This window comes from Gopherus evgoodei, chromosome 9 (assembly GCF_007399415.2).
Source record: "Gopherus evgoodei ecotype Sinaloan lineage chromosome 9, rGopEvg1_v1.p, whole genome shotgun sequence".
NCBI classification, from domain to species: Eukaryota; Metazoa; Chordata; order Testudines; family Testudinidae; genus Gopherus; species Gopherus evgoodei.
In genome coordinates, this window is record NC_044330.1 from 105,840,022 (window position 1) to 106,123,429 (window position 283,408).

At 42.0% G+C, this 283,408-nt stretch overlaps 1 protein-coding gene across 7 annotated transcripts; it reads left to right on the forward strand.

Moving 5' to 3' along the window:
- Nucleotides 1–35,541: 35,541 nt before the first annotated feature.
- KLHL13 (kelch like family member 13) lies at nt 35,542–163,000 on the forward strand. Of its 7 annotated transcripts, none has more exons than XM_030575249.1 (10): nt 35,542–35,675; nt 50,553–50,661; nt 52,206–52,264; nt 73,376–73,447; nt 125,430–125,571; nt 132,624–132,756; nt 133,039–133,235; nt 143,633–144,428; nt 158,685–158,798; nt 161,407–163,000. In XM_030575249.1, exons 3-10 carry the CDS (start codon nt 52,245–52,247, stop codon nt 161,892–161,894), a joined length of 1,962 nt encoding a protein of 653 aa, XP_030431109.1. In that variant the 5' UTR covers nt 35,542–35,675; nt 50,553–50,661; nt 52,206–52,244; the 3' UTR covers nt 161,895–163,000. The 7 variants fall into 7 exon arrangements, with proteins under 7 accessions (XP_030431109.1, XP_030431112.1, XP_030431111.1 ...); XM_030575250.1 differs by lacking the exon at nt 35,542–35,675 and adding an exon at nt 36,053–36,331; XM_030575252.1 differs by lacking the exon at nt 73,376–73,447.
- Nucleotides 163,001–283,408: the final 120,408 nt, after the last annotated feature.

A 283,408-nucleotide genomic window follows, 5' to 3' on the forward strand; every position in this document is an offset into this window, starting at 1 on the left:
CCTGGTTCAAAGCTGCTCCGCTGGGGTGCCTCCTTGCAGCTCATTTGGGGATTAGCTCTCAGTGGGTCTGACACCCCCCTCCTTCGGTTGCTCACTCTGTGGTGTCTCTCTCTCTCTGGACTCAGGGTGCTCTTTCTTTGTGATTTAGGGGGCTCTCTCTTTGTGGCTTGGCCCTCCAGCCAAGTCACTATAGTCTTCTCCTTTTGGGGTGTCGGGTCTCTCAGGACTAACTATCCCAGGCAGTCTTCAGCTCCACAGCCCAGACCATGGCACTTCCCCAGTGGCTGGTAGGGGAACCCAGGCCCACCCTGTACACTGGGTTCCAGCCTTGGGACCCCCTGCCCAACAGCCAGGGTCTGTCTAATCTCAGACCCTGTGGCTGTTTCCGTGGGCTCTTTCCTACCTTCCCTTCTCTGCCTTCTGGCCCCCTCTGGGTTACCACTGGGACATCCTCTGATCCCTGTGGCCACTTCGCCCTCTCTCACGTTCTTGTCTGAGTCTGTGTTCCCAGGCAGGATCCCAGGGCTTCTGCCCCACTGCTCTCTAGGGAGTGACTGCAGAGTTCCTCCCTACAGTCTCCTCTTACCACCATCTTCTTCTTTATGCCTGTCTCAGCTCCTCCCCCAGCTGGGCTTCATCCACCATTTGGGCCTCGTCGGCTCTGACTCTCCTCCAGAGGCAGCTTCACATGGGGTTAATTGGCCCTTTCCCCCCCCATCAGGCCTTGGTGGGGTAGACACCCCAGCACACTGAGACACTCTATATCACTCCCTGGATAAAAGCATGGAGGAATGATCAGTGCTAAGAAAAGCCCAGCTAAATGGAGCAGAGTGAATGGGTAGGTGATCGGCCAGCGTGGCGTGTAGTCCTTCGCATGTCTGTTTGTATAAGAGAGGTTGCTTCTTCCTGAGCAATATACATGGAAATGTGGTCACGTTGTATTTCAACAGTAAATCGAGGACAAAAGTATAATCCAAACTCCTGGGTGTTGCCAGGGGTGCTCCCCTCTGGAATTCACTTCCACAGAAATCTATCTGAACCCAATGACAGGCAGAACACGTTGTTAGTGTTTCACATCCTGGGGGCTGGGTAGCAAGAGGAGGACTCTTTTTACAGAAATGCTGCCGCTAGCATTCAAGCCACGTGCAAACAGAATGTCTTAAGGAGTTAAGGGTTAAGGAGTTTGGAGCGCAGGTGGTATTCTCTTCGATTCTTCCTGTTGAAGGTAGGGGTCCGGGCAGAAACAGATGCATCGTGGAGGTGAATCCCTGGCTGCGAAGATGGTGTCGCCAGGAGGGCTTTGGCTTCCTTGACCATGGGATGCTATTTGAGGAAGGACTGCTAGGAACAGATGGCGTTCACCTTTCGAAGCGGGGAAAGGCCTTATTTGCGCACAGACTGGCTAACCTAGTAAGGAGGGCTTTAAACTAGGTTCGACGGGGACAGGTGAGCAAAGCCCACAGGTAAGTGGGGAACAAGACCTGGGAGATGGGTTGGAAACAGGAGGGAGCACGGGCTATAATAGCAGAGAGGAAGGAGGGTCAGGGCAAAGCTGGGAGGCAAGATCAAACCAGTATCTTAGATGCCTTTATACAAATGCAAGAAGTATGGGTAATAAGCAGGAAGAACTGGAAGTGCTAATAAATAAATACAACTATGACATTGTTGGCATCACTGAAACTTGGTGGGATAATACACACGACTGGAATGTTGGTGTGGATGGGTATAGTTTGCTCAGGAAGGATAGACAGGGGAAAAAGGGAGGAGGTGTTGCCTTATATATTAAAAATGTACACACTTGGACTGAGGTGGAGATGGACATAGGAGACGGAAGGGTGGAGAGTCTCTGGGTTAGGCTAAAAGGGGTAAAAAACACAGGTGATGTCGTGCTTGGAGTCTACTACAAGCCACCTAATCAGGCGGAAGAGGTGGATGAGGCTTTTTTCAAACAACTAACAAAATCATCCAAAGCCCAAGATTTGGTGGTGATGGGGGACTTCAACTATCCAGATATATGTTGGGAAAATAACACCGCGGGGCACAGACTATCCAATAAGTTCCTGGACTGCATTGCAGACAACTTTTTATTTCAGAAAGTTGAAAAAGCTACTAGGGGGGAAGCTGTTCTAGACTTGATTTTAACAAATAGGGAGGAACTTGTTGAGAATTTAAAAGTAGAAGGAAGCTTGGGTGAAAGTGATCATGAAATCATAGAATTTGCAATTCTAAGGAAGGGTAGAAAGGAGTACAGCAGAATAGAGACAATGGATTTCAGGAAGGCGGATTTTGGTAAGCTCAGAGAGCTGATAGGCAAGGTCCCATGGGAATCAGGTCTGAGGGGAAAAACAACTGAGGAAAGTTGGCAGTTTTTCAAAGGGACGCTATTAAGGGCCCAAAAGCAAGCTTTTCCGATGGTTAGGAAAGATAGAAAATGTGGCAAAAGACCACCTTGGCTTACCCTTGAGATCTTGCGTGACCTACAAAATAAAAAGGCGGCATATAAAAAATGGAAACTAGGTCAGATCACGAAGGATGAATATAGGCAAATAACACAGGAATGCAGAGGCAAGATTAGAAAAGCAAAGGCACAAAATGAACTCAAACTAGCTATGGGAATAAAGGGAAACAAGAAGACTTTTTATCAATACATTAGAAGCAAGAGGAAGACTAAGGACAGGGTAGGCCCACTGCTCAATGAGGAGGGGGTAACAGTAACGGGAGACTTGGAAATGGCAGAGATGCTTAATGACTTCTTTGTTTCGGTCTTCACTGAGAAGTCTGAAGGAATGTCTAGTATAGTGAATGCTTACGGGAAGAGGGTAGGTTTAGAAGAGAAAATAAGGAAAGAGCAAGTAAAAAATCACTTAGAAAAGTTAGATGCCTGCAAGTCACCAGGGCCTGATGAAATGCATCCTAGAATACTCAAGGAGTTAATAGAGGAGGTATCTGAGCCTCTAGCTATTATCTTTGGGAAATCATGGGAGACGGGGGAGATTCCAGAAGACTGGAAGGGGGCAAATATAGTGCCCATCTATAAAAAGGGAAATAAAAACAACCCAGGAAACTACAGACCAGTTAGTTTAACTTCTGTGCCAGGGAAGATAATGGAGCAGGTAATCAAAGAAATCATCTGCAAACACTTGGAAGGTGGTAAGGTGATAGGGAATAGCCAACATGGATTTGTAAAGAACAAATCATGTCAAACTAATCTGATAGCGTTCTTTGATAGGATAACAAGCCTTGTGGATAAGGGAGAAGCGGTGGATGTGATATACCTAGACTTTAGTAAGGCATTTGATACAGTTTTGCATGATATTCTTATAGATAAGCTAGGAAAGTACAATTTAGATGGGGCTACTATAAGGTGGATGCATAACTGGCTGGATAACCGTACTCAGAGAGTAGTTGTTAATGGCTCCCAATCCTGCTGGAAAGGTATAACAAGTGGGGTTCCGCAGGGGTCTGTTTTGGGACCGGTTCTGTTCAATATCTTCATCAACGATTTAGATGTTGGCATAGAAAGTACGCTTATTAAGTTTGCGGACGATACCAAACTGGGAGGGATTGCAACTGCTCTGGAGGACAGGGTCAAAATTCAAAATGATCTGGACAAATTGGAGAAATGGTCTGAGGTAAACAGGATGAAGTTCAATAAAGATAAATGCAAAGTGCTCCACTTAGGAAGGAACAATCAGTTTCACACATACAGAATGGGAAGAGACTGTCTAGGAAGGAGTATGGCAGAAAGAGATCTAGGGGTCATAGTGGACCACAAGCTTAATATGAGTGAACAGTGCGATACTGTTGCAAAAAAAGCAAACATGATTCTGGGATGCATTAACAGGTGTGTTGTAAACAAGACACGAGAAGTCATTCTTCCGCTTTACTCTGCGCTGGTTAGGCCTCAACTGGAGTATTGTGTCCAGTTCTGGGCACCGCATTTCAAGAAAGATGTGGAGAAATTGGAGAGGGTCCAGAGAAGAGCAACAAGAATGATTAAAGGTCTTGAGAACATGACCTATGAAGGAAGGCTGAAGGAATTGGGTTTGTTTAGTTTGGAAAAGAGAAGACTGAGAGGGGACCTGATAGCAGTTTTCAGGTATCTAAAAGGAGCTAAAAGGGTGTCATCAGGAGGAGGGAGAAAACTTGTTCACCTTGGCCTCCAATGGTAGAACAAGAAGCAATGGACTTAAACTGCAGCAAGGGAGATTTAGGTTGGACATTAGGAAAAAGTTCCTAACTGTCAGGGTAGTTAAACACTGGAATAGATTGCCTAGGGAAGTTGTGGAATCTCCATTGCTGGAGATATTTAAGAGTAGGTTAGATAAATGTCTATCAGGGATGGTCTAGACAGTATTTGGTCCTGCCATGAGGGCAGGGGACTGGACTCGATGACCTCTCGAGGTCCCTTCCAGTCCTAGAGTCTATGAGTCTATGAATCTATGAGTCTTCTTCATTCCCTCCTGCCACCTGTGCTTCTCCCTCCACATTCCAGGCAGGGTGCTCCGGTCCAAACCAAACTCTGTCTGTGGACTCAGGATTCCTGAGGAGCGGAGGTGGGGGATGCCAAGGAGACATGGTCACCTGGGTGTGCAGCATTGAACCACCTTAGAAGGGGCTGAGCAATCCAGAACTCTGACAGAGACGCTTTGATATTTGGGTGTTGGGGAAGGAGAAAGCACAGGAAAATATCTGGAGAGCAGGCACTCTGTGTGGATGTCCCAAGTTCTGTAGGGCTGGCGCCAAGATTTGCCCCAGATGCTCAGGCATCACATGGTCCCCAGGCCACAGCCCCGCCCTGTCTGCACAAACCCTCACCCCTTTTCTGGAAAGGGAGAATGAGTCATGACATTGCTTAGAGAGCTTCCTGTGCTTGGCCACTTATTATCTCGATCAGGAAAATACCTAGAAGTTGCGTTGTGCTAAATGCTTTACAGACTTCAAATAAAAAACGAACAGCACTTGTCTCAGAGAACTTAGTCTGATGTCAAAAAGGCGACACCGGCACAAGACAAGCCAGACTTTGGCTGATTGTGTCTAAGTGATTTATGCAGCTTTCCTGGCAAGCTCAGTTTTGAATTTCTTTATTGTTCTTTCTTGAGCAAATCTGGTTACAAATAAAGGCCCTGATCCTGCAATGTAGCACACGGCCAATGCCCCTGTAGAGTTCGGTACAGGATCAGTGCCTCAGATTGGTTTATCTAATCTGGCTCCTTCCCAGCCATGTCCTCATGCAATATAATTTCCTCCTTCCCTGGCATATAATTAGAGTGATTCACTTGAGAATATGCAAATTTTGGTATTTTATAACCTTTTTTTAAGGTCAGATAAACTGAATTCATTTCAGAACTTTGGGTTTTGTTTCCTAAGCAGAGTATGATTTCATTGACCTTCTAACAACTGGCTGCAGAGGCTAACTTCATATCCAGAATCATAAGAAATAGGAACCCCAGAAAGTTAGCCAGTCAAAGGAGTGAGGGACAAACTCTGGAACACATTTCTTTTTCCTGCCCTGTGGAAATCACCTGCTGATTTGAATAGGGCCAATCACAAGCATTTGAGGATTTAGTTATTCAGTGTATTAACACTGCATGAGAAAATACTGCTTTCAGCTATTGAGCCAAGCCTCAGTTTCTACCTTCCTCCCCAGGGGAAATTAACCTCCATATAGAGGAGCTGAGTTTTCTTCTGCTCTCAAACCAGAATGGAAGAGTCCAAAGGTCTTGTACTGGGGTGATTTTGACTCCAAGGGGACCGGTACCACATCAAAACCATCACCATCAACAATGGTCTTTTCAGGCTGGAGAGCGGTAGTTTCTATTTGCCTTCTGGGTTTTATTGGACCTTTAGCATACATATTTTCAACTAGTAGGGCTAGCAGGGCCAATATCCTCAAGTAATCAGTTGACTCCAGGAGCTGGGGCTTTGAGAAAAAACACCAAAGATTGCAAGACTCATGATAAAACAGTGCGAGCTGGCAACACTTGAGTAGAATGACTTGAATCACTTTCTAGCATACTGTATCAGGGGAACAAGGCTGTGGTTTTTATTTAAAGATGTCAGGCTTCAATTTCTTAATAACCAGTCACACATCATACTAACCCTGCCACTTCCTTACCTCATGTGTGCAGGAAAAATGGAAAGTCACAACAGCATAACCTACATGACATCCCAGACACAATGTTCTCAGCTTTCTTACAAAGCTGCTACTTTTCTCAAGTCAATTTCCCCAACCAAGCCCGGACAGTGGTACTAAACAAGAGCAGTAATTAGACTGGCCTTTCTTCCACTTTTAAGCTGGATAGTCCAGTTTTTAAATGGTTTGTCCCCATTCTGGTACTGAGACAAAACTGGTCATGGTTTGTCTCATAGCATTTTGAAGCACACTGCTATGGCCTCGCTGGTGTGTCCTTGCACGCGATGCTTCAGAATGGCATTTTCCACGTGGCATGACCAGGGCAGGGTGCCCTTCAAAACGGTGTCCTCTGTGCAGCATGACCTCATGCACACTGTGCATGGTCATGCTGGTAGGGTCATGCCGTTCCTACAAGTCCCAGAATGTCCAGTGTTCTGGGGATGCCTGAGCAGCCACCCTAAGAGTAATACATCACATTTTTCAACCAAGAATCACTTTTCAAAGGTGTCTAAGCAGCTGTTTCATTATTCCTGAACTTATTTGTTGTGCATTTTTCAAGTAGCTTCTTTGCTGGGTGCAGTTTTGACTTGCCCTATTCTATTAGAACCTAGCACTATTATTTTATAAATTTGTCCAGAGGAGACTTACCTAGTGGCAAACACATCAGTGAAACTAGGTATAACCCACCTGCAAAATGGGCAGAAGAAAGAGGTTGTAGCAGGATAAGTAGCCAACAGGAGGATGTATATGAAGGTGTAAAATCAAGCACGTCTACTTAGCTTATATCTTATATTGCCTGGTAGTTGCTGCTATGAGCCCACCCTGCCCCAGCCCTGGCGTGTAATCTACAGCTACTTGCCCTCATTTGTGCTGACCTTTTTATGTGATACTTTCACTACATCTAGTCTGAATTTGGACCCAATGGTTTACACATCCAGAGACTTGCAAAACTATTTTAAATGACTGTAACCAAAGTCTTTAGAAAAAAGCGTCAAAAGGTATTAAGGTTGCATGCAAATAGAAAGATGCCACAAGTTTTCAAAGATAATGGCCAATGGCTCTGCAGTCACATCAGCCAACTCCCTCAGCACCCTCGGATGCATTGCATTTGTCTTATGTATGTCCAACTTTTCTAAATAGTCCTTGACCTGTTCTTTCACCAGTGAGGGTTGTTCACCTCCTCCCCATACTGTGCTGCCCAGTGCAGCAGTCTGGGAGCTGATCTTGTCTGTGAAAACTGAGGCAAAAAAAGCCTAGAAAATTATTAAGCTATTCACAGTCATGTTCTTCGAGGCTTCCCATCAGCTCTTCTAACCTCCCCATCCCCCCATGCCTCCCACAAGGTCCCTGCCAATGTGATCTGGGAGAAGATTCATTCCTGACCCCAAATCTAGAGAGCAGTTGGTCCCTGAGCATGTAAACAAAACTCACCTGGCAGATATCTAAGAAAGAGAATTTTCCGTACCACATCAGAGCTCTAGCCCACCAAATCTGAGGTCCCATCTCCAGTTGCAGCCAATCACAGAAGCTTCAGAGGAAGGCAAAAAACTACCCACCAAATATATCTGGCCAATTGTGCATTAGAGGGAAAATATCCTCATGCTTTAGGGGACAGCAAGACTTGATTATGGTCATTGTTTTAAGGCAGAGCATCCTATTCTCGTCATGTCCCAAGAAGGGAGGGAAATGAGCTGGGGCAGTGATATAGTCCCAGGCCAGAAAGGACCACCATGCCAACCGGCCAACCTATCCTCCCCTCTGCCACACACACACATCTAATCTCTTCTTAAAGAGTGAGCCAGGGTGAGTCCACCACTCCCCTGAAGCTGTTCCATTATTTAATTACCCTCACAGCTAAGAAATTGTGTCATGTTTTAAAGCTGAATTTATCCAATTTCAGCCACTGGATCTTGTGATGTCTTTGTCAGCAAGGCTGAAAAGCCACCTACTATCAGATCTCTTTTCCATGTGTAAATATCTAGACTCGGTGATCAAGTCACCTCCCAACCTCTTCTTTGATCAATTGAAAAGACTGAGCTCCTTAAGGCTTGTTTTCTGGCCCTAGGATCACTTTTGTGGCCCTCTTTTGAATTCTCTCCAGCATATCCACATCCTTCACGAAGCACAGACACCAGAAGTGGACACAATATTCTAGTAGCAGTTTTACCAATCCCATGCACTGAGGCAAGATCACTTCCTACTTCTGCTTCTCAATATTCCCCTTTTTATACATCCTAGGATTGTCTTAGCCCTTTTTGCCATACTCCCTGCAAGGAGAGCTAATGTTTAGGCAGTGGTCCTCCTAAATCTTCCTCCAAGTCTCTGCTTTCCATGACAGTGTCCCCTCCTCTAGGTGTAGCCTGCATTCTAGATTCCCAGATGTGCTACCTTGCAATTGGTATTAAGGTGAATTTTATTGGATCGTGACCATTTTACTCTGTAACAGTAATCTAACCTCCTTACTATTTACTACTCCAGCAATCCTTATCAGTTGCAAACTTTACCTCCACACACTTCATATCATTGTCTAGATCAGAGGTTCTCAAAAAGGGGAGCTGCACAGATCATATTCTGAGAGAGTGGGTGTGAGAAACTTTAGGGAAAAAAACCTAACTGCACACATTCTACCCACAGCAATGAATAACTAGCCAAGCTGATTCCTCCAGACTGATCAAGTCCTCAGAAAAACTGTGTATTTGACTCTAGATGGCGCTGTGCATTTTGATGGATTTCTGTTAAACTGCCATAATATTGTACAAAGTTGTTGCCACCTGCACATTAATCTGTTTGCTATGATGTGGTGGGCACATTTAATTATAAGCATTGACCACAACTGCAGTTTTGCATTTGCTCTTATTACAACAGACCCTTGGCTCTGTTTGAATCAATGCCTTACTGTTTTCAATATTTAGTGAGAGTTGCATGTTGATTTTTTTTTATTAGTTTATGTACTTGTGTGGTGGTGGGGGTAAACTACTACAGACACAAAGAAGGGGGGGGTGCAATCAAATACGTCTGAAAACCACTGGTCTGGCTTATTGATAAAAGTATTACATAGCATTGGACCAAGAACCAATCCCTGGGGCCCTTGCTCAAAACAGTTCTGGTCATTGATAATTCTCCACTAACAACTACATTTTGAGATCTGTCAGTGACCTAGTTTGTAATCCGTCTAATCTGTGCTGGGCTGGTTCCATATAATACAAGGTTTCTAATCAAACAGTGGTACTAAGTCAGATCCTCTGGAGAGATCCGACAATATCAACAGACACAGTTGCCTTTACCAACAAAACCTGTCAAAAAAGACTAACAGGTTTGACAAGAAAGACTTTCGGTGAAACCATTCTAACTGGCATTAGTTATAATTAACCTCTAATTCTTTGTTGGCAAACTCCTGGATTAACCATTCTATTATTTTTCCTCAGGTTGACTGCAGGCTAATGAGTCTATAGTTCCCTGGCTCATCCCTTTTACCATTTAAAATATCTGTGAAGTGCTTTTAATGGTCCTTAAAGGGCAAGCTGCCCTGTTACAGTGTGAATTAAAACGGATTTAATTAATCTGATGTGTGTGGACACTCTCATTTCAGATTACCAGTCCAACAAGAAGATTAAGATTTACTGGGGCCCTGGGCACAAAGAACATTTGGCCCCCCACACCTCCATTGCCACAGGGCCGCGACCCCCAGCCAGGCCAGAAGCTGGAGCTGGGCTGTGGTAAATGCTGCCCAGGTAGCCTGGGCCACTATGGAAAGCCCTGGACCCTCCACCTGCCCTGGGTGGTGCACCTCGGGGGACAGGGACAGGGGCTGGGGGCTGCTCTCAGGCCCTCCAGCCCTCTGCCCAGGGAAGATGGAGGGTCCGAGGCTCCCCACAGCAGCATGCGCTCCCTGGAAGGCTTTTACCATGGCCTGACTCAGCCAGGGGGCGGGGCCTCAGGGGAAAGGAGGAGCATAGGGCGGGGCCTCAGGGAAAGAGGAGGAGCAGGGGATGGGGCCTCAGAGGAAGAGGAGGAGCAGGAGTGGGGCCTCAATCCCAGTGCGTGTGGCCCTACCACTTCTACCCAGGTTCCAGAGCTCCTTCTGAGCCCCCAGATTGGCCAGGGCCCCTGGGCACAGGCCCATGCCACTGCTAGAGAGGAGAGCATCCACACACGGATTTGCACCCTAGCAACCAAGGGTGTGAATGAAAAGCAATTCAGCTATTTTACTGGAGCGCTGGAGACCAGCCCCAAGGCCCAAATTGAAGGCGGTCTCTCCCCCAATGTCACATTGTTTGAGAGACACATTTTCTTCTATTGGTGGAGGAAACACTGCTTAGAGCCACAGGGTATAAATAACTGTGGCTGAGAGCGTAACAATAGCTTTGCCTCTTCTATAGTGGAGTCAATAATTTCGCACTGAGTGAGCACAAACCAGTGAAATAATAGGCAAAGCTGATAAGAGGTCCCTTCAAGCCTATAAATACAATTATACTCTGCAGCTACATGTGGATGTTCAAAGGAATTCCATCTAAAGCCAACGGCAAAACAGAAACGGGCAGTCTTTATGTGCTGTTTCCTTGGGGTACATACAAACAATTGGAACCTGCCACAGAAGGAGTCTAAACTTTTTCCCCAGCGTAGTTTTGTTGCTCTAAAGATTCTGTTTGCTCTTTCTGCTACAGCCCTGGTCCCACTGTGGTGCTGATAAAGACGAGCCCTCTCAGTGCACACGAAGGCACTAATGTTCAGTTGTCGCTCTCTCCATGCAGTACAAATGAGCAGCCAGGTGTTTGTGCAGTTGGAGAAGTGAGGTGTCATTCCAATTGCATTTTCATTTTTTGGAAGCAGCTTTTTTTTTTTTTTAAAGAGGAATGGAGTGAACAGAAAGCAGCCCTGCAACCAATCACAGCATGTTCGTAGCTGTGCCGCAGAACCATAGTCAGCAGTCTGTACTTTAACTAGATTCCAAACAGATGGCTGGTTAATGGCACAGCGAACAACCAATTTTTGGTTCTCTAGCAGTTCCGAAAAAAACAAAAATTAATTTAGGATCAAATGAAACATTTAGTTCTCCCTGAAACAACAAAACAGTTTGAGCTTTTTTAAAAGTTACATTTTTTAAAAATAAAATTGAAGGAAATGTCCAAATGACAAGCCATGTCAAACTGAAAAATCAAAAAGTTTAGCTGCGAAAATGTTGAAGTGAAATGTTCAGATTCTTCAGGGTTTTTTGTGACTCAGACAAGTTAGTAACTTTGATGCAAATTCACACAATGTTTCATTTGACCTCAGTTTGCGTTTTTGATGTACACACAAAAAGTTTTAACCAAAATATTTCACCAGCTCTATTTCCGACCTCCACTCCTCGAGCTCTGCCATATCTGGCTGGTTGTGCCCATTCAGATCTGCTTTTTATGAGGCTCAGGACCAGAGTCTACTAACCCCAGGACCAGAGACATGTACAGCCTACACATTGGCTGATGGTGCATGAGTCTCAGGGTATGTCTACACTACGGGATTATTCCGATTTTAGATAAACCGGTTTTGTAAAACAGATTGTATAAAGTTGAGTGCACGCGGCCACACTAAGCACATTAATTTGGCGGTGTGCATCTATGTATCGAGGCTAGCGTCGATTTCAGGAGCATTGCACTGTGGGTAGCTATCCCGTAGCTATCCCATAGTTCCTGCAGTCTGCCCTGCCCATTGGAATTCTGGGTTGAGATCCCAATGCATGATGGTGCAAAAACAGTGTCGCGTGTGATTCTGGGTAAATATTGTCACTCAATCCTTCCTCCGTGAAAGCAACGGCAGACAATCATTTCGCGCTCTTTTTCCCTGGATTGCCCTGGCAGACGCCATAGCATGGCAACCATGGAGCCTGTTTTGCCTTTTGTCACTGTCACCGTATGTGTACTGGATGCCGCTGACAGAGCCAGTACTGCAGTGCTACACAGCAGCATTCATTTGCCATTTCAAGCTAACAGAGGTGGTTACGAGTCGTTCTGTACCATCTGCTGTGCCATTGTAAATTGGCGATGAGATGACAGTTATCAGTCGTTCTGTACCGTCTGCTGCTATCGTGGGTGCTCCTGGCTGGCCTTAGCTGAGGTCGGCGGGGGGCGCAAAGACAAAAATGGGAATAACTGCTCGAAGTCAATCCCTCCTTTATGGTTTATCTAAAAACAGAGTCAGTCCTGCCTAGAATATGGGGCAAGTGTACTAGAGAACCAGTGTATCAGAGAACCAGAGAGCACAGCCGCTTCGTGTCAGATCCTGCAGAAATGATGAGTTGCATGCCATTCATGGGGGGTGCCCCTGCAACAACCCCACCCATTGATTCCCTTCTCCCCCCACCTTTCTGGGCTACCGTGGCAGTGTCCCTCATTTGTGTGATGAAGTAATAAAGAATGCAGGAATAAGAAACACTGACTTTTTAGTGAGATAAAATGAGGGGGAGGCAGCCTCCAGCTGCTATGATAGCCCAGGCAGGACATTAAATGGTGGGGGGGAGAGGAGCCCAGCATCCCGCTGCTATGATAGTCCAGGCAGTACAGAATCTTTTCTTTAGACATGAAAAGAGTGGGGCTGATGGAACTCAGCCCCCAGTTGCTCTGATGAGGACGGATACCAGCCGTTCTGTACCATCTACCAGGAATGACGAGGAGTCAATCCTTTTTTTACCCAGGTGCCCCAGGCTGACCTCACCTGAGGCCAGCCAGGAGCACTCACGGGCTGCTGATGATGATGGATAGCAGTCATATTGTACCATCTCCCACCGGGGAGGGGAGGGGAGAGGATGCTGCTATTCATTGCCGCAGCACCGCGTCTACCAGCAGCATGCAGTAGACATAGGGTGACATATAAAAAAGTCAAGAAATGATTTTTTCCCCTTTTCTTTCATGGGCGAGGAGGGGGTGTAAATTGTCGAGCTATACCCTGAAACACCCCGGACAATGTGTTTGACCCTACAGGCATTGGGAGCTCAGCCAAGAATGCAAATGCTTTTCGGAGACTGCAGGGACTGTGGGATAGCTGGAGTCCTCAGTCCCCCCTCCCTCCCTCCATGAGCATCCATTTGATCCTTTGGCTTTCCGTTATGCTTGTCACACAGCACTGTGCTGTGGCCTCTGTCTATCATAGCCTGGAGATTTTTCCAAATGCTTTCTCATTTCGTCTTCTGTAACGGAGCTGTGATAGAACAGATTTGTCTCCCCATGCAGCGATCAGATTCGGTATCTCCTGTACGGCCCATGCTGGAGCTCTTTTTGGATTTGGGACTGCATCGCCACCCGTGCTGATAGGAGCTCCACGCTGGGCAAACAGGAAATGAAATTCAAACGTTTGCGAGGCTTTTCCTGTTTACCTGGCCAGTGCATCCGAGTTCGGATTGCTGTCTAGAGCAGTCACAATGGTGCTCTGTGGGTTACTGCCTGAAGGCCAATACTGTCGATTTGCGGCCACACTAACCCTAATCCGACATGGTAATACCGATTTCAGCGCTACTCCTCTCGTTGGGGAGGAGTACAGAAACCGGTTTAAAGAGCCCTTTATATCGCTATAAAGGGCCTCATTGTGCGGAGGGGTGCAGTGTTAAATTGGTTTAACGCTGCTAAAATCGGTTTAAACGCGTAGTGTAGACCAGGCCACAGGCATGCAGCATGCCATAGTGGTACAGAATGACAACATTAGCGCAGGAGAAGTGGGGATCTTCTCTGCTTGCTCCTGTTCATTGACAGGACTTATGTCCACATCGAGTCTCATTGACTTCACTGGGGCTCTGCATAGGTGTGAAAGGCTGCCTGCAGGATTGGGGCCTTCGTTTGCGCTAGGTTGGCTTAGCTGCTTGCCTCTGAGTAAAGCCGGGCTGGAAGGAGCAGCAAGAGCCCTTCTCCAGCAGAAATTTCAGCTGGGACACTGTAAATCATTCAGAGTGGAAATATCACACTGGTATATTGTTGTCACTTTAGCACTAGTTTTCCTCTCCGAGCTTATTTCCCCAATGGCTGTTTCTTCTACCTTCTTGGCTCCTTTTGGACATATTTTGGGCTATGTGTTTTATCTCTGTTTTATTAAAAATAATACTAGAGGGTCTTAGAGCACTTCCCCCAAACACAGCAACACATAGCTCTAGATTCAAATGCTGCAGGGTTGGTAGTAGAAGCCATTAGTGTTTTTGCAATGTTCTGGTAAAAGAGTGTAATACTTGTTTTTTCTATAGAAGCAGCAGCAGCAGCAGCAGCAAAAGTGGTAATGGATGCCTTGGCTGTCAAAGGCAAAAACCTCTCAACTGACAAGTGACCACCCACACTACAGCAAAACTTACAAGTTCACAGAACCATTCCTGTGAAGTTTATCTCAGCTGAGTCATTCTGTGAGTATTTCGCATTATCTGAGGTCAGTGTGATAGGAAGTGGTCCCCGTACAGCACTGGGCAAGGTGTGTAATGTATGACTTTATGTTAGGCTTTGAATGCAGCTGCATTTCCTATGCGTGTTCCTCTCTCGGCATGTTTTATTGCCTTACATTTCAAAGCACAGTTTTGACTTTTTGTGCCAGTTTTAGTTTATCAGGTTGCTGGATAGCCTCCAGAAATTGTTACAAAGTACCAGGCTGCCTGCATCCCCTGAAATTCGTGCATCTCCTCCTGGGGATTTGCTTGATTTACCGTTTACATTTTCTCTCCTATAATTGGACCTGGTCTCCTCCTCATTTTTCACTCTGTTTCTTGTTTTCATTATTTCCCATAAAGGAATTCATGGAATTGCAAGAAAACAGCTCTTTTTAGGTCTTCCTTACCTCTACCCAGGTAGTACCACCTTTTGATGTGAGTGTTTTCCTTGGCTAAACAAAAGTGGATAATGCCAGTACAAACTCCACTAACAAACGCCAGAAGACTGGAAAAACACAGAGACTTGCAGGAATCTTTGAATCTTCCACATTTCTTTGTTTGAGGTATCATTGCTGCCTAGCAACAGTGATTATGACAGGATTCTTGTCAGCAGGACCGAGACCTCACATAGCAAGGATAATGGCTGGCTTCCGAGCATTTAAGGTTGCTTGCAGAGTGGTTATCGCTGTGTTGGTCCCAGGATATGAGAGAGATAAGGTAATATCTTTTATTGGACCAACTTCTGTTGGAGGATGGTACAAGCTTTCAAACTACACAGAGTTCTTCAAGCCTGGGGAAAGAAATCAGGAAAGGATTTTAAAGGCAGCTGCTATCTTTGTTCTTTGCACATGGTCCAAGAGGGGACCAGCAGATTTCCCTAAAACAACACACCTAAGGGACAATTACAGACATATATGTAATACTGTGTGTAGAATCTTAAGGACATAAAGACCATGCTGTCCATACAGAAAAGGTATGAATACAAGAAAAGCTCTGGAATGCTTAGTCTCTTCAGACATTAAGAGTGTAGGTGTTTTCCTAGGTGCTCTAGTTGAAAGGAGAATGACTTTACCAAGGTAAGGCTCAAAGACTAATGAAAGGTCAACTTGCAGACAAACAAACAAATATCCCACCCCATAGACTAAAGTGGCCACTGCCACCTGGAATTCATGTAAGTTATCACTTCTATTGATCATAGTTTCTCCTAAACCAAGGTCAGTGTCTGTCTAACACTAGCAATGCATTATTCTTCAGCCACCATGCTAATGCTGCATTATGGGTCTGCGGCTGAGTACAACAAATTACATGCATAATATCCGAATACTATGGTACAGCTTCAACCATTTGAACCAAACCAATTTCCATCAAGCCATTCCAACCTACCCAGAGCGAAGGGCTTTGCTCCTATGTCCTTGGCAATGCTCTCCCCCAGTTCAGCAGTGGACTGGATGCCAGTTGTCTGCCCGGATACACTACTGCTACTCCCTCTTTCTTTCACGATTTCCCAGAGGCTGATACATTATTGTTTGTATTACAGTTGCACCTAGAAAGCCAATCAAACCCAGGAGCTTTCGGGCTAGGTGATGTATAAACTGATACTGAGATTCAAGCCTTGCCATAGAGAGCTTACAGTCTAAAAAAACACGAGAGACAGCAGATGGGAGGGGAAAGAGTCACAGAGAAATGGAGTGATTTGCCCAAGGTCAAGTAGCAGGTCAGTAGCAGAGCCAGGAATAGAACTGGTCCCTTTTACTGCTTTTATTCAGTAGGGACAGCAGTGAAACGGACAAAAATCATGTCAGTTTGAGCTGTCAGGAGCATAGATCATTTTGGAAACACCTGTTTTAGTGTTTCCTAACCAAAATAGTTTGGGATTTTGATTCTGCAAAAAGTTGAGGTTTTATCTTCATCTCTATTGAGAACAATCCTCCCCCACCTCTGCCCAAAACTCGAAGTAGTCTCAGAATGGAAATTCAGTTTCCCAGAATCCTAAATAGAACCCAGGTCTCCTGACCACCACTCCAGTGACCAGTCTGCTAGACCATGCTGCTTGCATAAAGTGTGTGGGAGGGGAGGGGGGATTCCTTTGTGCATATGGAGCCTGATCTCTTGAGATTCTGAGCACCCTGAACTCCTGCTGATGTCAATAAAAGTTGAGAATGCTCCGCACCTTGTTGGATCGAGCCTGTTATGTACAAAGCCTTTTGAGATGAAAAGTGCTATATAATCAGTTAATAAAAATGCCATTACTTTGACATGCGGTTTGACCGATGTCCAGCCTTGTGCATTTGTTAACCATTTATATTTAATGTAAGTTACTGTAGCATTTTAAAAATGATTATAAAGTTCAGTATGTCTCACCTCTTTCATTTAGGCTCTTTTATGCACAGAAAACAGTCTCTAACTAATTTAAAATCAACTGCATATCACTGACTGAGGAACTGGAAACCAGCAAGAGGAGGGAATCTGTCAGTCCACATCAGAATCCCAGTGTATACCAACGGGCATAGCCATTGATCTCCACTCAAGAGAAAGGTTCTAGGGAGATATTAGCTCTTCATCTCCCAGATGAAAAGAAACTCGGGTTTGATTTCCTGCCTTTTATTCTCTTTAGAAATTTTTCTATCTCACTTTTGGAGACCTACTGTTCCCAGCCTCCCCACGCAATGAAGGGCAGCTGTGTCGTCAAGAACACTTCTGAATTCTAATCCTGTATTGGGTCATTCACAGCACACCTCATGAATACAGCCAGCACTGGAGAATGGGAGGAAGAGGGTCATTTGTAATAGGGAAATGCCATAGCAAGATGTGGAGTAATTTTTTCCTATACAACTGGCCTTAAGTGGAAGCATGGTTTAAATTGCTTCTCACCACTACAGGGACCAGATTTCCTGGTCACAATGGACTCGCTTGTTAGCTAGCTGGTATAACTGCTGCCAAGTGGTCATTAACTTTTAAAACATTTTTGATTTAAATATGTATATTTATATTCTAAAGCAAGGGCACTTCAAGAAACTGGCCTATGAAGTTTTACCAGTTCATATATTCCATGAAGATTAAATTAGTCATGAAATATTATTTTATTATTGATCAAACCCAAGATATTGGTGGGAAAGAATCAGACATTCATATTTATCCAGTCATGTGTATTTCTATGTGACTAAGATTGTTATATACTTTCCTTGAGTTCAAATTAAGAGTCTTTTCTGCCTCTCTCCCCATCCACCCCTACTCTCATTCTGACTTTATATATACTGTATATTAACTGAGAACAATAGAGCTTGAAGTGAACATGAAATCATGCATAAACTACTGCTCCATCTCCCAAGTTTTATTCGAGGGTGATTACAGGTGCTGTTGCAATAGCATTTTGAGTCAGGGTTATGGTTAAATTGTAGCTCTGAAGGAGGCAGAAGTCTCCACAAACTACTGCCTTCATAGTTAGCCAGCTGAATGTAGTGCAATGCAGAAAATTTCTGTATACTTTCCTCCTGTTGTGTACTGACAGGTGTCTAGAGAAGCACAGCGAATGATGCGTCCTGGCCTCACTTAATCTCTGGGGCGTCTAGGTAATGATAAATGTTGGGAATGGGGAATATGGCCAATCATTTCTAGAATGTTTTTCTCTCTCTTACATTTAACTTTGATCTTTATAGTTCATAGAAGGAAATATATTAGAAACTGGAAGCATGATGAACTGAGCAGACAAATGCATGTACAGATCAAATATATTTGCAGCTGCCACTGGTTTGTCGTTAAGCACTAATTGATTCCCAGTGGCATTAAGAAGGCCGAGGCTCACATGTTGTTATGGGATAGCCAGCATTATTTAGCTTTCACACCACTGGACTTGCTTCTAGAAATTGGTTTGAGCCGTCTTTGCTAATGGGACTGCTACAGTTTGGAAGGAACTGCCAACAAAGTGCAGACACTATTTGCCTGTCATTTTATGGTAGGGGAAGAGTCTGGATTTACTCTGGGTGGAAGAGAGATGAAGGCATGCAAATATACAGGATGAGATCCAATATCTTGGGGAAAATTCTGTTTGTCCTTTGGTTACCTTGTCCTCCCAAACAACCCCCCACCCCCTATTCTAGCCACCTCTTGTATCTTGTCTGACTGACACTTAGGCCTGGTCTACAGTGGGGGGTGGGGAAATCGATCTAAGTTACGCAACTTCAGCTATGTGATTAAGCAACATACTTAGACCTACTCACCGAAGTGTCTTCACTCTCTCTGCGCCTCTCGTGGTGGTGGAGTACAGGAGTCGATGGGAGAGTGCTCGGAGCTTGATTTATCGCGTCTAGACTAGACGCGATAAATCAACCCCTGCTGGATCGATCGCTGCCCGCCGATCCAGCAGGTAGTGTAGACATACCCCTAGACTGTGAGCTCTCTGGGGGGAAACTCCTTTCTTTATTACGTGTCTATCCAGCATCTAGCACAATGGGGCCCTGATCATTGGCTGGGGTTCTTAGATGTTACTATCATAAATGATAATGACAGCAGCAGCCTCTCAGCTGGATGAGGTGGACAGGGGTCTTTCTTTCTGAGGAGCAATGAAATGTGGGAAGACTACTCCATGCCTGGTCCCCTCATCCTTCCTTTACTCTGCAGACACACCCACTGGAATTCCAGGAGGAGGCTCCAAGGGAAGAAATCTCAATGAGGATGGTCTTACAGAGAGATTCCCTGATTGAACATGGGGCAAATCCTCAGAGATCTGTGCCCAGCCCAAGGGGATCTGCAGAAGGCCAGAGCAGTGCTGCCAACTCTCATAATATCTAGTGTTTTTCCTTAAGGCTCCAGCTCCTGGAGTCATGTGAACTCAACTTTCATTTTTTAAAAGGTAAATTTCTGGCTCTCCTGGTTGCAGAGAAGAGCTTGAATAGTGACTCTTAGAGGTTCAGAAACCAGGCAGCATATATAAGAACCTCAATTTTGTTATTTTTAAAAAAAACTCATTATTTTAAAGCCAATTTTATAAATTTCGGGGGCCTGACTCATGATTTTTGAACACTTGGGGTTGGCTGTACTACTGGAGCCAACCAGATGGGGCCCTCCACCTTTGAACTGGTTCTAGCCTGACTCCCCCAGCTCCACTGGAGAGAGCCCCTCACCACAGCCGCAGCTAGAAGCGCCAAGATGGGTATGAGTGGGAATGAAGTAGCGTCGAAGGCTCCATGGGAGTCCTGGGATGGAAATATCTTTTCTGACCAAGTGCCCCAGGACATCAAACAGCCATGTGGCCTGGTGAGGCTTCTCCCTCCCCTCTCCAAGCACGTTCCCCCTTGGGACTGGAGGATCTTGGGGGACAGTATCATAGATCTCAGTGAGGAAAGGGGGAGACAGGGCCCTGTTGTTAAATAGATATTTCATCTCCGTAGGGCAGCTTTATCTGTGAGTCTCTCGCGATTAACCTGGTGCTTTAGGACTGGCTGTGGATTGCATCTGCTGGAGTGTTCTAACAGGGAAGTTGCTAAGGACTCTTTTCTAGAGTTCTACTTGTCGTATAGCCCTCTGAGAGGGCTATGTTCCTTCACTATTGGCCCCAAGAGTAAATCATATTAAAATATCAGTTGATATAGTTGACTTCAACTATCCAGATATATGTTGGGAAAATAACACCGCGGGGCACGGACTATCCAATAAGTTCCTGGACTGCATTGCAGACAACTTTTTATTTCAGAAAGTTGAAAAAGCTACTAGGGGGGAAGCTGTTCTAGACTTGATTTTAACCAATAGGGAGGAACTTGTTGAGAATTTAAAAGTAGAAGGAAGCTTGGGTGAAAGTGATCATGAAATCATAGAATTTGCAATTCTAAGGAAGGGTAGAAAGGAGTACAGCAGAATAGAGACAATGGATTTCAGGAAGGCGGATTTTGGTAAGCTCAGAGAGCTGATAGGCAAGGTCCCATGGGAATTAAGACTGAGGGGAAAAACAACTGAGGAAAGTTGGCAGTTTTTCAAAGGGACGCTATTAAGGGCCCAAAAGCAAGTTATTCTGATGGTTAGGAAAGATAGAAAATGTGGCAAAAGACCACCTTGGCTTACCCTTGAGATCTTGCGTGACCTACAAAATAAAAAGGCGGCATATAAAAAATGGAAACTAGGTCAGATCACGAAGGATGAATATAGGCAAATAACACAGGAATGCAGAGGCAAGCTTAGAAAAGCAAAGGCACAAAATGAACTCAAATTAGCTATGGGAATAAAGGGAAACAAGAAGACTTTTTATCAATACATTAGAAGCAAGAGGAAGACTAAGGACAGGGTAGGCCCACTGCTCAATGAGGAGGGGGTAACAGTAACGGGAGACTTGGAAATGGCAGAGATGCTTAATGACTTCTTTGTTTCGGTCTTCACTGAGAAGTCTGAAGGAATGTCTAGTATAGTGAATGCTTACGGGAAGAGGGTAGGTTTAGAAGAGAAAATAAAGAAAGAGCAAGTAAAAAATCACTTAGAAAAGTTAGATGCCTGCAAGTCACCAGGGCCTGATGAAATGCATCCTAGAATACTCAAGGAGTTAATAGACGAGGTATCTGAGCCTCTAGCTATTATCTTTGGGAAATCATGGGAGATGGGGGAGATTCCAGAAGACTGGAAGGGGGCAAATATAGTGCCAATCTATAAAAAGGGAAATAAAAACAACCCAGGAAACTACAGACCAGTTAGTTTAACTTCTGTGCCAGGGAAGATAATGGAGCAGGTAATCAAAGAAATCATCTGCAAACACTTGGAAGGTGGTAAGGTGATAGGGAATAGCCAGCATGGATTTGTAAAGAATAAATCATGTCAAACTAATCTGATAGCGTTCTTTGATAGGATAACGAGCCTTGTGGATAAGGGAGAAGCGGTGGATGTGATATACCTAGACTTTAGTAAGGCATTTGATACAGTTTCGCACGATATTCTTATAGATAAGCTAGGAAAGTACAATTTAGATGGGGCTACTATAAGGTGGGTGCATAACTGGCTGGATAACCATACTCAGAGAGTAGTTGTTAATGGCTCCCAATCCTGCTGGAAAGGTATAACAAGTGGGGTTCCGCATGGGGTCTGTTTTGGGACCGGTTCTGTTCAATATCTTCATCAACGATTTAGATGTTGGCATAGAAAGTACGCTTATTAAGTTTGCGGACGATACCAAACTGGGAGGGATTGCAACTGCTCTGGAGGACAGGGTCAAAATTCAAAATGATCTGGACAAATTGGAGAAATGGTCTGAGGTAAACAGGATGAAGTTCAATAAAGATAAATGCAAAGTGCTCCACTTAGGAAGGAACAATCAGTTTCACACATACAGAATGGGAAGAGACTGTCTAGGAAGGAGTATGGCAGAAAGAGATCTAGGGGTCATAGTGGACCACAAGCTTAATATGAGTGAACAGTGTGATACTGTTGCAAAAAAAGCAAACATGATTCTGGGATGCATTAACAGGTGTGTTGTAAACAAGACACGAGAAGTCATTCTTCCGCTTTACTCTGCGCTGGTTAGGCCTCAACTGGAGTATTGTGTCCAGTTCTGGGCACCGCATTTCAAGAAAGGTGTGGAGAAATTGGAGAGGGTCCAGAGAAGAGCAACAAGAATGATTAAAGGTCTTGAGAACATGACCTATGAAGGAAGGCTGAAGGAATTGGGTTTGTTTAGTTTGGAAAAGAGAAGACTGAGAGGGGACCTGATAGCAGTTTTCAGGTATCTAAAAGGGTGTCATCAGGAGGAGGGAGAAAACTTGTTCACCTTAGCCTCCAATGATAGAACAAGAAGCAATGGGCTTAAACTGCAGCAAGGGAGATTTAGGTTGGACATTAGGAAAAAGTTCCTAACTGTCAGGGTAGTTAAACACTGGAATAGATTGCCTAGGGAAGTTGTGGAATCTCCATCGCTGGAGATATTTAAGAGTAGGTTAGATAAATGTCTATCAGGGATGGTCTAGACAGTATTTGGTCCTGCCATGAGGGCAGGGGACTGGACTCGATGACCTCTCGAGGTCCCTTCCAGTCCTAGAGTCTATGAGTCTATGAGTCTATGAATAGAAAATGAAAGCACTCTGGTAGTATCAGTATTGGGAGATAGATTGAAGTAAGAAGCATTGCAACCTTGTCTCAGTGTGTGTGACTGGCCCATTGAAATGTATCAGAACGCAGCAATGGGCCCTACTGCTTGCAGGTAGAGAAAGTCATATTATTTGGAGTCAAAATGCCACCAAAACCTTTCATGTTCCCATTGTCCTCATGAGAGTATTTGCTGCTGATCTGAAAGGAAAACAAAACTGTAACCATATTTAGAGCTGTGTAAACCCAACAGATAAATATATATATACCTGCCAGTTTGTAAAGAGACAAACTACAGAGAAAGAGCAGTTCATTTGGTATAAATATATTCAGTTATTTCAGCTAAAATTAGTTAGGGACAGCAGCACATGAAATAAACAAGATACCATCATTTGATTTTAATGTCTTTCCATCTTGCTGCAGGCCAAAATTCAATTAACATTCAGATTTGCTAGGTTAAAGTGCAATTCCCCCTCCTCCCCATCCCCCAGGAGCTGTACAATAAAGAGAAAATGGCATCCACAACACCTGCCTTGAATTCTGAATGTCGACAACCACCCCAGAAAGTGTGGGAGCTGCAGTGCTGCAGCAGGAGTAATTTATCTTTTCAGGCCTCCTTGCCAATAATATGGGGCATCAACAAAACATTTTTGAAGAGTCAGACATTTGTGGTTTTAAACCCTAGGCTTCTTGATTGAAAAAACATTGGAAATTTCCCAATTATTTTCTCCCTCCTAAAAGGACAATTGATTATTTTAAACGTGAGTTGTGAACCAGTAAGTGCAGCGGGTCGAAACAGGCTCAGCAATCCTTTGCATTCATAGAACACAGAGGGGTGAGAAAACTACAACAAAAACTGATAATGATAGATAAATGTTTGACAAGCTGCAGCCAAGTCTAACAGTTCTGTTGCCAGCAGGATCGTCATGTGGTGTAAAAATCAACACCCAAAACCACAGCTTGCTCATGTCTATAGATTTTATTAGTTTAATTTATGCAACCACTAGTTATAGCAATTGCATTTGAATTTAGTAATATACAGTATTACCAACCCCAAAAATCCAAAAATTATGAGTCAGACCTGCCACCCCCAAATCATGAGATTGGCTTGAATATCATGAGATTGACAAAATGTGGGACTTTTTATTTGCCTTCTGGTTTTTGCATCTTTAGGTTTAACATTTTCAAACTTTTCTCTGCAACACTGAGGGCTAGTAACTGATCTTTTTCTTTTTTCTTTTTTTTTTAATGAAAGCAGAGATTCTATGAGTTGGGGCTTTAAGAAAAATACCAAATATTATGACACTTGTGATAAAATGCCACAATAACAGCTTGAAACACCTCATAGCAAACATGGCAAAGAAAAATAAGGTACAATATGCAAGTGATTCCTTACAATGGTAGCTTTGGTACTACAACTAAGGTGTTTGCCACAGAAATTCAGTGTGTTTGAATGTATTCTGTGTATGTTTAATTCAAATTTTAATACAAACTGCTATAGAAAAGACTTGAAAAAAATAAGTTTAGTCACCTAACATCAGATCAATATATCAAGGCAAAAATGTAGAGTGCAGTTTGTGCTGGACAACTCACAGTTATTAGCATGGTGAATTTTTCTTTTCTTATAAACAGGTTTACACTGAGAAGAATAAATGCCAGGGTTCAGATGTCATCATGCATAAGTCTGTGCTGAAAACCCTTCCCCTAGGATTTCCTCCCACCAGTCACAGTTTCTAGCGCATGTGTTACAATGAAAGGGTACCTTCCATCCAGCCTTGTGTGAGCCTGTCGGGGAAATGGAGGTAAGACTTAGGTCAAAGAGGATCCTTCACACTGCTGAGCCCCTGTCCTGGGACTAGCTTTCCTGAAGTGGGCAGGAAGGGGATGGGTTCAGGTCCTCTATGCAGGATAAAGCAGGTCTAAGGATCACTCTGACTTGTAACCAGTTGCAATAGCTACAGCGGGGGTAGGCAATCTATGGCACGCGTGCCGAAGGCGGCATGCGAGCTGATTTTCAGTGGCACTCACACTGCGTGGGTCTTGGCCATCAGTCCGGGAGGGCTCTCTGCATTTTAATTTAATTGTAAATGAAGCTTCTTAAACATTTTAAAAACTTTATTTACTTTACATACAACAATAGTTTAGTTATATATTATAGACTTATAGAAAGAGATCTTCTAAAAACATTAAAATGTTTAAATGGCACACGAAACCTTATATTAGAGTGAATAAATGAAGACTCGGCACACCACTTCTGAACGATTGCCAACCCCTGAGCCACAGAATGGCTGGGGCCTAAGACTGTCCTGGCCACATCTTCCTCCTCTCCCTTCCCTGCCCTATCACATTTCCTCTGCCACAGGGCTCCTGTGGACGGGCAGAGAGAACAACACAGCTGCAGGAGAGCTACATGTGGAGTCTGTACAGCAGTGCTGCACTGGGCCCAATGTTTTAGCTCCTGCTAGGACAGTACCTATGAATGGTTAATGTAAGTCCATGGTAAGACACTGGGCAAGGGGCTGGAGAAGAATCTAAGCAGAAAATGAGCCATGAAGGCCCAGCTTTATGGATAGAACTGAGCCTCTTTCATTAATAAAGTTGACCATTTGGTGTTAGCAGAAAGCTGCTCTGTCATGTGACAATCATACAGGGTACGTCCAGACTACTCGCTGTATCGGCGGGTAGAGATCGATTTTTCAGGGATCGATATATCACGTCTCATCTAGACGCGATATATTGATCTCCGAACGCACTCCCATCAACTCCGGAACTCCACTGGTTCGAGCGGCGGCAGCGGAGTCGACATGGGGAGCCACGGCCGTTGATCTCGCGTGGTGAGGACGGGAGGTAAGTCGGAATAAGATACTTCAACTTAAGCTACGGTATTCCCGTAGCTGAAGTTGTGTATCTTACATCGACACCCCCCCCCCGCCCCAGCCCCAGTGTAGACCAGGCCACAGAAACACAGCCCGGTAACATGAGTCTGTAGCTGTAGCTGCCTTCAAGGCAGTAGGGCTGAGCAAAAAACAGGAGGGAATTTTCATCCAAATGAATTGCTACTTTTTCTATTGAAATTCAAAAACAATACCTACAGCTTCTCTTTTTCTTTCTCTGTCCTACTACTGAGATTAGCTTTGTTTCTAAGGTTATGTCTACACTATGAGCTAGGGGAGTGATTCCCCGGCTTGTGTACCTGTACTTGTGCTATTTCTCATTGAGCTAGTGCTAGTATAAATAGCAGTATCGCCATGGTAGCATGGCTAATGGCTGCACAGCTGAGCCGCACCAAGTACATTCCCACTACACAACATTGCCTTTGCTAATTCTTGTAATTGGGAAGTCTGCTCCGTCTTTTTGAAAAACTAATACAGCTGCAGCACAGCTAGTTGGGATATCTCGGCCCGTTTCCATTAGTTCTCAAAGGGATTTTAGAAATATTTGCTCTGTATTTGAAAACTGCAGTTGTCCAGACAAACTGAAGAGCAATCTAATAGGCTCTGGCATACTACCCATTTTACCTCTAATTTCAAATTTAAGGTATTTCTGCATTTCATGCACAGTATCAACAGGATTTCACTGTGCCACACATCTCATTATTTAAAAAGCAATATTTTAAAAAGACATCAGGGCACTGCAGCTGCAATCAGTACTAAAGTAATGAGCTTCTAAAGTGACTGACCTCTTCCACCTCAGTGTTTAATGTGTTGCATATCACTTATAATTACTGTGCCAATAGCGGTGGCCAATGCTTTACAACCCACACCCTGTACTAATTCATTCTGTCTCTTTGATAGGAGCGTCACAGCTAAAACTCATAGCATTGCGAATCTTAAAATTCAAGTGTAAATTCATATCTAGAAATGAGACAAGCAAGGAGTTTTAGAGGCAGGCTTAGACACAGCCTTCCTTCAGACGCTAGCCAACAAAGTGGTATTCCCAGGAATAACATCTTAACAGTTTTACACACACTAATGTGCACTGGGCACTGCTGTAGTGAAATCCTCAGGGATGCCATGCCACCAGCCTTGTCCCCTAAAACTAACATATAGACACACTGTAATGCTCACCAGTTGGGGTGCTCCCTGCAAGGTAGGGTATTCAGCAATGGCGTGATAGACTTGTCACTTAAGAGTATCTCCCATTTGAAAATAAATCTCCATGTACAGGGCCAGATTGTGATGCCTTTACTCACGTTGAGCAGCACCTTTCCTGACTTCAGTGGAAACGCTTGTGGGGAAAGGTGCTATTCAACATGAGTACAGATTGCACAGCCTAGCCCACAGAAATTTTATATTCAAATATGTTGTAATGCGAATTGACGTCTTATTGGTTTGTGTTACTGTTTTGTTACAGTATATGAACATCTGATGGATTGCTTGAATGACCCGCCATCCCTGACTAAAATATTCCTGGGCTGGGGTGTGTGTGTGTGTGCAGCATTTTCCTTGCATTGGCTGGTACAACAAGGATGATTTTTTTTTAATCATTTTACAGATTTAAAAATTAGGTGACAGAAGAAAACAAGCACGTAGGGTGTTGTGAGAGAGACCATTCAACAAGACACTTGTTTAGAGGGGTGAATCTTTTATGGTTGCTTCAGTTCACACCATGCTGAGTCCAAGGATTTTAATTATCTTACAGGAAAATTTTGACTGGCTTTCTTTTAAAAGTTTAGGGGTTTTTTTTGGCATATCTAATCCTGTCCCTAAGGATATTCAATTCAATTGTTTGTAGGTTTTAGGATAACTTGTTTATTTATCTCTCAACAAGAAATAACTTACCAAGAGCATGGCTACACTTGCAAGTTAAAGTGCATTAAAGCAGCCCCAGGTGCCCTAACTCCTGACCCATCCACACTGGCAAGGCACTTAGAGCGCCTGGACTCTGCAGCTGGAGTGCTCCTGGTAATTCATCTCTATGAGAAGCATAACGCTTGTTGCGCCTCGGCTGAAACACCCCAGCGTCATTGTGAATGAGGTGTTGCATTACTGCACTTTGATCGGCCTCCACAAACGTCCCATAATCCCCTTAAGTCAAGTGGAATCGGCTGTAGGAATGCAGATATCCCCTTTCAAAGCTCCATTTCTGACATCCGGCATGCTTGTCTGCTCTGGGACAAAGCAACCATTAATGTAGAATATTGCTTGCTGTGAGTGTGTGAGAGAGGCGGGGGCAGAAGGGTCTGAACTTACATGACAGCATGCTGACACACTCTCAGCACCCCCAGAAACCCACTCTCTCTCCCCCTACATAAATACAACACACTCTCTGTCACAATCCACCCCATCCCCCACATTTGAAAAAAATGTAGCAGCCACTTGAACGCTGGGATAGCTACCCCAATGCACTGTTCTTTGTGGCATTACAAGAGCGGCTAATGTGGCCACGCCAGCGCGCTTTCAGCTGAGAGTATAAACACTCGGCAGCGTTTTCCCTGCTGCGCTCTCCGAAGTCTGGTTTAACTCCCAGTGCTCTACATCTGCAAGTGTAGCTATGCCTCAAGTAAACACTGTATTGATGCTACTGCAATCTAGCCTGACTGTATTCACTCTCCCATTCTCTGTAACTGGTTCCTGCCTCTGACTGTGAGAGAGCCTGTGAGCTTAATATATCCTATATTGCTCTTAGGATGATCTTGATGAAGCACTGCTTAGTATCCTGCAGGACGTGTGGAACTTCATACCTCCTGCTAAAGCATTGCCCAGAGCATACATAATGAATATTCTCTTATTGTCCCCATGATCAGGTTTTGAGTGGTATGGGGCATATTAAGCTCCTTCCCTAGTGGATCAGCCAGAACTGATTGATGGAAAACTCCCAAAGCATTGACATTTACTATATTTGGTTCACTTGGAGCCATCGATCTGTTCTTGTTTGGAGTTGGAGTTGGTAATGATATATCCTGGCAGTAATCAATAATTATTTTATATTCAGTATGATACTTAATTGTGAGTAAACCAAAAGACAGATTGCTTGGATATAAGAACTATTGATTGCCAGCAGAAGGCACACTTATCAGCTAACTTTCTGAAGAGCAGGAATATTAAACTACTCTTCTGTATTGCACTGATGACACTGGGAAAGTGACAAATAGCTCTTCTACTCAAGCATGAACGGATGGTATTGAATCAAACTTGCCACATTCTTGGGTCAAATTCTACTTGCCTTATTCACACGAGCAGGGACATAGAAAATCAATGGGAATGCTTAAATAAGGCAAGCAGGGTCTGGTTCTTAATAGGTGCTTTATGATTTTTAAAGTCATAGGTAGCAATATTTTTATCCTGCTCAGATACTATGGTGATAGATGATTTACTAATACCGATAAATATTCTCCGTTTCCAGTTTGCTACTCTTAGTGTACAAGGAAGAACAAGAAGCCACGCATCACCTCCTTCTGTATGGAAAGAAATGTCCATAAAGAGCTATCAGTGGTGCCCAAACTATTCCTGTTAACGCCTCCCCCCCTTACCAGTAATGGAATCTGTCTGTGCCCCCCTCCCCATTACAGTACAGTTGGCTCAGCAGAAGAATTTGGGCTGAAGGCTGAGCTGGGGTTGGAACTGGGATAGAGGAGGAGCTGGGGCTAGAGGTGGATCTGGTCTGGGGGTGGAGAGGGAAGGAGGACAGAGCTGGGCTGGGGCTGGAGGGAGCTTTGGATGGGGTGGGAGCTGGGTAAGGGGTTGAATGGTGCTGCGACTGGGACCGGGGGTGGAGTGGAGTGTGACTGGGAACAGGGCTGGGAGGTGCTCCCAACGTGGGGACTGGCCCGGGCCCTGCCACGCACCCCCTGAACATTTCTCCATGACACTCTAGGGGGCACTCCCCATAATTTGGGGACAACTGAGCTAGACTGTGACTTTGCTAAAAGCCCTGAGTAAAGGGCAGTGCAGAACCAGATTTTGCCTCACTGAGCATCCCTGGTGTCCCCTTACACCAAGGGGAAATTATCTGCACCAGCCCTACACCTGGCACAGATTCCTTCCCTCTCCACTCAGCTGTACTGGTGGGTGCACTGGGGGAGAGGCTCTGCCCTCTTCTTGCCCATCTCTACCCACCTGCCCAGAAAGAGCAACAGCGGCCCTATGGAAGGTTCTCCACCCTCCCCCTGCACTGCTACTGGCATTATGGATATGCCAAGGAGTAAGGATGCACCTTTTACCCCCTGCTCCCCTGAGCAAGCGTCTAGCCAGTAGCATGCCTGTGCCTATAATAGCAGTTTTGTGCTTCAATAGGAAAAAGCCTTTTCAGATATTTGAGCAGTAGGATTAAAAAATATATATATATATCTATATTCCACATTCTCAAAGCTCACCAAGAGTGATATGTGAAGAAGGAATATCATTTGTCACAGGGGAGCAAAGGCATATAAGTGTGCAATGCAACACTATCTAGCCAGTTGAATACAGAGTTTAATGAGATGAAAATAGTTTTCTACCACTGAAAGTAATTTTTTACAGAAGGCGTTATAGCAATTGGTCAACAAGAACAATAAGGTCTTCCTCTGAAGACAGCAATTAACTTATTATTTTAGCTGACCATTTGAACTTGTGCTCTGTAAATGCGAATGTGATTAGTTAACGAGTCACAGAACAGCCAAAACTTTCATTACCATCAAACCAAAGCTCTGTTCATTCTGAATCTTGCTGTATGGACATTTTAGTAAAAGAGCCATTGATGGAAGTGATGTTAAAAGAGCTATTGTAGTAGGATGCATATTTGAAACCGAGTACAGTACAGTTACCCTTTTGCATTGACATCTGTTGGAAGCATTGCCATGCTGTTTGCCATTTGAATAACAAACAATTTTTTGTTGGATAATTTTTTGCTACAGTGGAAAAAGACAGAGAGGGAGAAAAACAGAGGGAAAGGGAGGATGAAGCAGCAAACTTGACTTAAAGTATCACATAAAAATATAAGATTTCCCATCTTGATAAAATCTTCTTTTGGGAAAGTCTAAGTCTGGATACAAATTGATGCTCTATTAGTCAGCAACATTGCTAATACAGTGTAAGGAGTGTGTATGGATGGATGCAATCAAGTGAGCTATAATTGAGATTTGTTATAGGTGGTGGGGGGTGGGGAAAGTATTTCTAGGATCAGAAATACTTAAAATTAGTCACCTTTTATCAGAAAATATATATTTTTTGTTTTTACCTGTTGACATATAAGCAGCTGATTTCTTCCTTTAGAGTTGTCTTTCTTTAGTTCAGTGGTTACTATGCCATGAATGTATCCATCTATTCGGCACAGAACAGAAAGCATTACGGCCCTGATCTTGTAGGCACTTATGCGTATGCTTAACTTTAAACATGTGAGTACTCCCACTGACTGTAGCATGAGTAAGTGCTTGTAAGATCAGCAATTTAAATTGTAGTGTTCTTAATGAACCCTAAACATAATTATAGGTATCTGAGCTTTAATAAAGCTTAGTTTCTCATTTCACAAAGCTTCTTGTTGAGCTTTGTAACAAGTAATATTGTAGTTTATGAATTAAATCTGTTAAATTTAACCAAGTTCAGTTTACACCATGTCTGGGGCGGTAGCTATGCTTTAATTTTGTTTTCTTGACTAAGTAGTAGCCCACGAAAGCTCATGCTCAAATAAATGTGTTAGCCTCTAAGGTGCCACAAATACTCCTGTTCTTTTTATAGTAAATACTGTTATATTGGGAACATCATTGATTGGACCTGGTTCTCTCTCCAGCCCTTTGCATAGTCAATAATACCAGTGCATAGCGTGTAATCCATTACTGTTCTGATTAGATAGTGTTTTGTGCTCACTCTGTATTCACTTAGCACTGCTGTAAAGCACTACAAAAGTTACAGGGCCACAGAGAATCATGTACATATGGTAAACAGAGTCTCCTTTGCTGAAAATACGCAGATGAGTCTAAAGGTGGAAAAGCAGGTAAAGTGAATGAGCAGCCTTTTGCATTCCTGAGATTGGAGTTAAGACATCTAACAAAATGTTTAATATAGTAGCCATTATGACAGCTAAATTTGTGGGGAAAATGTTAGCATTAAACTAGATAAGGGACATGCAGCCTACCTCAGCTGTTATCTTTTCAGCTTAATGATCAGGCATATTGGCAATTAAAAGGGGTACCTCAGAAAGCAGGAGTGGTATAATAAATGAAATATTGTTTTTGACAACAGAGTTAGTATATTAGGGTGTGAATATAGTATTAGCATGGATTCCAGCACATGCTGTGATACCTGATAGTAAAGTGGTGAATAAAAAAACAAAAAATGCTTTAAAAATGGAGAAATTGATATAAAGGTTCCTTTGAGTAAGCAGGAATTTTAAAGTTTAGTTAAAAAGCCTTTAAATACAGGAATTGTGGACTAAGGAGAAAAGAGGAAGAAGATTCTATGAAGTATGCCTCAAAACAGAGGATAATGCGTGCCTCCAAAGTTATGAAAGGATCAGTGAGATGCCCATAATTAGACTGTTAACTGGTCACTGTGGTTTGAATAATAATTTGTATTTACTGAATAGACACAAAGATGGGTTATTAACACATGTAAGATTAAAGAACCAGTTGATCCCTTGATATGGGAATGCAAGAGAGTTCCCAGGAAAGAAAGGATCTTTATGAAGAATGTAGAGCAATTCTCAAACTTCATTGCACCATGACCCGCTTCTGACAACAAAATTACTACAGGGGAAAGGGGGCTGAAGCTTGAGCCCCACTGGCCTGGGGGTTGGGGTGGGTTTAGGCTTCTGCACTGGTCCCAGCAAGTCTAATGCTGGCCCTGGCAACCTCATTAAAATGGGGTCGTGACCCACTTTGGGATCCTAACCCACACTTTGAGAACCACTTAACATGACAGAACGTATTATGAGGGGTTCAGTGAGAGTACTGGGAAAGTGGGGTGATGTTAAAAAGCTCTACTTTGTTTTTGGAGGATACATAGCAGGGTAAGAGAATGTAGTGCCATTAATGTACAAGGAATATTGTATGTGGTGATTACAGACTCAGCCATAAAGAATAAAAAGAATCACGTCCTATATTTATGAAAGAAACATAGTGGGTGAGGTAATATCTTTTATTGGACCAACTTCTATTGGCAGAAGGGACAACCTCTTCAGCTTCACAGAGCTCTTCTTTAGGTCTGGAAAAGGAAACGAGGCTGTCCAAGCTAATTATAAGAAGGCAGAATGTTTAGCCTAATGGTGTCTGATATGTTGTTGGGCACCCCTTAAAATAAAGTGGGCAGTTAACACCTTTGCAGTCATTGGACAATGGAGGGTTAGTAGGTAGCAGGGTGTGTTACAAGTTGTAATGGGCCATAAAACCAGTGCCTATTAAATCCAATTTTTTAGTGTTCAGCAGAGTTATGAATTTAAAGTTCCCAGGCCCATCTTTTGAAAGTGTGATGCAGGTACAGAAGCTGCTCCAATAAAAGATATTATCTCACCCACCTTATTTCTCTAATGTTGGGACTAAGCCCCAGTCTACACTACACACTGAGGTCGACATAAGGCAGCCTACTTCATATCTTGTCCTCAGTGGAAAAGTTATATGGTAACTCTGAACATAACAATAACACTTCTGATCAATTTAAAATGCAAAGGGAAACACTTTATTTTCGTTTGGCTACTAGATTTCTTATTTTAGGCTTGGACTATAAAACCATTCAAATCTGTACAGAATAGAACAAGCTCAGACAAAATGAAATGTAATATCTACCAAATATCTCATCTGATGTGACTATTACTCATTTGCTCTCTCTGTGTTTCTGTCTTGTGCACAAGTTAGTATGTAACACATAAGGAGAATGTGGCATGCAGGGAAACAGTGGACTGTATGCACAATGAAGGTGATGTTAGATCACATGGTACTTCAGGGGGGACTGAAGAATGAAGAGTCTCCAGTAAGCAGCATTAACTCTCCTGAACAAGGAGCACATTGCCTCTTTTTCACTGCTGCTTGCATGACCCCTCCAGCACTCCTCCTTTACAGCAGGCACTCCCATAGCAAATATCCTCCTCTTTGTCCATCTCTCCTTTCTTGCACTATTGTTTTGTTATATTCCTTTCCCCCATGTTGCGTATTTGGGGGGGGGGGAGACATTCATCATTTTACAGGAATAGGTGAAGAGCACCTAAAAGTCTCTAGGAAAAGCTGAAAATATCACATCTTATAATTCCCTGGTTTGTATATTGCAGAAGAGCCCTAGTGAGGATCCTGGCCTCCTCATACTAGGTGTTGTATGAACACATACTTTCTTGTAAAGCATCACACATATGCATGGCACTTTACAGGACAGTAAAATATGGGGGGAGGGATAGTGCAGTGGTTTGAGTATTGGCCTGCTAAACCCAGGGTTGTGAATTCAGTCCTTGAGGGAGCCATTTGGGGATTGGTCCTGCTTTGAGCAGGGGGTTGTAGATGATCTCTTGAGGTCCCTTCCAAACCTAATAATCTATTTAAAAAAAAAAAAGATGTTTGCACTGACTAGCATGCACTATAAAGCCTGTCTCATGGCCACAAAGAACTTGCTTCAGGATCAAGACTTACAGTTAGAAGTCACATGCATGATAGAAGATGAGACAGTGAGAGGCCAGAGGAGGGTTGCCATAGGTTAAGGTTGTGGTCCTCCTTGTAGCACATGTATCATATCAGGCCCTTTTGTGTCACAATGCAATTTCATTTCCTGATTCTTGGTACCTCACATGGCTCAGCTCTGCTACCTCTGGATGTTACTTGGATACTAAGTGCTGCAACAAGCAGATCTGTTGATGCAGACAGTGGGTCAGATGAAAACCCAGTGCAGTTAGGCCACATGCATGACCCTAGGTCTCTCTTCCTCCTTATACAGCCATCATGTGAGGAAGCAAGTGACTCCTAGGCAGGATGAGTCAGTATCACTGTCCTGTTACAAGGTGAACTCTGAGGCACAGATTGATCAAGGGTGATTACCAGTCAGAAAACACTTCAACCTCCCCGGACACTCAGTAACAGACCCAAAAGTGGCAATTCTTCAACAAAAAAACTTCAAAAACAGACTCCAATGAGAAACTGCACAACTGGAATTAATTTGCAAACTGGACATCAACAAATTCAGCCTGAACAAAGACTGGGAGTGGATGGGTCATTACAAGAACTAAAACTAATTTATCAGTGCTAATTTCCCCTACTGTTACTCACACCTTCTTGTCAACTGTTTAAAATTGGCCATCCTGATTACAACTACAGAAGTGATTCTTCCTCTTGCTGATAATATCCCTCTTTAATTGAATTGTCTCATTAGGATTGGTAAGGCAACCCCCATCTTTTCATCTATTATGTGTGTAGCTATCTATCTAGCTATAGATCTTCCTACTGTATTTTTCACTCTATGCATCTGATGAAGTGGGTCCTATCCCACAAAAGCTTATGCCCAAATAAATTTGTTAGTCTCTAAGGTGCCACAAGGACTCCTCGTTGTTCTTACCGCCGTATAGTGACACCAGCACAGGTCTCCCTCGTCTACCAAGGCCTACGTAAGTGAGCAGAGTCTGCGGCTGAGCCGGGGACCAGCAGTAACCCATTCTCAGGGGGACAGGTGCACCCCAATAACCCCCAGTCTTGGAGCCCCACCCTGAGGAGACGGAGCTGTTACCAGCATGGCTGGGAGGAGGGCAGCCCAGCTGTGACCCCACAGCCCCAGCTCCTGAGTTCTTACCAGCCAGCCAGAGTGGCACATGGCTTGGCGATATTTAGGGCTGAGACCAGGTAGAGCATTGCCCCCCTGCCCTTTCCAGAGCCCCAGCCCCGCCCCACCCCCTACCTCAGGCTCGCCCCGGCCCGCCCCGGCCCCACCCCGCCTTTTTCCAGCCTCCTCCCCTCGCAACAGCCTTGCAAGGAACTCAGTCCCGACCCGCCGCGCAGGCGCAATGGCGCGCGGCCGCCATCTTGGCGGCGTGCCGTCGGCGGGGGGCGGGGCGAGCGGGTCCGGGCGGGAGGGGGAGTCTCCCAGTCCGGACTCGGGACTTTTGAAAAGCTCCGGAGTGGGGGGGGGCGCGGGCTCCGGGGCTGAATCGCCGCCTGAGGCCGGGACCGAGCCGACCGGCGCCTGCTTCTCTCCGGCGGGGCAGCTCCGGGGCTTCCGCGTCCAGCGGGTGAGGCGGGTTGGAGCCGGGGGAGCGGGCGCCTCTCGCCAGGGCTGGGGTGAGGGGCGCTGCGGACGCCGCCCCCGGTGAGCGGGTGCCGCTGAGCAGGGGGTCACGGCGCGGGGGAGGGGGGCGGAGGGGGTCAGTTTGAGCGCGCGCGGGGGAGGGGGTGACGGGGGGGGGGCTGTCTCTCTCTCCGCCCCCTGCTCAGGAAGCCGGGTCCCTCGCCCCTTCCCCCGCTGGAAGAAGGGCCATGCTGCTGCCTTCCCCCCCGGACAGACACTTGGCGGGCTCAGTAACCCCGGGTGCAGGGAGCGTGTCCGGGGTCCATTGCCGAGGTGCCCAGTACGTGGAGGGAAATAGAGATGTCTGTGGCAGTACTGGACTTGGCTGGGCTCCCTCCCTGCTCTGCAGTTAGGCCCCGCTCTGTTCCTCCCTGGGCACTATTCACGGTTCTTGATGTCTTTAGGAGACTGTGTAATGCGAACTTGTGAAACCCTCTCAGCTCTTCGCACAGTTCCTTTGCACGGCTTCAGAGATGCGCACATGCACGTACTGGACCTTGTTTGATTGCTAGAGGAGAGGGATTCTTTTGAGAGTAAGCATTCTGAGTGCTAACAAGATATTGATACCAGCTTTCTGAGCTGCTGCAGTCAGCAACAGAGGTATTGTGCTTCAAATAATCTAGAGGTGTGAGCTATGTCTAAATATTGTACAGAATATTACTGAGGAGCCTCAGTAATTCTCATTTTGCTAGTCTATACATTTGGTAATCCTCATCAGAAACCTTGAGGAACTCTCCTCATTTCTCAACAGAGATTTCATAGCAAAGCCAATTCTGTAATCCTGTTTAATATTACTAAAATTTACTACAGATTGTTTTAACACATTGAATTTGGGTGATGATTAAGACTAATCCACATATTTCAAAATAAGTGTGTCTTTAAAAAAAAAGTGTGTTTGTTTTATGCCCTAATATACAAAGTTCAGCAAACTGCAGTGGATCTCTAGCGCATTAGCATGCTGCGGTGCATTTAAAGCACGAATACTTTACAGGGACACTGTCAGGTTGAAACAGCTTTCCAATAATAAGCTCACTGTAGTTTTTCCCTGAGTTCCAGCCAGTTTTGCTTTTACATTTCCTTTTAAAAATACTTTCCCCTACGGTTCTGTAATCAGAAGGGAACATAGTAGTGGCTAAGGCCCCATTCATGCAGAAAGAACTATGAAGTTGAAACCCTGTACCCTCAGAAAGTGAATGCAAAGAGCAGTCACTGGAGATCTCCTCTGTAGGAATGGGTAACTGAGTACATTGTGGCAACAGTGACATTGGCTATACAGGGAGTGCTGTTACATGTACAAAGTAAAGTCATTTTTCCATAATTTCTTTAAATAGCAGTAACCTGAAATGTTGCTTGGTACAACAGCGGGTTAAAAAAAAAAGGCACAAAAGTAATTTGTTAATGGTATCCCATTTGCAAAATCTAAGATTCTCTGCTTTATCTTTCTGAGCACTTGTACACCCTTCTATTTATGTCAGTATAATTTATGTCACTCAAGGGTGTGAATAAGCCACCGAACTAAGTGCTGATATGGACAGCGCTATGTCAGCTGAAGAGTCTTCCCCAGATGCGCAGTGCCACCACTGTAGTGCTTTTAGTGTAGACTTAGCCCTAAATGTAACACAACACCCCTAGGAGATATTAGGCAGTGGAGGTCAAACCCAGGACCTCTGGTTCTGAAAGCAAGAGCCTCTACTAGCTGCGCTAAAAGTCCCTGTTATGTTACATCAAAGGTTATATGGATTCAAATCTCTGTATGGGACAGCCATATTGATCATGGGTTATATAAGCAAATTGAGAAATTAGAAGTTCTTGTTTTAAGAACTAGCTATATAAAAGAGGTGATGGTATTATGTTTTAAGTATCAATGTGTGTCAGTAGCAATATTACATAATTTTTTCCATGGCTCTTCAATAGCTTATGGGAATTGACTCAGTTGGGCTCCCTCAGACTAGGTTCCACTGACTAGGTTATCCACTTAACAATCTATCATCACCATGTCTGACATCCTCATGCGTCTCAGAAGAGATACCAAGGGTTGAACAGATGTGGTGGATGAGCCCTCTTCTACCTCAAGACGGCGTCTATTCTTGAGAATCTTTAAAAATTCTCAGTATGCTGCACTGGTGGAAGACTGGTTGCAGATGTTTTTATCACTGAATTTTTTTATTCTAGTTTTTGTGACAAAGGATTACTGCATCTGAAAGATGGAGTATGGGTAAATCTCAGAAGATTTGAGTGTCTCTAAGTATGCTTCTTCTATATCCTTTTGTGGTCTGTCTTCACTGAAAAAAGGTGTTTACACTAGGGCTGCCAAGCGATTAAATAAATCACGATTAATCATGCAGTTAAAAGAAGTAATCGTGATTAATTGTGTGATTATTCACACTGTTAATGATAGAAAACCATTTAAATATTTTTGGATGTTTTCTACATCTTCAAAATATATTGATTTCAATTATAACAATACAAAGTGTACAGTGTTCACTTTATATTTTTTATTACAAATATTTGCACTGTAAAAACAAAACAAATAGTATATTTCAATTCAACTCATACAGGTACTGTAGTGCAATCTCTTTATAATGAAAGTTGAATTTACAAATGTAGGATTATGTACAAAAAAAACTGCATTCAAAAATAAAACAATGTAAAACTTTAGAACCAACAAGACCACTCAGTCCTACTTCAGCCAATCGCTCAGACAAACAAGTTTGGTTACAGTTCGCAGGAGATAATGCTGCCCATGTCTTGTTTACAATGTCACCTGAAAGTGAGAACAGGCATTCACATGGCACTGTTGTAGCTGGCATTGCAAGATGTTTGTGCTGGATGTGCTAAAGATTCATACGTCTCTCCATGCTTCAGCCACCATTCCAGAAGACATGCGTCCATGCTGGTGACAGGTTCTGCTCGATAATGATCCAAAGCAGAGTGGACCGACGCATGTACATTTTTCATCCTCTGGGTTAGATACCACCAGCAGAAAGTTTTCTTTTTTGGTGGTACAGGTTCTGTAGTTTCTGCATTGCAGTGTTCCTCTTTTAAGACATCTGAGAGCATGCTCCACACCCCATCCCTCTCAGATTTTGGAAGGCACTTCACATTCTTAAACGTGTCAGATCTGCTGTGAAAGTGTTCTTAAAATGAACATGTGCTGGTTCATCATCTGAGACTGCTATAACATGAAATATATGGCAGAATGTGAGTAAAACAGAACAGGAGACATACAATTCTCCCCCAAGGAGTTCAGTCACAAATTTCATTAATGCATTCTTTTTAACGAGCATCATCAGCATGGAAGCATGTCCTCTGGAATGGTGGCCAAAGCATGAAGGGGCATATGAATGTTTAGCATATCTGGCACGTAAATACCTTGCAACGCCAGCTACAAAAGTGCAATGTGAACTCCTGTTCTCACTTTCGGGTGACATTGTAAATAAGAAGCTGTGATGGAGTAAGGGCTGTCTGTGTGGGGAATGGGAGAGCAGGGGAGGACTTTAGGGGATGGACGATACCGGAGCCTGTAACCTGAGCTAGGTAAGTGAGGGGAAAGGTCAACACCTTTGCCCGGGAAGGGGGACAAAGGAAGGGAGTGGCAGGAGGGAAGCAGTTTGAGTTTGGGCTTGGGGCTGTGTGGGTGGAATTCAGGGTATCCTAGCTAGGATCCAAGCACCCTGAAAGCCCAGAAGGACTCAATGGAGGGGTCCTGACTGTACCTGCAAGCTCTGCTGTAACCTGTGTTCCTGTTGTCCAATAAACCTTCTATTTTACTGGCTGGCCAAGAGTCACTGTGGGTCCCAGGAAGAGGGGTGCAGAACTGAACTCCCCACACTCCGTGACAGAAGCAGTCAGCAGTATCTCCCATAAATGTAAACAGACTTGTTTGTTTTAACAATTGGCTGAACAAGAAGCAGGACTGAGTGGACTTGTAGGCTCTAAAGTTTTGCATTGTTTTGTTTTTTTAGTGCAGTTATGTAGCAAAAAAAAAATTACATTTGTAAGTTACACTTTCACAATAAAGAGACTGCACTACAGTACTTGTATGAGGCAAATTGAAAAATACTGTTTTGTTTATAATTTTTACAGTGCAAATATTTGTAATAAAATATAAAGTGAGCACTGTACACTTTGTATTATATGTTGTAATAGAAATCAATATATTTGAAAATGTAAAAAAAAAATTAATAAATTTCACTTGGTATTCTATTGTTAACAGTGCGATTAATTGTAATTAATTTTTTTAATTGCAGTTAATTTTTTTGAGTTAATTGTGTGAGTTAACTGTGATTAATTGACAGCCCTAGTTTACACATCAAGATAGCTGTTTCAGTATAACATCTTAGTGGAGAGAAAGCACAATAGCTTTTACCAATATGTAGTTATTTGAGGTGCATGTCAAGTAGAGTGTGTAGACTTGACCATGACTAGCTACAGCTAGGTAAAAACTAGCTTTTCCTTATCTCATCTAGGACATTACATTGAGGTACATTGATGTAAAACCACACCTATTTCTTGCAGTGAAGGCATAACCTAAAATACCTTCCTGAGGTTGGACTTGTAGCTGAGTTCAGATTTCATGCATCCTGAGGCTGTTTACTTAGTGTGTGAGACTTGATATTGGCAGTGACAAAAGGGCTCCACTGACCTTCAAAGAGCTTTTCATAGATGGTCTTATTGGGGAACCATAGCAAGGAAATAACGGCCCTGTTACTAAGTCGGAGTGTGTTTGGCGGGGGAGAGAGGGAAGGTCGTATTTGAATTTCAGTGGAAAAAGTTTGCAAGATGGACCAAAATTTAGATCTGTGCTATGGTGCAAATTGATTTGCCTATATCTGCTGAAAACAAGGTGGAATGGCATCTCAAATAAGGCTCCATGGCTATTTCAAGGTGTTGAAATAGCCTACCCTATGGCTACTTATTATTTATATTCTTAGTTCCTGGGAGCCCTAGTCATGGACCAAAGCCCCATTGTGTTAGACACTCTGAACAGAACAAAGGCAGTTCTACCCCAAAGAATTTACAATCAACGTATAAGACCCGAGACAACAGATGCATACAGATTGGGGAAGTACAAGGAAACCATGCAATAATATTAGTCAGCATGATAGGTTATGATCTCAGCACATCTGCAGCCTCTCTGCCTATTTAGAGAAAGTTATTCCTTTTGAAAAAACCAAATCATGTGCATGAGGTTTCTAGAGGGAGTGTAGCAATTGAGTTATGTTCTTAGAGCTCAGGCTTTTTTGCTGTAAGCTCAGCTGTAGTTTAGTTTAAACTCAGCTGCAGGAAACAGAACGTTTTATTTCCTTTCACGGAAACAGCCGTGCTTTGTTGTAGATACTAATGACACAGTACAGTCATATGATTTCTTGTGGCTTTTGTTTTAAGTTCTTCTTTGTGAATTATGTAGCAATTATTGGTGTATGCTATAGTTGTAAAATCTTTGATGAAAAGCAGAGACTTGTAGGGGGGACTGGATTGGAATTGCACAAGCTGAAATTGTTCAGTTTTGGGCTTTATGAGGAAAGTTGGAACTTTACAGATACTTAATCTTTTGGGAAAAAGGCGTAAAGAGTCAAAATTAAGAGTGTTTTGTTCTTTCAGTATTCTAGGTGTGAAAAATGAACTGACATTAAAACCAATTTTACCAGTGTATACAATTTAAAGATTGCATCCCAAGGCTAGGAATTGATAAGCTGATAGAAAAATGAAAAGTTAAAATTTGGTGAATACTTCTCCATTTGACCAGCTGCAGATTGGCTTTACAAGAACTGGGGGAAAGTGAGTGAGGTTTTCTGAATGATGAGAGGTGGAGGGGAAAGAGTAATATGTAACTTTCACAGACCAGCAAGCCAAGCTGCAATGACTTAAGTCAGGGGTTCTCAAACTTCATTGCACCACAACTCCTTTCTGACAACAAAAATTACTACACAACTCCAGGAGTGGGTACTAAAGTTTGAGTCCGCCTGAGCCCCGTTGCCCTGGGTGGAGGGGCCAAAGTCTGAGCCCTACCACTGGGGTGGGGCGGGGGGCAAAGCCCAAGGGCGTCAGCCCCACTGCCCGGGGCCTGTAACCTGAGCCCCACTGCCCAGGGCTCAGGCGTCTCAACCAGTTCCTCACTATTTGTCAAAATCAAATCTAGAACAGCCTCTCCCCTAGTAGCTTTATCCACCTTCTGAAATAAAAAAAATCTCCAATAAATTCTTAGAATGTATTGGATAATCTGTGCCCTGTTGTGTTATTTTCCCAACAGATGTCTGGTAGTTGAAGTCCCTCATCGCTACCAAGTCCTGTGCTTTGGATGATTTTGTTGTTTAAAAAAAGCCTCATCCACCTCTTCTTCCTGCTTGGGTGGTCTCATCACCCTTGTTTTTTTTACCCTTTTTATCCTTACCTAGAGACTTTCAACAAGTCTGTCTCCTATTTCCATTTAAACCTTAGTCCAAGTGTATATATTTAATATACAAAGCAACACCTCCTCCCTTTTTTTGTGCCTGTCCTTTCTGAGCAAGCTCTACCCTTCTATACCAAATATTTCAGTCATGCATATTATCGTATCAGGTCTCTGTGGTGCCAACTATGTCATAGTTGTGTTTATTTACTAGCATTTTGAGTTCTTCCTGCTTATTTTCCTTGCATTAGTATATAGACATCTAAGATACTGATTTGATTCCCCCCCCCCCCCCAAGTTCTGGCTTGTCTCTCCTTTATCCCTGCTATAACAGCCCATGCTCCCTCCAAATTCCAACCCTTCTCCCAGGTCTCCATGTTTTTGAGTTATCCTTGGGCTTTGGTCACCTGCACCCTTTGAACTTAGTTTAAAGCCCTCCTTACTAGGTTAGCCAGTCCATATCCAGATATTCTCTTCGCCTTCCTCGATAGGGGCCTCACAGCCAGGCATTCACCTCCAGGATGCATCTGTTTTTGTCTGGGCCCCTACTCTTGACCATGTCTTCTACCCATTCAGAAAGATGGGAGAGGAGAAGAATGTTTTAAGTAGCAGCAACTGAAGCAAGAACTAGAGAAAATCAGAGCTCACCATGTATGAATTCAGTGATTTAATTCTGTATCCATTTCAGTTCAGTGGGACCTTGTATCTGCAGCCTAGATACCAGGGAAAGGTGTGCATTAGAAATGCCTGAAATGCGTGGAATGGCGGGACAAGACCGTCTTGCTCTTGCAGTGAGTAAACTGACTTTCCCTCAGGGCTAAGAAGGAGGTTCCACTTTTCCACTCAGAGTGGAGATCAGGCTTAAATAACTGCAGGAGTCAGTAGTTAACTCTGTTGGAAATGCCGTATCCTGGAGGTCTTTAAATAACATCTACAATGAATAATAGATTACAAGCTTATGTGGTGGTATTTTCTTTTTCTTCCCTGAATTTTGTTCTGTGTCAAAATTAACTTGGACTTCTGGGACTGATGAAGCAGAGCTCTGTATCACAAAGGTAGTCCTGGATTCTGGCATAAGTGCGTCAAGACAAGTGTGAAGTTGTGGTCACATTCTTTCTAAAATAATTCTAAGTAATGAAGGCACGACGAAATAGTTGATGCTGCATTCTTAACTACTCAGTAGTGTTGACCAGTCACATTAATACAGGTGTAGTGTTATCTTTTTAAATAGCACTGAGGGATGATGTTGAAAGTTAATAATTCCAAACATGCTTGTTAAGGTAATGTATGTTAGTAATACTCTTAAAACATCTAATGCATTGTGTAAGGGTTACTTTGTTGGCTGCTAAAGCAATTTTTGGAATCCTCCACAATTCTCATAAGAAATTTACATGAAGGAGCTAATGGACATCTTTAGATGAGGAATTGAAAAATATGCTTATACAGGTGTTTAATTCAGCTAGCATGAGCATGGTGTTCTTATCTCTTCTGGAATTTATTGATGTTTTATAGATGGCAATTTCTTCCTGGTTTATCGAGTCCAGTAGAACTAGTACTTTTGAAGGCATACTGTGCTCTTGACAGACTTATGGAACTAAATGGTAAACTTTTATGAAGGGGCTTTGAATATTCTGTTTATGTTGCTGTTAGTGCGGCGATATTCTCAACTTTTGGGCTTTACAGTATGTGTAAAGTATGTAAGAAAATATCTCACAATGACATAGCTGTTTCTACAATAGGTATGAAAGCTGCGTGCTTTGTACATACTTTACCTATATATACAGACATGGGAGTAGGATCTTCTACTATAGTCATGGACCTCCAATCTTTTAATTTATATTTAAATTAACACTTCCATTTTAGGTTCACTGCACTGGAAGCAGATATCTCACGAGGAATGATTTATCTTATTATGCTGTATAAGATACTGCATGTGGACCTAGTGATGTACTGAATGTGGGGAGAAATAAGAATGGAATTTCAGATTGTTGACACTAAATGTCAACTTTCATGGGGATAGATGCTAGAATAGCTGTTTTTTGTATTCTAGGTAATACAAAGGTTTTGGAAAAAGCTAGGTTTTGGAAATTTGCATTAGTACACAGATGTTGAAATGATTTGATAAACGCTTTGTGCAATGTTACAGAACTGATAAGTGGTGTTTAAATCATTTCTCCTTCAGGGGTTAAATGCTATTCCTAAAAGGCTTGCTTATCTGCAGCAATTGAGAGAGTTGAGTTTGTGTGCAACTTTCAAAAGGACGGTAGTGATTTAGGAGCACAAATCCCATTGAAAGTCAATGGGACTTCATATTCCTAAATCACATAAGTGCTTTTGAAAATTGCACCTTTTCATCTTTAGTTGCAAAATCTACTTGCTATTGTGAAGTCATACTGTTAATTGGGAAACATTAATTATAAGTTGGTTTCTTATGGATTTTTGAATACCTTGAGATGAGTTAAAACTTGACACTGTTAAAGGGGCCTGATTTTTTTCAGAATGTGCTGAGCACCTGCTTTCTGAAAATCAGATCCTTTTAAAGTCTCTTAAATTGGCTAGCCAAAAGTGGAAGCACCTCAATTGCTAATCATGGTCAGAGTGTGCAACTTGTAATGAAAGCTAGTTACTTTAGAGGCTATATAGTAACAGTGTGGAAAATGCTAATTCATGGATCAAATGGCTGTCTGATTAGTGGTGGTGGTCCATTGTTGGAGTAATAGGGCAGAAAAATAGTTCTTGTCCTCTTTCTGTAAGTTATGCCAACATATATATGTGGTGGGGATATTAAAAATGCCTAACGTTCTCATATATGTATATACAAGCACACACACAAACACAAATTTAGTGTGATTCAATGAAAAGCATCTCTTAGAAATGAAGTAGTTTAGAAAATTTAGATTTACTTTCATAAGGGACAGTAAAAGTAGGCAACCTTTAATCCATTTAACAAAGAGCCTTCAGTTTCTACTTCAAGGCATGTGGAATGATACTTTGTAAAGTAACTTAATCTCTAGCCAACTATTTTAAGAAGTTTGCTCTTGCAAGGAGTAGGCCAGGTGAAATGTTTACTTAAGCAGCCTTGTTTCTATATTCAAGAAAGGTAACTCTGACTCATATTTCCAGAAGCACAATCTAGTGTTACGTAACCACTTCAGTTATCCATTTCGGTGCTGGCTAATGTACATGAGATGTTGGACAAACCAACTTTTACCTCTGCTTTATGCTTACACAAGAACGGCCGTACCGGGTCAGCTCAAAGGTCCATCCAGCCCAGTATCCTGTCTACCAACAGTGGCCAATGCCAGGTGCCCCAGAGGGAGTGAACCTAACAGGTAATGATGAAGTGATCTCTCTCCTGCCATCCATCTCCACCCTCTGACAAACAGAGGCTAGGAACACCATTCCTTACCCATCCTGGCTAATAGCCATTTATGGACTTAACCACCATGAATTTATCCAGTTCACTTTTAAATGCTATTATAGTCCTAGCCTTCACAACCTCCTCAGGTAAGGAGTTCCACAAGTTGACTGTGCGCTGTGTGAAGAACAACTTCCTTTTATTTGTTTTAAACCTGCCTATTAATTTCATTTGGTGACCCCTAGTTCTTGTATTATGGGAATAAGTAAATAACTTTTCCTTATCCACTTTCTCCACATCACTCATGATTTTATATACCTGTATCATATCCCCCCTTAGTCTCCTCTTTTCCAAGCCGAAAAGTCCTAGCCTCTTTAATCTTTCCTCATATGGGACCCTCTCCAAACCTTAATCATTTTAGTTGCCCTTTTCTGAACCTTTTCTAGTGCCAGTATATTTTTTGAGATGAAGAGACCACATCTGTATGCAGCATTCGAGATGTGGGTGTACCATGGATTTATATAAGGGCAGTAAGATATTCTCTGTCTTATTCTCTATCCCCTTTTATATGATTCCTAACATCCTGTTTGCTTTTTTGACCACCTTTGCGCACTGCGTGGACATCTTCAGAGAACTATCCATGATGACGCCAAGATCTTTTTCCTGACTTGTAGCTAAATTAGCCCCCCTCTATTGTATGTATAGTTGGGGTTATTTTTTCCAATGTGCTTTACTTTACATTTATCTGCATTAAATTTCATTTGCCATTTTGTTGCCCAGTCACTTAGTTTTGTGAGATCTTTCTGAAGTTCTTCACAATCTGCTTTGGTCTCATCTATCTTGAGTAGTTTAGATCATCTGCAAACTTTGCCACCTCACTGTTTACCCCTTTCTCAGGATCATTTATGAATAAGTTGAATAGGATTGGTCCGAGAACTGACCCTTGGGGAACACCACTAGTTACCCGTCTCCATTCTGAGAATTTACTATTAATTCCTCCCCTTTGTTCCCTGTCTTTTAACCAGTTCTCAGTCCATGAAAGGACCTTCCCTTTTATTCCATGACAGCTTAATTTACGTAAGAGCCTTTGGTGAGGGACCTTGTCAAAGGCTTTCTGGAAATCTAAGTACACTATGTCCACGATATTCCCCTTGTCCACATGTTTGTTGACCCCTTCAAAGAACTCTAACAGATTAGTAAGACACGATTTCCCTTTACAGAAACCATGTTGACTATTGCTTAACATTTTTTTTCTATGTGTCTGACAATTTTATTCATAACGATTGTTTCGACTAATTTGCCCGATACTGATGTTAGACTTACTGGTCTGTAATTGCCAGGATCGCCTCTAGAGCCCTTTTTAAATATTAGTGTTACATTAGCTGACTTCCTTGTGGAGTATAGGATTGCAACAGCATGTTGCTGAACATTCTAGGAACATCTTCAGTCTTTTCAATGAGTTTTAATTGTGGTAAGTGTGGCACTGAAAAAGCTCTGAATAGGTTGATTTTGATAGGGTATTAATCCAAAAATCTTGTTGTAATCTTAAGTAACTTTCATGTCAGATAAACATGGCTGTGCTATTTCTGTGTTTAGGCAAAAAGTCTCTAGGTCAGGGGTGGGCAAACTACAGCCTGCGGCCACATCTGGCCTAGCCCCCGAGATCCTGGCCCAGGAGGCTTGCCCCTGGCCCCTCCCCTGTTGTCCACCCTCTCCTGCAGCCTCAGCTTGCTTACTCCTCCGCTGGCGTGATGCTCTGGGCGGTGGGGCTGTGAGCTCCTGGGGCAGCGCAGCTGCAGAGCCCGGCCTGACCCGGTGCTCTGTGCTGCGTGATGGCGGTGGCGGCAGTGTGGCCTGGCTCCAGCCAGGTGATGCAGCCGTAGCACCACCAGCCACTGGTGCTCCAGGCAGCGCAGTAAGAGGGCAGGGAGCGGGGGGGTTTGGGATGGTGATCAGGGGGTGGGGGAATGGGGGCAGGGGTCCCGGGAGGGGCAGTCAGGAAGGAGGAGAGATTAGATGGGGCTGCAGGGGGATGTCAGGGGCAGGGGTTCTGGGGGCGGCAGGGGGACGTCAGAGGCAGGGGTAGTTGGATGGGACAGGGGTCCCAGAGGGGCCGTCAGGAATGAGAGGAGGGGTTGGATGGGGTGGTGGGGGTCCAGGGCAGTGAGGGGCAGGCAGCGGGGCTGTGTGGATGGGGCAGGGTTTCCAGGGGGGCTGCCAGGGAACAGGGAGGGGGTTGGATGGGGCAGGAGTCCCGGGGGGGGGAGTAAATAGGAGATGGGGGCTGGGCCACAACCCCCTTCCCTAACCGACCCTCCATACAATTCACAAAACCCGATGCGGCCCTCAGGCCAAAAAGTTTGCCCACCCCTGATCTACGTTATCTTGTGGTGTCACATGGGTCCAGTTCTTACACTGAAATATATTTTTGAATAGTATTGATATAAATCCAATTTTCACCTGTTTACAAATATATGGTGAATGTAACTGTAGATTCAGGGCAAGATATAAATTGGTACACTATAAATGGAAGATAGCATTCAAATGGCTGATTGTGGTTTCTCTGTGCTTTGGAAAACTGGATCAGTGGTCCTTGCATCTGTTTAATCAAAGCTAGGGACTTGTTCGGTTGTATTGCCTTGGGGCAGTTTAAATGAGCAGCTGAACTCTGGAATCTGGAGTACATACACCTTACTTTTCTCTGTAGTCCTCCACTTAAGTGAGCATATCCTACATGATCAGTTTTTCTTCTAGTGGACTTGCACTGATAGACTCTAGTCATTGCCATTATTTAAGATTGCATATATAGTGAAACTTGTGTTTGATTACTAATGGGTTCCCTTTCTTGACAGTTACAATAACTGTGGGACTATTGTTAACCAAATCACCTTTCAGAGAAAAGTCATTGATTTGAAGACCTGTTGTTTTTTCTTATGTAGTAGTTAACAAAAACACATTTTTAGGGCATAATACTGAGCTGTTCCATGCCCTGAGACTTGGGGTATATCAGCACTTAAAACAGTACAGCAGTGCAGCTGTAATGCTCAGTGTAGACACTGTGTCGACAGGTGGTGTTCTCCTGTTGGTGTAGGTAATCTACTGCTCTGAGAGGTGGTAGCTAGGTTGATAGAAGAATTCTTCTGTTGGCCTAGTGTTGTCTGCAATGCGGTTTAGTTGGTATAGCTACTTCTCAAGAGGTGTAGATTTTTCACAAAATCTAACCTGCCTCTTCAGCATTATTGATAATTCTACGATTTCCATCTAGTAAAGGACCATCGTAGGGTTCTTTTTGTTCCTTAGATATTTAAAAAATTTCCCTTCTTATCCTTAACTCTGCTGACTATAGATTTCTCCTTGTGTCCCTTTGCTTCCCTTGCTAATGTTGTGCAGTTCCTAGCTTCTGATTTATGTTCAATACTATCAACTCCCCCTTTCTTCCATTTGTTTTATTTTTTATAGCTGTCTTCCCTTCCCTTCTAAACCAGCTTGTTTTTTTAATCAATACAGCATTTGTCATATATTGTGGGATTTTTCAGTTTTGGGCATCTAGTAAAGTGTTCTTAAATAATTTCCAATTATCATTTGCATTTTTCTGATTACATTCTTCCAGCTGATTTGGCTCATAATTGTTTTCAGCTTTTTGAAATTGGATCTTTTTCAGGTATGCATGTATATATCACTGGTCTGGACTATATTGTGTTTATACATTATAAATATGGTCAAGGCATGATCACTTGTATGTAAGCAACCATTAATTTTTACTTCTGTGATCAGTTCCTTTCTATCTGTGGAAACAAGGTCCAATATAGAATTCCCCCATGTTGCATGCAGTACTTTTAAAGTTACGAAATGTCATCTGTAATATTTAGAAATTCTAAGGCTGTTTTAGTATTACCAGCTTGAGACCACCTGCGTATGTCACTCAGTTTTAATTTCTGTATAATCACGCTGCTGTTTTTGCCTACACATCATAGGCCTAGTCTACACTGGGGGGTGGGGGATCAATCTAAGTTATGCAACTTCAGCTACGTAAATAACATAGCTGAAGTTGACATACTTAGACCTACTCACTTCGATGTTTTCACTGCGGTGAGTCAACTGCTGCCGCTCCCCCGTCAACTCTGCTTGCACCTCTCACGGCGATGGAGTACAGTAGTCGATGGGAGAGCGCCCGGGGGTTGATTGCTGGATCAATTGCTGCCCGCCGTTTCGGCGGGTAGTATAGACCTACCCATAGATGCGTAAGGAGCCAGTCATACAGTTTCCTAGTGTGATTTATTTGGTGTCTGCTACAGATGATCAACACCTCATCTTTTAGTTTATCTGTTAAGAGATTGATCCATAAACATTCAAGATGTTTTTCTTCCGAGTTTTCAGTTACTTGGAAACTGGTAATGCCTGAGGGCCACTCCCTTACCTGTTTGTGCCCATTCAGTCCTTCCCAAATAGGTTATAACCATTGGCTTTTAGTAGAGCCCTGCTTCGATACAAAATTTGTCTCTGAATCGGATCCGCAGACATGGTCTGCAGATACCCGCAGATTTGCAGGGCTCTGATTTTTAGCATTCCAGTCATAGGAATCTCCATTTGTGCCTTGATCCAAAACTAAGCCAACCTCTGTTTCTCTCCATAATGCCTTGTCAGGCAGCAACTCTTGGGAAGCCTTAGATGTTCAAGTTTCGGAGGGTTCACTTCTTCGTTCAACCACAGATTACAAAGTTGAGTCTAGGGTTTTTGCCCTGCCAGATATATTTGGAAACAGTTCTGTGTAGGTCCATAAATGCTACTGGAACAGCTAGGGGAACGTATTAGAATGAATAAAGCTGTCAAGCAACAAACTCCATTCTCATTAGATTAGCTTTTCTTATCCATTATACAGACAGGACTTCACATCCAGGTGTGTTTTATGATTGTAATTTGGAGAATGGCATTCAGTTGAGTGTCTTGCTTTTAGAGAGTGAATTAATGACTTTGTTTTAGTGGTGAAGATTGCTAGAATGCGATCTTTGGCAGAAACATTTTGTGTTGGTTTTTAAAAAATTTATTTAGTGGACTTCTTCTCTTTGACACAGGAAAACCTCAAGGTCAGTTGAACCAGTAACATGTCCTGAGGTGCAGCAGCAGCAGCAGAAGCAGAGAACAACTTTGTTCTTCTAGCAGCGGCAACAGAAGTGACAGCAGGCAAGTTAGAGTTTGTTAAATGATTTATTTTATATGGTGCCATTTTTGGTAATGCCATATTCTAGGTGTTGCTTAGAGCACAATAAATTAATAAGTAATGCTTTCACTTTATTCATGTGAATCACTTTTAATGAATTGTCTGATTTGACAGTTCCCATTTAGGTTAAGATTCTAGATTAGCATTTATCATGACTCCTACCCCTGAACAGAAGGGCGCTCCTTAAAGTTTTTTTTTAAATTGGTATTTTTTTATTTTTATTTTTTGCATGGAGGTATTGGTATAGAGAGCTTTATTTGTTAACTGAGGCTGAGTGCCTGAGGGATTTGCAGAAATTCCTAAATTTATTTTCTTTTTTGTAGGACTGATCCATGAGCTTTGTGGTGTATTTAAACAAATGTGCCATTTTATAAACCTTTTATGTGAAATTATTTTCCACTTCATGCACATGAATAATATAACTCATTTAACACCTATAAATGCAAATGAGAGAACAACCTGTTCAAAAAGTGTTTTAGGACTATAAAGCTCAGTGTACCATCTTTCATCGAAGTAACCAATATAAAGTCCATATAGTAACTAATTTTTGTTGCAATTTCTTTCTTTATAATACAAAATAGGAAAGTAAATGAGTTCAGAACTAAAAATAAGAGTAGTTCAGTGGTATTATATAATTTGCAGTGCATGAGTTACAATTCTGTGTTAGTTGCAAATGAAAATAGTGTGCTTTACTAAGTAATATTGCAGCAGTGTGCCCTTTAGCAAAATCTGTAAATTTAAATTGAGTTATGATTGAACACTAGAATCAATCTCTAATTATTGTAAAGGTACTTTAAGCCATTGAGAATGAAGAATGAGGGATTGATACTGTAAATATTTGGTAAGTGATTGTGGTACATTTAAAAAAGATGACTCATAAAAATTGAGGCCTTTTTTCTTTTAGTGTGTGTATTTTATCACACACTGGTAATTTAGGCTGGTTCTCTTCTTCACTCCTAAAATAGCCACCGCTTCTGTTTTAGTAAACTGTTCATGGGATAGATAGGCAGGGTCAGGTACAGCTAGATTAAACCATGAGATTAATTTAAAAAATCTAGGGCCTGTAGTTTCTCTGCTCACTTTATTAGTTTTCATAATTCATCCTCATTCCCACAGCAGGAGTAGTCTTAGGTGTTGGAACGAGGAGTGCTGGGGGTGCGGCAGCACTCTCTGCTTGAAGTGGTTTCTGTCATGTATCAGGGTTTACAGTTTGGTTCATTGGCTCTCAGCACCCTCCTATACAAATTGTTCCAGCACCCGAGCAATAGTAATGTAATATTTGCCTCCAGAAAAGCATTTTTTGGTTTCTTTCATTCTTTTATCCTTAAGTGTCAATGGGAGCGGTTGGTGGAACAGGGAATGAGAGAATCAGTTGAGTATGAATGATTTGGACAGAGCTTGCCCTGCTTTGCTAAAATCCTTGGGATCTGGGAATCTACGCTCTCTTTCTTGCTGTCAGTCTGTGACTTTCTGCTCCACTTTTTTTTTTTTGTGTGTTCAACTGCAGGTGCATGAACAGCACAGAAGATAATTTTGCTTTTCAGGGATGATGTGGAGGGACACTTTGTGAGTAACTGTGTGTGTTTAAAAACAAAACTTTACTGTGTAGGAACAGAAATGAAATTGAAGTTGAATTTATTTTCCTTATTCCATGTTGCATTAAATCAACTTTCCTTTCATGACAGTTGATCATGCCTTATTAAGCTCAGAAAAAATGAGTTTGAGGTGCATCCCTTGAAAAACAGTTAATTTAAGGTGACATTTGGATGGTGTCTTTAAGTTGTAAAACTATGAAGCAGTACAGATAAACTATTTTTTAAACAGCCATTGATGGCAGTAACCTTTCTGTGGTGACTGATCCACTGATGAACTTTAGTGTTACCATGCCACATAATTTGCTCTTTAGATATGAATAAAATATAACCTGTGAAGCTTGTTCTGTGGATGATCTTTGGCAGGATTAATGAGATACTTTGAGTCCCTTCATATAATCTTCAGTTGCAGTGCTCCATGGTAGAACGGTTGAATTAGCCACCTAAGGATGAGCATTCTTCACTACTGCTAATAGGTCCATGTCAATCTATCAATTAAATCTCTCTAATTCTGATTGAGGACTCTGACTTGTACCACACAAAGCTGGTGTAGTAAAATTCTATAGCACCATTAATTCTGAAAACCAGGTTTTCACCCATCCCCTGAAATGCAGCAGCAGTATGACAGGACACAGACTCATAGACTCATAGACTCATAGGTCAGAAGGGACCAATCTGATCATCTAGTCTGACCTCCTGCACAAGGCAGGCCACAGAACCCCACCCATCCAGTTTTATAACAACCCCTATCCCAGGATCGAGTTATTGAAATCTTCAAAACCGGTTTACACCACAATTCAGCACAGGAAGTGAAGAAAAACTACCATAGTCTTTTCACCTCTAAGGTAAAAGGAACGATCCATATATTTAGCTCCAGTGCTTTGGTCACTTTTCTGAAACATTTATTCTTGTGAAAATGTGTGTCATCTTTAATGACCTCATGTGTTCAAAGCCTCGGTCTGGTGCCTTATTTGACACAGTAACTCTGTCAGTACGCTACTTCCTAGTGCCACGGTGGAATACTGAGTCATCAAGCAGCTTGTTCCTTCGAACCAGCAATTTCTTAGCAGTAATATTACTGTAGCCTAGAGTAACAACTTAACTATATTGTCACATTACTCTAGGACTTTGTAGTAGAAGAGTCCCTCAGCAGCAATACTATCATTTTGCTTAATTTTACTTTCATATAGTATAAACATGCTGTGTTCCTTAGGGTGGCTTCTGAATATTCCCACTTGGGACATGAGTTAATCTTTCTTTCTTTCTCTCTCACCCCAACCCCCACCATGGGGTGGGAAAATGCTGTTGAGTTCCAGGAACATTCTAGAAAAGCAGTGCCTGTTGAGACAGCTTGAGCGCCTCTTCATGGCCTTAAGCATCTGCAGCTGAAGTATTGTGAGGCCTTGTTAACCCCTATCACCTCAGTTCCTTCCTTTTTCACTGACTAAGTGCAATCACAGGAACTTGAACTTCACACTCAGAATTTTACTTTTATTAAAAATTCTCTTGTTAACTTGTTATAATTATTCTAAACTTATATAGCGATTACTTAACCAGTTTTTAATTCGTCTGGATCCCATTACAAGTGATTTTGAATTCCCATACTGGTTCTGCCTTTTCTTCTAGAATCCAGACTTACGATAAAAACACACTTAAGCAGTATATTTTGTCCCTCTCCATCTTGGAGCTACATGCACAATTTCATGGATAACATTGTTCTGGTTATTGTTCTGTAACTAATAGAAAAAACAGATTTCATTCCTAGTGGTGTTAAATTAGATTAACGCTTGACTTCCTAATTCAGGGCTTGATTTCAGCCAATTTAAAACAACGGGTTTTATTCCCTTTCTTGTGTCCTTCTTGACCTAAAAGCAAAGTGTTGGCTTCCAGTCATCTTCCTGTTGCTCCTTTTAGGTTCTGCTTGCCAGTTCAGGAAGGCTGACTGACAGTTTTTCTATGTTCCAGTGCCCTAGTTGGCACCTGGATTCCTTATGAATCAGGAGAAGAAAGTGCTGCTTTTGTTGATCCAGGAGACTTCAGCATCAGTGAGTTGGGTTGATTTGATTTACATGGTGTTCTTGGGTCCATTCTTCCTGGCCAGGGCCCATGTGGACTTGCTGTAGTTGGCAGACTGTAGAATTTAGCAGCGGCCGGAAACTAGGTGTCTGCACATCACTTCTCTGCCCAGCATCAGTTCAGAAAGACCAGGAGCTGCATCCTGATCAGCAGAGCCATCAGTGTGGATAGCAAGGAGGAGATTCCACTGATGGCTTTCAAATTGGAATAGAGATCAGAAGCTGTGATCCCATTCTCCTTTTCAGTGAGGGAGCTCTTATACCCTGGAGTCCAGCCTACCAGAACAAGGCTGCTGCAGCTTCATAACCTCTTCGTAGCAGAGAGCCTTTTTGACATCCTTCCTGTTCTCCCCCCAGCAGAGGAACAACCTAAAGAGACCTCCCTTTCTGCTACTCTGTAGCATCCTTCTGTCTCTTCCAGGCCTGCCTTTGGTTCCCCTGCTGTCAAGATGGTGCTTTTCAACACAGGAGGGTACCCACTGGTGGCTTATCTGGTTTCTCACATCTGAGGTTCATAAACATAGATAGCCCACCACCTTGAACCAGAGACCTGAACTCTACTGGAGTAATGTTTTGAAGTGAAGTCTTTAGAACTTGTCCTCCCCATCTTTCCTCCAAAATTGTGAATTTGAGATACTCCCATCTTTTAGATGACTCAACTTAGCCAGGAAGTTAGGAGCAGTAAGACTCAGATTTTGTCTAGAGTAATTACTCAGTGGATGATGACTGTTCACAAAGAATCATCTGTGCTAAGCTTCCACAATTGGTCTGCAGGAATCTATCAAAGTTAACTGCTGATTGCCAGAGGACATGGCCAGCACACATTCTGGTTTGTTCTGTCCTGACCCACCAGGTTCTGTGCTTAACTGTGGAGTGGAACATGTTTTCAAAATTCAAGCTCCTGCTTCTGCTCTTCAAAGATTTGAGGCTATTTAGATGTGTCCCAGACTCTGCTCTCAGGATCTTTTTAAAGAGGTGGTGTAGCCATGTTGATCCCAGGATATAGACACAGTTGGTGAAATATTTTTTATTGGACCAGAGAATCCTGTGGCACCTTATAGACTAACAGACATTTTGGAGCATACGACGAAGTGGGTATTCACCCACGAAAGCTCATGCTCTAAAATGTCTGTTAGTCTATAAGGTGCCACAGGATTCTTAGCCTGGATTTGTAAAAGCAGCAAACACGGCTCCCCCCTGATACTTATATTGGACCAGCTTCTATTGGTGAGAGAGAGACACTTTCACAGAGCTCTTCTTACATATCTAGGAAATACTCAAATGTCACCAGCTAATACAAGGTGGAACAGATTGTTTATCATAAGTAGTTAACACACATTGTAAGAGACTTCAATTCAAAGTGAAGTGGCCAGTTACATCAAGATAACTCTCACTACCTAGTAGCCCATGTATGCAGAACAAATCTACTTCCTCCTCCTTCCCAGAGAACAAGCATAACTTCTGATGAAGTGGGTTCTAGCCCATGAAGCGTATGCCCAAATAAATTTGTTAGTCTCTAAGGGGCCACAAGGGACTCCTCATTTTCTCTCGAACAGTCTCAGTCAGTCCAGACTGTGAGTTTCTGGGCTCAGTGAAGGCTGTACACCCAGCACTACTTCGTTCACTGGCAAAGGAAGTGTCAGTTTATATGACAGAGAAAAATAAGTGGCTAAGAGAACATAGTTCTAGTCCAGTATTTTCTAATTTGAATTTCTGAAAACAGTTAAGTGTAGTAAAATTTGACTTGATTTAAATTGCTTCATCAAAAGTAGAGTAAGTTAACAAGTGTCACATCAGCCTGGAAACTTTGGAATTGCTATGTTTTGAGATTGGCTTAAAGTATTCTCTAACCATCAGGGGATTCTAGTTTTATTTAGCTACAGTTGTCCTTTAATTAAAAGACCACAAATAAATGTATTGATAAAAAAGAACAGCTCTGAATCAGTATAACTTATAAATATTGGCCTCATTTAACTATAGTAATTTTCAAAGCAGGGCTAACTGTGAAAAATAATCTTGGCATAGGAACATTTGGGGTTAGTTATTTGTGATGCTAAAATGTGATGTACACTGATGATAAATGGTCACTATTAAAGTCCTCTAAATACAGAAAGTAGATAGATTTGCTTTCAGTAACATATGGTTAAGTCAGGTATGCTCTGATTCTTAAAATGAGAGATATAGCAGATAAGGATTACAGACATTGACACCCACCATGAAGAATCTGTCTGGATTTGCATACAGTAAAACTATTCTGTTTGACAGCATGAACAGGTACAATAATCGATAATATCGTTGTGGCATTTCTTGCAAATTGTTATGGATCAAGATGCATGAGGATAAAATAAATGTGGGGCAATTGTGGGTCAGGCTAATTAGACTTGGGAGGTGGGAGCCAACATATCTGAATTGTTTTTCCCTATTCTGCTACTGATTTACCCGGTAACCTTGAGTTTAACCTCTGCTGTAGTATCTTCGTAAAATAGTGGTGCTGCTTATGCAGTTTTATAAAGTACTTGATCTATGAAAGTGAATGTTATCCAAGTGTGAGTATTACCACTATTTTTATTTTCTCAAAATAAGTTTTGGTAATATCTAAATTGCAGAAAGCTGGAGATCTCAAAATATTTAGCAAGCAAGCTTCAAAGACTTACTGAATGTCTGAAGAAATAAAAATGGGTTTATAAATAAATATGTTCACACTGCAATGTGTACTTGCTGCAATTGGAATCAATTTAAAAAATATTAGTTTAAAACATAGAAATCTGGTGGTGGTAGTAAATGTGTCCTCATTCAGCAGTCTTGTTCAGTTCTTAAATTTACAGCCTTTTTTAGTGCTAGATCACGAGTGAACTAGATAGATGGTGTTGAACCTCACGTTGCTCAAAGAAGACATCTGACTTTAAAATGCATGAAACTGCATTCTGTTCTTATGGCTCTGGTTCACTCATTGAGCTTGACATCTGAATTAGGGTTCTTCATTCTTCCTAATATCTGCCCATGTCTAATTAGGAGTCATTTGTGCAATACTACTTGAAACTTTACTTCAGCTGTGACTAACAATCCGTAGATTAAGGGAGTTTGACAAGTTGGACAGTAAAACTTAAAAGCTTGTTTCTCACAACAGACATTGGTCCAATAAGATATTACCTTATACTCCTTGTTTCTCTAATATTTCTCCAGTTATGCCATGCATAACATAAACTGTTGAATTTGATGACTGGAATAATCAGCTCTTCTGGTTGTTCCTAATATAGTAACTACCTAAAGATGTATTCTCTTACAGCACCTGGCTCATGAATATGGTTTGTCTGACACTGCTGAATAAGATAACCCAAATCTGTTCCCTTGAATTAGCAGAGACGATTTCTTTTCTTTTCTTCTTTTCTCTTCTTTTCTTTCTCTTCTCTTTTTTCTCTTTCTTTTACTATTTCTGTGGTTTTGCTGCTGTGTATTTTTCTAAAAGGGACTATTCGGTGAATCTTGCCTTTCAGTGGGATCCATTTTAGTGTGGTCTTTGCTAATAGACCTGTCATCATTTCATTAGATGAAACTACATTCATAAGCATATAGCTGTTGACTTGCTATAGCTCTTTGACTGGTCTAAGCCTGTAGTGGGTGAAAAGCAGAGACTCTCTGCAGAGCATTTAAGGTGTGTGTATGTATGTATGTAAGTACCTCCTATTCTGTAGCGTATTTCCCATTAAACTTTTTTAAAAAAATATTTTGTTTAAAATTTATTAGCAGCAGAGCCAACAAAAAATCTGCAGAAAATATTGAGTTTAAGATTTTCATACATCTTGCCAAATAAACTTGCTCTACTTTGCAAATCAAAAATGTATAATATTGCTGATCAAAGTAAGTCATGAGGACCATACTTAAATTTATAAATACACACACCTGCTCTCAGGGAGATTACATCAAATGAAGACAGACAACTAAATATTGACACATGTAAGTACTTGCATACAGATATAAAAAGTTTACATACTAAGATGAGTGAACCTGAGTGCCTGGTATTAAATGAGAATATTGATTTAATAGGCACCACAGAAACGTGGTGGAATTATGATAATCAGTGGGACATGATAATACCAAGGTACAAAATATATAGGAGTGACATTGTAGGTTACAATGATTGGGAAGTGCCACTACATGTGACAGAGCATAGAGTCAAATACAGTAAAAATCTTAACTGAATAAAGCAGTACCGTAGAGACTCTCTGGATGGAAATGCCATGCTTGAATAATCAGAGTATAGGAGTAGGACTGTACCACTGACCATCTGACCAAGATGGCAGTAGTGATTGTGAAAGGCTCAAGGAGAATAGAGAGAATACAAACCAGACAACAAAATAACAGGGTATTTCAGTTACCTCCATTTTGACCGGGTGCATGTCATATCAAGATGGGATGCAGAAGTAAATTTTCTAGGCACCATTAATGACCGCTTCTTAGAAAAGCTAGTCCTGGAACCCACAAGGTGAGAGGCCCTTCTTAATTTAGGGGGGGAAATGCTGACCCCCAAAGTAGCATTTACATTAAAAAGGAACTATAAAATGGGGAAGCTAGTTCAACAAAAATTAAAATGAGCAGTCGCAGGAGTGAAATCCCTGCAACCTGCATGGAAACTTTTTTTTAAAACATCTTTAGAGGCTCAAACAATATGTATTCCCTCCCCCCGACCAAAAATATCCCACCATGGCTAAACTGAGCAAAAGAAGCTATTAGAGTCAAAAAGGCATCCTTTTAAAAATTGGAAGACAAAACTTTGTGAGGAAAATAGAAAGGACATAAACTCTCTGGCAAGTCAGGTATAATTAGGAAGGCCAAAAAGAATTGAAGAGCAACTAGCAGAAGACACAAAACTAACAGCAAATTTCAAGTACAGCAGAAGCAGAAAGTCTGTCAAAGAATCAGTGGGGCCACTGGAAGATCAAAGTGCTAAAGGGCACTCAGAGAAGACAGGGCTGTTACGGAGAAGCTAAATGTATTTTTTTTGTATCTGCCTGCATTGCAGAGGGTGGAAGGGAGATTCTGAGCCATTCTTTTAGGTGACAAATTTGAGGAACTCTCTGAGATTGAGATGTCAGTAGAGGAGTCTTTGTAACAGATTGATAAGTATACAGTAATAAGTCCCCAGGACCAGATGGTATTTACTCAAGAGTTCTGAAGGAATTCATGTGAAATTGCAGAATACTAACTGTTGTATGAAACCTATCCTTTAAATCAGCCTCTGCACTAGATAAGTGGCGGATAGCCCCTGTAATGCAGAGTTAAAAAAAAAAAAAAAAAAAAAAAAAGAAAAAAAAAAATAAAAAAAAACAAAAAAAAAGAAAAAAAAAAAAGCACAGCTGCAGAGACCTTCCTGGCAATTACATGACCATTAGTCTAACTTCAATACTAGGTAAATTAGTTCAACTATAGTTAAAAAACCCAGAGAATATCAGACACAGAGTTAAGTGATATGTTGAGGAAGAGTCGACAAGGCTTTTGTAAAGGAAAGCATGCTTCACCAATATCAGAATTCTTTGAGGGGGTCAACAAACATGAGCCAAGGTGATCCAGTGGATATTAGTGTACTTGGACTTTCAGAAAGCCTTTGACAGGCTTTTATCCCCAAAAGCTTTTAGCAGTCACAGGATGAGGGGCAGATCCTTTCATGGATCAATAACTGGTTAAAAGACAGGAAACAAAGGGTAGGAATAAATGGTCTGTTTTCAGAATGGAGAGAGGTATAGTGGGACTAGTGCTGTTCAAGGTATTCTTAAATGATCTGGAAAAGGGGTAAACAGTGAAGTGGCAAAGTTTGCAGATATATAGAATTACTCAAGAGAGTTAAGTCCCAAAGCTGACTGCGAAGCACTACAAAAGGATCTCTCAAAACTGGGTAACTGGGTACCAAAATGGCAGATGAAATTCAGTATGGATAAATGCAAAGTAATGACATTGGAAAACATCATCCCAACTATACATATAAAATGATAGGGTCTAAATTAGCTGTTACCACTCAAGAAAGAGCTCTTGGAGTCATTGTGGATAGTTTTCTAAAACCACCCACTCAGTGGGCAGGGGCAGTCAATAAAGCTAAGAATGGTTAAGAACCATTAGGAAAGGGACTGGTAATAAGACAAACTGTCATGCCCCTCTATAAATCCATGTATGCTTCCACCTTGAAAGTGGGTGCATTCTGGTCACCCCATCTCAAAAAAGATATATTGGAAATGGGAAAAGTACAGAGAAGGGCAACAATTACTCAGGGTATGGAACAGCTTTCATGTGAGGAGTGTTTAAAAAGACTGGGACTGTTCAGCTTAGAAGAGAAATGATTAAGAGGGCTATGATAGAGATCTATAAAATCATGAATGATGGGGAGAAAGTGAATGGGGAAGTGTATGTATCCCTTTACATAACACAAGAACCAGGGGTCACTCAATGAAATTAATAGGCAGCAGATTTAAAACAAACTAAAGGAAGTACTACGTCACACAACGCACAGTCAGCCTGTTGAACTTGTTGCCAGGGGATGCTGTGAAGGCCAAACATCTCTAATTCTTTTTTTTAACTGTTATAAGTTCATGGAAAGTAGGTCGATCAATGGCCTTTAGCCAAGATGATCAGGGACGTAACACCGTTCTTGGAGTCCCAAAACCTCCAATTGCAAAAGCTGGGACTGGATGCATCACTTAGTGATTGACCTATTATGTCATTCGCTCCGAAGCATCTGGCTCTGGCCACTGTCACAAAACAGGCTATGGGGCTAGATGGACCATTGGTCTGACTCAGAATGGCTGTTCTCATAGTCTTATACCCCCACACCCAATTGAAAAGTTCATCATATAGTGAAGGATCTCTGCCTTTTATTACTGCATGGTCCAAGAAATAGGAGTCCCGGGTTGTCCCTGCCAGGCAACATATGCTGTAGCTTACAGCAGAGAGATTTCAGTACGTTTTCCCCTATTATTATAGAAGGGTAGGTGCCAGATTCAAATTTTGAAAATAGCCAAGGATGAAAAGGAGAGGTAAAATCCTATAGAAAAACACCTTTCAGAGATGGTTTAGATCAATGGTTGTGAAACTTTCTTTCTGCCGAGGACCGCTTTGGCACCTGATTAAATTTCTCAAACCCCTTTCATTTAATATTCATAAATTTAATGTTTTTCTTCTATTAGTTAGGTTACTTTACTATTTAAAAAAATATAGTTAAATAAGACTCACAGAGGAACTAAAAGAAAAATGTAGCAAAATCTTGTCCTGCAAATGGTAGAAGTTACAGATTACCATTCTGGTGTGCCCTACTGCAGTACTCCATAACCCTGTGAAAACATCTGCTCAGTGTGGAGCGGTAGTCAAAAAAGCTTACAGTGTTCGGAATCGTTAGTGTTCGGAATCATAATGCCACTGTATAGAGTGCAGCCACACTGTGAATACTGTGTGCAGTTCTGGTCAGCCCATCCCCTCCAAAACATGTAAGAAATGGAAAAGGTACAGAGAAGGGCAACAAAATTGATTAAGCAGCAAAGAATCCTGTGGCACCTTATAGACTAACAGACGTTTTGGAGCATGAGCTTTCATGGGTGATACCCACTTCCTCAGATGCATGTAATGGCATTACATGCATCTGAGGAAGTGGGTATTCACCACGAAAGCTCATGCTCCAAAACGTCTGTTAGTCTATAAGATGCCACAGGATTCTTTGCTGCTTTACAGATCCAGACTAACACGGCTACCCTCTGAAAATTGATTAAGGGTTGAAACAGCTTCTGTATGAGGAGAGATTAAAGGGCTGGGAGCGTTCATCTTAGAAAATAGATGACTAGAGCGGGATGTGATAGAGGTCTTATAAACCATGAATAGGGAAGTGTTATTTATCTCTTCACATGACACAACAACCAGGGGTCTCAAAGAAATTAATAGGCAGCAGGTATTAAATACACACGAGGAAGTGCTTCTTCACACAATGCGCAGCCACCCTGTGGAACCTATTGCCAGGGAATGTTTTCAAGGCCAAAAATATAATGGGATTCAAAAAAGAACTAGATAAGTTCATCAAGGATAGGTCAATCAATGGATATTAGCTAAGATGGTCAGGGATGCAACCTTGTTCTCTGGGTGTACCTAGCCCCTGACTTCCAGAAGCTGGGGCTGGATGACAAGGGATGGAATTGTCCTGTTCTGTGTCCCTCTGCAACATCTTGCATTGTCCACGGTTGGAAGGCAGGATACCGGGCTAGACGGACCATTGATCTGACCCAGTATGTCCATTTTTATGTTCATGGTGGACCCTGGGGCTCTGGGTACCTCACTTTGGAAACCACTAGTTAGGTATACTTAATCTTGCTCCAGCAGAGGGTGGAAGCCTAGATAACCTCTAAGGTCTCTTCCAGCTCCACATTTATATGATTTTATGACCATTCAAAATTTTGTGGCCCAAACAAGGATGACAGAAAAATTGGGAGGCAAAGAGGCTAGGAAAGGGTAAGTTTGTTGGGGATTAATACAGGGTTATGGGTAAATTATAAATTTGACTCTAAACCTTAGAGGCGAGGCCCATATAGTCTTCAAGCATGTTTCTAGAGGGCCTACTGCGGCAGTCCCTACTTTTGATTTGGGCCTTTTGGCAATACTGTTTATAAGGCAAAGCATTACTTAATAAAACCCTTCCCTTCCGCTCATCCCTTGCATCTGCATAAAGTGAATCTTTCTGTGTTTTTTGTTTGCCTTGGTTTGGAAGGTTAGTAGAATAATGGGCCCAAAAATACTATCAAGAAAATCTGTCAGTTTAAATGGCGATGTTTCGTGATTGCTAGTTTTGTGCATTGCCAGTTGAAAACACTAGTATATTCAGAAAGCAATCTATGTAGTAAAATTGAGTTTAAATTTCATTTTGTACATAACGAGAGCCACCCCTGGACACTACAGAGCCAATAAACGATGGTCACCTAAACATTACCCTATACCGGAAACCTACTGATCGCTATACTTACATACATGCCTATACTTACCTACATGCCTCCAGCTTTCATCCATTACATCATGTTACATGATCCGTTGTCTACAGCCAAGCTCTAAGATACAACTGCATTTACTCCAATCCCTCAAACAGAGACAAACACCTACAGGATCACTATCAAGCATTCTTAAAACTACTGTACCCATCAGAAGAATACCCAGAAGTCACCTACTCCAGGACAGGCCCAACAAAGAAAGTAACAGAACACCACTAGCCCTCACCTTCAGCCTCCAGCTGAAACCTCTCCAGCGCATCATCAAGGATCTACAACCTATCCTGAAGGATGATCCCTCACTCTCACAGATCTTAGGGGACAGGCCAGTCCTTGCTTACAGACAGCCCCCCACCCTGAAACAAATACTCACCAGCAACTACATACCACATAGCAAAAACACTAACCCAGGAACCTATCCTTGCAACAAAGCCCATTGCCAACTCTGTCTACATATCTATTCAAGGGGCACCATCATAGGACCTAATCACATCAGCCACACCATCAGAGGCTCCTTCACTTGCACATCTACCAATGTGAGATATGCCATCATGTGCCAGCAGTGCCCCTCTGCCATGTACATTGGCCAGCCCGGACAGTCCCTATGCAAAAGAATAAATGGATGCAAATCAGACGTCAAGAATTATAACATTCAAAAACCAGTCGGAGAACACTTCAACCTCCCTGGTCACTCATTTACAGACCTAAAAGTCGCAATTCTTCAGCAAAAAACTTAAAAAACAGACTCCAATGAGAAACTGCAGAACTAGAATTAATTTGCAAACTGGACATTATCAATTTAGGCTTGAATAAAGACTGGGAGTGGATGGGTCATTACACACAGTAAATACTATTTCCCCATGCTATTTTCCCCCTACTGTTATTCACACGTTCTTGTCAACTATTTGAAATGGGCCATCCTGATTATCACTGCAAAAGGTTTTTTTTCCTTCTGCTGATAATAGCCCACCTTAATTGAATAGTCTCCTTATAATTGGTATGGCAACAACCATTTTTCATGTTCTCTGTGTATATATATCTTCCTACTGTATTTTCCACTGCATGCATCCGATGAAGTAGATTTTAGCCCATGAAAGCTTATGCCCAAATACATTTGTTAGGCCTGGTCTACACTATGCGTTTACACCGATTTTAGCAGCGCTAAACCGATTTAACGCTGTACAGTGCTGCATGACAAGTGTAACGGAAAGCCAAAGAATTAAATGGACGCTCATGGAGGGAGGGAGGGGGTACTGAGGACTCCAGCTATTCCACAGTCCAAAGCAGTCTCCGAAAAATATTTACATTCTTGGCTGAGCTCCCAATGCCTTTAGGTTCAAACACATTGTCCTGCGTGGTTCAGGGTATAGCTCGACAATATACTCTTTCCCCCCCACGTGAAAGAAAAGGGAAGGAAATCGTTTCTTGACTTCTTTCAATGTCACCCTATGTCTACTGAATGCTGCTGGTAGACGCAATGCTGTGGCAGTGAAGAGCAGTATCCGCTCCTCTCCCCTCCCTGGTGGCAGATGGTGCAGTAGGACCGTTAGCTGTCCTTGTCATCAGCCCATGAGTGCTCCTGGCTGGCCTCAGGTGAGGCTGGCTGGGGGCGCCTGGGTAAAAATAGGAATGATTCCTGGTCATTCCCAGTAGATGGTACAGAACGGCTGGTAACTGTCCTCATCATAGCAACTGGGGGATGAGCTCCATCAGCCCCCTCCCTTTCCTGTGTAAAGAAAAGATTCTGTACTGCCTGGACTATCATAGCAGCGGGATGCTGGGCTTCTCTCCCCCGCACCGCTTAATGTTCTGCCTGGACTGTCATAGCACCAGGAGGCTGCCTCCCCCTCATTTTATCTCACTAACAAGTCACTGTTTCTTTTTCCTGCATTCTTTATAACTTCATGACACAAATGGGGGGGGACACTGCCGCGGTAGCCCAGGAAGGTTGGGGAGGAGGGAAGCAACAGGTGGGGTTGAATGGCATGTAGCTCATCATTTCTGCGGGATCTGACACGGAGCAGCTGTGCTCTCTGATACTCTGGTTCTCTAGTACACTTGCCCCATATTCTAGGCAGGACAGACTCTATTTTTAGATACCATAAAGGAGGGATTGATTCGGGGAGTCATTCCCAGTTTTGCCTTTGCGCCCCTGGCCGACCTCAGTCAGGGGCACCCATGATAGCAGCAGACACTACAGAACAACAGATAACCATCATCTTACTGCCAATTTACAGTGGCACAGCAGACGGTACAGAACGACTGATAACCGTCTCTGCTATCATGCAAAAGCAAACGAATGCTGCTGTGTAGTGCTGCAGTAATGCCTCTGTTTTCAGCATCCAGTACACATACGGTGACAATAAAAAAAAAAAAAAGCTGAACGGGCTCCAAGGTTGCCGTGCTATGGCGTCTGCCAGGGCAATCCAGGGAAAAAGGGCGCGAAATGATTATCTGCCGTTGTTTTCCCGGGGGAAGGAATGAGTGACGACATTTACCCAGAACCACCCGGGACAATGATTTTTGCCCCATCAGGCACTGGGATCTCAACCCAGAATTCCAAGGGGCGGGGGAGACTGCGGGAACTATGGGATAGCTACAGAATAGCTACTCACAGTGCAACGCTCTGGAAATCGACGCTAGGCTCGGACCATGGACACACACCGCCGAATTAGTGTGCTTAGTGTGGCCGCGTGCACTCGACTTTATACAATCTGTTTTACAAAACTGGTTTATGTAAAATCGGAATAATCCCGTAGTGTAGACGTACCCTTAGTCTCTAAGGTGCCACAAGTACTCCTTGTTCTTTTTGCAAGCAGAGGTATTTTAAAAAAGTAGATAAAATCAGGATCAGAGTATTTCTAACTGACCCTGGTTATATGCCTGAAGCTTACGGATTTATTTGAGTGAAATAGCACAATCTGAAACAAAAGTTCCGTTGTACTTTTTGTATGGAGTCTGTCTACAGCTCTGTACTTAGTTGCTGTGTGAATAAGCAGGCAGTTTTTATTTTGAACTTCTATTTTGCATAAATCTTCCTTTAAAATTTGTCCAGAGGAGCAGAATTATTTGGTTTGTCTGATGTTTCTTGTTGCCAGACTGTGGCTGTTGAAGAGTTCAAGTTATGCAGTCTGATTCTCAGACATGGATTGACTTGAAAGCCAAGATCCTTTAGGGTACAGACGCCTACGTACTTAGACAATGAAATAATCCAATTTTTAGCTCGGCAACCCAGGAGCGTGGTGTTAGACCAAATGCAAATACTGCATAGCAGCTGGATTTGTCAAGAGCAATTTCAAGCTTTTAGTATTCCATGGCAGCAAAAAGTGTATATTGTTTTTTATTTATTAAACAGCTTTTGAGGCATATTTTGTTATATGTAAGATGTCTTATTTTGTCAAATATAAGACTGCTACCTCTACCATGAAATAAAGATTTTTGGATTATGGAATGTTCATGATACTGTACTGGATGATTTCAACGTATACAATGAGAGGAGGGGCATGCAGAAGAGTTACAAAGGTCTGTTGTTCACATTGCTATCTCTTGTTTTCAGTGCCAACTCTTGTCCTTGGTATTAATAATTCAACTTTGAACTACTTAATGAATCAGATGCTTAAATTTGCTTTAACAAAAATGTCTCGCTGTGAAAGCTAGCTTTTAGGGTAATAGTTTATGATAACTTTATTTAAAATTATATGTACCATCTAGGAAAAAAAAAAGGTTTTGTATAACATAGTTCAGTTCAATGGACTATTCCAGTAGAGTAAAACAAAATTTTAAGTGTTTATTTCCTGAAATATCACTTGTTAGCAATAGAATATCTGTTTGGATTTCCTCAACATATAATGCTTAATTGACTGTACATATGTTAAATGCTGAACCTGAATGCACGTTAGTGTGGACTGTGAAGTCTGTTGATGATGTGAACACGAGACACTTCCTTAAATTATAGACCTTGGCTTATCACAGCACAGATGGAAGCACTCTTCAGTGTTTTGAATCTTGTAGTGAAATCCTGAGAAAATGGTTTCTAAAAATCATATATTTTAATTTCACACACTCCTCTTACTGAAGGAGAAAGTGGTAGTGAAAAACCCCAAAGATTATAGCTGCTGGTAAAATTGTTCTGAAATGTTTTTCTCGTGTCTCCATAGTAGTCATTGATAAGTGACCTGGCACAGTACATATGTAATACAAAGTAGGATTTACATTTGACTTCAGAACATAATACCCTCTGTAAGAGAGAGAGAGGTCCAAATCTTTATATACTACTATCATGCTGTCCGAGTGCTCAGCCATCAACTTACATCTCTTGTCATGTTTTCAATTATTTGTACAGGGTTTTGGAAATAAAAAGTGTTGCATTAATAGTTACCACTTGCGTTTGTGATGCTTGCCTGTGGTATGTTAACGTGGCTCTCCTGGTTCTGATATAAGAATGAGAGGTTAAAAACAATCTTGTTTGTAAAAGTACTTTGGCTTTACTCAATTTCTAATTTTTAAATCACTGTTACTAATTAAATGACTATTGTAATTAAAGAAGAAAGACTTTGAGTTCATCTACTTTTTTAAAGGGAGGCGGTAGCAGCTTGAAAAATCTACTAGCTCTGAGCAAGTAGGAATCTTGAATCTTCAAGCTCTGCAGAATCTAAACTTTCATTTTTTAAAAAATCTAGCCCTTAAATATGAAAAGTGTACACCAATGCAGTTCAATATTCTTCAACTTGCAGAGAGCCCCATTGTTCAGGTATTACAGTCGTGTTAGGAGATTTCATGAACCTACTCTCACGGGCACTGTGCAAACAAAATGAAAACACTGTTTCTGTCTCAAGGAGTTTACAAAGGAAGTATGAGAGAACAAGTGGAGATGGGGGAGGAGGCCATTATAACCCTAATAAGCAGCGATAACAGTACACCAGCTGCCAGTCTGTTGTTAAGTGTCTTGTAAGCAGGCACCATAGCCTAGATGAGTTAAGGTGAGATGTGAAGAAGAATAATGTAGTGCGTTTATGGATTTTTAAAGGGAGCTCCTCCCATATATAAGGGGTTATATGGGCAAAAGCATAGCAATGCTTGTTGGGCAGTTTGACTAATGGAAAATAAAGGCTGACGTCCCTGGTGTGGCAGAAGAGGGCATAGATGACTCCATACCATGTAAGAAATGGGGCAGAGCTAATCCCTAAGGGCCTAAATACAGAATACAAATAGTTCATCCTTCATGTGGTGGAAGAGAAGGTGCCCATGGAGGGCTACGCAGAATGAGAGTTATCATGCATGAGATGACAATCCAGGAAGATGTTTGCCCCACTGTTTAAATGAAGTTAAGGGCAGAGTGGCAATATGGCATTTTCCAGACCAGAAAGGAGTTTTCAGTAGTCAACTGAAATAGATAAAATTTAGCTGTGTAGAAGCCAAAGAAAGATGGCGTTTGAAGATGTTGTTAGGGTTGCCGACTTTCTAATTTCTGAAAACCAGAACCTCCCAGCCACCTCTTCCATCCCCCCTGCCCACACCACCCTCCTTTGCCTCTCCCACCCCAAGGCCCTGCCCCTGCTCGCTCCTTCCTGGTCACTGCTGTCCCCTCTCCCCCTTTGTCATCGCTCAAGAGAGGATGTGACTAAAAAAGTTATTTCTGATCCCAACAATTCTTTTTCAGTGACACATGAAGAATTTGACATTTGCCAAAACTCAAGAATATCTTAGAGTTGAGAATTAGATACAGGGTTGACATAAGTTACCTCTTGATTTATCCCATGGTAGCCAAGATGCTGATCTTTGAGACTAACTGCTAACATGTAAGGATGATGGAGGAAATATTCACGGTTCATTTTGAATACTTTATGGTGACAGAAGGACTTAGGTATATTGCTACTTCCATTTAAATGGAAGTCAACAATCTCTTGAGTGCTAGTTGAAATTTTCCTTACAGCCCTAAGGGTATACCGGCATAGCAGTCCTGGTGGGTAGACCTATCCAAATTAGCTGTATCTAGCTCGCTGGGTACCACAACATGGGCTTCAAATCAGGATGTATAAACCCGCCTGGAACCTTGGATAGTTACATAAGGTATGTCTACAGTGGATGTGATTGGCAGTGTATAGGGTACATGTAGCTATGTGTTACAGTGAAAAGCAAGCTGTGTCCACACCACAGGGTATAATTACACACGCGTGAAAGGCTCCAGCAGTGAGTAGCTGCTCTAGCGAGCCTTTCCCTGTGATGGGGAAGGACTCTGGCAGCAGGATACTACACTGCTAAAAATAGCTGTGTGGACAGGGGAGGCATTGCTTGTGCTTGTGGAGAGGTGTGTAGGGTACATAACCACAGAGTTCAGGCATGTCTTTACTTGCCTAAACAGTGCCTCACCAGCTACACTGCTATTTGTACCAGGGCTAGAGGGACATGCTTTGTATGTACTCTGCGTGCTGTAAAGCCTGTAGTGTAGACGTTTCTGTAGACAGCTAGGTTGTGCTGAAGCCCTGGATTACAGCTAACTGGGATATGTGTACACAAGCTACAGTCGCATCACATGAGATGCAGACCTACCCTAAGAGTCAGAGGAGGGGGAGAAATTAATGCTCTGGGAGTAGTAATCACAGAATTGTCACATCAAGAAATCAGAATAAGAACTAAACCCTTCCTCCCCTGCCACCTAAGATTCTCTCACGTCTGCAGCATTTCAGTGTTACCACATGTTATTTCACTTTAATAAATTGAGCTAACTGGTATCTAAACCTTTCCAAAAATGGAGTTTTTTTGCCTCTTGCCAGTAGAGAATCTCACCACAGTTAGCCTTGCACATTGGTAAACATTGATTACTGGTTTAAAGACACAGATTTTTGCCCTATTTGTTAAGTATTTATTAGGTCTCTTACATTTGAGGCATCATTTATTCAATCTAGAGAGTATAAACCATGTTTAATGTCACACAACATTTTCAACAGAATGCAAGATGTTTCACAAGCATACATTGAAATATCAGCTTCTCTGTGAAGTATATAAGCATCTGGATTAAAATTTACAATTTGAGAGTTGGTAAAAGTCAACCATTTATTTAGTTACCTAATTGTCAGAGGTTCTGAGTGTCCAAAATTGCCACTGAAGTTGCAGGGAGGTGACTTTAGGTGCTGACAACCTCTGACCATTTTTGGTGTTTTACATAATTGCCTGATGTTGGGCACTCAGGTTTAAAACACATTTGGCCTATAAACATTTAACACAAAAACTGAGAGTAAGTTGCTGAAGGCCACACAGTAACTCAGTGATAGAGGCAGTTGCAGACCAAGTGAGTTGACTTCTAGTCTCCTGCTGTAATCAGTACTATTATTCCTCTGTGGTAAATTGTATAAGGCAGGGGTCGGCAACCTTTCCGAAGTGCTGTGCCGAGTCTTCATTTATTCACTCTAATTTAAGGTTTCACATGCCGGTAATACATTTTAACGTTCTTAGAAGGTCTCTTTCTATAAGTCTGTAATATATAACTAAACTATTGTTGTATGGAAAGTAAATAAGGTTTTTAAAATGTTTAAGACGCTTCATTTAAAATTATATTAAAATGCAGAGCCCCCCAGACCGGTGGCCGAGACCCAGGCAGTGTGAGTGCCATTGAAAATCAGCTCGTGTGCCGCCTTTGGCATGCGTGCCATAGGTTGCCTACCCCTGGTATAAGGGCTTACTTAAGAAGTTGGTTGCAGGAAGAGTGGCAAAACTAGGTATCTCCATCAATTCTGTGAGGCTTTTTAGCCAGCTAAATTAGTTACCTAATGGCATCAGATGCAAGATTAAATGTAAATTCTGCTAGTTGTTGCTAGAGAGCTGGATACATTAGGGAGGAGAGTGAAGAAAGGCCTTCTTTCTGCTGTTTCCTCATAGCTTGTAGGTTTGAATACTAAAAATTTTATTTCCTCTACCCTTAAACTATACAATATCCTGGATCATGTGAATTGGTCTAAAAAATCCAGTCAACTTTTAATTACCTGCCAGTTTTACTGGCAATTTTTTTTCTAATTTCTGGTCTTCTGCCGTACAGTTGTGCGTACAGTATTTCAAGTTAGTATGAAGTGGTGGTAGATGCTGATTGAGTTATGCTTTTTATTGCAACCTAGGGTATTTTTTTAAAAGGTGCAGAAACTGAATGTTTTATTTGGCTAAAATCCATACTCTGAGACTTTGTTTGGAAATAGACCTCTGCTAACAACCAAATTAAAAATCAGTATTCCTTTTGATATTAAATCTTTTGAAAATTATCCCAACTTTGAGAAATTTAGTCTTCTACAGTTTATTTGCTTATCTTGCAAAAAGCAAATAATTATACAGTTGTCTCATTTATTTGTTAACTTTACATGCTACTAATTGATTCAGCAAACACATGTTAGTATCCTGGTGAGTTCAGTGATACTCCTCACATAGTTACTCATGCATAAGAATCTGTAAGGTCATGGGGTAAGATAAATTTAGCTCTTCCATTATAAACTTGCATTTACAAAATTTAGTTAGTTTTTTTGTTTTTAAATATGCAGTGCAAGATACTAGCTGAAGAGTGATATTTCTTGGTTTGGATAAAAATGTTTGTCCTTTATTGATAGTTACCAATTTGTATTCTAAAAAAGGTATTTAAAATCTAAAAGGGGTCGGGCCTTCATTTGTATTCTTGCATTGAAACTATTATCTGTATCCCACCCGTGATACTGTACATAATGTGCACGAGAAAGGCACTAATTGTGTTCTAAATAAAAATAAAGTTAGCACTTGATCTGATAAACTTTCCCAGTTAAATATTAATGTGTTTCTAGAAAAGTAAGTATTGTGTTCTTGAGATCAGTAAAATTTTAAATACTCAACATACACTTTTTATACATAAAATTCCATACTTTTTTTTGTATCGCACAGATCAAGGAAGCTCTAATAATTGAGAAAGTTAGATAAATATTTTAATGGTACAAAAATAACTGTGAACCTGATTACCGAAACCCTGAATTCAAAGTTACTGCTGACTCACAGGTTAAACTGAAAACACTTTTGAAGTTCCGTGACAGTAATAAAGGAGTTACAAGGCTCTTTTTCTTTTTTTCCCTGTTTTTTCACTATTTTAACTAATGCCCTTTCTGCATCTCAAAGATTCTTTTAGGAGTGAATTCTTAAATGGCTATTTAAAAAGAATTTCCTATAATTTGACTTTGTACAAATTGCAAATGAGGCACAATGTGGTTTCAATTTTTTTTTATTAATATGAGGCAGTATATTCTTAATGACTTCCAAAAACATCTTTGCTACTTCATTGTTGACAGGGTGGAATGTGACCAAACAGGTTAACCAGTTTCTTAGCAGTCCTTTCTAGTTGCACAGACAGGATCTAAATGCAGTACCTTGTAAAATGTTGATTTACTTCATGTTTGCCAGAGTGACAGTTATGCAGGCACGGTTAGTGAGGATCTGAAAGTAAAATTGTGCTAAACTGGCTTATATATCTTCTATACATTCAAATTTTGTGAAGGAGATGGGGAGAACATAGTTCTAAGAAATGTTTCATTGGGGGATGGCTCTCTCTGCTGAGGATTGGCAGTTTATTTCTGTAGTGTTTAGATATTTATACTTGTTTACTTGAGAGATTTTAGTTCATGAATAGTAATTTCTAGTTGTTTTGAAATGTAGAAAAATGGCTTTTCAACAAGATCCTGAAAATAGTTTCTAAAATACAGACAAAATGTTAAAAATATGTTCAAAACTAAAAAGGGAGAGGAGGTATGATGGCAATAAGCAGTGCTTCAATTTACTGTGCCACAATCAATTAATTATACAATGGACCTATTGTTCATTCTGTCACTCTGTTGTGCTTTTTCTTTCCATTTAAAACAAAAGCCACCTTTTCATAACAAAACAATAGATAGGCTTCATGAATCTTCAACAGTGACTGCATTTTTAAGTCCCTGATGTTAAAAACACTTTAGGGTGGCTGCTTCTTTTTAAAATTACAAGTTATATTTTATCTCATTTGGTCAACAGGGGAGTTACTAACCTTGACGGCATGGATCATTCTGTGCTCAGAGGGGAGATGTCAGCAGTGCTTCATGACAGGTATGTTTTATATAAGTAGCTAAAATCAGGCAGCGTCTTCTGTGCTTATTATCAGGGTGGCTGCGATTTTTCTTAACCTCGAAAACCTATTCCTTTTTTCTTTCTGGAAAAGCTTGAAGAAATCTGAAAAACAAACAAAACAAAACAGAACAAAAAAGCACCCCCAAAACCAAAAGCAAATGTTTTGAGAAATAAAACATACAACACATAATATGCTACTCACTTCATAAGTTTATTTGTTCCTCTGACATAGAGTACATGATTTTTCCAAAATGAAAAGCTTGCAGTTCTATAAGTAAAATGCAAGGAATCAGTTAGAGATCCCTCCCCAGTCTATCTAGTGAAGCGTACCAGTCTTTTGGATCTGCTCTTGCTCTTTGTCAGGAACACAATCAGAATATGCTAAAGACACTTGATTGCTAGGCTGGTTGAGGAGGAATTCTGGTGTCTTTAAAACAAAATTCTGAATTCAACTGCCCTGTTTTCCTTTGAAAAAAAATTTTTTTTTAACTTCAGCTTTCTATTATTGATGCAGTTAACTGTTACCCAACCTTTCTAGGATTCAGGGTAGGAATCTAGACACTCTCTTTATATACTAGAAGATGATAAACTCCAGATTATTTTAGCAGCTGCATTTCAGCCTTTTCTTTCTGTTTTGAACTCTGTCAAACTCTGTTTGTTTGGGATCAATCATGTTTTATATAATTGGAATGGTCTAGAGTCCCTTATTAAAATCATAGAAATGCTAGGACTGGAAGGGATTTCGAGTGGTCATCAAGACTATCCCTCTGCACTGAAGCTGAACCAAATAAACCTAGACCATTCCTGAAAAGTGTTTGTCCAACCTGTTCTTATACCTCCAATGATGGGGAATTCTACAGCCTCCTTTGGAAGCCTGTTGCAGAACAACTGTCCTTGTGATAAGAAAGTTTTCCCTAATACTTAACCTAAATCTCCCTTGGTGCGGATTAAGCACATTACTCCTTCTCCTATCTTCAGTAGACACAGAGAACAATTTTATCATTCTCTTTATAACAGCTCTTAACATATTAGAAGACTTACAGATTCTACTGCAGTCTTCTTTTCTCAAGACTAAACATACCCAGGTTTTCTTAAATCTTTCCTTATAGATGAAGTTTTCTGACCTTTCATCATTTTGTTGCTCTCCTCTGGACTCTCTCCTGTTTGTCCACATCTTTCCTAAAGCGTGGCACCTGGAATTGGACATAGTGCTCCTGCTTGAGGCCTCACTAGGGCTGAGTAGAGTAGGGCAGCTACCTCCTATATCTTACATTTGACATTCCTGTTAATACATCACAGAATATTAGCCTTTTTCACAGCTGCTTCAAATTGTTGACTTGTGATCCACTATAACCCTCAGATCCTTTGAGAAGTGCTACCGCCTACCCAGTTATTCCCATTTTGTAGTTATGAATTTTCCTTCCTAAGTGAAATACTTTGCACTTGTCTTGATAGGAATTTCATCTGGTTGATTTTAGACCAATTCTCCAATTTGCCAAGGTAATTTTGAATACTAATCCTGTCCTCCAAAATGCTTGCAACACCTCCCAGCGTGGTGTCATTCACAGATTTTTATAAGCATACTCTCCACGCCATTATCCAAATCATTAGAGAAAATATTGAATAGTAATGAACCAAGGACAGACATACACCTTCCCAGTTTGACAGCCAACCATTGATAACTACTCTTTGAGTATGGTCTTTTAACCAGTTGTGTGCCCACCTTACAGTAATTTAATCTCGATCACATTTGCCTAATTTGCAGGACTGTGTCAAAAACCTTACTAAAACCTTACTAAGATATCTCGCGTCTACTCTTTCCCCCCCAGCCATTAGCCAGTAACCCTGTTGGCTATTCCTTATAACTCTCTTATTCTTTCATTTGATTGTTTAATATTTGCTCTAGTATCTTTCCACATATCTTTCCACTTTTGGCTGACTGGTCTGTAATTTTCTAGGTTCTCTTGTTCCCATTTTTAAAGATGGTTACAATGTTTGCTGTTTCCAGTCCTCTGAAACCTCATTCAACCTCCATGAGTTTCAAGAAAATTGCTAACGGTTTTGATATTGCTTCAGGTAGTTTCTTAAAATGTATGCTATTTGATCAGCTCTCCACATTGATTACAAATGTCAATATACTTATTGTAGTTGGATGCAGTGTAGAGAGAATCTTCCGCTGGGTGTTGTTAAGAAGCTAGGACGTGAGTATACCTTTAATTAATTTTACCAGGAAGTTCCTGGTAGCTGAAGACAAAATTTCAAATTTAATTGTTACTAATTCATCAGCACATTATAAATAGGGTGCAAAATACTCTTTTATGTCAGTGTTCAATTAGCAGGGTATGAAACATGCATGTAAGAAAGGACATGAATAGATTGTTCAGATTGTAATAGTGGCTTCATCTCATTCCAGTATTATCTGGAAATAAACAATAGATATGGTAAGCGACACTTTGTCTTGCTCTATTCTGTGCTTAATCCTGATATTTGTACTCTGGAGAAACCACAGACTAAGCCAGGAAGTGCAGGTCTGTGCGCTAGAGGGATATTTTAACTGAAGAATGGATGTACCAACCGTACAACTACAACTTCAGACTTTTTATTAAGTTTGTCTCTAACTCATTTTACTTTTCTAAAACAAAACTCATTATGGTGTTTTCAGATTCTGACTATATTTAGAATTGCATTATCCTTCTATATTAATGCTTCATTTACCTCGCATACTGAACTGTAAGTAATCTGTTCTCAATTTCCTACAGAGATACTTGTCAGTTTTTTTTAGTTGTTTCTAAATGTTCCAGTCTTCTTTGTGCATCAGCATAAGAGTATTTCCTTTCAGTTTTCCTAGACTTGAAGTAGTTGAGACAACTCGCCAGGCAGAGAGATTTTAGTATGCTTACAGGAATTATAAGTGCACTCTGTTTATATACAAACAAAATTCTCTGTCTTAGAAATATCAGCATGAAGGGATTATTCTAATAAACTGCAACTGTCACCCTTTAAAAAGTGGGATAAGTAGTATTTAAATTAGCTGTGGTTCTGGGAGCCACTACAGGGATCCTCATAGCATCTATCGTCCATTGGAGGGGAGAAGGATGAAATCTGTTAGATATACTTGGAAAACCTTACTTTGAAACATCACTAAAAGGCAATGTATCATATGCACGTGTGTGGTCTTCTAAGTGGATCCAAGATTTATAGCTTATAAGAGGTACAATCCATTATCAGAAATGCTTAAAATTATTTGTATGAGGTACACTGCTAGAACAAGGGCATTTATTACATAAAAGCCAGGTGAACTGTAGCTGTCTTTGTGTAGCTGTTTTCCCCCCTGATGTTGGTGTTTCATGACCTGTCTGAAAAGAAAACTTCTATCACAATAACTATTGTGCCTTTTTCCTCAGACTTCTTAATAGGAATTGTGACAAAGTTCCTCCTCTACCTTGGTGGGTCCTGCGCTTATTGGCAGATTTGCTCACCTCAGTGATCTTCCCCTCTTGTGGAACCCACAGTCTGGGTCAGCTCCTCCTGTGTCTGATCAGGAGTTGCGAGGTTTGGGGGAACCCAGGCCCGCCTGCTACTCTGGGTTCCAGCCCAGGGCCCTGTGGATCGCAGCTGTCTATAGTGCCTCCTGTAACAGCTGCATGACAGCTACACCTCCCTGGGCTACTTCCCCATGGCCTCCTCCATACACCTTCTTTATCCTCACCACAGGACCTTCCTCCTGGTGTCTGATAATGCTTGTCCTCCTCACTCGTCCAGCAGTACACTCTCTCACTCGCTCCTGCTCCTCTCTGCCTGACTGGAGTGAGCTCCTTTTTAAACCCAGGTGCCCTGATTAGCCTGCCTTGATTGGCTGCAGGTGTTCTAATTAAAGTAGCTATCTCCACTGCCTTCTAGAAAGATCTTAATTGGCCCCAGGTGCCTTGATTAACCTGGAGCAACTGCCATTTGATTACCAGGGTCCTAGGGATTTGTTTAGCCTGGGGCTAACATACCTGTTTCTCAGTACTTTACTGTAGCCATCTGGCCTTGCCCCATCACAGAATATATACAGCTTATTTGTTCAAACTGAAGTCTACTCAAAAAGTAAAGCAAAAAAAAGTCAATATAGTGATCCAAGTTCCGATTTATGTATCTTCTTCTTTTTATATCCCAAATTAGAGGGCAAAACTTCTTTAACTAAATTGAAAGAATCAACTCCTTCAGCCAAAAACCTCTAAAGAGGTGATGTCTTTGTTACAGGTTCCCCCCAGGGTGATGCCTGGAATTGGGGTACCACGGAGCCCTCTGACGCAGCAGCCTGGGCTTCCTTTCACACTGTGCTGCTGCTGTGACAAGATCTTACACTTCCACCAGCATACATCCAGTTGCAATTACATGCGGGCTCTCTGACTAGCTACTTCATGAACCAACAGGGTAAAGCCTCGGTCAGAGAGTCTCAACCTTTTTCTTTCTGAGGCCCCGCCTCAACATGCTATAAGAACTCCACGGCCCACCTGTGTCACAATAAGTGGCTTTCTGCATATAAACTGGCTTTCTGCTGGCATTAGGGGTAACAAGCAGGGCAATTGCCTGGGGCCCCATGCCACGGGCTACCACAAAACTACATTGGTCAGGCTTCAGCTTCAGCCCTGAGTGGCAGGACACAGGTACCTGGGCTTCAGCTTTCTTTCTTGGTCCCCAGCGAGTCTAAGGTTGGCCCTGTTTGAAGTCTCCTAGGGGTCACCCTGGTTGAGAATAAGTGGCCTAGGTAACTCTCCGCTCCCCAGGCATGCACCCCCTCTGGAGTTTAAACCCAAAATTATTACAGTCTTGTACTGCACAGGGAACTGTACAGCATAAGCTCGTAGATTTCCTACCCCCCCAACGTGGAGAGGAACATGCAACAGCCTCTCTGAGCTAAGATTCTGAAGCACTTCACTCCAACTCACTGGTTTAGATAAAACAAAAACAAGTTTATTAGCTGCAGAAGATTTTAAGTGATTATAAGTGATGGCAAACAGGTCAAAGCAGGTTACCTAGTAAATAAACAAAAATGCAAACTAAATCTAAGATACTAGAAGGATAGGATATGATTTAGCAAATTCTCACCCTGGCTAATGGTACATGCAGGCTGCAGATTCTTAAGCGGCAAGTTGCACTTGCTTTACAGCTTGGAATCCCCAGATCTTTCATACACAGGCTAGAAATCCCTTTAGCCTGAGTCCAGCACTTCCCCCAGTTCAGTCTTTGCTCCTCAGGTATTTCCAGGAGTTCTCATGTGTAGGAAATGAAGAACAACAGATGAGGTCACTCATTGCCTTCTGTAGCCTTAGCATATGTTGGGAACCCTTTGTTTCAAAACTTTGGTTCCCAGACCAGTTTGTGGAAAAACACTGACATCCCAAGATGGAATCCAGAATCATGTGACCTGGTCACATGTCCTTGTAGAGTCATAGCAGCCATTACTTACAGGCTGTTTGGAGTGTTCTCAGGAAGGCTTCACAGGTGAGAGATAAGCTTCTCCTGAGGCCTGTTGTTCTCCCTAATGGCTCATTGCCCTGAATCGGTGCTTCCCAACCAGCTATCTAGACTGAAAGTATCTTGGTGTTACCCAGTGGGTGTTACCCAGGTGTAACTACGTTTGAATGATAAATGATACAGGCATACAAATAGAATAATCATATTCAGCAAATCATAACTTTTCCACCTTACATCACCGTTCGTTCTTGTCAAAAATACATAATTATGCAATAATCATGTCATAATATCACTATGAAGAATATGGGGTCCAGTGTCAGTCTTCTCAGACAAACAGTTGGGACTTCCCAGATTGAACTTCTGTTTTGCATGGAGCTCCAGATGGTTTTATTGTCAATAAAATCAGTCCTGACAAATTCTGTGTTGGATCCTGAACTAGTTTGAAAATTTCAGGAGGTTCTGTTTCAAGGCTGGCCAGCCAAACTAATACTGTTTCTCTCTTAATGGCATTTTGTATTTATATGTCGTTATTGGCTGTGTCAATATCAAAATTCTCATGCATATTTTAAGAATGTAAAGTAAATTTAAAAATAAATTGTATGTTTGTCTACATCATTGATCTTCTAGATCAGCTTCTTTCCCCTCCGCTTGTAATCCTTGCTTTGATTAATAGGGGCATCAGTCTCCTGGATGATTAGCTAGGGTGAGCAGGAGGGCTTTAAATGAGTCACTAAGTGGGAGGCATTCATGGTATGCCAGCCTCATGGTATCTTGCATATGGCAAATCCAAGCACTGTGGGCATGTAAGGAAGAAATTTTGAAATTGTTTGAATACTAGTGCTAGGAAGGTAGGTAATAAACAAAATGACTTGGAGTTTTTTTATATGAGAAGAAATATGATGTGGTTGATATGATATACTCCTGAGTGAAATCCAGACCTCTGAGGGGCTGTCACCCCTGCTCTGCAACCTGGGGTGCCTCACAGTGCTTTGCTGTAGTAACTCCCAATGTAAACTCCTCACAGACAACCAAAGAGCATGCAGGTCACATCTTTTTTATAGAATAATAGGGTTGGAAGAGACCTCAGGAAGTCATCTAGTCTAACCCACTGCTCAAAGCAGGCCCAATCCCCAGACAGATTTTTTGTCCCTGATCCCTAAATGCCCCCCTCAAGGATTGAACTCATAACCCTGGATTTAGCAGGCCAACGCTCAAACCACTGAGCTATCCCACCCCTGCTGAATGTCTGTGTACAGCTACAGCTCTGTTCCGACAACTCTGACCCCAGCAGCCTGTTGGCAAATACCAGCCACACTCTGGCTTCCAGCAGCCTCTGGTTACTGCCCCTCTACCCCAATATAACGCTGTCCTCGAGAGCCAAAATATCTTACTGTTATAGGTGAAACCACGTGCAGCCTTGCCCCCTTAGAGCGCTGCTTTACCGCGTTATATCCGAATTCCTGTTATATTGGGTCACGTTATATCGGGGTAGAGGTGTACTTGCAGAGTGACCTCAACGCATTCCAAGTCCCAAATTTTCCCCTCAAACGTCTCAACTGTCTCTTAGACACTCCAGATATAGTAGGCAGAGATGGATTAAGGTATCCTGGGGCCCTGGGCCAGAGCAAGTGGGGCCCCTCACCAACCCTTTCTGCCCATACTCCACCCAGGGTCCCCCCCCCCTTCTGCCCTCTCACTGCAGCCCCTCAACCCATTTGCTATTTTCTGCTCCTCTCCCTCCCCCTGTGGCCCCTAGACCAGAGCAGCTTTGTCCCTCCGCCATGGCCCCAGGCCGCAGCTGGGAGCCTGAGCTTCCCCAGCCCTGAGGCCATGGCAGGTAGCGAGAGCTCCTCCAGTCCTGGGCCACAGCAGGAGTCCTAGTGCTTGGGCTTCCCCTGCTACCACTGCACTGCTGCTGAGGACCGGGGTCAGGGCACTGGGGCTTTCTCTGATGCCCCACAGCTGCTGCTAGGGAGCAGGATTGGGGGACATGGGGGCTTTCCCCGCCCCGCCCAACAGCTGGGGCTCCAGGGCCCCCAGTTGGCCAGGGCCCGTGGACCCTGGCCTAGTGGCTAATCCGCCATTGTTATTAGGTCTGCTGCCCCACTAAGGGGATCAGTATACAGCTGTCTGCCATCTTAAATGGAGTTACCCAAACAATTTACAGTACTGGATTGATTTTAATTAAAGACTAAAACAAGTTTATTTGACTACAGGGTTTTAGGTGATTATAAGGCTTTAATGTCAGAAATGGTTACAAGAGAGAGATGAAAATACTTTCTGAACTTGACAAACTAGACTTGGTTCACGGTGAAGTTCTTACCGCAGGTTCCCAGTAACGTTGCTGACCAAATTCTCAGGCCAGGATCTGCTTTCAAAGGTTGTTTCTTTTTTCTTAGGTGAAAAAGAGAGCGATGGATAGGGAGAGACTTGGGGTGTCTTTGCCCCTCACTTTTATAGTTCAATCACCTTTTGAAATTGCATTTTCCTCAGGGTTACTCCTAGATAAATTTTATTCCCTCTGTGAGGATGAAGTCTTGTGAAAGAGGTTTCATGATGTTTGCTAAAATGTAGATTTTGCCTTGCCTCCCTCTTGCTGTTTCAAGGACCTTGTGTACTACTTATATGTAAATTGAATAAACACATTTCTTAGCTGAAGACCTGCTTGACCAGTCCTGCCTAATCTGGGCTATGTGGGTTTGGACATTGCTACCAACATTGTTCAGGGGGAATTTATAACTTTACATATAATGTTGCTAAATACATTCCACCATGATGATATTGACTAAGTTGTTGTTAATTTTCAAATGATAGCTTACAAGGCATATGTTGTACAAAGACTATTACAGGGCTGTGAATACAGGGCTGCATTTTGTCAGTTGTTATCGCTGATTTAGTGGGATGGGTCTTAAAACTGGAACGCTAAAATCAATAGTTACAACTTGTTACCTAAGAATAGAAAAGGAAAAAGTGGAGTGTGGTGGACTCTACATCAGACACTGTTATCTGTTAAAGTAATAGTTCAGAATCACAGAACTTCAAATGTTTTTGGAGTAAAGTTCTAACTGGTAAAATTAAAGACAGGTGACTGATGAACATGGATTATAGACCACCAAATCCCACTAGCAAATAGGACGAACTGTTCCTTAAACTGTTCCATTATGTGCAGGAAGAAAAGTTGTTATGGGTGAATTCAACCTGCAGGGTGGTTGCCAGACATTTTACATATCCGGTAATAAAAAATAAAAATAAGTTTCTAAAAATAATAGAAGATATTTTAACACAGAAAGTCTTGCACCAACATATAATAACTCTGTATTGAACCTCATTCTGATGGACAAAGAAGAGATTGCTCCCCTAAAAATTAACAATTTTCTAGGGACTAGTGATCATGATCTGGTTACATTTAATGTGTGAAAAAAAGAATATGCCAACTATCAATGATGTATATATTTGGAACTTCAAAGGCTTAAAGCAATGATTGGCACAACTTATTGGGAACATAAATTTAAAGTGAGATGTGTTAACAAAACTGGAAACTGTTCAAGGATATCCTATTAGATACCCCCAAAAGCCACAATTCCACACACATGGGGGAAAAAATTATGCTGGGCAAGAAGCCATCTGTCTTCTTTAAACAGAGAGATAAAACATTAAAAGAAGATTGGAACAAAGAGGAAGTAAATGACAATGAATACAAGTTACTAACTAATAAAAAGTAGGTGACTGAGGAAGGAAGCCAAAGTAATCAATGAAATATCAAAGGCCAATAGAGTTAAAGATGAGATATTTTTAAATAGGAACAAGAAGAATACCAGATCAGGTATAGGTTAATTGGAAAGAGTGATGTAGAAAAAACAAATGTTCAGTAAGTGTGTGTTCTGTTGAAACAAAGGTGATTATAACCATCCCATATGAAGTGGATATAATAAAAAGGTTACCATCTGTAACAAGGGAGGAAGCGAGGCAGCATCTGCTAAAATTAAACCTTTTTAAATGAACAGACCTGGATAATGAACACCCAAGAGTACTAAAGAAACTAGGTAAGGAGCTCTCTGAATCACTAGTGTTGGTTTGTAACAAATCTTGAGGAAATTCAAAGGGATTGGCAGTCTGCCAGCATAGTTCCAATAGTTAAAAAGGTAAAAGGTGATGCAGGGAGCCGTAGACCTGTTAGCTTAATATTGATCGCAGGCAAAGCAATAGAGTGGTTATTCCAGGACTCAACAGAGAATTAGAGGCTAAAAATATATGTAATATGAATCAGTGCAAGTTCGTGGAGGGTAGATTTTTGTAAAACAAACCTGTTAGTCTTTTCTGACAGAATTACAGATCTGGTTGATACAGACAACTATGTTGATTTTAATATACTTAAGTTTCTCCAAGGTATTTGACTTGGTGCTATGTGGCATTTTGGTTAGCTAACTTGCATTGTAAGGAATTAATAGGGCACAGATCAGATGGATTAAAAACTGTCTCACTGATCTCAAGGTATAGTTGTTAATGGGGAAATAGCAAGGACAAGAGCTGTTTTGAGCAGTGTCCTCAGTTCTTGATCCAACACTATTTTAAAATTTTTATCCACAATCTAGGTGGTGAAATTGCTCAAACAATAATTTTGGCCACTTGAAACGATCCTATTTGAGGGACCATATTGTTTTGGTCAGTGATGCTTGTATTTACATATTAGACTCACAGTTTCTGCTTTAAAATATGACTGCATGTAATTGAACTTTGGAAATCATTCTAACTGGTTTGGTCCAGCAATGGTATTGTAATCTAATCACATTCAGTTTGTTCCCAGATTTTCCTTTTGTTCTCCTATCCTGACTGTTTTGTCAAACACATGAATTTGCATTACCTGTAGTTTGTATGTGAACGCGTATCCATGTATTTACCAGCTAAAATCACTTAATGTTGCAGATAAAAGTGTACATTTGAGTTATGTAGGACATATCTCTTCTGCTTGTTTTGGTATCTGCTGAACACACTGCAGCTTTAATTGAAGTATTCCATAATTCAGTGTAATCAATATAGTAGTGATCATCTTTAATTTATATTTTAGTCTTTTGTTCAATAACCAATTCCTCTTTAACCTTATTTTTTAATACAGGCTGGATTAGTTCTTGTCAGAAAAATACAGCACTCTTACAATCTTTGTGCCTGCCTTTAAGATGCTTCCTATTTTGCCAAAAAGGAATAGTTCTAACGTGCAGCTTAGTCTGCAGTACATTTAGGCGTTATCCACATTTTATGAGTTGCAGTTAGAACGCTGCTTTAGCCAGCAGTTGATTATCTAAAAGAGCGCTCCTGAAATACATGCTGTATCTCTTTGACACAGTGTGAAAAGGAACATGCTATCCTTAAATCTTCCTGTAATCTGTTTGAGAATACCATCTGTTGATAAATAAGCATTTGTTCTCAGGTTTATTATGCCCCCAAAATAGTCTTTTGGTGCTAGCTTGTAACCATGACTTATAATTTGACATGAAGTTGAGATGGAACAGTTAAATTGATGCTGATCCATTTGGAATTCCCTCTTCTGTAAATGGATCTGTTGCATTTTTTTGCCATTCCTGGCTAGAATCCAATGAACTACTTTTCAAAAGCAAGATGACTTTCTGTGTGGTGTTATTTAAACTACAGAATTTCTCTAAAAGCTAACGAGGGATTTCCATTTAAGTTGCTCCTTTAAAAAAAAAAAAGTACTTGCACCATATGGAATACATTGAGGAATATTTTTCTTCCCATATGCCTGTATTCTAAGAATATTTAACCCATTGTTTTTAGACACTTAGGAGATGTCTGTGATTCAGTTTGTAGCTCACTTGAATGCATAGTGCGGCACACTTCAGGATTTGAAGACAACTGTACAGAGTGGCAGAGACTACAAAATCTAAAATATATGAATCTGTGCTGAAAACATAGGACTGTGTGTTTCTAAAATGTAAGAAATGTTCCTTCATTGTGCAAATGCACTATTAGGCTTTGCCAATATGGTGTCTATCAGATTAACTCTGACTTGTCGTGAGCTGCAGTGCAAACTATAGAGGAAAGGTTTTACATATTTTTGTATTTGTAATTAGTGTAGGTATCTTTGCAGGAATGTATTATCCTGGACAGCCTGCATTGTGGCTGTTACAAATAATAATGCTTCCCATTTAGAAACCTGATTTCTTCTTGAACATAATGTTGCCACCAAAGCATATCTTCAGATGTTATTTATACTATTTTAATTGTTTTAGTTCCAATCTTTTATATATTTTTATCCCTGGCCTGGTGAGACCGCTGCTCAAACTCCTCCATGGGTATACTGTCAATTTCACTCCATCTTCATATCTCATTTTAAAAGAAAAAATGTTAGCTTCCATCTCCATCCCTTTGGACCACTGTTTCCACATTCCCAAGGCCTATTATTTCATTGCCCTGCTTCAGGGTGCCTATTGCAGCCCAAAGTCTATTAGCAGGAGGTCTGGAAAGGAAGTGCATATGAAACGAGTGTATTACATCTCATATGTTCTCCTTGCTGCCCCTGTATTAATTTTCATCTTAAAGATAGCTTTCTAGAGGTAATATAGAAACAGGCTGACAGGTCCCTCAGCCCTCTTTTGGACAAAGATGGCAGAATAGCAACCCTGTTTAAAGCTTATCAGTGTCCTCTTTAAATTTGCCAATAAGGACAGGGATGTGGATGGACTGAAGTATACAACATGGGAAGTGAAGTGGAGAGGAGTTGGGCTGGATTTATAAAGCACCACTTCTCTGGCTATCCTGTCATATTATGGCTCCTGGCTGGGTTCCTCTTCACCCTCATCGCTCCAGTACATTCATGCCTGGGTTTTCCTCATCTGATAGGATCAGTATAACTGGCCAGCAATAAGTCCCAGTCCTGTTGCAGGCCATTGATAGGAGCTTGGCCTAGCTAGTGGATGTGGGTAACTGGCTCTGACTTTGCCTGCTGGCTTTGCCTTGGCACGGTAGCACAGCTGTTACAGTGTGTTACCGTCTACTGAAAATTCTCTTCAGTGCGGCTGTGTTAGGGGTGAGTTCCCAAGTGTAGACTAGTGAGGTTCTGTGAACATGTTTGGTTCTGTGAACATGCCATCACCTGTACTGGTTTAACTTGAAGCTAGACTAGACCTCCATCTACTGTGGATGGCTTAGAGGTAATGATATTCATGTTCGATGGGAAATGCAAAAACCTCATCCTTTCTATCAGTCTAGGAGAACTATCAGGTTAGAATATGATGGGATGGAGAACTTTGTGAAGGGGAATTTTTTGAGCCACTTTATGTTTTATTTCTGTTTAAAAGAGCCAAACATGTAGGTGTGAACATAAAAAAACAAAACAAAACAAAAAACAAATCACCAACAAGAAAACACCCACAACCCTCCCCCAAAAAACTGGAGAGTCAAATTCAGATTTAAAATTACAAATGCACTTTGAAACCTACTCCTGTCTGTAGAACTTCAAGCTTTGGGTTCTGTGTTCCTCTTACATTAGATTATATATCACGGTGGCCAAACCATGCAGCTCTTTTACCATTAAAGTTACCGTTAAAGCTCTTTCACTGCTCACAGAGTCGTTGTCCCCGCCCCCACGGTTCTCCACCTACCAGACTGGGGGTGAGGAGAGGTCGGGACCTCTGCCTCGCAGCGCAGGGTGGTGGGGTAGGGGCTTCTGCCCAGTGGGGCGGGAGGTCTCAGGTCTGAAGCCCAGAGACGCCCCTTCCCACAGGGCTGAAGCCCTAAGTCCTGACAGGTGTGCTCCGGCTCTCTATTGTCTGATGATTGTCATATGCAACATGGAGGGTCAGTATGTTTGGCCATCCCTGTTATATATCACTGTAATTTAAAAAGACTATTTGATGAGTTTCTGTGCAGCTTGGTGGTGGTATAGTCCCATGTAGAAGAAACAAACTAGAGTAGCTAAATTCCAGTTTTTGCAGATCCTAGTTACTTTTCGTTAAAGTATCTGATCTGGTGGTTGTGGCCCTTGAACAATGAATTAATTACTTTTGATAGCTAAACAATTATTTTAGCAGTTTGTTTCAGCTCACCTTTAAGTGAGGCTTTGAAGAATTCTTTTTCCTCAGTGAATTAGATTTTTCTGCTGGAATCAGTTACTGCCACTGTTCATAAATGCAAAAAAGCTCATGTTAGGATCCAGCTTTTTGCCAGCAGTTGTTTTCTATGCAGAATGGTCTTGATAATCTAACTGAATTAGAAATATAAACATCTTTCTCTCTGAGCTTTGCTTCAACTCATTATATTCTTTGTATTCCCTCTTATGTCATGATTCGCTAAACAAACCCACATATATTGATTGTAGAAACGCTGATGTAATGTTAGCCGTTTTTCTAATAATGCTTATGTTTAAACCAGTATAGGTCAGTAACCTATTTTATTTATTTAGTTTAGGAATTGATGTTCTTTTTACTCATTTTGCAGTCAGATTCCTGAGACCATACCTACCAGTCTGATGAAATAAGGATTATAATCTTGGCTAGAAAATGGCTTTAATTTTTACTTTCTTTTTGTGCTCCTCTCTCCACTTTCAGTTCCCCAGTGCTCTGTATATGATTATATATATCCTTCTTAGTAACTAGTATAAGACATAAATTTATTTCACACTGGTGACTGAATGTTGATGACTAAGTTGTTTCAGAGCCCCATGCCCTGGGTTGCAAAGTTGGCTATTGCTTTAATCTGAAGTGTGGTTCTTCACTGAAGAGTGACTGTAAAGCTGCCATTGTTACATTACATATTTCTCAGTTTTTGTATCCGTGATCAGTTTATAAGTAAGATTTTTTTAAAATAAACTGCTAACCTTTCAAGTTCAGCCTGAAATCTGACAGTCCAGCTGGACTCTTTTTGCCTTGTATCAGTAATAAAAGTTTTGCAGGTCTAATTCTATCCTCAGCTACACCAGTCCAACTGCGCAGGTTCCAGTGCTAGTAGAACAGGTACATCTGAACAACAAATCTAGCACACAAGGAATAGAATTCTACTCCTAGTATTACGTTGACTTTGGAATGTTAACAAAGATAAAAGCAGTAGAAGCTTATCTTAGTTAGCACATAAGACAGAACACTTACTATGAGCATATCTGTTAAATACTAGTGAAAATGGGCTGTGGTTGGAGGATGAATGGATAGAAGCCTGTGTGCTGCCTACGCTATTGTGCTGTGTTCTAGTGTCAACTGACCTCTCAGACAAGGTTATTTGTGTTATAATTTGAAGTCCATCCGAGGGTTACCCTGTCCCAAAACCACCGACCAAGACTTACTAATAATGGTCTGTCACGGTGGTATAATTCACTCAGCAAGGAGAGGTGGAGGGTTGGGGGCGGTGTTACACCAGGATAAAAGGTTATTTAATGGTAGACAAGATAAAACTGGTCGTCAAAAAATAATGTAACCAGAGATTTTATTTAAATTGGAACAAATGGAACTGGATTCTGCTTACCTACAATAACATTAAATAAATGAAGAATATGTATAATAAAAAACACCGAACAATTCAAACACACACACACACCAGCTTACTACTAAGTGTACTTAACTAAATATAACCCTTGAAATTAAGAATATCTGTATCTCTGTATGTACAGGCTATTCTCTGTTGTAGGTTGTTGTTGGTTTAGTTCAAGGTTCCTCTTTCCTCAAATATCTTACTGGATGCTGTCTAATGCTCAAGTCAGTCTTTGAGCCTCAAGTATCTCTTGTGACTTCCTGAAGAGATGGATTTGTCTCCGGTGATGGATGCTTGTGGGCCAGACCAGACCAGACCCGACCCATGGTTGCTGAAGGACCTTAGGTAGTCTTGTTTCAGATCTCTGGGACCACATGAATCGATAGTGGCCAATGCCATGCACCCCAGAGGGAATGTACAGAACACGTAATCATAAAGTGATCCATCTCCTGTCACCCATTCTCAGCTTCTGGCAAACAGAGGCTAGAGACACCATTCCTGCCCATCCTGGCTAATAGCCATTGATGAACCTATCCTTCATAGAATCATAGGACTGGAAGGGACCTCAAGAGGTCATCTAGTCCACTCCCCTGCGCTCATGGCAGGACTAAGTATTAGTTAGACCACCTCTGATAGGTGTTTGTCTAACTTACTCTTAAAAAATCTCCAATGATGGAAATTCCACAATCTCCCTAGGCAATTTTATTCCAAGGCTTAACCACCCTGACAGTTAGGAAGTTTTTTCTAATGTCCAACCTAAACCTCCCTTGCTGCAATTTAAGGCCATTGTTTGTTTTTCTTAACCTCTGAGGATAGGACAAGAATTTTTCTCCCGTCAATCCCTTTCCTCAGTACTCCTTCCTAGGCAGTCATTTCCCATATTGTATGTGTGCAGCTGATTGCTCCTTCCTAAATGAAGTACTTTGCTTTTGTCCTTACTGAATTTCATCCTATTTACTTCTGACCATTTCTCCAGTTTGTCCAGATCGTTTTGAATTTTAATCCTATCCTCCAAAGCACTTGCAACCCCTCCCAGCTTGGTATCGTCCGCAGACTTGATAAGTGTGCTCTCTATGCTATTATCTAAATAATTGAGGAAGATATTGAACAGAACTGGACCCAGAACTGATCCCTGCAGGACCCCACTCATGTCCTTCCAGCGTGGCTGTGACTCACTGATAACTACTCTGTGAAAGGTTTTCCAACCAGATTTGCACCCACTATATAGTAGCTTCAACTAGGTTGCATTTCCCTAGTTTGTTTATGAGAAGGTCATGCGAGACAGTATGAAAAGCCTTACTAAACTGAAGATATACCACAGCTACTGCTTCCCCCCCTACCCACAAGGCTTGTTACCCTGTCAAAGAAAGCTGTCAGGTTGGTTTGATAAGATTTGTTTTTGAGAAATCCGTGTTGACTGTCACTTGTTACCTTATTATCTTCTAGATGTTTGCAAATTGATTGCTTAATTATGAATGTATCTAGTTATTTTTTGAATGCTGTTATAGTCTTGGCCTTCTCAACATGCTCTGGCAAGGAGTTCCGCAGGTTGACTGAGTGTTGTGTGAAGAAGTACTTCCTTTTGTTTGTTTTAAATCTGCTGCCTATTAATTTCATTTTGTGACCCCTAGTTCTTGTGTTATGAGGAGGAGTAAAAAACACTTCCTTATTTACTTTCTTCACACCAGTCATGATTTTATAGACCTCTATCGTATCTCCCTTTAGTTGTCTCTTTTCCAAGCTGAAAAGTCCCAGTCTTATTAATCTCTCCTCATATGGGACCCTCTCCAAACCTTAATCATTTTAGTTGCCCTTTTCTGAACCTTTTCCAATTCCAATCTATTTTTTTTTAGATGGAGTGACCGTATTGCATGCAGTATTCAAGATGTGGGTGTACAATGGATTTATGTAGAGACAATATATTTTCTGTTTTGTTATCTGTCAGTTTCTTAATGATTCCCAAAATTCTGTTCATTTTTTTGACTGCTGCTTCACATTGAGTGGATGTTTTCAGAGAACTATCCACAATGACTCCAAGATCTTTTTTGAGTTGTAACAGCTGATTTAAACCCCATCATTCTAGATGTATAGTTGGGATTATGTTTTCCAGTGTGCATTACTTTGCATTTATCCACATTGAATTTCATCTGCCGTTTTGTTGCCCAGTCACCCAGTTTTGAGAGATCCTTTTGTAACTCTTTGCTGTCTACCTGGGACTTAACTGTCTTGAACAATTTTGGATCATCTGCAAATTTTGACACTGCACTGTTTACCCTTTTTTCCAGATCATTTATGAATGTATTGAATAGGACCGGGCCCAGTACAGGTCCCTGGGGGACACCCCTATTTACCTCTCTCCATCCTGAAAACTGACCATTTATTTGTACTCTGTTTCCTATTTTTTAACGAGTTACCAATCCATGAGAGAACCTTCCCTCTTATCTCATGACTGTTTACTTTGCTTAAGAGCCTTTGGTGAGGGACCTTGTCAAAGGCTTTTTGAAAATCTAAGTACACTGTATCCACTGGATCCCCCTTGTCCACATGCTTGTTGATCCCCTCAGAGAATTCTAGTAGACTGGTGAGGCACGATTTCCCTTTACAAAAAACATGTTGACTCTTCCCCAACAAATTATGTTAATCTGTCTGACCATTTTGTTCTTTACTATAGTTTCACTAGTTTGCCCGGTACTGAAGTCAGGTTTACTGGCTTGTAATTGCTGGGATCACCTCTGGATCTCTTTTTGAAAATTGACATCGTTTGGTACCGAAGTTGATTTAAATGCTAGGTTACAGACTACAGTTAGTAGTTCTGCAATTTCACATTTAAGTTCCTTGAGAACTCTTGGGTGAAAAGCACCTGGTCCTGGTGATTTACAAAGTTTTATTAATTTGTTCCAGAACTTCCTCTGACATCTAATCTGAGACACTTCATCAGATTTGTCACCTAAAAAGAATGGCTCACATTTGGGAGTCTTCTTCATGTCCTCAGCGGTGAAGCCCTGTGCAAAGATTTCATTTAGTTTCTCTGCAATGGCCTTATCGTCCTTGGGTGCTCCTTTAGCATGTTGATAGTTCAGTGGCCCCACTGGTTGGTTAGCAGGGTTCTGGGGCCCAGCTTCCCTGGCTTCGTCAGCCCTGTTTAGCCGGTCCGCCCTTGCTGGGGGGCCCTCCAAAATTTTTTCACTGGGGCCTGAATCTGCTCTCGGTGGCCCTGCTTCTGCATGTTTGTTCTGTTCAATCTGTCTTTACTCCCTGTCCTAGTTTCCCTCTGTTCCTCTGTCTGCCTTCTCTCCCTGTTTCAGTTTACATAGACTCTCTGTTTCTCTGTCTTTCTCTCTCAGGCTCCCCTCTGCCTGCCAGTGTTCTCCCCCCCCCCACCCCCAGTCTCCTCCATCTGTCAGTCCCCCTGCCTCTGAGGGCCATCTCCTCTCACTTTCTCGTAGAAGAGTGACAGCACATTTACCCTGAACACACCCTAAATCATTTATCCCATACATGGTAGAGTCCCTTTACCATATTTATATTAGGCAGAAAAGAGTAAATACAAAGTGTTTCTAAATGCACCCTAGAAGAGCTTCTGAGGTTAGTTTCTTTGCCTACCATTGGTGTATTCACAGTCATTTTTGTATTAAATCTGTATGTAAATTTTTAGAGGACATGGGGGTGGAAGGTTATATTACCAGTGCTTACAATGTCTCAGGGCAAACATTTTTTTATTCTGTATCGTTAAGGGGTAGGGACTGTCTATTTGTTTTCAGTATACAGTACCAAACGTATTGCTGCTTAACAAATGTTGTGTGTGTAATTGGCAATGGCCCTCACAGAGAAGTGACTGCTATATCCTGTAGCTTGGAATAGCGTATGTCTGGCTCAGCTATAAGATTTCATGGATGTCTTCACCAGCAGCCAGACCCTGGACAGAACACCGAATAGCACTTCTGCCATCCTTTCATACTTCCCGTGAATGCCATGTGAAGATGGACTGTAAGACTTCAAAGGCTTCAGCCTTCAAGCGATCCCAGAATCTAGACTCATGGAAGTGCTGAATATATCTGAATTTAAGCTTGTGTCTACAGAGTCATTCATTGCCTAAGCTTTGAAGCCTGAAATTTAGCATGGGAGTCCCTAATGAATTAAACTGCAGAAAAAGCAATTATCAAATCGTAGTGAATGTCTGAAAACACATAGCTGTACATGCACAATGCAGTGACTTTACAATGGCAATAGATTTGTGTCACAAGGCTTGATTATTGTAACACTTTCTAAACAGGATTTACAGCAGAGCATTTTTGCTGACTACAGCTTGTTCTGTATGCCGCGATGTTTGCTCCCTTATCATGAGTTACAGTGGTCATATGATGCCTACCTGTACTTCTCATGGAAAATATATAAACTTCACTGAAATATAGTTGGTGAACTTGTTCAGATCTACCAAAGAAAAAACTAATTTGGTTACATAAACCTCTTATTTTAAAATCTGATCTGACTTTGTATTGTGGTTTCCTCATATAAAAATATATATGTAAATTTTTTCCCCATTTGGCTCTGTCGTTATATACAAAACAAAGACCAATAAATAGAAATTCTGTAATTACATTGTTCATAAAAATAAAATTTTGTTTGGCTAGGACACGTGACATTTAATGGTTTCTCTTTTTCCACTGCTTATGAAACAAACCTGGGGACTTGTGAAAATAAGTGTTAGGTATGCTGAGACAAGGTGAGTGAGTAATTTTTATGGGACTAACTTCTGTTAGATATGCTCATTAGTTCACATTGTCACCAGAGGGTGGCATAACAGATTTTTGTAAAGACTTTTAAAGAGTGAACAACAGTTACAGGACAGAAAATACAGTGGATACTAGCATTCAAGTGTTTGGCATAGCTAACCATATTCAAATATTTAAAGTTTAGATCTGAAGGAAGTCATACCAGTTTAGCCTTTATAGTTAAGGGACAGATTATAAAGATACATACATTCTGCTTGCTTCTGAAATATGATTCCTCTCTAATAGGACACAGCTTTATTTTTATAACTTATTTGCATTTCTGTTTGAATCATAAGATGGAAGGAAGGGCATTCTTTTCACAAGCATAGGGAATTGGGAGACCTAGATTCTCTCCTGGATTCTTCTACATACTTCCCCTCTTACCTTGAGCAAGTCATTTAAACACGTCTCATTTTCCAATCTATAAAATGAGACCAAAATACTTGCCTGCATTACAGGTGAGTTCAGGTGCTTCAGGCTCTTCACATAGAAGGTGGTATGCAAGTACAAATTACTATTAATATGGAAGTACATTTTACAACAATAGTAAATTTTTGAAGATATATGAATGAAATTTAAATTTAGAATGTTCAAGCTATCTGGATTTTTAGACATAGCTGTGCCCTAAATTTTAGAAAGACGATTATGATGTAGACAGTGTATACTGAGAAGATTAGTATTCATAAAAATAAAAATAGTTTTCCTTGTGAGAGGTAGCATATCTTTCATAAAGCCAAAATAAATTAATATTTTCTGCAAAATAGCAGAGCTAACGTATCCAGCATCAAATATTTCATCAACATTTCTAAATTTTATGTAGAACAGTCAGTATTTTAAATAACTTAAGAATACTCTGTAAATTTAATAACTAGTATAGAATAATAGCATATGGAAAGTAAATGTGTATGGAAGTTTCTATTAATTAAATGAGATAAATAATCCCTAACGGGCAGTAAAGGTTCCTAGGGGTGCACTCGCCATCTGCTGTTTGTACTGTTTATTGTACAAACTTGTGTTTGTAACTTTATACTTTGTCTTTGTGTTTTCTTGGCAAAATAAGCATAAATTTGTCCTCAAGACTTCGAAAGATAGAAAAATGACCCAGTGAATTTCATGGATTCAGGGGTTCGCTCTCACTACATAGGTGTTTTCAGAGACTATCTAAATTTGACTTGCATGTCTAGGATAAGTGCTAACTGGCTGGTGCTTACATCGGAGTCTTTTTCATCTACTACAGAGCAAACTTTCCACTGAAGATAAGCCATCCTTAGATAACTAGTGTGAACTACAAAACGCTCTTTGCAAAGTTTCTTGGGCTTTACACATCTAGTTTTGCAGCAACATGTACTTGTTTGTTATAATACTGATTTACTTTTAACTCTTCTGAAAAATTAGGTTTTTAGATTAGATTCAGTGCTTTGTTTTTCATGTTGATTGGTGCACAATTTCCTCATATACAAAGGTGTTTAAACCCCACTCTAATCTCAATTCATTCAGCTATGGAATCACTATTGAAATCCATAACACTGAGTGGAATCCAGAGATATTAAGTATCCAACTTCTATTTAGGTATATCACTTTATTTTTCACTGTATCCTCACTAATGCTACCAGAATTTTTGTTCGTTAGCAGCAGTTCTTTCCTTTGATGTCTGACTTCTGTAGCTAAGTTGCCATCTAGTTATTAATGTAATTTTTGCTAAATAAATAAGGCAAGAGTACTAAGTGCATACAACAAAATTGCCATTTTAAATTTACGTTTGGAAATGAGTTAATGAATACATTTTTACCATAACAAATTTGTGTGCAGTACCAAAATAGCTAGCATCTTTGAATATACATCTTCCTTGTTGACTCTAGTTTGATTTTGAAGTTTTTCAGAAAATATCACAACTCTTAATTTTTTTTTTCATAGTTACTGAATTAAATTTCATTTTGTGTTCAGGACTGTTTTTGACATTTGATAATAAATAGCTCCAATGTGGAACATAAGTACAGGTAATTACATGTTTCAGGATAAACAGCCATCAGTTCTGAAGACAATTTTTTCACAGGTACAACGAATATACTGTGAAATTTGCTAGATTTTCTTTTTAGTGAGAGTAAACTGGTTAGTCAGTTTTGTATGCATGAAACATTACTCTAGCAGAGCCATCAGTTGCACTATTAAAGCATTTTATTTATTTTCTTAATTAGACATTTAAAATGAATGAAATAATATCCTTTATTCAGACAGATCTCTTAATGACAAATATCTGCAAGAATATCCTAACTCTGTTTAGCATGCATCTGTTCACTGGTTTTCTGTAATCTTTGATAAAGTGTCTATAATGGGTACTTATAGTAAGAGCTACAACAGGGTTTGTGAAACTAACTTTCCTGTAGTGAATAGGCACCTTTGGATGAGTGCCATCAACTTCTGCAGAATCTAAGCTTTTGTTTAAAATAAATAAATAAATAAATAGTTACACAGGTTGCAAAGCTGCTCTTCCAGACATGAAGAGAGTATACATCTTCAATCTACAGACTTGTCTACTGCCTCTGCTGCTGCCTATGGCTTTCCCAGGAACTTGTGAAAACTAACCATGTTGTCAGTTTTCAGTGTTGGTCCTGGGAATAAGGGAGTGGTGAAATTGATGAAAATTAGGTTAGCTCCACTTTGCTGCAGTTTGGGAATGTTATTAGCAATGTAGAAGCTATCACTGGAGCTGTTCACTGATGAGGGGAAAGCAGAGTAGAAGGATAAATTAGTGGATACCCTCCCATTATTGTCTTCATAGCAAGGAAGAGGCTTTGGCTGGGAGAACAAAATGCTCCTACTTTCTAGCAGGGAACTGAGGGGGTGAGGGTGTGTGTACGTGTGCAGGGATGCCCTCAGGTTTTTCAGATATCAACACACAGATGAGTTGGAGTGAAGGAGCAATCTGAGATTCTGTTTGGATTTTCATTCATTTACATCTCACTTTAACACACATATAATGTTCTTCCTTCTCCCTGTCTCCAGACAACTCAGACTACTACTTCAGTTTTGGTAGTAACTTCACCTGCTCTCCATCACTATCAGGTGGAGGGGGGCTGTGCCTTTGAACTGGGGCTCCCTGGAAGGTATTGTTGGAAGACTGGGTTTGCCTTATTAAACATACGTTGTTACCAGGCTTTCCTGGGGACTCAGCAGGGTTCCTCTCAGCCCATCTTTGTCAGACATTGAGCTGCTTATCCATTCATAAATTGATGACCAAGACACTGGATCTGGTCTGGATTCCTAATAATTTATGCTTAAAATTGGCCCTCTAATAGTTTAATGAACATCCTTATAGACCTCTTAATCCTTCTTAACTGCAAAAGAAGGGCACGTAGATGAAACTATGGCTTGGTTACAGCCCTGTTTTGAAGCAGTCTGCTGGTTAGATATCTGCAGTGTAACTGTAGCTGTGTCGGTCCCAGAATATTAGAACCACAAGGTGAGTGAGGTAATATCTTTTATTGGACCAACTTCTGTTGATGAGCGAGACAGGCTCAAAAGCTTGTAAAAGATATTACCTCATCCACATTCTCTCTCAGTTAAATATTTGTAAATGAGGGAATGGATTTCCACAATCCACACAGACGCGGCTTCTTCAATCATCTTTAGAAAGTCGCAGAAAGTGCTGTGTGTTATGTTACTATCGATACCCTAAATGATATAGCCCAGGATGTTATCACATTGGCTGCAGCCACTCTGGCTTTGATTAGAAGAGATTGAGATTAGGTTGTGGTGAGTTAATGCATATGACCTTGACTAGCTAAATTGAGGTGTTAGGTCTGGTCTGCATTCAAAACATAGGTTGATATAGCTACAGCACTCGGGTGAAAAATCCACACCCTTGAGCAATGTAGCTGTTCCAAGTTAAGCTCTGGTGTAGATTCTTCTGTTGACCTGGCTGCTCTAATTCATATCTAATTTCTTTTTAAAATTAGCCAAAAGCAAGTAAGATGAAAGAGGAAAATGTATCATCAATTATAATTTGACTTCCAGGTAAACATAGAAAAGATCCAGAAAAAGGGAATGAAAACTAACAGCTGCAGTACACTATCCCATTTCTAACTGACCAGCACTCGCTGCCATCTCCCTCTTAATTACTGAACTGTTGAATATTTTGGAATCATTCTAGTATACTGAGTGAATGTGTTTAGGCAAGCTTTAGTAAATAGAATTGTTTGGCCAATAGACTGTACAGCTACAGAGAAGTTGTAACTTTCATATAAATCCTTTGTAGTTCACAGATTGATCTAATAAAACGAACTGTTGCTTTGGACCAATTATTTGCAGCACTGTCAATCTGGCTGCCATGTATGTGTGTTGAGCTCTGAGTGCTTTGGAAACTGTTAAATATATGCATGCTGCTTTGGAAAATGAGCATAGTACTCTGAATACTTTTAATGCTAATTGAAAGCAAGAGCATTTCTTATTGAGCTGCAGTTCACCAGCATAGTCGCTGGACTGAGATTAAAAGAGGGTGAAGGGGAATGTGCTTACTTTTATTACTAAAAAGTAAAAGAGAGTGACTTATGAAGAATTTATTTTACCTACTGCTCTTCTGTAAGAAGTAATGTGACAAAGTAAAACTGAATTTTGTTTGTACCTGTGATATAAATTCATAAAAATAGCCATACTGGGTCAAACCAATAGTCTGTCTAACCCAGTATCCTGTCTTTTGACAGTGGCTAATGCCAGGTGCTTCTGAGGGAATGAGTAGAACAGGCAGTCGTCGAGTGATCCACCCCGTTGCCCATTCCCAGCTTCTGACCGTCAGAGGCTTGGCGATACCCAAAGTATGGGGTTGCATCCTTAACTGTTGTGGTTAATAGCCACTGATGGATCTATCTTCCATGAACTTCTCATTCCTTTTTGAACTGCATTATAGTTTTGCCCTTTATAACATCCCGTGGCAGTGAGTTCAGGTTGGCTGTGCAATGTGTGAAGAAGTACTTCCTTTTGTTTGTTTAAACCTGCTGCCTATTAATTTCATTGGGTGACCCCTGGCTTTTGTGTTATGTGAAGGAGTAAATAATGCTTCCTTAATCGTTTTGTCCACACCATACGTGATTTTGTAGACTTCTATCATGTCCCCTTTTAGTCATCTTTTTTCCAAGCTGAAAAGTTCCAGTCTTTTTAATGTTTTCCATATATGTTCCATTTCCTTAATCATTTTTGTTAGCCTTGTCTGTACCTTTTCTGTTGCCAGGATTGCCTCTGGAGCCTTTTTTTTAAAAGCTGGTGTTACATTAGCTATTCTCCAGTCATCTGGTACAGAGACTGATTTAAATCTTAGGTTACATACCAGTTAGTAGTTCTGCAATTTCATATACAAGTTCCTTCAGAACTCTTCGGTGAATATCATCTGGTCCTGGGGACTTACTACTTTATAACTTATCAATTTGTTCCAAAGCTACCTCTATTGACACCTCAGTCTGGGACAATTTCTCAGATTTTTATCTAAAAAGAATGGCTCAGATGTGAGAATCTCCCTCACATCCTCTGCATTGGTCTTCACAGCAGAGAATTCATTCAGCTTTTCCACAATGGCCTTGTCTTCCTTGAGTGCTTTTTTAACACCTTGGTCACCCAGTGGCTGCACTGGTGGTTTGTCAGGCTTCTTGCTTCTGATGTACTTAAAAATATTTTTGCTGTTAGTTTTTGTCTCTTTCTAGCTGTTCTTAAAGTTTTTTTGGCCTTCATAACACTTGACTTGCCAGAGATTATGCTCCTTACAGTTTTCCACAGTAGGATTTAACTTCCAATTTTTAAAGAATGCCTTTTTGCATCTAAGCACTTTTTTTACTTTGTTGTTTAGCTATAGCAGCACTTTTTTAGTCCTCTTATGTTTTTAATTTGGGGGTATACATTTAATTTAAGCCTCTATTATCATGTTTTTAAAAAGTTTCCATGCAGCTTGCAGGCATTTCACTTTTGAGACTGCACCTTTTAATATCCATTTAACTAGCTTTCTCATTTTTGAGTAGTTCCCATTTCTGAAGTTAAATGCTTCTGGTGGGCTCTTTGGTATTCCACCCCCCCCCCCCCCCCAAAAAAGATGTTACAGTTGATTATATTATGCTCCCTATTACAGAGCTGTTCAGCTAGATTCACCTCTTGGACCAGATCCTATGCTTCACTTAGGACTAAATCAAAAATTGCTTCTCCCCTTGTGAGTTCCCGGACTGGCTGCTCCAAAAAAGAGTCATTAATGGTGTCTAGAAACTTTATCTTTGCATCCCATCCTGAGGTGACACATAACTGATCAATGCAGAGATAGTTGAAATCCCCCATTATTACTGAATTTTCTATTTTTATAGCCTCTCTAATCTTTCGGTGCATTTCACAATCACCATCCTGGTCAGATGGTCGGTAGTATATCCCTACTACTATATTCTTTTTATTCAAGCATGGAATTACTATCCATAGAGATTTTATGGTACAGTTTAATTAATTAAAGATTTTTACTGTATTTGACTTTATGCTTTCTTTCAGCTGTAGGGCCGCTTCCCCACCAGCATGAGCTACTCTATCATTCCTATATATCAGGGGTCGGCAACCTCTGAGAAGTGCTGTGCTGAGTCTTCATTTATTCACTCTAATTTAAGGTTTCATGTGCCAGTAATACATTTAATGTTTTTAGAAGGCCTCTTTCTATTGGTCTATAATATATAACTAAACTATTGTTTTATGGAAAGTAATAAGGTTTTTAAAATGTTTAAGAAGCTTCATTTAAAATTTAAATTAAAATGCAGAGCCCCCTGGACCAGTGGCCAGGACCCAGGCAGTGTGAGTGCCACTGAAAACCAGCTCGCGTGCTGCCTTTGGCACGTGTGCCATAGGTTGCCTACCTCTGCTATATATTTTGTACCCTGTTATTACTGTGGCCCGTTGATTATCATCATTCCACCAAGTTTCTGACATGCAGGGTACGCTAAACCAATATATTTAAAATACTGATGGTACAGACTTCAAAATAGTAGTATCCTCTTTTAATACCAGGCACTCAAGTGCAGCCATCTTAGTAATTAGCATTTGCATACAAGCACTTACAGTATTTGTTGCTTTTTAGCTGTCTGCCATTATGGGATGTAATTGAATGAGACTCTGTTTCATTTGACTATTTCTGTTCAGTTCCTACCTTTACTTCTATCCTCTCCTCCTAACTAGGATATAGAAAATCCTTGTTCATAGAATATCAGGGTTAGAAGGGACCACAGGAGGTCATCTAGTGCAGCCCTTTGCTCAAAGCAGGACCGATCCCGGACAGATTTTTGCCCCAAATCCCTGAATGGCCCCCTCAAGGATTGAGCACACAACTCTGGGTTTAGTAGGGCCAGTGCTCAACCACTGAGCTATCCCTCCCCCCTTCACTAAGGGATGTCTCTGTCTGAACTGTGTGCTCTCTGTTGGATTTCCCTCAGCCCTTAGTTTAAAAACTCCTCTACAGCCTTTTTAATTTTACAAGCCAGCAATCTGGTTCTGTTTTGGTTTCGGTTTAGATGGAGCCCATCCTTCCTCTATAAGCTCCTTCTTTCCCAAAAGGTTCCCCAGTTCAAACCTGAAACTATCTTCCCTGTACCATTGTCTCATGCATTCATTGAGACTCTGCAGTTCTGTTGGTCTAACTGGCCCTGAGTGTGGAACTGGAAGCATTTTAGAGAGTGATGACATGGAGGTCCTGGACTTCAATCTCTTACCTAGCAGTCTAAACTGGGCCTCCAGAACCTTTCTCCTCCATGTACCACGACCACCACGGCTCCTCATTTTAGGAGAAGTGTATTGTTAGTTTGAAGTTTAAGTTAAAGCTTGCTATAAACTTTCCTTAAAATCTCGGTCATAATTGTGGGAAGATTTTTCTTTTAACCTGATTAAAATTAGATGTGAAAATGGCGAGTCCAAAATCAGATCGTATTGCTTTTGAATGTTACGTCAAAACAATATTCAAGTAATAGCAAGAGATGTAAGAAAATAAGACAGACTTTGATGGTTCAGTAAAATGCTCCCTCAACCGAAAATACTTGTTGGGGGAACATTTACGGAAATAACTTCTCTAATAATTATGCATAGTTTACAATATCACATAGATAATACAGTCAGATGCTTGTTCAAATAATTCTTCCAAATTCTGACTATCTTCTAGAATAACAAACATGCAGTGCCTTTTTTTGTCACCATTTCTGGTGGTCTGGTTACATGACTTGGAAAAATTATTTTGCTTGTTTTAAAAGGTTAGTTTCTGTCTCTCTTGTATTAAATAGATTTTTACAAAGTGTTGCTGCCAGCAGTGTATTCAGAAATTCTTTGAGCTGTCGAAGTGTAAAAGGTTTGCCTTATTAACATGCCATTACAATTGAAAAATGTTTTTATTTTGTTTTGTTTTTTTGAAAAACACATGTAATCCACATAATACTTACACTAGTAATGCTGCAGCTTATTAGTTAACTTAGTTAGTTTCCAGAGAACCAACTGTTATCTCAGTTCAGTTAATGGAATGTCATATTTTGCTAATCTGAAAACCAGATGAGAAAAATCTCCAACAGATATTCTTTCCAATGGGGTTATGTGTTTGTGTTGGAGGAGAATGACTTTTGATTCTTTGAAATAAAATTTCCTTGTCAGATAAAGGGGATCTGCTGTATGTAAGTGACTGCCAAGTTGCTTTCTCTAACATGGTGCATCCTAGACAGACAAGGTGAGTGAGCTAATACCTTGTATTGGACCAACTTCTGTTGGTGAGGGAGACACGGTCCAATGAAAAATATTACCTTACCCACATTGTCTTTCTAATCCTGGGACCGCCACAGCTACAGCAACGGTACATAGTGCATCCTAAACTGTTGCTGAAGAATTTGCTGCAGTAAGTGTCTAGTTTATGTGGGAAAACTGTTGAAAGCTGCAGTATTTGGTGTTTAAACATGTGATACATACCCTGAATGGAAGTCTGACTGATGCGTCACTTTTGATATTTAAGGATTTTTTTCCCTTTTTTTAGCAATAGCTCTGCTTACATTGCTATAGAGACTGAAGCTTGTCCCATAATAGTGTTTTGACAGCACTAAGAGTAGGCTACAAATCACTTTTGTATTAATTTCCCCACTCTCAGCCTGCTCTTCTCCACTCTCGATTGTTCCTCATGTTTTTGTTTTTATGTAGGGCAGCCAAGCATATCTGAAAGTATTAATCATTTTTCAAAGTAACTTTTGTAGACTTACACTCTTCAGGAAGTGAACAGAAATATGTCAGAGTGATCTAGAAGCACTACTGCTTCAATAATATATTGGCACCTACATTCAGTGTAATATAATAATAAAATATTGTCAAGGTAATGGGCCAGCTCTTCAAAAAACCAAAGGTAGGTACAGTTAGATGGAGTGTAGGAAGGAAGAGGGAGAGGCCTGGACGAAAAGCTGAGAGTGGGGCATAGGCTGACCAGGTGTCCTGATTTTATAGGGACAGTCCCGATTTTTGGGTCTTTTTCTTATATAGGTTCTTATTACTCCCCACCCCCGTCTCGATTTTTCACACTTGCTGTCTGGTCACCCTAGTGGGGCGGGGAGATGATGGGTAAGGAAAATGGTTTGCTAACATTTTGTAAAGCTTTTAGGGATCCTGACTAAAAGTGTTATGTAACATTGGTTGGTCTCTTTCAGTGTCTAGGCTTGTGTCTTGAGACCACCATTTAAAATGCTGGTTGTGAAGTGAAGATCACATCTGAGTTCCATGTCTTTGATGGAAATGCCTTTTGAGCTTTAGTTCTATTTCATTTTTTGTTGATGTAAAATAGCTTTTTGTGATAGTTCATGTCAGTTCAGCATTTTAATAGCTCTAAAACACAATCCCAATTTTTTTTAGATTTGAAGTTGGGTTTCTTAATTTAGTTTAAAGCAAAGTATTTTTTTTAGTCTTTTTGACTCTGATGTTAAAATGGAAAATGGGGTTTGAAGTGCACAAATTTTTTTAGAACAGAGAAATTGGGTGGAAAAAACAGAAAAACAAGTACAATAAAAGCTGTTTTATCCAGCACTTCACCAACCAGAAAGCTCTCTACACCAGCATTTCTAATCTTCATTGAAATTCCGGTTTATAGTCTGGTTGGCTTGGGGCCGGCAGGTGCCCAGTTGGAGCATGGGCTCTGGGAGAGTGCTCGGGGCAGGGTTTTGGGGTGCTGGATCTGGGGGCCACTCACCTCGGGTGGCTCCCTGCAACTGGCGACCTGTCCCATCTGCTCCTAGGTGGACACATGGCAGGCAGCTCCTGCTGCTCCCATTGGCAAAGCTGTGTAGAAGCAGCTGGGAAAGGTTGCCATTTATGGGAAGCCACCCCAGGTGAGGACCCCCTGGATATGTCACCTTCTCCTTTGCCCCACCCACCATACCCTGTGACCTGCATGCCCTCCCAACCCCCATCCTGCATTCTCATTCCCCTCCCCTGCACCTGAACTCCCTCCCTCTTAGTTAACAATCATTTTTCACTTATTGGCACCCCCCATTCCCTCACCATGCTGGATAAAACAGCATTTACTGTAATTCTAAAGTTAGGTTACCTATCTCATAGAACTGGAAGGGACCTTGAAAGGTCATTGAGTTGAGTTAAGTCCAGTCCTCTGCCTTCACTAGCAGGACCAATTTTTGCCCCCGATCCCTAAATGGCCCCCCTCAAGGATTGAACTCCCAACCCTGGGTTTAGCAGAGCAATGCTCAAATCACTGAGCTATCCCTCCCCTCACAAGTAATTCTAGCAATGACTGATATTACCCTGTTCTCATTTGATTTTTGCTGCAGTACCTGACACTTTTTATTATAGATGCATTCTCCTCTCCCTCTCCCGTTTAAGGAATAGCTCAATACTATAGATCTTTAAATATTTTAAATCATGAAAATAATCTTTGATTGTTATGCAAGTCTCTAGATTATTATAATAGTAGGCATATGTCACACAACCAACATAAAATTAGACACTGATAGTAAGTACCCTATAGTCAGAAGGCCCAGGACTAGAATTGCAGGGCTTTTGCAGGTCATGTTGAAAGTGGTTGGGAGAGTTGTTGGGAAGTTTTCAGATTGCATACCTGCACTGTGCCGTTTCTAGCTAATGCATTGGTAGACTCTTACTGTCTCATACACTAGATAAGGCGCACGTGAGTAGGGTGTTAACACACTTGTTTGAATAGAACAGCAACACAAATAGTGTGGTGAACATTAAGAGAAGTTGAGTTCAAACAGAGGATGAAATTGGTATGTTTTTAAAAATGCTAATGGGAGTGTATTATGACACTATTACTGATCAGCACTATTATAATCCTATTACCTTTTAATGTACAATAATGGATTAGTCTAAGATACTTCCAAATTAAAGAAACAAAAACCCCGAATATAGTTAATCAAGTTCTCAGGTGGTTCTGGTCATTGGCTTAACTTAGAACGGTCAGAGCTGATCAGTGACTAATGGATTCTTGCTCTTTGGCAAGAGGTTGGTTTCATCAAAGCCACTGTAATAGCAAATATTAGTTCAGGTAGAAGGGACTGGCTGAATTGCTTATGTGTACATTTATACTGGCTGAGCCAGAGTGTGACACAAATGACATCTTGAGGCCGTTGTTGATTTTTAAATTAGTCTGTTTATTGGCTTTTAGTGTTTTCTGTTAATACATAAACAAACTCTTTAGTCCTCTTGTATTTAGATATTGCAGGAACAGCTAAATCTTTCTACATTCAGAGATAAAATCCATAGTATGCTGTGGTGGGGTGATGACTCACTGGCACAGCACCTCCTACTGGTCATCTCGGGAATTAGCTCTTCCACCCCAGAGTGTCCCCTGCAGGCCAGTGTCTTTCCTGCTGCTGGCCCCCATGCCCTTTGCCCAGGGGTTCTGCCCACCACAGTACCCACTCACTCTGGGTGTCCCCTCCCAGGGGAACCCCCAACCCCTACCTTGCCTCAGTGGCTACTTCTGATCATCATCTAGCCCCCGCTCCCTGGGGCAGACTCCAATTTGTAAACCACTTATCATTGGCAAGGGATGTTCAACCAGCTGCCTCTACCTGTATCTGGGCTGCCCCTGTGCAGCCTTAGTACCCTTTTGTGGGCCCTTAGCTTGGCCTGCAGCCTGGGGCTTTGCTAGGCTGGAGCTCCCCAGCTCCCTCTGCCCTTCCCCAGCGCTGCTCTACCTCAGATACCCTTCTCAGCTTCCCAGGCAGTCATGTCCTCCTTTCTCTCCACAAGCTAGAGAGAGTGTGTCTCTTCTACAGCCTCTGGCCCTCAGCCTTCTTATACGGTCAGCCCTGGCCTGACTGGGGTGTGGCCCGACCTGTGGCTGCTTTCCCCCAATCAGCCTAGCCTTTTTCCAGGCACAGCCCTCTCCCAGGGCTGTTTTAAGCCCTTCAGGCCAGGAGCCGGGTGACCACCCCACTCCATATACATTAAGCATAAGGTGGGGCTTAAGAGCATTGTATTGTTGTGCTTTAAGGCTGTATACATTAATTTACATTATTCTTGCTATACAGTTTTTTTTCTTTAAGTCTAGTTTCTTCCATGTGGTTGTGTATTAGCAAATATTGAGTGACTTCTTTTTTCTAATTTTTAAAAGAATGCTAAAACATGGATTCAGATAGGGCAAGATCTAATCTGTCTAGTTGTTGTATGCCAATCAGTCTTTTCTGTGCATTGCTGGTAAGTGTGTCTGTATGCATACAAGTACATAACTGTAGTCTTTAAAAAAAATAGGGCCTGTTGTTATGCATGTGTCTTATTTTGACAGACTGCCATCAGCTAAAAATGGATTCTTAAAGCTTGCAAGACTTCAGTTTTTTCTATAGGATTACAGAACATAAATCTAATTCTTCCATATTCAGCAAGTACGTCTGGATAACTTTTTTGCCAGTTTCAAACTGTCGCCAGTGTACATTTTTTTTTAAATACTCAGATTAGCCTCTTAATTGCTTGCCGAGTAAGTGCAAATTGTTTTTGAGTTAGAATAATGAACTCCCAAAATTGCTTTAGTTTATGTCCTGTGTTTATGCTAATATAACTTCAAACTGCCCAGTGCCATTTTTGGGAAAACTTGTAAAGACCTGCCATGCTAAGTTTTAGTTTAGAACCGATTCCTAGAGTAGTTATAAATTAGAAAATAAAGATTTGTAATGGATGTGTTAACAGCCCCTTTACGGTAGTGCTTCCAAGCACTGCTAGAATGTTTTAGAAATGCACAGAAAAGCCTGGCAGGAATACTAGTGATAAATGTAAACACTAGCACTGTTTCTGTCTTTTCCCAGTATATCTGAAGAGGCTGTTACTGTGTTAGGAAAGACTAAAGCCATGCTGATAACCAGAACAATTAGCTTGGCATAATAGCATGATGCCACATGTAAAAGAGACTACTTTGAAGTCTGTACCATCAGTATTCTAAATATACTGGTTTAGCCTACCCTGCCAATACACTAACATTGGTTTAAATAAGGTGTTATGTGGTAGTATCTTTAAAACAAATATTAAACAATGATTTCAGTGAAATAAGATTTGTTGTGTTTGTGCCTTTTCTAGGTACATAAACCCCTTATGCAAAATAATTTTCATACAGTGCCTAAATGTCTGTTTTTAGCAGCTCACCTTTTAAGTGTCTCTGTCAGTCATCAGCCCCTGGAGGGCACCAAACAGACCACAGAGCTGCAGAGTTGTCCCTGATGGACACCTGCATGACCGGCCTGCTTCGTCAGTATTTCAGGCAATTTGTGAGCTGTTGGGGGGAGGTGTGGGAAGGGGGGCAATGAATTAGACTGTTGATAGCGTCCCTACAAAGACTGCTATTAACAGCATGCTATTCTGTGCTTCTCTACTGCAGAGACAGAGTGATATTCGTGTTCCCACAGCATATTGTAAAATGCATGAGATTTGCTCATCCTTCAGGAAATAAGAATAGAAAAATGAGAGCAACCTGAACCAGAAGCTATTAGAAGAGCATGCATAATCTGCAGCAATTTATACTTATTCTCACATTTTGCCTCCGTAACTATGGATTAGAAGGACTGGTGTTTTTGCAATGGGCTTTTCTGTAATGGCATTTTTGTATTGTCTGGCCAGAGCTTGCACAAGAGGAAAACAGGCTGCTGAATTTAGTCACTGATCTCTATAGCCGTGGCCTAAGGCTATGCTGAGATTCATATCCCATTTATATTGTTGCAGCTCAAAAGAAGAATGTTCAGAGGATGACAAGTGTATCTGAGTAGGTATGTTGTTTCATTTTTCATATGAAACCCATTTTTTTTTTCCTGCTACCATTGGTCAGAATCAGGTTAATAGGAACAGAATGAGGAGCACAGTGCTGCAAGCACAGTACTGCAGTGTCCCTGTTAAGGTAGAACAATAGCTTACAATAGCTTTAAAAAAAATCTTAGCTGGTTTAATTAAATAAAGCTGCATTGTGCTGGTTTGCACAGTGCAGTCTTTTTTTTTTTTTTTTTTTAAACATATACTGCAGTCAACGCTTCCCTAACGAGGTGGCACTATTGTTGAGTTAGAATGACAGAATCATCATATTGCTTTAGGGTGACAGCAAGATTTAAAAGGAGATGCCTCACAGCCCTATTTTACAGATTGGAAGCATCGGTTTAAGGGCATTGTCAGAATCGCTTGCTTGTTCTTAGCAGCAGCCACTGCTGTGTCAGTAGTGTGTGGAATGGAAGTCCTAGTTGGTAGTCTGTTATGGAAACACTGTTTACTGTTATTGTAGTACCGTGGTGACAACATGCCATTGAAATGGAAAACGAGCTCTCCTGCTATCTGGAAATTCCCAGTTCCTGTGCTTAAAACATCCAGGTCATCGCCACTTTCTCCAGCATACATGTAAGTGAGAGAAATGAGGATAAATAAGGTGGGATTTCTTTCATGAGACTTCCATGTGGCAAAATACCCTGTTATATATTTAATGACATTGGCACTCAGAATTTTACCTTATTTTTTCTTTCTATATATACAACCTCAAATTGTTACCTTCTTATTGTTTTCATGGTAGTTGTTGTCAAGTCTTTCCTTTGTTGAAATGCGAAGGAAATTGTGCAGATTTCATCATATTTACAAATATTTTTAACTTTCATTTGAAAAGTTCGAGTTATCATTGATTCGTAAAACAGATCTCATATCAATAAGTCTAAGCATCTAGGCAGGCCTTTATTGTGGCGTATATTCTAACATAAATAGCTCTCTGTTACTTCAACATTGAATATAGAATGACCTGCTAATAGTTTGTGAACTTTTGTGTGTATTTTAGTTTGATGGTGCATCTTGACTTGGTCTTGCTTTTATCCTTTATAGTCACACTCTTTAAGAATTTAACAGATCCTATTTTAAAAAAGAATACTGGAACTAAAAGCTGAGGGTTAAAACTTCTTTATTTTGCAAAATTACTAACATGTGAAATGTGTACGCATTTGTTATGCAGTTTGTGCAACACTCATAGTAGGTTGTAGATAACTGTGCATGTATTTTAATAGATATATAAAATCTATATGCCTGAATTTATCTTGATAAATCTTAGTAAAGCTTATACTTCAGCTTCTGATTATTGGTGTAAGTTTTGTATTAGTGTATACAAGTGGCTTGTTTTGCTTTAGCAATGTGCAATAAGCTAAATCTTGAGTACACAGTTTTTCCTCTTTTTAAAATGCTATTATGGCATTTTTCTTTAAAACAGGAAGATTATTAAAAACAAACAGCTTAAGTACATTTGATACTGCACACAACATATGCTATGAAGAAAATTAATGGAATAAAAAGTTACTTTTAGTAGTATTCCTTAGTATAATAGCTACATTATTAATGCTTTGTGACTTATACTTGTGTAAAATAGGAGATGTCATTACTCAACCTTATTATACCTAGGGTTTTGCTTTCTCTCTTATGACACAGTGTGACACATAGATGCTTACGGGGTCCATAAATATTTTTCTGTTGAGGGGTCAGTAATAATTTGTCAGTAAGATTAAAGCAAGATAAGGCACCTCAATGCATAGTCCCTATTTTTGTGGTGAAAAAGCTAATGTTTAAAAAGCTAATATTCTCAGATCCGATCTACAATATATATACCCTTTATTTAAATTTAGTTTTCATAAATGCAATTCAGATAATTTTCTTAGCTATGCAAGTTGTTAGCTACCAGAAAGTATCAAGGTATTTCTACTAAATGGAGTATATGAAATTATGTAGTAAAATATAAGACAAGGTCAAATATAAAAACAGTAGTATGTCAGAGAAAAGTTTGAGGCCTTTGTATCTATTTGGGGAAAAGAATGACTAGATATTGTCTGATAGACATTTTTGTGGATTTTTAAAATCACAGGATTTAATAAAGTTAAGATTTTAAAAAGCCCCATTTCATTCTTGTCTGTCTACAGACATCCTGAGAGATGTAATTTATTTTATGCATCGTCTCTAAATTGTTACCTTTATTTCCTATGTGCTCCAGCACTTTGATTTGGATGTGTTATTGACTTATATTGATGTATTCAATGTATGTGGAGCAGCTCAGTGATCACATATTAACTATCTTATGTTAGGTAAGTCTGCAGCATGTGAAATATATGAACAGCTGCTTTAATTAAAAAAAAATTAGTGCTACAGTAGGCACTGATTTGTGTCTAAGCAGACATTTCTTCAGTGATACACACAATCCTGGCATTAGCTGGAATATTACATCTTAAATATCATACTGAAATTATGTATACATATTAAATGAGAAGAATTACAAAATGGATCCAGTTTGATTAGGCAATATATATAAAATGCTAAAAATAGCCGCCTGAGCTAGTTTTAAGAGCAAAATAGATAATAGACACTCACTGCTTCCAGTGCAAAGATTACCATAGATTTAAGTGTGTAATATAGTATATATTGGTTTTCATCTCCATACATGCGTTTTTTTCTTCTACAGGAAGTACTTGTGTGTGTATATGTTTAATAAAACAAACCAGAAAAGACCTCAGGAAGGACTATTTTTATTGTGTTGCTACAATTTCTTAATACTTTGGAGAATCCGAAGTATTTGCACCAGTATCTAGTATTAGAAAACCAATGATGAGAATTAAGGTTAATTCTGACATCTAAATAGTGAAATAATACTAGTTTAAACGAACTTCATTCATATGCTGGCTATGCTAGTAAAGGGTTTTTTTTTTTGTTTTTTTTTAAATTTCTCTACTTGGTGCGGTGCAATTCCTCATATTTCAGTTGTTCTAGAACAGTTAACTTTGGCTTTAAATATTGAATCCTATTTGCTATTCTAACCACTAGATAGTGATTCAGAAACAAGAGTAGGAGTCAGGATACCTAGGTTTTATTCTTGGCCCATCTATTTTTTTGTGGTGTTACACACTGCCTCAGTTTCCCCATATGTAAAATGGGTTTACTACACTTTATCCATCTTGTAGCTGAATAGTGAGTCTAATGTGTGGGCATTCTGAGCTTCTTTGATGAAAGTTGCCATGTTAGGTGTAAAGTATCATTGTTAAATATTTATTGCTTCTCAGAATGGCCCTGTAAGCTCTTCCAGTTTACAGAAGATTTTCTTATTTAAAGTTTGCTATTACTTGAAAGGCTACAGAAGCATTGTGTAGAGATCAATTTAAAAGAAAGCCCTCTGCTGGAAGAAATCTGTATACATTGGTGTGTGAAACAAACTATTTGTTTCACCTGAGCTGATATCATTGTGGACTGTAAAACTCTGGTGTTCTAACTGGCCCTCAGACTATTTTCAGAGGTGAGATTACACTTCCTTGGTACTAGGAAGGAGAGAAAGCACCACTTTTTCGAACCCCCTCCCTGCTGATTAGTGGTAACTGTGACCTTAAAGGAAGTTTCTTGTCCTACTAGTTAAAGCACAATGAGTACGGTGATTTACATAAACACTTCTAGATCATACTGGAACAGCAAGAGATAACTGTTTAAAACTGTAAAGAATGGGGCAAAATTTCTTTGGGTGAAGAGATGAGTGAAACCTATGAGCTTTGTTTCAATTGGTCAAAATACTTTCAGCTGTTTTACCTGGTCTGGTTGATTGAAATCATTTGGCATATCCTAGTTATGGTTGAGTAAGATGAGAGCTGGGTGTTGGCCTAATGAGAAATATTTTTTCAGTATCATGCAGCTTTTCTACATAAATACACAATATAAATGTACAGGGAATCTGTGTGTGCATTTTCAAAAACTACCTTTCACTGCCATTCCTTTTAATAAAGCTGATATTATAGATTCCTGTTCTAAAATCGGAGGGTTAGAGCTATTGAAACAACTAAGCAATCATTGGCAAGAATGTATATTAGTATTCAATTATTAATTGCTGGCTGCTGTTGGCAGTACTCATCAGTTAATGTTAGTGTGGAATGTGTGCAGTTTACCAGTAGGAGTATCTTAGAAAAAGGACAGGCAAAGTTAGACCATTATATGCCTTGCAAAAAGTGCATTTGTTGTAGGTATGCATTGAGAAGAACAATAAATATATTTAAATGAAAGTGGATAAAGGACATCCAAGAATTAATAAGTATGGAAGCATCGTCCTGAAGGAAGGGTAGGAACAATTTCATTGCTAGTTTGGTCATACAGGGACACTACTTTTGGGGTGGTAAGAGGAGATGTACTGTATCAGTGTTTGCTAACTAAGTGGGTTGGTTTGCTGAATGTTTCTTGGGTTCTGCGTCACTTACATGAAATGGAGAAAAATTCTTCTCAGATCTGTACAGTAGAACTTGGACTTTTATATTCTGTTCTCCCACATGTGCAGGTCTCCTATTGACATTTATGGATATCTACACATGTACAATATAGGAGCAAAGTCCTACAGTGCCTATCTGAAAGAATGTATTTTTGCATTAAATAAATGCTTTCCGCAGATTTTTTAAATGAGACACATATGTCTTGATTTCTTACTGGAAGAGTTTCTATGCAAATGAACACACTGCTAACTGAATAAATAAGTCTTCAATATGTCTTTTTGAAAAAATTAAGTAAAATTTAAAATGAAAAATGAAAAATATCTTATTTATGTTTTACAATTATTTGGTTTTATAATAGAAGAATAAATTTTCAATATGACATTGATAGCTGAGTGGCTAATGTTAGAAGTAAGCTACTTTAAGTGATTCTACAAATACTTTGCCATCAATGGTGTACAAATAGTAGTTATTGTGAGTCACCCTTTTGTTTGATAGAGTCAAAAAACTGCTGTGTAGTACTGGAAAATCCTTTACCATGTAGAAAAGTAGAACCCGTGCTAATCCCCAAGAGCAATTCAGTGTTAGTTTTCAGCTGGTGATGTGGCATATATTTTTCTGTTTTCTCCTATTAAGTCTCCTATTGCCCTATAGTGGACACTGGGGTTAACTGATGCTACAAAATATGTGTATATCTTTAAATGTTAGGAGTGGAAATAGCACTTGCCATTTTGCATGGGTCTGGCATTTCCTTGAAATCAGTAAAAATGGTAATATTCTGTTATGTGGAGTGACTTGTAAAGCACTCAAAATATTTCTATAAAAGAATCAGAATTTGCTAGTCCTTACTACAGAGTTGTATCCGAGATACTACCGCTGCCCTCTAAACATCGGATGGTGTTATCAGGGAGAGAGGTGTTCTGGGAGTTGTAGTTCCCTTCAATGGGCAGTCCTCTACCTGGACATAACAGACAGGAGAACTGCCAGTCCCAGAGTCCCTTTTTCCCCCTCCCTCCAGTGGCTTCCTAGGAAGTGTAGTCTCTGATCCCCCTTCCCTGCTCAGGATTGGAGCAGCGAGAGACCCTTCCTCAGAGCCTGATTCTTGAACCTGTTGTTTTTAACCGGTTTTTGGGTTTAGTTCTAGTTTTCAATGCGACTGACTGTTTGTCTACACTTAAGACTTCACAGCCCTGAGCACCGTAGTTATGTTGACCTAATTTTCTATTGTAGATCAGGCTGAGAGGTTTTCAGTTTGGGTTCAGTTCCAGTTCACTCAAATCCCCCCTCTGAACCAGTTTTCAGGTTCAGTTCGACTCCCTGGATTGAGTATTTGTAAGGAGGTGCAAGGGTTGTGGGCTACAAGTCATGCCTGAGGCAGGCCTTGCATTGTCTGTCTCCTCAGGCTCCTAGCTAGGTTTGATGCCCTTGTAAAATAAAGTGAAACCCGAGGAGCAAATTGGGGAAAGAAGAAAATCCTTGCTTTACCTCAGCCTCGGAGATCCCACCCAAACAGATTGGCAGCATTGTCTGTGAAGGAGCATGGCACACGCTGTGTTGGGCATTCCCTCTTTTGCTGCTACTGCTGGGTCCATGGAATCTGTTTTTATGCTGGTTTGGTCACAGTGTAGAGTGGTCAGATGCTAAAGAACACATGATGGAATGCATGCAGTGTCATGCAGGGACCATCTTGCTCCTCAATGGCCTCTGTCCTCACAAACATCTCTGTCTGACACTATAGAAAATCAGATCCCCTTAGTATCCCCCTCCTTTCTCATTTTCAACATTTCAGCCTAATTCACATATTGTGCATGACTTCTTGACTACAGATTTTTATGCTAGGGCTTTGTTATTGGGGATCTAAGCAGACTCAACTTTACCCTAGAAACAGAGGAGCAAGTTTCAGGGACTAACCCATTAAAAATAAAGAGTCTAGCCATTCAGAATTGCGGGAGGGGTTGTTTGTCACTTTAACATACTGGGTGGAATCTGTCCTGAACCTGACGCTGCTAGCAACAAGGCATTCAGATTACTGTCTGAGGATATCATTATTCCTAAACTATCTTGAATTGGTGGATAGCCCTGAGTATCTCATTGGTAGCCCAGTGATGATTCCGCAACTTCCCAAGGCAGTTTGCTTCATTGCTCAACAGTTTCTATTTTGAATCTACTTAAAATATGGCCAAAATTTTAATAAAATTCGGATAGCAATTTTTAAAAACTACATACGTGTCTTCTCCCAGTAATTCCTCTCTGTCTTCTAGGGCCAGGTAAATCAGTCTTCTCCAAAGGGCTGGCTGTTTCCATTCCTATGTGCTAGCTGTCTTCTCTCTGTGTGGACATTATCTCTAGCTCCCTCGTCACCTTCCACCCTCCCACCTGACTTGCCACTGGCAGTTGCTCTCCTACCACCATTTGTGGTAGCAGAGGGAGTGTCTGTGTTCAGCTCTGTATAGAGATGGTTGCTGCAAGATGGCTGGGGAAGAGAGGAGGAATGATCTCAAGTTTAATCAATGTTGTTTTCTGTACCTGAAACCAGGTTAAGGGAACAGAGCACTGACCAGTCAGCACTATCAGCATTTGATGCTATCATTATTTCTAGGATCTAGCACAGGCAGCATTTCCTTGCTGGGACAATGGGTTTCATTTTTCAGTGAGGAAGGGCAGGAAATGCGCAATTAAGTAGATTTTTTAATCTCTTCAGTATAACGTCATTTTAAATAGATCCATATAAAGTTAGTTTCATAACATTTAATGTAAAATGCCGCCTCTGTACCTTAGGCCTATTTCTGCTTGTTTTGTTGTCTTTGAGTGAAATAATTGATACAGTTCTTCTTTATAGAGACAGCTTTGTCATAAATTTTAAAAGGGATAATTTTCACTGTACTGAATAGAGCTATTTTTCTTGAGATTTTCTTGTATGTTATAGGCAGCAATTTTTTTTTTTTTTACCTTTATTGCTTTCCTGTGGAAGTGGAATAATTACCTGGTATGTTTTACAGAACTTATGACTATTACTGTAGTTCAATACAGTGTTACCATTGGTATCACATTATTGGCTTATTCAGTTTAGCATCCACTATATAAAATAGAGAGCCTTCTCTGTGGTACTAATGCTTAAGTACTATGTCTTCTTTGGTATATCTCTTCACTTCCTTTCTTTGTAAACCATTTTAAAAAAATAAATCTAATTCTGTTTATTTCAGTTGTTAAATTATAAAGATTACACTGCACTTATTTTTCCACAATTAGTTGTGGGTTTTCTTAGCATACTTACAATTCAATTATCTGAATCACTTAGGAAATTTCAGTAGAATTGGAAGTCTCCCCTTTTCCTCTCATAAGTATCATGGGAGTCAGAAAAGAGAAGAGGAACCACAAAAGTGAGTGTGCAGCTGAAACTTTCATGGTGTGAAAAGAAAAGTCTACATGCACCTCCTGCAGCTGGGACATGTAAAGTTCATTCCAGTTCTGCAGTTATTACCCACTTAAAGGATTCTCTGACATATTTGCTATCTCTAGCATCTCTATCTCTGTATTAACCTGACAAAACTCCGTGAATTCAGTGTTTTCTGGAAGTGGTAGCAATGTTTAGAACAATTCTCTGATTCCCATTATCTCTAAAAACCAGAAGGAATCATTTTAGTCTAATTGCTGTACCAGTGGTGGATAGCAGGCAGAGGAGGAGTTGGGCTCCTTGGGAATGAAAGACTTATTCCCTGCTCTCTTTGGTAGGTTTTGAGAGGTAACCAGAGTTGGCAGCCCAACTGCCAGTGCTGCCTTCTCCTTCATCCCAATGTGGCTTGTGGTTGGCCACTCTTCTATAGCAGTTTAGGGATTCTAGAACTCCAGCCCTCTGTTATCTTTCCTGTCAGCTTTTTCTGGAGCCTTGGGAGACAGAGGAACCCCTTCCCCATGGTAGTGTCAGCAGCAAGTGGTACTCTGCTTTATGCTGCCTGGTTACTTCGTTGCTTCTGCTTTGACATTAGAAGAGCAATACCCCTTGCCTCTGTCAGGAGGTAGAGGCTGGGAATAGGAAAATTGGTCTCCATTTAATTTGTTACTTAAATTAACACACAACTGGATTTTATTTTTGTCCTTTTCAATTTGTGTGGGTTTTTCTGTGACCTATACTCTCAAGGATGCAATAGTAGCACACCCAGACAAGTACAGCATTTATACATTGCTCTTTTGTGACCCTAACACATTCCACAAGCAATTTCTAGTTTAAAAATAAAAACTGGGATCTTCAAAAGTAGGCACCCAAATCCTATTTAAAAAATCAATGAAAACTCCAGCCAAAGAAGTTAAGCTATAGAGTTCATCTGTTTGTGACCTTTGAGTTAACTAAAAATTATTCAGAATGCTGCTGATCACTGCGACTCATTTTAAGAGAACAGTACTCAAAGGCTATAATGAGGGAGGAGGTAGAAGCTGGACTTAACTAACTTGGTGAATAAAGGGTCCAGATTATTCCACCACAGAACTTGCAACTTCTGTTGAAGTCAATGGAACTTGGGTGTGCAGCTGTCAAGATTATTAAGCCCCTATATTTGATAATAGAAGTTAATGTTTCCTTTAAATTTTTTAGCCAGAACTGTGTGTGTGACACCTACAAATGAATAGCTTGTGACTGGACACCTCATAAGAAAAGCATTCCAAGTAGAAAGGTATGCTTTAGTGTCAGAGGTCACTTCACCGATCTCTGCTAGTGTGATGCTTTCATGCATCTTAACTCTGGATATTTCACTGCAGAGGAGAGCACAGAGTACCCCGTTACATTATCAGTCAGCCCCTGTGTGTTCTAAAAGAGAAGATGAAAATTTCAATTGCTCGTTTGCTAAATATTGCAGTTGATCTGTTAAAGATGAATGAGACTTGCTGTCAGTGCTCCTCCATATCATAAAATTAGTTCCCCCTCTCCCCATCTCAGATGAAATCACTCGTACATTTGTACTAGCAGAACTTTTATTTCTTGTATTAATTGATAAGAAGTTTTCATTATAAATAGGCATTGGCAAATCACAATGCTGACTACTTTAAATTGTAGTTTAAATGCTAGAGGAGTTGTGTCTTACAAAACTGTAGTTGAGTAATATTAATTAAAGGACAAGACTTTACTATTTTGGAGAAGGACAAGAAGAACAATAACTAATACATTTAATCTAGTATTTTTTTGCCCAACTAAAGTGCGTCTTTAAATTACACAGATGAATGATGCAGAAGTGTGTGTTTAAAAAAAAAAATTGAAGAACCATGCATTATGTAACTGGATTCGTCTGTGTTGCTTATTATAACAATATTAAATTCCCTAACATCAGAATGATGCTGCCCCATCACTGTTCAGCTTACTCCGCTCTTATATGGCCATCTAATTTATTAGAGAATTCCTAAATTTGCTAGTCAAGAAGTTAGAACATCTATTCTTAATGGGAAGACATTAAGGTAGTTAATATTTAAAAATCATTTTTGGCAGGCTAAGGACAAGCATTACTGTGTTTTCTAATAATACATGAAAACTTCATTATATTTAAATCAGCCTCTTCATTAAGGTAATAGTTTCATTAGCTAAACATATGCTTGGCTACACACATATATACCAGAGTTTTGGTTAGATCATAAAATAGTAAAGATCTATCATGAGATAGGGTAATCTTAATATGAAATTGAAATTTAGATCCTTGCTGGCTGATAAATACCATGGTGCTGGCGCATGACAAGAGTAATTTCAGAAGATGCCACTTACTAGTGATCGGAACACTTGCAGTCATGGTTCATTGGAGAATAATTTGACAAAAGAAAATAAGGTTATAATCCTTTAAGAAATAAACTGCTGAGCTACACAAAGTTATCAATATACTGTCTGGACTATGTTGCTTTGGTAAATTTTTAATGTATTATGTTATGTCATATTTTTTAAAATTACCCGTGAAAGTATGTACTCTGGTATGAAGAAAATCATGCTAGAGAAAATTTAGGCCAATTCAGTATTTTGTGTCAAAAGAAGCAGCATACATTATAAAACAAATTGGATTTATTTACCTAAATTAATAGATTCACAAAATTATTCATTCTCGTAGTTGTCTTGCTGACATGGGATTAGACTAAATCCCATTTCATAGTGAGAGCAATGCAAAATGAAGTACACCTCTACCTCGATATAACGCTGTCCTTGGGAGCCAAAAAATCTTACCACGTTATAGGTGAAACCGTGTTATATTGAACTTGCTTTGATCCGCCGGAGTGCGCAGCCTAGCCCCTCCTCGGAGCACTGCTTTACCGTGTTATATCCAAATTTGTGTTATATCAGATGGCGTTATATCGAGGTAGCGGTGTAATTGTTTTATTGTTGTTTTGACAATAAGTGATATAGTCAACAAGAAAAAACTCTCAGTACTGCCTACTAAATTTTTAATGGTATACTGTTCGTTGCATGTGCTCACTCAACAGGCCAAGGTCTAAAGGGAATGCAGGGTTTCAGTTCCAAATATTATACATACTGTTTTTAAAAACTGTTAAAGGAACATTAAAGTTGCAAAGTCAAACACTCCGGTTAAGAAATTCCAGAAATAAATTTGCTCATGTAACCTTAATTTGGCCTCCTTTTGCACATGCATTGTGGTACAGTGTTTAATTACATCATCACGTGCAGTCTTTTCCACCAGAGCTCTGCCTCATTCAGGGCATGGGATGGATGATGCGCTGGGAATAATGAATCAAGATGGTGTAACAAATGAGGCAGTTGTCTCGAATACCCCTGCTAGTCAGAAAGTCTCCAGTCTTCCTGCTCTCAGTTCTGGTGTCCAGCGCCACAGTTGCCCTGGGGTCTGCAATTCCAGGAAAGCCTTGCTCAGCCTTGGGATGAACCAGGCTTGGTTGCTCTCCAGAGGTGGTGCATGCACAGTCTGACTGGCACATAGATTTGGGCCCTGCCAAATTCACGGTCCATTTTGGTAAATTTCACAGTCATAGGATATTAAAAATAATAAATTTCATGATTTTAGCTATTTAAATCTGAAATTTTACAGTGTTGTAATTGTGCGGGTTCTGACATAAAAAGGAGTTGTTGGAGGGTTGCAAGGTAATTGTAGGGGGGGAGGTTACTGCTACCCTTGCTTCTGTGCTGGTGGTGGCGCTGCCTTCAGAGCTGCGCAGCTGGAGAGTGGCAGCTGCTGGCTGGGAGTCCAGCTCTGAAGGCAGAGCTGCCACCAGCTGCAGTGCAGAAGTAAGGATGCCATGGGATGGTATTGTCACCCTTACTTCTGCTCTGCTACCTGCAGAGCTGGGCCCTCGGTCAGCAGCCACCACTCTCCCAGCTCTGAAGGCAGCAGTGCAGAAGCAAGGATGGCCTGGTATAGTATTGTCAGGCTTACATCTGTGCATCTGCCGCAGAGCAGGACACCCAGCCAACTGCCACCTCTCTCCAGCCGTCTAGCTGAGAAGGCAGCACAGAAGTAAGGGTGAAAATACCACAACCCTCCTAAAATAACCTTCTGACCCCCCTGCAACTCCCTTTTGTGTCAGGATCCACAATTTGAGAAATGCTGGTCTCACCCATGAAATCTGTATACTGTAGTATAGGGTAAAAGCGCACAAAAGACCGGATTTCACAGCGGGAGACCAGATTTTGTGGTCCATGACACGTTTTTCATGGCCATTAATTTGGTGGGACCCTTCACATAAGAGCTGTGTAGAAGGACTGTGCTTGCTAGAGATGAAATCTTTGGAGCATTTAGCTTTCAAATTCTAACACATCTCTGAGCATGTGCAAACAGATCTTCAGAGGCTTTATGATTTGAACAAATTTGGACACATTTTCACATGGATGGCAAGACACAGCCCTAACGCTAATCAGTTGTTGAGCAACTTGCTGTACTCTGCGGGGGTTGGGGGTGAGAAGGAACACGTACATAGTTGTCTATGCACACTTCCAAATATTATATACACTTAGGAAAAATGTAGTAAAGAATATCTTTTGCTATTTAGGGCGTAGGGTCTGGTGATGATTTTAAGGAAGCTGGAGATAGGAAACTTATTTGCATTTTCATTCTTAAACCTGATGCTTTGATCTGTCAATACACAGGATTAACTAGTTTAGCAAATTGTGCAGCAGGCAATATGTAGCTGAGTTTTTTTTCAGACCACATATTTGGTTGTCATGGATGCCAGACAATGAGATATTTTTAGTCTGGTATAGTCTGTTAAACCAAAGGAAAGTATTTTGAAACGTCCTGAAACAATTTAATGAGAATTGTTAGCATTTAGTAAGCATTTCATGAACAACCTGTGTTTTCCTTTGTGTACTCCATGCCTGTAACTAAGACTTTTGCTGTGTTATTTAGTATTCAAGTTTGTTCATGAAATGAGATAAAATGCTGTTGATGCAAACACATTACCGTTGCAGTTAGCTAGTTTAGTGCAATGTCATCCTATATTGTACAAAGTTATTGTACAAAACTTGCGATTCAAAATTTGTTTCCTATTCCAGTCTTAAAGCATGGGTGTGTGGAGAAAAGGGTAACCTAGTTGTATCAGTTAGGCTGCTATATACTAGTAGAGACAAAGGAAATGCAAGTAGGAAAGAAACATGATGCAAAGATTGGCAGATACGAAATATGAAGAGTAAAAGGCTGTGTAGTACAGAACAGAGAAGACTCAGGGAATGGTGATGGGATACACGATATATCTACCAACATTTTCAAGGAAACAATATAAACAAAGATTATATTCATTCTTGGATGATTGAGATAAGAGCAAGGCCCTGAATATTTTGGGGGGAAAAGCTTAAAATACTCATTAGGAGAGTTCTCTACTGGTAAGAGCTTTTGGATAATGGACTTGATGAAGGACAATAGCAAAGATACCTTCACTGCAAATATTCCAGAACGGGTTATGTACAGTGTTAGTGTAATAATGTAGCTGGCAGTCATGTAGAGCACTTGGGCCACCCGACTACCTGTTGGGTGTTAGGAAGAAACTTTTCCAGTTGTCCACTAATTAGCTTCCTGCACCTTTCCCTGAAGCCATGGTACTAACCTCTGAGAGGGGTTACTGAAATAGGTGGCCCCTTGGTCTGATCTGGTATGGCAGTTCCTGTGTTCATTTCATAGTTAACTCAGCATTCCTTTGGCCATAAAGCTGTTACAGAATACTGTGCCCAGTGTTTCCCCACACTGACTTTTTTCGGTTCAAGTAGTGTTAACATCCATGTTTATATCAACTTGTGAATTCTCATTGTCCATTATTGTCGCTGCTGTAGCTCTGCCTTTATCAGCCCTTTTTATTCTGATTAAAAATGCTTCTGCTGCACTTTTTACTTAATGTCTTATTGATCAGAACAATACAACTAATTAGAAAATGAATTAACTTTCTTGTTTGCAAGTATGCCTAATTGTGATATACTGTACTTATTGTAAAGCACCGATCAATATATTTACATTCATTATTACCCAATTAATTATAGTGCTTGGCAAACCACATTAATAAATGGAAGTAAAATGACTTTTTGGTAACAGTGCCTATTCTACTTATTTTGTATCATTAGGCATTAGATATCTGGTTACCTTTTATTCAGTACTTAAAGTATATTCACCTGCCAAAAAATCAAATAACTAGTATATCCATTGATTTTTTTAAATAACAGTTGATAGACGTGCCTGGAGTGTTAAATATATGTAATGAGAGATTTCACTCAATTTTAATAAAATCACTAGAAATGATATGTCATAAGTGTTGTAAAGGTTTTCACTCTGTAATATGGTAACAACTTGTTAAACAGAGAGCACTGACTGTGTTCTATAATGTCTCTTTAAACAACAGCCACCTGTTGTAATGATTTTGTTTCTGGTATTTACATGGTAAGGATTTGTAAACCTGTAAATATAAGATTAAATTAGTCATGTGTTCCCAGAAATGTATAGTAAAGAATCACTTTTATGAAAGTTTGGTTTACAGGCCTAAAAGTGCAGGTTAAATTACATCTTGAATAAATCTGAATTCTGTTTGCAGGCTCAGGTTTTTTTTTTAATTACTCACAAGTATTTCATGCCTTATGATATCTATTTATTTGCCATTATCTTGGATACTGCTAGAGTAACTGAAAATATTTAGGGAATACTGCATTTTCACTTTCTTGCAGAAATGAGTTTTTAACCCTATGATAGCATATGTGGGGTTTACACAGTGTCAGTAACAAAATCAGAACTCTGTCATTTTGGGAGGCTGCATTTTGTAGTGGCTATGTCAAAAGATTAGGAGTCAGGAGACTAGAGCTTTATTTCCAGCTCCTACCACTGACTTGCTATATGACCTTGGGCAAGTTGCTTAAACTCCTCTTGGACAAGATGCTTAAACATCACTTTCATTACCTGAATAATGGAGAGAAAACTTACCCTTTCTAAAGCATTTTGAGATTGTGAAAGATGCTGAGTGCCCAGTATCTTTTTTTCTTTCTTTTTAATCTTTTTCTTTGATTGATGGTGATATTAAATAGAAGTTGAGAGTCCACTTCTTAAACCTGACTGTCTGGGAGATGGGGCAATCTTGTTATTTTTAACGTGAAAATACAAAATGTTGAATGGGTTACAGTTTTGGTGCAATGAAACTTGACTTGCTTGGCAAGCAGTAAAATCAAATCTCATGGTTGCTTGCTTTTGTTTCTTTAAGATAGATCTGGATATCTAAGAGCTTACTCAGTTCCTTCTAGTAGGTCACTAAATTTTATAGTGTAAATGCCAAGAGTACTGTCGTGCTTGCTTAACTATAGTGTAAAGGGTAATACCTATCAATCCATTCTGCACCACACATTTTTAAATGTGCAAATATAGCCAGTTGCAATTAAATGGTTCTGGTTTACAAATGTTGCCATGAGATGTTATCTTGTAAATACATAAATTGTGCTAATTTTATTGTAACATGAGAAAACTCTGTACAGACTTGCTGTTGTTTGTTGCATCTGTGCCAGTGACCAGTAAGAGCCCATACTTTCCCCCAACTGTTTAGAAATCCATAAGCAGTAACACTCCAGATAAGGATCTTTGCACCTCTTGGTTGAAGTTACTGTGACAAGATTTGCTTTTCTAATGTTTCAGTGGTACAGCTGTCTCTGTGGTAGCAATGATCAAAGTACTTAGTAGAGACATTCACTGGCATTTTAACCTCCTCAAAAGAGATCTGGGTGTCCTGGTCATTAAAATGGTGATGCTCACCAGTAGCCTGACTACAACAGTACTTCCATTATTACTTCTACCTAGTCTAGTGTAGACAAGGCCTTTACCTTCAGTTCAAATCTTTAAGGTTCATGCTAAGTATATATGAATATTATATGGAATTGTGTCATATATTATGGCTGAAATCTTAGAAGCCCACTGAAAATGTTGGCAAGTAAGTGGGTTTGCCTGTTTTTCTAGTTACTGCATATTAACTATGCGGCAAGTTTTCCTTGGAGTTAAGAAAAGCCTTTTGAAAGTTACTGCTTCGTTGGTTATCTGAGCTGATACTTTTATTAACTATTCTTTCAGAGAAGTAACCTGACAATGTAATTTTAAAAGGATCTTAGTAGTAATTCTTTTTCTCATAACAACACAACTCTTTCCTCCACATCAACACAAATCTGTTTGAAAGGAGGGACACATGACATGTAAACATAAGGAGCAAATGTCCCTCAAAATCACTTGAGACAATATACTTGATATGAGTACATTCAGATTTTTAAAAAGAGAGCCAGAGCAAACTGACCAAAAACATTCAGGTCATGCACTAGAAACTGCTTTATCTAACTTCTTGTTGAATGTTGTTTTGACTGTTGTTTTCCAAAGACAGAGTATGGAGAGTAACTTCCTGATTACAAAATACAGTGTAAAATATTGATGTGTATTTTAAAGAAGAGTTCTAATGAGATTTAAAACAGTAAACTATTTTAATTGTAAACAAACTGTACCATAGTGCATGCTAAAATATATTCACATTTATTACAACTTGTTCAAATTTATGTGTATTAGGTTTTTACATGTGAATTCAAACCTCTGAAGCATACCCTTGTTCCTTTACTGTGTGTTACTGTTATGTCTGTGTACATAAAATCTTACTGTTTCAAACCCATGTGCATTGTTGAGTGATCAAAATAGTTTGTTTTGAATTTTTGTTGTTATAACTGGCACTTTAAAAAAACCATGGGGTTTGAACATACAAAATATATTAACCGTATCAGAAAAATTCTCAAGTTTCAGAAACTGCTTTTACTAGAAAATTTTAAATGTGTATATTGAGAAAAAATTATTTGTTAAAAGGCAATTCACATTTTAAATTGGGCTTCCTCAATAAAAGTGCAGTGTAAAATATTGGAGATCAAACTTGAATTATCTTCTGGCAATGATTTTTAAAGTGATTTCTGAAACTAGTTGGAGGCCAATGTTTATACCTGCATGTTACAATGTGGATGAAACTTTTTATTTCTATATGAGATGTGCAATAGTTGCATCAAATTGGTTACGTGTTATGAATACTTTACTCAAATACACAGTTTCTTTTACGGATCACTTCAATTCCATATTTGGGTTTATAACACATTTGCTAATGCCTTCTATTGAACCATGCCGATATGCAAATTGATAATTTACAACATTCAGTAAATCATAAACTACTGTAACTGGTTAATATTGATAATTTTCTGAAGACCTAGCACCCAAGTTATTAAAATCCAATTACTTGTAAAATCTCTATTATTTATTTAATGTTAGTGTATCAAAGCCTAGTTTACATGTCTTTTTATTATTTAAATAGACATAAAATAAGTAGCATTTACATAAATATAAGATCTAGAGATCCTATAAAGTTTAAATGCATTTTACATCACAGGATGAAAGTAGTAAGCCAGCAACATTGCAGCATTTGAAAACATTAGCATTTTATAAAGTTGCTCCACCATTAAATTTGGACAATAATTATTGGGAATTGAAAAACCCATGTGCAAGGATATCTTTTGTGCTAACAAACTGTGGCACCTTTTCAGTATTCTTTTCATACTGGAGCAAGACTGCAGTAATGATACAAATGAAAGTATTAAATTTTAAGAACATATTTTGCACTAATAACTTCCAAATGGCATGTGTTAGTCTGATGAGGTGGTAAGACACTTAATTGTCAAATTAAAAAAATAAGAAAATAAAGGCATCTTAAATACAAATACAAATATATTTTAGGGAAGTGTCTTTTTTTTTAAATAATTTAAAGAAAATTGAATTAACTGACTTTTTTAAGACCACTTGTATCAAAACCCTTCCTGGTCTACTTAATCAAAAATCTAAAGTGATGAATTTTTAAATCATGATATGTTAGATGCATAACCTGTGAACACATAACATTCCTGTTAAGTAAATCTGATGGGCAATAAGGACCCAATGCAGCTCCCACTGTAATCAATAAAAACAAGCTCACGTTGATGTTGGCTTGAAGCCTAAATCACTATGGGTTGAATGTTTATCAGCAATTAATTTAACCAACTGTGCGCTTAAGCTTGCTCTTTTGTTTCCCCCATTTTCTTAGATCTCTAGTGGAAGAGGAAGATCCTCACATGAAAGTATCTCTTGGTAGCAGCGATATGGGGGTGTCTGCCCATCTACAGTCTTCAAAGACAGGGACCACACGATTTTTCACCAGCAACACTCATAGTTCTGTGGTATTACAGGTAACCCAACACAGTATGTTGTAATATATATACCAGTCTTACTTGAAGATTTTCAAGACTTTGAACTGTATGTGCACCTAAGGAAGTTCTCAAACCTGGAAAATGCCCCAAAGACCTTATTAAACATTTGTTTGTGTCATGTTGACAGTGCCCTTGTTGAATAGACAGCATGGTTTTGTGTTCTTTATTTTCTCTCTGAGAACTCACGTCCTCTGTGAAAATCAGATTTTTTTCAAGTTAAATGTTCAGATCACATCAATAATTTGAAAAACATGAGCTTTCTCTCTAATTATAGACTTGTTCACTGTTAGCTTCAAACAGGTAAATAAGGCTTGCTAAAGTGAGGGACCACTGTCTCGAAGAAACTCACCTTTTTAATACAGTCAAGCAACTTTTTCAGGTGAATTTCCTCTTCTGGCTTTTTCTATGTGAACGCTGTGTTAATATGTTGTCAGGAGGCTTAACTGTTCCTCTCTTTGTGCCCCTAAAACATGTATCAGTTGGCAATTTCATTGTTTGATCTATCCACATACTGTGCTGGAGTCTGAATACTTCCCACAAACTGTCTTAGCAGCCATCTGTAGTTTCTACATGGTTTCGAAGCCACAGTATGTGACTTACATATGAAATCTTTATTAAGAAGCTTGCACTTTCTGCACGTAGAGAAAGGGTTACATTATCCTCTGAAGCTCATCAATATACCAGCTCTCACTTATTTTTTAATAAACATGCCACCTGTCTTTTACAGACCAACCATGAAATAGCCTTCAGTTTCTATTCTGCCCTATTCAGCTAGGGAAAGATTACCTTTGTTTAATTCACAGCTATCAAATCAACCAAGTTTCATGTTTTTACAGTGATGATATATATTATACATACAGTGGTACCTGATGCATAGAAGGCAGTAAATGGCTTTGTTAATGTTTGTGTCATAGGTGTACACACTTTTAGAAAGCACACAAACCCCCTGTGGATAACCTCATAACCATATCTTAGGGTATACTTGCCCATTTGAGTTAATTCTTCCAACTCAAGTATAAAAACTCAAGTTGCATTAAAGTAGGTATACAAACGGAAGAGGAAGAAAATGTTAGAGAGTGGTTCTACTCTGAAAAGTGACTGTAAAAATGACACTTCCGTCCCCTATGTTTATTCAGGGTCACTTGAATGACAAAAATAAAATTGTAGCATTTCTTACTTCCATGAGCTCTACAGAGCTAAGGAGTTAGATTCTGTTTTATCCTGCACATGCCAGATTTGGCTAGTATATCTTAACCTATTAATCTGGGCAGTCACTTAGAAGGAAATAAGTAACTGTGTAAATGAAGGTGCACAGGTGTAAATGGAGACCTAATATAAAAGTACAGAACCTTTATCACTAGTGATGATGCACAAATGAGGAGAACTCAGCTGCAGGGCCTAACAGGCAGGGTGAAACATCTTTTTACTTATAAACTGGGCGCATGTGAAATGGAAAAAAATGAGACAAACTTGGAATTCCATAGTGCTGTTTTTGAAGCATAATTTTTCAAAGCAGAGCTGCACTTTAAACATTCACCCTTGTGGTTTTCTCATCCTATTGTATGTAGGTGTTTCAATCTTATTTTTGATCTGAGACCGTCCACTTGCCCAGCAAAACAGCATTATTGAGCTTTAGCATTCACTTTGAATTTTCTCACGCGTCTTTTCTATTGTAATTTAAGTGAACTAAAGTGGTGGCCTCACTTTATCAGTTTCCTATACTTTCTATCTAAAGCAAACAGACCTTGAAATGTAAGATTATTTTATTGCAAATATTTGAAGGCTTATTGTGACAGGATCAGGCCAGATGGCTACAAGAGAGTGTTCCTGTTGGGAACCAGGAAGTGGGCGGGCGGAGCCTAAGAGGAGGATCCACAGGGTCTGGAAACCAAATAATTTTGAGGGACAGCTAATGAGATAATAGGGACGGGAGTGAGGTCAAAGGGTCAAACAAAGGGAACCTGACGGGAACACCGAGCAGAGAACCCTGGACAGTGCCCACTGCTCCTCGAAGGCGTCAAGGGAGCCAGCGGATACAGGAGAGTGTTCCTTTTGAGTACCGGGACATGGGCGAGTGCTAGCTCGCCCACTGCTGAAAGCCCCTCCTCCAGCCTAGGAAGGGGCTACTAAATCCGGAACCCAGCTGAGTTCAGGGGACAACAAAAGCAACAACAGGAACAGGCTTGGGGGTCAGAGGACCAAAACTAAAGAATGGAAGGGGACACCGAGCAGAGAACCCTGGACAGCGTCCGCTGCTCCTCGAAAGCATTGAGAGAGCTGGCGGATACAGGAGAGTGTTAGAAAGCAGATATATTAGTCCCAGATTAAGTAGGTCCCTTTTCACTGGGTAAGGTAACAGGGCAGTTCCGGAACAAGCAGGAACTTGCTGGAACCAGTTAAGGCAAGCAGGCTGATAAGGACGTCTGGAGCCAATTAAGAAGAAACTGCTAGAATCAATTAGGACAGGCTGGCTAGTCAGGGAATCTGAGTTTAAAAAGCACCTCACTTCAGTTTTGTATTATGCATGCGCAGAGCTGGGAGCAAGAGGCACTAGGAGTTGAGAGTGAGAAGACATATTGTGGGAGGACTGAGGAGTACAAGCATTATCAGACATCAGGAGAAAGGTCCTGTGATGAGGATAAAGAAGGTGTTGGGAGGAGGCCATGGGGAAGTAACCCAGGGAGTTGCAGCTGTCGCACGGCTGTTCCAGGAGGCACTCTAGACAGCTACAGTCCACAGGGCCCTGGGCTGGAACCCGGAGTAGAGGGCAGGTCCGAGTTCCCTCCAAACCTCCCAACTCCTGATCAGACACAAGAGGAGTTGACTTGGACTGTGGGTTCCACCAGAGAGGAAGGTTTCTGGGCTGTTCCCCGACCCATAATCTCTGAGATGAGCAAATCCACCAATAAGCACAGGACCCCCCAAGGTAGAGGAGGAACTTTGTCACATTATGTAAACCAGTTGGCACATTTACCCTTAAACTTGCTTACTGCTTTGTAGAACTATACAAGTAGTTGCAATAAGATAACCTCCCATTGCTGTTCCAAGACTTTATTTAAAAAATCCCAAGAATTATTAAACCTGAAGAAGAAGAGAGTAGGTTAGTTATTTACTTCATTGGTTTCAAAAGCCTGTTGATGACTGTAGCTCAATATGTATAACTTGAAAAATGTTTTCATTACCTGCAGATTTCTGTTTATACCACTGCAGCACAGAGACATAGCTACAGATAAGAGAATTACACCTCAGTTGTTCCAGCCATTGGAATGAGGGGCTTTGAATTCTGGAACCAGTTGGGTCAGTGAGACTGGGCATTCGAACTTACTGTATGAGAGAGCTAGCAGTGCCAGAGGTGTACGTTTGAATGAGTCGGATGGTATCATTAAGAAAGCTGGGGTATTCTCCAACCTACTAGAGAAGGGGTAAAATGTGCTCTGGATTGCCACTAGCTCTATCTGGAAGATGGTCTTTCACCTCCATCCTCTGCCCTACCCCACAAAGGTTGATGAAAGACCCATCTCATTCAAAACCCTATTTTTTCCCTTGTTACAATAGCTGTGACATCACTCACCAGAGAAACAAGGAAGCCTGTAGTTCTCACTTTTTAGAATCTGAGTACAGTATTTTCAAGTAGTTCTCTAACAACACTTTGAAACACTTTGAGCCAGTTTTTCTTCAGAATATTACAGGTTTGTAATATATACAAAACCTGTGCAGATACTAATTTTTAAGCAGAGAAACATTTTTTAATTTGATCAGTTTTTCTCTACAGTTACTGTTAGTCAGAAGTAAAGTTTATAGATCTACTAAAAGGTGCAGATGGATTAAACAAAATGTATCTGAGGAATTTCTGGTATATCTTTGTTGCATCTATTTGCATGAGGGGAAATTGTCTGGTGGGAGCTTTGTATTCTGCTGGTGATGATTTTCTAAAAATGGTCTTCTGGCCCACCCTGAACTAAGTTCTCTTTTTCTGTTGGAGCAATCAAACTAAGGCACTCTGGGATGCTGTCACATGGTGTTGCTCTCCTCCGGCAGATAAAAATGTAATCCTCTCACAGAAGCTCAGGAAGCTTTAAAATGTTATAAACTTCAGAAGGTAGTTCCTCTATGTTCTAGTTTCTGCTTGAATTGTGTAGGCATCACTAGAATTCTTCCATATCCTATGGATCCAAGCCTACAAGCCATACAATCCTTTGCTATATCCTGCTAGAACTTTATGCAGAAGTGTTGTGTGTATTCTTGTGTAGGATGAGGATTCCCTAAAGAATTACGACTTATTTTAGGACTTGCTACCAGTATAGCTTAAGTGGATCACAGTGGGTTTTCAGACAAAAACGAGGCAGAGAGGTTTTTTTTCTTTTTCTTATTTTAGTTTTGGGGTAAAAGCACCAGTCGTGTCTCAGTTTATAGCTCCTGGGCCTCTGCTTGGTATTCTTCTTCAAATCTTAGGACAGGTCAAACTTTTCTAATTTCCCCCCAGGTACCCACGGTGTTTATAGTGCACCTCTTACCTCGCTGGGAACTATCACTGAGTCTTTTTCTGTATGATTGGAAATGGGCTTCTCTCTGGAGCCTTTACAGAGCTGGAGATAACCTTATGGAAAGATTTTCCTCAAGGCAGAACCCAGGTGACTGCATGGGTAAATTGATTACCATCCCACTGGATAGTATCTACTCAAGCTGCAAGGAGCCCCATGTATATACAGTAGATTCTGTGCTTAAAGGGGCTTTCACAGAAGCAAAAACATTGGTGGCAGGTTGCTGTCTGTTCACTTCATAGTTTGTTAGAAAGTGACTCCAATCATCAGTACTGCAGCAGAGATATTTTTGCTTCATCTTTCAGCATGGCTGCTAGTATAGCAGCAAATAACACTGGCAAATAGACATATTGAACACCGCTCATTGCCTTCAGATTCCAATTGTAAAAGAATATTTCTTCTCCAAAGTCTTAATGCCTCTCCTTGCAATATTAATTGGAGAACTGGTAGGGTGCCTCTTTTTGCAAGGACTAGTTTCAGAAGACCTGGTAAAAATGCACCAGTTGAGGTTTATTTGATTACTGAAATGCCTCATTCTGGTCTTTGGCTAAAAATTAGTAGATGGATTAGTTTATATAATTATATTAGATCATTGTAAAAATACTATGTCATTGTCAAAAAATTAAACTCCAGGTAGGTGCAAAATATTTTGTCCTGTCCTTGGATCACACTCTGGTTTGCCTGGATATGATGGGAAGAACAGCAGAGAAGGCGGGAAGACTCCCATATTTTCATGCAGCCCAAAGGCTCAATATAGAGAAATTCACTGCTCTTAGGTATGTCTACACTACAATTTAAAAACCTGTGGCTGGCCCATGCCTGTTGGCTCAGGCTGCAGGGCTGTTTAATTACAGCGTAGATGTCTGGGCTTGGGCTGGAGTCGAAGCTCCAGGACTTTGCAAGATGGGAGGGTCCCAGAGCTCGGGCTGCAGCCTGAGCCAGAATGTCTACACCGGAATTAAAAAGCCCCACAGCCCGAGCCCCACGAGCCGAGTCATTTGTCACAGGTCAGCTGTGGGTGTCTTACTGCAGTGATAATCAGATTTGCAGGGCACTGACTAGCCACTTTGGTTATGATTGTAGCCAGGGCCAGCTCCAGGGGTTTGACCACCCCAAACAGCCCCCTCCCCCCCAAAAAAAAGCCGCGATCACGATCTGCGGCAATTCAGCAGGAGGTCCTTTGCTCCGAGCGGGAGTGAGGGACTCTCTGCCAAATTGCCGCCGAATACGTGAAAGTGCCACCCCTCTCTGGAGTTGCCACCCCAAGCACCTGCTTGATAAGCTGGTGCCTGGAGCCGGCCCTGATTGTAGCTGTAAATTTTGGTTTAAAGCAAGAGGTTGTCTTCATATCTTGGGTTATTGTATATCTGAGCTGGGTTCAGAACAGGGCTCTGTCAATATGTTGAATGATTTGAAGGATTACACTGAATTTAACTATGCCCATATTTATGCTTTCCTCTGGTTCTTTTCTGTATCCTCATTGTGTTCTTTCTTTAGGACAAATCGGAGTTTTCATCTCTGTATTTCTGTTCTCCTCAGCTTTAAAGTCCAGGCTTCTTTTTTAATAGAAATAATAAATAAATTCTGGAATTTGGAGCTGAGATTCTCAAGTGTTTTCTGTAAGGCTATTTGCACCCTTTCCCTCCCCCAACCTCCTTTGACCTTATCAGTATTGATGGGTTAGGTGACATATGACTAAATGAAATTGATCTAAGTCCATCTCACATTAGTGTAATGCATGAAAGGGGTCATTATTTCTATTGATCTTTACATATTCCCAAAATAGACTTTTTTCCCTCTAAAGCCTTTCTTTTAATATGCCATTGTTATCCGGGACCCAAGTAGTTGTAGTTTGTCCCTCAGACTTCTCTGGAGAAGGAAACGACATGAGAAATACTAGTACAATGTGAGCCTTCTGGGAGGTTTTACATAGTTAAAATTGGTAATAAAATTGACAAAAGTTGTGGTTAAGTGACACCCTTCCTTTAAGTCCCAATATCATTCAACCTTTCAGGTTGCAGGGTAGTCTGAAGGAGTAGTATGGAACTTAAATGTATCCTGCACATGTTATATTTTTCTAAGAAGTGATGCTGATCCAAATGGGCAAATGTCAATTCCTACCTGAAACTATTTACATCTGGAGAATAAGTGGACAAAAAACATACCCTTTCTGAACAAATCTATCTTTGTCTTATGATTAAGAACATGTAGTCAGTCAGAGGGTACTTTGCACTCCGTAGTCACTCATGGAGACTAATGGAATTGTTCTATTTGATTTAAGTTTTTGAATGATTTGATTATACTTTAAAGTCTGAGCACATGATGGTTATAGTATGGAAGATCACTATTCAGACTTCAGTTTCAAGCAATTGTCAAGGAATGTAGACAATCTTAAAGTAAATAAATAACTTTCCTTAAAGAAATCCAAACAAACTTTTACTTTTTGCTTCAGATGGCTGAACAGTTCAAAAAGTTGTAATCTTGTTTTAGGGTTTTGACCAGCTGCGAATAGAAGGTTTACTTTGCGATGTGACGCTAGTACCAGGCGATGGTGATGAAGTATTTCCTGTTCACCGAGCTATGATGGCATCAGCTAGTGATTACTTCAAGGCTATGTTCACAGGTAGTGCTTTTGTTTCTGTAATAAATTTGGACTCTGAGCTGTTTTAAGCTTGTCTTTTGTGTCAGATACGCTAATAAATGGCTAATATACATACTAGATCAAACGCTTTTTCTTCCACATAATATTACTATCATAATCATAAAAAATCAAAATATTTTCATTTAATTGAAATTAAACTTCAGATGAATTAAATTAGCTTTTTAATAGTGTAAGAATACGTATATTATTAGAGTGAACTCTTTCAAATGTAATTGAAGAGCCCATTTTAATTTTCTTTCTTAGGTGGAATGAAGGAACAAGATTTAATGTGCATTAAGCTTCATGGTGTGAACAAAATAGGTCTAAAGAAGATTATTGATTTTATTTACACTGCAAAACTTTCTCTTAACATGGACAACCTTCAGGACACTCTAGAAGCAGCCAGTTTTTTGCAGATTTTACCTGTTTTGGACTTTTGTAAAGTGTTTCTGATCTCTGGGGTAAGGTGTTTTGATTTGACATTAGTTTCAAGTTCTGACTTTTTTAAAAAAACACAGCGATTGTGTAATATCCATAGGCGAGGATTTAAGCATGACACTGGATAACTTGGATTCGCATTCAATAAGTTCCTCTAGCTTCAGAGGAACCATAAAATTGAATCTTATTTACTGTACCTAACTCTAATCACACTAAGCTTGTGATTTAAATATCATGGCACATTAAAAAATGTAAGACCTTGTTGCAATTTCCAATTTTATTGCATGAACTAGAAAATTAGATTCCAGTAAACAGTAGTCATAATTCATTAGTTGGTTACCGGATTTCTCTCACTGATGCTCATTTTTTATAACATACCGTAGGAAAGTTACTTGGTGAATTAATAGTAAGATAGTCACTATTGTACAGTGAATTATTTGTTATATTCTCTTTATACTTATGTGTCTTGTATATAACATTTTCTTATGCGGCATATGAAGCACATAATTACGTGGTTGTCACTGAAATCTTTACTGTGTTATCTTTGAGTTGATGAGGTTGCAATAATGTTCTTTAAACAAAGTGCAGTATACCCAAATACAGGGAATATGTAGGGGATGCTACAGTAATGTTAGTTACATGAGAAGGTAATTATAAGGATTTTAATGGTGACAATTGTGTATTTCTGCGGTACGCTAAAAGAAAAAACTTTTACCTTGAATATATACTTAAGTCTTTCATCACAGTGACTTTGATAATAGGTTTTGTAAGGGACAGAACTCAGTTGTTTAATAGTCTCTGTTTTCTCCCCATTAACTAATCAGAGGATCATTTTTATAGTTTTTTAATATAAAATGTAGTCGCCCGCGTGTGCTCGCTCTCTCTCTCTCTCTCTCATGTGTATATATAATATGCTCTGTAAATGTAACGCTTAGCAAAGTTATCTCACTGCTCTCATTTGATTGAACAGTTTTTTAAAATAAAATCACAGCATCACAAGATGGGACGTGTGCAAGTGTACACAATAATAGATCTGGAGAGACTTAACTTCTGAATCTCTGGAGGTTTTCCCATCACTTAGTTGTGACCTGAAAGAGAGCATAAAAGGGTTTGTCTGCACTAGGAGTATAAGTGGTGTTTTTACAATAATTGAAAAACTCACACATTTTACAGCACTACTTAGCGCCCAGTGTACATAGACAGACAGTCGCATTTAAAACCCAAGGAGTGGGAAGGATACTAGAATTGACCATGACAAGTGACCACAGTTTTAAACACTTTTCTTTAGTGTAGCAGTATGGCAAAATGAGGTGTCTTGGAAAATCCATTGGCCATGTCCACACTAGGAAATAAATTGAGGCAACTGATCATTCCTGCAAATACAGTTAAACAGGAAGAATATGATAATTCCTGCAAATACAGTTAAACAAGAAGAATATTCTTCTGTGAAAGGGAGATGTGACGTCTTCTCTGGGAGGACAGGCTATATTATTACATAATCTACTCTTACTAGGAACTTTTTCTTGCCAAAAAAAAAATTCCCCTTCTGACCTTCTTTCCATTGCTTTGAAATGATTTCTTCTTGAACTTTGTAGAGCGTTTTTTGATCTCAGTATGAATTGCCATTTCTAAAAAGTTATTCTAAAAACTGTAGTAAGGTAGGAGAGTGTTACATAGAATGTTAAGCACTTTATACTCTTATCTCTGAATTACTAAAATTGGTGGCTGGGGTAATGAAAATCAGATAAAAAGTTCTCTCAAGGTGAGGGGTGTAACTCTATTTATTACACAGTCTTACCATGACATAAGCAAGCAAGAAAACACTCAATGTTGTGAGAATTAAGTATTTATCCTGCAAAGAAAATACTGAAGAAAAGCAGGCAAATAAACAATTTTAGTTCACTTACAATCTTGGCATATCTTATTCACCAACTTGCTTAAAGAATTTCAGATAGGCAGATTAGTGAAAAATTAAACAAATTAAATCCAACATAAATTGGCTGAGGTAAACAGATTATCTCCTCTCCAAGAATATGATGTCCAACTACTCATGCTTGAACAAAAAAAGCTGTTAATAAACCTTAAATTGCAATAAGATTTCAATATAGAGTTAAATCAATGTCAGAAATAAAGTTAGCCTGATTCTTGGCAATGCTTATGCAGAGTTTCTCTCTAGCAGAAACTTGAGTTTTAATGGTGGCATGTTTTTCCAGTGCAACGCCAATGAGTTTCTGCGCTCATCTGTTCCTTGCTTTGTGTGTGTTTCGTGTTTTGTGAACTCTCCTTTTGAATACTGTATCAGGCTGTTCATCATACTTTCTTAGGGAAACGGTTGTTTTTGTTCATTCTAAATAGGATCAATTTAAAGGAATTTTTTTATCCACTTTCTCATAGATTTAATTGAAGGTGGAGAACACATCTCTCATGAGTTTGGTTAGATTCTGGTATCAGTGTTTCAAGTTTTTCTGTGGGTTCCTCCTGTTTTTGAATGGGGTCAATACTGTACTAAAGCATTTGTAGTAAAAGTTTTACACTGTTGTCTTTTATGGCATGCTTTCTGGCCGAGATGGGTCTGAGAAACATTTTAAGTTTTGCTTTATTCACTCCATTTTCAGAAATATTTTTATTTCAAAAATATCTTGGGGTACTTTCATAAATTCTAGGGCCAGAAGGGGACCATAGTGATCTCTAATCCGACCTCTTGTATAGCACAGGCCACAGAACCTCACCCACTCATTCCTTGATTTGAAGACTTCAAGTTACAGAGAATCCACCACTTATTCTAGTTCAAACCAGCAAATGATCCAGGTCCCATGCTGCGGAGGAAAGTGAAAACTCCTCAGAGTCCCTGCCAATCTGACCCAGGTTGAAATTCCAGCCTGATTGCAAATATAGTGATGAGCTAGACCTTGCTTATATGAGCAAGACCCACCAAAAAGACCTGGGAAAAAATTCTGTGTAGTAACTCAGAGCCCTCCCCATCTAGTGTCTCATCTCTGGACATTGGGGATATTTGCTAATAGCAGGCATGGATTGGCCATACGCCATTATAGACAGTTTCATCATTCCATCCCCTTCATAAACGTATCAAGTTCAGTCTTAAAATAAGTTAGGTTTTTTGCTCCCGTGCTCCCCTTAGAAGGCTGTTTCAGAACTTCTCTTCCTCCTGTGGTTAGAAACCTTTGTCTAATTTCAAGTCTAAACTTATTGATGGCCATTTTATATCCATTTGTTCTTGTGCCCCTTAAACATAGTTAGTTACTGCCCCCTGGCATCGCTAGTTATCACCCATCATTTTGTATTTGTTGGTTCAATTAAAACATTTCTGTTACGTACTGTCATCCTGACCTTATCTTTTAGGAAGGGTTAATGTGTTCCTGTTATCCTTGAGGAATGTTTTTGTACCATCCTTAATATCAGGATGTTCTGGTACCACTTGATTCAGGATGTGTTTGCATGAGCAGTCTGTGACTAGGACTTCTTAGGAGTGTATATTTTTGCAATATTAGCCCTGTTCTTGCCAAATTCTGTAAGCAGGTCCTGCCTCATACCAAGGGCTTATGTCTGAGGCTCTCTTTCTACTACAGAGCCTGAGGATGTCGCTGTCAGGGTGATGCTCTACTTCTTCCATGATCAAACCATCTGAATGATGCCTTCTTTTCCTTAGCAGTCCTACCTCGGGTCTTCTGGAAGATTCATCAGGACAGGGCACAGGTCATCCTCACCACCCCCATTGGCCCAGACAATTTTAGTTTCCTGTCTCTTACTCATGTCACCTCAGTCACTGATCAACAGTCAGCCTTTTTCCAAAGTCCTGACCCAGGAAAAGAGCAAAATCAAATATCCCGATCACTCCATCTCAGACTGTGGTTTTAGGATGGTTGTCGACTTTAGAACGTTCATACTCTGAAGCTGTACAAAGCATCCTTACTAATAGTAGAAAGGATTCCACTAGAAAATGCTGCATAGCCAAGAGGAGGCATTTATCTAGGAACAATAAAAATGTATATCCCCTAAACTGTGGATATTCCACTTATTCTGGACTGTAAAAGCAGCAGTGTGTCCTGTGGCACCTTATAGACTAACAGGCATATTGGAGCAGGAGCTTTCGTGGGTGAATGCCCACTTTGTCAGCATGCATCCAACGAAGTGGGTATTCACCCACGAAAGCTCATGCTCTAATATGCCTGTTAGTCTATAAGGTGCCACAGGACTCTTTGCTGCTTTTACAGATCCAGACTAACACGGCTGCCCCTCTGGTACTTATTCTGGACTATCTTCTTTCCTTCAAAACAACAGGCCTTTCTATCAATACTTTATGGATCCACTTGGCAGCAGTCAGTGTATACAACCCACCTTCTCAAGGTTACTCAATTTTCACTTACTCACTGGCCAACAGATTCTGGGAAGGTCTAATCAGAGCCTTTCCTGTTCTGAGGGAGCCTACTTCTCAATGGGACCTAAATCTTATTCTTTCAGTGCTCACTAAGCCTCCCTTCGAGTGGCTGGCGTCATGTTCCATGTTTCTCCTGTCCATGAAGGTTGGATTCCTGGTAGCCATCACCTCAGTCTGTAGCAGTGCATGGGATTCTTCTGTCCTAAGTCCTTGTTGAACCTCATCAGATTTCTTTTGGCCCAATCCTGCAATTTGTCTAGGTCCCTCTGTATCCTTTCCCTACCCTCCAGCGTATCTACCACTCCTCCCAGTTTAGTGTCACCTGCAAACTTGTTGAGGGTGCAGTTCATGCCATCCTTCAGATCATTAATGAAGATATTGAACAAAACCAGCCCCAGGACTGACCCTTGGGGCACTCCGCTTGAAACCGGCTGCCAACTAGACATGGAGCCATTGATCACTACCCATTGAGCCCGATGATCTAGCCAGCTTTCTGTCCACCTTATAGTCCATTCATCCAGCCCATACTCCTTTAACTTGCTGTCAAGAATACTGTAGGAGACCATATTAAAAGCTTTGCTAAAGTCGGGGAATAACAGGTCCACTGCTTTCCCCTCATCCACAGAGCCAGTTATCTCATTGTAGAAGGCAATTAGGTTAGTCAGGCATGACTTGCCCTTGGTGAATCCATGCTGACTGTTTCTGATCATTTCCTCTCCTCTAAGTGCATCAGATTTGATTCCTTGAGGACCTGCTCCATGATTTTTCCAGGGACTTGAGGTAAGGCTGACTGGCCTGTAATTCCCTGGATCATCCTCCTTCCCCTTTTTAAAGATGGACACTACATTAGACTTTTTCCAGTCATCCGCGACCTCCCCCGATCGCCATGAGTTTTTAAAGATAATGGCAAATGGCTCTGCAATCACATCCGCTGGCTCCTTTAGCACTTTCAGATGCAGCACATCTGGCCCCATGGACTTGTGCTCGTCCAGCTTTTCTAAATAGTCCTGAACCTCTTCTTTTTCCACAGAGGGCTGGTCACCTCCTCTCCATGCTATGCTGCCCAGTGCAGTTGTCTGGGAATTGACCTTGTTCGTGAAGATAGAGGCAAAAAAATCGTTGAGTACATTAGCTTTTTCTACATCCTCTGTCACTAGGTTGCCTCCTTCATTCAGTAAGGGGCCCACATTTTCCTATAAAACTTAGGGCCGGCATTAGGGGGTAGTTAGCAGGGCAACTGCCCGGGCCTCATGCCACCAGGGATCCCACAAAACTCAGTTGCTCAGGCTTTGGCTTCAGTTTCTGGGGCCTTCAGCCCCATGTAGTGGAGCTTCAGCTTTCTGCCTTGGGCCCCAGGAAATTTAATGCAAGCCCTGCTTGGTGGCCCCTGTGAAACCTGCTTGCGGGCCCCCAGGGGGCCCCAGACCCCTGGTTGAGAGCCCCACTGCTTTAGCTGGTTGCTCCCTTGATGTGCTCTCTTTAACTGAAAGTTTTAGCTTTTGGGGGTTAATTTGTTGGGCGAATTAACCTGAACTGTTTTGCTGTGTAGGCAAAAACATCCAAAATATAAAGAATGCTTACTTGGAATGAACTCTCCCTCTGCTCCTTCTGGTAGAATTGCTAATGTTTGTCCAGTTATAACCTTTCTCTGCCTGTGTATAAAATATCTGTGCTGTTCAAATATTTCATAAAGTTTTTTTTTTTAAAGAGAAATCTTACATTTTTGCTTAGGCTGTTCCTTTAAGTACTGAAGCTTTGCCATTCATTTCAATGGGATCACTTTTGGGGCCAGTAATAGTGGTTGAGATATTCCATTGCCTGTTAACGAGCCCTTTCATTCTTGGGTTCCATACAATAGAAGCAGCTTCTGTGTCTACCGTAGCCGTTATAACATAAGCCATAAAAATTAAAAGGAACTTAAACTATCATGTAAATGAAGTTCTATACATTACATTGCTCTGTATCCTAGCAGTATTTGGAGAAGATTGTATCTGCGTACTGTATCTTGTCCAATTTTTGAACATTTCAGTGCGAGTGATTATTAGACACCCTGCTATTTGTCAGGGTTTTTTCCAGATGAAAACCAAGTATATTTTATATATTTTAAAAAAGGGAATAACTGTAAATCAAGCTAGGATTAGTCTATACAATATAATGTAGTCTGGTACCTGTCTCAATGCTCAATAAAACCAATCAAAAATATTAATTGGGCTAGTGGAAAGGTAGCTTTCAAGAAATAGCCTTTCTCTGTCTGTGTATTAAATTATTAAATGTATAAAATTATTTAACATTTTAATCAAAATTGAAGTTAATAAAGGAAAATAATTTATTAATCAAGACAAGCACAGAACAGGGCACAACCCCATTAATGCACGTTGGGAATAACTAATCATAATGCTTAAAAGGATTATGCACAATAAAGTTGCAATAGATCAGATTCATACCAACTAATTAATTAAACCATTAAAACTATTTAAATTTTAAAGAGGAAATATTTTGCAGAATAGATTTGAGATGGTCTATTTTCAGATCTGCAGATAGTGTTTAGCAGAGTATCATGCAAACAGTAGCAATATAAAAAATGGATGAGTCAAACAGGAATTGTAAAATTCATAACTAAGGGTGGCAAGTGCATTGTGGATATTAATTAGATCAAACACAGAAACAGGATTTAAACCTTCTAGTTTAAAAACAATTTTTTAAAAATCTACATGTCAGAACTTTCTGACAGGCATGCACTCTACTCTGTCTGCATGTTTCAGTGGAACATAAGCTCCCTGGATACCTACCTGTACCTCTTTTGTCTTGCATTTGACTGAAAGCATGTGTTTCCTGGACCACTGCAGTCTGCCATAACACCATTTTCTGTCTGTCCTTTGGAAATAATCCCGCATCTTTCTATTGCATGCAAGTTCTCTCATTGGATAGCTGTGTTTTAGCATGTACCTTCATGTATACCATATATATTCATTCATTATCCCGTTCGTTTATAAGTCGACCCCCCAAAATGGATAGATAAAAATAGCAAAAACTGTATGACCCTTTCATAAGCCGACCCTATATTTCAGAGGTTGGCAAACTTTGGCTCCTGGCCCATTAGGGTAAGCCGCTAGTGGGCCTGGACGTTTTGTTTATCTGGAGCATTCACAGGCATGGAGCCCTCAGCTCCCAGTGTCTGTGGTTTGCCGTTCCAGGCCAATGGGAGCTGTGGGAAGTGACTTGCCACTTCCTGCTGCTCCCATTGGCTGGGAACAGCAAACCACAGACACTGGGAGCTGAGGGGCTCCGTGCGCGCAGACGCTCCAGGTAAACAAAACAACAACGTATTAGATATTCAATTCAGTGACTCCATAGAGTTTAAAATCATCAAATTTTGGTGTAGACCCGTTTATAAGCCAACTCCCGCTCTTTAGTGTGTTGCTTTTTTACCAAAAATATTTGGCTTATGAACAAGTATATATGGTAAGTAACTCTTGCCTTAGTTACAAGTTAATTGAGTTGTGAGACACCATGAATTGGCTGCTTATTGGAGACAGAGTATGGTTGTCCTATATGTTTTGTTTCATTTTTATTATATAACTTGAAACGGGTTTAGAAATGAGACTACTCCCAATTACACTAGTGTTAAATAAATTTAGTGTGTGTTGTTCCCCTTAATTTGCCACTAACTTATGTAATTATGAAGCCTATGAGGAAAATATATAGAAATTGGCTTGATACTGACAAACTTTAAAGGAAAAATAAAATAAAAAATGTGTGAAGTTTCATAGAATACTTGGTAGGTGATTATTAATTAATTTGTTATCTAGCTTTTGATATAAACAGTTTTGTACTTCTTTCCTAACAACTGTAAAGCAAGTTTAATTCAAGTATATGATGTACAGGCATTTTACTGTATAAATCCTGTTAGCCTGCCACCTGTTAATATTCTAGTTTTTAAAAAATAATATTTACAGGGCTTGGTTTTATAGAAGATTAATAAGGGAATATGGAACCTTTCACCTCTCTCTTGTTTGAGGGCATTGCAGGCCATCTGTGAATGAAGATTATCATCTGGTAGTTCTCCAGTGGCCTATGTAAAATGAGTTAGTGTTTTTAGGCCCTGTTCCTGGTGAAGAAAAACCATCGTCACCACTACAGTTTGCTGATTTGTAAATTGCTCAAATATTGAAGCGGCAGTACCACATTCAGGAATGACATGCACATGATACTGATAAGATCCCACGTGGTGAACCCAAACAAATGGGCAGCTTATGTTTCTAACTTAAAACCTGCTATTTCCCTGGACGAGATCTTTGAAAAAACCCAAATGTTCTGCGATTTCTAATGGGCACTGCAGTACTGCTAGTCCCAAACGTTAGTCATGAGTCAGACTCCAATTATCAAATATGTTTGGGTTATTTTTCTCGTCTCTGGGTCTTCAGGCTACACTCAGGTGATGTTGTCTAGCTTTTCCCCCGACCACAAAGATAAAAACTTACTTTAAAAAAAAATTGACATTCTTTTGACCCTCAGAACTGGGTTTTTAAGAAAAAAACAAATATAGTGAGATTCCCCTCACCAGATCCTAGAGCCTGGACTCCAGCGTGAGCCCAGAAATTTTCACAGCAATGAACAGCTCCGCAGCCTGAGCCCCGCAAGGGCAAATGAGCTGGCATAGTGCAGCCATAGTGTAATTGCTGTATATATGTATGCTGTGTCTTCAGTACACCACAGACTCATTATTGAAACTAAGCTTTAAAATTAACAGTTTTCTGTACATTAGTTAGGGTTAGGCTTGGCAGAATTCAGTTGTTGTTTCTTGATAATTTTGACAGATAACATCAATGTTTATTTTAAAGATTTCTTTTTAGATTTTTATCTATTTAAATATTCAGTTGCACAGAATTATGAGTAGTCAGGCAATGGGGGTCAGGTTATTTAATGACAGCAGACAGCAGAGATTCAAAAATCTAAAGCTTTATAACTGTTAAATCACAAGTTGTCTACATCACATGTCAAAATGTACACTACGTATCCTTAAATCAAACCCTAATAATTTTTCAAGCAGCATTTTCTTTCTTTGCTTCTTTGTAAATTTTGATTGACAAAAATATTTCCCTTAACACTTTTTGTGTGTATGGTAAAATCAACATTTATCATTATGTACCCATCAAAATCTAATCCTTCAGTGCCTGGTTATGGCACACAAGTAATCTTCTATAAAGAACATACCTAAGGAATTAAAAATTCAGAGTAAAAGCTGACTGTATGAAATGTGTAGCATTGGTTAAACTGGCAGTGTTTCTTTCAAACCCTTTCTGTTAACTTTGATCCGGAGACTTTGAACTGTAGACATTTCTGTGCTTTGGGGCATGTTAACCTGTTAACCTGTCTGGTCACTAAATTCTTAACTATTATTTTCCTGCTTTTGTTTTGTATAGGGTTACCATCATGTAAGAAAATGTTTCTTAGGGAGCAACTTGCATAATATAAATTATGCATTGTGGATACTGTTTATGGAGGGTAGCTTAGGTGTGGAGGAGAATAATCATAAAATAGTACAGCTTATTTTACTGTAAACAAAAATTAATGAGGGGGGTGTTGTCTGAGCATGGGAATGTGTTAGGAGTTTGAGGCCAATTCCTGAGCTACGCATCCCTCCTCTTACTGCACTTTCCCCATTCCAAACATATAAGGATGTTTGCAGAGCACTTTGAAGATAAAGTGCCTTATAATTGCTATGTATCATCACTCTAATATAGCAGATCTGACATATAATTAATATATGCCATCTATTCTCCAGTAGTCTTATTTCTTTTTTCAAAACAACAAATCCTTACTGGATCTTTTCTTGCAATCATGAATATACACATCTTACTGAATATTCATTTGCTCATATGCATAAATCACCTTGAGCATTGCAAAATGATGCAAATATTGCTGGTTCCATAGTATTCCTTAAATTGTGTATTATCCTAATATGCCTAAAAGAACAGCAAATTAGGGAAAAGTGTTTGATTCCTCTTTCTACTCACCTACTAGGTTTCTTTGGACAATTGTGTTGAGGTTGGGCGGATTGCCAATACGTACAACCTCCCAGAAGTGGATAAATATGTTAATAATTTCATCCTGAAGAACTTGCCTGCGTTATTAAGTACTGGTGAGTTTGTGAAACTCCCCTTGGAGCGTCTTGCCTTTGTGCTCTCGAGCAATAGCCTTAAGCACTGCACTGAGCTCGAACTCTTCAAGGCTGCTTGTCGCTGGCTACGCTGTGAGGAGCCTCGAATGGAGTATGCTGCAAAACTCATGAAGAACATCAGATTTCCACTGATGACACCACAGGATCTTATTAATTACGTACAAACAGTGGATTTCATGAGAACTGACAACACATGTGTGAATTTGCTTTTGGAAGCCAGCAATTACCAAATGATGCCGTACATGCAGCCAGTCATGCAGTCAGAGAGAACTGCCATTCGATCAGACAGTACTCACTTAGTAACATTGGGGGGAGTGTTAAGGCAGCAACTGGTGGTCAGCAAAGAATTACGGCTGTATGATGAAAAGGCACATGAATGGAAATCATTAGCTCCCATGGATGCACCTAGATACCAACATGGCATTGCTGTGATTGGAAACTTTCTTTATGTAGTTGGTGGACAGAGCAATTACGACACGAAAGGGAAAACAGCGGTTGACACAGTCTTCAGATTTGATCCTCGCTATAATAAATGGATGCAAGTTGCGTCTTTAAATGAAAAGCGTACCTTCTTCCACCTAAGTGCCCTCAAAGGACATTTGTATGCAGTTGGTGGTCGAAATGCAGCGGGTGAACTAGGTAAGTGTATTTTATCTTGATTGTATGAATTTTGGGCTTTCTTTTCCTGTCTTAAAATGATGCTGCCCTGTGAAAAAGGGAAGAAAAACAAGAATCCTAACTTAATTTGTTTTCTAATTATTTCTTTCCAGCAGCATCTGTAGAGTTTAATTTGAACACTGTCAGTGAATTTGTGAAGGAAGCTCATAATAAATTTAACTTGTAGAATAAAGTGACACATTGCTGACTGATTTAGATATGTGATGTCCAGTGTTTTCATCTTTAGCATCAAACTATTTTAAAAAAATCTCACTGCCATTTATTTAATGTTTGTGGAAGCTTCTACTGAGTTTTGCGAAGTTTCTTTAGAAGGAGCTTTAAACATTTGACTGAAGAAATGTTTGCTTGCAAATAGATGAACCTTTTCTAGTTCTGCCTCCATTTAACAGTTGCTTTTCAAACACATCATGTGGCTTGCATGATACACAACCTTGTATATCATGTAAGCCAAAATAATTTAACACATTTTTATTTGGATAAGAATGTCTCTTTTGTATTTGAAGGAAACCTGTGCAGTTGCGCTCAAAAGATGTGACTTTTTCTTGTAGTACTTGCAGTAATGATTTTGGAATATCAGTGTTTTAAACATGTTTGTTGCTCAAAGGCAGGCTGATAACTTATCTGTGAGACTAAAAATGTTCTGACATACTCCACTTGTTTTACACTAAAAATTACTTGTTCTTTTCCATAATCTTTGCTCCTCATGGTTGTGTCTCACTTCCTATTAATCCTCCATTCTTCACTCCCTCCTTGCCAAAAGTTGTAATTCATTTTACTTGAAGAGGAAAAAAAAGATCTAAGTAAAAATTAGAAGGAATAAAATAGGCTCAGACTACAATAGGCAGTAGCTAGTCACTACTACAATAACCAGGAGCTGATTTAGCATAAGCCATCATAAATGTAAGTTTATTAAACTTTCTCTCCAAAAGCAGAGTTGATACAGATTTGACTATATATACCCATTTGTAAATTTTGTCTTTGTGTATTAGAAATACAATAATGAGATGCAGTATTATATTTCACATTTCTGATTGCATAATATAATTTCACTTACTTAAATCACACTAAGTATACACATTCAGGTGTTTTATTTAAGCTTGCAGTCTCTCTATCTCATCCCCATTCACAGCAGAGACTTGGCAGCAGACCTGGCTTTGTAGTGAAATCTCCTGTTACTAAAACTTCATTACTTTTGTGTATATACTGCAGTGTATTTTATAAATGTACTGTGAAGTATTGTCTTAATTAAATTAATCCAAAAAAATGACCTGATCGTTTTGTGATGTAGCATCTGATTCTCTCCTCTCCTCTCCTCTCCCTCCCTCCCACTTTACTCATTCAGAAATCTGCAAAATTCAGAGGATCTGCAATGGATTTCCTAGTCATATAAAAAACTTCCTTTTTGGGAAGTGTATAGTGTTACAGTTGTAGACTTTACTATTCAAAACTTTGCTAAAAGAATTAAGAATTGATTTTTTGTGTTTTTTGGTGTTAATGTTAACTGTGTTTTTAACATAATTTGGTTCTTTCATGCAGCCATTTCATGATTTATATCTAAATGCATTTCTAGCTAAAATGATTATGATTGGTAACTTCTCACTTCATCTGCCTGGTGGTGCAACATGCAGTATAAGTTTAGTGTCTTGTCAGTGTACCTATTGTATAATTAATTAAATTAATGAATTAGTGTCAGAGCACCTGAGCTTCAGTGGAGGACCCATGTTAATAGTTCACCCTAGGAGGATAATCCATTCTGCCTGTTACTTGGCATGGTGGCACCTTGTCTCTCCTGTTCTCTGCCTGTGGTACACAACAGTTAAGTCTCCTGAGAACTGATATGCTTTGGTCTAACTGAAGTAATTGGACCAGTATAGGGGTATCTGGGTAAGGCTTAATGGTCTGTGATATAAAGGTCAGACTTGATGGGTCTCTTCTGGCCTTAAACTCTGATTTTCAGTTCCAGCAGACACCTAAGGAGCTTTAATCAAACTCGCATACATAGATGTTCCTGTAGTATAATATTTTGCTGTCTACCAGCACAGATTAAATGGCTTGTAGATGTCCTTTTCTTTGCATTAGGGTTACCAACTTTCTAATCGCACAAAACCAAACACTTTGCCCCACCCCTTGTCTGAGGCCCCGCATCCTCTTCACTCCATTCTCCCTCCCTCCATTGTTTGCTCACCCCCCACCCACACTCACTTTTCTAGGGCTGGGGCAGGATATTGAGGTGTGGGAGGGGGTGAGGACTCTGGCTGCAGGTGTGGACTCTGAGGTGGGGCCAGGAATGAGGGGTTTGGAGTGCAGGAGGGGGCTCAGGGCTGCGGCAGGGGTTGGGGTGAGGGCTTTGCGACGGGGTTCTGACCTGGGACAGGTGGTTGGAGTGTGGGAGGAGGTTCGGGGTGTGGCTCAGGCTGGCCTTCACTTACCTCAAGCAGCTCCTGGAAGCTGACAGCATGTCCATCTCCTAGGCGGAGGGGCCAGGAGGCTCTGCACTCTGCCCACGCCCGCAGGCGCCACCCCCACAGCTTCCATTGGTCACGGTTTCCTGGCCAATGGGAGCTGCGGAGCCAGTGCTCAGGGTGCATGCCGCCTGGGAGGTGGACATTCCAGCCACACCTGGGAACCATGTGCAGTTAGGGCTGGCAGAGAACCTACCTTAGTGCCCCTCCCCCGCCCCTGCCTCCCTGTGCCACTGACTATTTTGGCAGTATGGTCAGCAGTCCTTGGCGGTGCTGAGCAGAGTCACCAAGGTCCCTTTTCAACTGGTCGTTCCAGTCGAAAACCGAACACCTGGCAACCCTACTTTGCATCATCACCACAGCTCTCTTTGATTTAATTGTGGGTTGTGGGAACTGATACATTTAGAGGTAAGGCTTGCATGCTGGTGGAGAATCCACTTGGAGACTGATCGTCTTCTCGTGTATTGTGCTAGAAGCCAACAGTTTTTATCTCTTCCCTGAGTGTGAAGGATTTATCCTTTGGAACCATTTTGTGTTGGTGATTCCAGTTGACCTCGAGGAAAAATGTTCTTTATTTTTTTAAAAGTACTTTTTACATGCCCAGGGTCATGTCAAGATCTCACATGTGAAGTGAGTCTCTCTACCTACAGTCTGCTGTATAAACAGCAAAGTCATAAAATCAGTCTCGTACTTTCCCTGACTCCAATATGGTGGTTTGAGTTTATCTAAGACACTGATTAGATTTGATATACATGAGACTGCTCATGTCGGTGTCAGTACACAAAGTTGCAGCAATTTTATCAAATCACATCTTCTGTTAAACTGATGCAATTTTGTGTGTAAACCAGGCTTTGAATTTACAGAGACACTGAACCTATCTCAAGTGATACATTCTGACCTAAATTTCCTCTGCAGTCTCAGTTTAAGACAGAAATGAAGAATATTCGGTGTAACTTTTGTGTAGAGTACTATTAAACTGCTGCTCAGGTGATTTCCATGTAGAGCTGGCAAAGTAATTTTGATCCTTTCGCATGGAAAGCCTTCTATATAAATGTTCAGTATTCTGGTTGCCTAGGATTTTGACTTGCGGACTGAAATTATTCTATTTTTCCTTCCCATCAATTGCTATCAAACTCAGGTTTCATTTTAATGTGTCCCTTCATAAAAACTGGCTGTCTAAAGATATGAAATCCAGATATGAAATCTCTCCTCACCTCAAATAAAAAATCCTAACTTTTCATAAAACAGCAGGTTAAATGTGCATTGGAAAACTGTTATGGAATTTGTCCTCTTGGATTCAAACTGATTTCAACTTCTTAGTTATTGTATGTGATATGAATTTCTGAAAACTTGAATTAAACTTTCCAAGGAGATTGGGTTTAAATATTAGCTTTCTATATGTTAAACTATCTCTTGTCAATTCTGTTGTACTGACTAATTTACCATCCACTTCGGGCACAGCAGGATCTAAGGGTCAGATTTATTAAAATACATATCTTCTAATTTTTTTTTTTCAAAAAGTCTCCTTTAATCAATAGTAAAAGGGATACTTCTATGGGGTCCTTCAGCCTTGATACCTAAAACGTTTCTCAAATAGTTTAAGCTTATCAAAACGGTGTAGTGTTACTTTTCACAATAGCAATGTCTGTTTTTCACTAGTGGTGGGATAATAGTAATTTAACAATACATATCAGTACCTGTTTGAAACGTTCGGAGGGAAGTTACCAGAATTGAAATTTGGCAAAGACCACAAATACCATATGTATTCTAAAATTGTAATGAGTTTCTTTAAGGCCTCATTTTCAAAACAGCAGAAGTGCAGGGCTATGGTCAGCTCTACATCTAATTTGAGCATAAAATGACCCCAGTTGTGCATGGAAGTAAGATATGGCTGGTTAAGTGGGGTTGCTATCGGATAGAGAAGGGAAGCCAGAATCAGGGAGAACACTCCAGGGAGCGTATCTGTTGGAACAAACAGAGGAGGTGACTGAGAAAAGGAAGACTCCTAAGGAAAGAAGGTGTGGAAGACAAATTGGGAGGTGCCTTACAGAAAAGCCTGAGAGATCAAAAGGTGTACAGACAATCTCCAATCATGATAAATGCTGGTAGATTGATAATAGCAGGGGTGGTCAACCTGGGGCTCCGGAGCCGCCCCTATGTGGCTCTTCATAGGTTAATATGCAGCTCCTTGTACAGGCACCGACTCTGGGGCTGGAGCTACAGGTGCCAACTTTCCAATGTGCTGGGGGGTGCTCACTGCTCTGCCCCAGGCCCTGGCCCTACTCCCCCCCTTCCCCTGAGCCTGCCATGCCGTCGCTCCCTCCTCTCCCCCCACCAGAGCCTCCTGCGCATCGCATAACAGCTGATTGCGGCGTGTGGGGAGGGAGCAGGAAGCACTGATTGGTGGGGCTGCCGGAAGGCAGGAGGCGCTGCAGGTTGGAGTTGGGGGAGCGGATGGGGGACTGCTGACCTGTTACTGTGGCTCTTTGGCAAAGTACATTGGTAAATTCTGGCTCCTTCTCAGGCTCAAGTTGGCTGCCCCTGGATAATAGGCTCCCTTTTTTGGAAGACAAATAGGGGTAGCCAGAGCTTGTTGGGAGAAAGGATGGTTGTATTGTGAGAATCATGTAGCCTGACTGGGTCTGGGGTGGTGATACAGGTTAGATAAGCATCCTGCAGTTTTGATGGTTAATCTCAAGATATTCAAAACTCTAGAGATTCTTGGTTCTCCAATAACTAGTTTTGTATGCAGTCTTGTGAATAGGAGCTTGTGTGCTTTCGTATGTATTTTTAAGTGTCTTGTTACAAAACGTCATATTGTATTGATATCATGTCATGATGCAACACAGAGGGTGTAGAGAATATTGGATTTTCATGAGAACATTAGAGCAGCATGGAAATTTCAGTTGTGAGGCCTAGTTAAATAAAGAGATTCATGTAAAAACAAAATAATTCACCAGCGATGTGACAGCTGAGAGAGCAGTGGTATTCAATTTGTTTATTCAGAGAATTGTCCTTGTCAAATTTATAAATGGTGGTGACAACCATAAAAACCCTCAGTAGTATCCAACTGGGTCACTCTGCGACAGTAACTCAAATACCAAAGAGGATGCTGTATAAGAGATCCTTTCAGCCTGCTAGTAGGAGTAGTAACCATTGCTATGCTATATTTGTGAAAAAGATGCAGCACTTTCCTCTCTGACAGGATGATCAAATGAAAATCCTACAAGCGGGAACAAAGTAGAGTTCCGTTTCCCAGTGCTGGAACACCCTTGTACGTGGACAATATGTCTGCCGTGCATCGGGGGTGAGCCTCCCAGCCCAGGTCTACAGACCTGTGCTAGTAGGGCATGTGCTAAAATAGCCATGTAGATGTTCTCACTTGGGATGGAGCTTGGAGTCTCAGGCGCACCCCAGTCCCCTAGACTTGAGAGTGAGAGCTGTAGCCTGAGCTGCAATGTCTACACAGGTCTTTTTAGCATGCTAGCATGAGTCCGGGTAACACAACTCTTGCTCTGGGCGAGGAGGCTCACTCCCAGATGCACTGTACACATACTCTGGGTGCTCCTATAATACGAGTAAACAATGGTAATACATCTCAAGACTCATTAGAAGCTATTGGGACAAAACTGATAAATGTCTATGTGCTGCACAGACAATACCACAGGAGGCCATGCTCCAGGTGTGCCTTTCGAAGTATGTATTCCTTTAATTCTATCAAAAAGATATTCTGGGCTGTTTTATGGTATACATGCTCGTCAAAAGTTCCTCTGCTCCAATATAACAAAACCTGGTGGGATCATTCAAGCTTTTGAGAGAGAGAAGGAAACCTTCTCAACCTATTTAGAATGTACCAGTCTAGTTAGTAAATTACCTTCAAGTATGTACTATATCTGCTTTCAAGAGACGCTGTCATCTTACTGGGGGTGGGATAGAGGGGGCATTGATAGACTATTTAAAAAAAATCCTTTGAGAAACACCTTTAAATACTATCTGCTATAATTTTTTTTAAAAAATATTTTTCTGATGCCTTGTTGAGGTTTACATGGGCCTTGTTATTTAGGGAGAAACTGACTGACCATGCATGGAAAACAGTGAAACTGACTGTAGGCAATGTAAAAACCCTGGAAAATAGCTAACTTCTGTTAGTTGTGATAATCTTAGAAGTTAGTTGTGAGTGTAGCATCCACAAGATTTTCAGTCACTTATGATCTTCAAGTTTATAGTAAAAAGCAACAGAGTCCTGTGGCATCTTAAAGACTAACGGATGCATTGGAGCATAAACTTTCGTGGGTGAATACCCACTTTGTCAGATGCCACAGGGCTCCTTGTTGCTTTTTACAGATCCAGACTAATACGGCTACCCCTTTGATACAAGTTTATAGTGTTCATCTCAAAAATGAACACTGCAGCTATATAGCTGATGTTCAAAAATTAAGGATTTTGGAACTGACAATAGTCCATTCTCAAACAGGCAATTCTTTTATAACTCTGTATAAGCCATAATATTGTACACTAGCTTCTGCATGCTATATTTGCAGTCCCCTCTCCTAACTTGCCTATGCGTCCTCATCTGCAGATCCTCACTCCAGTTGGTGTAGGATGAACAGCTGTTTGGTGTGTTGGAGATAGAAGAATGAAGTGATGTGGCCATCAGTTGAATTTTTGGTTCCTGCTAGGTCGTCTGTGACTCTTTTTTTTTTTTTTTTTTTAGTTACTTATTCCATAGTGTGCTTAATATTTCACCAGAACTTGCTTTGTTTTTTTGAATTTTTTTTTCCAGAATACCAAGAAATTCCAGGAAAAAACTTTACATATTGTCCATGTGTTCACATTGCTGGGCTAATGAAATTGGTGGTGTTGATCCACTACTGGGAAGTTAACAGTCAAACTAACAGGGTGGATTGATTTAAATCATCGATTTTAATCGTGATTTAAATCAGCAGGCAGTTAACTTTGATTTAAATCATGGATTTTAATTACATTTGCATTTGTACTTAGTTATTTTCCTAAAGAAAGATTATTCTCTTTGGTGGTAACCATTAAAACATAATGTGTTGCAACTAAATATAGCCTTTATGCTAAATTTGGTGCTGCTTTTTGCAAATCAGGAAGACACGCTATATCTGTACACTTCTATTTGACCAGTTATGTAGCTTAACTCTCCTCCTTAATTTTTACATTTTTATTATGCTAGAAAACAGTGAATAATGCATTTCTTATTTACTAGATGGTTCATTTTTTTTTTTTACTTGTGCAATGTGTCAAGTTCTATTTGGATGGAAATTCAAACACAAAAATGAAAAAAACCATTTTAAAGTTACTTATTTTTTTAATTAGTTTAATAAAACTACCTTAAATGTCCTGGATACATAAGAAAAAAATTGATCAAAATGATCAAAACATGTTTTGCATATAAAAACTAACAGATTTATGAAGTAAAGGAACTATTATCTACAGTTAGTTAGTGAATCAAAGTGATTGCTTCTTGTTATCATGTCCTTCCAGATTTTAGAACTAGTAGATCTCCTAGATTGGAAGAGGAAAACAAGCTGTTTTGCTTTTTTCAATTTCCTATTGATTTTTAACTTTTAATTATTTCAGTTCAATTATTAGTTAATTCAATCAACTGAAATGAAAATATTGTCCCTGAAGCTGCAGACGAGGTTACTGCTCTCAAAAGCAAATTTAGCATATCAGGCAACTCTGAATCCAGGTGCTTAGCTCTTGGCTTCCACCAGTTCAGTGCTTTGATTTTCTTTAAAACTGCTGGTAAAAATATGCTGCTTAATTTTTTTAATGTAAGTTAAATTATTTTAATAGTTTTGAGTAAGTTTAGGCTTTAATGTAGCCTGTCATAACTTCAAATTTAAATTTAAGTACATTTGTTTTTAAAAATAAAGCTGCATTTAATTTAAATAAAATTGGATTTTAATTATATATATATATATATATATATATAGATTTTTTTATCCTCCTTTCAAGATAACTGTTACTCCATTTGGAGAACAGGCAAAATTGGAGCGGAAGGATGTTTATCTAGCAATAGGTAGGAGGTAGAGTTACCTACGTCAGAGTCAAGATTTTCAGTTCCAGACTTGGAACTCCTTAGCAGAAAGTAAATGTAGACATTGAGAACCAAAATATTTTTGGCTCCAGATATGAACACTTTTATCACTGTCATCTTCTTAGTCTCATGCATACAAATGTTGCTGCATCCATTGATAATTGGAAACTTTTGTATTTCAATGACTTGGCGTAACCTAAATATTATTCAACCAACCCAAAAGTCACTTAACAATTTTATTGTTTATCACAACTTTAATACATTGTGATATGCTATAGCATAATTGATAATATTTACCTTATTTATAAATTAAATTTGTTCCATACTTTTGGTCCATTTAACAAAGATATCAAAATGTTTGGCACAACTGGCAGCATCTATTCAAGAGATTGATATTAAAACAGCAGATGCATTTGAGGTCAAGACTATTGGTATTTCCTCATTTTCATAAACACTAAATTAGCTCAAATTATACCTGTAAATCAAGTGTGCAGCTTATTGTGAAAGAAATGGAAGTGGGTTGGGTTTTGTCTTTATGTCCTCCAGGAATGACTTCTTGTGGTATGGCCTTGTCAGGTCTCACAAAGTATGCAGAATTTACTTGGACAGTACTTGGATGAGAAATGTCCAAGGAAAATCCAGGATGCAACTGGAAATAGGGACTTGTGTGAGTAATTTAATAGCTGGTATGAGTAATTTAATAGCTTCCGAGTTCCTGCTGAATCGATTGTTCAGCACACTGTTCAGGTTATTGTGTCATTGGAAGTGTCATTAGTCCTGAGGAGGTGATGAATTTTTGTTTAGGGAGCTGCATTCTGTGCGGAGCTTACTAGTGGGTGGGTGTGTGAGAGAGAGACAACGAGAGTGAGCGATGCTCCTTTTTGCTAGATTCCCTTGCTAAAGTGTGCTTTGGAAGTACTCTCAAATTCAGAATTACTGCCAAAGCTAAATCTTGTCCTTAGAAATTGTCCCTAAGGATTTTTCAGACAATTGAAAATAACCTGTGTGCTTGTTTTAAAAAAAATAATAACCAAAACAATTAAATAGTCCTTTTATAGTCCTTGTATCATGGTACTGAATCACACAATAGATTCCTGCCAGTACTGCAACTGTCAAACCTTTAGAATGTCAAGATTCTCAGGGTACATCTACAGTACAGGATTATTCTGATTTTACATAAACTGGTTTTGTAAAACAGATTGTATAAAGTCGAGTGCACGCGGCCACACAAAGCACAATAATTCGATGGTGTGCGTCCATGTACCGAAGCTAGCGTCGATTTCCGGAGCGTTGCACTGTGGGTAGCTATCCCCCCATAGCTATCCCATAGTTCCCGCAGTCTCTCCCGCCCATTGGAATTCTGGGTTGAGATCCCAATGCAAGATGGTGCAAAAACAGTGTCGTGGGTGATTCTGGGTAAATGTTGTCACTCATTCCTTCCTCTGTGAAAGCAACGGCAGACAATCATTTCGCATCCTTTTTCCCTGGATTGCCCTGGCAGACGCCATAGCATGGCAACCAGGGAGCCCATTTTGCCTTTTGTCACTGTCACCGTATGTGTACTGGATGCTGCTGACAGACGCGGTACTGCAGCACTACACAGCAGCATTCATTTGCCTTTGCAGGGTAGCAGAGACAGTTACCAGTTGTTCTGTATCGTCTGCCGTGCCATTGTAAATTGGCGATGAGATGACAGTTATCAGTCGTGCTGTACCATCTGCTGCTGTCATGGGTGCTCCTGGCTGACCTTTGCTGAGGTCGGCCGGGGGGCGCAAAGACAAAAATGGGAATGACACCCCCAGGGTCATTCCCTCCTTTACGTTGTATCTAAAAATAGAATCAGTCCTGCCTAGAATATGGGGCAAGTGTACTAGCGTACCAGAGAGCACAGCTGCTCTGTGTCAGATCCTACAGAAATGATGAGCTGCATGCCATTTTAGGGGGTGCCCTTGCAACAACCCCACCCATTGCTTCCCTCCTCCCCCAACCCTTCTGGGCTGCCGTTGCAGGGTCCCCCCATTTGTGTGATGAAGTAATAAAGAATGCAGGAATAAGAAACACTGACTTTTTAGTGAGATAAAATGAGAGGGAGGCAGCCTCCAGCTGCTGTGATAATCCAGGCAGGACATTAAACGGTGGGGGGGAGAGGAGCCCAGCATCCCGCTGCTATGATAGTCCAGGCAGTACAGACATGAAAGGGGGGGGGGGCTGATGGAGTTCAGCCCCCAGTTGCTATGATGAGGACGGTTACCAGCCATTCTGTACAATCTGCTGGGAATAACCGGGAGTCATTCCTATTTTTACCCAGGCGCCCCCCGGCCGACCTCACCTGAGGCCAGCCAGGAGCACTCACGGGGTGATGACGAGGACAGCTACCAGTCCTACTGCACTGTACCGTCTGCCACTGGGGAAGGGAGGGGAGAGGATGCTGCTGTTCAGTGCCCCAGCACCGTGTCTACCAGCAGCATGCAGTAGACATACGGTGACATTGAAAAAAGTCAAGAAATGATTTTTTCCCCTTTTCTTTCACGGGGAGGAGGGGGAGTAAATTGACAAGATATACCCTGAACCACCTCAGACAATGTGTTTGACCCTACAGGCATTGGGAGCTCAGCCAAGAATGCAAATGCTTTTCGGACACTGCAGGGACTATGGGATAGTTGGAGTCCTCAGTCACCCTTCCCTTCCTCCATGAGCGTCCATTTAATTCTTTGGCTTTCCGTTACGCTTGTCACACAGCACTGTGCTGTGGACTCTGTATCATAGCCTGGAGATTTTTTTCAAATGCTTTGGCATTTTGTCTTCTGTAACGGAGCTCTGATAGAACAAATTTGTCTCCCCATACAGTGATCAGATCGAGTATCTCCCATACGGTCCATGCTGGAGCTCTTTTTGGATTTGGGACTGCATCGTCACGCGTGCTGATCAGCGCTCCACGCTGGGCAAACAGGAAATGAAATTCAAAAGTTCGCAGGGCTTTTCCTGTCTACCTGGCCAGTGTCTCCAAGTTCAGATTGCTTTCCAGAGCAGTCACAGTGGTGCACTGTGGGATACCACCCGGAGGCCAATACTGTCGATTTGCGTCCACACTAACCCTAATCTGATATGGTAATACTGATTTCAGCCCTACTCCTCTCATCGGGGAGGAGTACAGAAACCAGTTTAAAGAGCTCTTTATATCGGTATAAAGGGCCTCGTTGTGTGGACGGGTGCAGCGTTAAATCGATTTAACACTGCTAAAATCGGTATAAACGCGTAGTGTAGACCAGGCCTCAGCCTTTCAATTTTATGTATTTGTGTGTCATGCTGGTGGTTTGAGATGACAGACTTCAAAATTATCCCTGGCCCATCGCACCTGTTTAGGAGTTTCAGTACTTGTCTAAGATTGAATAAAAGCAAGTTCTAGGGTAATATTTAATCTCTGAAAACTGAAGACATTTGTAGTCAGTGTATACAAAATGTGATTCAGTTCTCTGAAAACAATTTGCTAACCTGACCTGATTTATTTAAAATTAAGAGGTTTGATTTGCTTTCAAGACAGCAGCAGTTTTAACATTATAGGTTGCTACAACATGCACTGTAGTCAAACTATATTACTTGCTCTTAAGTTTCTGGTCACATCCCTCTCAAGCTGCTATTCTGAATACCTCATTCATATCCCTTTCTCAGGGCCATGTCTGTGCCTGTCATAAGGCCCCTAAATCTGGAACTCCCTTTCTGACCCCATCCTGTTTCCAGTACCTCCTCTAAACTCTCCACCAAGGAAATTTAAACTATGGTTTCTTTTTAAATTATTGTACTGTTCTCAGATGCCTGCATTACTTTCACAAGCAACCAAATGATTGTATTTTTGCCCTTGGCCTCTTACAGTTTGCCTATTCCCTTAGTCTTCAACAGGGTAAATTGATTTATATCAGTGATTTAATTCAGCTGCAGGAAATCTTGATAACAATAATCAATTTTAATCTTGTTTTTCATGTGTACTTTTTATTTGTTTAAAGAGAGGTTGATTCTCATAGTTTTTAATTTGGTACTACTTTTTGCTAATCAGGAGTATATGCTATGGCAGTTGTATAATTTGACACATACTTATTCAGATTCTTAATTTTTACTTTGTTAGAAAATAGTGAATTATGCATTTCTTATTTCCTAGATGATTAAGTATTTTTACTTCTGATTTGTGTCAAACTGCATTTGGATGGAAATTGAAATTCAATTAAAATGCACAAAAATAATAAAGTGGTTTATTAGTTAAATAAAATTATCTTAAATATCCTGGCTACACAAGGAGAAAAGCGAGTTTATGAAAATGTTTTGCCTTTAAAACTGATTTATTAAACAAGGAAAATATTATCAATAATTAGTGAATTGACGTGATTGTTTCTGGTCACCATGTCATTAAAGATTTTAGAACTAGTAGATCTCATCCTCTCTCACCTCATTTTTATTCATAGATAGTAGCAGGAAAACCAACTTTCATGCTTTTTCATTTGGTTTCTCAACTCTGAACGAATGAATAATTTAACTGAACTAGTTGAAGAAACTGAGATGAGTGAAATATTTTCTCCTGCAACTGCAGAAGCTATTAAAAGCTGGTTTGTCGCTTCAACAGACTCTGGTTCCAGGTGTTTAGCCAGTGACTTCCACCAGTTCAGTGGTTTGAAGTGTCTTTAAAACTTCAGCAGCAAACATGTACTTCTTGAATATTTTTATTTAAATTATCTTATTATATTTTATTAGGTTTAGGCCTTAACACAGGTGGTCATCATTTTAATTTTAAATACATTTTCTTTTTAAAAAATAAACCTATTTAAATAATTTTAAAAAACATTTTAAATCATTGATTTTTTTTATCTACCCCAGTCCTCAGTCCTGCAAACAAAATTGCATAAACAGAGCCCTGTTCCCACACAGAGCTACCTTTAAGTCAGTACGGCCCTACATAGTTTTCTTTGCAGGCTTGGATCCTGGAAGCTATTTGGGTTAGACCTGTATTCTTTTTTGTAAAGTGCCATACACTTCTGTGGTGCTGTATAAGTAGTACATAGCAGTCGCTACAAAAGGTGATATCACATTCCCAAATCAAGAATTCATGTGTCAGGTGTCCTTTCAGGCAATCTTTGAGTGAGTGACAATGGGATTCTAATGCAGTAGGTAGAACACAAGCTGGGTCTATATATCCATATGTGCCTGGGTGGGACACTTTTAAAGAAATGTGACTAACACAGGACCTTCTGATTCCCTAATGCTTTCACCCTCTTAGACATGTTTAAAGTTTGCTTCGTATCAGTTTGCACCAGACACTGGAAGGGTTGTGTGAGAAGGAGGATTAGAAAAGCAGTTATACCTACTTCTATTTTTACTTTTTTTTGAGCACACCACAGTGTGTACAGAGCAAGATAAATGAAAGCTGTGGCAGGCTAAGCAGCAACTGTATTGAATGCAAACCAGGGGAAACAATTGGGCAAGAGTTCTTCTTCTCCTGCACCTGCAGGACAGAAAACATATAGGTTATTCAAGGATATCTTTAACTACGCAGAGTATCTGAATGTATCTCTGAAACTGTCTTATATGAATAACATATTTTTTCATTGAGTTTTCTATTTATAAATGTATTAATTTCACTACTACTGCACTCAAAATCAAATTACCATGCTAAATTCAAGCACTCTTTTTTTGCTTTAACAGCCACAGTGGAATGTTACAATCCAAGAATGAATGAATGGAGCTATGTTGCAAAAATGAATGAGCCCCACTATGGTCACGCTGGAACGGTGTATGGGGGATTAATGTATATTTCAGGTAAATCCTTCTTATAAGTTTATGAACAAAATCCACCACACGAGGCATATTGACTACATAGTTTTTCCTACTCCAGTGGGTGAAGGAAGATTAAAAGAAGTGTTCTTACTTTAGATAAAAAACATACTCATGTTTCAAACAACGATTCATAGCTTCATACAAAGTTAGTCAAATAACATACACTTAAGAAAATCTCTAAAAGAACCATTTTAGATAAAAATACCGCAGTTGTTAGATGCTTATTTTAAACATCTCTTAATTTGCAATGCTCACTGGTACATCTTAACCTTCAGTGCTGCATTTTTATGAACACAAACACTCATATAGAATTTGTCATTTAGCCCTTAAATAAATAGTTACCTCACTAAGGACTGGAAAGGTTAGTTAATGCTACAAATACTGAGATAAAAGTATCAACTTATGTAAGACAAAGTTGGAAGGATTTTAAGATTAATCACAGTATGTGAGTGGTGTCTTTACTTCTTTCATTGCTTCTGTGTTGCTATAACTTTGGTTGGCCCTGTGCCTCTGAAAGGCGATAATGTAATGCATGCTGTTCAAATCAGGGGCCATAGTTATTCCTGAGAAAGCAAGTTCTCCGATCTCCCAGATAATTGTTCTCCTTTTTGGGGAATTAATTCCATGCCAAGTCAATAAATGATCTCACCTGTGGCATTTACTAGGGTAGTGGCATTTACTAGGCTCCGTGCCCACATTTTTGCCCCATGCTTGTTCAAAATAACACTTGGCTCAGAATTTCCACTGACCTCAGAGAAGGACACTTCCTTTTTATAGCGATAGTGCAGTTGAAATGAGTGCATTGCACCCAGTGTATATTCTGCGACCACTCTAACAATTCTGTTTGCCCTCCCTCAAGACTCAAATGCAGATATTCTAGGACATTGGTTTATTAGATATAGATTGAACCCAGGCATGACAGGGTGGTCTTAGTAAATGGATTTCTTGAGAGAAGGGATCTGTATTTTTTTTACATGTTACATATTGGGTAAAATCAGGGATTTGTCATGCTGCAAAAGTTGTTTTAAAGGTAGATTTCTGCCCTCACGTAATTTATTTTAGTAGATGTCCCATTTGCACTTTTGTTTGTAGGAAGTGATCTGAGAAGCAGGTAAGTTGCCTCTGAAATTTGCGCTGTTTAAGGGGATGTCAAAGTTGCTGTTCAACATCAGCTGAAGTGGCAGCAGTGACATGACTTGAAAGTGAGTAAGTGCTGCTTGGAAATGGGTCAAATGGAACAAAAATCCTTCCTCAGGCAGCACTGTCCATTTCACTCAAAGCCCCCACTGCTGGTTCTTCAGCTGATGTCAGAGTATCTCTGATATGCTCTTGACAGAGGTGCTCTTCAGATGTAGCTTACTCACACTTGGCCAATTGTCTGTTACTAGAGAGCAGGTAAAAGATGCTAATATACACTTGTAAATCAGTCTGTCAGATTGGGACCATGGACAGGGAGAGAGTGCTGACTTCTCAGAACTGTTGCTGGTTCTTTAATTTCAGGCTCTTGAAATAAATGAAAGTGGAGGAAAGTTTGCCAAATCAGAAAGTGTAAAATGGGCAAGGAATACAACTATTTTCTCTCTTTAAAAAAAAAAAAAAAAAGATTCTTATAAACAATGGAGAATTAGTCAGAGAGCCAAGTTGCCTCTCTCAAATCCACAACTAGAGGGAGACCTTTGCACATGTATATCTCACCAGTTCAGTTCAGAGGGAGGGCTCAGCTACCTCTGAGGAACAGTACTCTCCCCTCTTCAGGACCCAGCGGAATCCTCTTCACATTGTCCAAGTTTTGTATTGGCAGAGGTAGAAACTGGGTGATCTGTAATGAGGAATGGACAGGATATAGACGGAGCTAAGGAAGATGCATTTTTTCCCCAGCACCATCTATGGCTACAAGGTTCTTACTCAGAAAAGAGAATACAACCTTGGGCTATGTTATCTTGCTGATTGAGCCATTCCCCAGAATTCCCAGCTGCGGCCACACTCAGGGAGCATCCTTACTAATGCAGGTACCATGGTGTGGAGATGGGTATACTCCACACAAATGTTTCTGGTCTCCCATATTTATATCCTTGGGCTGTGGTTCTCAGGCAGGAGTCCGTGTACCCCTGGAGGTATGCAGAGGTCTTCCAGGGGGAACATTAAATCATCTGGACACTTGCCTAGTTTTACAACAGGTTACGTAAAAAGCACTAGAACAGTCAGTACACACTAAAATTTAATACAGACAATGACTAGTTTATACTGCTCTATATACTCTACGCTGAAATGTAAGTACAATATTTATATTCCAATTGATTTATTTTATAAATATATGGTAAAAATTAGAGTCAGCGATTTTTCAGTAACTGTGCTGCAACACTTTTGTATTTTTATGTCTGATTTTTGTAAGCAAGTAGTTTTTAAGTGAAGTGAAACTTGGGGTGTGCAAGACGTATCAGACTCCTGAAAGAGGTACAGATGTGTGGAAAGGTTGAGAGCCACTGTCCTTGGAGATCTTCTAGAGTTAGTTGAAATACTGTTACATTTTTGCTATGACTTGTTTACTGCAGGGTCAATATTACTTTGATTTCTTTCTGTCTTTCTATAGGCGGAATTACCCATGATACTTTCCAAAAAGAACTTATGTGCTTTGACCCTGACACAGACAAATGGACTCAGAAGGCTCCAATGACAACAGTCAGAGGTCTGCACTGCATGTGTACTGTTGGAGACAAGCTTTATGTTATTGGCGGAAATCACTTTAGAGGAACAAGTGATTATGATGATGTTCTAAGCTGTGAATATTATTCACCCACTCTAGACCAGTGGACTCCAATTGCTGCTATGTTACGTGGGCAAAGTGATGTTGGGGTTGCTGTCTTTGAAAATAAAATCTACGTTGTTGGAGGGTACTCTTGGAATAATCGTTGTATGGTGGAAATAGTCCAGAAATATGACCCGGAAAAGGATGAATGGCACAAGGTCTTTGACCTCCCAGAATCACTCGGTGGCATTCGAGCCTGCACTCTTACAGTTTTCCCACCAGAAGACAACACAGGGTCACCTTCTAGAGAGTCACCTCTTTCAGCACCTTAAAAAAATCCTTTGACTTACGGTGTTGTGGTAATACCTTTGCACTGCATCATGGAGTGTCTCATTTTTCTTCAGTAGTATCTGTTAGGCTTAGCCTACAGCAATTGGTACAGTTACTGAGGGAGGAAAAAAAAACACTTGTGCTGTTTGTTTGGCCTAGAATGTTTATCGAGTGGTTGACAAAGATTATGGAAAAATGTACTCAACAGAGCCAAATCTTTAACAAGTGAAAAACGAGATATTGTCTATAAAATATATGAATTAGGTACGTTTTTAATGTTGTGTATTGGGTGTGAGGTACCTTACAACTTACATTAGGAAGCCCAATAAATTATATTGGAAGGGGTTGCAGTGAACATGTAATTATGTTCACTTAATTTTATATTTGAAAGTCTTTCTTCCTTTCATCTTTGATTGCAGATTTTAAAGGGAGGCAGCCTACACCCATGTGAACTATGACAAAAGGTTGCCAGCAGGCCTGAGCTACCTCCCTCTTTTGACAGAGTATTTTTGACATATCTCTTTACTGCCCAACTGGGTGGGTGCTTTAAGAGCGTATGGAGTTTCTTAGGCAGACAGGAGAAATCAAATAATAATTTAAAAAATATTAATATTATGCAGCAAGTGGACCCTGTGTAGGCCTGGGGTTTTTTAATAACATATATTGAGGGTTTTTTCCCTGACTCAATTAAGTGACACTTCAAAGAGAAGACTTAAAATGTTCGGGCTTTTTAATTTTTGGTCTCTTCCCCCTCCTCCACACACCCAGTAATCAGCTTCTGCTTATAAGGGAGCTTTAGCTATTAATAAATTGGAATTCAGTACAGTTGTATGACCTGTTGTATGCCTGTATTGAGTTATGTAGATAAGGGCTAGAAATGTTAATTCACGCCACTAAATTTGACCAAATTGTTCCTTCAGATCAAATTTAATCTAATTTTTCTCCTTTGCTGATGAGCTAACTTACATATTACATGTCCTCTGTATAGTCTCAGTTAATAAGGTTATTTAGCACAAAGTGCAGCTTCAGCAGGAGAGCTGCTTTTTGCTCAGTGAACTCAGACTACCATGTTTTACCTTCTTTTGTTCAATAAAACTTTTAACTGCAATTATTCAGCCTAAGATACCTCATTAATGTTTGGATTTTCTTCTGCTCATTGTTGCCAGGGATACACATTGCATATATCTGTGTGGGCAGATTAATTTGCTAGGAAACCAATGCACAAGTGGTCTCAAATGGGTACTTTGACCTACTTTCAAGGAACTATTTTGGCCATACTTGTCTATTGCAATTTTAAGGACTGAAAATGTGGAAATATGTGAACAATTGTGCATAGAGTGAGCTAATATTTAAATGTTCAGCAGTGCAAATGTACTATATAATAATCTTTATTGGATCCAACATAGTAATTTGCTTCTGAAAACGTTTTTTAAAAAGTTCTAGTTTTAAATCAAATTAAATTAAAATGCAGGGCAAATAATCGCAAACGTTAGTCAGTTTTGATTATCTAAACTCAAAATCCTCATTGTTTTTGGTTTTCCATCATAAAAAACACAAGAATTTGTACTAATTGCTAGCAATCATGGTGGCTTTTGCAGACATCTGGAGATGGGCGTTTACATTATTTAACTTATTTTATTATGGTATCTGTTACCAGTTACAATATAAATCTTAGTAGCATGCTCTCAGCATGAGTGTCCTTTTCCGCATTTTTCCACTATAACAATATTGGGGTTGAACCCCAAATCTTCTAACTGCTGGTGTTTGGTTTTCTCTGATGGAATTTAATTGGTCAAGTATCCTTCACTCATTATTCAAATATACTTTTATCACAGGTTTCGTATTTTAACATTATTTTGCTTAAAAGCAAAGTGGATCTTCCTAAAAACATTTTCTAACTCTGGGATAGTTATGTTAAGTTACTGCAGGCGATCCTGTATGGAATGAAAAATTGAATGCTCTTGGGAAATATTTGACCTGTCGACCAAATGAGTATAGGTAAAATATTTTGTTTCACTCATAGGAAACAGAAGATGAGAAAATATTGCTGTCACTAATGCAGGTATTTAACGTACACTTTATCTATTTTTAGATTAAATGTCAACTCTAGTGAACTATTGTGAACATAAAACCCAGAGGCCTGTATCATATTTACTTTATTTTTTAAGTAGAAAAGAAATCTTCCTCCTAGAAAGAGAAACAGCAACTCATTTTGGATGATTCAAGTATGGTTTTGGTTTCTGAATCCTTAGGGTCCACTTCTTGAAAGTGGATCTTAGCCCTTGATGGTCTGCACTCTGAAGATGCTGGTGATGGAAAGACCCTTTGGAGATATCCTCCTGAAGGTTAGAAGAGGAAGTCTAGCAGCTTCCCTGTCTGAGAGCAGCCAGGTAACTGGAACATGGCAACTCTTTCAGTTTTAGGCATTCTTTTTAATAACAAAATGTTAGCTGCAATCCTTAAATGCAACGTGCTTGTGTTGAATTTCTGCACCAATGCTGGATGTATATAGGATAATGGATTAGATTTGTCCTTAAATAAAATGCTTCTCCTTTTGAATTTTTTTCCTGTTGTTTTTATGGCTAAAGAATTCTGCCACACAATGAAATTATTTCAGATCAGTTCACCAGGATTTAAGAGTAAATCTCAAAGACTCAACGGAGATGGCAAATTGTTTTTCTTTCGTGGTGTGCTGTTGAATAACTTGACACTGACTGCATCTCTTTTCATGGTAACTTGAGAAAGCCTTAATCTGTGACTCTAGAAGGAATTATGGAAAGCTGCTTCCAGGAGAAGGATATTAACGCTCCACTTTTAGCAAGATTGCTTTCATGGAGAGATAATGAGCTGTCATGGCATTAAATGCTCACAGTACACAGATGATGCCCAACTCCTTCACATCAATTGTTAATAGAAACATCTTCTCATTCGCAGTACCAAAGCGAGAATGATAATTGAGTTCAAAGCTGATGCTTACCCTGAGCTTGATGCAAGGGATGTTAAGGGGACAACTGGAAGAGCCATGGTAATCTCCAACACTCAAAGGCCAGAGGTGTCTATCTTCCAACCATTAAGGCAGTTTGTAATCTCAGGGTCAATCTGGACTCCTGTCTTGGTTCCCAAACAGCATTACTAGCAGCTGTTGCTTTTGTCCATTTACAACTGGTCAGGAGACTGTCGCTATCCTCTCAGAAGCCACGCATTTGACTTCCAGGCTTGACTGCTGCAATGCACCATACGTTGTCTCAAAGCCATTCCAGATTTCATTTGTTGCTTTGGCTAAATCGTGGTGTTGCTGGACTGTCTTTACAGTTTAAAGTTCTTTTTGAAGATCAATGCTCACTAGTTGTCTTGTTGTAGCCTCTCCTTCCCATCTTATTCTAAATAATCATCCCCTGTTCCACTGATGTCTACTCTTTTTGTTCTAGCCTAACGACTGGTCTCACGTGAGAAATGTCCTTTGCCTGGAGAGGTTAACCTGTATCCTAAGTCCTATCTGCCTTGTTTCTGAGTTAAGACAGAGCTCACGTATGTTTATAATTCTCTTAATACTTCTGTGTCTTCTGTTTCTGGAAGGTGCACAAAATTTGTAAAATTGTAATGACTTGCCTGATTTAGGAAGGACTGAAGGGCAAAATGCACCATTACTGCTAAGTAACAATTCACTGTTTTCCTAGGAATAAACTTTGGAAAGTTAATCTGATCATAGCACAACTTTCAGACACTCAGAAGTTAGCTATGTAAGACCAGTAGACTTGATTCAAAATTACTCACAGTGTTTCTTGAAAAGCAGATATTTGCTTATCTTACTGCGGGAAAAATACTGAGTCTTATACTCCACTGGCTTGCACCTTGCATAGTAAATCATGCCTATACAAAGTGAGTGTAGTCTGCTACCCACCTTGTAGAGGTGTACCATCTGTGCAAGAATCAGGCCCACTGTATAGAGTGCTTTACATTTTCAAAGCACGTTACAGCTATTCGTTTCTTTTTACTTAAGCACTGTGTAGTTAATCATAGTTTCCACTTAGCGACAAGAGAATGACAGTTCTTAAAGTATAGCTGTTGTCAGAAAACGTCTATGTAAAAATACAACATGTTTATATTTAAGGAGAAAATCTGTCGAATGTACAGTTATATCAGTTTTGGTGACAGAAATAAGTTTTTGTTAGTTCTTACTCATGTCAGTACTGCAGAACCAGTATAGCGATGGAAACGTGAGCCTGGTTTGGGAAGCAGACCTTTTCTCCTTGGTTGCCACTGACGACGCTTGTGACTTTTGGCATTTACTCTCCTGGTACATCTTTACCCCTGCTGCAAGTTAGGGATCATGTCAGTCTCCTCACAGGGGTCTGGTGAGGCCTAATGGTTGTAAACAGCCTCGAGTGCTCCAGAGAAGGGTACGAAGCAGGGGGTTATTTATTGGGGTGATATTTTGGTTTATTTCATCCATCAGCAGGGTTAAGTGAATTTATTACCTTATTTTTCATCCCCCATCCTCAGTCTGTTCCACTTGTCTTCCACTACACTCACTCTTTCTGGTGGAGAAGACCACAGTAGCCTCAGGTTTCCATCTTCAACAAAATGTTTTGCCTAGTTTCTTCTGTGTGTAAAGATGCTGCCTGTTAGATATTAGGAGGGAATTAAGGCAACTGGTGGCACAAGTGCCCTTCTGAAGTGTTTAGATAACTAGGCTGTTTGCATGTTTTCAGGGGACGCAAGTTCATATAGCCTGGGAAAGGTGCTGCTGTGGAGGTTTGTCTGTACTTCATCTGGGGGCATGCCTCCCAGCCCTGGTAGACAGACACACGCTAGCTCTTCTTGAGCTAGCATGCTAACAATAACTGTGTGAACGTTTGTGACACTGGTGGTGACACGGGCTAGTCACCCAAGTATGGTCCCTTGTGGGCTTATACTTTGGATCCTAGCCCAGGCTGCAAACGTCAACACTGCTATTTTAGCATGCTAGCTCAAACAGAGCTAAGACATGTCTGTTTACCCGCGCTGGGAGACTTGCTGTCAATTTTAAACTAGGTTCGACGGGGACAGGTGAGCAAAGCCCACAGGTAAGTGGGGAACATGAAGACCTGGGAGATGGGTTGGAAACAGGAGGGAGCACGGGCTATAATGGCAGAGAGGAAGGAGGGTCAGGGCAAAACTGGGAGGCAAGATCAAACCAGTATCTTAGATGCCTATATACAAATGCGAGAAGTATGGGTAATAAGCAGGAAGAACTGGAAGTGCTAATAAATAAATACAACTATGACATTGTTGGCATCACTGAAACTTGGTGGGATAATACACATTATTGGAATGTTGGTGTGGATGGGTATAGTTTGCTCAGGAAGGATAGACAGGGGAAAAAGGGAGGAAGTGTTGCCTTATATATTAAAATGTACACACTTGGACTGAGGTGGAGATGGACATAGGAGACGGAAGTGTTGAGAATCTCTGGGTTAGGATAAAAGGAGTAAAAAACAAGGGTGATGTCGTGCTAGGAATCTACTACAGGCCACCTAATCAGGTGGAAGAGATGGATGAGGCTTTTTTCAAACAACTAACAAAATCATCCAAAGCCCAAGATTTGGTGGTGATGGGGGACTTCAGCTATCCAGATATATGTTGGGAAAATAACACCGCGGGGCACAGACTATTCAATAAGTTCCTGGACTGCATTACAGACAACTTTTTATTTCAGAAGGTTGAAAAAGCTACTAGGGGGAAGCTGTTCTAGACTTGATTTTAACAAATAGGGAGGAACTCGTTGAGCATTTGAAAGTAGAAGGAAGCTTGGGTGAAAGTGATCATGAAATCATAGAGTTTGCAATTCTAAGGAAGGGTAGAAGGGAGTACAGCAAAATAGAGACAATGGATTTCAGGAAGGCGGATTTTGGTATGCTCAGAAAGCTGATAGGTAAGGTCCCATGGGAATCAGGTCTGAGGGGAAAAACAACTGAGGAGAGTTGGCAGTTTTTCAAAGGGACACTATTAAGGGCCCAAAAGCAAGCTAATCCGATGGGTAGGAAAGATAGAAAATGTGGCAAAAGACCACCTTGGCTTAACCACGAGATCTTGCATGACCTACAAAATAAAAAGGAGTCATATAAAAAATGGAAACTAGGTAAGATTACAAAGGATGAATATAGGCAAACAACACAGGAATGCAGGGGCAAGATTAGAAAGGCAAAGGCACAAAATGAGCTCAAACTAGCTATGGGAATAAAGGGAAACAAGAAGACTTTTTATCAATACATTAGAAGCAAGAGGAAGACAAGGACAGGGTAGGCCCACTGCTCAGTGAGGAGGGAGAAACAGTACCAGGAAACTTGGAAATGGCAGAGACGCTTAATGACTTCTTTGCGTCGGTCTTCACTGAGAAGTTTGAAGGAATGTCTAACAAAGTGAATGCTTATGGGAAGGGGGTAGGTTTAGAAGATAAAATTAAAAAAGAGCAAGTTAAAAATCACTTAGAAAAGTTAGATGCCTGCAAGTCACCAGGGCCTCGTGAAATGCATCCTAGAATACTCAAGGAGTTAATAGAGGAGCTATCTGAGCCTCTAGCTATTATCTTTGGAAAGTCATGGGAGACGGGAGAGATTCCAAAAGACTGGAAAAGGGCAAATATAGTGCCCATCTATTAAAAGGGAAATAAAAACAACCCAGGAAACTACAGACCAGTTAGTTTAACTTCTGTGCCAGGGAAGATAATGGAGCAAGTAATTAAAGAAATCACTGCAAACACTTGGAAGGTGGTAAGGTGATAGGGAATAGCCAGCATGGATTTGTAAAGAACAAATCGTGTCAAACCAATCTGATAGCTTTCTTTGATAGGATAACGAGCCTTGTGGATAAGGGAGAAGCGATGGATGTGGTATACCTAGATTTTAGTAAGGCATTTGATACAGTCTTGCATGATATCCTTATCGATAAACTAGGCAAATACAATTTAGATGGGGCTACTATAAGGTGGGTGCATAACTGGCTGGATAACCGTACTCAGAGAGTAGTTATTAATGGCTCCCAATCCTGCTGGAAAGGTCTAACAAGTGGGGTTCTGCAGGGGTCTGTTTTGGGACCGGCTCTGTTCAATATCTTCATCAATGACTTAGATGTTGGCATAGAAAGTACGCTTATTAAGTTTGCGGACGATACCAAACTGGGAGGGATTGCAACTGCTTTGGAGGACAGGGTCAAAATTCAAAATGATCTGGACAAATTGGAGAAATGGTCTGAGGTAAACAGGATGAAGTTCAATAAAGACAAATGCAAAGTGCTCCACTTAGGAAGGAACAATCAGTTTCACACATACAGAATGGGAAGAGACTGTCTAGGAAGGAGTATGGCAGAAAGAGATCTAGGGGTCATAGTGGACCACAAGCTAAATATGAGTCAACAGTGTGATACTGTTGCAAAAAAAGCAAACGTGATTCTGGGATGCATTAACAGGTGTGTTGTAAACAAGACACGAGAAGTCATTCTTCCGCTATACTCTGCGCTGGTTAGGCCTCAACTGGAGTATTATGTCCAGTTCTGGGCACCGCATTTCAAGAAAGATGTGGAGAAATTGGAGAGGGTCCAGAGAAGAGCAACAAGAATGATTAAAGGTCTTGAGAACATGACCTATGAAGGAAGGCTGAAAGAATTGGGTTTATTTAGTTTGGAAAAGAGAAGACTGAGAGGGGACATAATAGCAGTTTTCAAGTATCTAAAAGGGTGTCATCAGGAGGAGGGAGAAAACTTGTTCACCTTAGCCTCTAATGATAGAACAAGAAGCAATGGGCTTAAACTGCAGCAAGGGAGATTTAGGCTGGACATTAGGAAAAAGTTCCTAACTGTCAGGGCAGTTAAACACTGGAATAAATTGCCTAGGGAGGTTGTGGAATCTCCATCTCTGGAGATATTTAAGAGTAGGTTAGATAAATGTCTATTAGGGATGGTCTAGACAGTATTTGGTCCTGCCCTGAGGGCAGGGGACTGGACTCGATGACCTCTCGAGGTCTCTTCCAGTCCTAAAGTCTGAATCTATGAAACCTGCAGTGCGGGTCTGGAATGGAGTTTGCCCATTTATTAGAAGTAAGGCTGATCTTGGCTGCTATGGTTCTTGACCGTGGGGGGCATATTGAACCTGTTGCTGCCATTTGTTCAGATTTCAGCCATGAATTGGATAATGCCTTTTTTCCATCTGTGGTTGGACTGGAAGCTGCAACTGGTCCTTTCTGATCCAGAGTTTGCCAGAGTGCTCATGTGTTTACAAACAGTCCTTGGTGAATGTGTATTGTTGATAAAAGGAACACTTAAGACACTCCAGAAGCATTCCTCTTCAGTTAACAGATGATGATGGCCATCATGGCCAAAATATTCACAAACAGCTAGTGATTTTGAATGCCCAATTTGAGACACCTTAAAGGTGCCTGACTTCTCAGAGGGAAATGTTCCCTGGTGCTTTGTAAACATCACTCCCCCTTTGAGCTGTCTCAGACGGGCCACCAAAATTGCTAGTTACATCCTGAAAAATCTTGGCCAAAGAGTGCAGAGTGGGAAAGATGCCTCTTTAGGATAAGGTTATTTAAAATATCCTGTGGGCATGTCATAAGCGAGCAAGGGGACAGGGGGAACAACCTTTGTGTTTGTGTTTGAAGTAATGTTTACTAAGTTTATAAACTTAGTGTGTGTGTGTGTGTGTGTGTGTGTGTGTGTGTGTGTGTGTGTATATATATATATATATATATATATATATATTCCACTAATAGGACTATGTTACTGTAGTGATGTATTTGTCCCCAAGGCATGGGGAAAGGGAAGTAGTAGTATCCAGTTTAACAGATAGGAAATTCAGACTAAGTGACTTGACCAAGGTCACCCAGGACTTATGAGCCCCTCAGGAATGGCGGTCGTTCGTAACCCTGAACTGTTCATAACCCTGAAAAAAGGTTGTGGTGGTTCTTTCTTGACTTAATACAGCTTTGGAATGTTACCATGCAGAAGAAAAATGCTGCTTTCCCTTTTTTAGTAGTGTCCGTTTAACACAATGGTGTATCTGCTTTTCTGTGTGTGCGTGCGTCCTGCTGTCTTATTGTGTACTTCTGGTTCCAAAAGAGGTGTGTGGTTCACTGGTCAGTTTGTAATTCTGGTGTTCATACTGTATATAGGACTGATAGGTTATAGTCTGGTTAATAAATAAATCAAATAACTGAGTAACTGCAATGCAAGTCTAGTCAACTTACATTTTCAATGTGTTATATAATGCTAATCCCTCTTAATGATTTCATTTTTAATTATCCCTCTAGTACACAAATGAGACAAGAATCAAGAGCCCAGTACTTCTTTCACTATCTGTAACTCTCAAGGAGACAGGGGGAACAGCCTTTGTGTTGTACCCCACGTGGTATGACACAGTACTGGAAATGGGAGTCCACGTGGAAATCAAGTGGTTTTTTGCATTACACGCACCTGTGAAGTTTGCCTCTCAAATGTACAACTGGCTTTGAAACATTGTCAAACCAGTGTGAGACAGAACGATGACTCCCCACCCCACAAACATGCTTTCTTGGCCTATATTTGCAGCTGCATCTCCAGTGGCATTCAGTGCAGCTGCAGGACACTCATGTAACTCTCGCTGCTATCTGATCCTTCACAGTTCTTGCAGGACGGGCTATGTTTACTGGCAGGGACCGTTTCCTCTGGGCTCCTGTGAATGAGGTTACACATCTCCCTGTTTCCAATGATTATTCAAGTACTGCATTTCATTCAATTGTGGTTTTAAAGTGAAAAATTTATCTTGTATTCTGCCGTTTCAATTTCTATGCCTAAAATGCATTTTTTTCTTTCTCATCTTAGCAATTAGTTACCATGGCAATGGGCACTATATAAATAACTATATTTCTGATACAGTACTTTGTTCAGCTTTGACGTCTGTTGCAGAAGGCAGCACCTTTCCAATTAGCTGTAGAATGTCAGAGGAGGTTGTGTTCCCCTGCTCCCAAATCATCTTGTAGGGAAGGGGTCAAATGTTCTAAATTTCTTCAGAAGGCAGCACTTCTCATCTGGTTGCTGCCTCCTGGTGTAGCATTGCTTCCCTCTCATTGCTCTGCCTGCATGAAAACTTGGAAAAGGAAGGGTTGGTGTTTGGTCATTCTGCCATCTTGCTAATCAATCTTGTGTCAAAACATCGGAGGAAAACAAGCTTTTGCACTCTAATCCAGACGTGTGCCACCTTACCAGATGTAGAGCTGTGGTAATGTTTCATTTACTAAAACGTTGCTCCAATCCGCTGAACACAGCTATCCTTTTCAAAGCATTTAAAGCCAATCTCACTTCTGATTCATCATCCCAGATGTAACATACTCGTTAAACCATTAATAACATTATCCCAGCAAGCATCAAGAAAAAGATGTGAAGTGCACTCTCTTCCAGCTCCTAAGGTGAAGCCTCCTGGTCCTGAGAGGTCTGTACTGGGGACAGGGAGAGCTTAGCTTAACTTTGATGGAAAATCAAAGGGGCACCTTGGTAGCACCACAATAAAATAAAATCAACATCTTGATTTGCAGGATTGACCCTATAGAAAGGGTCAGAGGACTTTGTTTCCCCTACTAGTGTTTGTCTTGAGTGAAGTGTATTCACAAATTAAATCTGACCATTGCTGTAAATAAAAACATTTTAGCAAATCTCTCAGTGCTGGCATAGTCTGTAGCTATGAGAACCAAAGCAGATGACTTCTAGGTCAATATGCAATACTATTAAATTCCTTGACAAGAATATATTCAGAAGTGTCTGACAAGTGCTTGCAGGCAGAAGCAACACCTGTTTTTCCAATTATATGTTCCTGTAATTTTATTTGTTCAAGAAGACTCAGTTTAACAAGTTATCAATCAAAGCCATGTGCTCCCTTTGTGATTAAAACTCCTGAGAGCCACATTTAAGAATATATATCAAATGCTATTGAAAGTGATTTGCTTTCCATAGTTTTGTGACTATCTTTTTCCAAGTGAGATTCTGCAAGTGGCTGTTACAGACCCGTTGTGGTTAGTGTGACAGACAGACGGTGCTAGGTGTCAATGCTTGGTTTATCATTCATTTTTGAGCATTGCCTTCTTTTTGCTTTGTGTACAATATTTTTAAAGCCCTATTTTTTCCTTGCCACAGTGAAGAGGTGGAGCAGTTTTTAATGTAGCCTTTATCACTATCAGCAGTTGTGCACATTGGGGCAATTTTATGATTTTTCTACAGCTGTTAAATGTATCTTGTTTAATAACTCAGAAGATCTCTCTTTGGCTTACAGTAACATAGTGTTGAGAGAGCAAATGCAAACATCTTTGAATTCCTCCAAGAGCTGTGGCTTGTCGTTGTATGTTTTAGAATAACAGCATTTACCAGTGAGGCAGGAAAACTGAAATTCCATCTCCGTACGCCTGCCTCTGGGACAATCTTCCCCTCCATCAGTGAGAAGAACATCCTAATGCCAGTGACAGAGTCACGTAACTTTATATTCCCCAGCTGAGACTCCGGCTGATCGCATCAGGAAGCTGAAGGTCAATGCAGTAAGCGTTTGTGCATTAAACCACACTGCCAGCTGAGGCTGTTTATATTTTCATCTGTGTGTAGCTCAGTTCTAAAGTAGTGTGGTGAACAAGGACTAGAGTGTAGGTGCTAAGAAGAGGAAGGAACTATTAACTTCCTACCATCAGTCAAAATAAAACAAGTTCATTTCATCTACTTGATCTCTCATAGAAATAATCTGACTCCTTCCCCAGACAGAGCAAGCCACATTTGAGCCAGGAATCTTCTTTATGTAAAGGGCAGAAAAGGCGCTTTTCTTGATGGGAGATAAATTCTGATTTTTGACATTTTCCTATCAATATTTGTGTCATTCTTTACCATTCTCTGTTACCTCCTAGGGCCTTAAACATCTCACTCAAGTAGTTTGAGAGTTACTCAGACACTTCTCTCACCCTCATTTTTTTAATCAATTCCAAATTAAGACCAGTTGTTGGTCTTTCCCAAGTACTGTATTCCACTTAAGGATGTGCAGTCAGTACACAGTTACCCTGTCTTGCTTGAGAGTACAACAACAGGAGACCCAGTTACTCTTAAGGAAATGCATTTGTCTTTTTCCCCAAGTACTCTGGCTATTTGGAATTTGTCTAACTTGACAAAACTTCCATGAAGCCCCATCATGGATCAATGACGACACGTGCCATATGGCAGCTGAGACAGGCTGTCACTTCATTAACATGTGATACAGTATGGAGGCAGATGAAATGGCAGCTTCAGAGGACTGTAGACAGCCTGCTCATGTTATCTGAGCCATTTTGCCATACTGACTTCACCACCTTTCAACACCTGGCAGCGATTCCCTTCATTGCCCCTGCCGAACCGACTGGACCTGCTGTCACAGGATCACATTGCACCCCAACCTCGTGTTCCTCCACCTCGTGATGTGGATGTTGCATGGCTGAACCCTGAGGAATGGTGGGGTCCAGAATGTCCTTGAGAGTAGAAAGCCCTAGACTAGACAAACTCACCTGGCAAAGTAGACAAGTTTCTCCCACTGGGCAGCCGAACAGGGCATCTCCCCTTTGCGTTCTTTGGTGCAGTCAATCTTAGCTTCATTTGAGGAACCAGGGCGTGGCACTCTCCTCTGTCAGGGTGCATCTGGCAGCCATTTCCACCTTTTATCCTCCAATCCAGGGACAGATGGTGTTCTCCCATAACATGATGGTCAGGTTCCTCAGAGGTCTTGAGAGACTTTTTCCACAAGTTCGGTCCCTGGTCCCTCAGTGGGATCTCAACTTGGTTCGACCCAGGCTCATGAGCCCGCCCTTTAAGCCTTTGGCCTCATGCTTCCTGTCTCATCTGTCGTGGAAGGTAGCGTTCCTGGTAGCAGTGATGTCGGCAAAGCGAATCTCTGAGCTGCGGGCCCTGACCTCAGAACCGCCATGCACGGCCTTCTATAAGGACAAAGTTTAACTCCAGCCTCTCTCAGCCTTCCTTCCCAAGGTGGTGTCTACTTTTCACATGTGCCCAGACATCTTCCTTTCGGTCTTCTACCCCAAGCCCCATGAGACTGATGAAGAGAGGTGCCTTCATGCTTTGGATGTAAGAAGGCCTCTGGCTTTCTACCTAGAGTGGACAAAACCATTCCGCAAGTCAACTCAGCTTTTCATCTCTACAGCTGATAGGATGAAGGGCCTCCCAGTGTCCACACAGAGGATTTCTAACTGGATCACCTCCTGCATTCACACCTGCTATGAGTTGGCGGGAGTATCTCCACTGCTGATCATCAGAGCCCACTCAACCAGAGCGCAGGCATCTTTGGCGGCCTTCCTTATGTTCTTATGTTCCTTCCTGGCACACTTCCCAATCCAGAACATCTGTGGTCACATGTTCATGGCCCACTACACCCTCACTCAGCAGGGCAGGGACGATGCTGGGTTTGGCAGAGCTGTATTGCAATCTACATGTCAGCTATCCCTCCCTCCAGGAGGGAGTTCACAAAGTGGTTTGAACATGGGCCTGCTAAACCCAGGATTGTGAGCTCAATGTTTGACGGAGCCACTTAGGAATCTGGGGCAAAAATCAGTACTTGGTCCTGCTAGTAAAGGCTGGGGGCTGGACTTGATGACCTTTCAAGGTCCCTTCCAGTTCTAGGTGATAGGTATAGCTCCAATAATAATAATTATTATTATTATTATTATCCACCTCTGAGGGGTACTGCTTGGGAGTCACCTAAGTTGAATGACAATGAGCAAGCCCTTGAGAAGAAAAGACGGTTACCTTTTTCCATAACTGGTGTTCTTCGAGATGTGTTGATCATGTCAATCCCATGACCCGCCCTCCTTCCTCACTGTTGGCGTTTTCGGCACGAAGGAAGGGTGGGTGGAAGGAAGGGTGGAAGAGCCAGCGGCACCCTGTATACCACGGCATGTGCACACAACTCCAGGGGTCACTGGAGCTGGTCCCCTATGGATACTGCTGAGGGAAAAAACTTCTAGCACTGGTGCATGAGGCGAGCACACACACCTAAGCTGAATGGACAGGAGTAGCACATCTTGAAGATCACCAGTTATGGAAAAAGGTAACCGTCTTTTTCCAAAGCCCCCAGTCAAGATCAGGACCTTGTTTAGTAGGTGCTGTATTAACACCCTTGGTGACATGATTCTTGTCCTGAACAGCGTAATCTTTAAAAAGGAAAGACTGGTACATTTTGGTCTTCACTTAGTTCATTTCCCCCACGCTCCCCGGAATGGTGGGAGGGTGGAGCGTGTCCCCATCTGGACTAGTGAATGCTGTTGGCACTGCCGGCTATGCACACTCTTGCAGCACATGCTGACTGCCTCCTTTGTGGGTGTGCGGCTGGGTTTTGAAAAGGTTTTCTGCCCTGTCTTCTCACTCAATGTGCAAGAGAGGCCGTGTTTGCGCCTTGCACAGGAATGTTATGGTGAGTGCAAGTATGGTAACATGAACGACGTCGGAGAACCTCCTACACAACAGTATTTTAAAATCAATGGTATGAAAATCTAAATGTCCTGAGTATCCCTGATGGTAAGTTACTTACTATGGGACATTTCCAGTGCAGTAGCACCTAAAGGCTACAACCAGCTTGGGCCCCACTGTGCAAGGAGCTGCACACCTGTAATAAATGACCGTCTCTGCCCTAAGGAGTCGTGTATTGACCATATAATCTCTTCCCTCCTGTACACACATTTCAGAGCTGCTGTTGTGATTGCAAAGCTCTGCTAGTGGATTTTGACACCAAGCTCAGCAGCCTTCCTCCCCTTCCGGCACTGGAATGTGGTAACGTAAATATCGGTGCAACTATCTGTTGACTTGCTTAATCGGGACCTCCTGGGACAAAGCCTAAAATATAAGGGAATATAGGTCTCCGAGAGTGCAAACATAATCCATTATGGAGCCCAGCAAGAGCAGATTTTGTGAAACACGCAGCTACTGATGAAGCTACATTCATCTGACCAAGTGGGTATTCACCCACGAAAGCTCATGCTCCAATACGTCTGTTAGTCTGTAAGGTGCCACAGGACTCTTTATCACTTTTTACAGATCCAGACTAACATGGCTACTCCTCTGATACTTGACACAGCTACTGAGGCTGCTGTGTCTAGCAAAACAACCACTCCAGCAGGGGCTGGTTATGCCTGTTGCTGTTCAGCATTCATTGATTGCTGGCAGTTAGTATTTTAAACTGTATAAAATCAGTCTAGTTGTTAAGAAACAAGTCTAAGTTTTAGCTGGTTAATTTAAGATTGGCCTATGTTTTCATTCCCCTAACACGGAGATCCACTACCGTGCCCTTACAACAATATTCTAGCCCATTTATGGTATCTCTGGGTGGGGGTCTGCCCCATTGGCATTTAAACTCCGGGTTTCATGAGAGGTGGCCAACTGGCCAAGTTTAGACCTGTGCAGTGCAGAGCACTGGCAGCTGACTGTAGTATCGAGTAGGTGGCAGGGTTTAAACTACGTGATTTGTGTAAAGAAAATAGGTAGACAACAGGTGCTGCTACAAAACGTTTGCTGCTTACAGAAACAATGCTCGAAAAAACAGAGGTGATCAGGCTGCAAACAAGAGTGGCTGGATGAAATTCAGACTAACGGATCCTGGCCTAAGTTCCCTGTAAGCTGTGTGGTTGCCTCTTTAGCACCGCCCAGCCTGGACCTACCCACAGCCGAGGCACCCCTCCCCCCGGCCCAAACCTGCTGGGTTGGCGGAGGTGCCTATCCTGCGGCCCCAGCCCTGAAGCTGCCGGGGCGGGGAGAGGGGCCTCTTTTCCACAGCTCAGGTGCTGCTGTGGGGAGTCCTCTCCCTGACATAGCCCTGAAGCACCCTCCTGCACCCCAAACCCCTCATCCCTTGCCCCACCCCAGAGCCTGCACCCCCAGCCCGAGCCCTCACCCCCTGCACCCAACCCTCTGCCCCAGCCCTGAGCTCCCTCCCACACTCCGAACCCCTCGGCCCCAGCCCATGAATTTTGTTATGTTCACCAATATGGAGATCATGTGTCACACATCACGTCCACATTGGTGCACATGAAATTCATTCTGCACATGGGTTGGACCTGATCTTTGCCCAACACACTGTGAATCTGAGTCCCAAATGCAGCGTGGAGGAGGCTGAGTGCGTATTATGTTAGCACCATGACTTGTGTAGGCTGTTTGTTCTCTGCTGCGTTCAGGCGTCACAGTTGGGTGATGGAATAACTCTGCACTGCGTGGAGTGATGCATCTTAAGGAGCTGGTGGCATCTCAGCCAGCTGAACTCTCATCCAAGAGAGATTTTTCTTTGCCAGTTTATGCCTCAGCCAAGACTCTGCACATGTCCTGTCTGCATAACATGCACCATCAGCTAGTACGTGGGTCCTATCCAGGATGCTGCACATGTTGTCATTACGGAGTCCTTTGTATCCTCCAACCTCCTTTGCCCTGGAGCTGAGGGTTCACTTTGGAACTGGGGTCTTTGCCAAGTGATCTCACCCCCGGGCATTTCAAGTGGCTAACGCAGGATGCAGCATTGTCGCCTGCTGGGAGCGGAGTGGTTCCTGAGCATAGAGGCTGCTGCGCCCAACCCAGGGGCAGCTGGGATACCCCTGGCCTCACCCCCAATCCCTGAGGAGCCAATCCAGAGCCTTGCCTGCTAAATCTGTGCCATGCTCACCCCACACCTTCCAGCCTGACCTGCCCTGATGCAGTGTCTCTCCCCATCCCCGAGGCAGCTGCTCTCCCTAACTCTGCCTCTGCCAATGATATGCACCATGTGTGACATGCGCACAGCTGCAAGAGCCACTGAACGTGGAAAATGTTCAACGTCAATCAGGCATGGAGGGGTTGGGGGTCAAAGTAGGATTTTCCCGTAAAACTTAAGACTGCTGAGAGGGCTGGATCTGTCTGGCTTCATGAAGAATAGACAATGGGACTGGTAGGTGATACATTCAGATAGAAACGTTTCAACGGCACCTCTGTCTAAGACCTTGTTTGCCACGGGGTTTGTGGCAAAACATTCAGTTGCTTCTTTAAATTCGCCACCGCCAGCAGCAGCGCAGAAGTAAGGGTAGCAGTACCACAATCGCCCCCCGCAACTATAACCTTGCTACTCCCTCAAAACTCCTTTTTGGGTCAGGCTTCTCACGATTACAACACTAAAATTTCAGATTTAAATAGCTGAAATCATTAAATTTATGATTTTTAAAATCCTATGGCTGTGAAATTGACCAGAATGGACCGTAAATTTGAGAGGGCCTAACTATAGATTTCAGCTCTGACCTCTCCCATTGCTTCTATGACGGGCTTTACCCGGTGTTATGGACACATGTTCCCATCTTTGTTGTCTATCAGCATGATGCCAGAAAGAGGTACAGCACTTAATGTGACAAGTGAAATGATGAGTTTTTAGAATATGTTGACAATAGCATGTTTTCATCCCAACACTCGAGCCTACTTGACCTCTTGAAATTTCCTGACCTTCTATTTTATGTGCTTCATTTACACTGTTGGTACCGCAGTTCTCCACTTTGCAATCAGCAATGTTGGCAGGCAACAAGATAGTAGCAAATACGTTAAACTGGGAAACAGCTTTCCTAAAGCTGCTTATGCTGATCTGTTACCAACCATAACAAAGTCTAGCCCTGTTCAAAATCTAAATGGTAGAGGCAATGTACTAAAGAAAGCCCCAGCCCTGATGGAAATCATATTTCTCAATTAATCAAAGTTCAGGTCAGATATTCAGATTCCACTGTTGGGGATTTTGTGTTGGGTTTGGTTTGGGTTTTGGCAATAGGTGGGGAGGAGGGAGACAATATTTCCTTAATACGTGACCCCTCCTATCTTAGGTGGTTCCACACCGTTACAATGGTGAGTCTTCACATGTTCTACAAACTACTTCTGATAATGTGTGTCGTGCTCTGGAAAAGAATTAAAGAATTTGTTTTAAGGTTACCAGTGGCGGGATCTCTTTTGGGCAAGTCAGTTTTACCAAAGCTATGATTTGCCTTTAGCTAGTTTGGTAAATCTCGAATTCATTATTTTTAAGAAGAAAGAGCTAAGCTATAAAAACGAGAGCTGGAAAAGCAACTCACAAAAGACTCAAAAACTCAATAGCAAAAAATGTAAGTCATCAGAAGCAAGAAGCCTAGGGCCACTGGACGATTGAGGTGCTAAAGGAGCACTCAAGGCCATTGAGGAAAAGCTAAATGAAGTCTTTGCATCGGTCCTCACTGCGGAGGATATGAGCAAGTTTCCTACACCTGCGCCATTTTTTTTGGATGACAAATCTGAGGAACTGTCCCAGACTGAGGTCAATAGAAGAGGCTTAGAACAAATTGATCATTTAAACAGTAATAAGTCACCATTAGTTATCCTCCAGCCAGCATGTAGATGATGCTTTGGTGGCTTCTGGCATATTTAACACCACATAATTAAACTGGCTTCAGAGACTAGTTGAGTTGTGAAGTTCCCCACTGTAGGGAACAGAACCCAGCACCTCTACTCCACGCTTCTGTAAAGGCAAAGGGTCTTCTGATACTAGACCCAACAGGCCTATCTGTATAGATCCTCAATAGCAGTTTTATCTTCTGCTAGAACAGGTGGTGGACAAGGAGAAGAGGTGGTACCTTCCCGTTACCTGGTGCCTATCTAGCTCATCTGTAGTGCTTTTCAGTAATAAACACGTTGCTTGGAAGTGGAAACTCCCCTGCTTCAGAAAACATCTCTTAAGTCTAGCGGGTGATGCAGTTAGTTTCTGCTTACCCCAAAAGCTGTGCCTGAATCGTCTGTTCTTTCCAACACCCAGTCACAACAAGAAAAACTTTGCAGAGTCCTTGGCTCCATTTTACAATTTCCCTCTTGCCCATGACTACGCTGGAAAAACTCTCACCTGCCAGTACATTGGTTTTTCTTTTAAAATGCCAGAGCAAATTAAAAAATGTGCCAGGAAACAAAGGGGAGAAAGAGGAGAAAAAGAAACATGCAGCTATTTTCAATGCCACCCAGGAGCAAGGCCTAGGCCCGGAAGAGGAGGCCCCCACAGCAGCTCTCTCTGAGAAGGATGCATTTAGGGGTCTAAAAAGGTCTAATTGCTGCTCCTAGTTAATACAACAGCTCTTCTGAACTCGTGCTTTCCCAGATTAGCCGCTCATGTGGAAAAGCTAAGCAAAAATTCACGTTCCCCGGGCTACAGTAATTCTACAGGAATGACACGCAGCTGGAAGATAAAGAAATGTCCAACTTGGAGAAGTTCAACCAGCAATTTCTAGGTGTTCCTCAGTTTGCAAGCATCTGGTGGTCCAAGGGGGACATAGGGGAAGAAGCCTGACTGGTAATTAGACCGCTTAGGAAGTATCTAGGTTATTTCCAGCTGACATGTAATCGTGCCCGCACCAGGCTCAGTAAGAGCTGCTTTGAGAAGTTCCAAGAGGCATTTTAAAGAAAACAAGGACATAATTGTCAGTATGATACATGGTTTGAACATAACACAATGCACATTATAATTTATACATGCATATTATTATCACTAGTTTTCAGAGCCAAGGGTTTTTTGGCTATTACATTGTCCAAGTAAATAATAAAACAGCACATTGCGGCTGTTTCTTCAAATCACTGAGCCATAAACTGATCCTTAGGTTCCTTTGATTCATTTTTCAGTTGCTGTTGCTCTATTAGATCAAACTTATCGTGATTTTCTAGAGAACTTTACAGTCTTCACAGAGACAAACTAGGAGTATTTAAGCAAGAGCATGGACTAACGGGAATGGCCAGACATTCACATTTTCTTTAAATATTGCAATTTAGAGTACAGACAATGCAAACGTAACTGATACAAGTGACAAAGACATCACATGCATCTGACCAAGTGGGTATTCACCCACAAAAGCTTATGCTCCAATACGTCTGTTAGTCTATAAGGTGCGACAGGACTCTTGGTCGTTTTTTAGAGATCCAGACTAAAACAGCTACCCCTCTGATACGTAACTGATACAGTCCCCAATCCAGCGTGCATTCTCCAAGCAGGATAAACACCACTTTCAGATTTTGAGTGGGTGAATATATTTAATGTAATTGCATGTCCTAGACAGTATTAGTAACTGATTTATCATTCATGGAAAACATGCTATGATCATACATTCTAGATACAGTATGTTGTGTCTGAGTCTAGGTAAGAGCTGAGAATGACTTTTACTAAATTTTATTATGTAGTAGGATGAGTTAAGCGTAAAGGGAAGTAAATTTACTTTGCAGTACAAATGGAAAAAGCCCATTTTCTGTTCAAATAAACAGACACGGCTGAAATGTCGAGCACTGTACACAAATACATGTGTTCCCTGTTGCATGAGCTCAGCTTCATATGTAGCTTCCAATGCATGTGACTACGCTGGGCTTGCACACCTGCCTAGGACTGTGCCTGTGTAACATCAAACGTCAGCACGAGCATTAGATGTTGCATGCACATTTAAACTGGGCATGCATGGATGTGGATGGGCAATCTTGAAAATACGTCCTCCTTGCGTTTTGTTTAAGGAAGAATTGTATCCTAAAGCCTGTTACAATGATTAATCTCTGGTGCCCCATTGACTGTATATTACAGTGAAAAGGCCTCTTGCAGCTGATCATTTCATAAGCGAACGTTGTGCATGCTCACCGCACAGCTGACGAGATAAAAGGACAATACGTAAAATAACAATGCACCATGTCATATGTAATAAGTATGTCCATGCCATTAACTAATGAATCCCACAGCAAATGGATAAAATTAGTGTTCAAATCCTCCAGCTCTGACTCAGGCAAAGCTCCCCAGGAGGGCTTGTAAATGTGCGTGGTAGGTATCAAAAACCTTATATTCCTTAAAAAGTTTGGGGGAAGAAGCCCTACTTTAACAAAGAGGTGTTAAGTGAGACGGGCCCAGACTGTGCCCCCTTGCGGGAGAGAAGGTCAAAGCTCCCCAGGCCCTCCCCACGCACTCAGTGGCTATGAGAACGGCGGGGATAGCTGGAGAGCCATTCTGCAGCAGCTCCAGGTGGCTCCCCTGTAACACAGGCCTCAAGCAGCGACCTGCCTCTGTCTTCCTCCGGTTCTGTACTGCGCTTCGGCCTGTAAGCGCAGCAAGCGTTTAGCTCCCAGCACGTGCTGCCGTACCCAGCTAGCAGCAGCAGGCTCCCGCGCCCTGAGAGCATTTGAGTCAGGTGTCACCTGAAAGTCGGCCTGAGCGGACAGGTCAGTTCTGCAGTGTTTTTTCCTTGTCGCTCTGAAGACGTTGGTGTGCACAGGGAGGCAGTAAGGTAGAGGCTGGGTAGGCGCTCGGTTGCATCTGTCCACATGCGTCGTCCTCCATCTCCCATCTACTCCCCATGTGCTCTCTGTCTGCATGGCTGGCTCACGAGCAGAGCCGGCATCCTGCCTCCATTAGGATAGTGCATGTCCTGGAACGTCCCCCCTTCCCCACAGGTGGCCCAGTGGGCTCAGATCTAGACTGACTCTTTGCAGAGCTTTTAACAACTCAGCAGGGGACAAAAATGTCTTCATTTATTATGCGGCATCTGGCATCTAACGAGCACCAGCTCCTCATTCTCGCTGCTTTTTGACCAGCTGGTTGTTTCTGGTTTTTTTTTTTTTACACAGCCCAACCCAATCCTATTAAGTGTCTTTCCCTGCACAGCCCTACAGCTAGCAGGGGGATGGAAACCTTTGGTTTCCCTTATTCCCAGCCAGTGAACTTACTGGGGTTGGTTATAGCCAGCGTGCCCAGCACCGGGTCCTCCCTCCAAAACCGGCCTTGTGCAAGGCTCTTCAATGAGCCTTGATCATGGAGAGGAACTTAGTATTATGACATCTAACTAGGTGCTTGGGGAAGAGCTGCCCATGCAGCACCATAGCCACAGAAGACAGTGGTAAAGTGCCGTCCTTCCTGCAAAGGCTCCATGTGTGCTCCTGTTACACGGTGCCGGCAGAGCTGCCTTGGGTCCTTGCTGTTTTCTGGACTCCCCTGGGGCTGCATGTAATGGTTCTCGTATGGGCTAACTGCTGCAAAGCACCTACATTTTCCCATTCACTGAACCTCGTCCACAAAAGCCGTTAAGCTGCTGTAGCATCGCTTAAGTGATCACTTGCGGTAGCTAAAAGCTGCTCTGCGGCCGACTGAAATGAGGGGCTTGTGTTACCTCTGTGTTGGGCTTTCTGTCTGTGCTGCTACGGATGACAAGGCTGCAGTCACAGTCTGTTTCTTGTCATTAGGGTGACGGAGTGAGGAGCTGGGATTGTTGTTCAGTTTTGTGACATGCTGACTGAGCTGCTCAGAGTTTGCCAGTAGCTTTGATAGACAGCTCCCATCCTGCAGGCAGTCCAATGTCTCATAAACGTGCCATTTGTCTGCAATGGCCAATTGGGAAGTAATGAAGCAAACTGCCTCTGAACTGCCTTTTCTTTCAATCCAAAGCACGTGGCTCAGCGCAGCTCTGGACCTGCACCCACGACTGGTTACGCACGCCAGAGCTGCGCTGGTCGGCTTAGGCTGCAGGACCTGCATTTCTAAAAGCGCCGTTGTCGGGGGAATGGGCACGAGGGGGGTTATGGGTGCCTGACTTGAGACGCTCTGATGATCCTGTGCTCCCAATCAGGCCTTTTTCAAAGTGTCTTGAGCAGGATCTGACGCAGCTCCAGTGGGACCCCAGGGAACTCCTGGTGCTCTGTACCTCAGGAAAGCGAGCCCCAGATGTCAGCCAGGCTCCAAGCTGTAGCTGTGATAATGGGAGAGCCACTTTTCTCCTTTCCCCTTCCCGCTAGTCACCAAGTGAGCCCTTATTTTGGGTGCCCCAGCTTTGGGATCAGACGGTGACTTGGGCTGGTGTGGTGGCTGATCAGCACCTTTGCAGACCAGGTGTTGGCAGGGGCAGGGGGCTTGATTTGGGCGACCAAAACTATCTGCCATTCTTTAAAATTGTCACCTAAGCTAATGCCTGAGTCCCCTTGTGTCCCTTGGTCTCAGACCTGGGAGTCACAACATGCTTCCCACTCAATGGCGGAGCAGCTCTTTATGTGTATTACAACCCTTGGGTTAAATAGCAACGCCCCTCAGAATTTGAGCCCTCCACCCTGGGGCTGGAACCAGCATGGCCCTGCCTGGGGGTGCCAGGGAGGGAAGAACAAGGCGCCGGCCCCATGCCAGGGCTTTGTGCTAGGTGAGCTCTTGCAGGAGAAGGACTGCTAGCACCACAGCCGGTGCTTGCCTCTCCTGGGGAGCTGAGCAGCCCCCGTGCCCACGGGCTGTTAGATGTAGTGCAGACACTGCTGGAGGGTGACACTGCTGCTGCTGCTCATGCCCCAGAGCTCCAGGAGGTGTTAGTTGGCTGTGGGACGGTTTAGTGCCTCTGGTGCCTTGTCGGGGTGGCGTTCCTCTGCCTCGTTGGGGGAAGCGCTCCTCTGACCTTCCCCCAAGACGCTGCTGGGCCTTAACATGACAACAGAGCCCAACTATTCAATGGACACATGAAAATGGCAGCTTGCTTCAAGTGCGCCACTGCCTGCTTGTCTGGCATGCGCTTCTCTGGCAAGCCTGAAGCTAGGCCACAGAAGGGATCAGCTGATGGAATCGCGAACCTGTATGTCACCAAGCAGGAGCAGATTGTGCCATTGGAATCAAGTCTGAATATGCTGAGATGGAGACAGGTGGTGGTCAGGGATGGGCCTATTGCTAACGGTGTGCTCAATTTTAACATGCATATTTTGTGCTCTGTGTTTTGACAGTTAAAAAAGACGTCCATTCAGAGATCAGGAATGGTACCATGGGACCTATGTAACTAACATGGTGCAAACGGTGAATTTTACAATCCCGTGCAATGTGAAATCTTTTTCTTGGTGAACAATCAAGGTTTATACATACATTTATTTCCTATGTATTTCCTGTGGGTATTTCCATTAGTAAAACTCAAGGGCTTGAAAGGTCAAGGAAGCAAACATGAAAGGGCCGTGGACAGTCAGATCAAAATTAGCTTCCAAATCTCACAAGCATTCACAAATCGGACGTTCCACTCAGATACAATGAATAATTGTTTAAGGTCTCGCTATCCTGCTAGCTCAAAATGCTAATGCCAATTCAGCAACCGCAGGCTTGCACTTCCTCCCCGCAATAGAATATTTTGGATGCATTCATTATGCATGGAAGCGGAGGTACCGGAGTCGCTTTGGTTGGGGCTTTAAATAACTCGAATGGTTCCCTGAGGCAAAAGTTTGCTTTTATAATTGCTAGTATATTCCATCACTCAGTGATATTTACTAGCTATGAAAACATACAAAAGGCCATTAGCTTGCATTTGACAGCATGGATTAAATCAGCGGTTTCACTGAAAAAATAACTGGAGGGGCTTTAAAGAGCTCAGGACATCGGTGAGCTAGCCTGGTACCTGTAAAAGGCAGAATCCCACCAAACGTGCGTATAAGCAATGTCAGTGGATCACCCAGTGATGGACAGCACCTCTCAGAGGTGCAAGTGCCATCTGGGGCTCAGACCCACACACTCATCCTCTCCTACTGCTTATCTGCTGCAGAGAAGAAGGAAACAATCGCATAGCAGAGCTAGACACACCTCCAAACCAGATTCCTCCTCTCTCTGTTCCTGAGCCTCCCGGAGAAATATGGTGCGTGCAGCTGGGGAGCTAATTCCTGCTGTCAGCCTGCTTCTTTTCCAGCCTCTCTCCTGCTTCCGCAAGGGGATTGCACGATACCATGATCTCACTAGGAGCATTACCTCAGAGGTCAGCAGCTTGGCACTGAGCCATCTGAAATGTTTTGGCTGGGCAGAGAGGGAAACATTTCACTCTTAATGAGTGTGTCTGTGAGGAGTGAACTTAGAAGGGCTGGTTTGCCAGACTGTGTGTAGGCGGCATGGAAGGGAATTATCGGAGATCTTTTCCCCGCCCCCAAACCTTTAATACAGCTTTGAAAGGTCATGGGACTGGGAGCCAGCTGACCTCGGCTCCACGCCTGGCACAACTGTCACTGTGGACTCTTAGGCAAAGCACTCAACTAGTTTGTTCCTCCGTTTCCCCATCTGCAAAACGAAACCAGTAAAACTTGCCCTCCGTGGGCCATTGAACAGCCTGACTAATGGGCCGGGAAAGAGGATGAGCAGTGAATTGGCAACACTTGCAGATGACCTCAAATAAAGTAGGTTCAGAGGAGACTGAAGAACCCACCAGGGACCTAGCCAAGGTAGGTGACAGGGCAGCAGGATGGCAGATGAAATCCAGTGACAAGTGCAAGCTTATGGCCAAGGAGAGGAATTGTTAGAACTGTTTGTGCACATTACTAGGTCCCAAACCAACTGTAATGACTTGGGAAAAGAGCAGCACATCACCAACTGAAAACATTGGGATGTAAAAAGGGACAGACAATAGCTCTGAGAGTATTAAACTGCCATTATATAATGTGAGGGCTGCTCTCCCCTTCACCAGCCTGGCCACGCCTGGCCACCCGTCTGCAAAGAGAGACAGCAGAAAGGGAAGAGGTCTGTGGACATAATTACTAGGGGCCTGGAAAGTCATCTACATGAGAAGAGACTGAAGAGTTTGGGACTGTCATTTGCAGAGTATAAGAACAAGGCGAGACCTGATGGAGGTTTATGTACAGTAGTGAAGGTCTATGCGATGTTCCAGTACAAGAACCAGGGACCATTCAATGAATGTGAAAGGCAGCTGGGTTAGAACGGAAAACAAGAAATCGGGTTTTTTTACACAAAATATGATTAACCTTCTTGTCGCAAGCCACTGTTGAGGATTTAAAAGAGGGACTGGACTTTATATGAGAAAGGGAACATCCGCGGTTGCACAAGACAGGATAAAAATAAGGATACAGAGCTGTAGTGTATTGAAAACACTGTGAAAATTACGAGGAAACATTTTAAATTATAAGGGGTTTCTGGTCCTGTTTGTAGACTAGGGGGCTCTGAGGGAAGTTGTCTGATCTGGGTCCATGGGGGCAGTCTGAAAAGGGCCAGCCTGAAGCAGGTCGGGATGAGTTGAGCCCTAGGCAGCAGCCTGCTTTGTCGCTCTCTTTTTTGGGGGGTTGTGTCTCAGGGTTCTGGATTCTAAGAAATCAAGTTGTGTTATGTTGGCAACCTTCTAGAAAGAGTATTGATGTTTTTCTTCTACTTGGCTGTGTATATGCATGCAGTGAACATAACAAGAGCTGCATGCTTTGAGGCATAAGCCAGTTATCGTTAGGAGTAGAAAGGCGTTTTCCCTGTGAGCAATTTATTACACAAGTGTCCCTTTATACCTTCCACAGAAAGTGCTCATACCGGCCGCTTTCAGAGAGAGGAGCAAGTACTAGACTGTTGGCCCAGCCCTGGGTTTCTGTGATTCTTTGGTTCCTGGTACAACCCCACTGACATCAATGGCCCCCTATAAATCACTTGAAGCTCTACAGATAGAAAGTAAATTTAAGTAAATGTTATTTTAGAGATAAAATTGGATGTTGGGGGCTTCTAGCCCTTTGTGATCTGAGTCCAGTGCTTGGCGCAGCGAGCAAATAGATTATTTATAGTTCAGTTTAAAATATAATCTCTCCTAACAGAGGCACCTCCTTGGTACACCCGGCTCTCAGCTGTTTTAGCTGATGCTTTTCTGTCACCACAACCATGGGCATAGAGTTTCTGGCAGCGCTGGGTCTCAGTCTTGGGTGCTCCCGGTTCTTTAGCATGAATCCAGCTCGGGGGTCACTTTATTCAAAGCTCTACTGGCTTGGAATTTCTAATCTCTGTCTGCAATGTGTGCGCAATGGGCCAAGCAGTGTTCAGTCTCACACAGTGGTGTAACAGGGAGGAGAGCGTAGCACTGCGTCACGTGATTGCCTTTGCACTGAACAACACTTGTGGTCATTGAGCCTCACAAAATGCTAGTGTCATAATTAGCTAGTCAGGCAGAACACAGGGTCACCATTAAAGGAAATTAATGAACTTCTAAATCCATGTCTTAAAACTATTTCTCATTATTTCCTCAGAATACAGCACAACACCTGCAGCATTGTAATTTCCAATTTCAGCAAGTGTGGCTGGCAGCAAATATGAATTCATTCAATTATCGAGGCAGGAATTAAGCATATGTTGGACAAAAAGAAAAGGCTCCCAAGGAATTAGACAACATGGTTACATTAAATGCCAACCTGTATTAGGGGAAGAGGGGGCACACAACTTCAGCTTGGGAAAACACGCCACAGGCTAAGTGACTGGCAGGTAAAACACTCCTCCATGGCAACTGTTAGGCCTGGTCTACACTTGGGACCGGGGGGTGGGAGGGGTTCGATCTAAATTAAGCAATTTCAGCTATGTGAATAATGTAGCTGAAGTCGATGTAATTAAATTGACTTACCGTGGTGTCTTCACCGCGGTGAGTCGACTGCTGCCGCTCCCCTGTTGACTCTGCCTGTGCCTCTCATGGTGGTGGAGTACAGGATTCGACAGGAGAGCGCTTGAGGGTTGATTTGATCACGTCTACACTAAACACAATAAATCGATCCCCGCTGGATTGGTCGCTACCCGCCAATCCAGTGGATAGTGTAGGCATACCCTTAGAGTCATCGGTTAACTCTGTTCCCCATCCACCAGTGCGAACGTTCAAGAGGCAAATGCCCCTTTACAGTGTCTTGTCCCCTTGGCCATCTGCTAAACTCCACTCTTGGTTTGGTGTCAGTGGGCAGCACAGCCCCAGAGGCGCGAGGTCACTCAGACAGGCCGGTCCCTTGGGAAGTGTCGCCTGGTCCTAACCTGAGGCTTCACCTCCTAACCCATTGTCCAAGTTCAGGGCAACTGCACCTGCAGTCCCCCAACATGGTCCAGCCAGGGCACCCAACCGCAGCATTCCTGCTTCCCAGCTCTTGCCTTTCTTGGGTGGAGACCTGCGTCTCTCTCCCTCCTGATTTCCAGGTATTTCCAGCCCACTCAGTTCCCTGCCTTAGAGTGTTGCTCCCAGCGGAGACGAGCCATACAAACACACTGGCTTGCTTTCTCTTCCGAGATGGCTAGCACAGGGATTGTCAACCGTTAGAAGTTATCACGCAGCTCTTTCTGTTCAAGACTGCTGTATCCCTGAAGTGAAAAGCATTTCAGAGCAAGCATTTTAAAAACAATAGAAGAAGCTACACGCATATGAATAAGCTTATCGGCACTCACCCCAACCCTGACATGGGCTCTGGCAGGAACACTCCTTCAACACCCCACCCTAGAGGTTTCCTTATGGTTACGAGTTCAAGCTTCACCTCAGAACAAGGACCTAGCCTTATGGGGCCTCAGTAAAATAAGATTAGTTTCCAGTATAAGTAGGGACATTGCCAGCAGATCGAGGGACGTGATCATTCTCCTCTATTCGACATTGGTGAGGCCTCATCTGGAGTACTGTGTCCAGTTTTGGGCCCCACACTACAAGAAGGATGTGGGAAAATTGGAAAGAGTCCAGCGGAGGGCAACAAAAATGATTAGGGGGCTGGAGCACATGACTTATGAGGAGAGGCTGAGGGAACTGGGATTGTTTAGTCTGCAGAAGAGAAGAATGAGGGGGGATTTGATAGCTGCTTTCAACTACCTGAAGGGGGGTTCCGAAGAGGATGGATCTCGACTGTTCTCAGTGGTGGCCGATGACAGAACAAGGAGCAATGGTCTCAAGTTGCAATGGGGGATGTTTAGGTTGGATATGAGAAAAAACTTTTTCACTAGGAGGATGGTGAAACACTAGAATGGGTTCCCTGGGGAAGTGGTGGAATCTCCTTCCTTAGAGGTTTTTAAGGTCAGGCTTGACAAAGCCCTGGCTGGGATGATTTAGTTGGGGATTGGTCCTGCTTTGAGCAGGAGGCTGGACTAGATACCTCCTGAGGTCACTTCCAACCCTGATATTCTATGATTCTATGACTCACTCTGCTCAAGATGGTTGCAGAGAGGGGCTCAGGCCCTAAAGGTCTCACCAGGATCCCCTGAATGTTCGTGTCAGGAGACATGGGAATCAGGTGAGGTCTGTTTGGGTACCTGGCAGCAGGCATTCAGATCACTAGCTGATGTTCCTGTGAACAAAGGCAACTGGAGTAGCTATACATGCCATATCCCAGTATTCAGACTGGGATAACCAGCTATGTTTGGAGGGGGCTGGAGCAGTGTGACTGGAAGCATCACGGGTTGGGTTATGCTTTACTAATGCAGGAGTCCCATTAGGATGTCCAGTTTCCCCCACAAAGGAAGTGGGACTTGATCTGCAGGATGCTGACCATTCTGGCCTGGCCCAGCAAAGCACTTACACAAGTGTTTATCTTTAAGCACATGAATTAGTCCCACTGAGTTTTATGGGACTGCTTAAAATTAAGCATACACTTAAGTGCTTGCTGGATCATGCCACAGTGTTCAGCACCTTGCAGCTATGAGCCCCAGGGACTGTGGGTGGCTAAGAGTGATCACGGGTCAGAGCGATTCATGTTAATAATAGCTGCAGCCAGAGGCCCTAACTCAGAAACATATGTGTCATTGTCGTCTGCCCCAGAGTGGCACTCGGCAAACTGACTCCTCGAGGCCCTGTCCCAGGGCTATGTCTGACCCCAATTTGGCTGTGAAAGCCCAAGTTATGTCACAGGAGACTGAATGAGTGTTAAGCATGTCCCGCAAACTGAGAATAAAGCCCTATTTGTAGTAAGGAGATTTTAAAAAGACAATTATTTGAACAAAGCTCATTCCTATAGAGTCCAATCCATTCCGTTCCATAATTACTGCTTACAATCTGGCAAGCCATGTCAATAATAAAGGCCCTAATAACATGGAAGCAATCCTTATCTGCTGTATGTGCAAATTCACTCATTTCTCAAACATCTTTATAGGGCTGGCATAAAAGCCTTCATAGATCTGTTGTTCAGGAGATAAGGAAGGAAGCAAATTAAAATCTTAGGAATTTCTTCTGGGAGTTTTCTAGGGCAGAAGGAGGTTTTAATTGAGGGTTTTACCTCATTCTTTGCTATCACTTCTTGTTATGTTCAGTCCATTGTTATTCTGAACTTCTTTAAACAAATACAAATTTGCCATTTGCTTTCTGTGTGTGTGTGTGGTGTGTGGGTGTGTGTGTGAGAGAGAGAATCAAATGACTATTCTGGAGATGCCAAACAGCAGAAGGTAAGCAGAGAAGACCAATTGTTAAAAATGAAACCTATTTGATATGCAATATTTTAGTTTGATGGATTAACCACATATCGTGTTATATATCAAATGAAGTATGAAAGGCTGCTAACTATATTCTTAATTATTAAACACTTCCCTGGTGTTCTGTAGCTGGTCTGGGTTTAAAATTCTCAATTGAAGCCTTTAATTTTTGCTTTAATTCCACATTTTAAAAAATATCTTTAGTTCTAAATGTCTTGATTTATGTAGGTCTGATGCAGCATCAAAAGTTTACTCTGTTAATTGCAGTACATACAAAACTGCAGATGTCTTTCTTATTGATCTCTGAGCCTTTTCTTCTTGTCAGTCAAAGACAGAAGATTGTGTAGGCATGAATCATTCTGCAGCCCACTCAGCAACAGGAGTAATGATCTTTAAGTGAGCCACATCAAGACAACGAGGTCTTGTGTGTAATTTAGACAAAAAATTGGAACAAATCTTAATTTCTTTCAAATGTCACTCTAATTTTCTGCTTAGTGGGTGCACACAATCCACTCGTACGAAAAACCACATCCCAAACTCTAAAGAAGCAAAGCATTAGCTATATATTATTTTAAACAAAAAACATTTGTTTACCCAGCTTCCCCTTGAGAGATGAGATTTTTTACATCAGCGGTTTCCAGCTTTGTTTCATCAATAACTTCTGCAGTTGATGTACAGGCAAATGTGGAGTAATAGATTGGTTCTTTATTCTTTATTTTGTATTAGTCTTTACTACCACTTGAAACCAGCATATGGACCTGATCCTAGACCCACTGAAGTCAATGGAAAGGTTCCCAGTGGACTTGCATTAAAAATTTACATGGTGAATTCTGTTTACCTCCAGCCATTAGCACTCCAAACAATAGAGCTGTTAAAACCAGATGGAAAAGCAGAGTCAGAGTTGACTTGACAGAGTAACAATACACTAGCATAAGGGACTACATTATTTCTTGGGCAATTCCTCTGAATTCAGTTGGCATTACACCAAGCATGAATCCGGCCCAATTATACTGAAGCTGATTTGGAAGAAAGAAACCACCAGCTCTCTTCAGGAAAACATCCCAAGCCAAAAAATGTCTCAGTAGATATCGGAACAATACAGGAGAGACTTGTCTGCACTGATTCTCTCTGCTGACTTGCTCTATCGCCAAAAATGATTTTCTTCCCAAAGCCTGAGTTATTTTCAAGCATTCCCAGTCTCTCCTGGTGCTCACATTTGAATACCTCTGATGCACATTGAGGAACAGTGACATGACTCGGTAGTTCAGTTGTTTCCCTCAGCCAAATTGTTGAGACTGGGATATTTATTGTGCGATAATAGAGGTGATGATATGGATAATGACAATCCAGATGGAATTGCAGGGTACAAATAACAATCTTTTTATTAGTGAGACCTGCATTGCTACAATAGAGCTAAAAAGCCTCATGTCTTTTGTTCTAGAGTCCAACTGTCCCACCAACTGGGAGGCTAAACTGCCCTGATCGAGCCTCACACCAAAACGGAAGTGCATTTGCCCCAACTCTTTAGCCAGCTGCAGTTAGCATGACGGGCTGCACAGATACCCTGCACTGCAGCTTAGTCCTGACTGGTAGAGTGGTACATGCCCCTCTTGTCAGTCAAACAGGGCCCAGTCTTGCCGGGGGCTGAGCATGCCCTGTCCGAGCAGGAAGAATGCAGTCAGTAAGCTGATTTTCCAAATGCTGGTGGAGCAGAATATAAAAACCTGAACGGTGGCACCAGATCCCCAGCTGGCGTAAACTGGCTTCCCTCCATTGTAAACAAGGCAGCGTTGCCAATTTACACCACTTGAGGAGATGGCCCCGTATTGCCAGAAATCTGTTCCCCTTGTCAGATATTATACGGAAAGAATTGTGAATTGACACATTTAGCCTAAAACCGTGCAGCAGTGACCGGCCGTGCATCTGTTCAGCCCCAGGGAGCTGCACAGCACTTGATGGACGTGGATGCAGATGAAGCCCTTGGTTCTGAGAGCTTGCAGTGTAAGGCCCTGATCCAGCGTGTGTGTGTGTGTGTGAGAGAGAGAGAGAGAGAGAGAAAGAGATTCACATAACACAAGAACCAGGGATCACACAATGCAATTACTAGGCAGCAGATTTAAAACAAACATAAGGAACTACTACTTCATACAACACACAGGCAACCTGTGGAACTCATTGCTGGAGGATGTTGTCAAGGCCAAAACTATAATGGGGTTCAAAAAGCTTTAAATAAGTTCATGGATGACATAGGAGGGATAGGAGTGGATGCTTCTGCCTCTTATATAAGGTTTCTCAATGCGTAGGATGCTGTGTTACTGCTGCTTGTGTGAGTAAGAGGATCACATCTGTTTTGTGGGATGGGAGCATGCCTCCCTTTGGTGGATATGAGGATGAGGTACTTTCTCTGGGATACTCACCAACAGAGTCGCGGTGATGAGTGGAGGCCTGCAAATCCAGTTGGTCCCATGAACTGACATCAGCCAGTTTAGGGTCCTAGCGCTCTTGTAAATATTAGCAGCGAGTGACTGCAGGAGCAGCCCCTTTGGGCAGGGTGGTCACTGGATAATAGCTGGGGTTAACGTTTGTAATACGAGCTGTAGCCATTGCATCAGGGAGTTTGTGGGGAGGAGCCGGACTCCTCCTTTTACATCAGTCTTTAAATTTAACCTTCCTGTCTTTGCCTCCTGTAATCCTGCCCCTCCCTCTTTGCCCGGATCACAAGTGATGGGAGCCTCGACACCCCGTTAATCTTTCTGCTTTACGTTTTCGTGCCACTCCAATCACATGAAACATCCTTTCCACTCTGATCTTCCCACTTAAATCTTCCCTGAAGACTCAGCCTTTCTGTGGTACCCGCAATAAGTGAATCACAAATCTGTGTCATATAGGGTTGCCAGCTTTCTAGTCATACAAAACCAAACACCCTAGGACTGCCCCTTCCCGAGGCCCCGCCCTGCTCACTACATTTCCCCTCCCTCGGTGGCTCGCTCTTCACCACCCTCACTCACTTTTGCTGGGTTGGGGCAGGGGATTGGGGTGCAGGCTCCATTTGGGAGTGCAGGTGGGCTCTGGAGTGGGGCTGGGGATGAGGGGTTTAGGGTGCAGGGAGGGGGCTCCAGGATGGGGGGTGGGGCTGAGGGATTTGGAGTGTGGAAGGGGGCTGCGGGTTGAGGCAGGAGGTGGGGATGCAGAGGAGAGTGAGGGCTCTGGGCTGGGAATGAGGGGTTTGGGGCTCAGGGTTGGGGTGCGGGCTTGTCTTGGCTGGCTCCCAGCCAGCGGCGCAGCGAGGGTGCTATGGCAGGCCATGCGCTGTGCCCCGGAATCGGCCAGCAGGTCCAGCTCCTAGGCACCGCCCCCTCAGCTGCGATTGACCGGGAACCAGCCAATGGGAGTGTGAAGCCGGTGCTCGGGGTGGGGGCAGCGCATGGAATCCCATGGCCTCCCCGACTAGGAGCCGGACCCTCGCCCAAGTCACTTCTAAAATGTAGACCCTGGTCTAATGGGACTAGTGATTAGAATAAAATTACTCAGGTTCCTAAGTATTCATATTAGCGAGAGAAGGTGGGGGAGGGAATATCTTTTAGTGGATCAGCTTCTGTTGGTGAGAGACACAAGCTTTCAAGCCACACACAGCTCTTCCTCAGATCTGGAAAAGGTACTGCTGGCTTCAGAGCAAAGTGTTCGTATGACTGAGCTCTTAGATTGTAAGTTCCTTGGGACAGGTTCTGATTTCTTTGTCTTCTGTGAAGCACTTAACATGCTTTGGGATGCCATTAAATAATACTAATAATTAATAACGCCGGAAGGCCCGATTCAATTAAAAAAGAAAATGCTGACAGCGAATCCATCACAGATTGTACCTGGCAAAAGAGCAGTGTTTTGTGAAGGAAATGATGTTTTACAGAACTACCTTCTCTCCCTTTGATTGAAGGTGACATCATTACACATCAAAGCCACCACGTCCTAGCCAAGATCTCATACCCCTCGCACGTCACAGCAGTGTGCTGGATTCAGTGCGCGCCCTGCACTGTGCTTTGTAGCAGGGATAAATTAGTCCCTCTCTCTGGGCTCATGTTTGGTTTTACAAATCAGGATTTACGGTGGGTGCTGGAACATCTCTGCTTTTAATAAATGCACTGTTTGTCTGAATAGATTTTGTAAGGTAAATGGAGCGAAAAATCATAATGACACCAACATAGATTGCAGAACATTACATCAACAAACCACATTAATTTTAATCAGAGGCTAATTAAGGTGAGTGCTCTGCTGGTGCAGCTCACCGCCCTTCCCTCTCACCCCATAACGAGAGTTCACCAGCGCTGCCTGTGCCGTGGCAAGGCAGGCACAGACCCGCCATTGCTGAGTGGAATAGAGTGCCCCTTTCTCGAATGGGGACAGATCCAGTGGGACTTTCCTATGGGAGCAGGACTCAGTGCTTTATAGAAACAAACCTGGAGAAGGACACGATGCGCTGGAGTCTCTTATTCATGAGCCTGCGTGCCCCAGAGTCTCTGGGTGTGATTTCTCAAGTGCCTTGACATGTAAAAATCACTGAAATTCATCACTGGGCATGGACCCTTGAGCCATGTTTGACTGAGTAGCTATTTCAAACAAGCCTCTGACCCTCAAATACTGCTGGAGTCACCATGCTGGGGTAGGGGATGGAAGTCTCCATGGCGATTCCTGGGCTTAGTTGCTGCTGCTGCTATTTCTGATTTACTAGTTGTGCTCTGAGGCCCCAATCCAGACAGGGCTCCATTGTGCAGGGCACAGTCCCTGCCCTGAAAAGCTTGCAATAGAATTCTCCTTCCTGGCTGCACAGAAGCTTTGGGGCCTTTGGGAAGTCTGACTGTTCACTATTCACTCACGTGTGTCTCCTCTGGCACATCAGTGATATACGGGGAGGAAATAGGTGACTTTTGTGACACTCTTCCAGAAAGAACACGTGTTTGTTTTTCAGAGAGATCAGCTGATCGGCTTCTGGAGTTTTGAACTCACTTCTTACTTTTTTTAATTAAAAAAGAAATTTTTTGAACACTTGTGTGGGCAGGAAGATGTGATTCCTAGTTTGTTTAGAGATCAGTTTATCACACCCTGACTGCTCTTACCTCTGGAATGGTCTGAAGTTCCTCGGGCATACAATAGAATGACCAAAGAATGGTACCTTTCTGAGCGGGGCCTATCTTTAAAAACCCCAAACCAAAACACTTTATCAATCTGTGAATACCTTATAAGGCCAATACGTCTCAGTGAATTGAACTGCTGGGACTTAAGGGATCAGATGAAAAATAGCTTCCAAGAATCCAATGTGAGATTCTATTGAGGATGTCTTCATCTGGGATGCGTTTAGATTGTCGGTATGAGCTATCTACTGTGACTTCAGGGCATGACTTAAAGCCTTTTCTGTACTCTGTGGCCCTAGATTAAATTGGTAGTAGTGGTTTCACTGTATTGTCTCTAGCCCCTGGCTTTATCATTTCTGCTCTGTGCTCTGTAGCTCAGCGGTGCATGTACAGAGGAGTGACTAACTTGATCTATTCCCTTTCTCTAAATATTCAGTTTTCTAGAGCAGCCGGCTCCCAAAGTGCAGTGACATGACACAGCGAAACACAAAATGGCACCAGAGAGGAGGTTTATGTAAGTGCAGTGGCTCTTAGAAAAGGCAGCATGGTGTGCTAGTGGCAGAATGCACACCCCTCATCTGGGGATGTAGTAACCCAGCCCTGCCCATGCAAAGACTGGGTTCTGAAGATGTTCATCTTGGGCAAGGAGGCCGGGAAATGCACAGCCCTCAGTCCAGGGGTGGTAGTGACTTACGGTCCTGTAGGGACAACTTGGATTCATAAATTCTAAAGCCAGAAGGGACCGTTGTAATCATTGACCTCCTGGCCATAACTTCCTCCAAATAATTCTTAGAACAGAGCTCTTAGAAAAATCTTCTTAAATTTTGACTTTAAAATCGTCAGTAATGGAGAATTCATCACCCTTGGTTAATTACTCACTCTTTAAAATGTATAACTTGTTTCCAGTCTGAATTTGTCAAGCTTCAATTTCTAGCCAGTGGATCCTGTTAGACCTTCCTCTGCCAGGCTGAAGATCCCATTATTAAATCTTTGTGCTCTGCATAGGTGCTTATAAACGGTAATCCAGTCATGCCGTAGCTGGCTCTTTGTTAAGTTGAATAGATTGAGCTCTTTGAATCTATCACTATAAGGCAGGTTTTCTAATCTTTTAATTATTTTTGTGGCTCTTCTCTGAACCTGCTTCAGTTTATCAACATCCTTGTTGAATTGTGGGCACCAGAACTGGATACACGATTCCAGCAGTGGTTTCATCAGTGCCAAATTCAGAGGCAAAATAACCTCTCTACTCCTACTTGAGATTCTCCTGTTTGTGCATCCCAGGATCACATTAGCTCTTTTTGCCATAGCATCACACTATGAACCCATGATTAGCACCAAATCTTTTTCAGGCCTTGGCTACACTCACACTTTACAGCGCTGCAACTGGGGTGTGAAAAAACACCCCCCTGAGCGCTGCAAGATACAGCGCTGTAAAGCGTCAGTGTAATCAGGGCAGCAGCGCTGGGAGCGCGGATCCCAGCGCTGCACGCTACACCCGTAAGGGATGTGGTTTACATGCAGCGCTGGGAGAGCTCTCTCCCAGCGCTGCCGCTCTGACTACACTCACACTTCAAAGCGCTGCCGGGGCAGCGCTTTGAAATTCCAAATGTAGCCATACCCTCAGAGTCACTACTTCCCAGGAGAAGGAGAGCAGATATTCTTCACTCCTAGATGCATACGTTTGCATTGTACTAAAATGCATATTGTTCTTCATGCCCTGTTCACCAAGTGATCTAGAGTGCTCTGAATCAGCGCTTTGTTTATCGCTCCCCAAGTTTTGGGGTCATGCTCGTCTAGACAATGGCACATGAGCATTTGGAAAAGTGTGGGGAAAAATGACCAAGGAAATTCTGACATCTTCAAATCAGAGTGGGTTGGGGGAGGGGAGGGAAGCTGGAGGGGAAAGAGAGAGATAGAGAGAGAGTGTGTGTGTGTGTGTGTGTGTGTGTGTGTGTGTGTGTGTGTGTGTGTGAAGACGATGCCAGAAAGAACAATGCCTGACCCTCTGAGCCAATGCAGGACTGATGCATAGAGAAAAAGTATCTAATCTTAAAATATGCATCTGGAGTCTTTGAAAGACAATCAACAGAAGGGTCTGTTATGGAGCTATAACAATATACACTGGCTTAGAACTGCTCCTGAAATCGCAGTCATGTTGCGTTTGAGGTAGTTTTCCTGCTAGCACTGCACTCTAACGATGCAAGGTGGGATTTTTCAAAGCACCTGGGAGTCGGGAATGCCCATGTGAGATCAGTGCTTAGCTCCTCTTTGGAGCTAGGAAATCTCACCTACTGTTCCACAAGAGGCGCATGCAAGCTCAAGTTGTTCCTGAATGGCTTAAGGTCTCTGTACATGGTGAGGATAAGACGTAACCCACTCCCCAGTGATTACGCTGCACTACTCTTACTGTCTCCTCAGTGAGTGTTTTATCACAATAAAAGCAGCAAAGAATCCTGTGGCACCTTATAGACGAACAGACGTTTTGGAGCATGAGCTTTCGTGGGTGAATACCCACTTCCTCAGATGCATGTAGTGGAAATTTCCAGGGGCAGGTATATATATGCAGGCAAGCTAGAGATAATGAGGTAATTCAATCAGGGAGGATGAGGCCCTGTTCTAGCAGTTGAGGTGTGAAAACCAAGGGAGGAGAAACTGGTTCTGTAACTGGCAAGCCATTCACAGTCTTTGTTTAATCCTGAGCTGATGGCATCAAATTTGCAGATGAACTGAAGCTCAGCAGTTTCTCTTTGAAGTCTGGTCCTGAAGCTTTTTTGCTGCAGGATGGCCACCTTAAGGTCTGCTATAGTGTGGCCAGGGAGGTTGAAGTGGCCTTGGGTGGCAGGCCAGTCCTCGCCCACAGGCAACCTGCCAACCTGAAACATATTCTTACCAGTAACTGCACACCGCACCATAGTAACTCTAGCTCAGGAACCAATCCATGCAACAAACCTCGATGCCAACTCTGCCCACATATCTACACCAGCAACACCATCACAGGACCTAACAGATCAGCCACACCATCACCGGTTCATTCACCTGCACGTCCACCAATGTAATATACGTCATCATATGCCAGCAATGCCCCTCTGCTATGTACATCGGCCAAACTGGACAGTCGCTACGGAAAAAGGTAAACGGACACAAATCAGATATTAGGAATGCCAATATACAAAAACCTGTAGGAGAACACTTCAACCTCCCTGGCCACACTATAGCAGACCTTAAGGTGGCCATTCTGCAGCAAAAAAAACTTCAGGACCAGACTTCAAAGAGAAACTACTGAGCTTCAGTTCATCTGCAAATTTGACGCCATCAGCTCAGGATTAAACAAAGACTGTGAATGGCTTGCCAGTTACAGAACCAGTTTCTCCTCCCTTGGTTTTCACACCTCAACTGCTAGAACAGGGCCTCATCCTCCCTGATTGAATTACCTCATTATCTCTAGCTTGCCTGCATATATATACCTGCCCCTGGAAATTTCCACTACATGCATCTGATGAAGTGGGTATTCACCCACAAAAGCTCATGCTCCAAAACGTCTGTTAGTCTATAAGGGGGAGGGATAGCTCAGTGGATTGAGCATTGGCTTGCTAAACCTAGGGTTGTGAGTTCAATCCTTGAGGTGGCAATTTGGGGATTGGTCCTGCTTTGAGCAGGGGGTTGGACTAGATGATCTCCTGAGGTCCCTTCCAACCCTAATAATCTATGTTTCTATGTAAGGTGCCACAGGATTCTTTGCTGCTTTTACAGATCCAGACTAACACGGCTACCCCTCTGATACTTTTATCACAATGGCTCCCCTGGTACATTACACTCTATAGTCACACTTCCCTGTATTGGAATTCCTGCCACGATTGCAAGTTGTCCTGTGTGACATAAATACTTCCCTTGTCTTTAGATTTTGTTAATTTATGCTCCCATTTATTGCTTCTTATAAAATAACTAGTCCTGTTTTCACAGTCACGCATTCCCCAGCCTTCATATTTTATTAAAATTATACCCTCTAGTTGTTGTTTCACATAACATGATCACTTTTTGCTGATTTTCTGTTAGACAGTAAATCTTCTGGGTCTCTTAAATGGCTAGCTTTTAGGTGTGTGTGTGGGCGTGTATGTTACTGATTTCCATAAATGAATATTAGCATATATCTAGGATTGACTTAGAAAAACATTGGCTTTTCATTGAAAACTGAATTTTAAACATGCTTGAAAAGTCACTTTTCTCAAACAAAGGTTTCAATGAAAAATCCCCCCCACCCTAGCTCTCAGCGTACATTGATAGCGTTACAGTGTCATTTTCCCAGCAGCACAAAAAGTTTGGGACTGTCAAGCTTCTCTGCTTGATTTATTTCTCCTCTTAGGGACTGAGACTGACTCTTCTTCTCCTGTCATCACCAAGAGCAGCCACAGCTTTTGTTAATGGCACCTTTATAGCAGAGGCCTTTTAGACATCGTCTGCAGTGGATGAGATGAAACTTCTTTTCTCTCATCCTTTGCCTGTCTTGTCTATTTAGATGAGCTCTTTGGGGAAGTGACTGTTTCTATGTGCTTGTACAGCTCCTAGCACAATGGGTCCCAAATATTGGTTGGCACCTCCAGGTGCTACTGTGAAACAAATAATTATCCCAGTGGGGTGCTGAGCTGGGCTGGTGACATTAGGCAAATAATTAATAGCAGTCACATATTTTGAGCACTCTTAAATTGCTGTCTTGGAGCAGCTTAAAGAAGGGTTATATTGCCCGCTTAGCTTTTGAATGCCTCCTGGGCATACCCTTTCCTGCCAATGCTCACCCTTTGGACCTGGAATAAAAGTGGTTACACGCTGCACTGGTTCCAAGCTGTAGAATTTGGGAAGTCAAGCTCTAGATCTAAACTTAAATGTCTTTTGCCACCTCTTTGATTATATTTTTCTGGTCTCTGTTCTAAAGATATGAAAGGTGCTTATGTTTTCTTGATTATGGGTCTGCTCCAGTGAGGAAGGTGATTATTGCCAGAGAGAAGGAGGGACATGGGCGTTATCAGGCTCCATTGGATACATGGAAGATTTTAGATATTTTGTCATTAATGTCTCTATCTCTTCACAGGCTCAGATAGTGATCATTTCAAGACAGACAATGCTCACATCTACAAGCGCTCTTCAAGTTTTACATGGGCTGGATGCTACATGTTATCAACATAAGGCAGCTGTTTCTTTGAACATAAAAGACATGCTGTCTTCAGTGTTGCAAAGGATTTTTGTAATCAGCACTGATTTATGTCCGAACATTTCTAATCTCGTGTGCAGGAGTGATATCCTCCCTAACGTGGTCAGAGCAGAAAGATTAGCTTGTTGTTTTGATACTTGGTGCTTCAGGAAACAATAGTGCAAAGAATTAATTGTTCCTTGCAAGTGGCGCAATAAATGTGGTTCATTCCCTGAATCTGTAATGCCTTCCATATTGCTGAACCGCATGGCGGGTAGGTAACAGAGACCATGTTCTTCACTGATCTCATTTAGAAAGAAATTTACTATTATGTCCCACTGCTATCATATGGCGCTGATAGAGTAGCCCAGAATAGAGTTTGCAATGACTACATGGAAGAAAACATGACGAGGCTTCCGTGACTGAAGAAGGGAGAACATGGCTTTATAATGTGAAAGTAGTAAGTCTTTAAAGTTTAATGTGTGTGGTGGAAGCAGTTTGGTCTAAAACTTTGCATTGGCTCCTCTGTTTAACGATCAGTTAGGATGATGAATAATATATGCTCCTTCAAGGTTTGTGACTGGAAAAAGCTGGTGTTTTGTCATGCAAAAAAGTGGCATTTTTTAACAAACAGCCCCTCTAGATATGTCAAAGGTGCCAAATGGTCAGTTTTGAAGGAGGACATTTCCTCTATTAGTTGTTTAGGATTTGGTAGCAAACTACATGTTAAACCCGCTGGAAACAATGGTAACTTCCAGGTAGCCCTCTGCCGTAAAATTACTGCATTTACTCATGGTAACATGGTAAAGCCTTGATCCTGCCAGGTGCTGAGCACTCTGTTCCCAGTGCGTTGAAGCTCTCAGCACATGGTTTAATTTTAAGTTATATAAGCGTGTAAAGTCAATGGAACTACTAAGGTAAGCACTTGTGTCACCACTTTGTTGGTTGAGGGCCAAAATGCTCAGCACTGGTGCTGGGTGACATTGTTCAGCAAAAAAATGCAGGTTCAGTGACTGACACGTTTTAGAAACTCATGTCACTTTCGCTGAATTGTTTGTGTCAGGAAAAAATCCCCTCGAAAGTCAACATTTTGATTTTTTTCAATTTGAAATGACTCTTCAGTGAGAAATGTCCTTCAGTGGTAGTTTTTTTTTAAATGTTTGAAATCAAACTTTTTTTTTTTATTCAACCCAAAACAACTTTTTCCAACTTTTGATTTGCTGAAAATTTGAAAAAAATTGTTTTCAGGTCAACATGAAACTATCCTCTCCCTCTTCCCCCCTCCCCTCCTGCCCCTGCCTGCCCAGAATTACCAGGGGACTGAAAAATCAATTAGCTCAGCTCAGGGCCAGCGCTTCCATTTAGGCGACCTAGGCGGTTGTCTAGGGTGCCAGGATTTGGGAGGGCGGCATTTTGCCGCCCACGGTGGCAATTCGGCGGCGGGGAGTCCTTCCGCGCTCTGGGTCATCATCGGCAATTCTGCTGCGGGTCCTTCACTCACTCCGGGACCCGCCGCCGAAGTGCCCCAAAGACCGGGAGCGTGGAAGGACCCCCCCCCCCCCACCGCAGAATTGCCACCAACGACCGGGAGCGCGGAAGGACCCCCGCCTAGGATGCCAAAAACCCTGGCGCTGCTCCTGGCTCAGCTCAGCACTTTCCATGATGGAGCCCTTAATAACTTGTTTCAGCATGGAAGGATACAGGAGAAAGGAATGAATATGTGTGAGTGCCTGGGCCTCTCCCTACTGGGAATGTGGCCCTGTGTTTGTGGTGTGTTCAGTTCCCTTGCTTTTGTCCGTGTGATTTGTACATATACCTGATAATCACCATTAAAGGGAATATTGTTGATCAAAAGGTGTTTGGATTAGCTAGCCAGCTATGCCCCAAATAAATCAATAGCGCAGATGGATGGCTCACCACAAAGACAATTAAGGGGTGTGCTAGGAAATACAGGCACTTACAGGACTCCTTACTGAATACTAGATCGCTCATTGCCTGTCCATTGTGGTCCCTCGCTCTTGAGTGAGGAGGGAGGCTGTGCTGCCTCCCCATGGCAGGCAACAATAGTCAGGCTGGGGCTGCTCTGGGTGGACAAAGCAGCAAGCAGTCTATGGCCCGTAGCCTCCTGGCTGCGGCAAACAAAAACCAGCAGTCTGTGGAAAGCCCTGGTCCTCTGAGTGAGCAGAGCAGTCTGTAGTGCTTAACCCTGCACCTCTTGGCTGGGGCAGACAGTTATTTAACTGTCTGTGGCAAGGTCTTCTGGTGAGTAGGCAGCCAGCCCACAGGTGTGGGGGAGTGGTGGCAGGTTGGGGTGGGGGTCCCAGGCCCACCCTACTTCACCGGATCTCCCCATGGCCCTAACAGTGCCAGGTGGTCCTGCCTCTGAGTCAGCGGGGAAACCACTGGATCATTCTGCCTCACTTCCTGACAGCACAACCGGATCAAGGACCGGTTCCCCGGGGCTGCTACTTACCCCGCTCCGGCAGTATTGCTCCATTGAAACCAGGCTCAGTTTGGCTGCTTCATAGGCAGTGTCTGCTCTGGTGCCTTCTCGAGGCCTTCCGCCGCCTCTGTCAGCAGGGAGCTGCTCTGCTCAGGGGCTGGTCCATCCCGCAGAGGGCTCAGCTCCCTGGAAGAGATGCCCACTCCCTCCCTTGGTCCAGCACCAACTGAGCTCCAGCGATCTCCTTTTATACTACTCGTTCCACCCTGGTACTTCGGTGAGGAGGGGCGGGGTGGGTTTGGCTCCGCCCACTGGGGGAATGGATTGGTTCCTCACTTTTGAGCCCGGAGGGAGGCCATTCCACCTCCCTACACCGACTCATGATCTGACCAGTGAAAGCTGAGCAAATACTCGCAGGTTTAGAAACAATTGAGGGGTGAAATCCTGACCCCATTGAAATCATAAGAGTTTTGCCATTGACTTCAGTGAGGGCAGGATTCACACCTTCTCCAGTACCTGTTTTTCTTTATTTTGTAAATCTAAAATAGTCATTGGGCTTTTTATTCCAGCCCCCCCCACACACACTGAATTTACCCATGTTTGTCCTGAGTTTGCTAATAATAGACTCTCTATGAATGCGACACTGTAAGGGAATTTCTATTAGATTAAAGCAGCAGTGTATCTTCTTGATGCTCTTTACAATGGGTTATTTTGCTCTGACAGAACAACACGGTTTCTCTCCCTTAGTTAGATTTATCACAAATGTCCAATCTCAAGTACTGACAATCAGGACGTGTGTTTTTGGGAAGATTTTTTGTCCAATAAAATACATTTTAAAAAAAAGTAATGGGGTGATTAACAAAACTGCAATGATTTATGGATATATCCAAACCTGTCAAATATGGGATTTCTCACAGTAAACAGACTAATGAAATCTGAGTTAGTCTGAGTATTCATTATCATCACGACACCAAATCACTTTTTATAAGATTGTGCAACTGAAAACCAAGCCTTTTGCTAGCAGGCTGATATGACCAAATGCCAGAGAGAAAAAAATGACCTAGGTATTTAAAAGCAAGCTGCTCTCTCATGGTAGTGCATAATAATTACCTTCAGCCAGGCAGACTAATCAATACCTGCATACATATTTTGTTTATACTGCCTGGCATTTCTCATTTTATATGTACCTCTTTAAAGTACATTTGTTGGTTCTTTGCACTGTATTTGGGAACAATAACAATCTTCTTTATTAGCAGTTTTTATTGATTCTTGCATCAGGCAGTAACCAGGTTGATGGCATGGCATATTCTTCAGCCATTACTATCAATGAAAAGGTAATAAAAGCTTTTACAGTGAAGAGTTATGGACTAATATTAGAAAAGGGGATTCATTGGGGACAACTAACATAGAGGGATGGGTTAACACTTCTTTTCCGAACACACAGAATTGGCTTTGTCTGAATACTGGATCCAAAGGCCACAGCCACTAGGATGTTTCAGAACCAGCTCTGGAGTCACGTTTTTGCCTGATTTTCCCCTCTTCCCTAATGGGCTAACCCAGACCCCCAGCTCCCATCAACACGGAACTTTAAAAAAATTGGTCTGAGCCCATCTCTAGTTACAATATGCTGCTATTTTGCATTTCTTCTTCTTAAATATGTTTGTGGATCACACCATTGGTCTTCTGATCATTTAGGGCATTTCAGTGTGAATGATTTCCGCAGTTGTTCACTAACATAGTAAGCTTAGAGAATCCATGCACATTGCAAATGTTCTTGTTTGGGCAGCAAAGGCTAAGAAGGTTATTTCTGATTTCAGCTAATCCTTAATGGGTTTTTTGCTTTGTTTCATTTTATAACAGTTGGTAAGAAATTGGATTATTATTGTTTTAGGCTCATGTTTGAAACTATCCGTTCCATTGCTAATTATGTATGAAACAAGACTGTTTGTTTTTTTTAAACCACTTTGAAGTTTTTATAACCATGTCTTAGAGTGAGAATAATAATAGTCTAATATTTCCCCTTACTCTGAAGTTATTAAAACCACATCTAATTATGAAATGATTAAGGCTATGAGTCACCATTTTGTCTCCCTTCCCAATGTATCTTTCAAGCAATATAAATATGTACAAAATATGTAAATTATAAAGTTAGACATTTGTAGTCTGAACTTTGTGAGGAAACTATAGGTTGCTTTTCAATGAGTGATGCAGTCATGTGAAACATGAGAACCTAATGCTGTGCAATGTGGAAAGCAAAGATCTGCCTGCTTATAAAGAAAAATCAGTGACAAAAAGGGCCTCAGCTATATTATTTTAATCTAAAACTTTCCTTTCCATTTTATTAGTCATTTATTTATATTTTGTAGGCTTAATAGATATGCTGGTTTTAAAATATGCTTCCAGGGACTGACCAAAGTCAATAATTCCATTTTTATTTTCATAATGATTCTTTGCTTATTAAAAGTCATAGCAGTTAATGATTACTCAGAACGATAGATAATTTAATAGATTTAACGGAGACTTGATTTTAAAATACTTGCTTTGAATGACAATTTTTCATCCTTACCATATAAACACTGTTAAATAACCAATAGATGGATTGTTAAATTAAACATAACTCTAACCTGCTTTATAGAATATAAACTACATTAGTATAATTCTAAAAATGTCTGAGTATTCTAGACAAAGAGCAAATGAAGACCAGTATGGATTTTTGTTTCCATATATTAGTGCTCAGTCTGTTCCAGCTACAATAGGCGCCACTGTGCAAGGTGAAGTCAAATGGTCAATGCCTGCAGGGCCGGCTCCAGGCCCCAGCACGCCAAGCGCGATTTTGGGGCGGCATGCCGTGGGGAGTGCTCTGCTGGTCTCCAGGAGGGTGGCAGGCAGGCTGCCTTCGACGGTTTGCCTGCAGAGGGTCAGCTGGTCCCGTGGCTTCAGTCGACATCCCGCAAGGAGGTCCACCGGAGCCGCGGGACCAGCAAATGGCAGAGCGCCCCCCACGGCATGAGGCCATGCTTGGGGAGGCGAAATGTCTAGAGCCAGCCCTGAGTGCCTGACTGTAATCGGAGGGGAGTATATTCTTGTAATGGCCACTTACTGCGCTAAGGTAGCATGTAAGAACGTGGATTAACAAACAGCTTGAATTGGACGTTAGAGTGCAGCTTTCTTTGTAATGACCAAGAAGGAAACTGCTGGGCAAAACTTTGGTAGCAATCCTCAAAATTCCAACCCTCTCACCTGAGGCAGCTTCATGAAATGGGCTGCTAAGTCCCTGCTGGGGGAGGCTTAGGGTTAGGACTCGGGAGTAGTGTGCTTATGGCAGGAAACACCGCTCAATAAGCCAGCCACATATGCTGCACCAGCTTCAGTTTCCATGCTGGTTTAAGACGCATCCGTATGTACAGCATGTTGCAGAAACTGAGTGTTGAAGTAACAAAGACGTGGATCACAGCAGCACCCAAAAGGAAGGAGCGCAGTTTCTAAGCCAAGCAAAGATGAGAAAAGCCATCCTGGATCGTACCGCTATATTATAATCCAGTAGCATCTGGGAATCCAACGGCCCTGGACTGCAGACTCTATTCATGAACGGGGGGAATTCATCCCAGAACAAGGCCATGGCTACGCTAGGGGGGGTGAATCAGTATTCCTGTCCCAGCGCACTGTACCAGCTGTAGCCTTTCTGAGGATGAGAATATGACCCCCCCCCAGCAAAGTGCTCCTAGTGTGAACACAGGTGTGCTGGCAAAGCTGTGCTCTGTACTGGTACAATAAAGCCGTCCTACAGGAGCAAAGACAAGACCAGCGTTGGCAGTTTTATCGCTAGGGGTTTCTGCCAGCACAGCTAGGCCGGCCCCAAGTCGCATCTCTTCGGTTGCCTGACACAGCTGTGGTGGCGGGAGTCTGTGGTGTAGACCTGGCCCAAGAATGACAGATATAAACCAGGCTGTATTTTCTGAGGGCTGCCCCCAGTTTAGCAGTGTGGTATCACCTGTGTCTTGTCCAGAATGAGCTTCAGCCAGCACACCAGGTCTCCCCTCGAGTGGGGTATACGAACCCTGCATTAGACCTGTAGCTATGGGCTCAGCAGCTCTGCCCCGCTGTGCCTGTGAACCATGCTGGGCTCGGAAGAGGAGTGTTAAAAGGGAGAAGCCCACGTCAGAGGGTGCTGGAGGGGAGGGTGGACTGATCTCTCACTATCTGCTCCCAGAGAGCAGGCTGCCTGGGGACGTGGCGCAGTCGTGTGGACAGCTGAAGGACCCTGGTGTGATAATAGGGCTGGTGCCGCTTTATATTTCTGGTTGCTTGGTTTTCTTTCCTCTGTTACGGTGGGAACTGGGATGTGGGGCGTGACCCTAGGCCAGACCCCTGCCAACAGTGTTAGTCCCCTGAGGAGAAGGCTGGGTTACAAGACTAAGGAGACCACCAGTGCGTCTATCTGGCAAGTCAAGGCTATGGAGAGTGAGAACCCCGCAATGCTGCATCCAGCCACAGGATGGCAAATTGGCTGGTGAGGTATCTTGTGTCTCACCCTTATTAGACCAGGGGTTTGACTGCATTGGCTGTGTCAGATAGGAGTATGGGGGGGGAATCATCAGCCAGATGAGAGTGCAGCAAACTGGCTAAGTGTCATGTCCCCATTTTCTGGAAAATCCAGAGAAAGTGGATCAGAGTCCAGGGCAGGTCTCTGTGGTTGGCATTTCCTGGCTTTTCATTCTGTTGTTAGAGGCTAGGGCAGTGGTCTGGGGATACAAGGGGGGTAAGGGAAGTGTTTGACGTCTATTCGGAGGAAAATATTGTGTTAATTACAATAGTTAAATGGCATCTAGATCGTGAGGCGATGGTGCCCTATAGATAAATATAGTAAATTGTCCTTCTCGAAGGGAGTTGGGCATAAAACCCAGCTCTCATTCTGAACTTCTGAGCTCTAGAGTTTTTCCAGTCTAGTTGCTTCTGCCTCTCTCTCTCTGTATCTATGGGTGGCATCTTGCTGCCAGCACACAGTTGTATGCAGTGTATATGTAGTACAGAGCATATGCCAGATTTATTTATTATAAGATTCTGAAAGATGCTGTGTCTTTTTTTTTGTTCTTTCTTTTCTTTTTGATGGTCACTTTTTTTTTTTTAAACCACAAACACTGATAGGTCTATTTTTAAGCATAAATGCTGTTTTAATATTTGCCTTTTAAAAAATGTCTTAACTTCTGGGGAAGGCAAATCCTCCAAACAAGGCAAAAAACACCCTGTTTTCCTCTGTTAGGTAGTTTTCCTGTTGGGTAAAACAGGGATGATTATACACTACTTTCATAGCAAGTATGTTTTTTCTGTTTTTTCTGATCCCCTTGTTATGGATTCGGTTCAGAGCCATGTTGCTTCTGCACAGAATCATAAAGATCAAGAAAAGAGCTGTTTCAGTCGCCAGAATGGAATGATAAATAAGTCTCATCAGTTGCTTTTCAGGGTCATGGGTTAATAGGATCATAAATCTAGGAGTAATTTCTCAGAAAACCAGTCTTCAGTTTAATATGTCAGCTTTATGGTGAATCTACTGCCTGTCTGAGAAACAGAGTTAGAGGTAATTTGTGAATTTTGCAGAAATGTTAGGTCATGCATAATCGCACGTATTAAACTTGTGTGTCTTTTTTGCATAATTACTAAAGCAGATGATCCAAGTTATTCTCAGATACAGCTCTGTTTTGGCTGATTGACATTGCTTTGACGGCACTGCCAAGAACTATATTGGGTAATGTCTTCTGATAGATTTAGTGCACAATATCTCGGCATGGTGGTAGGATCCTTAAATTGATGACAAAAAGATTGAGGCAATCATAAACAGCAATATCTGTTGGAAATTAAGGTTGTGATTCCAACTCTGGCATTTACTCAGTGTTATACACATGTAAGTGTCATCATCTGTGCCAGTTACATAATGGCTGACACTGAATGGTTGATCTTATCACAGCCATTAGACTGCGTCATCTAATTCTGTGGGCAGACTGCATCATTTTATTGAAATGAAAAATGGTTGGCTGGACAACCAGTAGCAGTAGGCACTCCAAGATGGAATATTATTAACATTTTTCATATCTATTTCTGACACTTTCTTGCTGAAAAACAGTTTTATTGGGGTTTTGTTCATTTAATTTGACCTTACCTTACAATATTTAACTTCATTAAAAATAGAAGTAAACATTATTTAACATCTTACTATGCAATTTATTGTTCCACATAGAAAAGCCAAAATTGTTTGTTTAATGCAAATATTACAGCTGATCAAATGGCTTGTTGCTAATTAGTATGAGTGAACCTTGGCATTTTTCAGTTTTCACACTGTCACACAGGCCAAGTGATGAAGGGTTCACTATTCTGTATCAGCAACACTTCTCTGGCCTGACAAAGCTACTACACCTAACCTGCCACTTGCATGGTATTTATCCATAAATAGTGCCTTGTAAGGTATCAAATGAAAGCTGGTGTCATTCTGGTCATAAATATCATTGTAAAATGCATGTACAGTTTGTGTATATACAGAAAATATATATTGAGAGTCTGTGTCAAGTTCTGAGGCATCAGCACAGACGAAGTGGGTATGCACCCAAGAAAGCTCATACTCCAATACGTCTGTTAGTCCACAAGGTGCCACAGGATTCTTTGCTGCTTGTACAGATGCAGACTAACACGGCTGCCCCTCTGATACTTGACAGCATAGATGAGCTTTCTTTCAGAGAAGGTATGTGTATTCACCCATCCCTGTCTCTGATGTAAATTAAGTATTGTAAAGCCAACACAATGGAAGCCTTAATTACATGTCAAAGTCAATAGGAAAAGCAGATCGATGAGGGAGATATGAGACAAACAAGAACATGGAAAGATTCCCTGGACCCAGCCCTCCAGGAAGGGAACCAGAGGGTCACCTTGTCTTTGTGGACAAAACAATGCGTTTTGGGAAATATAAGGAGAAATCGAAAGATGTTGTAATAACCATGACTGGGAAGTAAAAAGGATGATGATTTTTGTATTCATGAAAGTTGGACCCTGGCCACTGGGGCTAGTGACTCTGGGGAGGTTGCTTTAGGTGAGAAGCATCCAAAGATTTTAGCGGTTAAAGTTAAATTCAGACTCTAAGAAGCACATTATATCTTTTTGTTTTATTTGTAACTGTTGTTGTTAGCCTTGCTCACTGTCATAAACAGATAAGTAAGAGATAATAGAACAAAAGTGCTTCATATCTCTTTGCCTGGAAAGGGTTAACAAGATCTGTGAGCCTGGCTGTCACCTGACCAGAGGACCAATCAGGGGACAGGATACTTTCAAATCTTGAGGGAGGGAAGTTTTCTGTGTGTGCTGTTAGATTTTGGTTGTTGTTCACTCTGGGGGCTCAGAGGGACCAGACGTGCAACCAGGTTTCTCTCCAATCTCCTTGATACAGGTTCTTATAGATTCAAAATAGTAAGTACTAGGTAGATAAGGCGAGTTAGGCTTATGTTTGTTTTCTTTATTTGCAAATGTGTATTTGGCTGGAAGGAGTTCAAATGTGTATTTTGCTGAAAGGATTTTAATTTGTACTTGTATACTTAGGCTGGGAGGGTATTCCCAGTGTCTATAGCTGACATACCCTGTAACATATTCCATCTTAAATTTACAAAGATAATTTTTACTGTTTTTTCTTTCTTTAATTAAAAACTTTTCTTGTTTAAGAACCTGATTGTTTTTTTTATTCTGGTGTCAGACCCCAGGGGACTGGGTCTGGATCCACCAGGGAATTGGTGGGGAGAAAGGAGGGAAGGGGGAGAGAAAGGTTAATTTCTCTCTGTGTTAGGATTACTTTTTCTCTCAGGAAGAGTCTGGGAGGGGGAGAGAGAAACAGGGGGGGAAGGAGGATTTTCCTCTCTGCTTAAGATTCAAGGAGTTTGAATCACAGTGATCTTCCAGGGTAACCCAGGGAGGGGAAGCCTGGGAGAGGCAACGGTGGGGGAAAGGGTTTTCTTTCCTTGTGTTAAGATCCAGAGGGACTGGGTCTTGGGGGTCCCCGGGCAAGGTTTTGGGGGGACCAGAGTGTATCAGGCACTGGAATTCCTGGTTGGTGGCTGTTATAACCTTAGTCCCAGATTCTGGACCTTAGCGTCCAAAATTTGGGGGTTAGCATGAAAACCTCCAAGCTTAGTTACCAGCTTGGACCTGGTACTGCTGCCACCACCCAAAAAATTAGAGTGTTTTGGGGCACTCTGGTCCCCCTGAAAAACCTTCCCTGCGGACCACAAGACCCAAATCCCTTGAGTCTCACAACAAAGGGAGATAATCCTGATTCCCTTCCCCCCTCCAGGTGCTCCTGGAGAGATACACAGACACAAGCTCTGTGAAACTACGCAGAGTGAGTCCCCCTCTCCGTTCCCAATCCTGGAACAAAAGCACTTTCCTCTTCACCCAGAGGAAATGCAAAATCAGGCTAGCAATCCAACACACAGCTTTCCCCTGATTTCTTCCTCCCACCAATTCCCTGGTGAGTACAGACTTAATTTCCCTGAAGTAAAGAAAAACTCCAACAGGTCTTAAAAGAAAACTTTATATAAAAAAGAAAGAAAAAATACAAATGTTCTCTCTGTATTAAGATGATACAACACAGGGTCAATTGCTTAAAAGAATATTGAATAAACAGCCTTATTCAAAAAGAATACAAATCAAAGCATTCCAGCACTTATATTCATGCAAATACCAAAGAAAAGAAACCATATAACTTACTATCTGATCTCTTTGTCCTTACTCTTAGAAACAGAAGACTAGAAAGTAGAAAGTACTTCTCCAAAGCTCAGAGAAGCAGGCAGGCAGACAAAAGACTCAGAGACACACTTCCCTCCACCCAAAGTTGAAAAAATCCGGTTTCCTGATTGGTTTTCTGGTCAGGTGTTTCAGGTGAAAGAGACATTAACCCTTAGCTATCTGTTTATGACAGTGGCAGCGCTACAGGTTCTAAGCTGGTAATTGAGCTTAGAGGAATTCATGCTGGTACCCCATCTTTTGGATGCTAAGGTTCAGAGTGGGGAATTATACCATGACACTCACTATCTCTTAAATCTTAACTTTTGGTGTTAAACTTACATTTGTTTTTTGCTATAAATAGATTAGTGCTGTCCTGCACCTGATCCTGTGCTATACCAGTCAAGCTGTGTGTACACTGTTCCACTGGGGACAGCTCCCCTGGTAATTACTGTGTCCACTGACAGGGGCTGGATACGACAGGGGGCACGTCTGAAGAGTTCAGGAACTGGGGTACACCAAGAGTCAACCTGCAAGACAGAGTGGGGGATGGCAGAGCTCTGTGGATAGTGCTTGAGTGGCTGAAGGGCTGGCAGTGCCAGGGAGCTGGCATCCAGTGACCACAGGAAACACTTCCTCTAGCTGGAGGCAGGGGGTTAACAAAGTGACTAACAATCATGGGCACCCCAAGTCCGTGTTTCACACACCGCACACCCAGGTGCAGATGCACTCATCAGTATAAGAGGAACAGTTTGTGAGCTGATCTCAGTACATGGATTATTTGTAAATTGTTCATCCTGGCTGTTCTCACTTCATTATTTGTGATGTGTGATTTATCCCCTGCTGAGGTTGTTTTTACTCCCTGGTTGGATTTATGAAACTTTGAAACAGGAGAATAAGTGGTATGTGTAGATGGAATGAATAACATGGATGAATAACATACTCTCTGTTATGACTTTTCAGATGAATAATCATTTCTGTTCACATTTGTTATACCAGACAGAGTCCAAATCTCATGATGCATCACAGCAGTTCAGCCAGAAGGGAGACCAAAGTGCATCATGAGAGATGGAGCCTGGCCCATAGAGGAGAATGGGGGCCTGAGACACCCTACTTCATCTCCTCTGAGGCATTGTGTTGAACATAGATTAATGTCTCACTGGCCTGAAATAAAATATTTCGATCTGGGTTGATAAACTGAAATGTTTCTATTTGGAACAACACAACCCCAAACAAAATCTGTAGTTTCAATTTTCCAGATTGAAATTTTTCGGGGAAAGCTAATTTTCCTTTGGAAAATTGTTGGAAGAAAAATTTGCAACATCCACAGCTAGTGACAAGGGAAAGTGAAGCAGCAAAACTGATTCAAAATGATTAACCAGTAACAGAGAGATTCAGTGACAACGTGTAATTGCTAAACTAATGCATCTGATGAAGTGGGTTCTAGCCCACGAAAGCTTATGCCCAAATAAATGTGTTTGTCTCTAAGGCACCACAAGGCCTCCTCATTGTTTTAACCTGTAATGACATTTTAAAGGAGCACACAAGCATGCTCATGGTCTGCTAGTTCACATCCCCTTTTGTTGGTGATTTAATGTCATGCATTAAAAACATCAAACCAACACGATGGATTCCTTTGGGAATGTATCCCTGGCCTGCTTTTCTTATTTAAAATAAGGGGGGCGGAGAGGGAGCTGTTAACTACCTGTTATGGTTTGTGGCGGGAGAACATTCCTTCACTCCACACAGTTATTAGCAAGATGAGGAGCCTGCTTTGACAATGTCTTTGTAGATACACCCTCTTCCACCCACATTCTGTCCCTTTAATGCTCTGTCTTCATGCTGAGGAAGGGCTGGGTTATCAAGCAGCTGAGAAATACTCTGCCCAAGGTTCCACTGTACCGGGGTCAGTGCAAAGCTTCATGGCCACACTTTCACTGGAGAACTTACCACAAGCAGCCTAAAGGGTCATGGAGAAAATGTAAGCATGCTTGTCGTGTGTGTGGCAGTAGACACAGGTGTGTTAGTATAAAACATAACTTCATTATCTACATAGAAAATGTGTCCGTGGGGCTTCTGAGTGCAGTAAAGCAGTCTGGTCTAAATGAACCCATGTATGAGAACAAACAGAGGCTCGCAGAGCCCTGCAGGTCTTTCTCCTTGAAAAATTCCCTGTTTTCTTATGACTACAAATGGAAAGGTGTAAAGCAAAAAAGAAAAGAAAAAAAAAACCCCACTGCTTGCGATTTTCTTCAGGCAGCTAAGTTCATATCTCAGCCTAACAAGACGACTAGCACTGCGGATGTGAGAAGAATTATATTTATTTAGTATTAAGATTTTTTTTTCTCCTCCCTTGGAGATGTTCCTCCATTGTCATAGTAACCTGTGAATCCAAATCTGGTAGCTGTTTTAGCCATAGTTGCTTGTGTTTATGTACAACCGCAAACAACAGTAAAATAATCAGTGGTACTTTCGCTGTAAGGGACTCTGATTTTAATCCTTATACATGTCGTGTAAGGAACTCCAGTGCCATAGTCTCCTAATGTGTGCGTCTCAGTTCCACTAAGTATCCAGTTCTGTAGTCGGTAAGGGGCCCGGGGGTTCGCCTAGATAAAGACCCAGGCTGGTTCCACCTCCTCTGTATTCCTGCTCCTTCTGTACATTCTTTTTTTCCATTTATTCTCTCCCTAGCTAATCTCTCTTAATCTGAAGCTCCAACTTTAAAGCACAGGCTGTGTGAGGCCCAACCTCTACTACTTCTAACTTGGCAGCATAGCTGTTCTGAAAATCCTTCAAATCTCCCAGTTCAGTTACCCATAAATCTCAATTCCTTTCTCTTCTGCTTATCCCTATGGCCATACAGAGGATACAGATCTGCTTGCCTTACTCACCTCTGTTGTCCTGTTGATGTCATGGAATAAGGCAAGTAGGATTTGATCCCAGATTTTGATATGTGTAGCCCTCCTTCCCTTTATCTCCCAAGGCATGTTTTGTTGAAGTCATGGTGTTATGATGATCTCCAGTGTGGATAACTTTCTATTTCCATTATCACCTTCATACTGGTTGAAGCTTCATATACTGTCTGATACCTTGATCCTTCCATCTTTTCCTTCCTCTACTAAACACCGAGCAGTGCCTCCACCATCTGCTATCTGACAATTCCCTTAAAAGTGAGGTGATTTTGCACCTGCGTGACTGATGCATTCTTCCTTTTCCACTTCTTATGCAGCCACCCAGCTACTCCCTCCACCCCAACAACACTCACCTGCTCTTGTGTCACCTTCATCCTTCTCATTCTTGGTCATTGGTGCTTCTCTGGTGCTTTGCTCAGGTGGAAGCCAGAATACATACTTACCCCCTAAGCAGTCCATGGCTCTGACTGAGGATCTGAGCTGGGTTTAGGCTCAGTCAGCAGCTGAAGGATAGTTTTTCCCCCCTTGTAATCCCTCTGGGGAGAGGATGAGAGAGAATGAACCAACTCCATGTGACAGGTCTTAGTGGAAGGATCTCAGAGACTTTGAAGTGAGGGTGGTATTGGAACCTGTATAGAATAGAACGGAGTTCCCCTCTGCTTGGCATGGGTCACAGCAAGTCCAACCGAGTTTAAATAAACCAAACTTCATTCACTACAGAAAAACAGAGACCTAAAGTAAACAAAAGTAATTTGCCAAGTTCGGTTAAGCGGTATGAGATTCCCTCAACTTGCTGGTTGGCAGGCAGCAGGTAAAGCTTTAAGCAGAAAATTCTGGTGTCAGCCATTTCCCTGCTTGTCTATTTTGCTTGTCTACCTAGCTCCCAGCTCAGATATTTGCTTGTTATCATCTGTTACATTCTCCTTTTGTTAATGCCACTCAGACCCCTTTCTTTCTATTAGGTGCTTCCTAGGCTATCTCAAATTGATCTTTGAATAAAGCAACACCCCCTTTCCAAATTGGTGGGTGACTATATTTCTCTTCCAATCCCACCTCATATGTTTATATCATCATTCATGAACTCTTTGCATATCCCTTGCTTGACACTGCCCTGGCATTTTCAATAATGATTGTTCATTATCACAGTTGGGCTAGCTTTTTATGCTGTAATAAAAAGCCCATTACATAGTTAACAAATGTCTTCTGTGCAGACACTGTGTCAACTTCAACCAGGCTGGGTGTGTATCTAAGCTCCCCCCCCCCAAAAAAAAACCCCAAAAGTATCTCAAATACATAAATATGGAGAAATCACATCTCCCCAGTAAATATAATTCTTTGCTGGTAGTAACTCAGCCCTTTGCATCTTGGCACATAGATAATTCATAAAGAACTAAGAACCTTTCACCTCTTCAGTTTGCTGATCCACTGAATAATGTTGGTACCATGATGGAATATCTACTAAACAAAATCACTGCTGGCCAAATCCCACAATTATGTTTCATACTATGCTCATGCTCAGTGAAGATCTATTAAACCCATGATGGACATTTCCTCGCATTTCTGCTTAATCTGTACTGTCAATGTCATATTAGTTCTATAAAATGATGTGTCTGGTGTTTCAGAAGGATAGTGATAGAAACATGTAAATTCTAAAAGTCTCAGAAAAGTAAGTGTAATGGCAGTTATTTTCAAGATTTCCCCAGATACTTTAATGGCAAAGCAAAAGAACAGCAGAACAAGCCATTCTTTAATCTGGGAAAATTATAGTAAGATGGCTCCTCATAACCCCAGAACCCATACATACTTAATCAGCTGTCAGTCCACAGACTTTTTCGCCTACAGCTGTGCCATTTATCAAGCTAATGAGGTCGTAATAGGTAATGGATTACTGTGGATGGCAAATCTTCCTGTATCTTTCTTGGGCACAACGTGATCCAAACGGGAATTAAACATCTTGTACCAAATGAATATCAATGCTAACATAGTCTGTCATTTCCAGAATCTGATTAGTGTCTTTGATATCTTTCTTAAGTGGCTTTACATTAATATATTATGTGTGTGTATGCACCTTGCATCTGTAGTATATGTTTCGTATTGCCTTGTTTCATTTTATGATTTTATATTTATTAGATTAAATGTAAATGAACTGGCTAAAACTATTCTATTGTGATGATTTATTATTTTTCCTCTACCAGAAAATGAAAATGTTGGGGTTGAGAGAACATTGGGGAGAAAACTTTCCATGCACATTCATTAGAATTCAAAAATCTGCTCTGACTTGACAGTGTTAATGGACCTTTTTGAATTCACTTTCTATTAGCATTTGCGTGTTTGGACTCTGCTACCTTGAATACTCATACAAAAAACACGTTAAGCCTAACTATTTACCAAAAATGACTTTGGAATTGTGTATTTCTTTGTGAAATTGAATTGTTTAGTTACATAAGACATCCAGAGAACAGAAATAATACCACATGACTGCTGTAACATCCAAAGCACAACATGAAAACATTTGCAGTTCACCATATGTGGATGCTCAGAATACCAAGCAATATTTTACAAAATTTGTTGCTGGGCAATTTAGGCATTTGTAAATAGAAAACTTACAAGACAGTAAAAACAGAGAAAATTGTCAAATAATTTCTTCGTGTTGCAAATTATTTTTCTCAGCTCTTAAAAATACCACTGCCACTAATGTGCTGAGCTATTACCTCGAACAATAGCATTAGGACGATCATTATGTCATTCATATTTATACACTATTCAGTTAGCAACTGGATAGAAGAATGTGCCTCGTGCAGATGCAGAGTGAGTCTTTGGCTGTTTAACGCCTGGGGCAAGATTTTGTCATTAATATGCAGTTCAGTTAGGGATGTTGCATTACTATTGTTCATCGATTGAGAATTGCATTATTTTCTTTATTTACCTGAAGTAGGAAGACATAGATCATGCCCTGGACAAGTTACAACCTAAATTACAACTGATCTTCAAATATCTCTGGGAGAAGGTTTTGGAGCAGGGCTGGTTCCTCGTGCACATGTGTAGCAGCTGGCCAACATTTGATCCTTTATTAGTTTCTCATTCTTGTGCACACCTTTGGAACAGATGGGATCTCACTTTTTCACAAAAATTGATCTCTGCTATTTCTTTTTTTTAACTGTTACTTTATTCCTTGCCAAATCAGCATTGCTTCTCCGCAGCTCAATATTTCAGCCAGGAGACACTAGGCCATTCCTTTGTGGCTGTTTATTGCCTCAGATGTTTTTCCTTTATTGCACACTTTAGACTCACTCAAAGAAAAATGAAGGATATAATACACAACCCTGGCGCACAGCTGTGCAAGCTTGGTTGATAAACAAAACTGTGTTGACATAACAGACTTCTGAAAGGCATTTAATTTAGTGCTCCATGGCGTTAGGGTGACCAGATGTCCCAATTTTATAGGGACAGTCCTGATTTTGAGGGCTTTTTCTTATAGAGGTACCTATTTCCCCCCACCTCTTGTTGCGATTTTTCACACTTGCTATCTGGTCATCCTATGTGGTGTTCTGATTTTAAAAAAATCTCTACAAAATCAGTGTGACCCATATTAATTGGATTAAAAACTGATTAATAGATTACAAAATGAGAAATTGTCATCCAGTAGAGGTGTTTCTAGTGTTTAGCAGCGTCTACTGGGATCTGTTCTTTTTGTAATGCTGTTTAATATCTTTACTGATGATGTGGAAGAAAATATAGACTCATTACTGGTAAAATGTGCAGATAACCACAAACCTGATGGAGCTGTAAATAACGGCAGGGATAGGTTAGTTATACAGATTTACCTGGTCTGATGAGCTTCTTTGAATGAAATGTGGTATATTTAATACAGCCGAATGTGAGGTCATACATCTAGCTGTACTTACAAGAGGGGAGACTGTTTCCTACAACGTGGTGACTCTTGAAAGGCCTTGCAGGGCACGGCACCCAAGTGTTTGACCCATGTGATGCTGTGGCTAAGGGGTTGAATGCAATCCTTGAACCTACAGGCAGAGAAATACCAAGTCGGAGCAAGTTGGTGGTGTTACCTCTGTACACAGCTTTAGTGAAACCATTACAGAAATACAGTGTTCAGTTCTGATGTCCACGCTTCACATGCTGCATGGAGCTCAGGACTGGGGCTATAATGAGCATGATGGTTACTTCTCCCAGAAGGCTGCCCGTACAACAATGCTCGCATGGGCTTTATGTGGGTAGCTCGGACACATCCTTTTCCAAAGGTCAATGTGTTCACGTATTATTTTTTATCAAGCACAATCCTATATAGCGTTAAGCTCCTTCATGGACACATCTCTGTACTGGTGCTTAGATGGGTCAATGGAGAGTTAATTTTTCTGTTAACTCAAACAGCTCATTGGTGTCCTGGAGCTGCAGGTTTGCTCCAATCCAAATAATAATTAATGCCCTTGGTAGATAGAAGGAAAGAGAGAATCCTCCAGGCTTATTTTGATCTATCCATGGAATACGGAAGTGTCTGCAAATGCTAAAGAATTTTCTGTGTGATAATCTATATAGCAGCCCTCCAGGAAAAATCACATTCAGCTTTCAAGCACATTATGGCCATTCCAGTGCGATGTTGCTGTATGAGAACTGTCGATAGAAACAAAGCTATAGATCTTTAAAAGCTGAGGGTTGCATTGTAGGAAATATTTATACAGACCTTGCCTTGTGTATCTGATCTATTACTTGTGTGTAAGAGAGACCAGGGCATGGGAGAAGTCATGTCCATTGCTATTCCTGTTCTCCTTTGCTCCACATGGTTTACCCAGCTGGCCAATAGGTTATAGTTCTTTTTCTAAAAGTCAAGGAAAATACGGTGTACTGACTTTAGCTGTGTCTGGCTACAGTAGGTTGCCATCCCTTGTTGACTTTTAGTATTCTGTGAAGTCAGCTAGAATCAGGGTACTTTTTTTTCCAAATCTATATTTTGTTGTGAGGACCAGAGGGCTTGGCAGTTCCCACTGCCTGCGTATGGAGCCACTGTCTTGTAGAGCCTGTAGGCCAAAGATGCGATTGATAATATATCAGAATATATTTGTAGAACACAACTATGGTGTTCATTTCATAAAATGCCCCAGGGAATGGTCTAGAGACTTTAGGAAACTTAAAACACTGCCAGGGTCTCTCTCTGATGCACTGTGATGGTTGATGGAGAAATTAAAAGGAATAAGTGAATACTGAGGAATGATAAAACTATGGGAGGTGCAACATGCACTGCTAACTACTATATAGAATCATAGGACTGGAAGGGATCTCGAGAGGTCTCTAGCCCAGTCCCCTGCACTCATGGCAGGACTAAGTATTATCTGGACCGTCCCTGACAAGTGTTTGTCTAACCTGCTCTTAAACATCTCCAGCGATGGAGATTCCACAAACTCCCTAGGCAATTTATTCCAGTGCTTAACTACCCTGACAGTTAAGAAGTTTTTCCTAATGTCCAGTCTAGACCTCCCTTGCTGCAATTTAAGCCCAATGCTTCGTGTCCTATCCTCAGAGGTTAAGGAGAACAATTTTTCTCCCTCCTTCTTGTAACAATCTTTTATGTACTTGAAAACTGTTATCATGTCCCCTCTGTCTTCTCTTCCCAAAACTAAACAAACGCATTTTTTTCAATCTTCTGTCTTGGGCCAAGTTTTCTAGATTTTTGTTGCTCTTCTCTGGATTTCTTCTAATTTGTCCGTCTTTCCTGAAATGTGGTGCCCAAAACTGGATACAATATCCCAGTTAAGGCCTAATCAGCGTGGCATAGAGCGGAAGAATTACTTCTCGTGTCTTGCTTATAATACTCCTGCTAATACAGCCAAGAATGACATTTGCTTTTTTTGCAACAGTGTTACACTGACTCATATTTAACTTGTGATCCACTATGACCCCCAGATCCCTTTCCTCAGTGCTCCTTCCTAGGCAGTCATTTCCCAGTTTGTACGTGTGCAACTGATTGTTCCTTTCTAAGTGGAGCACTTTGCATTTGTCCTTATTGAATTTCATCTTATTTTCTTCAGACCGTTTCTCCAGATCATTTTAAATTCCATGGAAGATATTAAAAGTGGTGTGACACAACTGTTACCCTAATTATGAAGCACCATGTCTCTGTTCAGGTTTATTTATGAAAATGCTGAGTAGGTGTATTCAGGGGGCTCTGGCTGCACCCTCCATGCTGACCACTATGGTCTCCTGGAGGCTGGGATAGTCATCAGGAAGCCACCAGCCTCCCCTCAGTGGAGAGAAATAAAACAATGGGCAGAAAAAGGCTGGTCCTGTGGCTAAGATACACCCCTGGGACTCGGAGAACCTGCGTTCTAATCCCAGCTCTGCCACACACTGCCCATGGGACCTTGGACAAGTCCTTTTTCCTCTCATTTCCCCCACTGTAAAATGGGGACTATAAACCTCCTGCTGTTGGAGGTGTGAATTCAGGGGCTAAGCTCCTGAGTGTCGGGCTTCTCACTAGGGGGACTTAGAACACTTCCCACCCTGGGTCCCTGATTGCACTTCGGGCCCGTGGGTACTACTATAACATAGATGATGATGATAATAATAAAGGAAGAAAGGCCTGGTGCTGCCTGGCCCCTATAGATGTCCTGGCAACCTCCTGTAGGTTGCAGCAAAGCTGATTCCTATAACTCAAGATGCTTTATTTCCAGAAACTGAAGAGAATACTTTCTGGAAGTGAGAAGCCATCCAACCCCATGGTCCACATATGTTTCTCCACAATCTTTAATCTTTGATATTTCTGTCAGCTCTTTAGTATTTTATTATTTATTTTTGTGATTTGATAGAAATCTAATTTCATCCCAACACATGTTGCTCGGTGATTCACAAATCATTAGATGCTCATTAAAGTGGAGTCTGAGTGCACAGACACAAAAATCAATCTTAATATCATCCCTCTCGCACCTGATGTGAGGCATAGTTAAAATATCTACACTTTAAATAGAGATTTGCTATTGATGATAAAAGGAGCATGTCTGTTGTATGGGTTTGCTTCATCTCTGACTTGAGGTGGCAGCCAGGTTCACACAGAAATATGTGGAGAAACGTGTACCCATGCGTCTGGTGAAGTGGGTATTCACCCACGAAAGCTCATGCTCCAAAACGTCTGTTAGTCTATAAGGTGCAACAGGACTCTGTTGCTTTTTACAGATTGAGAGTAACATGGCTACCCCTCTGATACATGTACCTTCAGGGGCTGCTAGCACTTTTAAAGGCAGCTGAGTATTTTATGGTGTGTGTGTGTTTGGTGCTTGGATTAAATGGAGGGTGGAGGGGACTGCTCTCTTCAGCATTGTCCTTCTACAGCGCTGGCCTGAGAATATCAACGAACTCACACAGGGGTCTTCCAGTGCTCCCACTGAAATCGGGGCTAAAAGTATCATGGACTCCAAAGAGGGAAAGATAGGGTGTCAGTTTGTTTTTAGTGTTTTCCATTAATCCTTTTTTCCCATCTAGAAATGTGAATATTTTCTTCTTCTCCTTAACTTAGTGTAGTTCTTGAAGCCACCTACATTCTATGTAATTATCTTGAAATTATGCCTTTTAAAATGTTGTTCGTTCATTTTGACAAGCTTAAATCTTTTCCAATGGCATTAACTGCTCCTACACCTTCCTTTCACAGATTGTTTCTTCTCTTTTTCTTTGGCACTGCGCTTAAAAAGTTTCTGATGGGTGATGTTCACCATAAAAGAACCTATTTATTATGCGCAGGATAGCATGAAACAGAAATATGCATACATCTTCCACTCTTACGAGTAACTGTAGCCTAAAGATTTATCTCCAAATCTCTGCTCCTCACAGGCAGTTCATTAATGGACCAAAAAAATGCAAGACTGAAGCCTGGATTGTAAATAATATTGCCACTTCATAACAAGCATTTGTTTGGTGGGTTGTTTGTTTTTTTTTTAAACCACCACCCTCCCTCTTTTCTTCTCTCCAGAATGGAGCTGGCTACTTTTAGAAGCAGCCAAGCTGCAATACTATCAAAACACTAGAGGTAATGAATGTTTTGGCACCTTTACTTAGCGACCACACAGGTTGTCCCTCTGTTAATGAACAGTATGTTGTCAGTTCAGTGGAAGAGTAAATAAAACCCACAGCAAGACAGAGCTGATACTACAGGCTTCCACTCAATAGAGCTTGTCTTTCCATCAAACTATCAATTCTTTTGTGATTCCTAATGACAATGAACCCACCAACTAATGAATAGATGGTAAAAATGACATATCTGCATGCAGATTCTGATAGGCCCTTATGCATCATGTATGTATGAAATATTGTCTATTTAGATGTTACTGTCTGTACCTAATGTGGGGTCCGAAATAGGAAATCATTACTACCGGGTGTAGTGCTTTCTAGAGGGAGCACTTCCAATCCTTTCAAGGAGAATTTTTATCTGAGTAAAGTTACATGCTTATTTGCAGGATCTTAAACTATACAGTTAATAGCACATATTCTAATATGTTTTCGTAGCTCCAAACAGTATTGATTTTCCATAAATAATTATAATAAAAAAAGTCAAACTGTTTTGAACAAATACTGCTCCCCCCCTTTTAATGCCAATAATTCACAGAAAGTAGTGGACACTATTGAAAGGTTTCATGAAGGTTTTCTTGAAATGGTTATCTGAATTATTTATCAAAAACCCAGTTTTCAGTAAATGACATTTTTTACAACCATTTGGCTAAAAATAGACAAAACCCATCACATTATGAAAAATGAAAAGTTCCATTTTGAACCCTACACAATGAAAACTTCAATTTTTTTCAGAAATTCTCTTTTCATTTTTGACCAGCTCTAAATGAAAATCATTTCTCTGCTTATTTAAAAATACACCACACAGAATAAATGAATTTAAATCACATTGTGATTGCACAAGGATCTCTGCTCCATACGATGCTGTCAAGGGGAGTCGGATGCTTCTCCCACTCACAGTGATTATTTTGAAAGGGTGGTAATGAATCCAACATCGTGATCAGGGTCACATGCTACCTCACTTCCTCGGAGTAATTTCTTGATAACAAGGCCTCTACTACACAGGAGTCATTTCAGTGTTCCTAGAGGCAGAACTTTGGCTGTTCCCTAGGACTGAGTGAAGATGCAGCTTGACTATGACTAGAATGTGTTTGTTTGCAATGAAATCATCATGCTCCATCTCATCATGTTATAAAACTCACTAATGTACATTCCGATAAGAATACTAGGGAGCATTGAGCCCCTCCTGAGAGGCCCAAATAATCCTTTAATAAAGTGCTTTACCTTGGATAACTAAGTGCCTTTCGAATGACTGGGTCTTAAACTGATTTCTGGTTTGATTGAAAAGCTCTTTTTTTCTACTCAAGCAAAATAGGAACTCCCTGGAGCTCCTCAGTCATACCCCTGACTCATTGCCATTGTTATGCAAGTGCAAGCACCAGATGTTATAGGCCATGGCATGCTCTGGGGTGTTGGGGTTGAGAAGATGGCCCCAGTGCTAACAGCAGGATATCTCACGCAGATATGGCCTTATTGAGATGGCTGGCCAGTCACCAGTTGCTGCTCTAGTCACCTAGTGGGTCATTACAATCAGGTCACAGGTGCCTTCTGTTGGTGTTTTTTGTTTTTGTTATTTTGGCTGTGTGAGCAGCAGTCCTGCACCTTCTGTCAGGCTCCCTGCTCTTCCCCAGCACACCCGCCCTGTCTGCTTATATAGGTCTGTTGGGAGTCCCAGCTGCTAGGCTTGCTGCCCCCTCCCTTAGCCCCTCACCCTGGGTCAATGCCTTAGCTTCCAGTCAGGTGCCAATTGCTACATCTTGGTGGAGGGTTGAGTGACAGGGTGCCAAGTTAGCTCTGGAGTCAGCACAAGCCCAGAGCAGTTTCCGTACACGCTGGATCTCCGTGGTGCGAATGCATGGAATGGCCAAGCAGCTTGCCTGTACGCGGCTGGGTCAGGCACCACCTCATTGGGAAGTCTTGCAATGAGCTGACTTAACCAAATGATAGTGAATGGCAATGATTGCTGCCTAATTGGGACAACATTAATGATGGTTCCACCTAATGAGGATTCATTCAGGCAAGGCCAAGTCATTAAGGAGTATTTAACCATGTGTTAAATAGGCCTGACATTCTAAGCTTCCATCACTTAGTACCGATGTTGCTCAATAGAGATGTCAGGAAGGAATAAAGATCAAGGAGAGAGAAAATATGGTGAGTATCATTTTCATGCTGGTGTCTTTGTTTGAAGCTGTATGTTACTGTGCTGCTAAGTCTTTACAGACTTTGTTTTCCAGTGACTCCTCTTCTCAGTTATGGCAGCTGCTTAGCTTCCTCCAGCTAGTGAGCTGTTCTTGGGTCTGCCAGGTGACGTCTTTTTCAGTCTGTTAGGCAACTGTTTGAGCGGCGCACAAGCTCTCCTTGGTTAGGCTCAGTAGAAGGCAGAGGCACTGTGCTCTCAGGACCTGTGCTGGAGAATACTCCATTGCAGTAATGGAGCAATGATCTTTAGAAGAGCTGGATGAAGCACCTTAGCTGGATCCCGACTGCCCACCCAGCAAGAAACCTGCTGCAGGGACACACGTAAGTGGAAAACTCCAAGGGTTTGATGTCACAGATATTCTACTGCATTGCATGTGAAAACCACAGCATGGGTAGGGTGACCAGACTGCAAGCGTGAAAAATTGGGACAGGGGGTGGGAGGTAATAGCGCATATAGAAGAAAATGCCCCAAATATTGGGACTGTCTCTATAAAATAGGGACATCTGGCCATCTTAAGCATGGGCAACCTAATCTGTATTGAGATCCACTGGGAAACTTGTAGCTCCTAGACAACTGCACACAGCCTCAGCCTTGGATTTCCTCCTCTGGCCCCAAGGCTTCATCTAGCCAGCCATTTATCTCCGCCAGCGATAAGTCATCTCCATGCAAGTAACTAGCATAGTGCAGAGCATTAGGTGAACGCCACCAGAAGCAGGAAATTCACCACAATGTCCCTGTATTTGGTGGCAGATTTTTAACATGGTAGTGGTTACCACCTGCCACCCAGCGCAGCGTTGGGGTGGGGGAATGTCGGCCCTGTCAGTTGCTCTCTGCGTCCGTCTCTGAGATGGTTCAGTGGGTGAAAACACACTGGCCAATGGTCGTTTTCAGAGTGACAGAAAGGGAAGGACTCAAGCAGAATGCTTTTAGCAGTTCTATTCCAGCTCCCTGTGCAGACGGCTGTGCCGTCCAGGGAGACACATTACATTCCCTGCTCACTGATTGAGTTCGTGCCTTTTAAACTCAGGGTCGTGAATGTTTTGTTCACTAACCCTCCCCCAACCTGTTAATCTCTTGTAAGGGGATTGACTCCCAGTGCCGTGCTCTCTTTGCTAGGCTTGCTATCTGTTCCCCTTGTCTGTTCTTTCATTAGCACGTTATACCATCTGACACTTCATCAGGATGCGGGCCTGTTTGCTGTATGCAAATAATAACTGAGTCATGCATGAATAATTATGAATTTGCACATCAGATTCCTGAGCTGGCAGATTGCCGTGTAGAATTAGCTTCACTTGAATGGGAGCGCACAGAAACAAGCAGGCACGGTCAAATACTAAACCCAAGGAAGTGTGAGATGCACAAAGGCATCAAGCCACCACTAGGAACCGGGGGGGTGCAAGGGCAGTGGTCTGGCAGGTGCATCCACAGGCTAAGATCACCACAGGAGAAGTGTCATGGAAGAGTTTAGGGATCTCTATGCAAGGACATTTCTGTCTCTATCTCCCCCCTGCATTCCAGGCACTATTCTTCATGTCCCAGGTATGACAGTTACTGGACTGTGTATGATCTATCAACACACACAAATAGATGGTGGGCCAGATCTTGCTGGCATCTCTGTAACTTAGGGTGAATGTGTGTTAACCACATGATAAACCATGGGCTGGATAACTGCAGAACCAAAGGATAGTGCTGCTTTAGTGGACAGAAGCTTTTCAAAACTGAAATTAAGTATTTAAATTCTGCTTCTCTGCCATTACACTGGTCTGCAAAATATAATTCTAAAGAACCAATCTCTCCTTGAACAGATAAATCAACAGGCATAAAATATTTCCAAAGCAGAAAGCTCCAGTTTTTTTGTAGAAGTAGCTGGAAAATGCTTCATACCAAGACACCAAACTTCAGTTCTGACATTACTGTGTAAGAAACATCACTGCTGAGAAACCTTTACCAGACTCACTTACCGTAAAGAGACAAGGCGGGAAGGGTACATTTTTGCAGACCCTTCACGTGATAGAATACAAGAACTGAAGCTCTTTATATTTCTCCCAATTCATCATAGAATATGTTTTGAGGGAGTGTGAAGATGCTGATATTCAGTCTTTCTGACTGTTGCTCATGCAACCCTTTGGAGAAAACAAATTGCTCTCCACTGGCAATATGTGCTAATTTAGGTCTGAACATCCACTGTCCCTTCTAGTAAACTCTGAGCTGGTTCTGCATTTAATAGTTTCAGGCTCATGTGTCACTGTATAAATGTTCTAGTTACCGTTTTCTCTCTGCATTTCCTTCAAGGCCTAAGCTATTGATGGAAAATGCACATCAGCAACATTTAAACACCTTTTGAATCCACTGTGTCATATTGACATTCTCCTGTTCTGTACATGAGTTACTTGATAAAGAGAGTTAATGTTGTTGTAATATTTTGCATTTATTGAAATCCTGGGCGTGCTTTCATCCTTCATTATAAAAGTCTTTGGCTACTGTTTGAGCTTTGTTGTTCATTGCCAAACCAGAATTAGCTTTATGGTGGTGAGTCACTTTAGGATGTAGATCCTCGACTGTGGTGATCAAAAGGATGATGTTTTTGCGAGCTTCAGTTGGCAGACAAATGACATACCCCTTTTCTTTAAAATCAATTAAATCTTGCAATCACACACACATTATTATCCTAATAAGCTTGTCAGTCATTGAGAATGGACTTCAGTATAATCATCTTCATTAAAAAGACAGAGACCAGTAGAAAATTGGTGATACAGTTTATTATTTTTGATGTGAATCCAGTTTCTCAGCAAATGGAGACGTTGTGTGTTTCATCTCCCTTGCATACTGAAACACCAGTCAACAAAGTCAATGATATCTGTAAACAGGGCCAGCTCTAGGCACCAGCGTTCCCAGCACGTGCTTGGGGTGGCACACTGGCTTTTTTTTATTTTTATTTTTTGCTTTGGTGGCGGCACTCCGCCCCCGCGCCCCCTTTTTTTTTTTTCTTGCTTGGAGCGGCAAAAAACCTGGAGCAGGCTCTGTCTGTAAAAGAGTTATTGTTCTTTGCTGTACCCAGCAAGTAGCAATGATAACTTTAAATGGATCTGAATGAATCTAAATCACTGATGAAAGTGCCAGGGAAGTTTATCCATGCAGCTTGCAGCCCAGCTATACCTCATAGATGACATTTCCTTTTCTTACAGTAATTAAAACTAGTGGGAGAATAATCAGGGTATTTTTGATGGAGGGCTACTTTTTCCTTTATTCATAATCTTCTCCTCCCATCAGACTCCCTCTACTTAGAATGCAGGTACCTTGACCCGGGGGCTGTCTTTTTGTTCAGTGTTTGCACAGAGCCTAGCACAATGGGGTCCTTGTCCAGGTCCAGGGCTCCTTGGTGCTGCTGCAGTACAAATAATAAATGTTAAAGTCACTGATGCCATCGTCCACGTGACCACAAAATCACACCTCTGTGCTGCAAGTGAACCTACTTGATGTGTATTAAAAAAATCCCCGTTGATTCCTGCTTTTTCTTAACCTCTGTCTACTTCTCTCTCTGTCCATCCTTAGACTGTGAGCTCCTTCGAGCGCAGACCACCTCCCTTCTGGAAATTGTTTAGTGCATCGATGGTGCTACAATAAACAACAGTTTGACGTCATAGTTACCTTCAGGAGGTACCTTCATGGTGGTAACTATAGTTACCTTCATAAGGATAAACTGCTGTGATTCTCTCATGCTATGTTTTGGCCCCGCTTAATGAGTCAGGTAGAAATAACTGGCTGGTTAGGAAGGATGGAATAGAACTGAAAGCAGAATTTTGGCTCGTAGAGCACAATCCCAGAGATGGAAAGACCCAGTGACTGCAAGGAAGAAAAGGAAAACGTGGCATTGGATTGGATGACTTGGGCAAACAGCAATGGGATGGGGAGTCTTTTGCAGCTAGGTAACAGGCTTGAATCCAACTCAAGTCAATTGTGACCAAAGGTTCTTTGACTCCCATGTGATAGCTAATTGGTATCTATGTAGAAAGAGTTGACTGCCTCTACATCACTTAGCAGCTTGTGGTACTCAGAGGGGCAAGCTCAGCTGAGAGCCTGGTGGTTGAATGGGCTTGTATTCCTGGGCACGTGGCCAGAGGCTGATCTCCATCACAATGGTGGTGTTCTGCAATAATGCCACTGAAGAACAAGATGGCAGCATTGCATTTGATTTACAATGCAACCTGGCACCTCAACCCTTCACCGCAGAGTATAAGCAAGTTGGTGGGGCATGTAGGGACATACAGCTGCCTATGTTGCATTTCTGCTGTGCATAACTAGACGGATCCCTCTGTCTTTGGGGACCTCACTCTGGCATCCTTCTCCAGCACTAACTTCACCAAACAAACAGAAAAAACCACAGAGTAGTACAGAGTGCTTGAGATCAAAGGGAGGTTTGAAGTATATCACCATAGCATGGTGGCTGCTTTTTAAAATTGTTCAGGTCTACAGTACTGCCTCATTAGCAGAGGGGGACACTGACAGAGAAACGGAAGTGAACATTTGCATAATGTCTCGATCTGCACTCAGTTATTTCTTGGTTCAGGATGTGATTACGCAGCACTGCATAGGTTGCATCTCCAGCCTGTCTTTTTTCTCATGTACAATTTACTGACTCTGAACAAAGTCTGTGACATGGACCCCAAAGGAATTGGAGATACCCAACATCAAGTATGGCAACTGCAGACTCCCACCTGGTCTCTAGTCAGACAACTGATCAAACGATTCCCATCCTCCTCAGTTCTTAATTCATCTTCAATAACATTCTGCCTTTGCTGGAACCAACTTTGTAGTTTGGCTGTAGAAGTTTATAAAGATTCTATTCAGAGAAATCTGTGACCATTGCCTGGAACACTAGTGTGCACATGCTTTGTGCTGGGAAGCTCAGATGTAGAAGCAGAAGCCTCTGGCAATAAATTGAACAGCAAAGTCTAGTATGATGTAGGAGAGACAGATAAAAGGAGGAGGGGAGGGTTTTTTAATAATTAATTTATTAATTTTTTTTTTGCCCCCCAGGCTTCTGTATCATGCTCTGGTTTGAGCTCTTTGAAGGCTAACCCTGGGCAGTGCCTCTAGGCTATGTCTTCACTGACAAAAAGGGTGTGTTGTATGCACGTTCCCATGGGATAACTCTCTCACGCTAACTCTTCTGCTGTAAGAACAGAGTGGAGACCAAGCACGTGCATTCTACCACAAGACCAAACACAGGCAGGTGAGCTACCCTGCCTGGCTACTTAAGGGTTAACACTACAAGTGCCTTGCCTCCACTGGGGACTTTATACCAAGATAAGTACTGTGCATTTGTCACCTTGCTGTAACAATTCTCCAGCACCTGGAGAAGCCAAGGCCCAAGAGGTCTCAGATCTGATTCTGATTGGGTGGTGAGGTTTCAGTGGTATTACCCCTGTCTCTCAGTGGCGTAAGTGACATCTTAATTACACTATCGCCTTCCAGGGCTTGCTGGGTCCGTGATGCTGGCTCTGATGCAGTCAGTTGTGTTGGGAGGAAGGCGGGTCCAGAGGCTACAGAGCTAGGCTAGGAGCTGGGCTCAAGTCTCTGCTCCATCGCTGACTTCCTGTGTGTCCTTTTGGCAAGTCATTTGGTGCCTTAGTCCCAGTTTTAGGCACTACTAGCATCCACAAAACTCCCGCTTGGCTACTGCCTAATCCTGTAGATCCTTAAACTCCCTCAGCGCCTATGACTTTTCAGTAGAAGTTCCCTAGGGGTCTGTGTTTCTGCCTCTGGGTATGCAGACAGCTGCCTCCCTCTAGGCGTCTATCTCCTGCCTAAGCCCAGAGCAAGCTACAAACCAGGCCGACGGGTTTGTCTGCCTGACTCACGGGCAGGGCCTGATTGGGAGCTGTGCTCAGAGACCACCTACTGGATCAGGTTCCCAGCAGGTGAGAGACCCAGGGTCCAGTCCCCGCAGCTCCAGTGACTATTCCTTGTTATCCAAAGTGGAACACCGAGCTTCCCAGGATAGACTGAGCGTGACAACACACTGTCCTGGAGCTCAGCCATTACTGCACTGACCTGGGAGGATTTCCACAAGGGGCTTTTTCTCCCCTGCAGACAGAGGGGGCAATGAACTCAGCTTGGTCCGTCCCAGGTGTGTGTGCTAACCACTGGGCTAAAAGGGAGAATCTGGGCAGCTGCCTCTCTCCTCCTCCTATCCCCTGTGAGTGAGGCAGGGTCTAACTCATTCTCACAAGAAACACCGTAGGCGCCTCAGCCAGATGGCTCCAGCAGAGGGTTCCCAGCTGTGGATCACTAGTGGAGCTAGGCAGCTGCCTCTGTAAGAGGAGTGGGATTGACCAGACCTCGCTCCTCGCCGGGCTAGCTTAGGCAGCTCCCTACCTATCGGGCTGGCTTTGTGGCTTGCACTGGGAGGTGCCTATCTTGTCCCATGCATTGTCTAGGGAGCCCATGGGCCTAACCCAGGCTTGGTGGGTTGCAGTTATTTCTGGCATAGCATCAGTGAAGTGTGCATTGACATCAAATGAAGAGCTGTTCCTACATACCGAACCAAACTGATGGTTAATTGCAATGTAAATTAGCATACAACATACTACATCTTTTACTTGAAAGCAAGCAGTAATTTGAGCTTTGCGAAAGTCGAAATGGTTTTTCAAAACAAAAACATTCAGCCTATTCTGCGGACTCCTTCATCTCTCATATTTCTAGGTTTTTTTCATATGCTGTCTATTAGTCTCATCGTGACAATAAAAGCATGGCAGCCAGCAATGATAGTCTAATGGAGCTGCAGATAAAATCGTAAAGAGCATGCAATGAAATTCCATCATTTAGGAGCCACAGCTTCTATTAATATAAGTACTTTCCACTGCAGCTTTAAATGAGGATGGGTTCTATGAAATTTAATTATCTTCCCATGAGGATTGCAAAGTAAAGGCACGTGGTAAATGTGCAGTTTATAAATGAGAGTCACTTCTTAAATTGCTAGGAAGAAGTGCAGTTGCTAACTATATGTATGATAAAGGCACACTGGTATTGCCTCAATCTTTGATTTCCTCTTTGAAAATATGCCTCTCTTAAACTGGCTTTTCTCCAGTGCCCAGGTCCTCCCAGGTTGCCAAAAGATGTTTCAAAAATAATTGTAGGGGTTATTTGAAGGTCATTTCCTAAGTCATGCTCTTCGCACCCCAGGGCACATCTGTACCTTCCGCCTGCTGACCCACTCCAGATCTCACTGAGATTGAGCGTTCCCGCTGATTCAGTGAGAGTTTGATCAGGCACTAGGTGAATGTTTCCTAATCCACTTCTCATGATCTCAACACTTCTGAGTCCATAATTCCTCTCCTCCTCCTCATCTCTTAGAGGATTTACTTCCTAGCGCTGCTTTTCCTTGGAATGTTTATAAACGCCCTTCGTATCTCCTGGCTTTTAGTTCAATATTAATTAATTCGTCTCTAGTTCCTTCCCGTTCTTTCCCCTCCCTACCTGCAAGACTCAGCGAACTCCCTGTTCTGTTTGTTACTGACTCTCTTCTTTTCCAGTAGATCTCCTCTGTCCATACTGACAACACTTGTCTCTGCAGGGTTGTTTTTCAGATGGATTATAAGAGGCCGTGACGTTATTATGGTATTTTGAAGGGTTGCTAGTTGTCTTACACGTGACTGTATTTTACTCTAGTCGCTACATTTCATAATTTCTCAACATGTTCTCCTGCAATCCAGAATGCTTTCTACCGAGTTGTATGTCATTGCGAACCCATTCTATACTATGGTGTGAATTCAGTCAGCTCACCAATTTAAACTTCGACAGATTTCAACATAAAATAATATCCATATGTAGCTGTAATTATTACCAGTTGGGCTGAATTTTATACTTCCGATTAAGCACACTATAAAGTGTTACATTATAGTGACCTAGCAAGATCCACTAGTTATTAACTCAGTTTGTGTCAGTCAGGCTGGTTGCCATGTTTATAGGAAAGCCATTGTAAATGTAACTCATCTTCACTGATGCATATAATAAAATCAGGATAACATTCACTCTGTGACTCTGTATACACCGCACTCTTAACTGAAAGATGTGCTCTGGAAGACACAGATATGAAATGATTGGACAATCTCGGTCAGCCATGGTTAGCCTCAAACTATGTCCTCCCAGTAAAAATATCAGGGCTGAAACTTATTTTTAGCCTTAGTTTTACATTATTTGTTAGCAATTCAAGCCACATTTGTCTGGATTTAAAATGTGACTCGGACACCATGGTTATTTGAATGGTAGAGAGAATTTTCAGTGCTTCCCAGCACACGCCACAGCGCTAGGGCAGGTGCAAGCATTTCAGAGGAATGTGGGTGTGGCAGAAGGTCCCAGAGAGAGCAGCAATAGTGCTAGGTTGTTTAGGGCTGTGTCCATGGCAACAGGTGCTGTGAGCATCACCTGTAATGGTGTTGACAGCTGGTGCTGTGTGTTGTAGAGGTGTGATATCCTGCTGCTAGCATTCAGCTGCATTTAGAACACATGGAAAAATGCACCTTTGCCCAATCTGTTCGTTTGCTATGGGCTCTGGGCTCCCCGGCGGTGAACCAACTGGCTATGCTGCAGTCCAGTTGTGTTGAGGGTTCTTGTTCTTGTATCACACCTATCACCGTGGCATCTAAAGCTTTTCTCCACCTCTCTGGTCCGTGGTAAGTCACTGCACTGCAGGGGTGCAATGTAATGGTGGTGATGTCTGGAAAATACTAAATTCTTCTCAGCCAGGCAAAAGTCTTGGGCCAAAATAATCTAAAATGGCTAGTAATTTTTGAGTGCTCAGCTTGAGACACCCTACAGAGGCCTGGTTTTTGGAGGGCACATACTCAGCACTTTGTGTGAAAATCCAGCCTCTGGCAGGCATCTCACATTGGGCACCTAACATGACTAGTCACTTCTGAAAATCTTGACCTTTTTCTCATAGTCTTTTTGGTTTGTTTTTTTTTAACCCATGACACTATAGCCAGAAACTATGGGCCTGTTAGACTTTAGTGAATCTGCAGTAGCTGAAATCAAAGAAGTTACAACACTGGAGAACGGGCGTAGGCGAGAGGACACTCAGTCTCCCTCTTGCCTTATAAAGCATTTGGTAAAGCACTTACGAGAACTGAAGGAATTTCCACTGTTCGATGATGAAAACAGACTGGGAACCACGGATTTTGAAGACCACAGGTACTATAACCAGCAACCATCTGTGTATATGAAGATTTGAGAATAGCTCAGTGGTTCCTTCAAGGTAACCAAACTGATCTTATTTTGCTGTGTGAATAAGTGCTTATTTCTAAGGGGATTAGTTCTAATCTAGAAGGTAACACTTCATCTTCTCCTGATGGTGTCTGCACATCTCTCTCTTTTTGCAGTTAGTCGTGCCAGCTCAATGCATTTTATTGGGGGATCTGCTGCAATTTAAACGTTGTATATACGTCTTCATATTAAGCAAAACCAAGGCAAACCAGAATGATATCGGAGGAAGTTTGTAAACTATTTTGACCAAACACACTAGCACTTGGTTGTTTCCTAGAAGACCCCACCATACAAATGACCTTTTACTCATTGTTTTCTCCAGTAGTGACTGCAAATGATTTTGCCTTTACAAGGAAAGGCTATCTGGGTATGAGCTAACCCCTATGGGGATAATGAAACTGGGTTAGTCAGTGCCTCACGCAGGGCCATCCAGGGGGGTGTGGAGCCTGGGACAAATCAGTCTCCCCTCTAGTCTTCTTGCCGATGCTCCCGCCCAGCCAGTCGCCACTCGCCTCCTCAGCCCCATGGTGTTCTCCTACTCACTATCTGCCCTTCCTGCCCACCTGCTCGCCTCCCCACTGGTCTCCTCACTGTTTGTCCAGCGCCCTGCATGACTGCCTCTCTCCTCCACCCCATCTCCTGCCTGCTGCTCACCTCCCCATTTGCCTCCTCACATTGCTCGCCTGCTCGCCTCACTGAATCGCAGGACAAATGGCATCCTGACTGTACATCAACCAGGACACAGGACAAAGGGGGTAAATAGCAGGATAATCTGATTTATTGAAGTGTGGGGCCTGGGCGGTTGCTCCTATACCCAAGGAACAGCTCTGGCCTCATAGACTGACTGTTCTTGATCTCTGAAATAGTACTGCATGTACCAAAAGATAATTCATGGCAGAAATACCCATTTCAGTAGCTTTTAATTTTCAGCATTGACAAGACCTTTCTTCTGGGATGTGACTCCATAAACGTAACAGTGCAGCCCTTTGAAACACGCGCCAGACGTATTAAAGGGTTAATTCTGCAACCCTTACTCTGAGTAATACTTAGGCAAGTGCATTGAGTTAAATGGGACTACATGCATAAGTGCTTCTTAATGAGTAGAATTGCAGAACTGGGGCCCAAGGCAAAAGAACTGTAAAAGAAAAGCATTTTGGTACAAGAAGCCTATGTAAGAGGTATCCGGTGGTATTAGCAGCTGACTTATTAGCAGCTTAATCTACAATGCCATTCTGGCTTTGGGTCAACTTCAGCTATGCTCAGGTGGGCCTGGAGAAGCTGCTCTGAGTAAAGCAATACATCTTTGTGAGTATAATCAGCCCAAGCATTTTGTTAATGTTCACCTATCAAGTTTGCTCAGCCTTGTCAGTTTAATTGGCACTGTTAAGCTTCCAGGGATGAGGAGGCCTACACGATATGGAAATATAAACATCCTCCAAATATTTAGAAGTACATCAATTTGCCTTTGAATGAGATGTGTTAGTAAAGCATATGGCCTGCATAATGTAAGCTCTCATTACTTTCAATAGATAGCGCCAGAGGAATTGCACGCACTAGAGATATGAATTGTTAGTATTGCTTTTCTTACATTATTGCTTTTTTTGTCTCTAGAAACATCACAATGTTTTAATTTTACAATATATAAAGATTACCTTCCTTGAAAGCTAGTGATCTCTTTGTTTAGGCATTGCAATGAGAACACCAGATATTTATAGCTGTTCTGTGTTCCTCTGGCGCTTACAGCTATGTTTACAAATGTGAGAGCTCATCATTTTGCCTGTGTAATAAGAACATTCAGAGCTGTGTAAGATACTTTTCTTTCAGCAGTTGTACTGGCATGGCTATCTATACCATGCAGCAGGTCAGAGAGTGTTCCCATGCACCTTCCTGCAAGAACTCTCACCTCGTCTATGACATACTTCGCTCATACTGTGTGATCTGAAGCCAGAGGTGAAAGTAAGCCGGTACGGCCCAGTGCGGCATACTGGCAAGAGCGAGTACACCACGCCCCAGCTTTTCCGGCGGGGATTTAAAGAGCCCAGGGCAATGGCCCCTGCGGGGAGTCCCAGGCCCTTTAAATCACCACCAGAGCTCTGGCAGCCAGGTTCAGGCAGGGATTTAAAGGGTCTGAAGCTCTGGTGACACTATAAAGGGCCCAGGGCTCCCCACAGTGGCCAGAGCCTCTGGCCCTTTAAATCACTGCAAGAGCCCTGGGGCTTCTGCAGCTGGGCTTGGGTGGGGATTTAAAGGGCCTGGAGCTCTGCGGTGGCCAGAGCCCCAAGCCCTTTAATTCACCTCTGGGCCCCGGGGTAATTTAAAGCCCCTGGGGCTCCCAGCCACAGCCAGAGCCCCAAGGCCTTCACATCTTGAAACACCACGCCTCTTCCAGTTGAGGCCACACCCCCACTCAGGACTCCGGCATGCCAGTAACTCCTTTAAATTACTTTCACCCCTATCTGAAGCCCACAACACATGCTGCCGGTGCCTTGGGCTGATTGGGGCAATAAAACAAGGGAGACTGGAGAGTGGTTACAAAACACTCAGGACTATGATTAAAACAAATACCAAGAACATTGATGCTTGGCAAATATTCTCAGCAGTTTCCATGTTATCCCTTAGAAGGTGAATCTCTAGATGTCACGTAATCAAGAACTGAAACTTATACTCAATGGCATTGCCCGACAGGCTGCTATCCTAATGCCTTTCTCAGCATGGAAATAAAACCCCGATCCCCTCTACACAACCTTTTGCCTACACATAGCGTTACATATCCTCTACTTATCTCAGGGCACAACCCAGCTACTAGCTTCACCTTTCCTGTCTTTCCTCAACTTGCACTCAGATTTACGAGAGGGGAATGCTCTCGGGGCTTAATTTGTAATGGAAGAGGTGCTGGGGCTCAAAGCATTTTTTTTACTTTTATAACTGATGCAGCAAGCCCAGGGGTGCTGCCCTGGCACAAATTAAGCACTGAATACTGTCTATTTATACATATACATACTTTGAACACCAACGTGCATCTAATTCAGATTGGGACAACGACATGGAATCATAGAATATCAGGGTTGAAAGGGAACTCAGGAGGTATCTAGTCCAACCGCCTGCTCAAAGCAGGACTAATCCCTAGATTTTTACCCCAATCCCTCAAGGATTGAACACACAATGCAGGGTTTAGTAGGCCAATGCTCAAACCACTGAACTATGCCTCCCCCATGGGCAAGATCTGTTCTCACATACACCAGTGTCAATCTGGAGTAACTCCACGGAGGACTGTGGTGGTACACTTTCATCATGCTGCAATGCATCTCTTTCTGTGCATGCACAGCATTCACTGAAACCTATTGGACTCCCCCTAGCATGTAATCTCTGTGATGATACAGGTTACTGCCCTCTGACAACTGGAGGAGTTCTGATTTGGGATCAGTGGGTGGAGGCTTGTGGTGTGGGTGTAGAAGATGCTGGGTTCGGTTCTTACTGGCAAAGGCGGGGTCTGTGTGGGTATGTGATCACAAGCAAGCTAACAAGGCTCAGCACATCATTGCACACACAGGGTTTTCTAGCTTAAAATAATGTGATTTAGTTTGGAAAGTCGAGCACCTGAAAGTGAGGAAATGCCAGATTTATGGTTGCCTCCATAGCCTTAATGCAGCTGCCCGTATGCTCATCCTGTGCACTCTGTGAGGCAGCAGCCTGATGGGGAAATAGTATGTGATTATGTAATTAAAGACTGTATCCTGATGCTCTGGTGCCACCCTAAAGACTGTGCAGGCAACTGTGAACCTAGATCTTTGTAACCTTTTAGTGCTTGGCATTGCAACCTAATAACTTTAAAAAAAAAAATGTAACCTCCCAGGTTTCTTAAAAAAAAAAGTTTTTTCCTCCTGCCCTCTTTCTTTCTCCTCATATTTAAAATGCCAAATCTGTCAAAGCCACGTTGCTTGTTTTGGAGAAATTCCACATGTTTATTTGAGGAAGGATGCAAGGAAAGATGTTTTAAAGTCAACGTGGCTATATCCGTGTTTTGCTTTTTACAGAACCAAACTATTTTTTATGATCACATTTTTCCTTTGTAAGTCTGGAATCTCAGCCTCTCTCTCTCTCATCTATGTATATATGTATCTGTCTATCATATATATATATATATAAATCAGTATTAATATAGCTATATTCAAACGTGAATGGTAATGTGTTTAACATTTGCACTCTTGAATCATTCTAGTCTTAGTAACACGATCTGTTATAAGGCTGATAACCATCCTAAATTTTCTTCTTTTGTAGCTTTTCATGATAGTTCTCTCTACCATGCTGATGGCATAAAAAATGTGCTAAGATTACTTTAATCATTTTTAGTTGATATCTATAGTACAAAACTCTACTCACTGATCATAATATACATTTTGTTGACAAACTTACTCTAGTATCTCTTTGCTATCTCAAATAAAAACAGTAAAAGGAACCCCCCTCCTCTCCAAAAAAAAAAAAGCTGCCACGGCTAAACAGCAGAGCAAAAGAGGTGGTTAGAGCGTCCTTTAAAGATCGAAAGTCAAATCCTAGTAAGGAAAACGGAAAGGAGCACTACCACCTACCTAAAGCATATTTGCATCCTCTTTGGTACTCGCATTACTATTGATTTTATGGAGAAATAACTTTTTTGGTAGATTTTATTTTCTTTGACTCTCATCATGTGCCTTAATAACACAATCAGGAATACACACAGATTTTACCACTATATAATAAATAATATTTAAAATTTAATTTAAAAACATGAATTATAAAAGCTGCTTATCAAGCCAGATAAATCACTGGATAGATCGTGTTTATGGGTATAAATTAGATTTAGACCATCACTCACTTTTACTTGGTCTGTTTTCAGCTGCTGAGCCCACAGCACAACTTCAAATACACACAATAAGCTGAGTATTTGCTATTGTGTTTCCAAAGTTAGTCCACTAGCTATTAGTCCACTGGCTCTTGTGTATTGGCTTGTGTCTGTGTATACGCTGCCCTCAGCTGGATGGAATACCTGAACTCCTCATGCACTAGCCATTTCTTAGGCTGAACTTCACATGCCCCGACAATCTGACGACTTGCCTGTGTATGGGACACAGATGGCTAAAGTAAATGTGTTTTGAAAGTCTGTCAAGTGTTGTCACAAAAGAGTGACATTTTCTGGATGTGAATTTGTTCTTTGGTCATATGGAAAGTCATCAGCACCTATTGGCATGTTGACATTTCGTTGCTGTAAAACTCTTTATTTAATGCCTTACATCATTTGCTGCAACCAAAGGGAGCGTCTCACCCTCTTGCTATCCATTGAAAGGTCAGCTATATTTGTCTGTGAAACAACAGGAGGCCTATGTGAAGTAAAGTAACGGAAATAGATTTTTTCTTTTCACGCTCTCTATACTCATGCATTTGCATGCTATTTCTGACCTAGAAGTGTCACGTTTTCTTCTGCTTCAGCCTTCTATGGGTTGGGCTGGCAGATCCTGCAGAAATCTCCTATTAAAATTAAGAGACCTGCAAAACTCTGCAGGACAAATTCACATTACCTGAGTCATTGCTGCTGCAAGGTGATATGAACTGGAGCTTGCAAGGTATACTTCAGTCCTTTTGATGGAAAGCACTGCAACATGATTTAATTCATTATTTTTATTTTAACAGCGAACTCTGGCTTATTTTGACATAGAATTTATCTGAAGACACCTTGATATGAAAAGGCATTTTTTGGTGTCTGTTTCTATAAAGCACCACAGAGTTGTTGTGGCAACACTCTGAAACTGTGCCTTGGTTAAATCACCTGTTCCTGATGGCCTCCAGAGGAAATGTTCAGGAGCCCCATTCTTACAAATGCCAATTTCCTTTAAGTTGCACAGACTTACAGATAGCTGGTTGTCTCTGCCTCTTGCTCTTTGAACAGATTGAACTTTGCAACTTCATTGCTATATAATTTGCACATTTTCAGATGTAGGTAGGTATCATTGGCACTTAAATCCATATCTAGGCACCTAACTGAAGTCAATGGGAACTTCAGGTACTCAACGCCTGTGAAGACTGGATCACTTAGGTACCTAGGAATGGATTTAGGCAGTCATGATTGGCAATTATAACCGTAGGAACCATGCCAGATTTGTCTTAAACAGTAAATAAAATAAAGAAGTTGTTTTCCTTTTCTCACAGGTATCTGCCATTAGCATAATAACTGTTGTACATAATTAAGATGAAAACTGAATGTTATTGTTTAGTTTCCCATGATGCATCACTATTGTCTGTATTGATAATGAATATTCATGTAAAAATTGCCATTGGGAATGTTTATATAAAAACAGAGAATATTAAACAGAATTGTGTTTGGGCAAATTAAATTATTTTGTCTTTTTTTCTGGAGAACTACAATATTTTCTATTGGAATTGGGTGGCCATGTCCCCTTGGCGGCTTTGAAAATCTCAGCCTATGTGACTAAAATATTGTATGACCAGGAAAGAAGCCAAAAGTTGAACTAAGGCGCCCTCAGGGAAGATGGTGAAACTTGTGGTATCAAGAGACAGAGTAGTGCTGTGAAGACCAATTGCATAGAGGAAGTTACCATCTTAGATAAAGGCAGCCAGGGCTTGTCTACATCAGAAAGTTGCAGCGCTGGTGAGGGAGTTACAGCGCTGCAACTTTGAAGGTGTACACATCTGCAGGGCACCACCAGCGCTGCAACTCCCTGTTTGCAGCGCTGGCCGTACTCCCGTTTTGTCTCGGGTGTAGAGGATCCAGCGCTGGTGATCCAGCGCTGGTAATCCAATGTAGACACTTACCAGCGCTTTTCTTGACCTCCGTGGAACGAGGAAGCCTCTGGTACTCAAGCTGGTCTCCTTTCCCGGTTTGCTCTCTCGTTCCCGGACCCCCGAGCAAGCAGGTCTCCTTCCCTGCGGTTTGCAGGGTGGCTCCGGGAACGCGAGAGCAAACCGCGGCGAAGCTGGTCTCCTTCCCCGGTTTGCTCTCGCGTTCCGGAACCCCCCTTGAAGCCGCCCAACAGCGCTGCAGTGTGGCCACATCTAACACCGCTTGCAGCGCTGGTTGCTGTAAGTGTGGCCACTCTGCAGCGCTGGCCCTATACAGCTGTACTAATACAGCTGTAACAACCAGCGCTGCAAAATTTTAGATGTAGACATGGCCCGGGTTTCCATCTCATTGCGTACAAGAGGAGATGCAGCCACTTTGAAAGAGGGCAATTCTTTGTGAGGCTCTCTAAAGGAAAACATCATTCTTCAGCTTCTGCTTTATAGATCAACTTTCAGTTAGAAGGAATTATAGAAAAAACAACCATTATTCCTAATTTTTTTTGAGAATCTATTCATTCCAACAGATCTACTCAATAGTCACCTGTCTACCCATTATTATGTTCATAAGCACAGGAGATTCATTGAGGCAAAAAACTCTGATATAAAATGCTCAATTGCTTAATAGATCCATTTTAAATTACAGTTTTTATATCAGAAACTAATAGATTTACTTGTAAATTCCCAGACAATTAATTCAGCACTTAAGAGTAAGTGCTGCAATTTTGAGGGAGATTATGCTCTGTTTCATGAATAACAATGAGATTGAATAATAGGTGCTGGAAATGGGGGGCTGCTGCACCCCGTTGGCTTGAAGTGGTTTCCATCATACCCAGGGTTTACAGTTTGGTTCAATGGCCCTCAGACTGCGCCCCCCCCCCGATTGAATACAATCTTTAAGTACAAATCTTGACACAACTATATAGTCATAACTGGAACCTTCATAAAAATGGCATCATAATATTTTCATTATTATTCTCCATCTCCTTCCTACATATCTTAACCTTTTCTTTGCTTTTTTTAAAACTACTGTTTCACATTGCTCTGAAATTTCATGAGAAAACAAAATGTCAAGGGCTTCAAATTACCAAAAATATTTTATCATTTCATTTAATGTAAATCGTCCTTGCTTATGTAAATCGAGATACGCAAAAGTATCTACATTTTCAGAAATTTATTAGTATAGTTAATAATATTCATTCATATGTTTCCTCATTTGGCTTATACATTATTATGCAGTTTTTCCTACAGTAAAAACCATTCTAACTCCACACTGTAATAAATTAACTGTTGTTTTTCTTTGTGCTTCAGTAAGAACACAGAAGGGTCTGTGAGGTCACTTACCTATAAATCTAAACCTGTCACTTTGTTTATCAACTCATTGACATCTATAATTTCCTTAAGGAAATTTACTCCTTTACAAAGAACAAATCACGTGCAGGGATATGTCCTTTGTGTAGAATTAAGGGATCTAACTTTAGTGTCATTGTACTCACAGAATTAAGCAGAGTTTGAAAATTGCTACTTATGAGATAATAGTCATCACAATGTCTGCGCAATTAGTGCACTGCGTAGATATTTCAGGTCCATATTGCTCTGCTTTAGAGTGGTGGTTTAATTTTAATGTGAGCACTATCCTGTAATCTGTTTACTAAGGATGAAATAAAGGCAGAAATATTTAGGCCAGATTGATTGTAGAAGGCTGCAGCTATTGCAAATGAGTATTTTTCAAATGGCATATGGATAATAAAACCATAACAATATACCATACTATACAGTACATTATAATATAATTTGTATATTAATTTTTAACCTTTATCTTTAGACATTTGGTTTTTGCTATACCAGGCCATTGGACAACATATAGAACTGGTGTGAGAGTATTTACTGACTTCAAAGCTTAGAAATTTTGGCTTTTGGCTTTTGTTTGTTTGTTTCACTGTGTTTTCAAATTAGATCCCTGATTCATGAACGTACTGGCTGTTTGAAAACATTCCAAGGACAGCGGGAGTGAGCCATGGTATATGACAGATTATTTCCAAGGCCTTCAATGTTGGTATTTTACATTCAAATTTCAAAATGAGACACCCAAGCAATGGAGTGGGCCACATACAGGTAATTCTGATATGTGCATTAACATCTGAATAATGACTTTGGCTTCAGATATGTGTTGTCAACAAAACCACGCCAAGCAGTTTTGAAGCTTCATGAATTCACAAATGCTAACAGACTTCAATATGATCACATCAAACAGAAGCTTTTAATAGTCACAAAGTGGTCTTGGTTCCCCGCCCTGAGTATTCCACTGGCTAAAGCAGCTGGTGGTTTGAATTCATTTCCCATATTCAGTATCTCATATGAAGTATGATCAGTATCATTCTACAAATGTGGGGACTTTTCTGACTCGTTTTCTCCCTTGTGTTGCTCATAGTAAGGGAGCATGCAGCCAGATTTGGGGCCAAACTGGAGAGGTAACTTTATGCTCTCTAATTGTGTCTGGCTTTCCACAGCCCCAAGAGACTGTTCAGCAGCTAAGGATACTAGGCTACAGAAGTAAACTGATCTAGGGGAACATGCCCTACGTGGGAGGTGGGATGGAGCCACTCATATATAGGCATAACAGGGCTTTCCACCTGGCCCTGGCATAGGGAAGATCCAGAGGTGACCTGTTAAGCCATCTAGGCAGAATGTTCCCAGCACACTGGTACCAATCTTGGCGGACACACTGGGGACTGAATCAGTAACCTCCTGAGATGAAAGCACGAGTCTCTACTGCTTGAGCTAGGCATTGGCACTGGAGGCTGCGACATACTTGCATCCTCTGTGGTTTGGGCACAGAAGGGAACACACAACACTCACACCACTGGGTTACACAAGGGGCCTATCTTCCCTCCATTCTCCTCGTGCTGTTAGTTGGGCAACGTCAGTGCTGCTTCCATAATCTCATTCTATTGAATGCACTTTTTTTTAAATGTAACTGGAGTATTTTGCAGTGTGTCGAAAAGAGCAATACAAAGAGCGCTGCCATTTATGAACGATGAAATGCAGTGAACATAGAACGTGGCTTTAGGCTTCTCTGACTATTCTGGTGGGAAAGGAATTATCTATGTCTCAATGACAAAACAATGTGAGCTAATTGTAGAGGATAGTGTATGTCTAGGAAACTTGTGAAATTCCTATGGTATCTCTTACTTTGCTACTCGAGCTAAGATTAATGTAAGTCTTGTGAAATGAGGTGCAGAGACATTCTCCAATACCCTATTAACCATTTACAAGACGATACAGTATGGAAGACAGTGTGTGTGTGCAGGGAATTAAAATTCTGCCTAAATGAAGTTTGGTAGGTGTTTGTTCAGCAGATTGTTTAGTCTTTAATCATGGCTAAATCACTTTGTTAGATAATTGTTCTGTCATCTGATATGAACAGTATTGAAGAACAATGAACTAAAACAACTTCTGCAAAAAGAATCAGTAGAAATCAGTTTGAATCCTCTTGGGTACACCTCCTATGCTTCCATGCACCAGCTTGTATATTTCATTCATGAGTTTTAGACTACTGCATTCATTTCCTCTTTAAAAAAAACAACAAACCCTGACTAGACATATTTTTGAGGCTTGACTTCAGTTGTTTGTGACAGTGGATCCTCAGAAACCAAAAATCATTATAACCAAATGCCTTGAAGAGTCCAGTGAATAAGCACTGAGCCGGGGTCAAAATATTTGGTTCCATTCCCAGCTTATACCATCATTTCAGTACATGATCCACAAACCACTTAATATTGTGGTGCCTCGATTTCCCATCTCTAAAATGGGTGTTAGTGCTTATATTGGTATAAAAGTGCTTTGAGTTCTAAGCTGAGTAGCACTATGTATTATACATCATGAATATTCCTTTATTATGATTTTTAAAATACCAACATATCTTGGTCGTAGTGTGTTAGTAAAATATATAGACGTTAGCTGGCTATAATGCAAAAACATTCAAGCAATGTCATTATACTGTAGCCTCTTTAATTTATTGTATTATTTATTTTGATTAATGCAGTCTGCCATGCCAACTCCTTTATAGCATGTGATCCCTTTGTATTAGAGTAAATGTCTCTCTTTATGCCATATTCTGTTATATTGCAGTGTTAGCATCAAACTTCAGGTGGCTAGTCAGAGGCAAAGGTACTAGTGTTACACGATACAGTACTTAGGATTCAGAAAGGTGTATATGCTAAAGTGTGCAGAGAATCATCCTGAAAACACTAACCAGTTTGTGACCAAATGGAGAAATTGTTTCAATCTGTTTCTATTCAAGACCACGTTCAAAATACTAAAGCAAGGAGAAATCAATGTGCGGGGGTTATGACGAGATTACTTTAAGTGCTTCATGTTGCTAGAGAAACCTTCATTTTTATCCATATGTCTCATGTGGCTTCCTTATTTTGAGCCTGGCTCTTAGAGCGGGGGGGATGTCATGGAAAAAGATTCTAGGATTTTTTTTAAAACTTTGCCCATCACCCCTACCTGTCTGGCTCCAGTACTCTCACAATGCCTGCTCTTCCATGGAACTTGGATTGTCCACTAAGTGTGAGAGAGAACTTGACATTAGGACAGATGTAGTAGGGAGAAGGAAAACCCAGTAAAAGGAAAATGAGGAAATGAAGGAGATGATTAAAGTTCTCTTGGTCTTTTTTTTTTTTTTTTTTTTACATGCTCTGTGAGGAAATATGGAGACTCCAGATTCATTCTGTGGCACTGATGGTTGTGGCAAAAGTGTTGTGTCATCAGAATATCGGAGGTGGTTAAGAGGTGTCCACCAATGGAAATCCCAGCTCCTTCCACTTTATCAAAACCTTCCAGGGCTTATCTCAGGATTAATTTGTTGAAAAGACTTGGGGACAAACTGCACCCTTGGCTCACACCTTACCCAGTGCAAAAACCACTTGCTATCATGCTCTGCTTTCAAACTGGGATTTTGCTGTTGACTGTTTAGGCCTATGATGAGTTCAGTGAGATGCTTTGGAATCCCTATGTCTACCAGTATCCTCTAGAGGTGGTCACATCACACAGTATCAAATGCTCTGGAGTAGTCACTGAAACTCACCATCAATGGGTGATTATACTTCCTGCATTTTCAATGATATGCCCTGTATTGGCAGTTTGATTGCATGTGCCTCATCCCTTTCGGGAATGAGCTTTTGTGGTGTTGGAAGTTCTGCTTCAATAGTTCATTCCATGTGAACTTGAATTATACAGAGCAGCACTTTACTCAGGTGCGATATCAGGGAGATGGTTGATAATTAACAAACCCTGTTATATCCCCCTTTCTTTGGTCAGATAAAAGTGTGCAGCATTTGTCTGGGGGTTAATTCCTGCTCCTGAACCCAAACCGTGAAGGGGAACCAATGAACTAGGGCCTAGCAGGAGGCAAGTAAGGTTGTTTCCAGTAGGTGGCTTGGGATTTGGGACCTATTTAACAACCTGGGGGTGTCCCCGCCTCAGGGGGATTGCATGGGACAGGCACGCCTGTCAACAGGACATGAAGCCACGAAAGTGCAGCTGCACCAGTAAGCCTCTGAGAACACCACTCCTCACCCATTAACATCCTTAATGACAAGATACCCCCTTTTTCTTTTCACTATGTGCACCACATCCTCTGCGAGGGACCCCATTAACTTCCACTGTGGATCCACCTCAACCGCACCAGGGGCCTCGGCGGCTGGAACTGATGTGCAAGAGAGCAGCACAAGCACCTCTGTCATGATGCTGGTCTAGTCCGGTAAATGGTGGCACGTGGACCCAGCTCCTCAAAGGTGGGGGGAGGGATAGCTCAGTGGTTTGAGCACTGGCCTGCTAAACCCAGGGTTGTGAGTTCAATCCTTGAGAGGCCATGTAGGGAACTGGGGTAAAAATCTGTCTGGGGACTGGTCCTGCTCTGAGCAGGGAGTTGCACTAGATACCTCCTGAGGTCCCTTCCAGCCCTGATAGCAGGGCCATCCTTAGGCACAGGCAGAATAGGCAGCTGCGTAGGGCCTCACACTGCCTGGGGCACCACTCTGCAGGCAGCCCAGACAGTGTAGAAGCAGGGCTGCTAGGTCCTATAGAGAGCCAATGCAGCACAGTCTGAGGGATGGGATTGGCTGCTGGGGTCTCTGGGAAGTGGGGGGGGTAGGGTTGGGAAAGGAGCTCACGTGTGAGTGTGACTCTTTCCCACCGGCTGAGGTGAGGCGAGGCTGGCTCTGTGGCCCTCCCTCCCCTCCGTCAGGGCTGGGTTGGGTTGGGTGAGGTGCTGGGGGTAAGGGGGGGGGGGGAGGCTGCCTGCCTGCTGAAGAATGAAAGTGAAAGTAACTCACTTCCTCTGCAGGCAGCCAGAATTGGAACATCACACAGGGCTGGGTTAGGATTAGCCAGATGTGTGAAAAATCAGGACAGGGGATTGGGGTACAGTGAGCAGATATCCCTATTTTATAGGGACAGTCTCAGTTTTGGGTCTTTTTCTTATATAGGCTCCTTTTACCCCCCCACCCCATCCCTGTCCTGATTTTACACACTTTCTGTCTGGTCACTCTAGGTGGGGGTAATTGGTGCCTATATAAGACAAAGCCCCAAATATCGGGACTGGCCCTATAAAATCAGGACATCTGGATCTGGCCACCCTAGCTGGGGAGCGCCTCTCCCCCAGGCTGGCAGCTGCCAGCGATCCATCTCATCCGGGGGGAGCTGCACAGGGCAGGATGAGCTGCTGTGGCTCCATGGGTGCCCCGTCCCTGAGATCAGATGCTGTGCTAACTTCACCATGGTCCATAAGGCTGGTGGTGGTGCCCATTGGCGCGTGATTGGGCCTGAGGGTTTGCTGCTGCTGTTGCCACTCTGCACCCCAAGAGGTGGATTTTGGGGTCCTGCAGTTTTCCACCTATCTCCCTCCTCTACTGCAGCTGTTGGACCAGCAGGTTGGGGGGGAGCCAAGCATGAAAGCAGTACTGTGTTGCCATTTAGATTGTCATTTAACAACTTTGTTTGCCAAAAATTCTTGCTAACAATCCTGAATCCAATTTCAATATTTTTTTTTAAAATCAATATCTTAGCCAAAAACAGAAAATTAAGTTGTTGACAATTATTAGTGACAGGTTTGGTTTGAGACAGGGAGTGGGTCAGTTTTCATCAGAGAAACAAAAAATGTTGACTGACTTTCCTATAGCCTGTTACTCCTGATAAGAGCCCTCCAACAACTGTAATATGCTCATCTCCTTACTAGTGTTTAAAGCAGGGTTGGCAACCTACGGCACACGTGTCAAAGGTGGCAGGTGAGCTGATTTTTGATGGTATGCAGCGGCAGGCTGAGCTGCTCAGCCCATCACTGCTCTGGGGTTCCGGCTGCTGCCCTATTGCCAGCTGGAATACCAGCCATCGGCCCCACTCAGCACCTGCTGCTGGCCTGGGGACCCCCAAGGAACCCCAGGCTGGCAGTGGGCTGAGCAGGCCAGTTGAACCACTCAACCTGCTGTCAGCCTGGGGTTCCATTCACTCAGCCGGCAGCGGGCTGAGTGGGCTGGTGGCGGGCTGAGCAGGGCCAGTGGGGGGTTGAGTGGCTCAGTCTGCTGCCAGTCTGGGGTGCCAGCAGCACTCAGCCTACTGCTACTCCGGGGATCCGGCTGCCGGCCCCTTGCCAGTCAGGAGCTCAGCCGCCAGCCCCACTCTGCCTCCTGCCAGCCTGGGTGAGCAGAATCCCAGGCTGGTAGCGGGCTGACGGGGGGTTGGCGGCCGGGATCCTGGCTGGCAGGAGTTGGTGGTCAGAAACCCCAGACCAGCAGTGGGCTGAGCAGGGCCTGGGATCCTTGTCTAGGGTTCCAGCCACCAGCCCGCTGTCGGTTTGGGGTTTCATTTACTCAGCTGGCAGTGGCCTGAGCAGGACCGGTGGCCAAGACCTCAGATAATAACAATAGTTTATTTATATAATATAGACATAGAGAGAAACCTTCTACAAACATTAAAATGTATTACTGGCACGAGAAACCTTAAATTACAGTGAACTTGGCACACCACTTCTGAAAGGTTGCCGACCCCTGGTATAGAGTGACCATATGTTGTACTAAGATTCTCCTGCTCTTTTTTTCCCTTGTGAGTCAGTATAACTTTTGCCAGCCCAGAAGTTGGGCAGCCAATGTTTTACGTTTTCACAATGTTTCTCCAACTTTTCATAAAGTAAATACATAGTTAATATGAGTTAAAAAGGCCAGGGACACTTCTTTGTGAAGAATCTGTACAGCAGATCATGCCCATAGACGATCCAGAAAGAAATTTGAGGTTGAATTTTTTAATGTTGTGATGGATAAAGCAGTATCTGCTGTTGATGAAAGGTTTAATACCTTGCAAGTACACCATGAACAGTTTGGATTTTTGTATGACATAACTAAATTCAACGAAATAGGAAAACAAGAGCAACTAATGACAAAGTGCAAGAATCTAGAGAGCCTCCTGAAGCACGGTGATAGTTTTATTTAAATGAACTTGAACTGTACGAAGAATTGAGTACACTGTCATCAATGTTGCCACATGCAAAATCGGTGATGGACATTGTACAGTTTATTCATACCCGCAAACTTGTTGACATATATCCTAATGTGTACATTGCCACTCGTATTCTACTGACAATTCCTGTAACAGTAGCATCAGGAGAACGGAGTTTCTCAAAACTAAAGCTCATTAAAAACTATCTCCGCTTTACAATGAGTCAGGAACGCTTGACTGGTCTTGCGTTCTTGCGATCGAACAAGACACGACTTTGTCTTTGTCATACGATGACATTATTACTGATTTTGCAGCCAAAAAAGCCAGAAAGATTGCTTTTAATTAAAAACAAATCTTTGTTTCAATACCTCTTCATATAAATGTCCAATAAAATTTTGATAAATTAAAAAAAATATAGTATTTGCATCATTCTGTCATATCAGAATTTTTTCTATAGTGCTGCTTCTTTAGTGCTAGTCCATCAGCATTACAGTGTGTTTAATTAAGTTTAACTGGTTTTAATAATGTGAATGTGGCAAGTTTTCCAATACTATAAGCTTATGTTTGTGTTGCTAAGAGCAGATCAGGCACAGGGGCACCAGTTTAATAATCTCGCCTAGGGCACCATAAATCCTAAGGCCAGCTCTGCCTGATAGTCTATGATCTACATTCTAAAGCTGATTTCAATGAGAGATGGGCACCTAGTGATCTTGGTCTGAGACACACAAGTGAGGGAGGGAATATCTTTTATTGGACCAACGTCTGTGGGTGAGGGAGACAAATGTTTGAACCACACACAGCTCTTTCCCAGGCCTGGGAAATGTACTCTTAGGGCTTGTCTACATCAGAAAGTTGCAGCGCTGGTGAGGGAGTTACAGCGCTGCAACTTTGAAGGTGTACACATCTGCAGGGCATCACCAGCGCTGCAACTCCCTGTTTGCAGCGCTGGCCGTACTCCCGTTTTGTCTCGGGTGTAGAGGATCCAGCGCTGGTGATCCAGCGCTGGTAATCCAATGTAGACCACTTACCCAGCGCTTTTCTTGACCTCCGTGGAAGGAGGAAGCCTCTGGTAATCAAGCTGGTCTCTCCTTTCCCGGTTTGCAGGGTGGTTCAGGGAACGCGAGCGCAACCGCGGCGAAGCTGGTCTCCTTTCCCGGTTTGCTCTCTCGTTCCCGGAACCCCGAGCAAGCAGGTCTCCTTCCCTGCGGTTTGCTGGGTGGCTCCGGGAACGCGAGAGCAAACCGCGGCGAAGCTGGTCTCCTTTCCCGGTTTGCTCTCTCGTTCCCGGAACCCCGAGCAAGCAGGTCTCCTTCCCTGCGGTTTGCTGGGTGGCTCCGGGAACGCCAGAGCAAACCGCGGCGAAGCTGGTCTCCTTTCCCGGTTTTGCTCTCTCGTTCCGGAACCCCGAGCAAGCAGGTCTCCTTCCCTGCGGTTTGCAGGGTGGCTCCGGGAACGCGAGAGCAAACCGCGGCGAAGCTGGTCTCCTTTCCCGGTTTGCTCTCTCGTTCCCGGAACCCCGAGCAAGCAGGTCTCCTTTCCCTGCGGTTTGCAGGGTGGTTCGGGGAACGCGAGAGCAAACCGCGGCGAAGCTGGTCTCCTTTCCCGGTTTGCTCTCGCGTTCCCGGAACCCCCCTTGAAGCCGCCCAACAGCGCTGCAGTGTGGCCACATCTAACACCACTTGCAGCGCTGGTTGCTGTAAGTGTGGCCACTCTGCAGCGCTGGCCCTATACAGCTGTACTAATACAGCTGTAACAACCAGCGCTGCAAATTTTAGATGTAGACATGGCATGAGCATCACCAGCTCAGTGCCAGGTGGAGCAGAGCGTTGAGCATAAGTAGTTAACATACAGTTACTATGGACCATTCAAGGTGCAGTGGGCTGTTAACACATCTTCAGTCTCAGGCCGGAAAGGAAGGGAGAGAGGAAAAACAAAAGGCGGGTGGGGGTCTGGGCTTTCTTGCTTAGTCAAAGGGTCAGTTTCACAGCAGAGTCCAGTCCTGCTGCCCTTAAATCAACAGCAAATCACCCACTCACTTCAAGAGCTGCAGAATCTAGTCCAAAGTTTACTATTAGGTCACATTTTAAACAAATCTGAAAATTTAACACTTATTTATATCTCCTGGTTCATGTATCTTTACTCCAAGTGCGGTTCCCCTTTTCCCACAAAGCTCTTCTGGCCTGGCTTTCAAAGGGGTCTAGTGGCTGCAGCTCCCGTTCAGTTGTGGGTATGTCGCACTTTCAAAGTTAGTACATGCATTTTTTTTGGTTTTGCCTATAGGTTACATAACCGGACACAAATGTCTCAAAGCCTTGTGACAATCACACATTTTCCCCTGCTTATTACCCAATAATGTCAAAACCCATTGAAAGAAAACACAGCTTGGAAGGTAAAAATCCAATTGAATGGTAGTATGTTTGCCAATCTGAATTTTCATTCCAGTCTGATTTCAATGGCTGTGATTATACAGCCCCAGATGGAACTGCTAATGGAAACATCTGAATTTAGCTAATGCAGTGCTGAAATAGTAAAATAATAATACTAAAAAGTAGACCTGAATTCCAGATCATGTTCAATTCAAACGTTCTCAGAACCCTTGCGTTTAATGCCATCTCTCCTGTGCAAAGCACGGTGTTGTGTATACATCTGCACAGTGTTTATCAGGATGAATTGGCAGTCTGAAGCAACGTATAATTATAGGTTACCCTGAGATACCTGAGTGCACCTATATATTCTTTTCTGTGATCGTTCTGTAGCCTTTATTGCATTTGTTGATCTGCACTCAAATCAGCTGAGAGAGAGAGACAGAGAATTTTAAAAGGAGCATGGAGCAAATCATGAGTCTGGTAATGAACATAAGATTACTAATTGCCTACACTTGTGTAAGCTAATTTCAAGCTGTCTGCATTTGTGATTCTTCAACAAACTTTTTTTTTTTTTTTTTTTTTTTTTTTACCACCCTGGCAAATAAAACCATGTGATGCATGACTTTACAATAAAATGAAGTGCTCTTGTTAGGTAAGCAGTTAATTTTCCATGTTGGAGCTTACAGTACAGCACGTCAATTAAACACAGAATCATTAGGTTTGAGTGGATTCAATAGGCCTTATAGAGAAGGAGCCTAAGCAGGTGTAACTTACACTTTCCTCTGGCTCTCTGCAACAGGATGATAAGAACTGTGAACCCTCCAAAGAATGCTTGTGCATCATTGACACACCCCAGTTAGCAGAAGTCAAAGATGTACCTAAAACTGCTGAATTACACTACTGACTTCCACCGAGCACACGCCTGGCTCCACTGAAGTTGATGGGAATGTTGCTGTTGACTTAATTAGGGTCAGGATTTTACCTACAGGGATAGACCCAGTTTATCTCCACCAAGATATTAGAGAAGTGGGAGTGACTGTTCTCTGGTTGGCAGGGAACCTTAACAACATCCAGCCCATAAGGAAACTGCTAAGACTGAGATTCATTTTCTCTTGTTATTGAGTTAGCAGTGAAAGCCTCATCTCATACAGCGGATAGAATCGTAGGGCTGGAAGGGACCTCGAGAGGTCTAGTCCGTCCCCTGCACTCATAGCAGGACTAAGTATTATCTAGACCAGTGGTGGGCAACATGCGGCCCATCAGGTAATCTGCTGGCGGGCCACCAGACAGTTTGTTTACATTGACCCTTCACAGGCATGGCTGCCCGTGGCTCCAGTGGCCACGATTTGCTGTTCCTGGACAATGGGAGCTGCAGGAAATGGCGCAGGCTGCAGGGACATGCTGGCCACTGCTTCCCGCTGCTCCCATTGGCTGGGCATGGTGAACTTCGGCCACTGGGAGCCGTGGGAGGCTGTGCCTGCAGACAGTCAATGTAAACAAACTTCTCATGGCCCGCCAGCAGATTACCCTGATGGGCCGCATATGGGCTGCAAGTTGCCCACAACAGATCTAAGCCATCCCTGACAGGTGTTTGTCTAAGCTGCTCTTAAAAATCTCCAATGATGGGATTCCACAACTTCCCTAGGCAATTTATTTCAGTGCTTAACCATTCTGACATTAGGAAGTTTTTTCCTAATGTCCAACCTAACATCCCTTTCTGTACTTGAAACTGTTAACCTGTCCCCACTGTCTTTTCTTCTCCAGACTAAACAAACCCAATTTTTTCAGTCTTCCATTATAGGTTCAAGTTTCTAGACCTTTAATCTTTTTTTTTCTTTTTTATTGCTCTTCTCTGGACTTTCTCCAGTTTGTTCACATCTTTCCTGAAATGTGGCGCCCAGAACTGGACACCATAATCCAGTTGAAGCCTAATCAGCACAGAGTAGAGTGGAAGAATTATTTCTTGTGTCTTGCTTACAGCGCTCCTGCTAATAATCCCAGAATATGTTCACTTTTTTTGCAACAGTGTTACACTGTTGACTCATATTATGTGTGATCCACTATGTGTCTACTCTGACCCCCAGATCCAGGACCGGCGCTAGGGGTTTGAGCGCCCTAGGCGGATGGCAATTTCGCAGCCCGCGTGCTGGTCCTGCGGCTCCGGTGGAGCTGCCGCAGTGGTGCCTGCGGGCGGTCCGGTGCTCCGCGGCTCCGGTAGAGCTGCCGCAGTGGTGCCTGCGGGAGGTCCACTGGAGTCGCCGAGAGCAGCTGACCATCCGCAGGCATGACTGCGGCAGCTCCACTGGAGCCGCCTGCCACCCCCTCCGGTAAAACGGTGCCCACCATTTATTCTGGTGCCCTAGGCGATTGCCTAGGCTGCCTAAATGGTAGCGCTGGCCCTGTCCAGATCCCTTTCTGCAGTACTCCTTCCTAGGCAGTCATGCCCATTTTGCTTTCCCTTAGGCAGTGAATATAGGTTTTGGAATAGAGTGGGAATGCTGGTTGCTCTCTCTCCCTTACTGTGTATGGTGAGAACCGTGTAAAGCTCCGCTTACACTGACTTAGATTCTCTTTCCCTTATTCTGGTCTCTCTTCTGCCGGTGTAAATGAGGAGTAACTCCACTGCAGTCAGTGGACGTAGTTACAACTAAGGGATAGCAATCTGACCTCTTAACTAAGGCTCTGCCCACACTATAATGTTTAACTAAGTTGTAATCGGCGCTTTTGTCCACTCAGAACATGGTTAATAGTTGGTTACTAATAAAGTTGGGCAATTTTTTTTAGTAAATTGCATTTTCACCAAAAAAATGCATTTTTCACAGTTCAAACTATTCCTGTTTTTTATCAAGGAAAATTCTATCTAGGGTCCTACCAAACTCATGGCCATGAGAAACGAGTCATGGACTTTGAAATCTGGTCACCTGACCTCAAAAAGGATTTTGGCGAATTAGAGGGGATTTAAGAAAGTGATGAAAAGAGGGGCCTGGAAAATCTTTGACCCAAGAGAGTTTGAAGAAAGGGTGTTTCCCAAAGAAGAAATAAGAGGGACATTATGAAAGTATGTAAAATAATCAATGTCGCACAGAATGTAGATCAGAAATTTCTCTTCTCTTTCTCTCATAACACAAGAATGAGGGACCGTTCAAGGAAATTCAGCCTGAACCAGGCTACCACTGACCTCTGGAGCTGACTTCACTGAAACAGTAGGCCTGATAGAGTCCATTTTGTTGTACCAGGCCCTGACAGCTGCAGATCCAGCGGAGCTGCTCTCAAGGAACCCAACCTGGCAGCTTCAATCAGAACAGGACTTGGTGACGTGGATTTTATGGGACAAGAGCAGGCGGACTGACCAGAGCTGCCTTCTGGTGTCTACTTGGTCTTGCAAATATTTACATACATGCTTAAATTTCCACATCAATTATGCATGTGCATAAAATTAAACACATGTGCAAGTGTGCTCTGGATCTGGGTCTTAGTTGAGGGAAAATAAGCCCAAGAAAATACCTGTCTGTGTACACTAGGGGTAAATGAATGTCAAATCCAGCATGAGCTACAATGTCTGCACAGCTCAAAATTCATTAGGTGGTTCCAACTTTCTGAGGTACAGCCCAGGATCTTGTGCGGGTAGAGGTGGGGACGAATGTGTGTTTATGAAAAATTTTCTTTTCAGCCTTTCCCTTGATTTTCCTGTGTTGCATTTTTCACCCATCTCCCTTTTCTTTTTCTCTTTGTGAATTTTAAACACTTCTTTCCATTTCCAGGTTTTTAAAATTTAAATGAATTTTTTTTCAAAACAAAGTGGGAGCTGGCTTTTAACTATTAAACAAAATAGACAATCACTGGTACATCAGACAGCCAGTATGCATCACATCCATGAGGCCTGAAAGGGAAAATTACTTCTGTTGCATATGATGACTGACTTGATAAAATATTTAGTAGCTTTTTCATTTCTGTTATATGAATATTTACACAATCATCAAGTAAGGAGAAGGAAGTTCAGATTTCTTTCTTTCGTTTGTTTGTTGTTGCAGTAGAAAGTTCGAATTAGCTCCATCAAAAGCTTAGCTATTTTTGCTTTTGATAAGTAGCATGTGCCACCCTGGCAGACTGGAAACGTGTACAGATGCTGGAACACAGGTGTGATCTGCTCCATGCAAAAAGTACTATTAATACAGCTGCCTGTGGCTGTCTGCTTCAGCACTAGCAGCAGTTTCTGAGTATTCCTCTGAGTAAGTAGCCTTATCAGGAGTTTATTGGAATCATGTAATCTGGAGAGGAGCTCCATCTGAAAGCAAATGAGCAAATGGTAAGTGTGTGTCCAGCCAGTCTCACTCACGGTGCAAGAGTTCTGCTAACAACACTACCTGCTGCAGTCTAGTTTGTACTGTGTAGCCCCACCTATGCCTAATATAATGGGTGAGGCTATTTGCCAGAAGCTGAGAATGGGTGACAGGGGATGGGTCACTTGGTGATTCTCTGTTCTGTTCATTCCCTCTGGGCACCTGGCATTGGCCACTGTCGGAAGACAGGGCACTGGGCTAGATGGGCCATCAATCTGACCCAGTATGGCTTTCCTTATATTCTTATGACTTTGATCTCTGTGCAGAGGAGCAACACAAGTGCTATGCACTACCTGGGCCGTGTTTGTTTATTCTGAGTTTGTTAGTTACAAGTCAGTTCTTTCTCTTTTGGCGTGAGGGTCTGGAATCACAACCAAGGGCAGAGGGAGAGAAGCGCCGTGTCTGTATCTGAGACCATGTAGGAAGGGCCAGATGTGTGGCTGGTGAGATGAAGGCAGCTGTGAAGCTAAGGGAGTGAGCTAGCAGAGTTCACCAGTGAGGTGAGTCCCCCTTAACTTGCAGGTACACTACAAGGAAGATTTTGCAATAGGAGGAAAATGACATGTGGCCAACATCACTGCTCGCTCTCCCTTGGCCTGCACCTATAGGCCTCTCACCAGGCAGGCAGCTTGTCCCTGGAGACTGTCACCCAGGCCCTGGTCTTGACTTGGCCTGCATGTTCTTGCTGAAGAAACCAGGCAGAGGAAACCAGCCAGTGTGAAAGGTGGCTTGAGGGAGTCCCACAGCCAGGGCTGGCTTTAACAAGTAGCGGAACCTGATTCGTACTCACCTGGCGGCTCTCTGGGTCTCCAGTGGCACTTCGGCAGCAGGTCCTTCACTCACTCTGGGTATTCTGCAGCACTCAAGGATCTGCTGCCGAAATGCTGCCAAGATCCCGGACGCTGCCGGCGTGAGTAAAAATTAAAAAGGCGCCGGCGCGAGGCCCTCTTAGGTGTGGGCCCGATTTGGGGGAATTGGGCAAATCAGCCTAAAGCCAGCCCTGCCCTCAGGAAGCAGGTGAGAGAGCTGGAGAGGAAAGTAGCTCATCTGCATAGCTTCTGGTGAGCGCAAAGACATCAACAGGCTGTATGTGTTGATATCCAGGATGGAGGATGCTAGGCAACCAGAGGAGGCAGGAGAACTGGCTACTCTTATGGAAGGAGGACTGGCCGCTGGCCACTTCAGGCAGTTCTCCCACCCCACCTTCCCCAAGTCCCCTGTTTCATTGCAGTCAAGACCTGGGTAAGGAGCAGACCCCTATGGCTGAGTAGTAGGAACCTGAAGGCTGGGAGATTCCTGGCCACAGCACCAAGAGGGAGAGAAGTAAGGTGCTGGTGGTCAGGGACCCCTTTTGAGTGGGTTGGAGGCATCTCTCAGCCGACCTGACATGATGCCGTGGAAGGTGTGCTGGCCTGCATCTGAGACGTTACAGAAAGGTTGCTGAGGCTCATCCATTCCTCTTACCCTAGCCCGTACCACTCCTCCACATGGGCACTAATGATTCTGAGAGGTCTGACCCTGAGCAGGTCAGTGACTATGGGCTCTGAGCGTGAGGCCAAAGGGGATGGGGGTTTTCGTTCATCCTCCCGGTTGAGCGTAAGAATCCAGACAGGGATATGCGCATCCTGCAGATGAATGCAGGGCTGAGCAGATGGTATTGACGGTAGGGCTTTGGCTACCTCAACCATGGGATGCTGGTCCAGGAAGAAAGTGTGCTGGGAAGAGAGGGGTTTGCCTGACCAGGAAGGGGAAGAGCATCTTGTACACCGACTCACCAACCTAGTGAGGAGGGGTTTAAACTCGGCTCAAAGGGGGCAGATGACAAAAGCCCACAGGGGAGCATAAAAAAGGTGGCCTTAACAGAGGACTAGATGTTGTGGAGTGTGGGGGAAAGGGACGTGAAAAATGGCAATAGGAGCAACAAGAGTGAAATCAGTGGGGGATTCTGCTCAATATTTTATGTCTATACACAATGCAAGGAGTATGGGAAATAAACACCAACTGGGACTGTTAGTGTGTAAGCTAAATCACAACTTAACTGCCATTGCCTGGATGTGGTGGGATAAATCTCAGAACTAGAATATGGTATAGAGGGGCATGGCTGATTCAGTAGAAACAGGCCTGGAAAAAAGGGAAGAGGTGTTACATTATACTTCAAGGTACATGCCTAGTTTTTTCCAGCCTTCACTAAAAAAGTTAATGGTGACCAGATATTAAACATAATGAGGGGGAAGGAACACAAGCCAAAATGGTGTAAGAATATTAAAGAATAAAGGTTAAGAATATTAGATGTTAGCTGTATTCAAGTAGCAGAGCCCGATGAAATTTATCCTCGGATATTTAAAGACCTAGCTAAAGCATTGACACAATCATTGGTAATTAGAGAACTCCTGGAGGACAGGTAAGGTCTCAGAAGGCTGGAGAAGGTCATAGTACCTACCGATCTTTTTTTAAAAGGGGCAAAGAGGCCTAGGGAATTACAGTCCAGTCAATCTAATTTACATGTGTAGAAAGATATTGGAACAAATTATTATATAATCAATTTGTTAGCACCTAGAAGATAATAGTTATAAGGAATAGCCTGCGTGGATTGGTCAAGAACAAACTAAGCCAAACCAACCCAATTTCCTCCTTTGACAGGGTTACTGGCCTAGTGGCTAGGGAAGAAGCAGTAGATATGATATATTTTAAATTTAGTGAGGCTTTTGACAGTCTCTCATGACATTCTCATCAGTAAATGTGGTCTTGATTTAGTTACTATATGGTGGGTGCACAACTGGTTGAAAGACTGTGCTCAGAGTAATCATCAATAGTTCCCCGGCAAATTTGGAAGAGTTTATAGCAGATCACAACTTGAATTGGAGTCAACAGTGTGATGCAGTTGTGAAATATCATTCTGGGGTATATTAACAGGAGTGTCGTACAGAAGACATGGGGAGGTAATAGTCCTGCTTTACTCAGCACTGGTAAAGCCTCAGCTGGAGTACTGTGTCCAGTTCTTGGCACTACACTTAGGAAGATGTGGATGAATTGGAGAAAGTCCAGAGAAGAGCAACAAAAATGATTGAAGATCTAAAAAAACTGACCTACAAGGAGAGATTGAAAAAACCTGGGTTTGTTTAGTCTGGAGAAGAGAGGACTGAGAGGAGACGTGGCCATCTTCGGGTATGTGACAGGCTGTTAGAAAGAGGAGGGTGGCAAGAGGACAAGAAGCAATGGGCTTAAATTGCAGCAAAGGAGATTTAGATTGGATATTAGGGAATTTTTCCTAACTGATAATTAAACACTGGAATAAATTGCCCAGGGAGGTTGTGGAATCTCCGTCACTGCAGGTTTTTAAGAGCAGATTAGACAAAGATCTGTCAGGGCTGGTCTAGATAATCCTTAGTCCTAGCTTGAGTGCAGGGACCTGGACTGGCTGACCTCTTGAGATCCCGTCCAGTCCTACATTTCTATCATTTTCTTTGTTGGGCTTCATGAAGACTAAGAGCTTTAAGTATTGCCTGATATGCTCTGTTCTTAGAATTATTAGCTCTGAAGATGTGAACTTCTCAGAAGTCAATCGGTGGCTTGAAGAGTTTAAAAACTTTGCTTGATGCCCTGATGAATTTTTGCTGCAGATGCTTTGTTACAAAACTTCACCAGGAGAGGCACTGGCATTGATAGAGTTTTCGTCCAGCACTGTACAGACCTGAGTTATGCTGAACTCTGGATTTTATTAACAATGCTGGTTACGTGGATTTTCACAAGCCACTCAATGGGTTTTTCCCCCTCTTTTATCTTCCTGGAAAAATAATAGCCCGACAAATCAGAGTACGTGTACAGAACAGCTGGAAGGTGCGATTCCCAGCTCTGCTAGACCTGCATAGGCTAGTTTGGCTCGAGCTAACAGTGGCCATAGTGACCTGGGTGGCAGCTTGGGCTGGCTGCTAGAGTACGTACCCTGGGCATCGGGTGAGATTGTGCTTGGGTAGCGAGCCTGAACCACCGTCAATGCCATTGCAGCTACCCTGCTACCTTTAGCGTGCTAGTGTGAGCAGAGCTGGCCCACTTATGCCCACTCTGACTGGGGATTGCACTCCAGCTGCTGGGTAGGCATACCCCGAAAGGGCTGGATTTGGAGAATGGGAAAGAGCTGCTTCATGGGTGCTGTATTCCAAACCCAAATCTGACGTCTATCCCCCCATGTTTGTTCTTTTGGGGGACTCATTTGAGGATCTCTGATGAAGCCTGCAGAGGGGAGACAGCAACGTAAAGAGAAATGGCATGAGGATATGGAGTAGCTAAGTGTAGCCAGCCAGTGGGCAGTGCAAGCCAGGTCTGGCCAGCTTTAGAAGTATAATTGCAGATTAACTCACATAAGGAAGAACTGGCCAGGCATGAACAGAAGATGTCTGGAGCACAGGATGCAGAAATCAGCCAGCCAGCCTGCCCAACAGCAGGAGTCCAGAAACGATGTGTATAAGTGAAGGACAATGTGGCAAGCAACATGGCCGGCCTGGCAAGGCGAATGGGGAGTATCAGCCATTTGGCATGCAGCTAGCATTATCGCATGGTAAGAGAGCGGAAGCAGTGCCAGTCCCACATGCACTCTGGAGAGCAGTGCTGCTCTTAGGTAATGCTATTGTTATAGCATACGGATTCCCCAGGGTTCATCTGAGATTTTACATTCACATCTGTTCTGAGTGGGCGACTTCCCTTTTGAGCGCCCATTTTCTTTCCTCCTTCAGGCAAATGTGGGGGTTAAAGAGTGACCTGCCAAGCTGTTTAACGGAAATAACAGAAGCCGCTTGATAAATCTTCTAGGAAAGTATCACATTGTCACAAGCTCTGCAGCTGATGGACGCTTCTGTTGGGGGTTGGTCATAACACTTGTAGCACAGACATAGTCACATGAAGCTGCATGCTGGGTTTAGGCACACTAGACTTAGGATCGTGGTTACTGATGAGTTTTGTCTTTTGAACTCAAACCTAGTTCTTTTTGTGTCTACATTTTCCCCTTTGAGGCTGTATCTCATCTCTGTCTTTGATCTGTTTCTCCCTCTCTCCTGCTACATGCCGTTTACTTTGCAGAAGCACTTGAGAATGGACCAAGCTGCAACATTCTGGTTCATGAATTCAGGGCCAGCGTTCGACCCCTCCCAATACCCACCAAATGCAGGACTGTCTGAATTCTGCTTTTCAGTTTGATCCATCCCACAGAGAGAGGCTAATAATGAAATTCGCTCCTGGGCACCAACTCTGATTTCAAACCGCATCGATAGGCAGATGTGTTTCAGTTCTACTGCTGGTAGCTGTGGTGGCGGTGCCAGGGGAGATGGGAGCTATAGTGGCAATGGGCATGTTAACTCTAGCCCCTCAATGAGCATGTGTATTGGCAATGCCAGTTTAACACCTACTGTGTATAGGTCCAGGCCTAGTGGTCCACACAGCAGTGAGACAAATGTCAGAAAACAAAGGCAAATAACAGCGATATTTTCCTTCCCGTTTGAGAGGACACCTCCCCCAGAGAGGATTTATTTTCTGGCTGAATGAGACAGATTATTCCTCTTGTTTCAATTAATTAACTCTCCAAAAAACTGAGCATGTGAATCCAGCTCCTGTCTATGCGTGATCAAAACAACCCAGCCTCTGTTTCAGTATAGCACACCCTTGCTCAGTATCTGAGGTCCATCTTCTCATGCGGGCTGGGAGTCCTAAGATGATGTCTTAGCGGAGTTCAGCTTGTCAGAAGTTGTTCTGATCAGGATTAGGTTATTTTTTAAAATTTAACCCAGCATCTAGTTGCTAAGAAGAATGAAGGTCTGCTCCACCGGCTCATGACACAGTACTCCTGGGGGAATTCTGTGCCAAAAAATAAAAATTCTCAAACAATATTTTAAAATTCTGCAAATGTTATTTGTCAGAATAATGCTACATAATCACAGCAGTTTCAATTATTTTGATAATATATTTCGAAATAGTTATCAGCAAGTATGTCTGTAACAATACAGACCCACTCAAAATTTTGCCCCAGGAGTAGAGAGTTAAACAAACTCCTTTGACAACCTTTTTGTTTTTGGTTTGTTTTTGGCACAGAATGCCCCCAGGAGTAACACAATCTTGACCAGAAAGCAACTCTCTTTCTCGTGAAAGGAGAAGGAAAAAAAGTCGTCTATGCTTGAGGGTGCCTGCTCTCATACAAAGGGAAGGAAGGCAAGCTTTCCAGCTGAGCCGTCAGGGTCTGAGTTTGACTGCTAATCTCACCCTCTGACTAGCTCATTGATGATTCAACAGATTGTCTGGAATCCTCTTCTATAATATGAAGTGCCAAATAACCACTGCGTCCTACAGAGTGGATCTGGTGTGGCAGTGCAATGGGAGACCCTAGCTCTTGAGCAGCACCAAGTCATCTTGTGACTTGGGTGCGAGTTTTATAGTCGGGATTTTTCTACAAATTCCAGTTTAGTCCCAGGATGTTCAGGCTCCAGTTTATTGAGATGTGTCAGGAATTTTGCAGTCCCATCAGCATTTCATCACTTTCTGCCATGGGTTTGGTGCAGAGCTCTGACACCCATTTCAGCAGTGGTCAGAACAAAACGACGTACATTTGATTGCACAGGGTCATTCTCTCTGTTTTTGCTTTCTATTAACATCTGCAAAAGTTGCTTGAAGTCAGAGTGGCAGCTTCTTCAGGGGCCCACACTGCAAATGTAACCCACACGCCTCCTGGGTGTTGTGTTCTGTCCCCTCTAGAGGCACCAAGGTCACTTAGAGACTGATGAATCTGCTGTACAACCTTAGCTAAGAGCCGGTTGTCTTTTAGCTCATCCAGTAGAGGCTCATGCTTTAAGCTCCAGAGGTCCTTGGTTTGATCCTGCCCACCGACAACTGGGGTCTGTTGGCGTTAGACAAACACTAGAAGGAAAGACCTGAATAGTGACTCTTTCTGATGCTCAGGGTCTTACAGGAGCCGGGCCTAAAGAAGCAGAAGGAAATGTCACTGTTCAGGGGGCAGAAGAAAGTGTTTCTTTTTTTTGGCTGCCAGATGAAGAGGCAAGAGATGAAGAGACACAAGGATGAGAATAGAGCATTTGGGAAAAGAAAAGAGTTTTTGGCAGAGGGACAGAAGGCTCTCTGCTCTACTCTAGCTTTACTCTAGCATGAGGCTTTGGCACCAAAACAAAATATCAGAGGTGCAAAGTATTTGTAGAGAGTTTTCCAAAACAATTGGCAATAAATAGTGAAGTAGCGTGTTACCTGGTAATTGTGAACTCTGAGCTATTATACAAGGACTATAACAGTTATTTGATTGCATCTGTATTGAGAAATGGCTTCCATATAAGACAAGCTTATACAGGAGCCTGTTTAGAATAAAATATAAGATCCGTATTAGAAAGATGAGTTCATACTAACACTGCTCACTGGAAGGAGAAAATGTCAGTGCAGAGGTGGCCTGGTTTTTGTAAAGCTGCCTTGTACAACTGAACTGGAACACCCCATGTTTATAATATTATGAGAACATAGCTGTACATATAGTCAATAGTTCACAACGATAGCTTATCTCTCTTGCACATATAACTCCCATGAAATCAGGAGCATCACTGTGATTTACTCCAACAGCCGGTTGAAAAATTTTCATTTAATTCCCCCCACCCCCACCAAACATGGCATTTTTGTAGAAAAGTTCCAGTTTTTTATTTAATAAAAAGTGAAAACTAAATCTTTTTGGTTTCTGTTTTCCTCCATGTTCTCTTTCTTTTCCCTTTCTAGTAGAAAATGACGGCACAATGGAAACAAGGGAGAGGAAGTGAGAGCAGTTTTTGGGCTAAAACTAAAACATTCAATGACAAAATTCAAATGAAACAAACAAAAATGCACAGTGTTGTCTAGTTCTAGTCGGAACCCATCATATTCAGTAGGGCTGGGATTTTAGCCTTTCTATTTAGACTAGGGTGACCAGACAGCCAGTGTGAAAAATCAGGACGGGGGTGGGGGGTTGTAGGAGCCTATATAAGAACAAGACCCAAAAATTGGGACTGTCCCTATAAAATCGGGACATCTGGTTACCCTAATTTAGACTGTTGTACAAGCAAGTGATGTCTTGAAGTGTTTAATTAACCTATTCAAGCTGCCCTAACCCCCCATTTTGGAGGGTGTTGCTAGGGCTCTGGTTTCTGTGTTGCAATGTTCAGAGAAGAAGTGAAGCCGTTGGCTGGACTGTGGGAAGAACAGGGTCTACAAGAAGTAAACAGAAGAACAAAATTGCTTATGGCAGCTGGAACCAACCAGTCCATGCTCCTCCTGACTGTTCTGAGCTGGCCCTGCCCTGGTGGTTGACAGAAACTGTGCTTTAATAGCCAGAGACCAGAAAAGGATCAGCAGTGGCAGCTTTGTACTTATCAGTCAACATAGGGACTGATTTTAAGTGGCAGCCTGCTGGGAAGAGCAGGTGTCGACCCTGGGGGAGGGACCCAATTGGGGAGGTGAGGCCTTAGTGTTCTGTGCACAGTGAAGGAATGAGTCATTCTCACAAACAGAAGCCTCTGGCCCAGCTGAGAAGAGCCAAAGCAGCAAAAAGGGCAGGGTTGCTGTAAATTGCTGTTACCTATAAACTGGGTGCGTAGACTGCAGGTTGTTTGGAACTGGTTGGCTACTGGGCATTTGGCAAGGAAGGAAAGCTTGAGCTCTGGGTTGGGGCTGGCCCATTTTTAGCCTATATACAGTTATAGCTGTGTCGGTCCCAGGACATTAGAAACACAAGATGGGTGAGGTAATATCTTTTATTCGACAAACTTCTGTTGGTGAGAGAGATGAGTTTTCGAGCCACACGGAGTTCTTCTTTATTTCCAGCATCTTTTTAAATAGAGCTGTGTGGAAAATGTAATTTTTGGCAGCCAAAACTATTCATGAATACAGGTTTAATTTGATGAAGAGTTTTGGCAGGGAAAAATGATTTCCCCCCTCCAGAAGTATTGGGATGTTTTGCAATGGTTTGTTTTGATATTTCTGAAACTGTTTCAATGTTTTGTCTTAATCCATATTCATTTTTTTTCTGTTTTTGGTGAGAAAAATTTGGTGAGCATTTTTCATTGTGGCCCGTAAACAGAAAATCAATTATTTGCTCAGCTCTGTTCCTAAATACACAACCCAAGGCCACATGTGGTGTGCAATTGGATGCCTAATTTTTGCTTAAACAAATGCCATATTTACAAGTACAAATTGCTAGTTCGATTCCTAAGTCACTCTTTGTGACTGCTGCCACCCAATTTACACATGGAGCTGTGATGACTGCAAGCATATTTAGTATGCAAATGCACATTCATATTTACCCAACGTGTTGCATTTCTGAGACTTTGAAAAAAAGGGCCCATCAGGGGCTGACATTTCCTCTTGAAACTTCCTGTAAGGCCCAGTAGGCCCCAGACCCATGACACACCGTGGGCACAAATCACAGGAAGTCCCAACTCAAGGGTTTGATAGACAGCAGTCTCATGGCACCTGATTGGCTCCCTGCCTTATGTAAATCCACCGAGTGTTCCAGGGGACTTCAATGCAGCAACGTGGATCATTAGGTTGCTGCCATGACCATCGTGCATTCCCCGTTCCTGACCTCCTAGCATAGACCTTGGCTCTGAATTGGACCTTGACTCTTGCTCATACCCCAGAACACCCACACAGGCCTTGGTACCTAGTATTGACCCTCAGCCTGATTCCCAGCCAGGCTTTGGCTCTGCCCTTAGCTTTGAGCCTCTGCTTGATCCTCACCCCGACTATTTACTCTGACATTGACACCGAACCCCGGTGGTTGTCCCTACCTACTAAGCTCCTTCCATTAGTTCTGGCTAACTTTACCCTGGGTCCTGACAATGGCTCACTGGATCTGCGAATCCCTTCCCCACGCCAGCAGCCTGAGAACGGGTGAATGACCGATGGTGAGCACTAGGTTTAAATGGCCATTTGTTGCTGTGGATGTACAGGACTGCCCCCTTTCCAGCTGGTACTTGATTCATCTCCCTTCTCTGAACCTGGCCAACTCAAGGCTTCTCTATTTTCCTGCAAATAACTCCCCTGTAATAAAACCATTCCATAGGTTCTGACTTAAGCTGTGCACCAGGCAGCATTCCTGAGTCTTTGGGGAACGTTTTTTGGATCTGATGAGGACTAAAGCCTTCATTCACCTGAGTATCCATCAGCTGTTCTGTTGTTGTTTTATGCTGCACTTAAAACCGTAAAGCCCGAAGAGCCAATTTCACATGTCCAATGCAGCACATTTTATTTTCTCCCCTTTCATTTACATGCAGATTGCAATATCAATTTTCTGTAAGGGACTGGTGTTTGCAAATTGAATTTGTCTCTCTGAATCCATCAGATTATGGGAAATGGAAGTGAAAACTAATTAAAGAAAATCAGAAGTGAAATGGATATTTGCAAACCCTATGTTATTAAATATTTATTTTCTATGATCAGAGAACACCATGCTGGTTTTAATGCCACATAAATGGCCTATCTATCCCTTCTCAAAACACAGGAAATTCTACTGACAAACACCACCCCGTGAGCTAATCGCTCAACATTTAACGCCTGTCAGGAATGAGTCACCTGCTGTTTAGGGTTTTTTCAATAATTGTAATTTTCCACCAGAATATTATTAAACAACAAAGTCAGGGGAGTGGGTGCCATTCGTGCAATTAGCAGGTAATTTAGGGATCTACATCTGGTATAAGTGAGGAGTCTACAAAGGCGATCAAAGGCCTGATACTGGGACCTCTACTGAAAAGAATTTTCCTTACCAAGAACCTGAAAACTAAATGTCTATTTCTCTTTGAATGGACTTTGTCGTGAGATAGAAGACTGTGTTAAAATATTTAAAAAGAAGTAATGTAAAAAGTGCAGCAGTCAAATAATTTATATTGAATATGGGCCAGGTTTCCTATCTTAGCTGAAGAATGGGTCCTACTGAATGAATTATGGTGACTGCTTTTATAGCTAGGGGTAATTTAAACACACAATATTTGTGTGTTCCTCTCTGATACAAACCATTGAATTTAGTTCACTCTGAAAAAAGACCGAGATAGTACAAAAATTAAGTTAATTAATATGTGCAAAAGTTTCTTTAAACTCTTCGTCTAGTTGTCATAAGGGTTGAAGAAGCATTTGGTTGTTAGTGAATGAGGCTTATTAAAAATGGCAATTTTTTTGATACTCTCTTGGGGGCTACCGCCTGTCAGCTGTTTACTTTTAATGTTGATTAATTTTTTTTTTGTTTTATCCCCATTTAATCCCCACTTCCAGAGCTGGTGATATTTTTGAAATGATTTCTTATGGGGGAAAAAACGCCTTTCAAAGCAGAACCAACCAAACAAAAACCAAAATAAAATAAATTCAAGAACTAGAGCCGCCTTGTTTTTACTCAATACGTTTTTCCATATTCAACTTCCTGCTTATTTTATTATCTCTATATATTTGTATGCACAAGAATATGAATGAATAGGAGTGTGTGTGTAATAGGTCAAACTTATTCATCCTCATATTCTCTGCAGGTAACCCAGCCCTGTTCTTGCAATGCACATTTTCTGCATTGCTGGTATAATCAAAGGGCATTTTTGCAAATTAGCATAGAGAGGATTTTTTTGTCATGGAAATATTCCCAGTAGCACCATGAAAGATCCACTGTAAAGACAGTCAACCAATCGTTTTCGCTTATATGGGGCTTTTAATGCCAAGCTTCTCAGACTGCTTTAAAATAATAAAAAATGAAATGTCAAGCAAACAAAAAGCTAATTAAAAGCACAATCAAAGAGACTTAATTTAGTCCTTAAAACAGCCAAGGCTTCTGAAGGATACATTCAGCGGGGCAAAGAATTCCCCTGATTTACAGCATAAAACATTAACTACCAAGTGCCAAAAGTTGATGCCTGCATCTGAGGTGTGTTTAGTACCCCAGACAAAGCCAAATGTAGAGGATATTGTATGCCAAGAATTTGGGGAAATAGCAAGGCAGTGAACAGAGAGAGGGGCTCTGAAATGTTGTAAAGGTTAAGACACTTTAAAATCCTTACGTCTTTGTACAGAGAGAGAGAAAGCTGAGCTATTCCAAGGCTAATGTAATATGAGAATTAAAGACCAGATCCTACTCGTACAGAAATGGATGGAAAGACTCTCATTTACTTTAATGGGAGTTGTTCCCATTAAAGTAACACTAGCTGCAGAACCTTGAAGAGGCTGAAGGCAATGTGGAGAGCTAGCAGAGTGCCTGGGCCAAACCAAACGGCAAGTAACCTAGTGCAGAAGAGTCCAAAGCATAGAACAGTGTCTACATTACCCTATTGCATAAGCATTTGTTCTGGCTTTGGAACAACAGTTTTCCATAGGAATTCCTGTTTCTTCAACTGAGATTCTTACTGATGATAATAAAATGCTTCTCGATTATCATAACCGAACTGAAGAGAAGGAACAGGATGATCTTATGATGCAAGAACTTATACTTCCGCTGCTAGGGATAAAGGGCAAGAAGGAAAGTGAAAGATCCAAGTGACACTGTAGGCCAACCAGAACCAATACTATCCCATGGGAATTCGATTGTAAGACGACAGCACTCATCCAAAGGTAATCCTCAGTGAGACAGGAAGTTGATAGACTGCCTCAGTGGGATCCACCGGAAGCAATCTATCAATGAAATGATCAAATCTCGATTTGTGGATGATACTGCTGAGAGAGAATAACTCTGGTTAACAGAGCTGCTCACGGAGTTGTTTTGGGACAGGTCTGTGGCCTGCATTGTGCAGGAGGTCAGACTAGATGATCACAGTGGTCCCTTCTGGCCTTGGAATCTAGCAATGTGATGTCCACCCTCGGTGCTGAGAAGACCTGGGGCCAAGTAGAACCCAGGAAGATGCGGCAGTTTACGGAACCATTGTTTCTGCTGAGCAAATACCAAAGAAATATCAGAGGGTTAGTCTGGATCTGTAAAAGCAGCAAAGAATCCTGTGGCACCTTATAGACTAACAGACGTTTTGGAGCATGAGCTTTCGCGGGTGAATACCCACTTCGTTGGATGCATGACATGTATTCACCCATGAAAGCTCATACTCCAAAACATCAGTTAGTCTATAAAATACCAAAGAAGACATTCCCAAAGAGACCTTTCATCCCAGTGCCCTGGGTGGATTTATGTCCATGATCAGATGCAGAGAGAGATGCTTAAGGGAGAGGACTAGCAAAAGCACCATATGGGAGAGTGGACTGTATGTGGTAGCACTAAACCAAGCTCCATCTTTTTGGAAGGGATGGGGAAACAGGGGAGAAGAACAGGCGAGTTCAGTGAGGTAAGACATGGAGTGTGGAAATAGGAGCAGAGCTTCCACTCCCCGGGCTCCCACGGCTCCTTATGAAGTCAAATAGAAGAAAGTTTAACAAGAAAACATTAAATACAAATGGATGCCAGTCTGAAGTGTGATAAGACAAGGACCTTCATGTTTCCAGGTAGAATTTCATCTTTCTGTCATTTGACGGCTGGTCTACATGGAGGCAGCAACTCTGTGGGTGCTCCAGCAAGTGCTTAGCACCTACTGGCAGCCAGCTCTCCCCCTCCTGCCCACCAGCAGCCCTGCCCAATCAACTCCTCCCCGTCCCTCTCAGTGCCTCCCATCCACTGCAATCAGCTGTTCTGTGGCATGCAGGAGATGCTGGAGGGGAGGAGGAAGAGTGGGGATGGGGTGTGTTCAGGGGAGGGGTGGAACTGGGCAGGAAGAAGTGGGGCGGGGGGAGGTGGGGGAGGAAACTGGCACCTGTAGGTCTACACACAAGTTGCACAAGTTAACTTAAATTGGGTTGAAAATCAAATTAGTTAAACTTGCGTGAATCCCTGTGTGGCCATTCTCGGTTAGTATACAGCGGGGGTTCTCAAACTGGGGGTCGGGACCCCTCAGGGGGTCACGAGATTATTACATGGGGGGGGTCATGAGCTGTCAGCCTCCACCCTAAACCCTGCTTTGCGCCAGCATTTATAATGGTGTTAAATATATTAAAAAAGTGTTTTTAATTTATAAAGGGAGGTCACACTCAAAGGTTTGCTATGTGAAAGGGGTCACTGGTATACGGCTATCTTACATCAGTTTAGCTCCGTGCCTGGAAACTGCAGGCAAGAAGCTGAAGAGCTATAATCTAGGTTTACATCGATCCTAATGTGTCCACATGCATTTGCATCCTTCTCTTAATTGGTGTGAAATCACCAATTGGTTAAACAGGTGTAGTTTTATGCGTAGACCAGGCCTAAAGGTGAGTAGATATTGCAGCGCGTTGTGTGCCATCTTATCTCCCGTGCCCTTCCTTTCACAGTTCTGTCATTCAATAGTACATGAAAGTTGGTTTGGTGATGTAATGTTATAATGCACCTCTGCTTAGATTCTCATCTCCTCCCTGGCTGGCAGCCCCCTATTCAATGTATGTGCTATGGCAATTCTCTTCCCATCTGGGCTTGTTGTTGACTCCAGACAAAATTATCCTGACGTCTTTGGAGTGACAGTACCTCTAGGTGTGCAATGCTGGAATGCCTGGATGACATTTCTGTTTATTTTGAGTGAGTTTCCCAGAACTGATGTAAGTACTATCTCATATACAAACATTCACTTTTATGTGTGGTGTTTGTGTGTGGAATTTGCATGGAGTCCAGAGCGGAGCAGCTTACGGGTGTATTAATGTATTTCATTGGAACTGGGAGAAATCAGGTGATCATGCTTCTTCCATTCCATCTGAGCCTATCAGGATTGAGTCTGTCCTCCTGACTAGAGCAATGGCGAAGGTGCAATATGGTGAATAGAGGAGTGAGGCATTCCCATATCTCTGACCGGGACTCTTTGAAAGGTGGATGGAAGAGTAAGCATTCCTCTTTTCAATAGGACTGCAGGAAAAAGAACAAGTGCTGCAAAAATTGGACAGACAATCTTCTACTAAAGCAAAATTATCCTCCTCTGAGCCTTGTAATGACAAGGCCCTTCAGAATCTCAGCTCACTGTGCTTAGGTAGCCTAGGGGTCTCCAGTGAGTTACAAACCATCTTTCCTAACTTTTAGAATTAAATATTTTGCAGTGGTGTTGTAGCCATGTTGGTTTCAGGGCATATGAGAGATGAAGTGCATGAGGCAAGATCTTTTATGTCAGACACTTACAAATATTTCAGTGCTGCTTTGGGTGATATAATGTAAGTTTGCTTAGAAGCCTTTTTGGCTGGCAGTTTCATGCTTGAGGTTTTATTCATCTTACAAATGATATTAACAAGTACATGACTTAATGAAACTACTGCTTATTATGTAGAATGTGTTTTGTTTTCTGTTCATTTGTCCTTCCCCTCTCCCATGTTCATCTATTCTAGTCACTGTTGTGTCCTGTCATAAAACTAGCTTGCAGGACAGGTGTGGGTATTTGCAACTTGTTGTTCATAACCTACACAATGGGAATACAATCCATTCCACTGTTATTTTATGCTAAACGAGTGAATCTAATATCTTTAAAAAGGGATGAATTAACAGTGGAAGCTATACAATCCAACCACGTTTTAACTTGATGTTCATAAGATTTTCTTCACCTTTGACCTATTAAGTTGGAGTGCATCAATATTACATTTTCTGTGTGTTTACTGGATTTCAGAATGTCTGGAATAAGGTTAGTTCACACCAGAAGTAGCAGTAAAATGTCACTGTTTTCCAAAGTGACAGAAATTACTTTGACTCGTTCCAATTCCACATCTCTAGCTATTTTTTATTAGAACTGGCTATGAACAGCACATATCATGATGTTGATATTTCTATAAACCTAATTCTAGGCTTTAATAATATAATGGCTGTGTTAAAAGCTTTAACAGATTAAATTAAATGCTCCATCTCTGAGCTGACCTAATTTGAGGGTTCAAATTATGCAGCTGAGACTGAAGGAAAAACGGTCTCTGTCATACTCAGAAATATGAAAGAAAGAAAATCAGTATCATCAAAAAGTAGACTTCATCTTGGCAGGAGACTTTGTTTTCAGAAGTAAGTATCTGACCAAAATAGCAACATGGAAGTTCCTTAAGGAAAATCATTTGTAGTTAAGCTGGGCTCACAGAATGTGTCACTGCTGGAAGCCTTGTTTTCAAATTTGTGACTGGTGGTGGTGTCACCTGTCACTCAGATAAAAATGGGACAAAGACTGAAGTTAGGTGTAGGCCAGGAAACATGCTGTATAATCCCATATTTGATTGATGTGAGTGCTTGGCCATTGCATTTCCCCTGATCTGAATGTTAACTATAGATGGTGAATCACAAGCTCGCTGATAACACCAAGGACATGGTGCTAATGAGCCCACCAGGGATTCTCACCACAGGATGTGAGCTTTTCCTGTCCCACAGAAAGAAAAGGCATGTACTTTGCCCTGAAAGGGCCTCTTTAAAGAAGGCTGGGGAGTGGAGAGCGAGGACTATCTTCCAGTGTCAGTAAGAGGAGAGTAGGACTCCCTAGCTAACTTATGTGGATATGTTCTGCAAGGCTCTTTCATTCTGCATATATGCTTGGGGAAAGGGGATTTCAATTCCTCCTAAGATAATGGATTCTCTGAGATCTTTCATTCATTGCCAGATTTCTCCTGCTGACTTGCCAGCCTGTGGAAGGAATTAGGTCAGTTTGCAGAGTTGTTTATTTTTGTGAAGTATGATTTGAAGTGTTGAAAAGTCCTCTTCTCTTTGAGCCTGGCTTGGCAGTGCTGCACTGATGTGAATATTTATGTGATGTAGGTGGTTGTTTAGCAGTGAGTTTGGCAGCTGTGCTTTGACTCCCATCCAGTTCAGTGTTTATGGTACCTTTCTGGTTTCCCAAATATCACTGGAGCAGAGCCTCAGGGGGAATGGAGAAGACCTAACTGTCCATGCATTGTGATGGGGAAGCATCCTTGACCTACAGCAAGCCTGTAGCCAAATGTCTACCACAAGGTCAAATCTGCACTGATGTACGCCCTGTGAACCCTAGTGAAGAAGACAGAGTGGGTGAATCAGGACAGATTTTCACCTGTAGTGTCTGTGCCATTCACTGGGAGTTTCTGATGATGCTTTTAACTAGGGAAACCAGAGATTACTTTGTGAGTTTTCCAGTAAGCAAAAAGGTCTAAGCAGGAATCAGGGTGTTAGGAGCTTCTGAGTTCTGTTGCTGTTCAGTGTTTGTTACATGCTGACAGGGTGCTTTCCAACCTGGTCCCTAACACTTGCAAAAGTCTACTGACTTCTCTGGCTCAATGTCTGCATCTGTAAAATGGGGATAATCATGAAACTCTGCTTCTCCATAGTGTGCAAGGGCTAATTAGTTATTATTTATAAAGCCCTTTGAGAAGACAAGAGGTCCTAGATTCATTCTTTAAGGCCAGAAGGGACCACTGGGGTCATCTAGTCTGACTTTCTGTATATCACATGCCACAAAATTTCACCCACGTACCCCAATGTAAGTGTTAAGAATTATCAGGCCAGTTGTACCTGATGCTTCTGTGGAATGACCAAGAGATTCTACAGCCCAAACCTGTGAACCCACCAACACCTCTGAAGAGTCTCCTCACTGCCAGAGTGCTGTGTACCTCTCTCTCTCTTTCTAACTACTACTGCCCGGGGCCACATAGGTCCCACTGCTATTGTCCCATATGAAGGATCTTCATCTGATGGGAGCCATGTTCTAGGGGATCCCCTCAGCTGTGGCTTCCCATGGAGCTCTCCCATTTCGTAAGAGAAGGGGAAGAGATCCACAGTGACACTAGTCATAAAACTTTTAGAAGAATTTTTTTTTCTTAATTTTTGTCTAAGGGCGTGTCTACACTTACTGGGGGATTGACACACAGCAATAGATGCATCAGTGATCGATTTAGCGGGTCTTCACTAGACTGCAGATCACTCTCCCATCAACTCCTGTACTCCAGCGACTTGAGAAGAGTAGGAGTTGACGGGAGAGCATCTCCCATTAACATAGCGAAGTGTGGACCCCCCAGTAAGTAGATTTAAGCTACGTCTATTTGAGTTACGCTATTCATGTAGTTTAGATCGAATTTCCCCTGTAGTGTAGACAAGGCCTTAGTCTCCAGCAAAAAGTTTGGGGGTTTCCTCTAGATAAATGATGTATTAAACATGTGACGATATTTGAATAGCTCCTTCTCGTCTATTTTCTAATGATCTCTCTTCTGTCTCCCGTGACTAATCAAGAGCATTGCATCATCCCTCCTCGGGGCAGGATGTCTGTGTCATCCAAAGGTCATGCACAGTGGGACTCACTCAGCCAGGGAGCATCTTTCCTGGCTATTGAACAGTCATAAAAAGGGCATTTTGAATTAGTGTCTGATTCCACTGTATTTTTATAGGCGTTAATTAAGTTGTTTGATCTTTCCCACCTGGAGTACTCTCATCTACCAGCCTTTACTCTTTTCAGGACTTGTTACTAGTACCTTTGTCAGTGCTGTCTCTTGTCCTGGGCTCCCAGGTGAACATCAAAAGCTCTGGATGCTGACTGAGTTTTGCGCTGCTTCCAGACTTATCAGTGCAATTTGCATATGGTTAATATTTGTTCCTCGCTGATGTAATATTTCACTTATGACAGGCCTTTAGTAGCATTTTTGTGGAGGCCATTAGATTGCTTTATGGAGGTATTTAAAATTTGCAGAACTTGATGTAGATGCTTTCATTGCAGGCATAAAACTTGTAGGAGATACTATAGTAAAGCGTATTGAGTAGATAGTAAATATCCTCCTGTTCTGAGGATACTTGATGTGTGGTGCACTTGCTAATGAAGGATTCATGGTTCAAGGAGCAATTTAGCAGTAATCACCATGTGGCTTAATTGGGAGCCAGTCTATGTGCCTATGCGGTGGAGATATTTGTCTTGCTGGGGTACCACGACATGCTGGTGGACATGAACCCAGCAGGTCAGCATGTGGCGTGAGTGGAGTCATGTCCAGCACAGCTGATCCGACATGAAAGGGAGAAGTAAACTGAATCAGGAAAAGGGCTAATGCAGTTTACTTGCCTCCTGCTAGCGCTCTGAGTCAAGATTCAGTCCCTGCTCTGCTTCTTCAATAGAACAGTTTCCTGCTGCTCCTTACTCAGGGCCGACTGCAAAGTGCCAGGCTAGTCTCATAAAAGTAAGGGTAAAACGAAATAAATTCCAACACTGTTCTCCTCCTTGCAACTCTCAATGGAAGATCGATAAAGGAGTTTGAAATGCCTTAAACCAGCTTACATAGAACCGTAGATTATAAGGCCAGAAGGGATCACTGTGATCATCAGCCCTGAATTAATTCTGGTTTGAACGAGAGCAGATCTTTTACAAAAAAATCCAGTCTTGACTTAAAAAGTTCCACAGATGGAGAATCCATCCCAGGCCTTGGTAAACTGTTTCAAAGGTTAATTTATCCTCCATGTAAGAATTTGCATCTAATTTCTAGTCTGAATTTGTCTAGCTTCAACTTCCAGCCATTGGATCCCTTTATCAATTTTTTGTTCCGACTTATATATATCAGTTATTTGTAGGTACTTATAAATTGTGAGCAAGTCACTCCTTAACCTTCTCTTTGGCAAACTAAACAGATTGAGCTCCTGAAGTCTGTCATTATCAGGTGTGTTTTCCTGACCATATTTCTTATACTAGATGTATAAAACCATAGTTCTTAGGGAACCTAATTTTCCATTTCTATGCTTTGAACGAATGACAGGAATGAAAAGCACATAATAAATGAACTTATTGATCATTTACTAAATTATTGATATCTGATTTGAGTTATACAGAGAAAAATGAATCCGATTACTGTAATGAATTTTCTCAACTGAGCTAAAAGTCATGATTTATAGCAGGCTGAATAATACAGAAAGAATTTCCAATATTTTTCTGAATAAATGTAGTGAGTTCAGTTTCTTACTGTTTGTGCGGGGTCACATTATTCATTATTCATGGGTATTCAGACATAAGAACATAAGAACGGCCGTACCGGCTCAGACCAAAGGTCCATCTAGCCCAGTATCTGTCTACCAACAGTGGCCAATGCCAGGTGCCCCAGAGGGAGTGAACCTAACAGGCAATGATCAAGTGAGCTGTCTCCTGCCATCCATCTCCATCCTCTGATGAACAGAGGCTAGGGACACCATTCTTTACCCTTCCTGGCTAATAGCCATTTATGGACTTAGCCACCATGAATTTATCCAGTTCCCTTTTAAACTTTGTTATAGTCCCAGCCTTCACAATCTCCTCAGGTAAGGAGTTCCACAAGTTGACTGTGCGCTGTGTGAAGAACAACTTCCTTTTATTTGTTTTAAACCTGCTACCTATTAATTTCATTTGGTGACCCCTAGTTCTTGTATTATGGAAATAAGTAAATAACTTTTCCTTATCCACTTTCTCTACATCACTCATGATTTTATATACCTCTATCATATCCCCCCTTAGTCTCCTCCTTTCCAAGCTGAAGAGGCCTGGCCTCTTTAATCTTTCCTCATTTGGGACCCTCTCCAAACCCCTAATCATTTTAGTTGCCCTTTTCTGAACCTTTTCTAGTGCTAGAATATCTTTTTTGAGGTGAGACCACATCTGTATACAGTATTCGAGATGTGGGTGTACCATGGATTTATATAAGGGCAATAAGATATTCTCTGTCTTATTCTCTATCCCCTTTTTAATGATTCCTAATATCCTGTTTGCTTTTTTGACCACCTCTGCGCACTGCGTGGACATCTTCAGAGAACTATCCATGATGACGCCAAGATCTTTTTCCTGACTTGTAGCTAAATGAGCCCCCATCATATTGCATGTATAGTTGGGGTTATTTTTTCCAATGTGCATTACTTTACATTTATCCACATTAAATTTCATTTGTCATTTTGTTGCCCAATCACTTAGTTTTGTGAGATCTTTCTGAAGTTTTTCACAATCTGCTTTGGTCTTAACTATCTTGAGTAGTTTAGATCATTTGCAAACTTTGCCACCTCACTATTTACCCTTCTCTCCAGATCATTTATGAATAAATTGAATAGGATTTGTCCTAGGACTGACCTCTGGGGAACACCACTAGTTACCCCTCTTCATTCTGAGAATTTACCATTAATTCCTACCCTTTGTTCCCTGTCTTTTAACCAATTCTCAGTCCATGAAAGGACCTTCCCTTTTATCCCATGACAGCTTATTTTACGGAAGAGCCTTTGGTAAGGGACCTTGTCAAAGGCTTTCTGGAAATCTAAGTACACTATGTCCACTGGATCCCCCTTGTCCACATGTTTGTTGACCCCTTCAAAGAACTCTAATAGATTAGTAAGACACGATTTCTCTTTACAGAAACCATGTTGACTATTGCTCAACAGTTTGTTTTTCTATGTATCTGAGCCCTTTTTAAATATTGGCATTACATTAGCTAACTTCTAGTCATTGGGTACCGAAGCCGATTTAAAGGACAGGTTACAAACCTTAATTAATAGTTCCACAACTTCACATTTGAGTTCTTTCAGAACTCTTGGGTGAATGCCATCTGGTCCCGGTGACTTGTTAATGTGGAGTTTATCAATTAATTCCATAACCTCCTCTAGTGACACTTCAATCTGTGACAGTTCCTCAGATTTGTCACCTACAAAAGCCGGCTCAGGTTTGGGAATCTCCCTAACATCCTCAGCCATGAAGACTGAAACAAAGAATCCATTTAGTTTCTCCTCAATGACTTTATCATCTTTAAGTGCTGCTTTTGTATTTTGATTGTCAAGGGGCCCCACTGGTTGTTTAGCAGGCTTCCTGCTTCTGATGTACGTAAAAAACATTTTGTTATTACCTTTGGAGTTTTTGGCTAGCTGTTCTTCAAACTCCTCTTTGGCTTTTCTTATTACACTCTTGCACTTAAGCTGGCAGTGTTTGTGCTCCTTTCTATTTGCCTCACTAGGATTTGACTTCCACTTTTTAAAGGAAGTCTTTTTATCTCTCACTGCTTCTTTTACGTGGTTGTTAAGCCACGGTGGCTCTTTTTTAGTCCTTTTACTGTGTTTCTTAATTTGGGGTATACATTGAAGTTGGGCCTCTATTATGGTGTCTTTAAAAAGGGCCCATGCAACTTGCAGGGATTTCACTTTAGTCACTGTACCTTTTAACTTCTGTTTAACTAACCCTCTCATTTTTGTATAGTTCCCTCTTTTGAAATTAAATGCCAAGTGTTGGGCTGTTGAGGTGTTCTTCCCCCCACAGGGATGTTGAATGCTATTGTATTATGGTCACTATTTCCAAGTGGCTCTGCTATAGTTACCTCTTGGACCAGCTCCTGCGCTCCACTCAGGACTAAATCTAGAGTTGTCTCTCCCCTTGTGGGTTCCCATACCAGCTGCTCCATGAAGCAGTCATTTAAAGTATCGAGAAATTTTATCTCTGCATTTCGTCCTGAAGTGAAATGTTCCCAGTCAATATAGGGATAATTGAAATCCCCCACCAAGTAATCAAGAGCGTTCACAAATCTGGAAAATTTCATGACTGTTAACGTTGGTTATGGTTCATGTCAGACTTGCAATGTGCATTATTCGTTAATCATAATTTCTCGTGCTGAAAAATCATTGTTTAATTCATGCCATTTAAAAGCCTGCCAACCAATCAGGGAGCTGAAACAATGCCATGTAACGTAGCCTTGGCACATAAAATTCCACATGGGCGGCCGCTCTCTGTTGGACAGGTGAAAACTTTAGAACTGCAGGTCTATAGAGGAGAATCACACAAATTATCCTACAGGCTGAAATTTGTTGGGAAAATAGGTACAAACTCATTACTAGAAATCAGGATCACTTGCAAACAATTTGGAAATAGCAAAAAGGTGAAACTGACACTGCCTGTTAGTGACAATGAATAACAGGGCTATCTCTAATGAGGATAGACAAGTTAAGATCCATCTGTGACTGATTTTCTTTCACTGGAAATCTGTATGAAGATTTCTAGAAGAAAATTGTCTGACTTTTAAATTTAGGAATTTTTTTGTTTTCAGTCTTGAAATTGATGATCTAAATTAGCAATACTTTAATCTTGACTTGAAAAGTGTTGATCATAGGCTCATAGCAGTGTTAGAACAATTCAAAGAAAGGGCTACTGCCTTGAAATCCAATAGAGTAAGCTGCCTTGCAGATCTGCTTCTGTCCTTAATTTGCGCTGAATACAGCACTCTTCTGATCAGGTGTGACAAGCCAAGCTCCATGTTTATCAGTAAATCTTAATGTATTTTACAATAGAAGGTCAGAACCATTATCTCCATTTTACAGGTGGAGAAACCAAGGCACGCTGAGGGTCAGTGACATGCCCAAGATTGCACAGCAAGTCAGCAGCAGAGCCAGGAACCAGACCCTTTGCTCTCCAGATTACAGGGTCCTGCCACTGGGCAGTACAGCCACCACTCCCAGTGCCATGCTCCTGTGCATCCATTGACTGATGCTACCTTCCTGTTTCAATGAGCACCCATGGGAAAGAAATCTGGAGACCTCTGTAGGGTTAGTGGAACTGTTCGTACTACTGCAGTACTTAAGAGCTGCAAAAGAAAGAACTCAGGTCCAGCCCTATCAAGTCGCATCCTATCAGCTCATTCCTCTAGGCTTTCAAGATGAACCCTGTCAGCTATTCATCTGCCTTTCCTTGGAGCCTATAGGCCTGATGCAAAGCCCAACTGAGATAAATGGAAAGACTTCCACTGACGTGAATAGGTTTTGAATCAGCCTCTAAACGCATGTATGATCTGTGCTGAGTAAAGCTGTGGTTAAAGGTGAAAAGTAAAACCAGTGGAGAAAGTAAAGATTAGAATGGCAGGAGTCCGCAGCTTTGCTGACATGAATGCTAAAATTGAAGAGCAATTCTTTCGGGAACGCGGCTGAGGAGACGAGCATTATGGAGCTGCCTAATGGGCTGCTGTTTTTACCTTATTCCTGGGTGAGTTTGCTGCATTCTTTGTTCCTGAAAGAGAAAAGTTGACTAGAGCCAGGCAGATTGTGGGAAAGCTTCTCCATTGGCACCAGCCAGTCCATGGCTATCCTGCAGTGGCCCTGGTATTCCATCACTGCGCTTCTCCTCAGAAGAGGCTGCCAACTGGGCTAAACCTTGTGCCAAATATCGTAGTGTGTGTCTGTACGAGCGAGTTACCCGCTGAGAATACACAACGGCATACCTAATATGTATCTGGAACGTATTTTCAGCAAATTATTTGTAAAACCTACAGTGCAGCTGTTCCACATTACTCTGTTCTGCCTTGTAAATCTGGCTCAACACAAGGCAATTCCTCACTTTTTTGGAGCTGGGTACAGAAGAACAGTGAAAGATCTGAGGCACTTGAAAGGGGAGGGAGTGTAGGGAGCTACTCTGCACCCCTTACCACCATAAAGAGTTTGAGGCTAGATGAAGGGCAATGTACTGACTGTGCCCTGACAGCCTGTCTAGGGGAAGTATCACATCAGGGTGCCATAACTTGGGAGAGAGGATTCTTTCCTGCTTGATTCCCACACAGCACAGGAATGAGGATTTAGCCCTTAATCTGTATGTGTCTGGCTATCCTGTGAAGTTCTTCTTTAATGTAAGCAGGATGGGAACAATCATAAACATTATAGATGAATCCCATTTGATTTTCAGTGGGCTGGGCTGTAACTCACAACAAGAAAGCAATGGAATATTCTGACTGTTTCACGTTTCCTTAAAGCTTGATTACTGCTATGTGATTCAGCACCACGGGAATGGGTGTACTGCTTTTATATTTTCATCATTGAAAGGTGAAGGATTTACTGTTGATGTTCATTGATTCCAAGGCGAGAAGGAACTGTTGTGATCATCTAGTCTGACCTCCTGTAGAACAGGTCAGAGACCTTCCCAAAAACAATTCCCAGAGCAGAGCTTTTAGAAGAACATCCAGTCTGGATTTAAACATTGTCAGTGACGGAGAAGCCATCAGGACCCTTGGTAAATGGTTCCACTGGTTAATTACTTTCAAGATCAAAAATGTATAAATTATTTTAATACCCTCTGTAGGCAAGTAAAGAATAGCACGTGCATTTACTGTCCATGTATCTGATATGTCATGGAGTTCAGTAATTCAGGGCAGCTCTGCCACCCCCAAAAATGATCAGTTACTTTAACCTAAGCATGTGTATTGTTAATGGGTAATATTTTGCTGGTATTTTATTTCGTGTTTATACCCATTGGAAAGCTCTGACAAGGACACAAATACATAGGGGAGGTTCCATTGTAGTCGGGGGAGCAGTCTGTCCGTCGTTTCCCTAAACAGTAGCTTCCTTAGCTGAGACCTCTGCTGCAAGATAAATTGACCTAGACACACTATTATGTGCCCTCACCTTTCACTTATATGTGTAACTCATTTTGCAGCCAGTTCCCAGCCTGCTGAGTTGGAAGGGGCTGGTGTCTGA

Excerpts from the sequence above, each read along its gene's own strand:
- KLHL13 (XM_030575246.1), top strand. The coding sequence starts at position 107,936 with ATGCCATTGAAATGGAAAACGAGCTCTCCTGCTATCTGGAAATTCCCA. Across the intron at positions 125,572-132,623 it reads ATAGTTCTGTGGTATTACAG|GGTTTTGACCAGCTGCGAAT; the intron begins GTAACCCAACAC and ends ATCTTGTTTTAG. Across the intron at positions 144,429-158,684 it reads AAATGCAGCGGGTGAACTAG|CCACAGTGGAATGTTACAAT; the intron begins GTAAGTGTATTT and ends TTGCTTTAACAG.